Source organism: Vidua chalybeata, chromosome Z, assembly GCF_026979565.1.
Source record: "Vidua chalybeata isolate OUT-0048 chromosome Z, bVidCha1 merged haplotype, whole genome shotgun sequence".
Taxonomy (NCBI): Eukaryota; Metazoa; Chordata; class Aves; order Passeriformes; family Viduidae; genus Vidua; species Vidua chalybeata.
The window spans coordinates 41,549,320-41,793,959 of NC_071570.1; the positions used below are offsets into that span (position 1 = coordinate 41,549,320).

A 244,640-nucleotide genomic window follows, 5' to 3' on the forward strand; every position below is an offset into this window, starting at 1 on the left:
GTGTCCTCGACAAGGACTGCCAGGGGAAAGGCAAAGTTCCCGAGGCTGTGGGTGGAACGTGGCACCGTGTAGTACTGAGTAAATAAAAACCAAGTGATCCTTGGACTCGGGTGTGACACCAGGTATTACAAAGGTTTATATACCATAGGCAGGACTCTGGATTTCATCTGAGAGAAATACAGCCTGAAAACCCAGTGGTGCACCCTGCTTGCAGCTAAGGCAACGGTGAGACCTTGAGCTCAACTTTTGGCAGTTGGCAGATTTGTCTTCTTGGACAGCACTCGGAGAATTTCAGCCACAAAATATATTCTTTCATACAGGTCAGACATTTCACTGCCTCCCATAAGGACCTATAAAATGTATGCAACTTCTGTGGGATAGTTGCTTGTTTGAGGAGTGTATGCTGCCAAGTACTACAGGATCCTGATTCATGTTTCTGGATTCCATGGTTATGAGAAAAAAACATGTAGGTTCAGCTTTTGACATAGTTTTTTGTTTCAGTGCCCTCTTCAGAATAAATAAAACGTTTACAAAGATAAATCTGAGATAGAGACAGAACTAATCTAAAAAAGCCACCTAAGTACAAGGGTGATAGGGTGTAATATGAAAACTTGCAATAAAATTAAATTGTCTAAGTAATGACGTTTATCTGCAACACCAGTATTGCATGCCTTCCTGCATTTTGATAATGCAGATTTCCAGTGCTAATTCACAAGCTTTGATTTGCTCCTTTAAGGTCTTTTTGCCATCTACTTTTAGGTTTAATGACACCTTCTGCCTGAAAAATTCCAAAATAGTGTCAGGTTTAAATAGATAAAGATTTTTTTCAAATAAACTTATTTTTCTTTTTTAAACATTCTTTGCAATATGCTAAATCATTGAATCAGAAGCCTTTCTAAAAGGTAATTCACACCTCCTTAACCACCTTATCTGTTCGAGACATTCTTGTTCTGTCTATTCTTGGTTAATGAAAAGAGATTCATCAGTACCACTATTTCCTGCAGCCTTTTTCAAACTAAGTCTATTCTTTAGTTTCAGAGCAGCAGACAGGATTGCAAACAAAGCAGTGAAAGCTTACAATTTTATTTAAAGATCGCCCAGTAGATAATGGGTCATGGTTATGACTAAAGTGTCATGTGGACACGACCTAAAGAAGGAAGGATAACAGCCCAGGCAACCCTGAAATGAGACTCAAATCCCCTCTCACATCTATGAGAGATCCAAGATGTGTCAATAAATGCTGCTGCTGTTCTTATCTTTCCTTATTCATAAAAGGGAATAACAATTCTTCACTTCATCAAGAGGCCAAACAGGAGACATTGCCAACTACAAGGTATTTAGAGAGACACACAAGTGATGCCTCAGAACATGAGAATTCCTAAGTCTCTTTCATGTAACAAAGGCAGAGGCTGTCCCAAAGTCCTGTTAAGCACACTTTTTTTTTTCTCCCCAAAATGGCAATAATCACATTTCTTTTAGGAACAAAGGAATAAGCTCCTTTTCTGTTGAGTTTCCACTTATTGTATTGTATCATGATACTATTATTGAAACAGAATGTCTTCTTAAGGGAAAAAGGTGCCACAGAATGAACTGGAAATCTGACAGCCTCACCTGTTAGCATTTTGCCTCCAAGCACTGCAGTTGTGAGTCAGCGAGCTGATAGGAAGACTTTTATGTAGCACTCAGAATTAGTCTTGGAGGATACACGAAATTACAATTCTTTCCTGTCTGTGCTGTGTTGGTCACTAAAGTAAAAATAATTTCAAATTAACAATGGTTAACAATTTGGAGCTGAGAGTTCAGCTTTAGATTAATGCTTTTGTTGCATGAGAACTCCCTTCATTTGGAGTTTAAAAGCTACTGTTTAAGAATGATGCAATTTTTAAGGCAAAAAGAAAGACATGCTGCTGCTTGATAAAAAGCCATGTTGCAAGAGCTGCTTACAAGATCTACTCTTCTCTTAATGACCCTCAGCACTCTTCCAGAAGATTTCTTCCAGAGCAGTTCTTTCAAAAGTTGTTGTCCCCTTTGCAAAATACAACGGTTTTTGGGAGCATTTCTGCTTTCTCCCATCTTGTGGTCTGTGGGTCGCACCAATAACCCCTTTTTCTCATGCTCTGTGAATTTCTGTTTGTTCAGAGCTACTGAGGGAGTTTCTTCACCCTCGGTTTCTACCTTAGAAATATCCTGCTGTGCTGTGGCTTCCTGCTGCAGCTGTCATGTGCTAGGAAAGAGGCACAGACCTGTCACAGACCTCTCTGTGCATTTCTTATGGATGCTCGTCCTGCCAGCAATAAACACACCAGACATCCGGGGATAAGAAAGTTTAGAATGACACTGTGACAGGGAGTTGTATCTTAGTTAGCCAGGAGTTTTGTGACTCTTTAAAAATTTTGTGATGTGCAATGTTTAATTAGTTAAGGAATGTTTGACCGTAATTTTAGCTGGTTTTGATTTAAATCTGTGTTGGCTGAGTGTCAGTAAAAAACCCTGGGAAATTACTTCACTGCACCTGCAGAAAGGAACTCCATGGATCTATACCCCATAGAGAACTTAATCAATAGCTGAAGAACAAAATTCAATAAAGAATTGTTTAATGGTTATCATATAACTACACATTAATTAGATGTCATAGAACAAGAAAGATATCTTGAGAGAGTTAAGGAGTTAAAGGTCTATACACCCCAGAAAACTTGATTAATACATTGCAGGTGCAGTAAGGGACACACTTCATAGACTTAGACACCTCAGAAACCAAATAAATGGTAATGGTCTAACCAGGACAGAGAATTTAATAAAGCACTGTTTGGCTGGATAAAGCTAGGGTTATTCATTCAACAAAGACAGATGAAATATTCTGGTAGTTAAAAGAAACTAAACACCTGTATCATGATGCAATAAATTGGGCAGACTTTTGGGAGTGTTTATAAAAAAATCTTGGGTGTTATAGTGTATATAAATGTGTGAATATTGTTGTTTCTTTAAACACGTCTATGGTGAATAAATTACCAATATGTTCCCAATTTTATCTCAAAATTCTTATCAGGAATGTTTGTCTAATAGCATTTTGCTGTTAGATTTAAAACTTTTTGTTTCAACTGACAGATGAAACAGCATGTATTTGGGTTTAGCCCTTCTACATTTCCAAAAGGAAGGATAAAATCTAATGAAAGAACACGTCCTGAAAAACAGATGCATTCATCAACCACACAATTTCATTCAACATTTTGGGCAAGGACTATCCCTATTTCCTTCACTAGTTCTTGTCATGCAGGCCGGCCACAAAGACCATACAGGTCATCAAATATACATAACTGAGTCTCAAGAATGTGTATTTGTTGGATGAGAGGAGAAATGGATACTTTGATTTAGGGACACCAAACCTCAGACTAGTTTGGCACAGGTCTTCCTGCAAACAGAGAGAGGTTCCTAGAAACCATCAGGGCAGTTTCCTGGGACATCCACTTTAACACAAAACCCACTGCCGGAAGCTCCTCTTTGCCCCCATCTACAGACTGGAAGCTGATTTGGAAAAAAAAGAAAATATTGCATTTTTATTGGATCATTTCCCTTACTATATTCCACTTAAACACCAGGAAATTATCTCACAGGAATTAAAGGGTATTGCCCTGGGAAGGTGACACAGCTGGCAGCCCAGCTGAGGTGCTTTTACACCACACAGCTTGGCAACCAACACGAGGTGGTGGAAGCCAGTGTGGTGTTAGAAAACTATGAGCTTGTTGTCATTACTGAAACTTGGTGGAACAAATCCCATGTGCAACTATGGATGGCTACGGGCTGTTCAGAAGGATGGGGCAGGAAAGACAGGCAGGTGTGTTGCCCTCTGCATCCAGAGGTGGATTGAGTGTGAAGAGCTGTCTTTGAAGAACAGTCATGAGCAAGTTGAAAGCCTGTGGGTAAGAATCAGGGACCGAGGAAACAAAGGGAACTTTGTGACTGGTGTTTACTACAGGTCCTGATCAAGGGGAGCCTGTTGCTGAAGCCTTCTTGCTCCAGCTACAGGAGGCATCACTTGTAGGCTTTAGTCATGCTGGGGATCTTCAACCTGCCCAACATCTGCTGGGAAAGGAGCACAGGAAGCTGTAGGTAATCCAGGAAACTCCTGGAATGGAGGATAACTTCTTGACCCAGGTAATAGCCCTACCAGAGGGGATGTGATACTGGGTATGTTGGTCTCTAACACAAAAAAGATAACTGGGGACATCAAGATTGGAGGCAGCCTGGGCCACAGTGACCATGCATTGATGGAGTTTTAGTCCTGGGGAATGTGGTCAGGTAAGGAGGTAAAGGTCAGGTAAAGTTAGGCTCCTGAACTTTAGGAAAGTAGAGTTACAGCTTTTCAGGGAGACCCCCTAGGACACTGCCCACAGGGACAAGGGATTGGAACAGACCTTTCAGAGGCTTAAGAACATCTCCCATAAAGCACAAGAGCTTGACCTAGATAAGGTTGAGGGTTGGGTCCATGGGAACATCATAAGGTTTAATAAAACCAAGTTCAAGGTCCTTCACCAGGGTCAGGGTAACCCCTGGTACCAGCACAGGCTGGGCATGAACAGATCCAGAGCAGCCCTGCCCAGGAGGGCTTGGGGGTTCTGTGGGTGAGAGGCTGCACATGGCCCGGCCATGGCACTCACAGCCCAGAGAGCCAAACGTGTCCTGGGCTGCATCCAGAGCCCCGTGGGCAGCAGGGCAGGGAGGGCATTCTGCCCCTCTGCTCTGCTCTGCTGAGACCCACCTGGAGCACTGCATCCAGCTCTGGGCTTCCAGCATGGGAGGGACAGGGACCTGCTGGAGCCAGTGCAGAGGGGAGGCTGCTAAGATGATCAGAGGGCTGGAGCATCTCTGCTATATAGACAGGCTGAGATAGTGGGGGTTGTTCAGCCTGGAAAAGAGGAGGAGGCTTCAGGGTGATCTAGTTGTGGCCTTCCAGTACCTGAAGGGAGCCAGCAAGAAAGATTGAGAGACTTTTTGCAAGGGCATATAGTAACAAGGGGGAATGGCTTCAAAGTGAAAGAGAGTAGACTTGTATTAGATATTAGGAAGAAATTGTTTACCCTGAGAGTGGTGAGGCCCTGACACAGAGATGCCCAGAGAAGCTGTGGGTGCCCAATCTCTGGAAGGGTTTAGGGCCAGGCTGGATGGGGTTCTGAGCAACCTGATCTAATGGAATGTGGCAGCAGCTCTCTGGCCACAGAGAACAAGAGACAACCTTCCCAGGCCTTTCTGGGGAAAGGCTGTGAGAAGATCAGAGAAAAGAATGAGCAACAATTCTTATCTTGGCCTGCTGCACCTGTTGTTGTGAACATGTGGAATGTGTTATGGAGATTTGTTTACCAAAGGGTGGTTTCTTAATTAGCCAGTGGTGATGGTGTTTGGATTGGAGGACCGATTATGTCCAGGTGTATCGTAACTGTCTATAAAAGTGATGGTTTTCTTAATAATGATATAATATAATATAATATAATATAATATAATATAATATAATATAATATAATATAATATAATATAATATAATATAATATAATAAAGGATTGATCAGCCTTCTGTGAATCATGCAGTCAGTGCTAATTATTACCCGGCTGGGAGCCCATTGCAGTGACAGGGGAAGGTGTTTCTGCCCATGGCAGATGAATTGGAACAGGATGATCTTTAAGATCCCTTCCAACCCAAACCATTCTATGAATCCATGACCTGACTCACTGGCATTAAAGCAATATCTGAATAACATAGTGACAACTGGTGAGCTCTGGTTATGTCTTTATGTCTGCTTGAAGTTATTGTCAGAGAAATCAGGCACAAGGGCTTCTAATTTTTTTTAATACATCTTTTCAGCCACTGAGTTGAAAACAGTGTCTCACAAAGACTTGCACTGTCACAATCCACATCAGATGGTGCTTGCACTGTCACAAGCCCTGTCAGAAGGTGCTGGGGTTAGGCAGAGGTTAACTCCTTAAACTCTTTAAACCATTATGAAACCAGTATGTCATGGGAAGATGCCTTCACACATGTCAGAAATAACAGCAATAGAAATCTCCCAGTGGTGCCTACAACATGGGCCAGAGAGTGGATGCTACTGAACTGAGGGAAGAATAAAATGTCTGCTGTTGAATATTCAGCCTGACCATTTACTGAGAACCCTATTCTATGAAGAATATTTGCAATAAGGCAGCATTAACTTGCCTTCAAAGACATCACTTAAATCTCTGGAGGGAACTCCCGTGTATATTCAGTTCAGCTACCCAAACTCACTTGCAGAATTTAGAAGTCTCCTACTGAGAAATATTCCAGCAGATGTTTCCTGACATTTAATGCTAAACATGTTATAATGGGGCTTTAAACAACCTTTCACTCTGAAACATATGAAGGAATAGCATAAGACCCCAGGGAGAGACAGCTCTGTATAAAATGGGTTTGTTGTTCCTGATTAGGATTCAGACAGTCCTCCCTGGTGTTGTTAATACTGGTTTGATTTGTTCTAAGGCATGTTGGATGTTTGTTGCACAAACAGACTCCCTGATGCTTTCATCATGATGGAAAATTAAAAATAAGAGGTGTTAAGTAAAGAACGGGTGCCACAATCTGAGTCTAAAAAGCAGCTCATGGTCATGTAGTCACTACAACCCACTGCTGTCATGAGAACTCCTGACCAAAGTTTCCATTTTAACTTTTGCTATAGTGTGGTTCTCACCTTCCTGTGAATTTCAAGAAGATTCATGTTCCTACTTCCCTTTGGCTGCTGTGAAAAGTCTCAGTTTCCGAGCAGTTTGTGAGAATATCAGTGACATAACCTTCAATGCAACAATTTCTAAGGCTTCTGGAAAAACTGACATTTTTCATTCGTGGCTGAATAGAAAAGAGAAAACTTTTGGCTCTCTGTCCAGCAGTTAAATGTAAAGAATATTACAAGAAAAGGACATTAAAAGTCATGAGAGGCATCTGGATAAAATCTCAGCTAGAGAACAGTAAAAAAATAAAATCTGGCCCAAAAAAAGGTGAAACTCAACCTCATATAGGGGTCAACAGGCTGTTCAGAGCTGATTTTGTTAGAGGTAAGTCAAGTCTTGTGCAAGGTTCATCTCACTTTTTCTGTGATTGAAATTAACATCATTAACGTGAGCCACAATTAACATCATCAGTGTGGTTCATAGGTAACATCATTAATGTGACAGGACTTTGAATTTATAACAGGATCATAAATTAGAATTTGACCCTAAGGACCTAACAGTGCAAGCAAACAAAAGATCACAACACATGTTAAGCTTGAAATCGTTGAACATACATGAACTTCTACTATGAAAACATATAAAATATTATTGCAAATGATGGCTGACATATATCTGTCTAGCATCATCCACCCTGAATTGGTCAGGGAACTCTAGAACACCACAAAATACTTTTATTTAACATATCCCATATGTAAGCACAACAGTGTTCATTGAGAACAACATCGTGCATACAGTTTAATCCCCCACAAGAGCAGACTCAGACATACCAATACCCATTATGGCAGAGGAGAAATTTTGGTGAAGGACTTCTAAAAGCTTAATGGCTAACATGTTTATAATAAAACCTTTAAGTTAAAACACTCCCTCAGAATGACAGGCAAAGCAGAGTACATGAGACATAGCTTCCCTTTGTGGAACGAGTTACTAAGGGCCATTTCATTTGGCAACACTTGAAAAAAAGGGGAAATGAAATAATTTCTGCCTAGGTTTCCTACTCTGCAGAACTCTTGTCAAATAAGATGCTCTGAGGAATAGGCTGGGTGTAGATGAGAAGGTGGTAAGAAACCAAACCACTAATTGACAAAAATACCTCAGTTCTCAAGGGATGACCTGATCATTACAGACCGCAGGATTAATTGAGAGGCCTCCCACAGGCCAGGCCTTTTCATGGAGAAAGCTTTACCTGGGACAAGGATGACAAAGGAGCTTGGAAAGTTACTTGAAGACAAGCTGGGTGGAAACCCTCTGCATCTCCGGTCAACATGACCTGAAAGAATAGTGTTTGATCCCAAATCCATTAACCAGTATGACCCTGGGAATTTGAGTGAGATGCCTGGGCCTGGTTCCAGCCAGCATCAGAGGGAGGGAGCATGGCCAAGACATTGTGGAATTCAACACCTCTTCATGTCATTGCCAGGGGTGGGGAAAGGGACACTCACTTCCAGGAAGAAGGATGTTCCTTTCTAGTTGGGAGGAAGCCTTGGGTGGAGGGGAAGACCGGTTGGTATTTTGCCACAGAATTTCCATGTAAATAGTTTCTTTTTCCCACACCATTTGTTATCATTATCATCCCTGTTACTGTTCATTTTCTTATCTTGTTGCTTTTTCCAGTAAATGGTTGTTATCTTTTTGTGTTTTGAGCTGGGAGTGGAAGTGAGTAGTAGTGGTATTTGTGTTGTTTGGGGTTTTTTTTTGGTGTTTTGGGGTTTTTGTTTGTTTGTTTGTTTGTTTTTTTGTGTTGTGGTGTGTTTTTGGTGGTTTTTTTTCACGTTTGTTTTGGTTTAGTTTTTGGTTTTGTTTTTTCTTAAGTGGGACTACTAAATTGTGGAATATCATTCCTAAACCATGACTTGCAGCAACCAAATGTTTCAGAAAAGGGAAGATTTGAAGTGCGTTTAAACCATGGAGGAGTGTGAAAGGTCAACTCTGGTGATTCACAGGAAAGGTAGGAGAAGGAAACCTGCATTTAGTTTTAGCTTATTTCTAACCAGCTGTTCAGTGAGGTGGAGATGGGGGGGATACTGTCTGATCCTTCCAGGGGACTTCTGAAATACCAAAATATATGGCCTGGCAATGGTGTGTTATCACATGGCATTTCTTTCTTTGTTCTGGACCAATTTGGTCCATTTAGGGTCATTTCAGCAACTAATGCTGCCCTGGTAAACTTGCAGATAGACAACTTTTAAGTTAAACTCCCCCATTTATTTACTCTGAGCACTGGTACCTTCTACTACAAGTGTATAATAAAGTTTCTCAAAGTCTCAAACCAAGTAAATGAGTTTTAGAAAATTAAAAACTCCCAAACCATTAACCAACAGGGCAAACAACAGGAGCTGATCTCCATTTCTTAGAGTTTTAGCAGCAAGATGAAGAATATTTTTCTGGTAGAGTTGGCAAATGCATGCAAACCCACTGAGCTGAACACAGACTTCACTGGTGGTGCACTATGACCTGGGCAGTGCAGGAAGTGCAGTAGATAAGGTGAAATGACCTGCTGGTCCTTCCCTTGCTCTAATTTTATAGATGTTAAACAGAGAATCACAGAGTAGTTTGGGTTGGAAGAGACTGTAAGTATCATCTTGTTCCAATTCCCCTGCTGTGGACAAAGATGCCACACACTAGGCCAGGCCCTGAACAGCTCCAGGGATGGGACAGCCTACAGTCATCATTGCTTTGGTGAATATAAGAAAAGTCTGCAGTGAGTTGGGCAGATGGTGGGGTGGTAAATGATGAGAGAAGTGGTGGGCTCTTCTCTCACAGAAGTTGATGACCTTTACTAAAACTCATGCTAGCAGCACTTTCTGCCAAGTCCCACTTCTCTGTCAGTGTTCTCAAACTACATTACATGATTCAGATGAAACCCACAGCATGGGCAAAATTGGCTGCAGCATCATTAGCTCCAATGTCTGCTACTGGTGCTCGTAAAGGTGGTGCTCTGCAGGACAAATGTGAGCTCTTACCAAGGGTGAGCTGTTACTGCTTTGGCACCAGGATGGCACCAGACAGACACTGGAGGCTGAGATATATCAATGCCAAGAAGTAAACTACATTTCTTTATTTCCCATTTCACCATCCCACACCATGCAGGGAAAACAAAAGGTGGATATACTCAAGTCACATTACCCTCTTGTCCCTATTTCCCCTTAGTTCAAACCCCATACATATTAGGTAAAAAATTTGAAATTTCAGCAAAATGACTGATTGCTACAGTTAGTCCAGATGGCATGGAAGAATGCTGCCAACTTTTTTGATGTCAAAATCAAAAGATTGAACACAGGTACAACTCACCTTGGCTATCTGGACAAGAAAAAATGTTGTGACATACAAGATGAAGCCAGTAAATGACTGGTCAAGGGCAGAGAGGAAAAAAACTTCCCAAGCAAAATGTATCAGTCTCCATATTGTTTATTGCTGTTTTTAGTGGAAAAGCATTTGTTGACATCACTGCAACTATGAAATTTAAGGGATGTATATTGCTTAAAGAGACATCTTTTTATTGTTATAGGGACCAAATCTGACTAGGGAAGGGTGATCACCAAGTGCTATCATGCCACTTATCAGATGGCTGCTGGGAAGTATGGCTTGTACCTGCTGGCTTATGGAATCCGTGCTTTCACTAGCACAGAAATTTAGGAATCATTTGAATATATAGGGTTGTGAGCTGACCCAGTGGGAGGGGTTTGGTTTGTTATCCTGGGGTTGACACACTCATGTTTTCCCTTTTTCAGGAGTGCTCCCCCCACAAAATGAAGTCTACATGGGGGCTACAAATCTGTGAAGCAAAACTTCCTCTGACAGGGATTTTGCTATAATATCTTTCATAATTTGTCTCTTTCATATTTGATAGTGTGCAGCACTCACCGGGTGACTTGTCTTGGTTTGGAAAGACAGGTGTTTGTTAAGGAAGGCAGGAGCCTCCCTTGAAATGGAAAATGCAAACCCCCTCCCTCCAAATTATTATAATTTTGAAATTAAGGGGCTCTCAGGCAAAGATATGGGAGTAGGAATAATAGTTCTTTATTAGAATTTTTTTTTTAATGCAGTAATACAAAACAACACTGACAGAGTCAGAATAGGACCTGACACCTTGTGGGTCAGGGTGTTGTAATAGCCCCATTAAATGGTGGCTGCAGTCCTCCTGCAGTGACAGGAGTGTTTCTGTTGAAGCAGTGAGCCTGTAGAAGGGTGTAGTCTTCCTCTGAAGATCCAGTGGTGATGTAGATGGGCCTGGTCTTCCTCTGGGAATCCAGTGGAAAAGGCTGCCTGTGGTCTTCCAAATCTCTGATCATATCCAGGTAGGAATGCTTGGCTCCTCCCTCTGGGTAGAGCTTCTCACAGGATGATGTAATTTTTTCAGTCATGCAATGACACTCAATGGCCCATTAACAGAAGATGTCTCCCCGGAGGGAGGATTGGTTGTGAAAGAGATAAAGAAAACTGCCCCATGTGGTTTTAACAGGTGGCCCAATTAACAGAAAATAACTGCCTCATGTCTAACAGACTACAATAGAATACACACCCCCAGCCACATACTGCATTTCCAACCTAAGACATGACTGAAGTCTTCACATCCTCCTTAATCTGGGGAATAATGGCAGGAGTTTAGCTCATTTGGGCTCCAGTTGAAAGAACAAGATATTGTTTCTGCTGCTTCCAGTGTCAAGGCTGGAGTACAAGTTCCCCTCTGCAGAAAAATGTGCAAGGGTTGCTCTGCAGTGCTATCAGGTGGTGTTGTCAGGAAAGGGAAGCTTGCAGGAATCAGCTGTAATACAGTAACTTCATATGCAGCACTGACCACAGTCTCCCACTTCTGCTCATGGCTTTTTTGCTACTTCCAGTGGGGAGAAGAAAAGCAAGGAGGAAAATGCCCCAAAAGCTTCACATCTGTAGCACATGGGGATTGAGGGTATTTGTAAAAGGCTGCATGGGTTTGTTGGAAAATGTTTCAAAAGTGAGCAAGGAACTTTACTGAAACACAGAGGGTATTTATGTCTTCAAACTATACACACACACACACACACACACACACACACACACAAATACACATAGGGGAATAAGCTATTGCTGCTGCCAAGCTTTGAGAGAAAACCATGGTTTCTATTGTGTTTTTATTGCACCTGTGATGGTCATTTTCAGAAACTTCCTCCTGTGATGAAACTGATGACCTAGACTTGACTCCATGCACATGAAAATAATTCCAAATAAGGACCTACAGCCTGACAAGCTGCTGTGCTCCAGAGAAGGATAAACTGACCATGTTTATCAGCAACTTAAATTAAAGGAGGCTTTTTGACTTCATCATCCCTTCCAGCTGCCAAAGCCATATACCTCTCTGTACCTCTAACTGTGATTAGGAAGAAGGCAAATAACTGTAAATTGTATTTTCTGCTTCTGGATATGCTGACAGACAAGGCTTATGTTCCTTAGTTTGCTGAACACTAGTGGGTCATGATGGAGCCTTGAGAAAGAGCATCTCAAGGGCAGAGGGTGGGGGGAAGAGAAAAAAAGATTCCTGGCAGGCAGTGAGAGCACTTCTTTCTTTGCAGAATTCAGTTAATTCACATGCCCCTCCCTGTAGGTTCATTCACAGGGTTGGTGCTCTCACATTATCAGAATTATAGAAAATAGATAAAAATCTTTCTGGCTGACAGTTGTCATTGCAGGAAAACGGCACCTCAGCAACTGGTGAATAGCTTCTATTAATCATGGCACTACCAGATGTAACAACTCACACGTTTTGTCACTACACAGTCACAGAGATGATAAAAGGAGGTGTTATTCTGGGTTTAATTCCAATAAGAAGCAAAAATACTAGAAAGAATAACTAATAAAAGCACTATTGTCCAGTGAATATTTACCTGTAGTTGATACGTACGGATAAGTAAAGGAGTTTTGATTTCTGAAACAACAACAAAATACTTCACAAAGCAAAATCAAGTAAAGATACATATGAACAGGTTAAAGTTCATCTGAGTTAATCTTGCCAAGGAAACAGAGGAAAAGATAAAGATTCTTTGAGGTGCATAGATTGAGAGTACCGAGCACTATATACTTCATCATGGCAGAACTTGGAGCTAATGCCTTTGTCTCAAAGTGAAACTGGACTGGAAAAAGTCTTCAACACAGTTTGTGATGAATACTGCAGGCCTGTGGATATTCTGAGTGCTTGGAGGTCCAGACTTTATGTGGTATTCATTGAACTTTCAATATACTTATATTATTTGTCACAATATGTTTTATATTGTCCTGAAATAATCAATGTTACACTTCCAGACTTCCCCTTGTCACCTTGCTGGCTGCCAAAAAACATCGCTCTTCTTTCCAGAGCATAACTGCTCTGATTCTCAGCATCTTTTGCAACAAAATGTGCAAAGGAATCAGCTCAAGCCTCTCACAAACTTGCTATTGCTCTGTGTTATGCAGAATTGTGGTAATAGAGGTCCCCAGGTGAGAATGACAGATGTCACCAGGGTCTGGATTAAAGAGGCATAGTTCATCTTCCTGCTCTTCTGCCCCTCTCTGACTTAGACACATTTAGGAGAGAGGAATTTGCAAAGGTGGTCGCAGTGCTATGGTTCTGGTTTGCTCTCTCCTCATAAGTCATCATGGTTTCTTCAGATTTTGAGCTTGCTAGTGTGATGCTGGAGGGTTTCCTTGGTGTTTTGGTGTGAGGCAGTTCCTGGGGACCCTGCTGAGTATAAAGCCTCTTTTTGTGGCCACGGTGACTGAGGGACAGGTTTCAAAGGGAACCTGGTGTCCTTTCTGTCACATGCTCTTGGTCAGGAAGAAGGTGGGCAAGGACAAGCAGATGAAAAAAAGTCCCACAAAAGGACTGGCCTTAGACATCACTCACAGAGAAAGAAACTGCCCAAAACAGAAAACAAGGAAATAGAATATACTGTGCTATGGTCACTAGAAGTTCAGAGGGCTCAAATTCCCCTGATCCACAAGAAAAGATTACTTCCATGTTACACTTCTGGTAACATTGACACATGGAACTGAAGGCAGAGAGGGTCTATTCATCTGTGAAGGTGGAGCTCTTGTCCAAAATCTATGCCATATCCATGTGTCTTCTGACTTTTGCAGCTGACTTGAGCAGCATTCAATAATTTAAAAGTTTTGAAGAACAGTAAAAGGAAGGATGGAAAGAAAATGGAGATGCAACATGGATTTGGCAGAGCTAGAATGTGCAGAAGCAGCTTAATCCTGGCTCTAACCTTAATGCTCTTAATCCTTAACTCTAACCTGTTCAAGGTGTACATTTCTGAAAATTGGCTCCATTATTTCTGAGATGACATGGGAGCAGTGGCTGCTTGCAGGAATAAATACAAGATAGTAAGAGGCATTCAGTGTCATTTGTGAGCCAGCTGAATCTTCCCACACATTATGGGTGAACAAACTTAATTTCTAGGTACGAATCTGAAAGCTCAAATCTAGATGGACTCAAAAAATCCCATTGAATACAATGTGAGTTGGGAATTCCTGATGAAAGGGCTATGGGGTGATATAGTAGAAATGGGCAGAGAAATATTAGAAGTCCACAAAGGCAGGGAGTGATAATCCCCCTAAAAACCAGGGGAAGGTGGTTCTAGAGAGGCTGTACATTAGAGAAACAAAAAGAAGTTATGCACATGGGACTGGAAATGGACAGAACTGCATACGAGCAAAAACCCAGCTCTTATCTGGTGTAGCAGAACAAAGTCTAGTGAAGATGACAATTTTACCCAAGGACACTTTACTGTGATTAAAAACACTGATGCAAGAACAAATATTTCTACATTGGACATAATCTCAGGCAACAACTGAGAAGATAAAATACCAGAAAAATGAGATCCTGAAAAAAAGTCCTCCAGCACCCACACTCCTAGTTTAAAAGAGGAGTCTGAGGGACTGAACCCCAGGAAGGGCTCAGACCCAAGCGAGTGCTCCACCAAGCTCCAGGGAATACTGCCAGCCTCATTAGGCTATTGCCGATGTTCACAGAGCCATGTCCAGAGATTTCTCTAGAAGGGAGGAAATGAGAGCATAAGAGCAGAAAGAAAGGAGGAAGATGACATGTCTGGAGGAAATCCCACAAACAGCCTGACCTATCCATTGCCATTTCACTGCCTACTCCCTCCCTGAAGCCGTCCAGAAACTGAACCCCATATTTCAAGTGCTGTCTGCCTTTTGCAGTGTCTATGCTAGCCACTCCCAGTCTACTTATCTCCATCCATCAATTTGATAATCTCTTTCATGAAGGCTGATAAACCACCCTTCCCACTCCTGCCCTTGGGTCTCTGCTCTCATCCATCACACACCCAGAAACACAACAACCTTTCCTATACGGACCTTTTATCCTCACCATGTGCACATAAGCACACATCATCCCTTTGAGTCCAGTTATCTCACTCCTCCAGCAAAGTTTTCTGATGATGTCACAGACCCAAGTTAGCCACAGCTTTGAAGGTAATTTCCCAAAGATCAAAAAGTCTCTGAAATTCAAAAACCAGGCTTGTTTTCTTTCTCTCTATTCCTACAAAATTATTTAATATTTTAAAATATTAGAAGTCTAGAAATGAAAGGATTGTCAAAAGATCTCAACCATTCTCCAGTTCTCATCAGAGTGACCTCTTTCTTTCTCAGGCTGAATTCCCAAGTTGCATCAAACTCTTGAACTTCCTCTTTTGGGATCCTACAAAAGGTCTCTGTGACACTGGGAAGGTCTGGCACCATCTCTGCTTCTCCCAGCAGCCCGACAGCATCCTCTGCTGAAAAACAAAAATGCTTTTTGAATTTCTGACCAATGCTCTTAAGATAGGAGAAAACTCTTATGCTCAAAAGGCTTCCTCCTGGAAGCTGGTCCACATTTTGCATGGTGGATGCTGTTCTGGTCCTCATATCCCTGGTCCTCACTGCTCAGAAATGATCCTTTAAATAGGAAAGGTTCAAAGAAGGACAAAGACTATCAAAGGTTTGGGAAAAAATAAACCAAGACACTGCCACCCTAAAGAGCAATGACTAGGCCAGGATAAGATAGAGATCTACAATATCTCCATTGCCAGGAGGACAAGCACTTTAGCATCTCTTTGAAAAAAATAACAGAGGATGCCACATTAGTTGGAATCATGTGCAACATAAAAGAAGATAAGTTATGTTCTAGAAGAACTTGTAAATCCATGGAGCTGCACTAAGAGGGATAGGAAACATATAGTTTAGACTTTATTAGAGAGGAATCATAGAGTCAGGAACAGCTCTGTAATTAAAAACCATCAGCAGCACAAAGAGCATCAGAAGGAAACATCATTAAGTTTAACTTGCTCTTTCTCTTCTCTGGACAGCTGCTCTGGACATTACCCACTCTTGGAGACAAGGCTCATGGTCTGAAACCAATCACAGGCCTCACAGAAAGTTCCTGGGCAAGAACTGTGAGAACATTGGCAGAATTCACCCACCAGCATGCAGCTCTCACCTCCTCTTGTGCTGCTGAGAAGTTGGTGTCACTGCATTCTGTAGATGATTCCTGGATGGAACAGCAGGCCATTTACCACTCCCTGTCATCTTTGCCACAGTGTTCCTGGAACAGTCTTTTCCAACTAAAGGCAGCCATTTCCACCCCAGGTACACCAGCATATAGATAATCATAAAATCAGTATTCTAAGTGTTCATTTATTTCTTATTACCTATATGATACTTAGAGTGTATGTCCTTGTCTTGGTTTGAAAAGACAGGAGTCTGTGAAGGAAGAAGGGCCTCCCGTGAAATGGAAAAGGTAAAGCCCCTCCCTCCGAATTACCACAATTTCAAAATAAAACGGTTCTCAGGCAGAGATATGGGAATGGGAATAACAGTTCTTTACTAGGAAAAAATGAAATAATAATAATAAAAAAAATGTAATTAGTACAAACAAAACTACTGATAGAGTCAGAAACCTGACACCCTGAGGAGTCAGGGTGTTGGCGATAGTCCAGTTAAATGGTGGCTGCTCCCCCTGGAGTGGCAGATGAAATGCTGCTGAAGCGATGATCCAGTAGAAGGGTGTAGTTTTCTCTGAAGGTCTGGTGATAGAGTAGATGGGCCTGGTCTTCCTCTGGGAATCCAGTGAAGAGGCTGAGTTGATGTCCCAAGAAATGCTGATTTTATGCAGGTAGGGATGCTTGGCTCCTCCCTCTGGATGGAGCATCTCACAATGGGATGATGTAACTCTCTCAGTCATGCAGTGAGCCATTCAATGTCCCATTAACAGAAGATATCTCCCCGCAGGGAGACATTGTTCTTGGAAAAGATAAGAAAACTGCCCAACAGAAGATACCTGCCCCACCTCCGACAGATGGCAAATAGAATATATGCTTATTTTACAAGCCAGGACAGTCCTATATCCAGCTGTTATTTTGAGAAATGCTCAGAGTAAAGACATTTATGTGCACACCACAGTATTATTGCCATAGGTAGCAGCAGAAGCCTGATTGTTTGAAGACTGCAAGGTTTTTCAGGCAGAAAGGAAAATTTAAAAGCATCACAATTACTGTAAATCCAAGAAATGAAGCAAGATGGGCCAACAGTTTTAGGTAAACATGTTACAAAGCAACGCTTGTGGAAACTGATGCGATGATTAAAAATATCTCAAGCTTGGATGGCAAGAGAAGTAGTAGACTTGTGGATAAGCAGTACCTTCAGCAGAGGTGGGTTCTGGGCTCTGTTGTAAAAGCTAGACCTCTTGCCCTGTCCAGGCCTCTTCTCCATGGTTACAGGCAACAATTTTTCCTGTAAATTGCTCTGTATTGGTCTCTCTCCACTGCAGCACTTGCTGAAGCAATGACAAGCCAGAATTCTGATGAATTAAAAACCTGTGAACCACCTGACCAGGTATTGAATTGGGGCTTTAAAGTCATGCTTTAAACTACACACCTTGCAGGATATGCCATCAACTTCAGCAACTTCCCCATGACAAAGCCAGGACTTTGAGTTGTACTTAAGTTAGCTGAGTTATCTAATAGTTGTAGAACCATAGAATAATTTTAGTAGGAAAAGACCTCTAAGACCATCAAGTCCCACCATTAACTCTGCATTGTCAACTCCACCATTATACGATGTCCTCAAGGGATGTTCACTCCACTAGGTCCCTGGATAGCCTGTTCCAGTGCTTGACAACCCTTTCAGTGACAAAATTTTTTCTTAGTATCCAACCTAAACCTTCCTGGGACAACTTGATTCCATTCCCTTGTTACTGGTTAACTGGGAGAAGAGACCAAGCCCCATCTGTCTACACCCTCCTTTCAGGTAACTATAGAGAGGCATAAGGTCCTCTCTTGAGCCTCCTTTCTCCAGGGTAAACACGCCCAGCTCCCTCAGCTGCTTCTCAGAGGACTTGTGCTCCAGACCTTCCCCAGCTCCATTGCCCTTCTCTGGACTCACTCCAGCACCTCAAAGTCTTTCCTGTAGTAAATTGCCCAAAACTGACCCCAGGATTTGAGGTGTGGCCTCACCAGTGCCCAGCACAGATGAGCAGTCACTGCCCTGCTGATACATTCAGGATGTCCTTGGCCTTCTTGGCCACCTGGGCACACTCCAGTCCATGTCCAGCCACTGTTGACCAGCACCCCCAGGTCCTTTCCCATTGGGCAGCTTTCCAGCCACGCTGTCCCAGCCAGGAGCTGCAAGGGGTTGCTGTGGCCCAAGGGCAGGACCCAGCACTTGGTCTTGCTTAACTTCACACAACTGGCCCTGGCCCATGGATCCAGCCTGTGCAGATCCCTCTGCAGAGCCTCCCTGCCCTCCAGCAGATTAGCACTCACACCCAGCTTTTTCCAGGAGATGCTGTGGGAGACAGTGTCAAAGGCTTAGCTGAAGTCCAAGTAGACACATTCCCAGCCTTTCCCTCACCCTCTACATGGGTCACCTTGTCACAGGAGGAGGTCAGGTGCATCAAGCAGGACCTCCCTTTCACAAACCCATGCTGGCTGGGCCTGATCCCCTGGTTTCCTGTGTGTGTCCATGATGGCACTCAGGATGATCTGCTCCATGACCTTCCATGGCGCTGAGGTCAGGCTGCCAGGTCTGTAGCTCCCTGGATCTTTCTTTTGGCCCTTCTGGTAGATGGTCATTGTTTTTGCCAGCCTCCACTCAGATGGAACTTCCCTGATGAGCCAAGGCTGCTGGTAAATGATGGGAATAGGTCTGGTGAGCACTTCCACCAGCTCCCTCAGTGCCCTTGGGTGGATCCCATCTGGCCCACAGACCTGTGGGCATTCAAGTGCTGCAGCAGGTCACTGACCATTTCCCTTTGGATCATGGAGACTTCATTCTGCTCCCCATCCCTGTCTTGCAGCTCATAGGGCTGTGTACCCTGAGAACAACTGGGGTTACTATTACAGACTGAGGCAAAAGAGGCATAAAGCACCTCAGCCTTTCTTATCCTTTGTTACTGTGTTTCCCACCACACCCAATATAGGATGGAGCTTGTCCTTAGTGCTCCTTTTCTTGCTCATGTATTATATATTTTATATGGCAGTAGCCAGATTAAGTCCTAGTTGGGCTCTGGCCCTTTCAATGTTCTCCCTCCATAATCCCACAATTACATGTCCTTGCTGTCATCCCAAGCTGGCACTTCTCCCAGAGGTCAGAAACTTCCCCTTCTTCTCCAAGTTCCAGCCCAAGCTCTCTGTTCAGCCAGGCTGGTCTTCTTCCCGGCTGGCTCATCTTTTGGCACATGGATATGCCCTACTCCTGTGCCTTCTGCCTTAAGATTTACTTCTTGAAGAATATCCAATGTTCCCTGATTCCTTTGCTCTTCAGGACTGCCTCCCAAGTGACTCTGTTGCTAAGCATATGCTAACCAAGGAAAAAAAATGACATTGCAAATCACAGAAATTCGGAGACCCATGTTATAATGAAATATCAGTCTCTGAGTTATCTGACCTTGTCTGCTGGAAATTGACAGAATCCCCAAAAAATGAGGATGGGGAGTAGTTTACTTGACATCAAGAAAGCTTACTCTTTCATCTCTTGTGCATGCCATCTAAAGAGTATTAATGTTCATAAGAGGCTGAAAGTTATGAATCAAGTTTGGTATATAATTATTTTTCTTAATCTGTTATTTGCAAAGTATCCAACTGCCGTGTCTGAGTCTTTCCATTCAGCACCTTCAGGAGACTATCCTGAGTACAAAGGGAATGTGACTTAAAGGCCAGACAGGAGAAAAAAACAAGTAAGCTATTTTTTATGCTTTTCCATGATGTCTCAGAGTATTATCAGAAGCCAAGGACTTCAGGGAAAGATGTCCCAGACAGAGGCACCATGGAGGAGGGGGGAACTGTCTGACTCATACTCCTTGCTAGGCATCTAAAGCAATCTATGTACTAAACCTGAGTAATCTCCAAAGATGCAGCAGTGGTTCTGCCCTCCATGGTTTAGGAAACCCAGTCACAGCTACACTCCAACAGACAAGTCCAAATGCTGCTAAAAGAGTTTATTAAAGACCATACTAACAGTTCTCATAACAATGGCACGTACAATGATTCAAAATCATGACAAATAGTGTGGAGTTTTGAAGAGCATTATTATAACACACCATGGACAAGAACAAAGCAGATGTGCTGTCTCTGAACTCTACAAGCAGGCCCATGAAATACAGGAGTCACATCATACAGCTACACAAGTGTCAGAGAAAATAGAAAGGAAAAAAAAAAGTCATTCAATATGCAGTCCTTGAATTTATTGACAGTATTACAGTACTTTATTGGCAAGGACTGGCTTGTTCCAGCTGCACTTTCCAGAGCACAAGGGCAGCTGGAAAAGCAAAAATATCCCCAATATAAAGCCTCCAACAAACATGCCTCAGGTGCAATCACCATTCCAGACCTTCCTGCTCATGAATTTTCAGTCAGAAATTTTGACCTCCCTGCAGTTACTTTGCTCAGGACAGTGTTTTGTTTTTTTAAGAAAACAAAAGCAGGATGCTTCTTTAAGACAGTGCAAAAGTATTTCAATGGCATTGTCAATGGTATTGTAAGATTAATGACAATCAGCATGGATCACCACAGCACGGCCAACAGCATCCCAAGATCCAAAGCAAACGGACGTGCTGCCCCTTGACCAGACTGAAGGCTTGCAGAGGGGAGGTCTGTTCCTCTCTCCCAAGCAAGCCATCATTTCCGGGTTCATAGTGAGGAATGGTCTTAGCTACACCAGGGTAATAAAATGCTACAGAAAGCCTGCAATATTAAATTATCCAATCCTCTGTCAAACACTAACAAAAGAGTATTAAAGTGGAAAAAGCACATAGCAGCCATGTAATTCGTAATGGCTCTAACTCTACAATTCTAACTGATCCCTTCCCGACCGTGTCGGTCATGGCAGCCCGAGCGTGCCTTACGGAGCTGAGCAGCTTACAGCACTCCCACGGCCATCAGGGACTCCCAGCAGCACGTGGGGATTTGTAGTCTCCAAGACACACCAGTTAATTACAGCTGCAGCCTGCTGCCTTTGCAGCTTTTGGCTAGGAGATCTCAGGCCCCACCCCGGGCTTGTGGCCCTGGTCTGGCCCACGCTCACAGCAGCACATCCGTGGACATACATTTATTTTGTGTGCATCTTCAGAGCCATCTGCAACCTCTTCTTCTTTAAGCAGATGTTGAGATGTCTGTGTATCACGCTGGCATAACCTGTGTCAGAAGATCCCCAGGCAGCTCCACAGTACGCGAATTCAATGAGAGATAACTGTGCTTTGTCAAACCTCCCCCCCCACAGATAATCTCCTCCCAATTTCCACACAGTTGTGTTTGCGTCGTAGTGTGATTACGCAGAACCTTTTTAATGCCTGCCAAATTCAGAGGATAAAATCACAGTGCTGCATATCAACAAAACCCAGCAATTCCAGCCTCCAATATAAAATGATTTATATACACAAAGCAGAATTTACATATTAAATAAGAAGAGATTTTATCATTCTCTACGGTGTCTTACCCAGCTACTAAAAAATAAATAATTCACATCAGACTGATGGATTTGTTTCCTACACAGCACACGTGCGCTATTGGAGCTGACAAAGACAACATGAAAAAAACCTTTTGCAATTAGTAAAAGAATTGTTGAACACTTGCACATATTGGCACAAGGCAAAAGAGGAAAGGGAACATTACACAGCTCAGCTCAGGTGCCTTCCTCTGTGGAGCGGGACTCAGATTTCAGCTTCACAAATTCCTTGGCAACTTCATCATTGGTTCTCTGAGAGAGAATCCTCAGGATTGTGAGTCCAGTCTCATCCATGTGAATCCTGCGCCCGAGGGGGCACCAGCAAGCACAGCTTCCTTTGTCTGCTATGTCTCTGAGCTGCATCACTGCTATCCCCAGAACCCGGTCCTCCCGGGCAAAGCAGTAATCCTTCACACAGACTTGGAGCTCGTAGGCATCGGGGCCATCTTCATTCCCCAGGATGCTGAAAAACACACACAAGTTCACTTACAGTTTCTAGACTGCAAAAACAAAGGTACCAGGACCTGACTGGAAGGCTATGTTAAGTCACACAGAAAACTCCTTTCTACAGAAAACGCTGGTCAGAGGGAGAGAAGTAAAACCGCAGTATGTGGGCATTTTTGCTGATTTATAGCAGATAAAGAAAACCTAGTTTCTGAAGAAGAAAAAACAAGCAACCCCTTTCAAGCTGCCTTTTCAACTTGTATGTGTGTGTGTGTGTTAAACTGTGAAATGAGAGGAGCAGGAAGTATTAAAGCCATGCTACTAGATTTTCAACTCAGACGACTTTAAACATTTCTGCTTCTGCTAAGGGTGGCTTCATTTCAGAATTACTATTTTAATTAGATGAAGTCTTTGTTAAAAGATTCAGGACCTTTTATTAATGTGAAAGCAAATAAAAATAAATCCCTAACCCTTCTGATGTTTCTAAAATTAAAAAAATAAAAGGAACAAAATCTCTTCACTTAGAGGAAGCCTGCCTTTCCTCAGAGAATGGATATGAACACTCCTTTCCCTTCTCCCCCCGATGTTTATAGCCTTTTGCTGGTCAGTTCTCCTCATCTCATTTTTGTATGTACAGCTGAGAGAGTTCAAGCCTGCAGCTCCTTCTGTTAAGCCTGCCGAGAAGGAATATGTCCTTGTAATAATGAAAGAAAATGAAATAAGAAGAGATCAATACTCGATGCTGAGAAACACAGCGATTTTAGCAGTGCAACTTGCTACCAATTCCAAGGGCTGTATCCTTGGAAACAAGTTCTGCAAGCATGTCCCACAGGTCAAGTCAGGATAAAAACGCACATTAAGATTAAGAAATAAATAAAAATGAACTTTTAGCCTCAACTCAACCAATAAAAAATACGAAGTTCATTAAAATGACAGAGCACAGTAAAATATGTTCACAGGACACACACAGAGCATTTCAGAAGGTAGCCAAAGGACACTGCTGGTATAGAACAAACCTCTGTGTCCCACACACAGCAAGAACTTCCATATTCCAGCTTTTCTGACAAGACATCAAAGACAGGACCAAGCTACTGGTTCATGTACTCTTCTTGGCCCTCTGCAGACACTGGACAACCCTACCTGTCCCTATGCATCTGCACTTGCCATACCAGATCCTCAGGATATTTTTCAGACTTACAAATGAAACGTTTCATTGTATTTTGGAGCCCAGTTGTTGCTCTTTGACTTGGTTGTGAACTTCCTCTTCTTGTCACTCTGGTGGGGCCCAATCATGGTGATTTCAACAAATGGACGGAACATGCCAGATGTCTGCCACTTTAGGTCATTGGCTGCCACAACTGCAAAAGAGAGTCACAACCTGGTTTACAGCAAATACTCATTTATATTTTTTGCTCTGGACATCCTTCAGCTCTGCCCTGCTTTCAGTTTCTTGTTTCTAACTCAAAACATGATGTCACAACACATATGGGCAGGACTTTTTTGTAATGCAAGGATATGCTTTTTTAATCTAGTTTAAGTTCTGTGAAGGGAATTGAATGTTTGCACTAGTATGTAACTTCTGCCATACAGATTGTCAAGAAATAAGCCCAAGAAAACAGGCTACCCTGACAGTTCCATGCTTAGATCATCATTATGTCTGGGATATGAAAAAAAAGGGGCATTTTGGAGGCCAATATTAAAGTCTCTGTTGAAAAGGAAAATGGGACTGCAGGTAAAAAAAACAAAGCCCATGAGCTTGCGTGTGGTTTCAGGATCCAGAATTATTAGCTTTTAATTCTCATTCTATCTCAGGTCACTGCAGGGAAGAGACTGAAGCAGAGGAAATAGCTTTGAAAATCAGCTTTTGCACTTCAGCGTAGATTTAACCAGAAGAGAGACCTGAAGAACTGTTTATATAAATCTTCAGAGGAAATTGAAGTAGTTAAGTATGCTGTATTCAAGTGAATGAGATGAAGAAGGAAAAGGAACCCTGGAATGAATCACTGCTTAGGCTATTTCCAGAGTGGCTGTTCAGGGACCAGTGTGGCCTTCAGGATTGGGGAGAGGAGCCTCTGAACTCTCAGGGCCTCTGTGATCTCTGGGTGTACACTGAGTAGTTTCGCAAGATCAGCCTGCCCTGTTCTCTGCAGCACAGACTAAACTCTGGCGCCTGGCGAGAGCCATCATCTGATTTTTGTTTACTTGCATACATCGCTGCCAATAAACAACCGGGCTGTGCACTGCCATGTCACTGGCTGGACAAGCTCATTTGCTGTTTCGCTATGTGTCCCTGATGTGAAACAGAGAAAACAATTCTGGCCTGAGATCCCACGAGCTAACACAGAAATATCCTGACTGCCAGCTGGAGATCTGCCCCAGTGAGCCTGAGCAGCAGCATGTGCTTTGCCATACCTTTCACCGTAACCTTGTGCTCCCCAGTTCCCGGGTGGGTGTACAGGTCGATCTGGATGGACACTTCTCCCACAAGATCATCCACACTGGAGCCTGTTGGAAGAAAGTGGACATCCCCCCATGCACACATGGATTAGTGGTCATTGGCAAAAGTCTTTATGGCCTCAGGAAGACAATGTGGTGTTTTCACAGCACATCTCCCAGAGCCAGCTTTTCAGTCAGCGCTGAGAATGTCATGGTAGTGCATCAGGCTCACATGTCCAACACACATAAACACCAATGCTTCTTCCACTTCACTGAAGATTTCATCCTACTGAGAACACCAGTGAAGGTTTTTAAAGAATTTAAAAGACCTCAACAGTGGACCTTCACAGGGAGCAAGGATTTTTCAGAGGTTCCTGCCAAGCTACTGTGTATACATGCAGGCATTCCAGTGGTGGGCATTGGCATTCCTGTCTGCTCAGGGAAGAAGGGAGGACAAAAAAATTCAACAATAAAAGAAAAGGGAGGAGAGGACATCACACAACAGAGGAAATATAGGGAAAAAATATATAGGTATTAGTGATTTGCACAGAGCTATAGTGCAGTCTCACCCTACAAGAACCTTTCTGCATGTTATACATCACCTAAAAGTTGTCATCCTGACTGTTTATCTGTTTCCCTCTGGAGGATGATGAGAACCCTTTCTTTGTTGTGCATCAAAACTGATGAGAGAGAAGCACTCACAATTTGCATACTTATTTCTCTTTATCAATTAGCCAGGGAGAAAAAAAGATGTAGCTTCAGAGGGAAAAGATAACATGTTCGTTAAAGAGGGAGATCTCGTGAACCCTACAATTAATGTATTATGATTTTTTTTCAACTTTTTAACATTTAGTCATAATTATCATCAAGTAATATGTGGAAATGACATTTTTCTGGGTAATAAAATTAAGATGCCATTTAAATTACAGAAAACGACTGCTTTGTAAAATGAAAATCAAGTCTCAATAAGAGAGTGAGATTTTTCCTACTTTGTGTTTGATAACTGCCTGACCTCAGTTTGACAATTAGCAATGCTGTTGTAATTGAGATACCTAGAGGTTAATTGAGTATCTATGAATAGCAGTTATTTTGTCAAATTTGGGGGTTAAGATACATTACTAAGTGAAAAACTGGTCTGTTTGAAATTCTAGATAAGGGGATTGAAGGATATCATTACATAAACATTTTGATTAGACTCATCTAATAAGTCAACTTTCACAAGAATGGTCTGCAGCAGCAAAAACACTCATTTAAAAACCAAGAGGTTCAGTTCCAACCTGTGCAATTCTCTGAGGAAAATTACATGCCACAGAACTGTAGGCAGTGAAAGTCACATTAATATACCAGTAAAAGTGTCTGAGCAACCAAAACAGAACCTCAAATTATTACCTCAGGGCAGGTTCTCATTCTTGACCTGAGTGCATTAAACAATATTTAGGCGGTAACAAATATGGTCTTGAACATACTGTTTCCTCCTCGCTTAGAAGGGCAATATTGCTTTTTGTCTGCATATGAGCATAGAGCTTTAAAACTGGTAGGCTTAATAATTGACCTGATCCATCTGATGGTGTGGGTCTTTCACTTCATTGTTGGCATTCCTGTTCCACAGGAAGAGGCAGAATTACCAAGAACATGTAATGGCCATATCCACAGAAACACCAGGCACCAAACAGTCAGATCTTTATCGATCTTTAGTTAACTAGTAGGTTATAAAGGAGATGCTGATGCCTCAGAATAATAAGAACAGAATCATCCCACTACCTTTGAAGAATACAAAACTCATACTACAGTTTTTTCCTACCTTCATTCTTGTCTTTTCATATAAAAGTCTTGTTCTATGAACTGAAATTTTTAGAGACAAAAAAAATACTCTGAAGATGGCCAACAAAAAAATATTCTGAGCATGTATAACTGTGTGCACACACATACTTGTACATTTAGTGACAAGCACATTTAATTCTTGACATGAAAGCCTCACTGGTATTGCAATGCTGAAAGGTGAAACTGCAGAACTGAGCTCATGCAAGGTTATAGATGTGTTTCACCTGAGATAATAAAAAGACTTTGGACAGCAAAAAATAAATTAAGAGATGAAACACTGCAAGACTTAATATATAGGGGTCTCCTGGGCATCCAGACCTTTATATAACCCCGCTTCAAGCCAGATGGTTCAAGCTTGGCCATAACCTTGAGTGCATATCCAACATTCCCATGTATTACAGCAGCCCTTCTCAGCAGACCACACGCATGCAAGCCCAGGACTTGAAACACACACCCCATGGTAAAGGGAAGGGGAATAAGTCTGCAGCATCTCCCAAAAAACAGTCCATTTTCAAGACAGCTTTCATATCCCATTAATAAATCTCAAGCTTGGGAACAGCCTCTCAGGCAAGGTACAGACTTGTAAACCACACAACCTGTGGCTCAGTCTGTGGGATGCAAGCATTCAGTGGAATTCACTTCTACAAGGGAACTAAAGGGAACAGGACTCTGGAAAAGATTTCTGAGCATGGGCAAGATGATTTCAAAAGCAAGGCAGTTGGGTAATGTTGTTATGGTAACAACATTAATCTTGAACATACCCTTATCAGGAAGAATGTCCTCATTAGTGGTAAACCTTATACCTTTCCCATCATGTACTGTGACATGAATTCAAAAGGCAAGAATGCAAGCAGGATAAAAAGAGAAGAGTATGAATTACAACACAATTAGCAATGTCACTTAAACACAAGGCAAATATTCTAGCTCTTAACAGACAAAATATCCTCCTAGATCTTCTGCACCAGGATTTGGAGAGCAAGGCTGTCTGCAAGTAAGGCATAGTCTGGGGTAAAACAGAACAGAATTTGTGCTGGCATTACTAAATTGCAGCCCTGATCCAATCTGCAGTGCAAACATTTAGCAGCATGGTGTCATAAAAGCCTACTCAGTAATGAAATGAAAGCAGTAGGTACCTCACAAACTGAAAGGTGCAATCACTGAGCAGGGAAGTAAGAGAAGCAAACAGCATTTAAATGATACGGCATGAAGCCATGTCCTCCCAGGAGCTTGTGGCACTTATGCAAAGGGAAACCTCAGTCACAGAGTTCTGGTAAGCAAATGTCAGTTGTAAATAGTGGTGCTGTCCCTTCTGTCCCTCCAACCTGTGTGCAACTCTCCAAGCCCATCTACCAGCCATAGTTAATGAGAAGGTAAGTAAGTAATATCCTTCTTTAGCCCCAGTGCTGGGAGGGAGTCACAGAATCACAGAATATGCAGGGTTGGAAGTGACCCACAAGGGTCACTGAGTCCAGCTCCTGGCCCTGCACAGGACCATCCTAAGAGTGACACCTTCTACCTCAGAGCATTGTTCAAACATTTCTTAAACTCAGACAGGCTTGGTGCTGTGACCACCTCCCTGGGGAGCCTGTTCCAGTGCCCAGTCATCCTTTGGGGAAGAACCTTTTCCTGATATCCAGCCTAAACCTCTCCTGATACAACTTCAGGCCGTTCCCTCAGGTCCTGTCATTGGTCACCACACAGAAGAGATCAGAGTTATGCCTTTCTCAGAGATATCCCAGAACTGATTCTGCAGATATTAGGTGGCGTAGCTCAAATTTTTTATTCCCCAAACAGGGTCCAAAATTCTCAAGACTACTAATGTACAAGATACTGATTTGGACCAGTGGCCTAGCTGCCCAGTACTTGTGGCTTAGAATAAGTCACAAAGAAATGTCATCAGTCAGCTTTGAGTAATGTGTGCATCTGATGCCCTAAAGCCAGAGCTTCATTCTAAGCTTCTTAAAAAATACATAAATACCCATGCACCCACTTCTGTGGCAGCCCTGTATATTCCTGCTTCTGAGAGGTAATGATAATGTTCCATTATCTCTGTGTTTCTGCTAAATACTTGCCCTCAGTGAAGTTTTACAGTCAAACCATGCGTTGCATGAAGCCGCCTTCTCGTATCAGCTTTGAATTTGTCGCTTTTGTGTCTTCGATGAGCACTTTTCTTTCTCTAATTTTAAGTACTCCTGATTGTAGTATGGACTGCAGAACATCAGTGCTGCACATTTTCTAATATCTTAGCTCAGCATTTATTTAACAATTTAACAGCAATTTAACAGTATCCACATAAAAAACTAGCTTAAATTAATTCATAGTTTGGATATATAATGGGAAATATGTGCATGGAACAGCAAAGATTGTAAACACTCACTCAAGTGTGCATTCAAGTTCCCCATTAAAAGCTGGATTATGTAAGTATTGGCAAGAGCCAGGTTCCTGGAGTCCCTAGTGGATGTAACAGTCTTTGACCTGTCTGGCCACTGGATGTCATCGTTGCTCTGCTGGGACACAGCTACAGGACCATTCTCTCTGAGGTACTGATTATTTATTTAATTTCAGTGTTTTAATGCAGTATGTTTCGACATAAGGAAGACTAGATCATGCTGCTACAGGCAGAGATCACAGAATCACAGAGCCATCATGGCTGGAAGAGATCTGTACGGTCATCTAGTCCAATTGTTAATCCAGCACCACCAAAATCATCCCTAAACTATGTCCCCAAATTCCACATTCAGACACCTCTTTTGCACTTCTAGAGATTGTACACTTCTCTACCACCTCCCTGGGCAACTTACTCCAACGTCTAGCCACCTTCTAAATGAAAAAATAAATTCTAATATCTAAGCTGAACCTCCCCTGGCACAACTTCAGGCCATTTCCTCTCTTTCTTTCACTTGAGACATGCCAAAAAAGGCCAACTTGCACCTCACAATCTCCTTCCAGGTAGTTTCCCTCTGAGTCCCCTCTGAGCCTCCTCTTGATGATTCAACCCACCAAAACTAAACTAAACTTTCCTCTTTAGAAACAAACCCTGTTTTGCTCACAAAATGTCTGAATTCTCTACACTGCTAGGGGAATGCCAGTATCAAGCAGCCTCATTTACATAGAGGGGGAAGTGTGTGAGCTAGGGAGTGCTTTCTCCTTGATCCTGGGACTCGGTGTGGTGACCTGCTGGCAGAGTTAGTACAGTCTGTGGGGTTGCCAGCTCTCTTAGGCTTGGAAGGATTGAAAGAAAAAGGATCCCATACAAAAAGATTGCAGAAGGACATGCCACGGAGCTGTATGACTCTGCCGCTGGGATGAAGTAGCTTAATGCAAGGCTTTTAATTAAACAGCCTGAAAACACAAAAATACCAGTTTTTGTTTAGACTCAACCCTTTGTAGCATCTGTCTCCTCGTACTGAGAATAGTGACATTCACAGTCAGCCAGTGACGGTCCTTGACTAGAGACCAAATTATTCTGTTCACTAATATGGACATGTTCACATGAAAGCAACAAAATTAACTGGTTACCGCTCTGATTCAATGAAACAGCACCACTAAGCCATAAGGCTTCTCAGAGAGTCACCAGGCAGTTTGGTGACCCATCCCATCAGCTTATTAACGTAGTGATCTGTAATCATCTAGCTCCCATATACCCTGTACTGGCTGTAGACAAAACAGTGCATTTGTTGCTCTCCTCAGAAACTTCTCCCTTTACAGGCAGCCTACAGCTCCGTGATTCACCACATTGCTGTCACTCAGCCTTAGTCAGGGCCACATGGGCTGTGCCACACACACAGCTGTCCTGTGACACAGGCACTGACAGGTTTCTACAGTGGTGTCTTGCTGAAATGGTGCCTCACACCACCGCACAAGCCTCAGTACAGTAACTTCAAATTTTGCTTAAGCCACCCACCCACATTAATTCATGAAACGTGACTGTTAAGTGAAGACTGCAGAGAAAAAAAGACCACAAATACCCCAGGCCTTATGTTTCACGTATTTCTACTCTCCCCAGTGTAGTCATGGAGTGGCAAACAACCCCCTTTCCCTTTTTTTCCAGTTGCACAAGCTCCAAACTGTCACATTTTCAGAAATGTTACTGCCAAAAGCACTCTACAAACTGGCAGTACAAGGGAGAGAAATTATGAGCAAAGCCAAGAGCTCCATTGAACCCTGCCAACACAAAAGAGTCTTACCCTGAGCTGTCTGAGACTGGACAAACGTTTTGATGAGAGTGTCCGTAGTCTGAGTGTAGAGGGAGAGAGCATATCGAAGTGACTGTAGGTCTGGACTCTTCTCCAAGAAGGTTTTCTTCAGACCATTCCCACCAGCATGGAAATATTGCTAAGAGTAAAAAGAAACGGCAAAGGTACTGAGCAAGAACTGCAACCAGCAACCAACGTGTATGTGCAGTTGTGTGTACGGATAGGAAACAGCTGAAAAAACGCACAAAACAGTTTCTGTACTGGAAACCCAGCTCTCAGACCAGCTGATACCAACTGGTCATAGCATTCCTCTTCCAAAGCACTTAAATATGAATATGCTGACTCCCAGCATGCCAGTCTCATGAACCTCTTCAGGTGTACACATACAGGCAGCATTCACTTAGAGCCTTTATCACTGTGACAGCAGGGACAAACTCCTGCCATCTCCCGAACCCGGACAGTCCCGAAGAGGACTTGGGGATGGAGTTGGGAACAGCAGAAACAGAAATGGAATCACTTACTTTGATTGTATCCAGTGCCAGGTCCAGAACAGCACACTGTTTTGGAGTGAGGCTCCTGGTTTCTTCTCTCACCATATGATCCTGCAAACAACCATTGTATTTGACATGAGTGTGCTGTCAGAGGCTAAAGGAATCCCAGCATCACCACTTTCTCCAGATTCATACTGTATCTATGTGGCGTCAGCATAAATTCAGCTGTTCAAGGAATGTTTAATGGAGACTCTCAGAGTCGTTTATTACAGCTTAACTTGGAAATAAACACATTTTCTCTCTTTCTTGCAGGCACAGAAGACATAAATAAGGAAAGAACTGGACAAACATAAGCGACAGTTTAAAATCAGTTTGTCTCTCAAGAAAACCCAAACAGAAGCCTGCCTGACACCACTGTCATTCTAGAAAAGCCACAACGAAACTCTCCAAATACCACCTAAATCAAGGAATTTTGAGTACTAGGCATTAGTGAAAGTTGTTTTTTGTCTGTTGTTTGTGGATTTTTTAAGCTCTTCCAAAACTACAAAAGTCACTAATTCATTCTATCATTTGTGTAGAAGAAGTAAAACAAAATAAGTTTTCTGTAAGAAGACACTGCTTCCCTTAAGACCCACCAACTCTAACAGCAAAAAGCTTGTGAAATCACTTGGGAAAGAATTCCCTTTTCCGCAGTGGAAGCACATCCCTTTTAGAGTCCTGGGTGACTACAAGGATGTGCCATTCTTTGGCATTTCACTAAACTCTTTCTCTCTGATGCTTAGTCTAGATCTCAGGGAAAACTAGCTTATTTTAGGAAGTCAAAGCTTTGCAGAAACCTATATTCTAATTGAGCAGCTGGTGGGTCAGGCCAGTTGACTTCAGGTTCTAAAGCATTCATAAAAAAGTTGTAGCCCAAAGTCATGGTTTGACGCTGGCGCAATGCCAGAGCCCCCATGAAAATACACCGTCCCAAATAAATGCTGTGAGATGTGATCAGGAACAGAGCAGAGCAGGCCCAAGCTTAATAACAAAGGGGAAAAAAACTTTATTAAACTATTACTACTATAAAAAACACACACACTAAATCCAGGATGAAAACCTTCCAAAACATTCCTCCTCCCCCAATTCCAACAAAACCACAGTGAGACACAACTCGGACCCTCAATCAGGTTCCCAACCTTCAGTTAATCAATACTCAGTCCATCAAGGGAGAGAGGAGCCTCTCCAGTGTCACAGACCCCCCAGGAAACACAGCTGCCCCCCTGTGTTTCCATGTCACACATGGCACCACCCGGAGAAAATCTGCCACTGTGACACTCTCCTGTCCATGTCACAGTGCTCTCACCACCGTGCATGACAGACTGCTCATAGGGCTCCTTTAAAGATGCTTTGCCAAGTACCAAAAGAACAACAGTTCAGTTTCTCGTTTTGGGACAACAGTCCCCCCCATTCTTCCCTCCCCTGGGGCCGAGGGTCTCAAGAACAGAGATCTTCTTCTCCACTCCTGCACTTGCATCTACTGAAGCAGGTCACTGCCACTTCTGCACTTTCTTGGCTCCAACCATTGAATTTTCCTAAAAATGCAGTCTCTGTTGCAAGAGAGAATGGTTCCGTCTATGGCTATACATGAAAAGTCCAGCCAAAAGCCACTCCATCATCTCCTCCCACCCCGAAATCTTTTCCCCATCTTCTTCTGACATCTCAGTTCCAGACTGTCTCCTTTCTCTTCCACATCGAGAAGGAATAGTGTTTTGTAGAGCTTTCCTTTCCCAGGAAAGGGTTAAAAGTCTCAGGCTCCCAGGACCAGGCCGGCTGAGATCTCACAGCAGGCTGCCGAACTCCCACACTCCCACAGCTGGCACTTGTCTCCCCCAGCAGCGATTTCCAGGTGCCTCCAGGCTCTCTGTCTCTTCCTCTCCGGGGGGGCTGCCTGGGACATCTCAGTGTTCCTCCACCCTTCGGTCCTGTTCGGGGGGCGGGGGGGGGGGGAGGATGGGGCAGCCTGGTTCCCTTCCCTCCACCCCCCGCCCCCTTCACCCTCTGGGGCTCCGGCCTACCTCTCCCAGGCCGCATGGCTTCCCCTCCCCCACCCAGCCTGTGGCCGGGCAGGGAAGGTCCGCACTGCCCTCTGACCAGAACCAAAGAGAGACTCACCCTGCGAGTTCTTGCTTTTAACCCCCTGAGTTCCCAGAGGCGTGTCCATGCCTTCAGTGGTCAGTCCAAATGCCAATATCCAAACCTGACCACTGATTGGTTTGACCCAAATTCCTGAAAACATTCACTTTCCTGTCAAAACAGGACACCCTATCAGGCAAAGGCTTTATCCCTGCTTTAAACATGTCACAGCCCCCCTAGACACTTCCCAGGAGACACATCTGCTAAATTGCCTCTGTGTAAAGCATACCATGTGTGGCATCATGTGTGGGTTTCACAGGGCTATCTTGCAGCTGGCTGATATCTACCTGCTGGCTATCTTGCAGCTTGCTGATCCTTCACACTGCCTGATGCTGTCCCCACTCATTATCCACTGCAATCCATCTCCTGCCTAATGGAGACAGGGCTCTCTGCAGTCTAGGGGCAGCCATAAGGCATTAGCCACATTTCTCACAGACATCTAGTTATCAACTTTACACAGTGAAGCCTTGAACTGCACAGAAGATGCCTCTCAAGTTGTCAATTTTTCAGACAAGTTTACACCCTGCTTTCTTGAGTAGCAGAGATGTGTCTCAATGTGCCTCTTCTTTCCTCACACAGGATGTTCCTGGTCTGGGGACTGTGTGCAGGGGCACAGTACTTGGTGAGCTGCAGTGTGTCTTCTCTTGTGATATGCTGTCCTGAGGGGAGCAATAGCTCTCCTCCTTCTTCTTTGTGAGCTGGGGGGTAATTCAATTGAAAATGATGTGGCTTCACACTTCAGTACACAGAGACTTCGGTACACAGAGGGTAAACTGTTCTTTTCTCTGTCTCACAGTCAGATTAAGTGCAAAATCAGCCAGAGCCCACAGCCACATTGATGAAAAAGGCCAGTTTAGTCAGGGTAGCTGTGTTCCCAAGGCAGAGCTACTTTCACATCTGCTAAAATGACTTTCTAGGCCTGCCTGCCAGATTGCCCCAACTGCCACAGAAACCAGGTGGTCAGCACTTTTCTCTCAAACACCTACAGAGCTCATTCAGCCCCACAGAGAGGCCACTCCACCCATGCCCATGCTGTCAATGCACAGCAACATATCACTGCTTTCTCTGAGTTTCCCAGTGTCATTTTCTTCAACACATTATGTAAAAATAATCCAGAGAGTGGACTTGTAATACATGCACCTACTCAGAGAGGAGCCCACGACTGTCATTCCAGTGCATACCTGCCCTCTGCAAATCCCACACTGTTCCTATAAAGAACTGCACACAGTGCTACCTTGCACTTCCCAGATTGCCAGCCAGGAGCAAGAAACAAATATTTACATCAAATAATTATGCAAGTTCAAGCAAAAGAAGTGTAAAAAAAAAAAAACAAAAAAAAAAAAAAACAAAAAAAACAAAAAAAAAAAAAACAAACCACCAAACACCAACAACCAAAACCCACAAAAAACAAACAAACAAACAAAAAACCAAACAAAACAAAAAACCCAACAAACTTTTCCTGATCTCTCAGACTCATCCTTGTATTCTCCACAGGTATTTTCAAAAGAAACTCTGCAGTCAGAGCCTGGCTGTTTACCCTGGGGGTAGCACAAGGAAGAGGAGGCAGTTGCTCCCTGCTCCACTTGTTGGCTATTAAGTAAACTGAGCAGAAAGAGTTTGATAATAAGTGGGAGGCAGGTATGTGGCACCAAGGAGCCAGGTTTATGGTTGGCTTTCTGAGCATTTTAAAATACACTGTGAAATTGATTTGTCATCAGGACGAGAGCCTGTGCTTGCCAGGTCTGTCAGTCTCAGTTTTCAGCTGAGTTATCTGATTCACTAGAGCTCCATTCTCCCTGTCCTATTTAAGACCAATAAAGCTTAAAATCCATCCCATAATTTTCCCAGGCTTTTAGTGGAACTGAAAAATGCAGAGGAGGGGGGTCTGAAGAACTGTGCCTTCCCTATTAATTTGTATGAGCCTGCAAAAACAAAAGAACAAAAAATATAATATCCACAATTCTTATGCAGACTCCAACAATTTTTTACTCTTATAACACTCCTATTCTACTGGAAATTTTTGGACACAATGTAATTTCCCTTATGGTGTCCAAAATTCAGGCGCTTTCACACTTGAGCACAACTGTCTTGCCATATATAAAATCCCGTGTACCTGTACTGCTGCAGTTCTATATGCGGATATGCAAATAAAGGCTTGAACACACATCAGGGCTTGCCTGATTTGCATGATTACATGCATTTCTAAAAATGCAGTCCAGAGTCACCAAAGTTAAGCTTTACAGTAACTGAACTGAAGAAGGGCTGCTGCTGCGGGACAGCCTTCACCGACCAGTGCAAATGGAAACCAGCAAAGCTTCCAACTCATTCCTGGCAGAAGGCATCCTGTACGTGCTTCAAAATTCCAGTAATGAGAAAATATGGAGCAAGTAGAAGATAACAGTGAATTTCAGTGGCCATGCCCAAGAATGCAAGCAAACCACAGGAACTCACAGACTGTCCTTGTGACCTGGGGGAAGAAACAGCAAATTCAGAGCTCTGCCCTCAGACACCAGGAGTACATGTAAAAGGCAGGGATGGTTTCTTTTTCATCATGTGGAGACATGATGAGTCCTTGTTGATGCTTTTGCAAGAGAAAGGGGAAACTCAGGAAACAGAAATCACATTTGGATGCTGCGGTTCAGCTGCCATTCTCCCAGGCTGGCTACAAAGCTCCTTTCTCCCCATTTTTCCCCTGGAAGCAACACACAGCACTGGAAGCGCAGGAAGCAGGGAAGGAAATACAATCCTCATGAGACGCCATGTCACCAGGGATGACAGCCTGACTGTAGGAGTGCATAAGGCCATCACTCAGCACAAATGACAACTATTCCCCTGGGGAGACACACTTGGAGGCTTATGCTAGGTGACTATTAACTGCTGTGTACCAGCCTCAGAATGTAGCTGGAGAACAGGTGCACATCTAATGACACCTGCATGCCCTGATCACTTGCTCAGACTGCTAGTAAGCACTGCATTAAATGAGCTGTGTACTGGCCACATAAACGTGTATGGAAAATGTACCTGCTGGGCAAGGGACATAGGTGTATGGAGACAGCTGTATTAGTGTGCCAGACAAAACCAGAAAGGACAGGACAGGAAGGGGCAGGAAGGGACAAATGCCTTTGAAATGGCAATAATCACATAGGAGAATGTCCTTTGCACTGGGAAGATTTCCCTGGTCATGCTCTGACACAGAATTCAGGTCCACCTCCATCTCCCTCGCAGCAAACTGTGCACTGTGACACTTAAGATTCAGACCTCCTCCTCTTGCCCAATACCAGTCTCGTAGCACAAGTGCAACCACAGCAGAGCACAATCTGAGTGCTGTAAGGCATCACTATTTTCATACCATTCCTGTCGTGATCAGTGAATTAGTGCTTGATTCGCTTATGATGAGGTGGCGTGAACTTCATAATGCTCATGTCATGCACTGTCACGTCATGCACTGTCAAAACACATCAACAGAGCCTTCATGCTAAATGCCAGCTTGCCTGTGAAGGGAGCCCACGCAGAAGGAATTTACAGACACAGGCTCTCTTCCATAAGCAACAGTTATTTTTTTAACAGTCCAAGTAATTCACCCACAGCTAATGCAAGTGTCTTTCCAAGCATTAGGGACTCCCTTTTATAAATGGAGATACGGAGGAGCTTGCCAGATATTGAGAAATTTCCTTTTTTTCATTTGAAATCAATGTACCAGACTTACTGCTGTGTATACAGAAGAGAAAAACTACTTTGATGATTAAACACATGGTAAGATTTAATGTTAAGCACTATGCTAATGTTAGTGCACTTAAAAGCACATTTAATGCATTTAAAGGCATTTCTCTACAATTGCATTCAGCAACAAACCACTGGAAGCACAAGACATGCTATGCACTACCACACTTCCATGCTTACACATAGGGACATTAACACAAGCCATACAGGACAATACCTTCAGCTTTGACAAGTGTCCCAGTTCCTTAGCAGCACTGAAAATCAACTGTGTGCCCTATGGTTGCAGAAGTAAGAAAAGAAAGGAGTGGGAAAAAAAAGGTTATAAACAAGCTTCACATATTTTTCCTTTGAGCAAATCAAGTTAGTTCACAGCAACTTCACATAACCATCCCAAGGCCAGGCACAAAAACTGGACTCCTTGCTGGTTTATTACCTAGTACGAACCCTGGCATTTCTGTAGATACCACATCAAGAGCCTATTTCAGAGCACAATATCTTGCTAACCAGCTCACTCTTGCTTACAGCAACCACTCACTTATACAGGATGGACCTTCAGATGGATTGCACGGGGATGGAGTAAAGGCCATCTCCAAACACTCCTCTAGATTTCACATCTAAATACAAATAACACACAAAGACTGAAAAGACTGGCCACAGCAAAAGATCACACAACCCCAAGATGATGAGAATAGGTCCACAGTGGTGGAGCCCAGTCATCACAGTGGGGGTAAGCACAGATCAGATCATAAACAACTGGACTTCAGCTGTTCAGGGGTGAGAGATTGCCAAAGTATACTGAATACTACAGCATCACCTTCAAATGTCCTAGAACTTGGCCAATGGCTCTTCTTCCCCCACTGTGCCTTACTGAATAACCTGTATTAACCAATGAAGAAACCTAAAGGAAAGATGAACCCCAGTGACAGGAAATCTTGCTTCAAGGCACTTCAACACTCTCACTGTAAAAAATCTCTTTCTTTTATCTAGCCTAAATTTACCCTCTTCTGGTTTAAAAGCTACATGATACCTATGTACCAACTGGTTATTTAGGCATTATTAGGTATTTGGAAAATAAATGTTAACACATGAAATGTGTTTCAACTAGGTCAGGTTGCTCAGAGCCCCATCTAACCCGGGATGGGGCATGTTGTATGAGGATTGTTGGTTTCACAAACAAAAGGTCTCCAGTAAATCCAATTCTCCTTCCCTCTCCATTACTATATTTTCTTATCTTAACAGTCCATAAGCCTCCCACATAACCACAACAGCCTTGACCACACCCCACCCCAAAATAGCTCAAACTGTAATGAAGCAAGATGTAAACCCAGAATTATGATACTGCCATTTGCCCCTGCCAATGTCACTCAGCTTTCCTTTGCTGCCTTCCCTGGTATTTGTTCATTGCTCTTTAGGTCAGTACTCTGTGGAACAGGAACCATCCCACCCCTTTGCAGAAAAGGCCCTGGGAACTGCAAAAATCACTGCTGAAATAAAAATTTTGTAAAGGATTAAAATGAACATCAGCCCCTCTAAAAGTCTCCCCTCATCAAAAAGTCTCTATACCTGTTGCCTGGGGTAGCAGAAGAAAAACAGGCAGCTTATAGATGTAACACTGGAAAACCTGAGACCTGCTCTAGGGCAACTGGACACCCTCTGCCCATTACAGCAGCAGCCCAGATCTGAATTTTTTAAGGGGAGGAAAGGCCTTTTCTTTAGTTTTTCCAGCTTTGGAAATTTCTTCAAGCTGAAAGACTCTGTGACCTGAAACCACAGATCACCTCTTGATCTGGTCTACTTGTAACCACAGCTAACCCTCACTGTTCCTCGGGCTTTTATGTTTGTTGAATACAAACCAACACAGAATGAACTTTATTGATTTTCTAGCTAAACAGAAGCTCTTGATAAATGATTAAATTCATAACTTTTGGCAGGGGTGAAGGGGAAAGTGCAGGCAAACACAATGAATCTACAAAGGAAAGCTCCTGGAATGAGAAGGAGAGCTTGTCTTGCTGTCAGTATCCAATGGGTAGTGTTGAAGAGTACAGTTCTCTAATCTGAAGGAGCAGGAATTTCAATGTATTTCCAGCAAAGAGGATTGAACATGACTGCACACCAGCAACAACAGAGAGATTTCACTGTGGGCCATGCTGAATAACTGACCAGAATACAGGGTTTCACCAGCCTCTGCCACCCAACAGAATGTGCCTGCTGTTCTGTATGATTTGCCATGAAATTCTGCTGACTCATGGGGTCTTAAAATTTAAGGTTTTTGGGTTCATTGACCAAGCAGGAAACAAAAACCAGAACATTTTTGTATCTGGAATTTTGAAAAAGGAATTTTGAAAAAGTCTCCAAACACAGTAACATCAACCTTTCTTAATTCAGTATTTTCAGCATTCTCTGGACACTTTTTTATATACATTTGAACAACAACATTAACCAGCTCAGGCACGTAGTCTTCCTGCCTCAGGCTTCTAAGGAGGAGGGCAGGTCAGTAACACTGAGCAATAACTAGTGACTGGATATGCTTCATGGAACAAAGCTGCTCAGATAACTCCCAGTTCTTGCACGCTAAGAAAATCCTTGTCAATCAGTGACAATCTCTGTCAATGTGTCTGCAAGGAGAAATTATTTTGCTGTTACACAGAGTTTGTCATCAGTGCTGGTAACATCTAATGAAAATTTGGACAGCTCCTTCTTCTGCCAAATGGCATTCTTGTAAACAAGATGCCATACTCCTCAGAGAAGTTATTTATGCATGGAAAACATACCACAAAGCTCTACAGACGGCACTTATTTCGGTTGTGCCAGAGAGTGAGAACAACTGAACTTAAATTATCAGGTAGCTTTGAGAAAAGCTGCCCACAATGGAATTGATTAAAATGTCAAGGATAGACTATGAGGACAAATTAAATCCTCATCATGAATGCCTACCTCTGCAGCAAACACCACTGGAAAGGGAATGGGCCTTCATGCTGGCTTTCCTTGCTCTTCCGTGATGTTAGTTGTACTTTCCTAAACTCTTCAGAAACAAGAAACATACCTATACTCCACAACACAGAGACTTTAAATTCCTTGTTAATGGTCTGATGCTTTTTTGTCCATTCACTGAAAGCACGCAGAGAAGGATCATCAGCTGACTCAACTCTAATTGTTGGAAGCCACCAGAACAGCACTGATTTATCAAGTGACTCAAACCCTTAAAGCTTAACTGTCCTACTGCTCAGCTGACAAAGTTAGGAAACAAAAGCCTACTGCAAGTTTTTGGGATTCCAATCCTTTTATGGAAACCATATTATATGTGATGCTTGTTTTTTTGAAACGTAACACTGAAAGGAAGTTTTATCTCATATTATACATTTATTTCCTATATTTTTGTAATTCCTATGTTAAATAACAATGAGATCTGATAATTTGACAGCATTTAAGTTCGTTTTAAAAACTCTATTGTATCTGGCAATGTCTGTTAGCACACATTAAGATAAAACTATTTTTTAGTTGTTGTGGTGTATTAAAACACAACAGTTGACAAAATAAGCTTAAAAGTGGGAATGAAAAGAGGAAAATAATTACCTGCCAGTACAGAGAACTAGGCACATATGCAGTTCAAAGACCATAATTTTATTCAGGCTAAGAAAGCTCTCTCTCCTCATCACAGAGGCATCCTTCAACTTTTCTGCTCCAAGCTAGCACAAGGGAGAGGATTCATTTGAACTAACAGAAGTTCAGAAAGGTTTCAGAAAACCTCTTAAAGCCACACTCTCCTCCACCACAGAGTACCTCTGGAGTGGCTCAGGAAGAAGAGCCTGAAAACAGGCAGTCTGGAAGTCAAATGCAAATTCTGTCCTCAGCTCAAAGAAAAATTAGTTCTTATCCTGGAAGATGTTCTCATTTAGTGAAGAGAAGTCTGACAAGTAGAGAAAAGCACATCAGGAGCAAGCACAAACAGAGCCTCACATGAATGGCTGCAGGGTACTGTGTGAAATAAATAAAGGAGAGGCTCCAGAGAAATCACCTGGGTGTAAACTAAGCACTTCTTCTCTCACCAGACTAGTCAGTGATGGCATAGTACAGTTTCATCGTAGGCAGCTGAGAAAGAAATGTAACTATTCTGTTAATATCACCAAACATTGTGCACTGAACCCCAAAATACAGATTCCCAGAGTGTATATCCACTCAACCAAGACAGAATGTGTTTAATTACATGGTGGATCTTAAAATTAGTAAAGTGTGAATTACTTGGTGAGTTACTGGGATCATATTGGTGCTAATCTCAGAAGCCACAGGCAGAGAATGCTCAGAGAAGTCGCCCATCTGAAAGTCAGGAAGGAGCCACAGATCAGGTCGTCAGAGTGGGAGGTTGTACAACTGCCCTGTCCCCATTGGATCCCTCACAGTGCTAACACTTTCTCACCTGAGCCCCACACTGCAGAATCTTCCAGAAGCTAATTTAAGTGGAATTGTTAAGTCTGGAGAGAGGTATTTAAGCACTGTGCATGCAAGTGACAGGTGAGGCAAACTGCAGGGTGACAGGAACCTTCTATCTGAGTATGCTTTCCATGACCTTCATCAAAAAGACTTCTGCACCTCCAGCAGTTTTGCAGAAAGAAGAGAAAATATTCCATAAAAAGAGATTATTTTCTACCATTAATATTCCTACTTTTAAGGGCTGCACATGAGTTTTAGGACGGAAATCCCCATCAGTGGTCTTTCAAACACAGAGAGGCACCACTAGGCTTTCTGTTGCTGAGGGTTGGGAGGAAAGTGTGTTATAGTGCCCGAGGCTATTTGTGTCTGATGTGCTTTCAAAAGAAAAAAGAAAGAAAAAAAAAAAGAAAAGAAAAAAGAAAAATAATAAAAAAAAGGCAAGTCAAATTTGGTAAGAGAGGCTTGTCACAGAAGTCAAATAGCAAAGAGAAAGTATTGCTTCTGCCCATGCTGGTAGCACCAAATTTTGCCTTGCCCTGCTAGCATTCACTGAATGATGAAAATCTGGTGCTAACAGAATAAATGGCTATGCCCCAGAGAACAGTGGAAGCAGCTCTTCATCCTTGCAGCTCATCCAGCCTCACCACCAGCTCCCTGCTCAAGGACTGCAGACAAGCCTATTTTATTTTAATCATTGCATTGTTCATAACTGTCCTTCTGGAAGAGCAACTCATTTCCAGTTTAGACTAGTTCAGCCTCCTTGCTACCATACAACTATTAGACACCAAGAAATCCAGCTATGAGCATTTTGAGTTATCTCAGACAAGAGAGTATATGTTTCAATTTGGTTCTCCATTTGAAACGGAAATGATGGTAACAAGAAACTACGAAAAAAACTTTAAGTGGCTTATAGCAATATCCCGCAGGTTGGAATAACTGGCTGATCACAGTTATTGCCTCCTTCATGATATAAGTACTGAATCACTCTCCTACTCTGCCTTTGAAATCCAAAACTAGCAAGTATAAAGCTCAAACAGCTCCTCCCTAGTTCTCTCTGAGGCCCTTGATCTCACTGATTCCATTCCAAATGGGTCATGTTAATGCTGCTCCTACATGATGATTTTAGCACCTGCCCCCATAGACTCCTTTTTAAAAGAAATTCAACCAAGACAAAGAAATTTCACCTTCCTAAATTTATTTTCTTTTTCTTCTTTACAAATCATAAAGGCAAGCAGAAATGATTACTCCAAATCTGAGCTCAGAGAAAGCAGTCTTTAGCAAATTACACCTCATGCTAATTTCATGGTTGTAGGTATGACAGTGCACTTCATCCCAACAGTTTTATTTAAAATCATCATCATCAAGGCCAGAGACAAGGGGCTTCCATCTCAGAGCAAGAAACACCTAGAGCAAAGAGGCAGTTTTGCATGACTTCCCTGGACACTGTCACCCAAGAATCCCAGTCCAGATATGTGAGGGAACTGCTGAACAGTGAAAACAACTATTGTTCTACCCACCACTGTGAAAAAAGTAAGGCTGCATAACTGAGCTACAGGCTGCAAGTTCTCCCTAACAGCAAGATGCAAAGAAGTTCTGGATCATCTGTAAATAATGAAGTTACAGCCCAAAATTTACACTGTTTCCAACTGAGTGCCATTCCCCACAGCAGCTAGGCATGCATGACTGACATTTAATCAGTTCCTCTGGTTTCTCAGAACTGGGGAAGAGTTAATGTTCCATTGTTAAAACCATCACTACATTCACAACACACATTCATCCAGCATGTCCACACAGCTGAACAATTATACAAAAGACTGCCTTTGAAGAAAAACTATCTGGACTTGCTTCCAGCTCTGCAGCATCACAGAAAAATCCTGCCAGCTGATGCTGGTGTTAAAGCCTTCTGCAGGGGGCAAAACAGGGGATAGCTGATTAAAAATCAAGCTCAAATCAACCACATCTATATAGAGAGACATTCTGGCTAATAGATGATAGGGCAAAAGTGGCTACAGGTAATGACCTAAGGACATGAAGCCTAATGGCTCCATAATTCCCACATACACAGACAGCTCTCCTTGGAGGACTGCAAAAGACTAATCAGTGCAAACAGATACACTGGACAGAAACTCCTTTTGGATCATGGATTTTGAATTGTGGTTGTTTTCTAGAGTCTGCTCTGTATCTTGCAACCCTACCATAAATAGAGATGTTCTCTTTACAGGCATGTTTTTCCATCCTCAGGCAGGCTACATGCAGACAATTTTACCTGGATGGATGACTCATTAGGTCAGGGCGATGAGTTACACAGGCAATGGCAACACCTTCTGGTATGAGTCAGGAAGGATAAAATACTTTACCGTATGGTCTGTAAGAGGAGGCAGCACAATCAGCTTCTCCATGGTGTTCATTACCACCCTCCAGAGCTCTTTCAGCACCCGTTTCAACACTGTCTTTTCACACACATTTGCAAACAGTGTCAGGCTGGAGGGAGAGAGCAAGAACTGATTAAGTTCAAAGAGCACAATATGCAATGAAAAAGGAGCTGCATATGGAAGATTCAGTGCCCTATGCAAAGCAGTTTCTCATAACAATTACTTTAAGGATAAAAATCTTCCCTTTTCTAAAGCATAGAATGTGTGCTCACTCTTGGAGTTCTAGCAGTAAAAACACTAAAACCACAAATGGATGACTGACATTTCTGATCTCAATAATTTCTGTTTATTGACCTGGGGATTACAGAAGGTGTCACTTGGTGACAGGCGGTTTGGAATAATACATATGAACCAAATAAGAGCAGGTACCATTGAGATCAGGATACAGAATCCCTTTAAGAAGATGTATTTGGTTTATAGAGTATACAGAAAAAATTATAAATATAGAATAATAGTTTTTAAGCTTCAAGGAGTTACTGTAATCATTTTTTATGAATACTTAAATTAACACTTCTGTGCTGAAATTCCTGCACAGCTTCTGAAAGCTGCTGAAGTTAGCTAAATCTTTCACCTCTAAAACCACCCCAAAATATTTCTTGGGCAACTCTGTATTTTGTCATGACTGCATACACCAATCACCTGCCACGTGTTTATCTGCTCTAACACAAGGAGCTTTATTTCCTTAGGTTTTCTTACTTTAGTATTGTACAGGCTATAAAAAGGCCAAGAAGAGCTAGAATCTTCTTTGAAACATTTGTTGAACTTCAGCATTTACCAATCACACTGTGAACAGGAACTCTGTGGCCAGTACCACTAAGACAGCTGACTCTTCTCCATTGTGTAACATCTTCTCCCAACTTCCCTTCTTCCCACAGCTGGTTAGACAGTAAATGAACAAAACCAAACAGGGACAGGACTGATATAGGTGAATGCAGGAGGCATTAAATAAATACTCTCCTTCTGTAAAGGAGGGAAGAAAATAATCCAAGCATGGATTATCATCATCAAAGTTACTTGCTCCACAGCTGGATGGCAAGCCTGTAGCATACCATGTTCCCAATGGTACAAAGGAATATGGCTTTTCAGGACTCATGAAGGCATACATGGAAAATTATCAAATGAGAAGGCTCCTAGATGGAATGGCTGCTGCAGAGAGTGACTTAGAACACAGTGACACAAAAGAAAGATGAGATAATCAACACTAAGAGCAACCAAGCCCCTTATATTTTAAACTTGTAAAGCTTCACATCTTTTGCAGCATTTATTATGAAAATTGCTGGCCCTCCCTTACTAAATGAAGAACTGATGTGCATCAGCATTAAAGTTCAACTTGTACAAAGATTAAAAACTGTTTCTCTTTGCAGTACAAGACTTGGCTTGAACATTTAACTGTCCTTGTCCAGCTGAATCATGCTGCATGGTATTAATGCAACAGTTAATTAAAGCACTGGATCAACCATGTTTACGTCCCATCATTCAGAAGCTTATTTGCTAGTCAGAACAGCAGCAGGTACAACTAGAACAGACATTTGACAGGAATGTGATACTGAGTAGAATATGTGTCAAGTACATAGGCACTGTTTGCAATATGCTTGCTAATTGGCTACAGTAAATCTCTATAGGAAAAAACACACAGCTAGAAAACTTGGAATTTCACTCTTTTTCACTACTTCATCAGCAGTGTGTTTTGCTGATTGCTATAATTGCCAGAGCAGAAAGAAGAATTGGAGTGTGCTTTGGGTCATAACTGGATTGAATGAAGGCTGAAGAGCCCATCCATGGCTTTTGGGAAGCAGATATGGGAAGAAAAGCTATTAATTCTTCTTGAAAATTTGGAGACTGGAAATCTCAGTAACAATCCAAGAACATGGAGCTATTTTCCCCTCTGCCTCATTCTTGTTCCAATCCAATGAACTGTATGTGTAGCATCTATTTGAACACTCCCTTACTTTCCATCCAGGAAGTCCATCAGTGGCCTCAGGACATTATCTGCATCTTGTGCAACTGTGTTTCTGGCATTAGCAGCAGAATTTGCTGTTCCTTTCACTTGACAGAGGATTTCAGACATTTGCTTGACACACTCATCAATCCGAGTCTGAAAGCTGCGCAGATAGGAGAGAGGCAAAACCAATACAATTAGTGGCAGAAATACAAGGTAAAAAATTTCAAGTTCACTCAGTTTCACACTTCTCTTTCACAAGACTTGCTGCTCTTTTCCTGACTGTATTTGTTACCAAGGGGCATGCTCTCCAGTTCCTTATGCCCACCACCCACACACAGCTGACCACCTCTGAACACAAGACACAAGCGTATTTGTTCATTCATCTTGCAGCAAGAAATTATCCTTTCCTGACTTCAAGAAACGAAGTTTCTTGAAGTTCCTGACCTTATCCTTAGCTTGAAGCACCCTGCTGTACCCTTTGCTTTCTCCACCACAGAGACTGGAATGTCAACGGAACAAAGATACAATGCATGGCCCACTCTGAGCACCAAGAGTCTATCAGCAGAAATCCAGTTATGGCCTATCATAGCTTAAGTCTTCAAAATAACAGAGAGAGCGTGAAGGCAGGCACCAGCTTAAACCAGTCCACTGCCATACAGTCCATGCCAAGTGTCAAATTGGTATGTGGGGCTCAGCTGTGCAAAGTGCAGTTTCCCTGTAATGAAGTGACACGCAAGGCATTAAAGCACAATTACTTTTCCACCTCTTCCTGCTAAGAGGAGATTCAAAATTGAATAATGCAGTGATTAAAAATTATGAACAGATTAGCAGAGCTGACAAAATCAATTCAGCAAATAAAGGAAAATGCTTTGACATTTAAAAGAACAGTTACTAACAATAGGCACTACCAGTGACATTTAACTATCAATTAAAGGCACAGAGGTTTGAAATCAGGAAGAGAAGCCAGTTTTAGGAGCTAGGGTAAAGATTTAAGAGGTGGTACAAAAGTTTGGAAGCCAGCTTTACATGTGCATAAACGACCTGAACTTCTGTGTGCGAGCCACCAGGACACCTGTGGGTTGGGTGTGAGTGTCCCATGGCTCTCACCTTCCTTCTCCACCTGGTCACCTTTCCTGCTCTGCAACCTCTAGCCTCATGGTCCTTCTTGCTCAATTGTAGCCTGCCTCTCACTGGAAAAAATCCATAACTGTCTCCCACCTGCCCTATTTCTAGCAGAAAGAGTCCTGCAGCACTCAGTTGTGGTTGCAATGTCAGCTTAACCAGAGACCTAAGCCACATCAAATGAAAGAGCATAAAAAATTTCCTGTGCCATTAACAGTTCCTGTTCTGTCACAGGCCAATCCCACCCCACAGTTCTTCCATCGCTTCATCAATTGCAGGACCTTGCTTCAAGATGCTTTAAAGCCCCTAGGTCAAGGATGGAAAATAACAATGCCTTTGTGGATAAAATGTAATATGAGTCAAAGTGGTTGCCAGTCTTATGAAAAATAATAGATCAGTTACTGTGGCAACATGTTCACCTGAAAATGAAGATTGTGTACATGTACAACTTAACAGGAGCCCTTGGCAGCAGCAAGCTAGAACACAACTTCACCTATGCTGTCAGAAGGGGCCTGCTGTTCCCCAATTCCTCCAGGGATTCCTTCCTTCATTCCTACAGCCACCAAGAACAAAACAGCAGCTAGCCTTGCATGAAGGGTAAACCCTTCCAAGACAAAATCCTCTCTCAGCACAAGGGTAGTGAGGCCCTCTGGACATGTGCTGCCTTCTCATCAAATACAATTAATCTCACACAGATGAAGAAGAGTTAAGATCTGCAATGTCAGGTGTTCACAGAAGTGAAAGAGCAACTGTTTACAGACTCTGCACAGAATATTGTGGATATCTGCCTTATCTCTTAAGTTTATATCTTTTAGGAGATGATGCTTATATAGTGAACTGCAGCTCTGCTTTTCACTTCCTTAAGTCTGTTAAAGAATAAATTAAGCACCTGAGACATCTGACTGGCTAGATCTCTGGCTGACTCATCTCTCTAAAACACTCTCCAGTATGTATGCTGATACTGGATAATCTCTTTAAATCACATTATCATATGTCAAGATTGTCCCCTAATTGTTTTGTAGCAATAGCACCATGGAGACAATATTCAGATTAAAAAAAAATCACTTCCCTAATCATTATTTCTTGGTCACTCTCGGCCTAATAATGAACTTTACTGATTCCATTCAGTTATAATTTGAATATTTCCATTTCTTGCTGTAGCATCCATTACTGGCCATGGGAACTGCTCACTTATCTCCCTGCTTAGCTTTGTGTGGTGAAATTCAGTCTTTGACAAATCCCACTAAGATTTTTTAGCCATAAGAATTGCAAACCTGTCGACCCTGAGAGGCCGAGTTGGTACAATTTTCTCTGCCTTGCCCATGTTCAAGCTACACTACAGTTCATGCCTGCATTAATCCTATTATACAGCACAACATGAAATGAATGGGGTTTGTAATGGAAAGTGGTTGTTTTCAAAGATCAGTCAGGAATTCTGTATTTTTAGATTTCACTTAATTGACATGCTCTATAGTTCACTACAAAAGTCTTATAAAGTTGAGCACATTTTTATACTCAGGTAAATGGTAACATATTTGCAATAAAACCTAATTGCCATTGATTACTCTGGCATTACTTTAAAGAGCTCCCTGAAACACTAGATAACATTTGCAGAAGCTTTAGAACAGGTCAGTCTCAGATTCTAAACCTGTTTCCTTCTTATTCCAGTATTCATTTAACAATCAGAAATCAGTCAGTTGTTTCATACATTTAGAGCAGAATGTTTAAGCAAGAATGTTGCTTCACAAACGCTAAGCTGGAAACTGCTTTTTGAGCAGTAAAGGAGTGGGAAATTCTGTTACTGACAAGAACTACTTACTGAAAAAAAAAAATCACTCCGTGTAATTCAAATACATTTCACAGTTTAGAGATCTCCAAGCTACATTTCCAAGCAGAGAAATACAGAAGAGAAAGACTTCAAGAATGTTTCTCACTTCTATAGATGGTATCTGTATATTAAAGGCCATAAATTTAGGACAAAAAGAAAAATATAATGCAGTTCACAGGAGTTTCTTTTCTTTTGTAACCTGACTAAATGAGATTAGACAAAAGAAAGGAATGCTTCATGGACAAGGACCTTGTAGTACTGACCTGTTACCGAACACTGCACTGAGCTCATCCAAAACATTGTTCAGCTTCACCTGGAGCTCTTTGAGATGGTCACTTGCTTCTGCATCCAACTGTGGATTAAAAAAAAAAAGCATTTAAGTTTGAACCCAGAGGACAGTCTGCTGTTCTTTGCAGTGCTTCTCTTCACTGTTGAGGCTACACTTAATAAGCAGGTGAACTATCCCCACTGGACTCTGTCAGGTAGGATGCTCCCCTCCACTGCCTGCTGCTGCTGCTACAGAAGCTGTGAAACAGTCAGCAGATATTTGCCTAAAAAGCAGCAAGTAATTTCTCCAGGCTCCTATAATCCTTCAATATCCTTCCTGATGTTTGTGAAGTTGAGGAAGAAAGGGAATGTGAACTCCCTTTGGCCAAGAGTGTATCTAGGTTGAGAATCCATCAAGTACTGTGCTTTACCCTGGGCTCACAGGTCATGCCATCCCTCTGAGTCTAGAAGGACACAGGGCTCTTCAGACTGATTGTTACTACTCATGCATTTCTCCATGTATGATCTTGAAAGAAGCTATTTCATCTTCTTTCCTGCTGTCAAGTATTTTAACTGAAGACTGACTCAGTCCCTGCTCTCAGAAGGTTGGACCCCAGCAGTTTTTGAAAATCTGGGTATAATATCATGGCAAGAGCTGTTGTGCTTTTGTTGATCATTTTTGTTGATCATTTTTTGAAAGTAAAATCTCAGCTACTGGTATTGAGCAAACATAGCTTTACTCTCATGGGGAACCAGACAGCTTTTTTGTATACAAGTGTTCAGAGGAAAACAAAAATCAAGTTCCCCAATCACTACATGAATGCTGTTGACACCTTGGCAGGTTCTGTATGGAAGTGCGTCTTCCATTCTTATCAGTGCAAAGGCACCTGTTTTTAAATTAAACACGATTTACAGAGTCTTGTATTCCATCTACCATCACCCCTCCAGCCTCAAACGAGCCACTTCGGAGCAACACACCTATGTGTATACATAGCAACACAGGATGAATGCTTTGGGATCATTTGCTCATAAAAAGTAACTAGTAAAACAGATTTACCTGTGTAGGCAGGCAGGCAAGATGTTTGTAAAACAAAAAGCTTCCTCTAAGGCAGAGCATCTCTTTAGGAATGTAATGAGACAGGTACTAGTGCTGTGGTTAAAATCAGTTTAGACTTTTATGGTATATCCATCTATACAACTTTTGAAGGAGTTCCCATCCCTAAAATCAGTGCTGAAGCCCTCTTCATATTGCTTCAGCATCTGTCAGACAAAGCCAAGCCTTAGGGGATTTGGAATCTGATCTGCTCATTTTCTTGTTGTAAGCTGGCATGGAAAATTGACTCTATTATGCATTTGAACCTGTGCTAATGAAACTTCTGGATCAGAATTTTAAAAGTAATTAAAGTAAGAACCAACAATCAAGCAAATGATGATTACTTAGGCCTTGTAACTTTAGGCATTGCTGCCTCTGATTATTTTTCCCTTATTAAAGTTAAATTTCTTTTCCTATCATCTTTGTAATACTCTTGCTCTGTGATGGCAGAAGGAAGCTAATGTCATGACAACCAGCATTCGTTCTAGCCAAGCTTATAGGTAACAAAATAAAAACAGCATTTGGTGGCAGTGGTATCTCTTCCCCCTACATTAATCCTTCCCTCCTACTGTGTAAAGGCACAATGAGTCACAAGCTGCCTGATTTGCTCTACTATTAATGGCACTGAATTGTCCTCTGATTTCAGCCATTTCTGACAGATTTGAGGTAGGACCAGTTCATGATTCATCAAAACATTGCAACTAACTGCTTTTCCAGTTGGGGAAAAAAAAAAAAGCCAGAAGAATTTGGCACAAGACAAATTATTCTTCACTATTTACCTCTACTTCTTTATAAGCTATCAGATGCACAGCCTAGAAGATGTTGGAGGTTAGGATGAACAACTTGTTGCCCTGGTTCATGAACTGTGCAATCGACCATTTATTTTACTGTGAGGTGGCCTGGAGAGCTCCCTGGCTACCTCTAAGCTTTCCCTCACTGTTGTATTTCACTGCAAACTGATCTTCCTCATAGCAGATGCATTGTTGTCCCAATGCTGCAAGAAGAGACAGCTGACACAATGCCTTGCCAAGGGGATGAGCTCCATTTTCTGTGGTAACGAACTTGCACTCCTCCAGAACATCAGCTCACACACAGCTCTCTGGGTACAACTGACAAGACAGCTGCCCAGATCTAACTGTGGTGCCCAGCCTCATCCTCAGGAAGCCAAACCCTGGTAGTAAACATTCTGGTTCAGCATCCACAAAGTCCCCTGTCATGCTAGAAAAGCTGTCATGCTAGAAAAGTTGTTTTCTGAGCAACTGCTACTAGAGAGCAAGGACTCCACATAACACATTACTGATGGTTAATGCTTAGGCACTGGCCTGCTTTGGCTCAAAAGCAAAGTCTGGGGAATTATCTGAGTGTGATATAAGCTCATTAGGAAGGTGCTGGTAGGTGTGTACTACTGTTTCCCACACATAAATCACACGTCAGTTACAGAGTACTGCAGCATGTTGTATTAACTGCAAACTTGGCCAATGTGGTGAAGCACTGATAAGAGCGCTCAAATGAACCCACAACGGTGTTCCTGTTGCTGCTCAGTCAATGAATTTTAAGCATATCAGCTATCACTGATAGAAGGAAATGCTACTTGGACTGCATGATAAATCTAGCTAGTATAGCAGAAAACAGGATTAGGCAGCTGGGTCACTGCCACATGTCACATCCACACCATTTCTCTCAGAAGGCTTATGATCTCCATTCTGTGGGTATATGAGAGATAATTCAGAGGAAGAATAAAAAGTTCTCTGTGCAAAACATGGGACAGTAGCCACATCAGTTCTGATCTCTGAGCAAATGTTTTAATTCCAGTGGAAATAATGGCTGGCATAGCTACAGTTCTAGGTGTGAGGCTAAATGTGTGATGCTGAGGTGCAAAGAGGGAAAAGCTAATCCCATATTTAAATTTCAGGGGAGAAACCAAGTCACGTTTAATTTTCTGAAGATAGTTGGGACTTGGCTTTTGAGAGAATCTGGGCTCAAAGTCTCATCTGAACCCCTTTAGGACTGGAACCTCAAGTCCTCTCCTAATCTGAATGGTGGCATTTATACCAAAGTGCTATCAACTTGAATTTGGGATGATCTTCTCCTCCTTTCCTCATGCACGAAACAGAACCCCTGTCCCTAAGAATTTGCAGTGATGGGCTTCCAAGTTTTCCAGGAGATCTAATTAGTTCTTCTTTGGTTTCCACACACTGGTGAAGTGGCCAGAACTGAAAGGCTTCTCTGTAGGTGGTGTAGGTGGAGAGACATTGACTCTTGCCTTCTAGAAAGCTAAAGATGTTAATAAATTCCCATCTATAAAAGGCAGAGACTCTGTGAAATCATCAGGTCAGATCTGGCATATCAGCAGCTGAAGAATTATGCCCTGCTAACATATTTTAGCTTTAGCAAGTTATGGAGTTCATCTGACTCCAGTTTGAAGCTGCTGATTTTTGGTCTGCCTCCCTCCACCAGCCCCTGGGAGCTCAGCAGATCCAACTCCCCTTTAAGGACATGCACTGAATTTTCAGGCATCACCCCACTTTCCTACAGGATTCAAGAGCAAGAAACATGGAGCACTGAATCCAAACAATCGCTGCCAACTTCTCAAACACTAGAGCAGCCTTAGCTATGACATGTGGGATGCTAAAGAGGAGCAAATACTAGATATCACAAATCCTTTGAGCATATTTCTAAGTAAGTCTTGGCTGTTTCTAAGATGTCCAGCAATTTGTTATTCAGATGGCTAACTTAGGATTTAAAATGTGGGCTAACCCTGGCAAAGCATTAAGAAGAGCGTTTCCTGAAGCTTTAATTGTGAAGATTAGCTTGAAACCAAAGGCATGAAAATTGCACAATGACAATATGCTACTGTTCAGCAGCTAATTCCTTAGGCAGTGCTTGTCTCTGATACTCACCTCACATGCTTCCCTTGGGGAAATAAGGTGTAGAAATGTTTTTAACTAGTCTTTCACACTACATCTAGACTCCAGCAGTGTGCAATGCAGTATAGCATATATATATATATATAAATAAAATTTATATATATATATAAAAATATATAAAAATATATTTTAATTTCACTGCCATTAGTTCATTACTCACAAAAAGCTAAGCAAAATTATGGACTGCAGGCTGAAGTCTGCTGGAAAACCACAGAGCTGGGTATAAAATGCAAGTCACATTAGGTTTTATTAGGTAAAGTATGAATCATTAAATAAATGGGGCCAAGTTCAGGCAAACACTATTACTGAATGTGTGTAGCCCATCCCAGCAGAGACCTAAATTATAATGTCTGCTCTGCTGCTGTACTGGAGATGGTTCAGAGAAATAAAAGGTTTCAAAAGATATCCAGGACTCCCTCCCCAGCTTCACATTATTCATTAAGCTTTTAATGCTACCTGCCACTTCATAAACACTGCCTTTCCAAAACATACTTTTGGGATGTCTGAGAATGCTCCTGAGTCATGATGAAGCTGTTTTGATCCCATGAGATCAATACAGATCAGAAGGGAAATAAAAGCATTCATTCTAATTCCTAAAATTTACTTAAGGTACTTTTCTCTGCGTATGCAAGTGTGCTTACGTATTTGTGTGTGGGGTTGCCTTGACCCAAGGGAATTCCTCCAAACAGAGCTCTCTCAGCTCTGCTGCTGTCCTTACTGTTTCTGACTAGTAATGTTCACAGACCACATGATGTTGACACATTAAATCCAGAGATGCTGGGCAATTTTTGCCCTGTTTTGAATACTACAGTTTAGAAAAGAATAAGAAAAGTGAGGGGAAAAGTACCATAACTTACTGGGGGCAGTGGGTAGAGGAGAGAGTAAAGAAAGGCACTATATCCAGGGGCCTAATCTCAATAAATAGTATTGGGTAAGCACTTCTGTTCCATATTATGCCACTACACTGTAGGGTGACCACAGGTGAACCCTGTCCCTTCATTTCCCTCACTGCAAAAGGGAATAAGTGACCTGAATTTCTCTAGGGGGTCTAGCTGCACACATGGCACAAGTAACATACCTGCCCCAGGAACAATGGAATATTTGGTACCTGGCTCTCAAGAACACCTTTGAGAACGCAAGAAGTTGAACAGTTCGAGACCAGGACATACCACTATGCTACTTGCTTACTCTCCCAAGGAAGTTTTTTTGGATAGTGTAGTCAGAATAATGCTTACTTTTGTGCAAGCTACTGTGTCATGGATAGATGACCACAGAACAAATCTGCCACAGAAATTAAGAACTGTCTTTCCTGAAGGAGGATAGAACCCACAGATGCATTTCCAGTATGTTCTATCGTCAAAACTGTTGTCTCACCTATTGTCACCCAATTGTCAGGTTCAATCTGCAGCCAAAAGACTATTCAAACTAGGACAAGACCTTGTTTACTCTAGCAAAACAGAGAACCTGGCAGTTTTTGAGTCAAGAAGCAGTGTACCACACAGTCACCAAGGAGGAAACCCCCAAGGACAGCAGATAATGCAAGCACCTAACACAACACAATTTATTTCTGGTGATCAGTGGCAGCCCTATGAAATGCAATAAGCACCATTTGAAAAGAAAATGAAAAAAGAAAAAAAAATCGCTTCCAAAACCCAGCTTCCTAGGGTGCTTGCCACATTTCTTCCTGTTTTAACTCTTCACTGTCTGGGTTTCTCTCCCCTCCCAGTCTTTTGATTACACAGTACAGGGGAACAAGTGGGTTCATTACCCCCTTTTAAGCTTACTTACACCTCCTGTGGAAGGTTTTAAAGGGCAGAATACAGAGAAGAGATTTGGTCTAGAGAAAGTAGCCAATAACTTCAAGAAACACCATTTTACTCAATTTATTTAATACAGTAGCAAGGGATATTTTCAATTTTAAATATAGGGAAACCCTATTTAATGGTTACCACTAAGGAAAATAGCAGCAAACAGATTCCTTAAGGGAAATTAAATGCACAGGCATTAAACTTTTATAGGCCACTTCACAAACATTTCATCACAAGTTTATTTTTTCCCAAAAATGACTATTTAGCTACTGCTGCTATTACAGCAGGAAGCATATAATGCTAGTTCTTGATGCAGGACTCAGAACTTAGGATTATTGAGGTGACATGTGAAAGAATGACAGCAGTTTTCCTTGCCTCATGGGGTAAATCTATATGTGGAGATTTTTGCCACTTCATAGAATTCTGCCACTGAGCACAAGCCAGATTTAGAAAAGCAAGATAGGCAAAAACTGAGCTGTTCATCTGCAAAGCTGACTCTTCTCTTGGTGTACAGGTCATAGCACAGATTCTATCACAACACAACCAAAGAAAATGCACTTTAAAATAATTTTTCCTAACATCAGCATCAGCAGGCTTTTCTTCATCTTCCTGAATCTTGAAAAGCAATGAAAAAATAAGAGAAAAAAAAATACACATATTACATCAGAACAAAAATAGTGACCTGGAGGAATAAAATATTATTTCTGTAAAAATTACCATCTCGTAACAAATGGACACAGCTGAATATCCCTCAAAACACAAGCAGAGAACTCATTTGCATGTCTGTAATGTATTAGATACTGGATATTTCATGCTAAAGGCACTGTCCCACATTTATATGCCATATAAAATGATTCAATGCCCACAGTACTGAGACCTCCACCAGCCATGCCCACATGAGCACAACAGCCAATCTTTTATTTCCTTTTCTATGCTATTCTGTGCTCCAAAATGTTTGCTCCTGCATTTGATGACAGATTTTGTTGGGAAGCCTTCAGTCATGGCTGTCTCCCCACACTTAACAGTGCCAGGTGTTACAAGGTTCTCCTCATGACTGCAGTCTTTCAAGAACCAATAGGATGCAAACAACCCAGCAACAACAGCACAGGAGGAATGAGGTATAACACTCAGTCTCTGAGCTCTCTTACCTCTTTACCACCCATGGCTTCAAACATCTTCTCCAGCTGCACCCGCAGTTGTTGGATGTTGTTCATCAGGATGCAGGGCTGAAGGGACAAAAGCAGGTGACTGCTCAGGATGCCAACACACTGTCACCAGTGGGAGACGCTGTGCCTCAACACCCTTCCCCAAGAACCACCAGATCCAAGAGTTACATAGGAGGTATGGCATGCACGGATTTCAGCACTCAAATGTATTTTAAAAAAATTAAAAAAACAAAATCCATTTTTCTCCAGCTTGAAACGGTATGGTCAGTTCCCAGCTGCAGAATACCCAGATGAACAGACCTCTCTAAGTACCAGATCTTCAGAGTAATCGTGCCCACTTTTGTTTTTTTAAATCACACAACACAGGCAGTGTGGAAGTTAATTTCAAGGGGACCTGACAGCCTCCAAACCCTGCATATCATCTTCAGGACCTGTTTTTGTTTCAGGTCCAAGCCAGAATTCAAACTTCAAAAGCATCCAAATAATGATAAAAACAACACTGAAAATATTTACATCATCACCATGGTCAGGTACAATGTGAGACTGGTTTCATCAAGACAATTAGATGATTCTTTGGGGGAAAAGAGAAACTCAGCATAACTCACCAGTTTCTCCTTGGAACAGTAGGACTCAAAGCTCTTGGAGAGTATGTCAGCATACTGCATCAGCACTTTCCCAATAGTCTGTGAAGACAAAATGTGAGCACTGTTACATGTCCTCTACCACTGCAGAACTCCAGCAAGCAGAAAAAAAAAAAAATCATACTGTCTTACACCCCATTAAGAAAAGATAAGCATCTGGATGCTGAGGGTATTACCTTTGCAAACCTCCTATTGTAGTGGGCAACAATGACAGGGTCTGGGCACTCAAGCTTCTTTATGATCTCAAAGCTCTGATTGAGCTGGGTGAACACATCCACCACTGAGCAAGAGAACAGAGCATGCTCTGATGTTTGCTGGAACTAAAACAGAAGTACAAAGAGTCATTGTCGAATGGAAAGATCTGAAATATACCCACCCATGGGTGTTTCCATCATCTGTCACACTGAAGGCAGGGTAACTTTACCAAAACCTACATCTTCCTCAGAATTAGTCAAAAACTCTTCACAAGGCCTAGAGGAGATAAATAGCCTTTTTTGGTTGGATTATAAATTTACTATCCTTCATTAACTATCATCATGACAAGCACCAGGGAGATCTATGATGATGCTGAGATCCTTAATGCAATGCATGGTTCGCCTGTCAGTTAATGAGGAAAGAAGGAGAGAGTAAAGAGCTATTTTAATTTTTTTTTAGATTTAGCTATTAAACAGAATGGTGTATGAGTGTCACAGACTACAGTGACAACAGTCACTAAATAACAGGAAAGCTCTCCTCTGCATTGGCAATACTCAGCAAATTAAGAGTAAGACTGGTCTGTTAGTGGATTAAGGTCACATTCTCACTGCATGACTAAGTACATGCTAAGTGCCTCAATTTTCAATTTCAATTACTTCTCCCAAATGGAGAGAGCACCAAACCACTGGCTGACAGATTAACAGCAGCAGAACAGACAAAAATGAATGATATGCACCTTCCTATTAAAAAGTTCCCTGTGACCTGTAAATTACTAAAATAAATGAGTTTCCCAGTTGTTTAGCAAACAAAAAGGACTACATCCAGCTGAATTTATAGCGTTTTATTTGGTTCTGTGCGCTGTATGATGTAGCACCAAGTAGTGACCTACATACCCCATCTTTTTTATCTCTCTCCAGAGCACCGTGCAGGAAATCTAAGGAAACATCTTCATTTTCATCCAGCCACTGCATCACAAACTGCTCAAACCACCTGCAGGGGAGCAAAGACAGCAAGTTATAACAGGAAGAAGAGCACCCCAACCCCAGCAAGCCTTGTGAAAGCTGTCAGATGTCTGAATGTTGCTGTCTGTGCATGTAGTCCAAGTTCCCAAAAACACTTGCACCTCTACACAAGCTAACAGGGCATGTACCATCACTTGGGCTGGTTCTGAGCTAGTTTTGTCCTTCTTCCTGTCTTTTCTCTTCTTGGTATCTTCCCTTTTACCCCCTTGAGAACCACCTTTAACTTTGCTTCACCTCAAAGCACTTTGTCATTTTTTCCTGTCCAACCATGTGCCAGAGAGCACAAAGAAGACCTCCACACCCACAGGCACCTGTCCTGCTGCTCACTTGGGTGTACCAAACACGCAGTGTGAAAATAGGCAAGCTGAGAAGCAGCTTCAGTGATGGGATCTGACAGCTGGTCCCTCTGTCCTCTGCTCCGAGAGACACACATAGTACAAAAGGGTGTGTGTGTGTTTTTGTTGCCTGTGTTTAAGCAGTAACATAGCACTTACAGCCTTATTTAAATGTCTAGAGTTTGTTGCATGCAAGTGCCAACATAGCACAGCTGAAGCAAATCTTAATTTCAAATATTACTAAACAGCATTCACAAACAAGAGAAAAAAGTGTCCACGTGTAATTCAGTCCAAACAAAAGATTATTATATGAGCATTACAGAGTACAGCCTTCTCTACACAGGCAGCTGTGTTCATAGAGATTGTGTTAATTGTGGGCTGAGTTTGCAAAGAACATGAAAGCATGTGCCAGACATGAGAGGGAGATCAAGAGCAAATTCACAGGCAGAGCATACTAGATAGCCTTAAATAATCTCTACACTTTGAAATATAAAGCACATCAATGCTAATACTGGAAATTGTAACTGACACAGTGCTAAAATGCCAACAGCAACCTGCCTATGTAACCCTATATATTATAGACAGCAACAGTGGAACACTGTCACAGACATATGCACTTCCTGTATTCTGAAAGAATTCCTTTTGAGTGGCACTTCAGGCTCTTAAAATTCAGCATATGTTGAAGTCTGTTGCAAGTTTCTCAAGTTTTCAACATTTTCTTTTAAACTGCAATAGTGTATTTTAAACAGCTTAAGCCTTAGAAAGGAACTCAGGCACTTCACAAGGAAGCAACTATACATCTTCCACCTGTTTCACAGTTCCCAGGCTGTGAGCTGCTGACTGCTTCACATGTCACAGGTCAACATGCAGGGAAGATTACTTGTTTGTGCCAGAAGCCACAGTTTTCATTCTGAGAAGGAGAGCAACTTCCCGATTATCATTCATCCTTAATTATTACACCACATTCACAAGAAAGGGCCATTTGCTGTTGAGAACACTGCCCATTTTTATGGATACCATATATTGCGACACAAAATCAAATGCCTAGGTATACCTGTCCTGCCAAATTGTCTAAACAAAGGTGGCAAAGAAAATGGTACTGTTGGGTGGGTGGGAGTGGTATATTTGCTCCCCCTCTCATAAAAGAAAGCATTACTTTTGGGAAGAGGTTTATTATGAATGTTGAATGAACCACTTAGATCATCTGCAAAGCCAGCCTCAATTTTGTCCTTTGGCTGACACAAAAACCTGAGAGATACAAATAATTTCCAAATACTTCCAGTACAAGTGTATATTCAGGGCCAAACTATGCTTTGAGCTGTAACACAAACCTAGAACTATCTTAGGCCAAATACCTCTTATAACATTTTACTATCAGGTCTTGGGATGCTGAACAAGTCAGGGGGACCCCGAGGACTACGAAGGCAACATATCCAGAACAATATGCAAAATTGTCTAGCACAGAAATGGATAAAAATGATTTCATGCAGAAATAGCTCCAAAATGTTATTATATGGCAAATATCTTCTCCCTCATCTGCTTCAATTACTGGTCAGGAAGCAAACGCTGTAATGACTCACACACCAGCACACACAGCAGCGGCTCACGGTGCTGCTTCAGAGACATTCTGTGCTCACAGGGGTCAGCACAGCCTGGCTCCAGATGGCACAGCCAAACTCTCCAAACAAGGTCTGCACAGAATACACTTCAGTCCTGCCTGGGGAAAGCCAGCAGCACTTCAAGACTAAATGTAAGTTCACCTCTCTCTGCTGCACAACAGTAAGGTAACACAAAAGGCTACCACTTCAGCTTGGTCTTGAGCCTGGCTCCCTCAGGGTCACTCTGCAGGCAAATTATCTTGCTCATTTGCTGCGGGTATCTAAGGAACAATCTCTGTGCCTTGGCAAAAGCTGAGGCAAGAAGGCAGGTAGTAAAATAATAAATACTGTGTTTGATGAAGAGAGCCAGAATAAGTCAACGGGATCTCAAAGGAAGGAATATCTTCCCCCACCAGAGAGGAGGCAGTCTCCAGTAGGGCTACAATGCTACCTGCAACTAAGATCAGTATTTAAACAAACAGGTATGTACACACCTAAAAAGCCGGGGTTTTTGAGGAACCCTAAAAACCTGACCATTCACATCTTTTAGCTAGCAGAGAGGAAGTTTTGAAAATACACTCCTAGTTACATAGCTGCTTCCATTTAAGAAAACGCTTCTGAGATTTGGAAAATAAAGGGAGCATAAAAACTTCAATACTGTGGACCCTGCACTTTGTTCAATCATATCTCAAGGCTACCAGGAACATGGTTTCTCAGAGTTTATAAAAGTGAACTTGTGGATAGCCTTTTGTCTGACAAGTAGACAGACAGTGATGCCTTGTAAAGGCTGGCCCAGAACAGAGGCTAGACGGAGCAAAAGAATAAAGTAGGTATTTATTAAAAGGCCTCAATGGATACACCTTGGGCAGCACAAGAGCTCAGCCAGGGCTACATCCAAGATAAACTCAAAACGGTCACAAAATGGATGACCAGTCATGAGCTCTCTCACTTTTTAAGTTCTGGTCCATTAGCATATTGGAGTTAATTGTCCAATTACAGCTTTAGGTTATGAAGTCCCATTCTTCTTGTTTTTTTCTCTTCATTCTACCATTGTTTGTGCTCTTAGGCCTGAGATTTGGATCATTTGTCCTTGGTCCCCAGCTAGAGAAGGAATTGTTTTGTTTCCCTACTCTGTGAAGAGAGCTTACTAACCCCTAATATGAAGCTCAGAACTACACACTAAAGCAGTACAGTATCTGAAAAATATAAAAGCTAAAACCTGAGGCATCAACAGCCCAACCATTGTTTGGAGAGCAGCAATTTAGTTTCATCTAAGCAGTTTACCAATGTGCAAACCTGATGCGTGGACTCCTTTGTTGAAGTTCTGAGGCTAAAAATACTTGTGATGGAACAAATCAAAGAACAATTCATATCAAGGGGATACTTTGTGACAGGTGAAAGTTACAATTGTAATAAAGATCACCTGTGTCTGACAATGTGGCTATTGTACTGAAATACAAGGGTGAAGTAACAAAGCCAGTGGCTGCAAATGCACATGAGCACTGAAGCTCTACCACAAAGACAGCAGAACAGAACAGACTGCAGAACAAAACCGAGCATCATTATCCTGATTACACAGGAGAAAAAGAGAGATTAAGAATATCTGATGGCTTGCATGAGACTGCCCTGACTCAGAGGCAAAGCAAAGAGAAAGGGGCTTCTGCGACTGTCACTATAGCACCTTGCTCACTGAGCAGCTTATGTCTCTTGCTGACCTGATTGCTTAATCAGGCCCACAGCCTACACCAAGCAATTATGCCCAACTGCCTCAAGTCTGATTAGTATGCAGGTAGCACCAGGCTTGAGGGACTGCATGCACAACAGCATGGCAAAAGAATTCTAAGTGCCAAACTGGAAACACAGTCCAGGAAAAAGTGTTTGTCAAGAGGGGCAAAGTGCTGCATTTATACAGCATGGAACAGTCACGTACAGGGTGGGAACAGCAGTGTGGTGGAACACACACACAGCACCACAGGGGAAAAACATGCACACAAACACAGAAAACTGAGAGTTAAGAAATTATGTATCTTGAAGGCAGCCACAGGAGATCCAAATGGCCACCCTACCACCAAGGTAACAAAAGGAAGTCGATAGTGGGGATTTACTACAGGAGACACTCACGCTGGATATTCAGGCACTTTTCCCTTGAAGGCAGGCAGATCACGAACATATTCATTGTACAGCCACTTCACTTTGAAGTGTAAATTCATATAGTCCGCACTTTTACACAGTCTGTGTTTCTCATGCTCTGTAAGGAAGGGAATAAAAGCAGTTAGGTCTGAATTCACCACAGCATGTAACCACACCAGGCATGGGAAGGACTTATGAAGCATGTCTGCAGACTGCAAGGGTGTTGAGGATGAAGCATCTATAGAGCCACAAAATCTTCACAACACAGAATTTTGGCAGCAGGCAGGAGTTCTTGGAGGTTGGGACTATTGGGGCTCTGGAGTATTTAATGTAGGTCTAATTAATACTTCCATTTGTTGAACATTTTTTTTATTGTCAAAGCAATAAAAACAGATCAATGTCTCATGGCCTTTTCATTTAACATATCACAGTTGAGACTCCATCTTTGCAGGGGAAAAATCAAGGCGAGCAAATCTGTTTCATTCTTGGTTATAAACAAAGGCAGTAGCAACACGTTACATTACATCCCCAATGAGACAACAGTAGAAAGCACCAGGAGTTTGACAGTGTGACTCAAACAAGATCAGATGAGCTACACAGGAACTGGACCCTTCCCTGCTCCCTCTCGGAAAAAATAATATTTCTCTTCCACAAAGCAGGGTCTGCTGCTGAGCTTCTTCCTCCTGCCAGGCTTCCTTAGTTTTGTACCCAGGCAATGCTGGGAAAATGCAGTTTCTCCCTGTATAATGGCCATACTTCCACAACACAACCCTTCCCACACACCTACACCACTAAAGCACTGGCCATAATCAGACCTACGTTTTTGCAGAGATCATCTCCGCAGACCACTGCTCCCCTTCCTTATCAGGAGAAATGTATGGTCCAAGTCTTCACTCTCAAGGCTCCTACGTCCACAATACCATCTTTCAGTAATTGACTCCCACCTCTGATCAGCCCACAATTATGCATTTAAAACACTTGCTAAATTCTCCCAAAAGCAGCTCAACGCTTTCTCCCAAGCCACCCCTCATGTGCTTACATAGGCAGATCCTTCTACTGCACTGCTTTTCTTTAAAATCTTAACTGAATAGATGAAAATTAATTTCTTTTTCATTATATGAGGACTCAGCAGCAGGCTTTTGCCTGCACTGCGACCCTGCATTATCAGGTGATCAATTCTGCACTGCTGCTCCCCTTTGCCTTCTGTCTGTATCCATCTCTTTCTTCTGCCAAGTTTCACAGCAGGAATATGCTTTGTGCCAAGCTTTTTTGTTCATTCTAGTACCACAGCAAGCTGCTAGTCCATTACTACAATGTGAGATATTATACTAAAACATACAAGATTTTGGCTTAGACTCAGGTTTTTACCCCAGTATTTCACTTTAGACTCTTCTTTTGACCTTTAATGTGGAAACCTCATCAATGACGTAACTTTCCAAGGGCATCACTGCTCATGTGCAGACAGGTTTCAGCTATGTTAAAAAGAATGAGTATTTTTCTCAGCTCTGAATGGCTTATTAACTGACAGGCATGCTTATCTTACAACATTATCTATTTTCAGGTAAATGTGAATTCTTGCAAGTAATTCAAAACATTGAGAAACTTCCACATCTCTCCTGAAACTTCATCAACATGCACAAGAATAAAGTCCAAATCAAGTGTGAATTATCCAACCAAAAATACAAAATCCAGAGAAAAGTTCATGCCAAATTTTTCCATAAACCAAAGAAAGAGAAACCCAATTTTTGTTTTAAAGAGATTAAAATGCCCAATATCTGAGAGACATAATCCTCAGGAGTGATGGTTCAATGGACAAATTACATGTACTGTGGTCCATTTCACTCCACAGGGAACTGTGTAAAGTCCATTCCTGTTTTACGTTAATAACCTCGTATCTTTCTTGAGCACTAAGAAAGCAAGAGTATACTCAGCGTCTGAACTGCTGACCCTCTGCTATACTTCAAGCAATGGTAGAAGAAAATGAGAACTCCCTTTGCAGATCCAAAACTGGAAACAAACAGAGCAATAACTGTGCCTGCTCTGCTCCCTGTGAGCAAGGAAACCGATGGACAATTATAACTTCATTAACTTGGATGTGTGCTGCTGCCAGGTGCTGCTCCGGCACATGGAAAGTGCTGTTCCTGTTGAGGAAAGGTCTGACTTGGATGTAAAAAGGACTTAAATCAGATTTAGTTCCTCAAAATTAAACAATGCACTAAAAGCAAGCAATTCAAGCTTTTTCCTGTTTTCTAGGACATCTAAAATACTTCTAAGTTGCAGAAGAAGAAGATGCAAAGCAGCCACAGAAGCATAAACCCAAGAACAGCTACTAGGACTACCTGGCCATTTAGGCACTAAAGGAGACACTTGACACTAAGGGATAAATCACAGGAAACTAAAATAAAAGAGAGGTCTTACCACCATAAAAGAGAACTTTACGTATTCGAAAGAAAGGAGGGGCTTGTGACAGAGAGAAGACAAGAATGAACAGCTCAAACTCTCTGGAGAACAAAAAAAGCCAACAAAGACCCAACCCTCCTCCATCCCCAGCCTGCATCATCTCCCCCTCCCCCTTCAATGGACCCCACATTGATTTTGAACAGTTGCTTCCTTTGTAAGTGGAAATGTGTAAGACCACCTGAAGATGACATCTAAACACATCAGTCAGAGTCATACACTGAAAACCCATTTTAGAAAAAGTCACGTGAAGATCCTGGCAGCAATCTGTCTTAGAACATTTCTGTTCTGCTTTATAACCTGCTAGCTTTTAAAGACCTTAGCAGCAGCAGAACGGGACACGGATATTGTGCACCAACTGCTGTGTTTCATCCTGAAAACACCACAGAATTCTGTAAGTCTCCCACACTTCCTTAGCAGATTTCAGCTGCAAACAGATTTCTTTGGAGAAAAGCTTTTGGAGTAACCAAGGCCGTATTATTAAGGCATTAATAGGGAACTGCTGCTTAGCAGCACACTTTCTAGTATTATGTGCAGTCCTCCTTTTCAGGCAGAGAACAGGACTGCTACCACATTCCTCAATCACAGATTTTTTTTTCTTGATTGTTACCCTATTTTTCATGGGTTAACTCCCAGCAAAAATGCCAAATTTCTGTAAAGAAATTCTAATAGGTACCAGGGCTGTTGAAGTGTCAACACTTTAGATAGCTGGCATCTGAGTGTGCCTCTGATCTCCTTCTCCTTATTAAAAGTGAGAAAGTGCCAGAATGATTTATTTCAATCCTGCCAAGTCTACTCAGTCTCTTTTCCTATCAGAGATGTTTCCAATTTGCAGCTCTCCTAATACTGATGTATCCAAACTAAGATGAAATGCTGCTGTCAAGGATGACGTTGATTTTCTATTACTGTCTTTTAAGGTGTTCCTAGCAAAGAAAGAGCAGAAGCCTCTTTGCTCGGGGTGTAGGTGATTTCTGGGTGACAGAGGTTTCAGAGAGGCAAACGAAAAAACTACTAACTACAGTTAGTGTGCTAACAGAGAGGCTATACAGCTGCTTGAGCACCGGACAGTGTCCCAGGGTTGGAGCCAACTGTATAGCTTGGAAAATCATCCTCTACCTTACAGTCATTCCAGGGTAACATATAAGTCTGCCAACCAAGTCTGGGACATATGTATCTAACCTGTTTTACTCTTGGGCTGATGGGGAACAAGGGACACTTCTCAAAGACCCAGCAAACAGGGAAATGCTGGGTCTGCTGTGCATGATGCCTTGAGTAGTCACAGCTTTGGGGGAGAGAGAAAACAAGTGGGGTAGATCCTGGAGATTCTGCTGTGTCTCCTTTGGACAGCTAAAGGTATAATATCCAGCAGTCAAGCATACTGCTGTCATGACTACTGCTACCAGCTGCTGATTTATATAGAGAATAGGTGTTTCATTTTTGTCATTCAACATTTTACATAATAGCAATCTAACTTCAGAAGGTGCCCAAAGGACACACTGCTGCAGCATCCACAGGCTGGCATGAATTCTGGGTCTGAATCCCTCAACATTCTAGGTATAAAATAAGATTTATGCATTGTCCTGCGTAGGCTACATGGTACATATGGGGGTAAGCTCCAGCTGGGAGAGGCATGATGGGGAGAAATAAAACTCAGGCAGCCAGGCACTGATTTCCAGCTCAGAGAAGCCATCTCCTGCTTGAACCTCCCAAGTCTCTTCCACACTACCTACTGGAGAGCAGTGTGGAAGCATCAGGCTGGAAGGAGGGAGGCGGCAATTTCATGCAGCCAGCTCTGAACTCCTTCTCTTCCAAAGTCTCCTTACAGCACATGCCCTCCATTTCTACAGCAGCAGTATGGTCTTTCAAGTCTTCTTTGCAGGTCTGTTTATTGCTGGCATAAAAACTACGGAACACTAGATCTAGTGTTACATACTACATCCAAAGTGCTACAATTATGGGTAACAAATGAAAGTCTTCCTCTACTCACAGCTACAAGCTCCATCAAGGAACATGAACTTACCACTTGGTGAGGTGAATGAGCTCATGCTATCCGGAACTTAGGAACAGAACATAAGGGAAAACACCATGAAGACAATTAGGGGCAAGTAATATAGTCTGTGCTCATGTGCACGTATTTCCAAAAAGTAGATTAGCTTTTGTTGCAGAGCTCCTGATCTCAGAGCAGGCAAGAAACGTACCCAGGGATTATGCCACAAACTGGGAAAAGAAATATGAAACTCCTGGTGCAGGTTAACTGCTAGAAAAACCAGCAGCTGAACCAGAGAAATGACAGAGCCAAGACTTGAGGCTGGCAAATCAAACTATCATCCTACACATCATTTAATCAGTTTCCTTTAATCCCTTTTTCCCCGAGTTAAAAAAAAATGCAGGGAGTTAATGCAATCATCTGTATTTAAAATGTATGTAGTAAGGCCCATAACTGAATTATTGTAGAGCTTGTTCTAAAGGTTATCTTCACAAGTTTCTGAAGAGCAAAGCAGTGTGAGGAATCACACTTGCCTCAAATAGAATTCTGCACCCTAAGCATTTCTTGAAGATATATTTAGAAGAGACACATCCTAACACAGACTCTATCACTGTTCAACTCTCCTGCAGAACTTGAACAGCTTGACTACAAATAAATTACCATGCAGTTTTTAGATTTTTGTTCAAAATGCAAAATCCCTGTCCACCAGCTGCATTTGTATCAGCTTTTGTCACCAATAAATATTCTGAAGAGGGATGCTCTTTTCAGCAAGTATTTACTATGCACTGAGGAACTCATGGGTGATAGCAATACTTGTCTTAAGAAGCTCAAAAGTGACCAGAAGGATATCAGGAAAAGGTAATCAGTGTGGGACATGGTATGACACATGAACAGAGAAAACCTGGGAGACCAAGCTAATCTGGGCACTGGAAACCAAATAAAGAAAAAAAAAAAAATTCACGTCCTCTTTGACAGTCATACAGTTGCACTTTGGACGCAACAGGGAAAGGGAGTCTTACGAAGGTGAGCAACAAGATCTGGAGACGTGCAATTGTAATTCTGACTGTTGTACATAAAGAAGGAAGATAGGGCACTTTTAACATGTAGGAGAGCAAACTGCATTATAAGTTCCTGAAGGAGAGCACACAGGAGTAGAAAGAACCATAAAGTGGCTTTGGTTCTGTAAAGATCATGTCATTCTAACCCCTTGCCACAGGCAGGGACACTTTCCACTAGACCAGGTTGCTCCAAGCCCCATGCAACCTGGCCTTGAACACAGCCAGAGAAGGGGCAAAACCAGCTACTCTGTGCTCTACAACCTGTGCCAGTGCCTCACCATCCTCACAGGGAAGAACTTTTCCCTAATACCTAATTTTAATCTGTTCTCTTTCTTTTACTCTATTCCCCCTTGTCCTGTCACTGTACACTCTTGTAAAAAGCCCTTCTCCATTGTTCTTGTAGGCTCCCTTCAGGTACCCCAGATAGGTCACCCCAAAGGCTGACAAATGCAATTCTCTCAGTCTTTCTTTATAGGAGAGGTGCTCCATCCCTCCTAGATAAATAAGGACAAAATTGAAAGGGGAGCTAAAATGGTTTGCAGCAGTAAACAGTTTCTAGGGAAAGAAACTGTTCCTAAAAAGTTCCTAACACAGGAGTGAGAACATTTCATCCAGCCCTGCAGCATGTCAGATTCAAGCCTTCACCTGGCAAAGAGTATCCCCAAACAGCACAGTCTCTACATCTGTTGCATTGACAGAGATGAATAAAATAAATGGAGTCAATCTTTTTTGCCTACAGAGCAACCCCACAGACTGTTTCCAAAGAACAAAATGCAGGTATAGCTGTCTTACTGGCAGCATTTTTTTCCTAGCAATCTGAAGAGTCTAATTGGCTGTCACTCTGGTAAGTGAGTTCAGATCAAAGTGGGGACAAGTGGATTGAGCAAAATCTTGTGAGAGGCCAAAAGCAGTAGTTTAATTTTGATTTGGAATATAAATACAGCTAGCACGCCACAGACAGCACTGGCAATTCTGTTTTATCACAATCTCACCTTATGAATGAGCATAAAGCCCAACCCTGAAGAGACAGTGGGAGCTGCTCTCTCTGAAACTTGTGAAAAGTTTGTGAGATTGTGAAAATAAATGTATAGAACTAAAATCAAGTTCAGAAACCAACCATCAGAAGAGTACTGCAAGCAGAAGAATTCCTTTCTGGATGTTTTCTGGGTTTTGCATGACTAACTCATTTTCAGAAACAGTAAAATTTCCTCCTTACTAGGAGGTGGAATTATGCAAAGACTAATTGGAAATGAAGATGTCTGCAGTAGGAACTGTTCTAACAGCATCTTTATGCCAATGGCTTAGACAACCTGTGCAGTATTATCCGGGGAATTAGAGCCACGGCACAATCCAGACTCCACCAGCCTCTCCAACCCTTTCTACCACAGCACAATGGAAGATGAAGCTGCTGCTGGCTGCTGATCCAACCCATCATAACTTCTAGGCCAAAGGGAACTTCTGATTTCAAACCAGCTGGAATGTCAGTGAACAACTTGCAACACATAAACCAGCCGTGCACAAACAAACGGCTAGAAATCCCCACTCCAATCAGTGGTGCTACTCACGAGCTTAAGCCTCATTTTCCCCAAACAGATGGAGAACAAGAGACCAGCAACAAGTCAGCTAACAGCAGCGAGACATTCTCTTACCTTCCATGGCGTATTTCATATCCTGGGCAAAAAGACTCCACATCACCTCTGCGCTGATCTTCCCAACTGCCAGCTCCTGAGGAAACCTGAGGGGACATTTGGAAAAGGCTTTGGCATGTGTCAAAGCAAAGGGCTCTTCTTTATTTAGCTCTGAGCTATGCTACAAGCTGAAAAGCTCAAGCTCACAGATGCTTCCTTCACCCTAAAGGAACAGGTGAAAATTAGAGATCATGGACTAGAATCTGTGGCACAGATTAAGTAAACAAAAAAATTTATTTAACTCAAAAAGACAGGTCCTGTATGTCTTTCCTAGAATAGGTGCACACAGTCATTCTGGGAATGTGATCTCTATGCCCTTGCACCTTTTTCTCCTTCCTTGTCCATTTTTTTCTTTCTCCTTTTTGAGGGTTACTAGGCTGACAGGTGACTGCTAATCATGTTAGATCTATGATGATTAGGGCACAATCCAGGTATTTGTGTGTAATACCTTGTAGGATCTCTGTCTCTCTCTGCCCTGTGGGAGTGTAGGAGAGGTATCCACTAGCTAGACAGATCCATTTCAGGGTCCTTTCCAATGCTATGCAAACTCCACCCAGTGCAATCTCCCAGTGCTGCACTGAACACCACGTTCCTAAACCACAGTGTAAGGCACCACAGCACTACTGTGTGCATTAATGTGCACCCCAGAACTGCTCAACATCAGAAAAAACCAAAAGAACTCTCACCCCAGTTTCAGGTGCCTCCCTGAGTTCAGGATTGTAATAATCAGGGTGTTTGTGCTCGAACGCCATCGTAACTGAACCTTTTGAAACTCTTCCATCCCAATCAAAAAGTTATTTATATAGACAGAGACAGATAAGACAGAAAGACAGACAGACAAGATAAGTACTTCTATAAATGCAAAAGTGACAGAAGAGATAGAAAGCAGTTTAACAAATAAAGCAGAGCACACACAGAGTAGCATTAGCCAAACATGACACGGAGGATTCTTACTGATTCAGGACTGGGGTATAAGAATTCTTGTCCTCTTCTATGATGGAGACTATCAAAGTGATGAGCTTGGGCCAGAAATCAAGGTTTCTGATGCTGGGGCCCTGTTCCTCAGCAGGAAGGTCCTGAGTTTTGTTCTGAGAAGGAAGCCATGGGAAAACCAGCATAAAATGTAAGGGCAAAGAAAAAGCTGGCAAATGCAGATCACCATGCAAACTCCAAGCACACCTGTGGACCCTTGTTTCCAAAGAACTTAAAATTATTAATGACTGCTGGCAACTTGTTTAACGCAACACACAGTAACACACCAAACCATGTTGCTAACTGGTGGCCTCAAATCCAACTAATCCCTTTTTTGTCATCTACCACACCAGAAGCAGGCCAGGCGCCAAGAGACCTGCTGAGACATCATTTGCCCTAAGCCTATTCCAATTACTTGCTCTTTAGGCACCTGGTTGGTGACTATATCCCATGTTGTGTGTGCATTACTACATAGAGGCCAGTGGAGGTGCCACACATTTGAGCAGAGTTTGTGTCTAGAGGCACCTCCTAAACCCAGTTCAGGATACTGGGTGCCTGAAAACAAGACAAAATCTCACTGCTTGAGGTTCACATACGCTAATGACAGTTTCCTTGATCAGCCTACATTTGCTGTAATTGCCTTTTGCTCGCTCAAAGCTACATCAAACCTTCCCTTCACAAATAACTGCTGAGGCTGGCAAAACACATCATAATTAGTTAGTGTAAAACAATTATCATCCTCCCCTTACTAATTAGTGCTCATTAATTGATTACAATTTTTGTGCATTCAGAAGATAACAAGTCATGCAACTGTGTTTGTGCTGGCTTTTTGTATCAATTAGTATTCTTGTTACTATCTTAAGAAAATCAGAAAAATTCAATTTCTGCTTGCTTATCAGCTACTCACAGGATCTGTCTGGTACTCCCGACTGTATAGCTCATGACAGTTGTTGAAAATGTACTCATAGGTGGAGTTGAGGCAAGCTTTTACACAGTCCTTCACCACCTGGCTAGCTCGAGGTGGACTCTGCAGCTCTTGAACCTAGCAGGGAGACAACAAAGAGAGGCAAACAAAGCACTGTTCATAAATCAAACAGGGAAAGGACACATCACCATTTTGGAAACCACTCAAGGCTTGGTGGGTCTGCTTTCAGCAAACTTGTGACCTGAAACCACAAATGGGTCACTCTCCACAGGCATAAAAAAGCAGTGACAACACTTATCTCCCCACAGGACCAATCTGAAGCGTAGAAGAGATTTTGATGTGCCAAGGAAGATTCCCCAGAACAGATAGATCATGTGGCTTGATATGCGTATAATCTGAGCCAAAGACACAATTTCTGCTGAATTTATAGGACTTTGTTACAAAGCAGGCAATCTTCCCCAGCACTGGAAGAATGTGCAACAGACCAGCAGAGCAGTTTACATCTGATCTGCAAAGTCTTGCCAAAGACCACTTGTCTGCCTTTAAATACAAAAATCTTTCATTAAGGAGTTATTTCATCACAAGCTTTATTGAATTTTAAAGCAACCAGAATCATTAGGGAGATGCCAACTGACACGCCTTCTCCTCTTGCAATAACAGCTGTTTTCATTATTACATTGTTACACCATTTTAGGAAAATGCTACAGAGGTACTTTACACTAAACAGACAGGCAATCATCACCCTGCAAATACAACTATAACCTGACAATTTTCATATTTTCACTACCTCTAAACTTTTAAGAGCATCTCTGTAAATCAAGCTTCCAACACAGACAAACTGAATGAAACTCTTAAAGTTCTAAATCATCATTTACACTAGGGCTTAGGAGTAAAATTTTAAGCACTTTTTGAAGTAGCTCAAATTAAACACTTGTTTTGTTTTTGGTAAGATTTTTTAAGTGGCATGTACTAACCAACAATATTAGGCTGTACTCTTTAAAAAAAAGTTTAGAAGCCAAAAATCAGGAATATAAAATAATCTCATTACACATTGCTAGGACAATAAACTTAACTACGAAACCAGCACATTAGCATTCGTAACAACTCTCCTGGATGCCTACTGAGAGATATTATCCCATTTTAGTATCTCATCCTCCACAAGAGAAACTCTAAAATATTTACTAGATAGTGAAAAACCTTCCTAATGTTATAAAAAAAGCAAATTAACTTCCTAAAACTAGACAATTCCCTTTATTCTTCCTCCTCCTCATTTTTTTTCTGTTTTTTTGTGAGGGATGGTGGGAGAGTGTTGTGCCATCTTTGTGACTGAAGAATAATACGGGAAAAACAATTTACATCTTCATAATGCAAAATACAGAGAAGTAAAGACGAAATGTGGATGTTTATGCATGGTCATCAGATTATTTCTATTTTCCTTAAGTGTCTAAAGCAAAACAACATGAAACAATGGTTTGTAAATGGGAAATCAACTCCTGAGGGGAACAAACTGCAGAGATGCCATTCCCATCCCTATCCCTACCTTCATCCTGAAAAAAGTGATGCTGGTCAGCAAATCCACTGTAGACTTCAGGTCCTGCAGCCGCTCACGGCTGCTGGCTGGGAAGTTGTTCTGTTGACAGAAAAGGGAAATCCTGTTTGAAAGCACAGTCAGATCTATGCAAGGCTTCAAGCATGTGCTAAATAAGGAAACTGTCTTGGAAACATTTCCTGCTCAAGAAGCTTGTACCAGTCAAAACAATACTCAATAAATAAGGCCTTTTTGCTGCAGAAGCTTATCTGTTTGCTTAATTAAATAGCTTCTCACAAAATGTAAAATCTGTGGATGCCAGGAGACTGACAGCCCTTGGTGGCAGGAACGGTCTCCTTGGCTGTAGAAGGAGCAGGCTGGGAGCAGCCTTACCACTGGCAGCCCTGGCCTTTTGCCTGAGGTTATGTGTTTCCTTTCTGCACTCAATGCTCCATTTTTTGGCTTCTCTTCTGAGATGTCAAGGGGTGTGGTGTATTAAACACCTCTCCAGAGAAGTAAACAAGACCAAGAAGGAAAAATTAACACTGTTCCCATAAGATGGTACTGGAATTAGCTAGAACCCTGTGAGATGCCATATGTAAGTACATATGCTGAATGCAGCTAGCTTTGCTTCTTGCACAAAACTCTTCCCTTTCCAATCTCAGGCACTGTGCCCTTTCCAACATTCCCACTGTCTCCTGTGAACCTGTGTCCTTTAATAGCATTCATGTTCCTCAGCATATTCTTACATTCAAGCTGATGGCATTGGTTTTACTACAAGTAAAACAGCATAGTCTCTTCACATCTGCGTGTTCAAAAATTATTAGATATGAAGGTAAAAAGTGCAGAGGAGAACAGTTTTCACTATTTACTGAGGACTTGCAGAAAAATATGCTATCTCTTGGCAGTAATAACTGAGTATTACTGAAGTTTAGCTAACCACTGCATGCAATTTGATGCTTTTTGCAGTCATTTGTAAATGGTCCTTCTCAGACAACTCTCCTTTTAAAAGTTAAGCTGTCCACACATGGGTTCTCTGGAACTCAGGCTATTTACCAAAATCAAAGATTTGTATGGGTCAAGACTTAAATACAAACCATTTGAAGAATACAAATTGCCATCTCCTGTTTGGAAAGCTGCAAACTAACATGTTTCTCTCAGAACTTAACCTGCCCTTTAGGGGTCTTAAAATAATTACTAAATGCTCCCATAATGCTTCAGCCATTTCTCCAAATATAATATCGATTAGATTACACCTAAATTATTTAAACTACACAAATCTTTTCTGTTCTTTTATATAAGATCTTATTTGTTTGCACACATTTCAGTTGCATTAGCCACCAAAAAGCAGCTTTTACTGAACACCAAGCAAACAAAAAAGGCAACACTGCTACAGATGCCTATTGTCATGGGTTGATAATTTTCCCTCTGTTACTCCGTGGATCAGTTGCCTCTATTTTGACCTTCTGTTTCTAGTAATGTAGCTTTAGAATAGCTCTTCACACAATATTCCTTTTATCTTCTTTTGCACCTTTCCCCTTTTCTTTTTTCTTCCTAATGCACTTCTCTTTATCTTCTTGTGTTTTTCTCCTCTATACATTTTTCTGTATTTCAGGTAAATGCTAAAATCAGAAGTGAATAACTAAATAAAATTGAAGCTCACATTTTGCCACCATTTTCAATATTTTCAATTAATTAGTCACTGATTGAAATAATGTAGCAAGGAATTTAAGAGAAAAAAACAGCCAAGTTGCATGACAAGACAGTATTAACTCAGGAGTAGCAAAGAAAGTGGAGGGTTTATGAAGCTTGTTGGACTAATGCCGGCATCTGAAACTCATCTCATCACAATCTGCTGAAGGGGGGGGGAGGGGTGGGAATCTCAAACCTGACCATGCATCATGATTTCAGTTTGCCAAACCTTAAATAAATGCCAACAAGGTGCTCTAAAATATTTCTGTCATAGTAGGGGAGAACAAGTCTGTTTTCCCTTTTTAGGGAAGTAGCTGAAAAGAGTAATTAAAATTATTTAATCCAATCCATCTCAGATTGGAAACTTCTGGGGAAGTACCAGAGATAAGCACAGTTCACAATGCTCAAATTATTTCAAATGTCTTGAGCAAATTACAATGGAAGAAAAAAACAAGGTCTAAGTTTGATCCATGAGCAAAACAAAACAGTACATTTGAGCAACAAGCTTGTCATGACAATTCCTTAAGACACAAACGACGCAAGAAGTTAGAAATGTAAGAGAAATCCAAATGGTGTGTTTCCACACTGCCTGCCAGAATACCTGAAAGGATTCTGTTTATTCCCACTCACCCTGTACATTGAGAGATCAATCCGAAGTGAATTATGAAGCTGATCCAGAAGCTTTACAAATCGTTCTTTCTGTTGAGCAGAAAGCACCAGTAAACATTCACATACCACCACTGTCCAATCCATGTTCAAAGCAGCAAGGTATCAGGTAATGAGTGTCAGATCTCATGAGAGCAGGAGAAAGCAGTATGGATACATGGCATTGTGCAAATGGTATTTTCTTTCAATTCTTGGATTTACTTTAAAACTGTAATTATTTCTGAAGTCTGTGAAATATCAAAATTGTCAGAAAAAACCCCTCCATTATCACTCTGAAGTAGAGGCAGAACAGAAACCATTTTGACTTTCCATCTACAATTTACACCAAGCTTGTATTTGAGAGAAAATACTTATTCAGAGATGAAAAAATTACAGGCAGAAATGGGTCTAATTCAGAGCAATAATACAACTCTATGATCTTATCTAGATATGTGACAAGTACTACAGGCTTCTTGTGACATAACTTCTTGAGGTCAGGTCTCTCCACTGAATTCTGATTTGGCATTGTGAACATGTCCTCAATCTATTAATACTCAGCCTGATAGGAGGCATGAGCTTTTCCAAATACTTTTCCAGTATGCTCAACTCCACCACAAATAATATACAAAACATTTTAACCATTGAGGGGATAGACTTCTTTTGTGGTGGTGCTTTTTTTCTCCTAAAGCAGTTGCCGTTTTTAAAAACAAAGTTCTGAAATTACCAGATCACATGGTATATTTTACCAACAGCACTAACATGCAGAGTTAGTATTGTTTGCTCAATCCATTCCATCTGTGCTCCACTGTAATGTGAACATAAAGAATCAATATCACAATGCATTACACTGATTGATATCTGAAATGTGTGATGATGAGGACAATAAACCCATGCTCTTTGTCTGGTGTAAAAGAGTTCCACTGCTTTGAACGCCTCACAAATTTAATGTTCTTTAAGCAGAATAAGTTATTTACTGAAGGGTGGAAGCATTGTAGCAAATTAAAGAAGTCCAACTGCAACATCACCAAGTACACAAACCTACCCCAAAATTGGAGGCTGCAAAGCGGTCCGAAGCAGACACATTTGTGGAGGCAGTGGTGTGTGCATAATAAGCATTGATATTGGCAAGTAAGGTGCTCATCACAGCTGGCACGCCTGGGCACATGTATTTTGAGGAGAGACATGCAAAATGCCTGCAAAAGGACAGTGATGTAAGTCATTCTGGTCTCTTTTGTGCAGCAGGACTTGACTTCATCCCTTTAGTAGACCCCTTCTGCTGGTGGGCACCATGAACAGATGGAAGTTATGTTTCATCACTTTATAGAACTCCAGCATCTCAGAGTTTTTATTCAGAAAGGTGACATATAGACAACAGCTCAAAACAAACAGAAATCCCTTCACTGCAGCCATTTCCAGATCATAAAACAGCTTCTCAACCATCTGTTGCTGACAGTATGTGCCTTAGTGATGCCCTAGGTCCTGATGCCAATTCCTAGAACCAAGCCTGACACAAGGAAATTGACACGATTTGCTCCTGCCTGAGGCAGACACAGATTCTGAGGTGTCATGAGGTGGTAGCAGCTGGAAAGCATTAATGGCCAGTGAGAGTACAGACTAGTATTTCGTGTGCTGCACTGACGTGTGATTCCTTATGGCTAACCCATTCAGCCTGCAAGAAGCGTGCACATTCATTTGCATTTTCCCATTCTCTCATTAAATGCAGGGAACCCTCCTCTAGGAAATCTCAGAATTATGCTAGGAGCATCCAGGCTCATGAAATGATTTAAAAATTTTTAAAAAATCTGTTAGTCCTAAAAAAATATAAATCAGAGCTTAAGAGGTCTTATATTAAGGGAAATGGCAAGTTCATTTCAGGAGGCAGAAGAGATGGTCCATTTTTATGCAGAAATACTCACTGAGAAATCTAATCTAGTCTGGGAACCACTTTACAAATATAATTTTCTCCCTGAGGGACTCACAGAATTACAGAACAGTTTGGGTTGGAGGGGATCTTTAAAGGTCATCTAGTCCTCTGCAGTGATCAGGGACTGCTCCAACCTCACCTGGCTGCTCCAACCTCACCTGGCTGCTCAAAATCCCATCCAATATGACCTTGAACACCTCTAGGTTAGGTAGGACATCCACCACCTCTCTGGGCAGCTTAGCCTATCCATCCACTCTTTCACCACCCTCACTGTAAAAGATTTTGTCCTTTTATCTATCCCAAATCTAACCTCTTTAAGTTTAAAACCATGCTTGTAACATAACATTTACATACCAACTGGTCATTTAGGCACTGGGTAAATATAAGCACATGAAATGGCTTCCTTTAGCTTTAAGAAGAGAAGCTGTGAGGAATGGGGATCTAATCAGAGAGGCTTCCACCTTCATCCTTGGAAATTTTTCACATTCCTGAGCAGTCCAGTCCAACTTTCAAGTTAGCCCTGCTATAAGAAGTAACTAGACCTCCAGAGAAACCTACGAATTCTTTTCCATTTTGGCTTAAACCAATAGGCAGAAAAGTTTGTTGCAAGGTGACATAAGTACAGCTCATGACTCATCTAAGGACCCATAACCAAAAACTTTTAGCTTCTAACATGAAAAACTTCACTTTTGTCTGCTACATTTTATACCACTTTTGACGTAAGAAATGAGCTAAGCATAACAATACTAGTCTTTAAGAGGAAGAATGACTAATCCCAAATCCAAGTAAAAGTATAATGACAAGGAAAATGTTCTTTGAAGATACAGAACTGCATTAACCTAGCTCCAAAGAGGACAAATCAGTGGCACCATTACTCAAACTTTCTGGAAGTGCTTTCAGCAGCACCTGGGAAATCAGTCACTTCAAAGAACTGTAACATTTGTGACAACATATAGTACAAATGCTTCCACAAAACCTCATCCCTTCTCATATCAGAAATCTTCAGTGGGAACCTCGAGCAACACTTTTTTAACAGAAGAGCTCTCAAAGAGAGATTTGAGAGTCTCAAAACAGAAACGGCAGACAATAATTTTTAGACTTTGAGGACATCAGTGATTCAAAGACAGGAAGTCTTGTCCCATTCACAGTAAGCCCCATAAGGAGCAGCTGCTGCTGCTGCCAAGCTTTCCATTACTGATACACTTCATCTGCTAAACAGTGAGAGTTACATCCATCAGTTACACCAATTATCTGCACTAAGGAATACAGGAAATGCATCTTACGTCATGGCCTGGTATATAGACTCAATGCCGTAACGCATTGCAAATTCATCCACAATCTCTTGGGCTGTCTCATCAAAATACACCTTCCATGCATCATCTCCTTTGGCATCAGGGATCTTCACCACCCCATTCCCTTGCACATCTGTGAGATGGTGAAAGAGATTCTGAAAAACAAAACAAGTTTGTATGTGAGACTGCTGAAGCTGCTAAGTAAGGTTCATGAAGAGCATGGAACTGCTGATGGGGTGGCACTAGCAGAATTTTCTTTTTTCTCCTCCTCTTTTTTCCCCCTGCCCACTCTGTATTTTCTGCTTTTACCTTCTTTTCTTCTTGAATGAATCTCACAGCTGAATTTTTCACATGCAAAACTACAACTTTACCCAGTAGACAATATGAATGATGCAGAAGAATGCTTCAGTGCACTGAAACCACACACTAGTTTTCCTGAAACCTACGCCTTTCTGTCCTCATCATGAAAATGCCTTAATATGGACAAGCTATTTAAACTAGCTGACGTTACAGCTCTGTATTAGCACTGTAATTATTACTATACAGAACTGTCCAAACAGATTTCTTTTCCTGAAAAGCATACCCTTAAGATCAACCCTGACAACTAAATGTTTCTATTACTATTCAACATAACCTTGCATTTTATCTAACACTGCAAAAGTTTTCAGCTATCATTGCTGTGCAGAAATTGCACATTCAGCTCAGTGCAATTCTTCTCAGTTATCCTCAAATTCATGTCATTTACAGATTCATCAGCCTTTCAGAGAGTGGCTCCCTACAGTAAGCGATGCAAAAGTCTAATGATCTCATTCGTAGCTAGAGGACTCTTCTTTACAGTACTATTCTTCCTGATTATATTATTCTTGCTGTAAATCATCTCCATTTTAGAATATACAAAAGAAAAAAGTGATAGTTAAAAAGATACCTATTTGCAAAAAAAAAAAAAGAGCAGCAAATGATCATGCACGTTCAAAGCACAACACCAAAACAGCTTACCAAATAGTAGCCATCACCGAAATGAAAAACAATAAATATGATTGAAGGATACAACACAGCCTACTAAAAGAAGCCTACTTTCTAAGCTTCATATTTATCTTACAGAGAGTTCCCTGGTAAGGCCAGAAGACAGAGCTCCTCCAGCTCAGTGACTGGATAAATATGCTGTTCCTGTAGATGAACATTCCTCTCTGTGATACAACTGTCCTTCTCTGTGTAAGAAGAATTTGCTTAACCCTCACTGACCTCAGGATATTCTTGTATACAGGGCTCTGACAACTCTTCCTTATTCAGGCACTTTTGAGACTGACCCTGCTGCCTGCCTTTTCTTTGACACAGACAGACTGGGCATCTTTCCAGGAGAGGGTTTTCCCTTTAGTCTTTCTCGCAAGTCATCTTTGGATTTCTCCCAACTTCTGCAGCACTGTCTGTCTAGCTCAGTCCATCCTGAGACAGGTCAGTACCCAGAAACCTCAGCTTAATCTTCTGTTCCCCAACAGTTCTTCATAACTACACACCACTGCAGCAGCATGTAAGAATTTATACCACCAATATCTCCATCACTCAACAGCTCAAGACAGAGACTCTCTCCTCCATCAGAATTTACTCATAATGCATTTTAGTATGTTTCCTCTAAAGAAAGACAGAGCTACAGTACATGTTGAAAACATCACCCAAGGAAATTCACAGGTCTCTCCACCTTAAACTCATCATGGGCTCTGAGTGGAACCAAAGCCTGATCTCTAACAGTAGCACAGCTGTGACAGTGAGACACAATGAGCCAGCCAGTCTCCAGTGTCAGGGAGACAGCTTAAAGTTGCCTTTTCCTCCCTGACAAATGTGTGTTTGATGATTCAGAATGTTACCAGACATGCATGGCAGGAAAAAGAAGCCTCACCTAGGGCAAGGAGGAAGATTTCGAGGAAAAAAAGGTCAGAAAATTGCTTCTTCAAAAGTCAGAATGAACAGATATTCACACGCCTTACCTCATGAAGGCAAGTGTACTGAACATGATATGGAGCTACTTTCTCCTCGCCTTTGATCTCCACACTGATTTGCAGGCGAATAGCCCCCGACACTGCAGACTTATCTGTTCGCTTCTCTAGAAGGCAAAAACCATCAGCAATTATATGCATTCTTCATGTTCAGAGCACAGCCATCTCAGGGTGACAACACTGGCAAAAGAAACTGCTGAAACCTTGGGCTGAGACACCACAGAGAAAACTTTCTCCTTTTTTTCAAAACATTGAATAATACTAAGTAGACATCAGCAAAACAACTGCCCTGATATACCCTCAATATGATACATCTAATTAGAACACGTACATTTTTAGACATAAGACAGCCTTTCTGCCAGCAAATATGCTACAGGGTCTTGGATTCAGTCAGCTGAACTAGAACCACCAAGGATAGACTCCTTTTCTGAGAACAGGGCTGACTGATATGGAATTTGCCCCTAACTTCACCATAGCCCTGAACTCCTGGGAACTGCTGGAAGAAGATTTTGGATCTCCTAGGAAATGACAGGTCCACAGTGCCTGTCAGCTCAGCACCATCTGGTTGCTTGCTGGTACTTTCTACAGCAGTCACTGGAAAAGGTCTCAACAACTTGCCAGCCCAGTGCAGTGCACCTGAAGTTCTTATAGACTGGTAAAATGCTTGTGTTGGCACCAAAAAAAAGAACACAGGACAGCACGTCTCCAGCAGAGGCGGAATAGAGTTTTCCTCCAAGCATTTCTTCCATTGTATTTTTAAATAGCTGACAGAGAAAAAACATCGACCTTCTGGCACATTGTACGCCATTTTAACTGGGATCAGCTTTGCAGCTGCTCTGCAGCAGCATCATATGTCCTTGAAACCACACAGACTTTTTTCCCCCTTTCTTGTAAATTGTCTACATGCATCCAAGTGCTCTCAAACATTCCCAAATCAACACATAACATGTTTTCAGTCCCAAGGCCCTGCTCACCAAGGTTGTACCAAACATCCATTTCTCCACTCAGAGTGCGAACTTCAATGATTGTTTGCCCCAGGAAATCATCTGACTCGCGTTTCAGCCTCTGCTTGACACGAGACTTGATGTCATCATCTTCATCCCACACTCGCACCTTGATCCGGTCAGAGGAATTATGGCACTCACTGCAAACAAGAGAAAATGTAATTTTAAGAGTGTGCAATGCAGCCAACATTTATTTGCTACATTCTCTGTACTCCTCTTGACCCACTCCTCCAACATCAGAGAGATGTATTAGCAAAGTGTAAACAATGCATATTTATTCAAAAGTGGAGTGTCTGATATGAACCCCACAACAACTTGTTGGTGCACTCTAAATGGCCCTGTGACATGGCAGATACTCTAAATGCACACTGAACGACCACCCTGCCCCAACCTCAGCCACCAACTTCTGACTTCCCAAGCAGCTGTGACTCTGCTGCTTGTCCTCACTCTCAGCAGTAGCTCACAGAACTTGGGAATTCTCTCCACAGCTGTCAGTTTTGCTTTGAAACCCACAGAAGCCTAGGGAAAGCTAGGCTGGTTAATGCCAACATACACCCCCACCAAAAATGACAATCATCATCTGGTTTCAACAGCTCTCTCCATCAATGACCTCCTGCTCAGCTGTAGGCTGTAAGGGCTACCTGTCTTTATGCAGCTTCTAGGTTAGCCCAGTGAAGACCTGTGAGAACACCCTTTGTGCTGGCTTCTAACCAAGGATAAATATCTCAGGTGGAGGTAGATCTCTTTCTTCAAGACAGTCACAAAGCAGTAGTGTATCAATGCATAATACGTTACAATCAGATGATACACTACACTGCCTGAAGGGAACGGGTGTGAAACAGTAGTTAAAGCATTGCTATGTAATTGCTAGAATTGATTTTGCCTATTAGTCACAGCTTAGACTGATACTTTGTGCTCTGGGCAGATCGATAAAGACATTTCCATTAAAAGAAGCAGTTTACTGTTTGATGAATCAGCACCCTCCACTTTAATGCACAGACAGGATTTACAGACTCTCCCCCTTTTTCAGGTGTTTCAGATACCTTTTGTATATCCAAACAGGCTCTTGCATGTCAGAAGTGGGTAGAACTGTATTGTAACAGCTCTGCTCATTTACAGGGCGTGCAATAAAGCAATTTGAATGCTCATATGAGACCATGACAAGGGTGATTACTCACCATATAACCACTACAAATGTCTAGCCTCAAGCAAATAAAACCTATGAAAACAGGCAACTGCTGCTGAAGGCCTGTTTTCCAGCCTTTTTAACATTAACATGCTGCATCTGTTGCTAAGCAACAGGGAGAAAGAAGAAATGGGTCAGAAGAGCTCTGCTAAGCCTGGTCAATAGGATGTGGCAGTGGCTGGTTATCAGCATGCTCTCTGCCAAGAAACCATCTGGACTCTTACTGCCACCATTGTGATTCAGGACAACTTTTAACAGACATCCATGCAGCTCCTACAGATTTTTCCAGTAGAGGGGAATAGCTGGGAATTATATGGACAAGGTTAGAGGCAATTCCATGAAGCTCAGATCACAGGCAGAGCACATCACTGCTCTCTGCCTTTACTGTGCAATCAAATCTGTATTTAGAGTTCAGAATAAAAGAGGCCCAATGTCTGCCTCCCATCTTCACTCTCCTCTCCCTCCTCCTTTCCTTCAAGAATGTCTTCCCAACAAAACTGTGTAAACAAGTGTTCACAAACAGGGAATGGTTGGAATTCCTGCTCTTTGTAGCTCTCAAATTTATCTGACTGCTTTGCCATGTCTACCAGCAATACAGCCTAAGCATGAAAAAGAAATCCTCTATTCCTGACACAGTGTACCACTATACAGTCTGGCAGTATTGTAGAGGCTCAGTGTTCAGAAACGCACGGGTGCCTCAAAACACAACTGGGACACAGTCCCATTTACTAAGCATCCATAAGTTAACTCCTGACTTCTTCAGACATCACTTTCTGGCTGACAGCTCTTTGCTAGGACCACTATGGTCTTTTTTCTTTGCTTCCAATGTTCTTTCCTTAAGGAAAACATTCACCGTTCAAACCTAAATCTAACTTAAGCTGTCCCACACACATCATCCCCTGCTTCTGAGGTGGCTGGCTATCATCCTCCACTCAAATACAGCACCATAACTCACTGCAACATCCTACAGGAAGCCTTGCAATAGCATTTACTGAGCTACTAAAGCTTCTATTTTACCACACCTTTCCTTGTTGTTTTTAAGAGACTGCTCACCTTGCTTTCTTTGTGTTGGTCCCATGCCAGAGAGTGAGCTTTATCACTTGCTTACTGCAGCTGAAAGCCTTGAGCTGGGAGCTTACCATCAGACATGTATGTCTGTAGAACCATAGGCCTTGATTTGGTGAAACAACACAGTTGTGTCAAAACCAGTTCACTTTTCAGTGAGCACCCCAAAACAGAATCAGGAGCATTGGAAGACTTGGGCTTGCTGCTGGGTGAGAATTTTCTAATTAATGATAAATAGCTTCCAATTTGTGACAGTGACACAACTCCGTAAGACTGTGGCTAACAAGCCCTGCTGCTAGAAGCTCTCCCCATCATTAATACAGGAGCTGGCACATTTCTCAAGATGCCTACCCCACTTCTTGCTATGTTTTTATGAAGCTTGATTTCACTGTGTGCACACGTATGTCTGTCCACTCTCCTACAGCTGAGCTCTTACAGCTTTTCCCAAGAGGATGCAGAGAAAAGAAACACTCTGTGACCCCACCAAAAGGAAGAAATTACCAAATACTTTCAGGTCCATTTCAGAGATCAAGAGACTGGAAACCAGGTTTGCTATATACATGGCTCAAACCTTTTATTTTTTATCCATATTGTTTCAGTGTTTGGAGTGGTGTCATTTTTATAAAAGCACTTACTTTTACACTTCAAGCTACCAAATGAAATAACATTTTCCAGAAACAGCATATAAAATCTAAAAGAAAAATTAAAATCAGGTTTTTTTTTCATTAAGATTTTCTGCTTCAAGCCAGTCATTGTTGCACTGGAAGCAGCTGAGCCTGACTTGCTCACTTTCCCACTCTCTACCTCCATCTATTTTGCCACATTCCCCTTTAGTCTTACACAGCACTGAAGCCCCAGCACCCACACACGTCCCCTGCACTGTCAATATTTGGTCTCTTCCCATGCCCAGCTGAGGGGAAGCATGAGAGCACATGAAGCTGTGGTTAATTCTGGTCTGCTCACACTGTGACATGCCCACACACAGAGTAATTAGTATATTGGTGGCTAAACAGAACAAGCAACTGTTGAATTTACACTATAGTTCCTCCCACAATGAAGTTAGTAATTTGTATAACTCTAATGTAGCTCCAACTTCTGAAAAAAAAAATGTAGGAAAAGATTCTTAGTTCTGAGATCTCTGCCAGTCTGTAAAGGCTGGGCCAGATGGGCTTGGATGATGTCAGGGGTCTGGGACAGGTCATTGACCGTGCCTCATCTCCTTCAAAATGCGGAGAGAAAGTAAAAGGAGAAGTGTCAAAAAATGACCAGAATACTACTTCTGAACTAATGATTCATTCTTCAAAACAAAAACTCCAACAACATTTGTGCTGAATTTGCTAATTTTACCCTGTAGAGCTAACAAGCTAATAAAGACAAAACACAACACGTAGATTTACACAAGAACAGACAGGGAAAGTAAAAGACCAGAGGAAGCAACAGCATTTTGCAGATTGTAATGTAGGTCAGTCAAGCCCAGAATGAAGTAGGTTTTTTTTTTTTGTTTGTTTGTTTTTTGTTGGTTTTTTTTTGGGTGTTTTTTTGGTTTTTTTTAATTGAACAGAAAATATTTATGGTTCAAGGAGTCTAGTGAATGTCTGTGTGTTTGTATTCTGTGAGCAGTTTCCTTCCTGCTGACACAGTTCTAAAGAAGGGCCTGTCAAGTTCCACAGTCCAGTGCAGGGGACATTTCATACAATGGTATAGAAAGAGAAAGAAAGAAAGTGCAGAGCACTTTCACAAGAACAGACAGGGAAAGTAAAAGACCAGAGGAAGCAACAGCATTTTGCAGATTGTAATGTAGGTCAGTCAAGCCCAGAATGAAGTAGGTTTTTTTTTTTTGTTTGTTTGTTTTTTGTTGGTTTTTTTTGGGGTGTTTTTTGGTTTTTTTTAATTGAACAGAAAATATTTATGGTTCAAGGAGTCTAGTGAATGTCTGTGTGTTTGTATTCTGTGAGCAGTTTCCTTCCTGCTGACACAGTTCTAAAGAAGGGCCTGTCAAGTTCCACAGTCCAGTGCAGGGGACATTTCATACAATGGTATAGAAAGAGAAAGAAAGAAAGTGCAGAGCTGCTTACAGAAATAATGCGTGAGAGTACCGGAGGTGGGAAAATGCAAAGGAGAGAACAGATCAGCAAGATTTTAGGACCTGTGATCATTTGAAGAGTACAGTTCTGCTTCTGAGGAGCAAAGCCTAAAAAAAGGTAGTGATTTTTTGGAAAATGAGAAAGGAAGGAGTAGCTGTAGCAACCAGTATGTGAAAGCCCAGTAAAAAGTTGCAACAACAAACAGAGGAGGAGAAGAAAACAAGTTGTTTTGGGAAATGCTAAAGCTGAAAAAGCAGGAGGATTCGAATGTAGTTCAAAGGGAAGTGTCAAAACATTGCAGGGTCCAATTGGCAGCTCAGCTCTGGCCAACTGCAGCGAGAATGGAAGGCAAAAAACTTCTAACAAGAGGCTCATTTTAAAATTATGACAAGACTCCTCTTTTAGGGAGAAAAAAGGACAGTGGAGAAAACACCTAAGGCAAAATCAAAGTGGAAAGAGAATGAAGGAAAATCCTCAGTACTTTTTAAGTTAAGCATGACAGCACAATAATATGCCCTGAAAGCCCGTTGTTGCTAAGAACAAAGAAATTAATTTTCACTTCTTACTAGCATGAACCTCTTTTCTTAGGAGAACAAGTACAATCATTTGCTGTTACCCAATGTTACAACACCAACTGACTAATTAATGATGCAGCTCTTCTAAGTACAAAGAGCAGATAAAGTGATTCTGCATTTTACATCACTAGGTACATTAACTCAGCTTTCCAACTGGTGCTTGCCACGAGGCATCAGGTCTGCATTCAGATTTAAGTCTAATCTTGGTAACTGAGCAGGGAAACAAGTGAGATTTTACTAGAGTGTCAGTTTCAGGATCTGCAGTACCTGGACATTAATGAAAGCGAGACAAACTGGATAGCCTCTGCCACACAGTGAAGGGAGTCTGAGGGGGGAAAATAAACATGCCTCTTGCAACCTGTTCAGAGACAATGTAATCTGTTCCAGGCAATGGCTTCACACCCACCATTCAAAGCTTCACACACAGCTGTACTCAGATCATACAACCTCAAGGGGATATTACTGTAAAATGAACAAGTAATTTTGCATCTACACCAGAAAGAACAGTAACATTTAGTGCTCACAGTCTTTAAAAACTATGGCATTCCCTGAACAAAAGGTATGGACAAGCAGCCTCCAAACAACCCCAAAGCTCTCCCTTTAAAACTGAAACTGCCCTTTGGCCAGCTTTATCCTTCTGAGCGCTGTCTCCTATTGTAACCCATGCAAAATGATGCTCAGCTTCAGCCTTTACAGAAAAAAAAAAAAGATTCCAGGAACCCTGTAATTTCCAGACAGTCTAAAACATGTCTAAATGGGGAATTACTGTCTTGTTTAATTGCACTGAATATGGCAAAAAATAGCTTCCTTCTAATATTACTGGACTGCTTCCTAAGGAAACAAGAGTTATGCAGACTTGTTATGAAAGCTTCTATGTTCCAACAGGTTTTGTGAAAAACTCCAGCTAGATGGAGAAGAAAAACCCATACCAGCTGCTGTCCCTGGAAAGCCTGCAGCCAGCTGGCTCTCATGGACCAACCACGACAGACAACTCAGAATCCCTGCTGCCTTCTGTCCAGCCAGAGCTAAGGCCAAGGGAAGGGAGCTGAGGGCATGGGGAGAAAAGTACACAGCGAATGGAGGAGGACATCTATAAGCCTGCTTATCACAACTAGAGGAAAGAAATTAGGATTTACTGCAGGAGGGAAGGGGATGTAAATCCAAGGGAAGCAGGGTTTCCTGAGTGCATGTTCATAGAACATTATGCTACAGCAGTGGCTGGAGTCCCCTACCAAGCTTTCTGCTGCCAAGCACCACATATGCAGAGTTTGCATCAAGCCTGCAACACTTTGAACAGAGCAGAAAAATCAACACCTTATGTTTTCAAAGACCTTCAAATGCTGATGAAATACACAAAAACCTCTCCATAACAACCTATTTCCTAAAGCTATAGATGTAAATATACAAAGAGCTAATTTTCAGACAGAAACAGCCTACAAATCGCTTGCTCAGGCAACATGAATACACTGCGAGAACTGGTGATTAATCAAAGCAGATGCCTACAGTTACACGGGCTAGTAATGACCTACAAAGCACTTATAATGGAAACCCAAAGCTTTTTCAACTTTGCCTTTTCTAAAATATGATTCTAAATCTGGACTTTAGAATTGGGTCAAACCTACCACATTATTTTTTTTTCTTAAAATACAAAGAAAACAAACAAAGCCATTTTTAGGGAGAAATATTTAAGTGTATATACTTTTCTATCAATCACTGTAAATAAGTACAAACCCCTCCTATTTAAAATACCAGAGACAAAAAATTTCAAACCTATTTAAGCTGCTTTTAATAAACTTTATAGAGCTTGTAGAAAGAATTGCATCACTCATTTGTACAATGTGTGCCTTCATTCATGCCATGGTTATAATAACAGTGTGATAATTCTAATGACTCATGCCCACAGATTTCTGGCTCTACATTCAGCCTTTGAAAACACACTGGAATTGTGATCACATGGAAGGCACTAGGCACCTAATGAACATCAGCTACAAACAAGCCCACCAAGCCAGCACTGCTGACACACACATTAGTAACTGACCTCTCTACTTATACATCTTGCTCCTTTTTAATTGTTTAACCATTTTGAACATCAAAGCTTTCATATGTCTACTGCAAGGCTTTCAGTAACTACCAGCACACCTTGCTCTCACTACAAGAAATTAACCTCATTTCAAAAATCAAAGACATCTCCCCATCCAACCCTTTAAAATTTGACAATCTATTGACTGACCTGACAATCTCGCCTAAAAAAGCCTTGTATGTAATGGGTATTTTGGGCCTGAATGTGTTGATTTAAATTTCCATTTGATTATGGGTTAGGAAATTTTAGAACCTAAAGAGCTGTAAGCTGCAAAAAGATCCATAAGTGCAAAATAGAAACAGGGATGTGTAGAAAACCAGTGCTGCACACGCTTCTAAAAGACTCTCTCTTCATCCGGCAGAAGGTGAGCTTTGACATCTACTAATGTCAAAATGAAACAACACACTGATTGCAGTACTGAATGCTCTCCAGCCATCAGTGTGGAAACTGTACTCATTCCCTTCATCTCCTCCAGCTTTTCCAAGGTAAGGAAGGCAACCACCAGAGGCAAGACAGAAAGCAGCATCAACTTTAATGCCCAAGAGCATGTTATCTGCTGAATCACAGACATGGCGACTAAATCTAAAGAGTGTCACCGTTAAAACAGTGACATTTATCACACTCTGCTATCTATCTTTAAACTGAGTATTTGCTGAAGCTCCTAAAATTAGAAGGGAGCACACTGCAAATACCATGGTAACTACTTGGCATGGTAAATCAAGGTCCTTAAGGCTCCTACACAGACTTGCTGCTATTGAGACTAGAGTTATCCAAATAGCACCTAAGCATTCTTACTACTTACCAAGCAGAAATGTTACCTTGGATTAAAATAAGAATAAAGTCAGGGGCTTACTCACTCAAAATAGCAGTAGATTTTTCTGACATTAATGAGCAGCTCAAAATTGCTTAAAAATAATTTTGTTTCTACTGTACATTGTAAAGACAAAGCTGTACTCATATGAAACTGAATTTAAAATGCCAACAAATTGCCTTTACAGAGAGAGCTCCCCCACAAGCAGTTAAGGAAAGAACAGGGAGGAAAAGAAAGGAAGGAGAGAGATGGTACAATGGAAGACCTTACACATTAAAAGAAATAAAGATTGTCAATGTTGAATGAGATCACCCAGAATCTTCAGAAAACAGTTGTTGGATTTCATGTCTCCATTTTGGTTTTTAGCATCTTCAATGACAAATTGAGGGTACAGATTACTTATTCAATAAAAGAAGGATGGAACAATGTTATCTAAGGAATTGTGCCTCCAGACTTTGCTTTCAATTCAGACCTCAATACACTGGTCGTCTTGGAAGCTCTCTCTCACAACAATAACTCCTTTGAGTTATTGTTAAATTGATTTTCCAAAACTGAAAGAAGAGGCTGCTGGTGTCACAGGCAACTGAAAACTAATTACCTTTAAATTTGGTTGCCAAACACCAGTAGCAGATCCCAGAAATAGGTCACAGAAGTTTCCTTAGTCTTTTACATGAATTTTACTCTCATATTACAAGGATTTTTTTTTTTTTTTTAGCCAGGAACAATAGCTGCTGATTTACATATTTTCTTTTCCCTTTAGCATTCTCTCGGAACATCGGTATAGAACTGTTCATAAAGCAGACACCTTGTATACACAAGGAAGACAGATGGGATAAATAGGTGTGCACTACATACATTGTTAAAGATGTCAACCCTCCACACACACAATGCTGAGCAAAAATAGAACCATCCTAGATTACAGGTGATGTGGGAATGCATCCAGAGAGAGAAGACACAGCTGTCAAAGCACAGATCATACAAACAGGTGACAAGGGGCTGAGAGTCCCTGTCAGAGCACTTACAAGTAAAACTTTTCTTCCCATACAGGGTTCAGATTGCCAAAGATTGTTTTTGTCCTCTTCTTCGTTTTACCCACTTGAACAGTTACATATGGATCACTGGACCCCGTCTTGTCTTTGGCCTGCAGACCCTGAGCACACACCACTGAAAGAAAAACAGAAGGCTTACCAACACCCTGCAACAAGACAATATATTCAACCACCAGGTGAAGCAGCAGCTCAAAATGGCCAGAGAAACAGGAATATCCTTCATAAGAGCATTTCTTAAGAGCCTCAGAGAGCAATTCTGATGAGCCTCAGCTCATGGTGCACTACAGCAATAGGGGTATCTGCACCTGATACCTGTATGTGCATTCAGCAGAAAGACACAGAGGTCAGAGAAGCCCTTCCTCTATGGTTTAATTTTACACCAACTCTCTTACTTGAGGCTCACCAAGAGACCCATGACTATCCCACTCACCAGTGATTGTGATCTTTGCTGACCATTTTGAGGTACCATCAAGTACACTCTGTTTCACTGTCTTCATCTGCTGAGCATGTGTCATTTTGCTCTCACAAAACACATCTCTGATCAAGTCGAAGATCTCAGGCTTGTTCCGCTCCCGGATTTTCATGCGATCCTTCATGGCCATGATGAAATTCTGGGTCCGGTCTTCAGCTCCATGCTTTGAGCTCTTCTCCGCTGCTCCTGTGTGCCAGAAAATACACAATGCTCATCAGGAACAAACACACACAAAATCATGTCACACTGAATCTGGACAGGGGGATCAAAGCTGAAAATTAGCCTTCAGATGATGGCTCCTGATACTGATCTTCACACTCTGTTCCCCCTGTTCCAATATGCACAGAGAACTTGGACCATTTGGAGGCAGAGGGGGTAGTTCCTCTATAATCTGGGTTATTTGCCTTCCTAACAACAGGTTAATTTAATATCCTTACAGCTGAGGAACACCCAGGAATGATGTTCTTAAATTAACAGCATGCCCTCTGCTCTCATCACCTTGCTATGAACAAATAAATCCATGCTTAGGCAAGTGCTAAGAGGAGGATATAGGACCTCCATTACAAATAGTCCCTATGAGCTTGTCTCAGTGCTGCACTTCAGCACCACAGAAGAGAAGCTCAGATGGATCCAAACTGTCAGCATTTTCTACCCATGTATGTCACAAAGCTCCTTGCTGAGCTCAGAGTCACTGCAAATCCATGTCTCCTGCTGCCTGGAACCCTGTTTGGATCAGGCACCAAGCTAGAAAAACACAAAGTGCCTCTCTGGATGCCATTCTATTTTATCAGCTCACACAGAGACAACTGAAATAATCCACTTCTAGAACTGCATAGGTATATTAACTACAACGAATACCTGTATTTGTATTTGTTGATAGCAAACTCAACAGTTCAAAACCTGGGCCATTATAAGCATCTAGTGCTACCACAGTGTCCAGCAGCTGGAAATACAAGAGCCAGGCACAGAGTCTATAACTGCACAGGTAGTCAACTCCATCTGACAAAAGAGAAGCCTCTGGTTGCTTGCATACCTCTTAAAAAATTAAAAGTTCACATAATTATGAAATAAGACTACTCCCACCACCAAATACTTCCTACTCAATTCTGACAGTTATTTCTACTGTCAAAATTTAGAAATTGACTACTGTGTCAGATGTGAGACATGCATCAATAAAAGCACCAATGTGAGCTAACAGGGCAGGTAACTCAGGTGTGAAATGGAAAGCAGGAACTCAGGATTGCACACAGTCTCTCTATACACTGTCTGCAGCAATTTCAAATTATGATCTTAAGTCAGATTAAGTTAAACCAGTACAAAAGTCCTGTGAACACATTCAATCATAACCTTTCTGTTTAATGTAATATACTTTTGTTTGTTTTTCTTCTCCAGGATAGTTTAATTAATGTAAGCTTAGTCCTAGGAAAAATGTCCTCATTCAGGTATTCACCAAATATTAAATTACCTTAAAAATATGTATTAAAGCAGGTGCAAGGTGTGTGCAAAGGGAGTCATCAATCCACAAAGATACATAAAACTGTTTTATTCCAGAAGTGAGCAAATATGTTATCTGAAGTACCCTTGCTATAAGGAACTACAGTTTTGCATATGAAACTGTTTCAGCAGGTAGCGACTAAATATGAAGAAAGTCCTATGAACACATACACACACATACACAGAGGAGCCCAGCAGTACATAACCAAACAGAATAAAACCAGTTTCAGTTTGCAACAGACTGTAACCCTGAAGTGTCAGAAATTCATTAAGAACACTGCAAACCAAAGCATGTTATTAAGGACCTGGGTGTGAAACAAGCCGTAATTTTACATTACCTGAGTACTTTTTCATTTTCCTTGCTAGAGGGCTTGATGTTCAGTATTTAATTTAGTACAATAAAAAGTATATGCCCCAGAGTTTCCTGTTGTTGGCTTAAGATGAAATGAAATCAAAAATACTGAAATTAATTACCCAGCCCCTGCTGTTTCTACTCACTGGTGATGCACCTAACATTTATTAAAGGAATATGAAACTGAAATGATACCAGGGGCTATGCTTTGAACTTCAGATAAAAAGTGCTATTCAGCTGTAACAGAACTAGGTCTCCTGAGGATGGAGATGGACTCTACGCTTTAGATGCAGAACTACAGAAAATTACTGGGAAATTGGGAAAGGCCAAACTGAACAATTTGCCTTTCTTAGCTGGAATTTTGAGATCTGTCATGATCCAAACAAATCAACTCTGCCCTGACCTTTCTGACTTCAAGGAAATTAAGAACCAACTAAAACTAGCCTTATAGCATTGCAGGAGCATCAAATGAGGCCTTATAATGCAAGTTTGGACAAATGGAGGAATTCTAATTAAAAACATGTTTAACATCCCCACAACCTCCAGAGACATTGCACAGTGGATTTATCCCTCTGCAATCCTAGCAGCAGTCCAGGGCACCCAGGATTGCGGGATGTTCAAGCCATAACACACAGACTCCTACACCCCTCTAGTCACGGTCCAAGACTTGGCTCTGCTTTGTGACTCCAGAGAAAACCCCCCACCTCCACCCACACTGCTTCCCCACTATACCTAGATAATTTGCCCAGGCAGCTTCATTATTCCTTCAGGTCTCTCTCTGCCTGTAGAGACTGTACCTGAATTGCAGGGCAAAAGCCTGAATCAGACAGACACCTAATTTAACAAAGAGACAAACAAAGAACAGAATGTATATTCTGCTGTCTCAACAACACACTCTTTCTTAATTTTCACACCTGCTTCTTGGTACAAAACCAAGAGGGCTTCTAAACCAGCCATTGGGGGACTAATTAACTATGATGTATGTGTTTTAAATACAAAACATGTCACTGTACTGAATGGCAGAGTGTGCTTTTCCTGCTCTTGGACTGAGATTGTTTCTTCAAGCTGCAAAGACATTTTTGGTCCATGGATCAGCTTTTTAAATTCTGTGAATGGCAACAGAAAGGCATTGGAATATACAAGTAATGTGTACAGGTTCTGGGCTTTCCTTCTTCTTCTCTAGGACAGAATGATCAGTCAATTTATGACTGGAAACAGAAAGCAAATGTATCTATATTGGGAATTGTATTGCTACAGCTATTAGTAAACCACCAGTGCTGATATTTTATGCTTTAAGAAGAATTAAAGAAAGCAACACTGTCAGGACAGAAGGCAGCTGTTCAGTAGGCAGATAATGCTTAGAAATTATATATTCTTGAAACTTAAAATAGATATTCAAGTTTCAAATAAAGGCATCCTTCTTCCTTCTGTACAAATATTTTCCTACATAGGACTCTGGGAGCAAACAACTGTTCATCACCATGGTGTCTAACCACCACTCAACTCAGAAGCCAAGATGATTAGCACATGACTTAATTTGTCTGACTAACCCCCCCCTCTCACTGACTTGGTCTTGGAACTGCAGCCTCTGAATTCAGAGTACAACACACACAAGTTTCTCATCCAAAAAGCAACAATCACACCTGCCTCACAGTCCTGAGTCAAAATGCATCAAGCGAAAAAGCTAACCCTGAACTGTACAGGCCTCTTGCCAGGCTCTTGCTCACATAAAGTCCTTCCCTTCCACGCTCTTGGTAATTACTTCTCTTCATTTGTTCCTTGGTCTCCTATTCGTCCAGTCCAGGATTTACTCCTTCTTTGATACCAGAATTGCCCAACCCATTGTAATTCAGTTAGTAGTACACCGATGCTCAAGGCAAGAGATAAAAGCTCAGTTTCCAAAAGCTGTGCATGCCCTGAGCATGTTAAAGAACATTCCTCTATCCACTCTTAGTCAAGTAAGAAAGAAAAAGTACCCATTCAGAAGAGACTTCTATTACTTCCAAGAAAAGCAGATGGCTAAAAAAAAAAGCACTGTCCCTTGAGCAGGTATTTATGAGGTTATGATAAAAAAGGTAAGTGCCCTATCATCAGAATAAGAACTCCTAAGCACCTACAACACTATGAATGAGGAGGCTGCAGTACACATACTACAACTGATTCCAGGTTATTGCACTTTAGACACCACCAGTTCATGGAATAGCCCTGCTGAAGCAGTCTGAAAATGGGGTTTGATTCAAATTGTAACAAAGCATTGCTGAATTTTTCACCAGTGCAGTCCCATACTGATGATAAATTTGTGGAGTGTATCAGATAATAAGTTTCTTAAAAACATAGAGACAAAGAAAAATACCCTCAGAAGAGAGAATCAAACTTAATTCTACAAGACTTGGAAAATTACTTTCCCCAGAAAGGTATGAAGGATGGAAAATGGATAAACAGCACATTCTAAATCTAAGGAATAAAACCCCAGGTGTCTACCCAAAATTTTAAGGCATAAAGAATGGAAAAGTATTTGTGACCATCCTGAACATTCATTTTACTCCAATGCAACATTTTCTGGAAGACTTACACAGATTGAAGTGAATATATATCCTAAGGCACTAAGGTATAATCAATAGAATTGCATTTGTTACCAGTGTGAAAATTCATTTTACTCCACTGTAACATTTTCTGGAAGCCCTAAATAGACATAAGTGAAGATATGTCCTGAGAATGTTTTGGGTTTTTTGCCAACAGCAACAATAAAGCTTTTGTTAGGAAAAAATTCCTCCTGAGTTCAGTATACAAGAAAGTTCATTCTTGAATTTATGGGATCTCTAAACTGTTGTTTGTCCCCCAGACACTCTGTTTCTCATTCCTCAAGCACAGACTATGTTCTTCAAACATACGTATAAAAAGAAATTAAACTTCCCCATTTTCCTCTGGCTTCTTGGGTTCCAGTTAGAAGAATTTTAGCATGAACACACCAGAGCAAAGAACACAGCTGCCTGAAATTGCCTTTTAATATATTTCTAGTATTGATAACAATTGTTTTCCTATTCCAGAGGCACATTCACCCCCTTCTCCAACTCCCAACACTATTCTCTGTCTTTTCTATCTTTTCATTACACAATTACCATCTCCAGCTTCCTCTACATCTCTACCCCAGCTAATGATACCTTCCACATTCACAGTGGGTAACCCTGTAGACTCCACTCACAGTTTGTCTTCCTTGATTCTGGACAGCTTACAAGTAACTCAGTAAGAAAAATTTTTGTTTGGTTGGATTTTACCTTTCTACACGCTTCAAACATTTTCAGCCTGGTGTAGTCTCAGTTGTTTCCTCTCTGTTTCTGTAACTCTGCATGATGAAGTATCCTGAGTTTACATTTTGAAAGAAAATGTGAAAACATCTGCAACCCCCTAATAAAATAACAAGTTCTTACTTAATGTTTGTCATATATGAAAAGTAATTTCCAGTTGTTTCTTCTAATCTATGAAAAAACATAGTATTGCCAACATCACATCCCACAGCCCATTGCATAAGATTATGTAATTACAACTAGAGGTAAGAAAACCTTCCCCATGGTTATTCTTCAGAGTCTCAGCTCCAGAGATTCCCAGTTCTCAGAGAGTCTGAATCACTGAAGATGTCTTCTACTTCTACCTTTCATTTTTTCACAGTAAATTTAGCCCTTTTACTCTTTGTAAACAATAAGCTTAAAAAGATCGTCTTACCCCCTGTAGCTTATTTCCCTTTTCCCCAGCATAGTGAAAGCATAAACAGGTTCAAACAAGGACTAAACCAATTCACAGAGCCACCACTGCCAGCTATGAAACAGTTATCTTCCGCCCAGAAAGGCTTTAAGATATGGGTATCTCTAAACTTAAGAGTAAGCCAGAGTCATATCAGGTGCGCTACATGTGGATCTCCTACACCTCTGCCCTGGGCTCCAAAACATCCATTTAGGAACATTCTGTTAGGGAAGACCTAGTACAGCTATTTTTTTCTTTTTTTTTTTTTTTTTGAAACAGCATGATTCCTTCCCTCCTGTCCCAGACTGCCAAGCGTCTTTTTTGAAAGATTAAGAATCTTGTATCATCCTCTCTCAAGACATTCTCATATTTCTCCCATTACTACTGAACTCTCTCCAGTATCCATTCCCATCTGCAGTCTCTCTTCTTGAACGTGGATAGCCACAACCCTCATCTGCAGGAACATACCTCCTCTTAGTCATTAGCTATTTCTTTAATACAGAGGTTTTTTCCCTGCTGTTTTCAACTTCAGGACCGCTGTTCTGTACAACAGCTTTGTGCCTGCTTCCTCTCCGCTGCTGGTGCAAACCTAATCCTCCTCTGTTCTCCGCAGATTTCTCCCTGAGAGATCACAATTCCCTTGCAACATTACAGCATCATGGGTATGCATCTGAATCAAGCCTGGATGCCTTGAGCTTTTCACCTCAAATACTGAAAACTACCAGTTAGCAGGTGAACTCCAGAAATAAAAACGTTATTCTCAGGAATTGATCCTGTGCATCAGACTGTGACAGAAAACTGAGCTACAACCAAACTACATTCTCCTGGACCAAATGCAATACCACAGCTCTTTGCTTAGTCACAGGAAGGTCTCAACAAAGCCTAAGTACCAACGATGGAACCATTCAAATGCTAAACTCACTTCCCAGCCCCCAAAGACCACTAAGCAACTGGGGGACAGAGGTGTTGGGCCAGGATCAGATGTATCTTACAAATAAACCATTGCAAATAGCCCTAGACTTAACTATGACAAATTTAAGACTTTGCACACATCAAAAATACAAATATAAACAACATCCCTTCAGGTGTTTTAAGAAGAGTTATAAGAAAAAACAAATTACCTATGATTCTCTGGTATCCCTTGTTGAATCACTCAAGTCTGGCTTTCCCAAACAGCCTAAGGCAGACACAAGGTCTGACTTTTTATATTCATAGAACTGCTGACAAGAATTTGCAGTAAGTCCCTTCATACTTGACAAACTTTCCTGATTCCTTAGACTTAGTCCATCAAGCTACAGTGACAAGAAGGGTGAATAAAAAGAGCCACACCTTCCTAATCAACATTTAACACACATGGAAGAAATTTCTATTCTATTTAGACTGAGATATTTTGCTCTCAAGCAGGAACATAAATTTCAGACTGAGTTAAGAAATGGTATTTCAAGCAAATAAGAACAACTGGACCAAGGCAGATGCCTAAATGAATACCTTTTCTCTTCCCCCTCCACTTCATCAAATTCCTTTTAAACTTCTCCACTGTTTGTGTAAGGTGTCATTTATTCTGCAAGGTTACAGAGCTCCTTGAAGAGATGACTTAGGTTTTTACTTAGTTTTTTACACCAACAAAATAATCAGAAATTCTAGCAGGAAGATTAAATACTGCCCATATACTCAAACAACACCTTTGTATCTGACTCATCATTTCTGTTAACTCAGCCCTAGGTCTCTAAAGTGGTTCAGCCAAACAGGCCTACTGTTGAAAAGACAAAATGCCTTCCCAGGCTGCTGTTGGTACAGATAACCCAAGCCAAGTCCAGGAACTCTATACCCTAAGCAGGAGTCCAGTGCTGCTCTAAAAAGCTTAAAACAGTGGCACAGACTGATGGTTGGAACAAGCAACCTGACTGCAATACCAGGGCAGGGGGGATAGAACAAATGTGAGAATATTCAGCCTCATAACCTATTCATCCAATCCATACTTCAATGCAGGATATGCTAGCAAATACACAACCTGAGCTGACACAAACAGAGCAAACAAAACAAAAAACCAAACCAGCAAACAAAAAATAGCCAAAACCAACAAACAGACATGAAAGAGTAAAAAATTAAGCCTTCTTTTAAAGGACATCAAGCGCAATGCTGCGAAGTTTTTCTGCATCAGTGGAGCTGTCTGTGCCACTAGGAAGTAGGTTTAGCCCAATGGCACCTTTTCAGAAAACACTTTAATCACTGCAGCTTCACTGATCCCTGAGATATCAGCAGTACATTTAGGACAGCTCTGGCAACCATTTCTGGAACAGCCACACTCCAGTGGCCACTACTCACTCTGCAGGCAGTCAGCATTGAGCAGGTCTTGGCACTTCTCATGGCACTTGACCCCGCATTCCCCACAGCGCATTCCCTGCCGCGCGATGCCCCACAGCAGGCCCTCACACTCGTAGCAGTAGGTAGGAGTTGTGGCTGTCCACACCTCGAAGTTGTGTGGGGTTGTACAAGAGATGGGGTAAATTAAGGCTTGCAAGGTCTTCTTATAGACATGAGATTTCTGAAAGGCAAAAGCACATGTAAACCAATATCCAGGGAGGTGACTAAGCCTATTTTTGCTGGTTAATGCAAGAGTTTTACAGGAAAAGGTATGGCCAGTGCTATAAAGCTACATATTTGACGTAGACAAATGCATCAAATTTTTACATGCAGTGTCAGAGGACAACTCTCGCCTTCCAAAAATGTCTCCCCAGGCATTAAAAAAACTGGAAGACAACAATTAATGTTTGTGGATGAGAAATATCTTGAATTAAGCAAGTTTCACACACTGTCCATTATGGCAGATAGCACACAAGAAAATGGTAAGATTACTGAGATCAAGACAACACCATGATGATAAGATTACTGAGATCAAGATAACACCATCAAGGCAGATGATGTCTCTTGTGGTGTCCTATGCAGGACCAGGAGCTGAACTCAATGATCCTGATGGGTGCCTGTCCAACTCAGCATATTTTGTGATTCTATGTTTCTACATTTTTCAGGATTATATTGATACATTAAATATTACTTTTACATGTTTAGTTTCTTTGACCAAATTATACAGGAAGCTTTGCATCTATATTTCTAGACATCTGTGAAGCTGGCTCTGAATCTCAGACAGACAAATCCCTTTAATTTGCTTAGTAAAAATTAAGAGAAGTCAAACAGCCCTCCCACTTACCAGCTCTTCATCTTTGAGAGATGTTCTAGTAGCCATTGCTGAGGTAATTCCGGCTTTTCGGGACTGAACCAGTGACTAGGAAAGAAGAAACTTTGTTATTCACCACCAACATTTACAAGTGCAATGGCATTACAGGCCCAGAGATGTTAGCGAGGGGACTCTGTCATGCCAGACACCAAACCAGCAATCTACTGCATTTAAGTTGGTTCCTCTCATCTCAGAGGAGTCAAATGTATACTCTGAAAGTTCCTGAACTTGTTTCCATCTGTCCATAATCAGTCTCACACTAGTAATTTCTATTTGTTTCTCTGCAAGAATTGTCAATGAAACCTGGGTTCCCATCTCCACTTTTACATTCTGGTAATAACAGTAGCCCTTCTACTGTCTGTAGTCACTACAACAGACTCACTTTTGTGTATCTAACTTCACTCATATCCAAAGGGAGATTATTTCACCAGCTTTACAAAACATACAACACCCCAAAATGTGACAGTAAGGAGGTTGCAAGTAATAAGGATAAAAGAAAGGGGAGCGAATTGGGAGCAGAGGTTTGAATGTGACGGTGTATCACATTCATCAGCCATCACTGAACACAATGAACTGCATTTTCCCCTCGTAGAACAGCCTTTCACATCACACTAACACTGCTTTGCAGCTGTGGACAGCAGAGGGCACTGTCTTTGCAGCACCTCACAGTGGCATACAAGGGATTTCTACAGCCACTCCAGTAACATGAAGGCAGAGAAGGATACTTAAAGACAGCAGCATTTGCTTTGAAATCATCCAACTCAGTATCCAATCATCCAAAATCAGTTTTGCACCACTTATATTCTGCTTTATGCTGTTTCAAGAGAAACTGAAAAAGTTCATTCCAACAGTGATGGAGCACGACAGAGTGCTGGATATGTGTTCACTGTAATAAGGCAGGTTCAAAACAAAAAGTAAAGAAGTAGAAGGGGAAATAATATAAAGTAAGGGTTTTTTTTCTGGTAAAGACTTGATGGATAGTCTTCACCTCCACTTACCATGGCCTGTGAAGAGAGAGAATGAATGCATTCAAGGGAAGTAACACAAGTTAATGCCATTATTGCAACAATTTAAGACACAAGCAGTTAGCTAGACACATACCAAGCTGCCCATGTATAAGCTGGCAGACAAAATTGTATGCATCTTTTCACATCAATTACAGGATATAGAAACTTTGGTCTTTCAGCTGTTACAGCATTTCTCTCAAGTATGAAATTGCTACGTGTACTGAATACAACCAACAGAAAACCATTTGTCCTGCAGAAGCCTTATTTCACCATATCATACAAGCATATGAAAGTTGTCCTTATTACTCACTTGGTTCTCATGCTTCCTCAGTGCAGAAATCTACTGTCAATATTGCAAGTAGCTTTTAAAATCCAACCACATATGCTCGTTTATCTATCCTTTAAAATTCCAGCCTTCTGGTAAGCTGCCACACCTCACACGGACATTGTAACTTTCCCTAAGGTATGTGATTTTTAGCAAAACCTTTTAAAATTATGCAGGCCTGAAAATAATCAAATATTTTGTGTAAAACAGAAAGGATAAAAACATGAAAAATACACTAATTCTGTGAAATGAATGAAATTGTCTACAAAACCATAGCTCATTCCCAATGAGATTTTTCAAGCAGTACTCCTAGTCCTTTAGCATAAGAATTAATTTAACAAAATGCTTGAGCTTCTTGAAGTGACAATGAATGTGCCCATATATCAAGAAAGTAAAGCCAGCTGTGTAAATGCTGTGTGGCAGAAGAGAAGCAAACAAATCTCTTACCAGATCACTGACAAGTGGGATTGGCTTTTTTTTGCGCAGATCAGGCATGCTATCGATGCCATAGAGACCACCTGCAGGCCTGGAAATTCAGGAGGGGAAAAAAAAAAACCCTAATTAATTCAGAGTTGAGAGGGGTGAAGAGGGGGGATGCTTTACTGGAGCAAGAAAAAACAGAAGATTATACTTAAGAAAGTGTAAAGTTAATGCTAAAAACGATTAAGTGTTTATCTTCTTCACATGCAAAAATCCACATATTCCTGCCTGGTGTTGGTGGTTAGGAGGGAGCACGTCAAAGAGGACCAGCCCTGGGGCAGGATGCTGCCATCTTCTGATTCTAGTCTAGAACACACTTAATACTGGTCCCTGAGGACCGTATAATTATTAGGAAAAAACTGACATCGGAGGAGAAAATTTATTATTTTTATTTCTATAAAAGAGACCATTTGTGGTGCTCAGCATTTCAGGCCATGCAGACCTGTACAGACAAGAGATCTGCATTTGCTGGTAGAAGTGACAATGGAGCAAAAGGGCAATTACCCCAACAACAGTCAGAGCCTGATGAAATATAACACTCTAACCTACTTCCCCCTCCCAATGACACCAGCCTGGATAATTATACCTGGATCCTTCCACTTACTGTTAACACCAAATGGATGTAACCCTGTCCTTGAAGACGGTGTATTAATCCAGCTTAAAGGCCTCCAGTAAATGCATCCATCTCTAAGGACTTTAGATAATGCTTTTTTCCTAAAGCTGGAAACTGAGCATGCACCTCTCTGCTGTAGCTTCCTTCCTACAATGAACACCCAAGCCCAGCAGGCAAAATCTGCAGCACCTCTCAGTGTCTCTCTCACCCTCCCCATCTCCAGTTTGGTCTCAGGCCTTGCTAACTTTAAGAATATGGTTTCTGAGGTCGTCTTTTTGATTACAGAGAACAAAGGATTACAAAGGAACCCTTTGCCTCTCCATCCTTAGCCATTTGTCTTCACTCCCTGCCACTCTGGCTTACACGTTTTGGTATTTGTGTGATAAACTGGCTAGCAATTTCAGCCTAGTTATTTTGTTGATTTGGTACCACATAACCAGTCAAAATGCTCTGCAGGAAAATTACAGGAAAAGGGAGTATGAGACAAACTGTTCATACAGCCATAAAAACTATCTTTCAAAACAATCTAGGAAATCAAACTACCACTACAAACTCACACATGCCGTGAAAATTGTGAGGTTGATAAATGACAAGAGGCAACCTGCAGCCACTAGAGAGCAAAGCCTACTCAAGCCCCCTTAAATACAGCCAAATGCAAACAAAACCTGAGCAGCAAAACAACCTATGCTATAGCTGAGGAATGGACAAGGATGTCACAACACAACCTAGCATGAGGCTGTGACAAAGAGGAAAACAGTCCATTACAGAAACATGTGACAGAATTGTAATAGTATAATTGACTTTTTTGATGGGGTGTAGGAGGGTGATGTGTCCAAGCCATGGCTGAGCTGAGACCTGCTGCTGGCTGAACAAGCCTGGTGGGAAGGTGAGCAGTCATATGTAACTGCAAGAGTTGTGTCAGCTCCACAGTTTACCAACAGTGCAGTTTTCCAACACTGGAAATCCTCAGAGTGAGGCCACGCTGTGTTTTTTACCAGAGGCTATCATAATTTCTGATAGATAATTCCAGAAAAACTTTTTGACCAAGTCATACTGCAAAAATCCCTTCTGACTTATTATAGAAAAATCTCACCCACATAAAGAAGTGAGAAATATGTTTATATTGCCACATTTGTCTGCTGTCCTTATGCTATAAAACCTTCCTGATACTGGTGATACTGTTTTGGAATAAAATAGGTGTCACAGAAGACTACTCAAATGATGCAAAGAATCCCAGGAGTACTTAAACCACAACACAGCATATTGATAAGCTTTGTGTCAAGGATTTGTGTAAATCCCTTGAATTATGAAAACATATATAAAATTGAAAAGGAGAGTGTATAACCTGAAAAGATGCAACAAAATGATCACAAGTAAAACTCCAGGGTTAATGCTCCTGCTAACAGTTTTTTTCCTACATGATTTCAATTTTCTTTTCTAATTTAATTGAAAGGAAACAGTGATACTTGGACATTTCCCAGGAAAGAAGAACATTAAAATTGCATACTTTATAAATTCAAGATGAGCCTATATAAATTATTGTGCTTGAGAAACATGTCTAGTTACAACTTGGTTTGTTGCAAAATACTTTTGATAGATTGAGGTTTATGAGAGAAACAGTGATAAACTGGGATGACAAACGTATTTGAAAGGTCTTGTATTTGTCACTGAAGAGAGTGTCCTAGTACCTACATAGTTACACACCCAGATGACCTGCTTTTAGCTTGTTAATATTAATAAAAACAATTCAGCAACAGTTCCTAATTTTCAAAAGTGTTGTGTTTTTAGCTACCTCAGTCCCTTTATTCAAGCACAACTGCTACCTTGCTTAATAACAGAAGAATTGACAGTACCTCAAATATGCACAGTGCAGTTTTATTTATATGTAATAGGGTTACTCTCCTCTGCAGTGGATGTAATATTTATAGCGTTATTATGGAAAGCTGTATTGAGGAGTGAAGAGCATTTCTGTATGAGAAGATAATTTGCACTAATAAATAAAAAATATAGATATGAGATACTGCACTCAGAGACGGATCCATAATATCAATTGCACCTTTTTTTTTTTTTTAAGTGATATCTCCAAAGCCAGTGATTACAGACAGGAAGCTCCTGTTGCATTATACTATAAATAAAAACTGCTTAAAGCATGTATTCATCTTTTAATACAAGTTGTATCATGCAGAAGCTTCCATTAAATCTTGACAATCTAAGCAAGCTAAGATGGTTTGCAATGACAGAGGATGACTACTTCCTTCAAAGGACACCACAGCTCTAATCTTCCCATTCAAAGAACAACTCCAAACATAATTTAATATACTTTGAGGCTAATAAGCCAAAATGTGGCTAAGGGTAGAATTAAAGGTTTACCACCTACAACCATCTTCTCTGGGAATCCCTTGCACAGGATGACTGAGTATGACAAACTTTTGTCAAAACTACATTAGCCAGACTGTTTAGCTGTATCTTGCATAGAAAAGAAAAAAATTACAGACTACAGCAAACAGTGCCTCGAATTGACAAGACATGTTTAAGTAATTCAGGACTTGTAGGTGTATCCACCTTCCAGGCTAGGAAATAATTTGATGTGCATGAGCCAATAAAACAAGTACACTGTCTCATTGTTCAAGCAGGAGAAGGTGCTGTTTTGTTTATAGTTAAAATAAATCACTGCCTCCTGCTCCTGCAAATTGCCAATTCTCCAGCAGCCCACTCACTAAGTCCCAGGTTTCCTGGGAAAAGAAGAGGGTTGCTAGGCAGCTCCAGGCATCCACAGGTGAAGATTTGTGGGAATACCAACACCACAGAACAATTACTCCAAAAGCAGAAAGCCATATAATGAAGCCTCCAATTTAACTTCATGTTTTATTAGGGAAGCTTCCTTCAGTAGAATGAGAATTAACTTAGGCATGTACTAAGCCAATGTCTGGCTGAGATTTCAGGGTGAATCTTGCTGCTGCTGACTGACAGCTCCTAATGGGTGCCCCACCATCAAACCAGATCACCCTGACCATGTACCAGGCACATAATCTGTAAAATGTGTCATTGTCTTTTTCCTGCCAGAGGACCTCAGGGAAGCTGCCATGCTGGCACCTATTACCACAGAGTGTCATGCTGCAATTACAAACAGAATTTGCCTGCTTCATTTGCTGCAAGCAGTGTGTTGTGGAGAGAATGTACAACCTGCTCACTCTCATCTGTGCAGAACAGGCATGATGATCAATGCTTTAAAAACACAAACTGCAGTCATTTCTAGAGTTAGTGCAGTTTTAACTACACAAGGAATCATTGCAAATACAGAAGACTCCCCCAAACCTATCCTCTTCTTTTAAGAGCTATTCTTTCCCCTCTGCTGCCACCAATGACCGATCCAGGAGAAAGGATTTCATGGGGACCACTCTGAGGTGCTCAGTAGCAATTATTTAATACTCCTGCCATAAGCACTTGCCATCAACACATTATAGATTATACATTGCAACTATAGCCTTGCTCTTAATGACAGGTCTCTGTGGAAGAGCTGCATATCCCACCTCCACTGCTAAACAGACTGAAATACAGCAGCAGCCTGGCCTTCAGTGAGGTTTGGCCACTTGATTATTTTATTAAAAACATCATAAATGCTATTTTTATTTTACTTGAACTGCAGAGTTCTAAAGTACACTCTAATTATAAATACAGGGATAAAAGGTCTCAAAATACCACTTACCCTCCTTTGAGCCAGGGTGGTTTTGATGGATCAGCCTCATCTTGGCCCTGAAGTGGGAGAAGGGAAAAAAAAAAAAAAACACAACATTAAATTAGTTTCCAGAAACACCAGAGAAGTGCTTTTATTGCATTCTGCAGAAAGGGTAACAGACCACACTGCATGCAGGCAAATGCATACAGAAACTCGTTCAAAAGCATCTCCAGTGACCAAGATGCCAGGGTAAGTCATACAGACAGACAGACTATGCCATTTCATTGAACAGCCAGGACTGGAATCTGAAGAGCCTATTCAGTGCAACTACTCATTCAAAATGTAGTCTTGAAGACAAACTTTTTATTTTTTTCCAACTCCAACAAGTTATTGGAGAGCTCCTGTTACTACACGTCACCACTTAACATGAATGTGGTTACAATGAAGATGTTATAAATTAAAAGCCCTTGTATGAAATGCACAAATGACAGACTAACACAAACCTCTGTGTGAACACTTGTGAGCTTTGCTTTGTGCCCAGATGGAAAGACTCTTTAGTCTCCTAAGCAGAGCGGTCCCATTACAGCTTCGCTCATTTATTTGAAAGTATTTAATTTCTAACACGCATGAAACAAGGTCCACCACCTGCAGGTCAACAGGGATCCCACAGTGTGATGGAAAACACTATAGACTGCAAATGTGGGGATTCATATTTATGAATTTAAACTATGTTTTTATGTTCATATTAAGACTACATTTATAGAGTGTTTCTCTGTGGATCTTGAGTGGACTAATTAGAAGTGGCAAGTATTTCAACATTTGCAATGTACCTGGAAGAAACAATAGGTTCTGGATAAGGGGAAAATAGCTACCCGTAACTGGAAACACCTTAGTTTCAGCTCACAGGTCGTATGTTCTCCTGCACTCCCTGAAAGAAATGCTGCTTTCACACACGGCTAAGCAGGTCACGATGCTAATAGCTAAAACTCCAACCTCAGATAATCATATCTGCCAAAAGAAAAAGGAGGCTGCAACTTGCACATAGTGAAAAAGAAAGTATTTCCAGCCATGGAACTCACAGCCTGAGAGTCAACAAAGTAAAGGAGCTTGAGTCAGGAAATAAGATCCAACTTTATGCAAGATAAAGGAACACAGCCTCAGAAGAAAGTGCTTTTTTCTTTTCCTTTTTTTTTTTTCCTAACCTGTGCTCTGTGTGAGTTGTACAACCCCATACTGTTCACAGGTGACGGGCCAAGACTCCCAAGAAGAGCTGAAATAACCAAGCAAAGGAGTTCTCTTTGAGGTAACAACTTGAACAGAAGCAGATGTCCAAACTTTGTATTTTTGAGTCCTACAAATTAGGGAATTGGCAGATTTAAAGACTACACATTAATAATGCTTGTATTTAAACAGATTTAACAGTATGATGTTATCCATAGAATGGACACGATCAGGCCTGCCGAGCAGGAAGGGGCCCAGACCCACAGTCTAGTACCATGCATATCTCCCCACAGCTGCAGCAGCACACCAGGGTCCACAAGCTTTGCTACCAAAACCCCTTAGCCTGAAATCTGCATTTTCTCCAGAGGGATCTGAACCAACTACTGGTCAAGAGAGATTTCATGAAGTAAATGCAACCAGATCCTTCTAAGCACACAGGGGAAGACATCTCTACCTTTGCATCTGAACACTTGGAAGAGCTGTGCTTAGAAAGTAACACTAAAATGGACAAAGGTTTCATACTGGACTGAGCTTGAGACTGATGGCTCAGCTGTGCTGAATGACAAAGGGTGACAAACGCAAACGTGGCAACATTGATAGCAGGAGTCATTAATAACAAAGTTTTTAATCATTTTACGTGAGAATGAAATGTGACTAATATCTGAGACATTAACAGATCACAAAACAGTGTGTTCACTGCAGACTGGAAACCAGAAGAGCATCAAGAATCTGGGAAAAAGGGGGAAGGAAAGATATAGGGAAAGCTGTTACCTAGTTAAGAAATGTCCTACAGGCAACCACCAGTCAACAGAGAACAGCCAGGAATGTGAACGTGGGGTGGGCAGAAAGTATGATCAGGAAGCAAACCTACATCATGTGCCAGATTTGTGATGTGTAAAGTAAAACTTGCCAGGAGTTCCAGATCATTTAAAAAAAATGAGCAAAAATATAATGTATTTTTCCCAAGCCTTTCAGACATGCAAATAAAAACAAAAGGCAGAGCTTCTCTAGTGTCAAGATTGAAAATGATCTGGGCATAATAGCACAAAACAAAAGAAAGAGCTTTCAGTAAGTGGCAATATTGATGCAGGGCCAAAGCAGGTGATGACTGTGTGAAAGCAGGAGTTATCACCTACTGAAATAAAGAGCTAATTTGTGGCAGGCAGCCTTCTCCCTGAGAAAATGCCAAGAGAACCAGCACCTGACAGCCATCCAAAGAGGGCTGATGCCTTGAGACTATAGAAGAGCCAATGCAGTACTCACAGTTAAAGTGTGTATGTGTGGAGTAGGGAAATGTGATCCAGATTAGTGTAGGACCATTACTGGCTTCAAAAGCTTGAAAGGGTTCTGAGCAAACATGAAGGAAAGAATTAAGATGGAGGCTATTGAAAAACAGGAAAAAATATAACATAGGCGCAACCAAATTTGCCCCTGGTTTTGTTTCACAAAACAAGTATCTTTCTCTAACCATAAAATGAATGATGAACTGAATTTTCATTTCAAAAAAAACCCTTTTGATGCAGTGCCATGTGACATTAATATTAAGACCGGGTAAGCTGAGGAGGAGGAAGGAGCTTTCAGGTGGATAAACAAGCAACTGTAACTGAGTCAGCCATAGACAACACAAAAAGGAAGCCAGTGGGAGCAAGTAGGATCTGCTGATAAAATCTGGAAATGACAAACCCAGAATTATTGACACTGAACTCATAGGTCCAGTAGAAAGAACTGACAGCGGTAAATACTGCAACAATGAGGATCAAACATGGGAAAAATGGCAAGGTCAAAGCCCCAAAGGCTGCCATGAATTTGACTGCATACAAGGTGTTCCAAGTGGAGAAAAGCATGAAACAATGGATTTGAATTCTAGTCATCACACTGACTATAAGCCTCTATGATACAGCCAGGCAGGAAGAGAACATAATCCATAGAGTAAGTCCAATGAAATGTCTCCACAAAGGTAAAAGCATAAATACTTTTGTACTATGTTGGCATGATTCCTTCAGAAAAGCATATGAATTTTTTTTATTTTGCATCAAAGTAAAAAATAATCACAAAGGAAAATGGCAAAAGCAGCCGAGTATGTAAATCCTGTAAGATGAACAAAACATCTTGCTTACTCTAGCAGAAAGAACCTTTTCCTGTGTTTGTTCAACAGGCAGGTGAATGGGAGAAGAACTACAGCTAAACAGAGGATGAAAATTCAAAGCTGTGTCACAATGACAGCTCTGTGGAAGCCTTTCAAAAGGAGAAGCAGACACCAAACCATAACAGTTTTACAAAATAACACTGGGAGGTGTATATAACAAAGAAATGGCATAATATCACACAGTGGCAGTCACCAAGAAGTCCTCTGCAGTCCCTTCTTGCGCTGACAAAGTCAGTCAAAGAACCAGAGTAGTCAAAGAAGCAGAGGCTGCATTAGCTACACGTGCTGGCATGAGGGTTTAAGACATCTCCAGCAATGCCAGCTAAACAAAGTAATCCATAGTTTGCACCCCTCTTGGGGGTAAGAACTCTTCATATATTCCTCCTCATTTAAAGCAAGCAAATACTAGTACTGTCCATCCAGATGGATTTGCTGCAGGTGGAGAGTTCCCATCTCTCCAAAGGTAGCAACCACGCCAGGACACAGCAGGGTTCCAGCAGCTGCCCTGGGATTTGTCACCAGGCATGAGCATCCTCAAGTTCAGCCCACACCAACAGCCTGAACTGGTCAGAGTCTGGTCAAGCAGCAGAAACAACAGGCAGGTGAGAAGAACACTGCAACACCTGTGAGAGCTTTTTGCCCTGTCTTTCCCAAGGACAAATGGGAAGGCAAAGGGAAAGAAGACACATTTAACACCCTGTCATCCATCCACATGCTGCAAGTCACAGAAAGTGTTTTGCTGGCTTATGGCCTTCCCTGCACAGCTCTGTCACTCAATCTTTCCTTGAAAGCAGCCACATCAGACTGAGTCTGATTTTTTTTTTTTAACTTCCAGTAAGCACATATAAGAGCACTGAAACAATGGAGAAACAAAAATGTAAATAAAACAGACCATCATATCCTTATTTGATTTTTTTTTTTTCATTTCTGAGGCAGGTGAATGACTTTTTTATACCTACTGTCCAACAAATACTTTAAAATGGGGAAGTGCTTGTCACCCCTAATACTGCAGTATATTCACCCACAGTAAAACATACTGTAACCAGCTGCTGAAAGGTCTTCTCCAAGTAATTAAAAGTCTCTTATGAACCAAGAATCAGTTAGAAAAACAATGTCAGTGACAGAGCAGCTTAAATTTAAGGCCCTGGATTAAACAAGGCAACAGACATGGCTACTTAAGGAAAAAGTATTCAGTCATAGGGAAGGCAGTGTTTGGTGAAGCCTATAAAGCCAACAACAGGAGTTTTGCTAACTCAGGAAAAGCACAGCTGGCCTTAGAAATAATTGAGAAGTTATTTAACAAAGCTGCAATTTAAAAATTTTGCAAATTCTCTCATCGACAAGAAGATACTTTAATGGACAGAACAATTACGCACTTCTGTACAAGCAAAAGAGCGTACAATGGACAGAGGGGCAAAAAAAGAAATAAAATAAGAAATCACAAAGTCTGTAGCACCACAAGGAAGAACATCCACAGATCTATTAGCCTTTTATATAAATCTAGCTCTCCACATAAAAGGCTTCCTAACAATGTCATTTTCCATCACATCTAAGTACTGTGTCTAGCACATTATCCTCTTAAAATACAAAACAGATGTAAAACATGTAAAGCTGCTTTATGCTGCTTTATTTAAACAGATAGAAAAATCAATTATGACATCTCATTTGTTTTGAAAATCATCCTAACTTGTTTTCAAATACCATGTTTTATTATTAAACCTCAAAAGTCTCAGTTAGATATAGATTAATCTGAATCAGGCTAAAACAAGGAGCAACTGACTAAATTAAACTTCTGGTCATGCCTAATTAGAGCATTTCTTCAGTAGCATTAACAGAGTCAGACTGAACTAAATCTTCCCAATTAAGTCAGTCTTGTGGTTCAATGTCTTCATTCACTCAAGTATGCTGCAATTTACATGGAATCCAAAGCTTCAACAAGTCAAGGGATTATTTTAAATTCATTCTGTATTCTGCAATAGCATCCATTTATTAAGGGCTGAAAAGCCCCAAAGGAAGCTCCTTCCAACTGATATATCATCCAGTACCACCTTTCCAGCTGCCAGATGAACAGTTTAAAGGAGGTTACAGTGGTTTTGCACTGAAGTCAAAAGGGGACTGAATTTAACACTGATATTTGACACCAGGTATCTCTGCATTCCTGAAAAAGCATTAATTGTCAGATATTTACCCGGAAGAAGGAAACAGAACTGCTGACATCTGAGCCAATAAAGCTTAGAAACACAAATTCATCAGACTCAAAGGATGACATCTGCATGGAGGCCCAAAAATCCATGCAAGGTTCAGCTTCTCCTGGAAGCTAGTTTTGTCTTATTTATACAACTACAGGAGGGGGGGAAACACAGCAGGCACTGAATGCACACAGCACAGAGTAATGAAAATAAAAGAGCTGAGATTCCAAAAGCCAGTAATTTCTCTACACGAGATACAGTTGCTAACACAATTGTTGACAAAGCCCACAGCAGTAAACAAAACAATTCTGCAGATCCTCCTAGGAGGAAAGTGTTACCTGTTGCCCACAGGATAATGGACAGAGAGGTAACCAGTCCATGTCTAGAAAGACAACAACTCTGTGTATTAAGGAGAAGGTTCTGCCCTTCCCATGGGGCACAGGGCCCTGTTCAAAGCAAAGTGACTACCTAAAAAGGCATGGGATCTGCAGCAGACATCTTTCAGCATCCAGGTTTGATTAATCTCACTGCTACAGCCTAGATGCACTTTTTACTTTAATTAATGAAAGTGGACAAGCCAAACAGAGATGAAATGAAATAATATAACTGAAGAAAAATGAGGAAATACTTGGTTTAAACAAGATTCATAAAGAGGAAGACTGGAAAAGACAGGATGAACAACTTGTCCTCTGCTAATGCGGTGCCTGTGCACATCACACACATCCCACAGAGCACCAAAGGGAGGAGATCACTCCAAGCATTCATGTTTTCCTCTTTGTACAAGGTCATAGGCACTGAACAGACTCTTAACTCATACACAGTGTTAACAATGCCTCAGACAATCACGACATGCTAAACTGAATTTCAGCGCCTCAGCAGGAGCAATTGGCTACAGGAAGATGAGACAAGCACACACAGGGGTTTCAGAAAGAGATGCTGGTTACAAGGGACAACATGTACAACCTGGAGCTCTCCTCTACCTCCTTCTGCAAAGAAAGAAAGAAAAAAAAAGACAAGAAGGAAAGGAACAAAAGTTAGTAGACCAGATTTCTGCTATGAGTTCTGTAAAATTATTTTTATAGAAACTGGGGTAAAGGTTTGCCTCAAGTTGATAACATGTTCATGCAGCAGAGTTTTCCCATGTGCTTCCTGGGACATGCACCAGACAATTAATCTCTATCAGACCTCAAGTTAAATTAATCAAATTTCATCCATAACTGCACATGCATTAAAATATATACTTTTGAGAGCTCTTTTTAGAGTTACTGTTCCTGATTCATTAGCTGAAGAATTTTAAGTAATCTTAACACAGAATTGGAGCCGCCATTTATCATACAGGAAAAAAACCCTGGATTTAATATAAGGAGGAACAAATTTGTTCTCCTCTCCCCCAGACTGCATCCACTGCCTGCATCTGAAACATCCCCCCTGTTCCCTTCCTCACTCCCTGTATATTTTGCCCAGTACAAGGAAACTGGCAGCTCCCACGGAACACATTTTGCTTTTGCAAATACCATAATGCAGAGAGATATTTTCTGAATTTATACATCTAGGCAATTTTCCTCTGATCCAAAAAAAAAAAAAAAAAAAAAAAGAAAAGAAGTCCAGAGCCTCCTACACTAAATCTCATGTTTATGGATAGGCAATTTCAAGGCTAGTAAAGTTACATGAGAGTCATACTCAAAACTTCCGGTACAGACATGATATTTTTTAAGTCTTCCAATCAGATAATTCTCTATCTGCACAGAAGAATCCTATTACTCATTTGTGTATGAAAGATGGAGGGGAAGGAATATCTTCATGGCAACAGGAGACACTCAAATTGGTTTAAAAGCAAAAATAGTTTTTGAAGTTACTGTCTATATGGGTGTAATTACAGACATGCAATCACTAAGACAGGAAAATAGAGAAGCTATTTTAACTCCATCGCTAAGGAGAAGTCAATTACTTTAGCAAACGAGGTGCTGGATTGCAGCTAAAATAAAAATCCTATTTTTCGCCTTAACACATGCCTGTATGGATGCTCATTAGGACAGAAAACCTCTGGACCACCCTGCAGGCTTTACCTTTGGAGCTAATGGAGAAATCACAAGCAGCAGGATGCTGCAACCACTGGTGTGGCACACGTGCTGTGTTTTGGCAGTCTGCTCTGCACAGATAGCTGACCTGGAGAACCTGAGGAAACTTGCAGTCCCTTCCAGACGCAGATGGAAACATGTTTTTTTTTGCATGGACCCTTCTTGACTGTTCTTTGAAGTAATCCTGCCTGTCCTGTTTAATTAAGTAAAACCTTCTCACCTAGACTGACAAAATTCCACATCAAGTCCTTTGGTTTTGTCCTTTTTACAGAGTCACCCCATGCCCTTCCAACCCAAGCCAAACCTCTCCTGACTTGGTCCCTGGGTTGGTCTCAGTGTGTCTCAGGCAGATCCAGGCATCCCTTATTCCTAGGTTTTTAATTCCTTTGCATTTGAACTCTACTCCTTCCTGGCCTCTCCTGTGGAGTCTTGAAGTGCAGAAGATGCAGGAGACCTGGACTCATGTCCCCTCTCAGGTCTGCTGTGGCCCTCAGTCACGTCAAGCAGGGAAACCCGGCTTTTAGCCCCCAGCTGGAAAACACTGAGGACAGATGGAGCCTCTGGCAATGCAACAGCTCAACAGTAGCAAGCTACCAGTGAGCATATGCAAATTACATATTTTTCAAAAGCATATTCACTCCGCTCATTTGGGGTTGATTTTCCACACAAAATTCCTTGACACAGGCTAGCACTGCCAAATTTTAAGACCTCAGGGCAGTAGAGCTTCTCAAATATAGGTCAAATTAATTTTTATACAAACACAAAGCAATAAATCTTGCATTGGACTAATTTTCGGGTAATTTTTTTAAAAAACACAAAAAACCATTTTGGCTTAAAATCCATATTCATCTTTGATTTCTAAGGCCCATCAATTTAAGGCAGTTAGGGACAGTTTCAGGCCAAGTGTAAAATTTGGCAAAGCTCTGAGTAACTGCAGACACAGATTTAAAACCTTGGGCCTCACTACAGCACATGCACTCACAGCTTCATCAGTGGTGACTAACTTGGCTAAACCCTGATCACAGAATTCTTTCACAATTTCACTTTTGAGCAGTCAGTTTAAATATAATGAAATCTCTAGCATTTCAGGGCTTTTCTTTAAACAAATTAAAACTATCATCATCTTCACTTATACTTTTTTTTTTTCAAATTCAAACTTTAAAAGCTTCCTTGGATTTTCAGGAGATATTTTATGTTTTTTTCTTCTGACTTCCAATTAAACACAGCAATTATTTATATGCATCTGCCAAGTTCCCAGTTCTTTCAGTAATTTGCATCTGTGTTCAACTATAAATAATTTAAACCTTTATGCCAGTGCATCATCTCTGATTCACCAAAACATGCATATTTACCAACACCTCCAAACTTATCTTCCATTCCCTTGCTGGAGGAACACATTTAACAAAATACCTTGAACTGAACTTTTGAGCAAATGTGAGGTTTAGGTTCAGAACCAAAAAACAGCTGCAGAACTGGGTTTTCAGTGGACCTTATCCAGGAACTGAAAAGGCTATTAACAAAATATTACATTTTTAAAATAAGACACAAACTCTCATCTACAGCTGGGGAAAAAAGCAAACCAACATTGCACTGCATTCCAGGTATGATGCTTTTTCCAAAGGAAGGAAATAAAAGCTTGGCTCAAACTTGAGTATATTAAAAACAGGACACAGAACTGCAGTTTCTCTTTCTTGAAAAATGCATGCCAAAATAACACTGTTTCAGAGAGTCACAGAATCATTAGGAATCATCACAGAATGTTTTGTGTTGGTAGAGACCTTAAAGATCATCTAGTTCCAACTCTTTCCCTGTCTAGCTGTCAGGGTCTGGGCTGCTTTGCTTCCTGGCATCTCTAGGGTTTTCTCTTTAAGGTCTTGCTTTTCTTATCCTTCATCCACTTTTTTTCTCACTATCTTTGACTCCTTTGACTCCTCCTGTCTCTCAGAGCACATTTCCTACATTGTGACTTCATCACACACTTATTTTTATAGCCTCAACTGCCAAATCTACTATAGATCTATCTTTATGGGAGTGGCACACAAGTGCCACCAATTTTTTGTCACATCACTGGATGATGTTCAAGAGAACTGAACCAGGGAGGACAAAAAATCCCAATTCACCCTGGAGCCAGATCTAAGGTACAAAGTGCAGCTCTGTTCCTCTTTCTCAATTGTTTTGGCTACTTCTTTCCTTGTGAACATGCCTGTGCTGTTCAAACTCTGCTGAGATGAGCAGCCTCCTCTCACATTCAGAAACAGGCTATTTCAGTACTTCTGCTGTACTGTGGCACATGCTAATCCAAACCACTGCCTGTTCTCTCAGGTTCTAAAATTAGGACATATGTCCAGGACTTGAGCACCACACGAACACTACCAAAAAAAAAAAAAAAAAAAAAAAAAAAAAGTATCTGTGCCAAGCCCACTAACAAATCCCATCATTTCCCTCATTAAAAACTTACTGTTTGAGCCAACTCTATACTAAAGACCTTGTATAAAATAAGAAAGCAGAGAACTGATTATGAGCTTTATGATCTGCATAACTGAGAAGATGACTGGTACAGAAATCAAGTATGGCTTGACAGATTGTTGCTTCACAGTGAAAGCAGAGTCACTGGAAAAGCACTTGGCAATAGATCACTCCTTCAGTAGGGAGAGGAGTCCTCTGATCATTCTGACCAGTTTCCATGAAGAGTGAACACAGTATTTGATACAAGAAGTTCACAACAAGTACGTGAAGATTTCAAGATGTAGTTAAAATAACTTCCACTCTTGAAACAAAGCCTCTTTCCTTAACTGAGTAATGACTCATAGGGATGACACTGAGAAAGCCTTCTCACTGCCTGTAAAGGAAGGGGGAAGATGGACCCACACTTCAACTTTAGGATCTGTTTTACCAAATCAAGGCTGTCAAAACATGTCCCATCAAAAGATGCCAGTCAGCTCTATCTCCCACAGAGTCAGGAAATGATTTAGCAACACTACTCCACCACTGTATCAGCTCACATGTGCTTTGGTCATGCATTTGAAAATCTGTGCTGCAGATAAGGGATGTAGTTCCCCAGAAACAAAAACACTTTCCATCTTGTGGACAAGTTATGGAAACAAGTTTCAACTTCCCAATTTTTTAACTATTAGTAGTAGTAGTAGTTATTATTTTAAAGGTCTCCACTAGGATAACATCTAACAGTGATTAAACACTGACAACTTCCACTTTGTGATAGAGTCACTTAAGTCTAGATCTTCTCAACTCACAAAACTGCAAATCTGGCTACTTATAGTGCAAATGCACACTTGGTTATCACATGTCTTAGCTCTTATATTTAAGAAGAAACCAAGTAATGAATTATGACAAAAAACCTTAACACCTGCTATTTGGATGAAGCACTGCAAATCTCCCTCTCTCAAAGGAAAAAAAAAAGGTGAAACTTGCTAACTGGCATTTCAGTGTGTTACACAGTAAATTTTAGGGGGTTTTGTCAGTACTGTTGTACAGCACACGTACTTGTCTTATTTTTTTCATTTTACCTGAATTTGTCTCCTCAGCAGAAATCCAGTTTCCCTCCTGTGCTAATTCTTTTAAGAGTCTCCTATGCATTTGTCTCTTTTCCCTCAGCACATTTTTGAAATTGTTGATGCATTTGTTCAGGTAGATGGTCTCTGCGCACACCTTGTCAAGGCTCATGGGCCTGCACTCCTTCCCTGGCTCAGGTGGACAGTTCCCATCTTCTCCAAGCTCCTCAAGAGCTTGCTGCCTAGCAGGGATTTCACAGACAGATGATGGCAGCACACAGGAAACAGGAGGCTCATGCGAAATAGAGGAAAAACTGGAAGGAGCAAATTGCATCTGAGCAGATGCTTCACTGTTGACATTTGCATTTGCCTGGCTCTCAGAGGACTGACTAGGAGGGGTTTCTGCAAAGTAGTCAGAGCTGCCACCCATACCTGAACTGGTCAGCATAAGCGTGTTGTCATCATCCATCTGTAAGCCACTATCATTTTCTAAAAGGATTTCAGAATCACTTGTCTCCAGTTTATGAAACACCACTTGCAGAGCAGACCTGAAGTGGTGAATAGCTTTCCCAAGCTTATTAGTGTAAAACTTCATGTCTACAAGATCAATGTTGTCCCGGGAATGGTCAAGGAAATACTGGGAATTTTCCAGGACATCCCTAAAGACCTGATCAGTTGGATCTTGATCATTCAGGTCCATTTGGATCATATCTTTCAAGCTGTCACTACTGTCAGCCATTTCATCTGTTGTATGATCATAGCTAATGGTTGTCACCCCACTAGAAACATCTTCTCTTTGAACATCACTTTTCTCTGCATTGGTAAATTTGCAAGAGTTATCACAGTCTGTTTCAATTTCTTCTGTGTTTATCCCCTCATCTTTTTCTAGAAGAGAAGAATTCTCAGTGATGCTTTTAGTGTCAAGCCTCTGGTCACTACCATTACTTGAAGCACACATCTGGCTTGCATGGCCCAAAGAGTCAGATGAGCAGCAGTGATTTCCATCACCTTTAGGTGAATTGGTCACCTGTGGAGGTTCAGCAAGGACTTGGCAAATGTCCCTGTTATCTGAAGGCTGCTCACTGCAGCTTATTGTTTGTGCTTCCTTTCCAGCTTCAAGTATCAAGGCATCTTTCTTGGTCAAGGCTGACTTCTGCACAGAATCAAGTCTCTCACCTGCACACTCTGCTTTCCTACTCGTGCTTTTATACTTAACCTGGTATGAGTCCGTCTGAAGGTGCCCAATTGCATCAGTTCTCTGAGCCCCATCAGGATTCAGCGAGTTATGATTATTTTTCTTGAAGCCAGACTGAGAAGAGACTGAATCCGGTTTTTGGCCCCTCTGGCCATTCTGCCTCTTTTGCTCCTCATTGGTAGCGACCCGGACACCTGAGTTCTGCAGAAGAATAGACTTCTGTAAAATAAAGTCTCTCTGTTCACAACTCACAAGTTTCACAACTGCTGGTCTTGGCATTAATGGCTTGCCTGTACCAATATCTGACCTATAAGCATCTTTTATATACTTACTGCACTGAATACCATTGAAACAGTGATATTCAGACAAAAAGCTGCAGATAAGCTCTACTGTGTTTTCACCATCTTTCTCTGGGATGCCATAAAAATACAACACTGGTTCTTCCTTTTGTACATCCCTTCTTGGCTCTCGAACATGCGTACCCTGGGTTTTGCCACTGGAACCACCTTGCAGGCCTTCTATCTCACTCAAGACAGTGTCCACACAGCTGGAGACTTCATCCACAGAGCCTTTTATCAAGGTGAGGTGCTGACGGAGCTCTGCAATCTCTGTTTGGATTCGACTTATTCCCTGTAGCTCTTTAACAATGTAATCAACCACATCAGCTGAGCGGTCTCTTGACTGCCTTGTTCGACTCTTGCATGCAATGGTCTTTTCCTTGGGAAAGCACCCTTGCCTTTCAGCTGCATCCCTCCAGCTCATGGTAATGCTCAGGGAAGAAAGCTCCTGTCCCTCAGACACTCTGCCCTTTATTTCAGAAGAGGTCTGCATGATACCATCAGAACTTCTCTGCAAGTCCTTCTTGTTCTGCTGAAGTGAACATGGTATTTTTACATAGCCACCCCAGTTCAGTTCCACCTCACCAACACACACTTCACTCATTCCCTTGGAATCATGTCCTCCATCATGATCAAAGTCCCCTCCAGCCATGGAAAATTCAGTGCTTGGAGAGCTCTGGTTAATTCCACAAACAAACATGTCTGATTCAATCTCCACTGGAGAGAGCTGGCAGCGATGTGCATGGTTTGAATTATCATCTACCTGGCCTTGGAGAAGCCTCTTCATTTTCTCCCGCAGAAACAAATGGAGTTTTTGCTTCCGGAATTGCTTCCTGCCCTGCAGTTTTACAACAGGTTTTCTGTGCAGAAGTGAAAATTCATTTTCTTGCTTTTTCAATCTACTTCTAGCAAACATCATCAGCTGCACCTGTGTTTCTCATAGTGCTACAAGCTGCACAAGCACACATCAATCACTTCTCAATGCACAACTCGCATCCAGTTTTTAGTCTGTCATGAGGCAGCTACCGAAAGAGGGGAAAAAAACATTACAGTTTGTTTCAGTAGAAATATCCGAGGTAACTTAAGCAGAAGAATTAAAAAAAAACCCAAAACTAAAACCAGCATACACATAAAATCAGACAGAAAGAGGATGTGCTATTTAAAGTGTACAGACATTATCTTGGTTTTAGCCACCTCCCCACATCAGGCTCTTGTTGGAGTAAGTGCTCCTCGCTCCCACTTCTATTCAAGAGAGTGGAAAAAAAAGGTCAAATTAAAAAAGCAATTCTGTGGTCGTATTTCTACCAGGTTTGCAAATTAATCTCAAGCTTCACGTCCTGGCAATTGCGCACTGTGTGATTTAATTACCCCCCAAATGCGGAGTTCTGACATTATAAATTCTATCCTTGCACATTTCTTCTCCTTTCAAGTTCACAATCTTCATCCTTTCTTCAAACAAAAGCAGAAATCAAATTTAACTTCACGCAGTACCAGCGACCCCACAGGAATTGCTCAAAGTGATGTAAAGTGGCAAGAAGACTGGATGACAGATTTTAGGAGTAAAACCTTTCTGCTATTTTAGTATTTTCATCTTAATATTTTGCTACGAAGCAGTAAAAAGAAAATCCAGAAAATGAACCAAACAAAAAAAAAACCTCGAAGCTTGCAAGCTTCCCAAGCTAACCTGCAGTTAAATATGCTACACTCAGCATATGCATAAACAAGCTGAGCTGACAGCATGAAGCTTCTGCATGTCACTTCTACTCCAGCTCTGGGGATTTTGCAGTTGATTATTTTCCCCAATTTAAATCCCCTCTCTAATGAGCAAAATAAAAACAAAAAACCCCACAATGTTAACTACTTGAAACTTCCATTTGCTTTTACTGGCATACTTACTAAGCAACATACAACCAGGTTTTTCCTCCAGAGAGTAGGGCACACAAGAGACCCACGCAGGATCCTCCTGGAGGCAAGGTTACTGGAGAACACAATTGTATTTGATGACTCAGTTTGGACTTGCTGCCTGAAGCACATATTTTTTCTCATATTCTTGTTTTATTTAAGACCTATGGTAACTTTCTTTCATTTTTATTGTTTCACTTTGTGGGCAGGAAGGGAGAGAGTGTTTTTTGATCTGGAGGAAGCAGCATTGCAAATACCAATCTCTATAATAAGAGCTTAATTAATATGCTATAAAAGCAGTTGCATCTGTGTTTCAGGTTTAAGTCTCCTCATCAAGCATTTCCAAAGGCAATACCTGCCCTTTTGTAGGCTAAACAAATTCTCTGTGAAATTGATTATCAGCTTCTTTAAAGAAAGTAAGTTCAAATTTTCAGGCCATTGGTCCAGAAAAATTATTTGAGATTTTTTGGTGGGTTTTCATTTGTTTGTTTTTGTTTCATTTTTTAAATCTATTTCCTCATAAAACAGGGCTGACATAAGAAATATTTTCTCAGACTCTCTTCTTCCACCACTTACACAGTTTAGCCATTTTCACTTGAGTCGATAACCAATGTTTAACATCAAAAAATAACTTCTGTACCAGTCGTAAGAAGTGAAGAGAGAAGAATTGCTTGGAGAATATCCAAGAATTGCTTGGAGAGCAAGTAATTGGATTCAATGGCAGCCAAGAAAAAGAGCTCTACAGTTGTGACTCCCTACACATGTTGCTTGAGGGTAGCACACAGAAATGCTAATTTCAAATATTATCCAGCATATTGAACTCCAAGTGCTAGGAGAAAAGCCTATATATGCTTGTGCAAGGTTTCCCTCAGAAAGCTCAGTCTTCATCATGTTTCCTTCTGTATGCAGCTTTCAAGGCATCAGAGGGGCCTTGATAACTTTAGTTAAAAAAAAAAATCAATTCAAGACAGAGCTCGCTCTCACTTCCTTTGTCTGCTACACCACTCAAGAGCAGCAGTTTTTAACAGAAATCACTTTTTCCTGCTGAACGCTTACTTGCAAGATTGCAGCTATTCCAAAGCTGGCAGCTCAGTGCAAACAGTACAATTCTGTCATTTTTATTTATATATAGTATTTTTGGTGTATGTATATGTATATATATAGGTGGGTGTGTGTGTGTTTATGTGTGTGTACACACACACACACGCACACACACACAGAGAGAGGAATATCTACTTAATTGGAGATTTTTAAAAGTACATATTTGATTTCATCAAATACTAACTCTACCTTTCCATCTTTCCCCAAGAAGGACAGAAACTGCTTCCTCCAAAGCTGGGAACAAGGCCCTAGCAGAACACATGGACAGCAGCTCCAGCTCAGAGGGAAGCCTTTCTACCTCTCTCTACAGTGGGTGAAAACAAACAGAAATCACTGTTTACCACCAAAGATCAAATCACTGCCCACTGAGTGGAATGCCAAGAAGCAAGTAAGAGAATTGCCCTCTTTATCCCACTCCAAAAGGCTTCCTCCCTCCATTCCCCACCCCAAGCCCACACTCAGACCTGAAGCTCTCTGAGCATTCACTCAGTCTGTGGGCTGGTCCCAAAGTGTCTCTGCACCTCCTGCCACAGCCTCTCCTCCTCCGCTACACCCAGGGTTGTGTGCATGCTCCTATCCCCTTCCACGCTCCAGACTAGGTGCTCTGCAACTTGTCTCCTATAAAGATCCCTTATTTCTCTCGTGTTGTCTGTGTTAGAGCCATGCTTTCTTGTAGCACAGACACATGAAGTGAAAATAAAAGTTAATGCAGGTTTACCCAGGGAAAAAAACCCAAAACCTAATCTAGATGCAAATCCCTGAATTCCTGCTTAAGTGTTTTTCTCTTCCAGGATCACTCCAGGAATCACATTAACACATAAGAAGAAGTTAAGTCTTTTAGGAAATAATATTTGGATCCTGGTGTTCTGCCTGATGTTGCAAGCCTTCACTGACTACACAACGTTTGTTCTGACTGCCTTGTTAGCAGGCATTTCCTTCCAGGAGAATTCCATACTCAGTTTAGTACAGCTGTCTCTGGACATGCTAGAGAGCAGCATGCACAGGCACCACCACTTCTATGTTACCCAACTTCCCAAAAGACAGCCAGCCTCAAGCGCAACATGAGGATTACATTTCTGCTTTACTTGGGAATGTTTGGGTTATTTTGCTATTCCCATGAAGACAAAGCTGACATATTAGGATTTTAGAGAGGGGAAACAGGTGAGCTACCACGAACACTGCACATCTCATTACCTTGTCATTGGACACACTTCTGAAATAGCCTTGCAATACAGGAACAACACTTTTCCTCCTGACATACAGATTTGCCATGACAACAGGAGTAAAAGCATGTCATGCCAGCATCCATGAATGAGAAAAAAAGAACATGAGAAATTTCATGAAGGAATAAAATTCAATTATGTTATCTCTGCTGATCAGCTGGGGATCAGCCATGTTTTATGCTTACAGCATAAAACAGAGAGCCAGGCTCTCACCAGGGAGAGGGGAGGTGACTGCAACCCCCTCGGAGCAGCATCTTCAGTTCTGGGAGACACTGGACCAGCATGGCTCAAAACAAAGGCAGCATTGTGTGCCTTCAGCACTGCTCCACACTGCAGCGGGCTGGCTGCAGTCTGGTGGAAGAAAAGGGGGTGACAGCACAAAAACTCTGCTAAAGTGAGGTATGCTTATCTTACAGAATCACAGATTTGTTTAGGTAAAGATCTTTAAGGTCAAAAAATCCAACTGTTTACTCAGCATTGCTAGGGCCACCACTAAACCACATACATGAGTGCCACATCTGTATGTCTGAAATATCTCCAGGGATAGTGACTCCACCACTCCCATGGGCAGCTCATCCCAGTGTCTGACACCCCTTGTTAATGGCTATCTGGTTTTCATCACACTAAGCTTAATACTGAGCTACATTTAGCCCACAGCATCATGTTAGAAGGTGCTGGTACCTCAGGGTAGATGTGGTGTTCAAGGAACCCAAAAAAGAGACAAAAACAATTAGCTATGATCAGAAAAACATTTCACAGCAGCCTCTCTGGCTATTGACTCATGCTACTGAGTGAAATCTTTTTCATTAGATTATATTTGCAGTATCGCCCACACAAAGTGGTACTGCTTTACCTGTACTAGCAATTACCCTAGGAAAAGCAATAATAAATAAAATACCTGATAAATGGTCTTGCTACTCTATAAAGTGCCATTTAAACATGAAGAATACCAATAAAATGCAGGACGTTGTGGGAAAAAAGATTTTGGCATTTAAAACAGAAAGAAATCATGGCTAAGGCTGCCATAGCAACATCGCTGCACCACTCAGCATGCTGAAACAGTGACTCTTCCTGAGAATATTACAACATTTTTAAACACAATAATTGCTGAAATAATCCTAACAAGGCTTGACAGAGATATGAAGGGTTATAATCAGTTTTGCTGTTTGACTTCTGGAGATGCACTTGCAATTTTCTAATTAATATCACTAGATTTAATTTTGGATTGGATCATACCTGAACATGGCATTATTGCTTTGCTGCTGAAAATGTGTCTTTCTTCAAACCTCTTCTGATAATTAACAAAAATTCTAACTTTTGAGTCCTAGCATGGATGATCAGAACAACAAGGTACTGAGCTGAGCAATCCTGGGCAAAAAGCAGCAGAGCTGGAGAACAAAACATACTGTTGAGAAACACCTTCACCTCAGGACATTTAGGCTGAAAGTAACATGCAGAAGAGACACATGGAACTCCACAGTGGATTGAGGCAGAAATACATTCATATCATTGAAAAGACAGTAGTTACAAAAGGATGACAATAATTTTATGTAAAACAATGTGAGGAGAAGAACTATTACTCAGTCCCTTGGTAACCCTTTCACAGTCCCTCCTGCTGCCAAGCCTCAATGCTTCCCGTTCAGGAATTACCACACTAGCTGCAAAACCACATCCCAGCCCTATCTGTAGAACTTTCTTAAGTTTTTAAACATTTCCAAATATATTTTATAGGTTGTATCTGTACCTGCAACATTTATTTCAATACAGCTAAGCAAAAACTATGACAAAACGCTTCAATGCAATGACAGCCAGCCTTCACACCTGACACATTTCAGAAAAAAAAAAAAAAAAACACACTTAAAACCTTCCCAGAGCAGTTTGATAGAAATTACAAAAGGTCAGGTGAGGTCAATCAGTCATCCTCAGTGTGGAAAACTGATCCAAGGAACACTGCATATAACACAGTTCTGCCCCTCCCACATCACAGTTATTTCTCACATTTCACATGAAGCCTGCTGACCAAGGGAAAAAAAACACACCTGAATAATACTTTGCCACAACAGCAAGTTATCAGGGTAGCTATTAAGCAAAGAACAGTAAAAATCACAAACCCACTGAAGTGTTGTGGGTTCCTGGCATTCACCAATGTAAAAACTTCTGTTGCAAAACAGCATAAAATTAAACCAATGTAATGGAAGAGCATCACTGTGTAGTAGAACAAGGAGATAGCACTTCCTGCTATACCTTAATATATTCCTTAATACCCTCTTACAAATTTAGGGGACACCCCAGAAGTCAAGCGTGTCTCAGCTTTCTGTAAAATGAGGACTAATGTCTGTCATCCAGAGAGCATCCCTTCTGTGAGCACAGATGGAGAGGGACTGAGACGCCCAGACTTTAAGTCCAGCTGCCTTAGAAACCCCCGGAAGGCACCTCAGTACTAGGCAGCCCTTCCATTCCTCAGTGCCTCAATGTGCTCATTCCCTCTGCATCCTTCTATCCCAACTTTTCATACAGGCTGGAGACAGCAGTGCCTGGCACAGCGATGCATTGCCTGCAGTAACAAATGAGGTCTCTCACCACCTGGAAGCCAGGAAAAGGCGGCATCTGCAGACAGAAATAGGGGCCGTCCCCAGTCACAGAGGGAGGCACAGGCTGCAAGCTGCCGACCATGGCAGTGCAAAGGCTCATGCCTGGTGAGCAGCAAGCTAGCTCTGAGGCACCCATCTACTTCTGAGACAACCCTGTGCTGAGGAGAAGGCAAAAGGAATAACTGACTACTGAAAACAGACATCACAGCTGCTTCTGTCTATCTTATGTAAAAGTTACTTCACTTCTTTCCAGCAAATACAAAACGTGAGCAGCAGCTATCAGCAGTTTAAGAGCAAATGGGGAAATAGTTAAGTTCAGCAGTACTCTGAACTGAGTAGTTCCAATGCATGGGGGTTTTGTACACAGCTGAATCAATCAATAGATGGCTTGCCCATGAAAACCTAAAGCATTAACTGTTCCTTGAAACAGATTTATCCCATATCAGGATTCTAAGAACAAAGCATTATATTGAACACATGGGGACGATCAAGGAGCAACTTCTTGTTAAAAGGACAAAGCTCCAAGAACTGAAACAAAATTATCAGGGCATGCTGAGAAGTTGGCTGGCCATGGGACAAAAACTCTAGAAATGTCTGCCAGACTTTGTGGAAAGGTTTCTGATTATTCAGCTACCTCTAAACAGAAAGAAAACAGACAACATTGGCAGTAAAAATGCAGTACCTCTGGCTTAAAGAAGGTTTGCATGCACTGTTATGAAAATGTTGAATGATGCTAAGAGCTCTGCCTAGACTAACAGAAACAGAACATGCTGTGCCTCTCCTCTACTTGCAATCCAACTTACAGCCCAATGCTGAACTACTGCTGGACCAAAAGTGTGAACTCTCCAAAGTCCTGCATTTCTGACAAGAACCATCATGAATCATTTAATCAGTAAGGATTTTCTCAAAACTCTGATGACTCACTGATGATGTTTGGAGCTGGTTTTTCAGGTGACAGTGCCTCAGCTCACAGGGACATTCAGGCAGGGGACGGACAGGCAGCACTCACCAGTACAGGGTAATGAATTAGGAGACCCTACTTCTGTTGTCAGGGCAGCAAGAGCACAGCCCTGGTTCTACACAATCTTACTCACTGATTCTGACCTGTTCTGCACTCCCTTAGGAGAGACACTTGCCAGTGTTCAGACAGGCTGGATGAAGGTACTATATGCAGCAAATGGAATAATTAGGGTTTTACAGCTCATTATATTAAAACGGAGCACATGGCAACTAAAATCCTCCTGGGCTAAAACTGCAGCTTTACTTCCCTAAGCTCTCTCCTTTTCATCTCAGGGACTGAGGACCTTAGCATTCTGTACTACTTCTGTCTTTAGGTTTACCCCTGAAAGGCTTACTCCATTAGCAAAAGAAACCTGCCCATATAAATGGAATGAAAACTGAAAAGATATCTGAAAACAGTCACACCATCTGCTCTGATTCACAAGCCTGTACAGCATCCTCATCGCTCCTGCATGCCAGTCATTCCATCTCATCAACTCACAAGCTTCTCAGCACAAAAAATCAGGCCAATGACAAATACTCTGTGTTAAAAAAAAAACCTTTCCTTAAATGACATTTAAGTAAGAATCAAAGTAGCAATTTATTACTTCAAGTTATTTGCTTCTCAAATGATCAAATTTAAATTATTCCCAAGCTCCTTTCCCTTTAACTCTTCTTCCCATAGTGATTTCAATGTCAAATTCCAGCTGATACAAATCCTCCTTACAGAGAAGTATGAGAAGTAAACAGAGACAACCTCAATTATACCAGTCATAAGAAATCTACAATTAGTGTCTAATGGGTGAAAACAAAAACTAAGAAATAGAGCATACAAAATAACATGCTAAGTGTAAATTGTTTTACAAAGCACATTTTTAAATCCAGTCAGCTTCCAGTGGAGCTATTGTATTGCTAAAGTAAACACACACACATGCACACAGAGAGCTCACTCTAAAAAAAAAGAGTGATTCTCCTTGGTTGCTGCTTACTTGCAGTTTATACCCAGGCACTTCATTTGTTCCAATTGTTCACTTACCTTGCTACTTCAAAATAAAACAAAAGATTAAAAAGTAAAGGAAATTTATAGAATCAATAGAAAACTACAGAATACAACAGCTTGCTCTCATAGAAAACACAAGTCCTGAAGGATTCCTAATGTTGTTAAAGGTTCACCGGATAATGAACTTTCACTGTGGAGATTATCAACATATTGTTGGTGTCCCATCTGAGGTATCAGGGAAAGCAACGTTAAAGGCACCGAGAGTTTCCCATTCCACAGCAGCACTAGGATGAGAAATCACGTAAAGTTGAAGGCATGTTGAAGGGAATAAAAAAATGCAAACAGCTACTAAAAAATCCAAAAAGCAAAAACCAGCAGAAGCTAATAATTGCAAAAGCTAAAAATGCAGAAATCCTTTTGGTTTCCAGGAGCATCCCTCAACAGAAATTCTTTAGTTCCCCACCACAGTGCATCTTTTCCCTTTCTCAGGCTGTACCAAGTACAGTTTAAACTTCATCCTTCTCTTCAGATGTGACTCAACAGAAAATATTTTACTTCAGAGGCAGAGAGAAAGCTGTGCTTTACTCCTCCTCGTCAGCTGCCTACTGCCTAGCTCCTCACACACGCAGCCTCCCCGCTTCACTCCTCGCCTCAAAATGATTCTCCACTTTATTATCCATTCAGAAGGAAATACGAACTGATGGAGCCAATCTGACTAAAGACAAAACACACTCCTTCGGCATTACGAGAGCAGGCAGCGCAGCGCAGCAAGTGGATCTCTGCTGGAAAAGCGCTCTGGCATCCAGCGGGACTGTGGAGAAGGGGGGCTGGGGAAAAAAGCCCAGGACTCAACATAATTAACCAGCTCCAAGAAGATTTTTTGCTCATCTCTGAGACGGAGGTTTATTTTTATCTCTCCTATTCACCCCCTGACTAACCCACAAGATTCAGCTATGCCCTTGCTGAAATGAATCCAGTTTCCAAGGAAGACTAGTACCAGATCTGCTACAAGTGTGGGGGATTGAACACCCGTTGATCTCTCATTTCCCAAAAATAAAAGTCACATTGTTACATAAAAGAATGACTGCAGAAATGTTGTGCACAGAATCAGTTCCACTCACGTTGTACTGACACTTCTCTCCTGGGAGTGAGCAGCAGCAGGCACTTATCCTGCAAGAAGTGCCTGAATTAAAGGTACCATTTATCTGCCCCACAACCTGCTCCAGAGGCATCCAACTGCTACTAAGAAAGCCTCGCTGGCCAGCTGGTCCATGTTCACATCCCCCTTCCCACAAATGCTCCCTTATCCTCTCCCCCTTCTTCGTGCACCCAGCACAAACACCCACCTCCTTCCCAAATACTGTTTCTCTGCCTCTAGCGTCAAAGGCACTGTGTGAGTGCTGGTGTTGCTCAAGAACAACTCACTGCATCTTTGGGAACAGTGTCTTTTCACAGTGTGGGGATTTTGAAGAGGCCTATATGACTTAGCTGTGGAAATGCCACTATGCTCCCATCTGTTCAAATACCTCCTAACTCCTCATGAGCCAGCCTTGCTGTGAACAATACTTCCCCTTCAATATCTTACCTACACCAATATCAACTTTTATTTACCTCTTCTTCCACAAACATCACTGCCCCCTGTCCTGCCCTCACCAGGGGCAGTGCACTATCCAATGCAGGAGAATATCCAATGCAGTGGGTATTCTCCTGGCACCTTCAACCCTCTGCTCCCACAGCTCCATCCCAGCACCCTGCAGTAGTGCCAGTTGGTAACAGCCAGGCTGGTGTCCCAGCTCATTTGTTTGTTTAGGGTAACAAGTTTCACATATGGACTAATGTCATAGTTCACAATACTTTGTTTCAGCAGCACCACAAGTGAACTGTATCCCTGTTTTTTCCATGTGCAGCCACAGCACTGCCCCTTTCAGCCAGGCACAGAAATCATGCCACTAACCTCTTTTCAGATCCTCTGAAAGGCTGATGTTCCTCGTGGTCACTCACATCCTCCATCTTCCAGAATACCCTCTCATTTTTGCTCTTTCCCTTGCTGCAGGGCAGGGAGTATAGGTCAGATTTTGAAAAGTGATTTAGCTTTAAAGGATTTTAAGTGTCTGACCCTAAGTATCTCATTATATGTTTGCATTCTGCCAGGAAAACAGGGTTCCTGCCCAACTGAGTCCGACTGCAATAGGAATGATTCTACTAAACACAGCAATTATAGCCATTGAGCTCAGAGTCAAAGCTCTGCATCAAATTCATGCACATAAGGATGAAGACTGCCCAGCTGAGAAAATAAAATGCAACCCAGGATCTGAACGGCACTTAGAATCTTCAAAGCTCTGCCTATGCGTAAGATGGGAAAGATCTTCAGAGAGGTCTCTTACATAGCCGTAGTTTAAAGATAAAATAATAGGTATCCATCAGACACTTTTTTATTTACATTAACACTCTACAGCACCTGAAGTATCCACTAGACAGCCTCAAGGCTTTTAAATGCCTTACTCTTTCCAAGGGTCCTACTACAAGTCACCTTGCCAAGTCATCTTGCCATCACTGCCTTGGGTCTCTCCCCTCTTCTACTTCCTTGGCCTACACCTATCCCTGCAGCCATCAGTACCAGACAGTAACACATCAAAGTCAAAAATATACTGGAGTCAAACACAATGTTCCAGTCACAGTTCCTGAGACGCAAAGAGCCCATGAAAATTTCCAAACGCTGCCACATAAAATCTCAATATTCTCATGGCTGTCTTAGAGGAACAGGAGAGAAAAACACATGGAAAAGTGAGCAAGTCTCAACAGACCAGGGGACATTACTAAAGGAGGGCATGAGCAATGAAGTGCTGGGAAATGTCACTGCCCTTACCACATCTCACAATGTGGCTAAAAAAGATAAAAAGCCAGGTGCCCTCAGAAGAAAGGAAGATGACACCTTTCAAATATTTAGAACCCCTTACCTAATGTACAGGATATTGAGACAGACTCTGTTTGTCAGAGACTTTTTCTGAAATAATTAAGATAATTTCATGAGTAAAATAGGCATGACTTGCACATTAGAAAGTCTATGAGGAAGTGTATGCTTTACCTTAAGGCTGAGAGACTGAGATATTTGCTTTCTACTAGAGAAATAAACTTCTACTTAAAAATTTAAATACTTCTTTCTGCAATTTTTAAACTCACCAACAGATTTTAATTTTAGGTTGAGCCAGCAGGGAATTATTAAAACTGATAAAGCCTGGCTTAGCTATATAGGCCAAATGCTTTGATGTCTGCGAGGTATATGTTACCCTTTCTTCTTTTTTAATCCTCATTATCTATTTCATTCCAACTTCCTGTAAAGTACTGAATTACTGATAAAATTATAAAAAGTAAGCAATTCCTTCATAAGCACAAATGGATTAACCAAAGGAAAATGAGCACTCTTCAAGCACAGGTCCTGTTCCTCCCTTTCACACACTTACACCTCTTCTCCCTGCAGGAAGACAAGCAATAAAATTATTTCTACTTGGTCTGGGGCAAGTAGAAAAATAAGTGACTATGGAAATTAGAAGATAAAAATGTTACAAAGAGAGATGAAACAAAGAAACAAGGTGGGAGAAGTCAAGACAGAAAAGTCAGTGGAGAAAGGCTTGTCTAGAACTGCAGGGGAAAATGCCCAACTCACTCTCAGGTTTAATTCATCTCATAAATGGCCTTGGACATCTCTGAGCCAAGAGCTCTCTAAAACAAACTTTTTATTTCACTGGGAAAATACAAGAACCATCTGTCCTAGGTCACACTGCTTGCTGCATCTACCTAAAGACAGAATTCTCGGTAAGGCAGCCTGAGTTCAGTGCTCATTAGACCTCACAAGCTCAAATACTCAGAATAAAGTTTATCAATTTATTCAGCAGTGAAAACACACTATTTATGATCTTCTTCAAAGGCACAAGAAGATTAAATCAATCAGCAGTCTAAAGACGAAGTGTTAATGAAAAAGCAGTGACCTCCTACTGACTGGCAGCTGTCCTCAATGAATACCAGCTCTGAGGAGCTGCGCATCACACAACCTAAGCAGTGCTGCTGAGACAGAGTCTGGAAGAGATGAGATTGTATATTCTCAGGCTTTTTAAACTGCCCTGTCAATGATGCTGCTGTTGTTACAGTAGCTCCAGAATACATTCATGAAATATATACTTAAGATGTTGCTGTCGGATGAAAGAACACATTTAATAAATTGCCATTCAAAGCACTAATGGCTTTCTTTTCCCTCTTGGAAAGGCTAAGGCAAGGGCAACATACAAACTTGGAAGGGAAGAAAGGCACAGGTACCTTCCACAGCACCTTGAGGACCACGGACACTGATAATGACCTGAAATTACATTGAAAGACTTAAAGAAAATGAAGGAGATAATATTCCCCAAAGTTTACAGAGTTCTCACCCTTTCAAACGTTTATTTTTTCCTCTCACAGAAGCTGAATTATTTTCTTTATAGAAAGACAACGAGAATGGTACTAGCTCATTGAAAAAAAGGCTACAGATTAGAGGTATTAGGACTTTTTATATTCCAAAGGCAGGCAACTTCTGTTCATTTGCTATGAATGGCTGAGACCAAACCACTGGCTGACTCATCTCTACAGCAAAGACATTTACACTTCATATGTTAACATCATCTGACTGTAAGGACATCTGCTGAACCCTGAGATATCAACATATCTGAACAAATAGAACCAAAGACTTTCACATACCTGAGAATGTAGAGTATTTCCAAGGCCAAGAATGTAATAAGATTCAGAGCTGGATTTTTGTGAGGTTAATAAAAAAAAAAGGAATTAGCATTAATATTTTTTAAGAGTCACAAACTTTACACCTTCACAGTTTAGGCCAATCTTTATCAGTCAGGAAGTAATCAGAGACCTCTGAGTTGCCTGCAATGCATTCTCTCATCTCTGTCCCTCTGAGGCTACTGCACCACACCAGTCAAAAAACTCCTCCAGAGGCTGAACAGATCTAGTCTCACATGAGAAGTCTTAAGGTACAAAGTCCTTAAGAGTATTGGTCATAAAGTCAGAAACCCTCATATTACCATCCTCTATCTAATTTGTTTACAGCCATCATTGTTACTCACAATGACAATACCTTTCATCAGAGATGTGAGACAGCCTTTAAATGCAGGTGCTAAACCTGCTCGTCCCTTTCTGGTCTTGATGAGGATGTTTGCACTTTTGATTTTGGGATATAAAAAAACCCCAAACACTATCAGCTCTGCACACTTCAAAGAAAAGGCTATTTTATTTCTCATTCAGTAGGCTCCAACCACTCTGGGGCACAAACAAGCCTTGGCTCCCAGACACCACGCTTCCTTCAGAGCTGTCGCTGACACAATGCCAACCCCACTCGTCACAGCCCACATCAGCCTTCAAAATCAGAGTGATGAGACTTTAAAATCAGAGCTGTCTCAGGTGACAGGCTGTGGGAAGCATGTTGTCTCCTTGCCCCAGCAACGACAGACACAAAACCTTCTTTATGTACTCCTGAGAACATCAAGATAATGCCAGAGCTCTTGTCCTGGGTTTTGGCTGTCCATCTGAAAGCACAGAAGCTGTTCTCCAGCTGAATTCTCTACTTTTATTTATGAAGTACAATAAGAAGATGGACTCTTGAAAAAATGGTGGTGCCTTCTGCAACTCGGGTGACTTGAAACTTTTAACCAGCTGGATGACCCCATTCTGAAAACAGCTATTACCAGCTATTATGCTGGCTTTTAGACTGGAGTCAGCTTAAGTACCTTAAGTCAACAGGGAGCATGGAAGGATTTACAGCAGAGAAAACTCTCCCTCTGCTGCCTCCTCCTTCAAATTACATGTCTCTCCCTCCTAACAGCATCCAAAATGTAAGGACTTGATATCCTATGAAACTGGAAAATTACAATCAATGTGTTAATTGCAAATCTAATTAAATAATCAGCATCCCTAAAATGCAAAGGCATCTGGGCACAGACATGTGCTGTGTGTAGAAAAACCTGTACTTAGACTCTCAGTTGGAGCTGTAACTGCTTTTTTGATCAAGAAAGCTGGGAATGAAAGGTTGCAGATTATATGAAATGTAGACATAACAGCTTTCCAACATGAACTTCAGGGAAGCACAAGGGAAGTAAACTATTCAGCATTTATATTGTAAATACATAAAAAGAAATAACAGACTTAACTTGCAGCAGTGGAAAGCTAGGTTAGACACCTGGAAAAGCTTTTAATCAGCAGTGAGCATAGATTATCAAGGGAAGCTAAAAAATCTCTTTTCCAGAAGGTTTTAACAAGTGGAAGTGCACACATTTTTAAGGCATGATTTTGAAGAAGATAGATGGTCTAGTTTATCTCTTCACATCTCAAGTTTTATTGCTCTTTATCCTTCAGAGCCTGTCTCAGGTAGGAACTACACCATAGCACATACAGCTGCCTAAAAGGTGTGAGGGTACATTACTCCCCACAGGTGGTCTGCAGGACAACCCTGCTTCCCACAACACAACAGCTTTGTTCACACACTGCAGAGCCCATTTTTCCTACCTGAACTTGACAGTGAGAACATGGAAATTGCCTCTCACAGAACTGTCTACACATTCTGCAAGGTCAGTCTAACACACAAGGATTTGGCTGAAGGAAGTAAGTGGATTGATCCTACAAGGTAGCATTCAAGGAAGCATGAACTTCCACATTTCTTTCTCTTGTTGAAGGTAAGCTCCTTTCTCAGCTAGAAGATGACGTCCCTCTGCTCACTGAACAAGAAACTATTTAACATTGCTTCCTTGGTGTTACTCAAAGCAGGATGGCATGCTTTATTCATTGTGTCACAAGCAGACCCTCCCATTACACGAAGTCACACACCATTACATGCAGCGAACCAGGAACACTCCTCATCATATTACTAAAGTAATTCAAGCTTAATTGGTGTTTTGACAGCATACCTGTGAAGTCAGAAAGTCCCCACAACTGAAGAACAAGGGCAGTATCAGGTCAAGAACTTCTCTGAACACTCAGGACAACATCTCAGGACTACAAACCCCAGGTTTCTCAAAAGTAATTAAGAAGGGAGCATATCAAGCACTGAAAAGTCCATCTTTTCAGCTACTTCACTTACTGCTCTGATAACTCATTTCCAGAATCTCAAATCAAATAACCAGAAATCAATTCATGAATCTGAGAGAGAGAAAATGGAAAAATAATTTCAAAAGCCACAGTGGCTTGTCCAGCATCATGTAATAACATGGCAGGGGAATAACAACTAAAAATCCTACAAAGCAATGTCCAGCTACCTCTGCTAACAGGTTACGTCCTCTACCAGCATTTTCCTTCTCATTGCTACATATGCCCCAGCTTTCAAAAAGTAGGGAGAAAAAATTGTTCACTATTCTACCATCACCTTCATGTCTCCTGGCTTAAGTAATATGCTTTTTTCTTGGCGGGAATAATTTTGTGTATTTATATTCCCTGCAGAAGGCAGCAGTTGATTAATGATCCCAAACGTCCCACAAATACTTGCTGCAAACCCCATACAAGCCTCTGCCACTCTCTGAGGACACCATTAACACAGACACTGAACAAGAAAAAGAAGAACTGGGGGTCTGACAAAGCCAACTCCAGAAACCACCCCCATATTAGTAAACTCAGACACACTTTTCACACTGCCAGTAAAGGCACTTGACAGACCCACACTGGGCCTGAATTAAGGGGCTCTGGAAATCCAATCAGCCTGCTCAGCTAACTGGGAGGGACAGAGGAAGAAATTTAATTCAAAAAAATAAAAATGCCTGGACTAAGAAAGCCTCTTCAAGAGGATGAAAACTGCACTACAAACCAGGTTTTGATAACACAGCTGACCTGAGTCAAGTCACTGAGAGGCCAATTAGCCCCTTGGGCAAAAGTCTGTGATGGGAGAGACAAGCACAGTTGGACCAAAGCACACACTCAAATACTGAGCAGGGATGATAGGGTTATTTCTATATCTGCTGTCACTGTTCAGTACTCCCAGGTCACAGAAACCATTCCATCCTCCCAAAGAAATGAGTGTAAAGGCCAGATTAAAAAGGGATGATTTTGGCAGCTGTAAACAGTTGTATATTAACAAGCTATTACTACTGCAAGCTAAAAATAGAGTGATATAATTTGGAGGAGTAACATGTATCCATGTCACAAAATATGAAGGAGAGTTGTACTTGCTTTAAATTGAATTACTTAAATTAGGCATAACAAAATTCAGAGTGAATACACCAGCCAATCCATAGGTATTTGTGTAGAGAAAACTGTATCTCTCAACTACCCGTTACATACCATAAAAAAAACTTGCATGATTTCAATCTGTTGCACTAACATAATACACTGAATAAAAATAGAAAATTATAAATAAATTGCATTAAAATTTAGCACTCCCTGTTTCTCAATAACAGTTTCTCAAAAATGTGTTTGCTGTCTTAAAATACAAGGTGAATATTGACTCATTAACAAAAATAAAACCCAGATGGAGACATGGTTAAAATAAACTGATCTTTCACATGAAGCAATTTCTATTTGTATTTCAAATACTCTTGTATGCAACAACCTAAAGTATTAAACCAAGTGAGGCTAAATGAATTGACTCTTGAGCCAATTCATTTATCTAAATTTGCTCCTAGATGGACAGCTCTATTATATCCTTTTTAGTGCATGTTGCTGATTTTGTCTCTATTGCTTTTCAAGGTCTCCTATAAAATAATTTTCAAGTGCTAACTTTTAAAAAACTTTTAATGACTATGAATTCAATTGCAATTTACTGCCTAAATAAGAAATTGAAATCCCATGGGGAATTCCTAAAATCTGATTTAAGAACAAACATGTTTACAAACTATACCATATTTTCTGAACTATTACCGCTTGAACATTCGTCAGAAAACAAAACTGTATCTGTGACAGGTTCATTACTAGGCATGAGTCACTAAGGACACCCATTCTTCAAGAAACCCCTCACGCATTCTAGCATCCTTAGTATCTGCTGTGCAGCTGTATGGAAAAGCCACCACTCAAGAAGGGCTGCAACGTGATTTTCACAATTTCACTTCAGCGAGAGCTTCTAAGTAGCAAATACCTTTCCTACACACTTCTAGTTGTGTTTGGAAACCCACAGGGTCCTGCAATGTGGCAGCTTGACAGCAAAGGCAGGCAGACGGGTAGAGTGAGCACAGGGAGGCCATGCCATGAGGAACAGTGACAGAGGCTGTGGTTCCATGGACATTTCTGACAGCCTACTTAAGAGGCTGGCTGGATGATGAAGTCCCTATTCTTTGCTCCCACAGGCAACTGTCATATAACAGCATTCATAAAAAGCCCTGGTTTCAGATTAATTAGAAAGGGTGAAGGAACCAATTTGGAAGCTGTTCACTAACAATTAGAAAAATCACTTTCTGATTTCTAGCCTGGGTTTGTTTCTTATGCCCTTCTGTTCTTGTGCTAACATTAACCTTTCACTTAAATAGCTGCAAACTTGCCAATATTTACTCCCATGCTCTATTAGTACATGGCAGCAACATCTGCTCTCAGCTTCCAGTCTACTAAGCTGAGCCATACTTTTTTAGTCTCATCTCACACAACCTCAGCATCTTCCCACCCTGGGCCACCTTAATGTCCCCTCTCCAACTTGTATTCTCTGATGTTTGCAATAGTCCCCATTTTCTCCAAATCATTTGCTGGTTTCCTACATGTCATATTAGAAATATTACAGAAATACAGGCAGAAGAGACCTATTGCCTACCTTGCTTGCCACAGTACAGCATGGAGCATAAAGCAATTAATTTTAGTAATTTCCCATTTGCCAGGCAAAGTTTTCTTTTCATAACTATTTCTACAGCCCTCCTAGTGAGGGCAGACTAAATGAGTTTACAGCTACCCAGAATAGCCCTTCCCTCTCTTACTGATTGAATGCATAAACACAGCTTAAACAGGATATTCCTGTTTTGAGCACATTACCCCATAGTCCAGAGGGCAGCACCACTGCTCACCTGGTAATACATCATCCTGCAAACCTGAAAGCAAAAGCCACCCAGGGAGCAAGACACTCCCTGCCTAGAGCACCCCAATAATTGCACTCAGATTTACCTCAGTCCCTCCAGCATGTGGTAACTGCTCACTTGAGCAACAGATGAGAATCTCAAGCTACATTTGGGATTTCACCCCAGCTTTATGCCTAAATTATCTTTAGTTTTACAGCACACAAAGGATAGAGCTGTCAACAACCTCAGGAAATTCCTCCCGCAGAACAGATATTGATACACTAATGTTCTCCTTCAGCAGAGGAGGTATGTTATAAGCCCAACTCATAGACTGCCAGGAAAGGCTGCAGGCCTTTTCCTACAGATTCAAAAACCGAGGAAAGGAAGAACTGGTCCCACCTTTACCACCTCCAGATTTCAAATTAAACCAGTGGGGAACCACAGAAAAGCCCTTTTGAAAGTGTCAGTCATTAACAATCAAAGCAATAGAAATGAACCCACAGTTTGATCCAAATCCAGCTCATCTGATTGGTCCTCCACAATGTCCCAGAACTATCCAGACTAAATATGAGCAGACAACACATGTGTGTCTATCAGATGGCTTAAAAATCCCATCTGAATGCCAAGAAATGAGTCTGGATGCAAAGAAAGTTCTTATTAACTCAGTAAGAACTACATCCTAACAGGCAGCATTCGTTTCCTGCATCACAAGACCTGCTTGAATTCTATGCAGAAAATAAAAATGTTACTCTGCTTCCAGCTGACACACCTGAAGGACAGGATGCCATCCAGAGGGACCCAGACAAGCTGGAAGAGTGGGCAATGGGAATGTCATTAGGTTTAACAAGGCCAAGTGCTGGTGCTGCACCTGGGCTGGGACAACCCCTGTTACCAGCACAGGCTGTGAAATGAACAGACCCAGAGCAGCCCTGCCCAGAAGGGCTTGGGGGTGCTGTGGGTGAGAGGCTGCACATGGCCTGGCCATGGCACTCACAGCCCAGAGAGCCAAACGTGTCCTGGGCTGCATCCAGAGCCCTGTGGGCAGCAGGGCAGGGAGGGCATTCTGCCCCTCTGCTCTGCTCTGCTGAGACCCACCTGGAGCACTGCATCCAGCTCTGGGCTCCCAGCATGGGAGGGACAGGGACCTGCTGGAGTGAGCCCAGAGGAGGCCACCAAGATGATCAGAGGGATGGATCATGGCTGAGAGAGTTGGGATTGTGCAGCCCAGAAAAGATAAAGTTCCAGGGTGACCCGATTGTGGCCTTCCCAGTACCTGAAGGGAGCCCACAAGGAAGATGGAGAAGGACTATTCGCAAGTGACAGGACAAAGAAAAATTGTTTCAAGCTGAAGACAGTAGGTTTAGATTAGATATTAGGAAGAAATTCCTTACTGTGAGGATGGTGAGGCTCTTGCACAGATTGGCCAAAGAAGCTGTGAATGCCCCGTCCTTGGCAGTGTTCAAGGTCAGGTTGGGGGCTTTGAGCAACCTGGTCTAGTGGAAGGTGTCCCTGGCCAAGGCAGGGGCATTAGAATTAGATCATCTTTAAGGTCCCTTCCAATGCAAGCCATCTTATGATTCTATTATTCAATTTTACATGCTATGTAGGACCATGCAGAACTGGAGTAGTGATGTCTACAGGCATTGTATCATGCAATATTAACAGCTTTATGACCTTTGAATACCACTTTTACAATCTGAGGAGGAACAAAGCAATCACCTTACTTCAATCTGGATGCACAGTACTGGAAGACTTCAGTTACACAACCCATACATGACTCCAAAAATTGGCTCAGAAGCATGCAAGGCAACCCTGCCCTACATCTAAACAAGTTGTGTAACAACACAGCTTGGAAAAGAAGAAACAACTGAGAGAAAAGCAATACTAAAAGCAAAAATTGTAAAGTCCTAGTACCTTTTGTCTGACCTTCTGGCTTTTCCTATGAAGTTATGTTATTATTCAATGCAATTACTAACATTGCATGAATAGTTATTGCTTCATTTATGATGCTCTCAGCCAGTGCTGGTTAGCTCATCTTTTCAACTCTTGTGCTTTGTAAGCTGAAGCCCACTGCTATCTCTCTGGTGCAGCATTTCTTGTACAGATTGCTTCAGTAATACACAGAACTGGGAAATATCCCCTCCTCCCACACAGATCCTTAAAAATAAAGAGTGTTAACTCTGGCTCTCCCAACAGCCAATGCTATTTTTAAGAGCTGCGTATGTGGCAGGTAGGAGTCCCCCAACCCACCTCTCCCATTGCACCCCTATTTTGAGCAGAAGCAACCGGCTTACTCCAGTGTCAGATGAAACTCACAATTTTTCCTGATAAGCACCAGGCATGAGTGTCATGTCGATGTGATCAGGACACACAGGTTTCTGTGCCCCATTCCAAATCAGACACGACCTCTATCACCAGAGCACATTGCTGCAATTCTGTTCGCCATTATATCCCCAAAAAAACGTGCAAAGGGGGGAGTTTTGTGTAAGGTGGGAACGATTGTCTCAGTCCATTTCTAGTGTTCTTCTACGGCCTTTAGAGGACTTGGTCCACTCTTCATACAGATCTGGGTTTCATTTTTACTGAAAGATTCACCACTGCAGCAGGTCCTGAGAAAAGACAATCACTTGGTCTAGAAGGTTTTTGGAAGAGTCTTGGTACAAACATGAATGCTGACACTGGGCAGCATCAGACAAGAGAAAAGAGTTTACTGTAGTTTACCTCAGTTCAGAGGGATGACCTATGTGCACACAGATAGTTCCTTCAGCCTGCCACACTCAGGTCATTTCTGGACATAACCACCACAGAAACTGCTGTGACCTGATAGCCTTTGACAAATGCTGCCAGAGAAAAAAAAGCAGAAATCATGGATACACAGTCTTACCAAGAATCCAGGAGTTGTACAAGACAAAGGTCATCTATCCACATTGCCAGCTCACTGCTGCCACCCACATCTTGCTCTCTGATCAGCAGAGGTACACTTGCATGGAGAGGAAGAAAGGTGACTAAGATACCTTTTCCTTCAGAAAACACCAACTTGCCACAATCAAAACTTGCTTTACACGACCATAACGAATTTGAATATTTCTCTGGTCTAAGATGTTCAAACAGTTGAGGAAGCGCAGAGAAGAAAACAATTCCTGAAGGAGAGTTATATCTTAGCAGTCAATGCACTTTTCTAAATCATGGCAAACCTAGGTTAAAATCTCAGTGTCACTCAGTATTTAGATCAGGAACAAGAGTCTTATTCCTCCCTTATTCTAGACATACCTCCCTCAAGAAAATTAATAGGTATCATGACAGTCTATTTGCAACCAGTGTTGTCATTATGACCTTAGAGAAGCAAAGAGTTCAGCCAAACTGGATTACCTGAAGATAATGTGCAGTACTGCCACAAAGAAAGAGATGCATCTGATTGTGGAACATACCATGTTTGTAAACTATATCCCAGATGTTGCACAATCACCTTGTCTTTCTTTTTAAGCAAATAAATGGAACAAACTTTGGAAGAAAAACAAACTAACATTGGATTCCCATTTAAAGGCTTCAAAACAATTTTGACTTACAGATGTGTACAGTTTACAACACAAGTCTAGAGAAGCAAAACCTCCTAGATTAGTTTGGGTTTTTTCCTAACCAGCAACAAGAAGATATTGAAAAAACTGAATGGGAGTGATGCCCAGTTCACCAGGGGATACAGATCATCAACACCAAAACTGGGTTTCAGTAGAAATGAGTATCAATATATTGATATGTTCGGAGAAGCTTGCAGAAAGTCCTGTTAGCAACTGAGCAGGCTCCGAGCTGCTGCAGTCATCATGGAAAACATTGCACATTGCTTCAAAAGCATTTCTCTTAACTACTCTAAAAGGGCAAATGCTGCTGATCTTTTCCACTGGAGGTAACGTTATCAAACAGCTGCTCAAAAATCACAACAGCAGCTAATGAAGGCACAACACTATTTTCTGGTGTGTACATAGAAATAATTATTGCTTTGCTCTAAAATAATGTTCATTGTAAAGCACATTAAAAAAACATAGTAGATCCTAGGGAATTTCAGAAAGGATAAATAAAAATGGCTTTTATCCCAAACAGATGTGAATATGCAGGTATTTTATTTAAGACATTTGGAAACAAAAGAATCTTTTCCTCATTTGAGCACAGCCTATCAGCTGACAGAGAGGCAAAAACAGACATAAATTGTTCAAACACCAGGGAATCACCCCACACTAAAAGCTGCCTTGGGAAAGGCACAAATGACTTTGGAGAGTCTCAGGAGACTTGCCAGCCTACAAACTCAGATGCAACAAAGAGAGCCAAGATTATAGCATGAGGAGACAGTTACCAGTACTTCTGTATTTGAATGCTTTCTAAATAACTATTGTTCTGCAATCCCTAAGAGATCTAAAAGCTGCATTTTCAGAAAGGATTGACTACTATAGCCACCTAACACCAGTCTGCAGTACTGCTGGCAACAACTCTCGGACCATGCCTGACCAACAGGATCTCCACCTGAGGGGTAGGAATAGCAAATTCATGACCACAAGAATGTTCTACAGATCCCCACCAACACTGATCCCTAGAACACTTGATCAGGAATGCTGGTATTTTGGTGGAGGTTAAAATAACCTCCACAGATCATTAGATAGAAAGGAAGGAAAATATTTAACTGGAGATGTATTTTTTCTGCACGAAGAGAAGTTTCTAGTAACTCTCTGTTAAGAGTTACAGTGCTTCAGTTTGCTTGTTTGCCACTGTGTGGGAGGTTTTGAAAATGCAGAGCTTACTCATCTTCACGGGACTGATAAAGAGACACCTAGGCAACAAAGCTTAAGGGAAATAAAATGCCAAAAGTAAATTATTGCATGGACTGCAAAATCCATGAGAGGTAGAAAGGAACAGCTTCCAGTCTTTTACTAATTGGCTCAAAACAGTTTGTACTCTACAGGTGCACAGTACCTGGTTTTACAGATCAGAGTGCCTGGGTTCACATTAGGTGAGGTTAATTTCACACAGGGACGGGCAGACACTTACAATCAAAGCTGCAACCAAAACTGGTACCAGATCCTGCTGGTCTCTTCACCATGACTTTTAAGTTCAGCAAGGACTCCTTAGGGGCTCCCACTGTTGCGTATGAAGGGAATAGTGGTGCTTCGCACCAACAGCTTGCTTTCTCAAAATCAAAATAGGGTTTCACAATACAAAATCACCAACATATCATCCTCCCAGGACCAGCGCTTTTAAAACTGAGACCCTCACAGTTCTTAAATATTTGCAGGTGCTTGATCAGAGGTGAAGCTATAGAGCATGAGAAAATCAGACTAAGGATATGACTGGGTACTTGCAACACTAAAGGAAAACCCCCTTGAGACCCTGATACTGCAAGTGATCTTCATGTTCCAGAAAATTACTGTCATGAACTACATCTGCCATCTCAGTTTGTGACCTGATTATGTATCAGTCAAGAAGAAAAGACTATTGACATTTAACAGCGAAAGACAAAAGTTAAATCAAAATAATTGGTACAAAATGGCATTATTTAAAAAAGGAGGAAATATTGCTCCTGTTACTTTGGTTTTGAAACAAAAACACATCAATTGATGTATTTAATATGCTGACATGAGAGAGGAAAATTATGCACAAGACTTTTTCCCCCCTCAATAAATTGAATGTAAGTGGAGAAAATGCCAGATCTCATACCCTCTACTAATACTTAAATATACTTAAAGGAGTTGGTAAGAGAGGTAATTTGATGATTTAACAGAATTTTTGCTCTTCTTTGGTCTCCCAATTCTTCTGTTATACAAAAGTCAGATTCAAATTTGTATAATTTTAGAAGTCACATAGCTGTGTCCCTAGCTGGAGGCTATTTCAGTTACTGAGAGCTGCAAGCTGAAGATGCAATAGCTACGTGGTTGTTCTTCTTCTGGAAAAGAAGCTCCCACTGAGGGACTGCAGCAGATGAGCTATCAATTAATCCTTCTTTGTAGTCAAAGTTCTAAGTGTGAAGGTGAGGATTACTGAGTCATTCCTTGCAGGGCTGAAAACCATAGTTGATTATGGCATAATTAAGTTTCCTCTTCCCAGAGAAAGAGAACAAGAAAAACAGCAGAAGTGAAGAACAAAATGTATGTGCATGCTACAACAAAGCTTTTTTAACATGCACAGTTACAAATTCCTGTGCCATTTTGTAACTGTCAAGTCTTAATTAAAATACTATATTTCTCTGACTCATGGTCAGAATGTAGGATGCATGTACATTATTCACATAAATATTAATCTTTTCCCAGGTAGGAGGCTGAATTGCTCAGGGGATTTATAATCACATCACGTATGGAAACTTCTTGGGTGTCTTTTTCTTTTTTGGACTTTTTCTTTATTCTTTCAAATGTCAGTCAGATCATTAACAATTAAGGGTTACAAGAATCATTTCATTAGTCTATGTGATAGGAGTCCAGCCCCTCAGATCTGTGAGGTGGAGCTCTGTGTGTGTTCATGAAATGTTACAGAGAAAGAGGAACACAGAAATGTGCAGGAGACATCCCTTCCAATGCTAAGGACATAACCACCTAAAGTGCTGGAACAAACAAGGATAGTCCTCTTGAAAGCTATTAGGTAATGACAGAAGATGGAAAGATGTTAATACAGTGACCAGAGAAATGAGACATAATCTTTTCTAGCTACCAAGAGAATCACCTGCTTAGACTATCACCATTGGGACCTTTAAAGTCCTGATCCTCATCTGAAAGTCTGTCTTTGTATCACTGACTTTCAAACAAAATCTATGACTCAGCTTGCACAGAAAGCAACTAGCAGAGATGCTCTTCCATATTTGAGCATAAGTGCAGAGAGAAATGAGGATGCAAATACATGTGAGGAAACTGTGAGAGTCGTCCTGATACCTTAGAAGGAAAAGAAGAGAAGACAAGCTAGAAAACGCTATGTGATTCAAGAACACAAACTAATAAAAACTCAGAAAGTCAGTGTCTAGAGCTCAAGAGAAAGAGGCTTAAAGGGCCAGGGAGTTCAGGCAGCTGTTAACAGCTAATGAAACAACATCACTGGACAAAAATCAGAACTTGTGCCAGTTAAGAAACCTCCTGCCTTCTAGGAGGGCTTGAACTCTCTTCCTGAAGAAGTTTCTAAGGAAAAAAATGATTGCACAGGAAAGGAATCAAAAGGCTGAAGCACAAAACTAAACATCTAGCAATGAACACACAATATGACAAATGAAGGATGGATGCCATTCATAGGAAGAGGTATCATCAGGTGGCATTAAGAAGGCTGGAAATTTGATGCCTTAATTGTCTTCAGTGAAAGAGACAAGCACAGTCAGGCAGCTGACAGAATTAATACTGGATTTTTGGGGGGGTTGAAAGGAAAAATGCTTAAAAAGTTATTAAAAAGAGGCTGCAGTAAAGAAAAAAAATAAAGGAAATAACCACCTTATCTGTCTGTAAAGTCAGATGGCTCTGATAAACATTTATCCTCAGGTTCTAGGTTGCAACACTGATAATCACTAAACACTAAGAACTTGAGCAACAGGCAATGCACTTAAAGATTTGAAAAAAGCAAAGCAAGAATTTATGCTTAAAAAATAGTAAGAGAAAGTCTTGAATAATCATAAAAGCACTAACTTTACACACTCCAGTTCCCTGGGGATTGAAGACTGGAACAAATAATCAAATTATTTGCAAATCTTCTAGAACATGAAAAGGAAAGAAATAACTGTGAGCATGGTTTCATCAAGAGTAGAGCTGTGTCAAATGCATTTAACTTCCTTCTATGACAAGCTAAATGATTCTAAGGGGTAGAGAGAGAATAATAGAACCTTTATACCCTGTGATCTGGATGAAGCTGTTCAAATAGATGCAAACATACCGGTAAAAAATTTATAATCATGGTCGCCAAATTCAAAGAATATATCAAGCAAGACCCTTCAGGCAACTCTGGTAGCACACAGACCATCAGCTTTGGTTTTGTCACAGACAACTTGAATGATTTGTTCACGTAAACAGTAAGGAAGAGACAGATAACAAAGTGCTTACAAAATGAAAAAAAAAAACCCAACAAATTCTGTAAGAACACGTGCAAAGCCATATTCAGCTGTAATCCAACACAAAAGTAGGCTATGCAAAAACAGACAAAACCATTTTTCAGAAGGAACCTCAGCTCTGGAAAGTGTAAAAGGCTAACTATGCATCAGTGATAGCCTGTGATAAAAAAAGCACCATCACAGCAGGAGAGCCAGTATATCTTGGAATATCAGGATCACAGGCAGGATAACAAAGTCTTGTTATATATATGTGCTCTACAGTGCACATGAGCAGGCTCTCAGCTGGATTTCTATATTCAGCTTTGGACACTGCACTTCAGGGAAAACAAAGAAATGAGTAGGAGAGAGAATAAAAAAAAACAGCCAGGCTGATGGAAAAGTGCCTAAAAATCATGGCAAGAAAAGACTAAAAGAAAAAGGGTCATCTAGTTAATGCAAGAAGAGCAAGTGGGGCTTTGTCCTGTTTTTGCAGTAGCACTTTACTATTCCAGTATTCCTTGTCCTAATCATGAGGTATGTATTTACATGGAACAAGAGACACCTAGAGCAGAGGTAAGGAAAAGTCTTTGGACAGAGAAGGTAGCTAAGCCCCAGAGCAGGCTCCTGGAAAGCTCCAATTCCTGTATTTTTTGGTTTAGAGGAAAACTTTAATCAGTAGTTGTCAGCAATGGTCAAGGCAAACCAAATAATGACATTTTGCTATCAAAACGAAACTACTGTTTCAGTAACAATCATCTCAAAGCTTGTTAACCTTCCAATTCAGCAGAATCACAAAACAGTGCTGAACCACATTATGGCCCTTCTACCCTCTCAAAAAAAGAGAAAGATCCATGGATAGGTGGTGTTGAACCTCTTGTCCCTTGTTTGTGCACTTGTTTTCCATAAGGCACAGAATTAAACTGTTTTGCATTTGCATACTCTACAAAATCATAGCAGAAGCTTGTTTCTTCTTAAATACTAGTGACGGTCTTCGTTTTCCATGTCATACTGAGAGTTTTGATCCAAATCCTCTCTATTCAGAAATGAAGCCATTGTTACATGAAAAAGCATTCACAATCCAGATAAGACAAGAGAAAATCTATTTTGCCTCCCCAGATGCAAAGCAACAACAATCAGTTCTTGAAAATTTGCAAAAATCCATAAGAGAAAGTCCTGATTGTGACAAATACTGTAAAATCTCTTATAAAAACAAAACAAGTCATGTCTAGAAGAAAGTATTTCTAAATGAAATATATTAACTCTGCATTTGGGCTAGCAGGCAAAATCTAGGCAACATGAACACCATATGTTTTTTTTCTGTGGGCATATAGATGGATAAAACCATAAGAATTTATTTTTAAATCCAACTTTTTTGGTTCTTAAACACTGTTTTCTAAAACAAGAGTGTTTATACTGTTATAGAAAATGTCACAACCTTTTTCTTTTGACTTCCCAAATCAAGACTATTTATTTTTAAATCTTACTTTCCTGAGATGGAAATACCAAGACTTACTATACACCCACTTTCAATAAGTATATATAAAAATATTTGATGTAAAGTTTCCCAAGGAACATTTTCACACGACAAATAATACAGATAACTCCTACTAAACTAACAAGCTATCCTCAAGTTGCCTGGAAAAAAAGTCTTCATTTCAAACAATTTAGAATAAACCATTTAAGTCCTAAACACCATTATAATTATTTACAAATTCAGAGCTAACTTCTCAGCTTCTACATATTTTCTGATATTCACCTCTAGTTCCACACAATGATGTTAAAAATGTCTGGTAGAATCAGAGAGCTCTAAAACCATCACAGCATGCTGCAGAGTCCTACACAATACATTCGATAAAATTTTTGTCTGCAAAACATCAAAACTGTAAGAGGTGCCTTACAACGAAGAAAAAGTGACACCTTGAGCCACAGCAGCTCAGAAAAGGAGCAAAGCAATACTCCATCCTACCTGTTGAAGCTGCAGTCGCACTTTGCTAATGGCTCTAATCCAACGGGCTCTTGCTGGAGGAAACAGTAGTGGCTCGATGTCACCCTGGTAGCTTGAAAGCAAGAAACAGGACATCACTACATGAGAGATACTTACCTGTAGCATTAAAGATTCAACCACATAGTGGTTGGTGGTTTGGTTACAGCTTCAGCTCTGAAGGAACCAACAGGCTCCAGTCAGCACAGCTGTGCATGTGCTCTGGGAAGTGAGCAGCTAAAGGAGAAGTTTCCTTAAACTCAGGAGCCACCTTGGAAACCTTGATGAGCTGAAATATATGATCTGTACACAATCCAAACCCAAGAGGAAGATGATGTTTGTGCAAATATGAGGAAAGCAGTCAATGACACCAGATCAAACCAGTGCAACACAATGGCATCATAATTACAGACATAAAGAGGCAGATGGAAGATTTTATATTCCCATGTCTGCTGCAGCTCTCTTCTAGCCACTGACCCTTCCTACTCCTCCTGCTACAAATTTATACCCCCTCTTAACTGGAAACACTGGCAAAAGGGCTCAGCCCCGAGTTTCCCCTGTGCATTGAACCTCTGTCACTCCACTCTTTTCTACAGGCACTCTTTCCTACAGTCCTTTTCAAAAGGACAGGCAGATCTGTCACCAACGTTCCACCTCAGTGCCCAACAGCACATCTTGTAGTCCCTGAGCTTGTCATACCTTGGGCCTTTGGTTGCATTCCTGCTTTTGTATGTTACTGAGGTGTAAATCACAAAAACAAACACCTACTCCTACCTGCAAAGCACCCACCCCACAAGTGCTGACTGTGAAAAACAACCCCATAGATGAGACAAAAACACATCCATGCTACAGGTCTAGCTCAGGTGCAGCTCTAGGGATTAACACTCAGAGCTCAGTTTCAGGCCTGTTCCATGAAGACAGGAGAGCACTGCCAGAGGGTGGAGAGAAAGGGAGACAGTGAAGCAGGAGCATCCAAGTTAGATGTCTAAATTAGCCTGAAATAGACTATGTGAATAACCTTTCCTGTGAACAAATATAGGCCAGTCATTCTGGGACAAGACTCCTGCTGTTCTGTAAGGAAAAGAGGAAAGTGAATCAGAGTTTCAAAACAGTTTAACATTTCTCTCGTCTTGTTTTCCTCTTTTCATCTTCAGTGTAAGGCTTGCCTACACATGAACTCCTGTAGTTAATTCTATCATCCAAACACAGTGACACCAGCTGTACTCTCCAAAGGGTATAGACAGGCAGACATCGTCCCATGGATCTAACTGAACCAGATTAAAAAAAATCCCTTCATACTTATGAAAGTAAAACCACATGCAGGGGCTGCAATGACTTGATTACCTCAAGGAAAAATGTCACTTCCCGGATTTAAGTAGTGAAATTTGAAATTTCTGTAAAACCTGTGCAAAACCCAGTACTCTACTCAGTCAAACTTAGATGAAATACTTTTGAATACTGTTGACAGCTTGGAAAGCCAAAGCATAAGGACAAGAAAAGCTCCCACAGTGAGTCAGAGCAACATGTCTATTCATGCTGTAATTCTCTACAACCTACAACTACAATAAACACTAACTCTAATGGTGGTAGTCTACAAGAATGGAACTAGAGAAGCTCTAACCATGAAAACAAGTAATTCTTGGTTGTTCAAGCATAAACTTGATCCCACATGAGCAATGGAAGCAGCTATTTTGGGGCCGGAGTACGTTCATCAAACCACAAACAGAAAATCTAGCAAATGAGCTCCAAGGTGGTGTTCCTCTTTACACACATACAAAAATCACAGTTTTAACAAGTGATCCTCTTTGCACGCAAGGCAAACATAGCTTCAGCTTAGCCAATGTCCCATAAGTAACTGGTCCTCTACAACATATGTTTCACAGACCAGCAACATCAACTCAGTTGTCAGAAAAGGCTGGAAGAACAATGTACATAATTTGCCCTGGGAAACAGCAAATGGAAGAATCCTCTTTGATCTAGCTGAAAATAAATTGGTAATAGCTTCACCTACCTCATTTGGACTCCTGCATCAACATCCTTGGGCTTCTCAAGTTCCAGAGGTAACTTAGCTGCAGAATGGTCTGCAGGTTTTTCCTCAGTTTTGCAGACCTTCTCCTCCTCTCCTTTGCCATGGGGCTCCTCTTGCTCTTTGAGCCACGCCTGACCATCCTTCTGGTAGCTGCTCAAATTGTGGTAAGAGTGATTTGACTGCCTTTCCTGGTGATCATCCTCCTGCTCAGAGCCGTGGGCACTTTCATGGCAATGTTCCAGCTCACTGAGGTGAGAGCTTTCCTGGCTGACATTGCAAGAGGAGCCGTATCTACTACTGCCAGCAGGACTATGAGAGAGTAAGAAAGTCCATCAGAAAAAAACAGTGGTTTGGAAAAACACAAAACAACCTACACATGTAAAAAACTGAGCAGGAAACTAAATATTACTAAAAAGGCATGCTATGAAGTCACAGTTAACTATTATATTTTATGATTATTATGTAAATATAGATTTGTGAATCTCAAAAGTTTGGTAGGCAGTAGAAAAACTTTGTACACAATCTACCAGCATATATATATATATATATATATAAATATATATATATATATATACACACATATATATATATATACACACACACACACTAACATATGCTGTATACATTGGGCTTTGTTGCACCAACTACTGCTTCACCTTACACCAGCTAGAAACTGCAGTGAAGATATTCTAATAACCAGACATGAATAAGAATGGAAACACAGCAATTCAGAGTGAAAGTGTTTCTGCCTTCTGCAATTTTGCTGCAGAACGGTCTTTATCACATCTGTTTAAGATGACTGTTGTTTAAAAATAAAGTTAACTCCACTTTTATGTATTAAAAGCTTATGATAAAATGTTGCAGTCAAGATTAAGACTGTCAATTTTTCAAAAAAAAGTCACATGTCTCACTCCAATAGAGCTTTCTCAATAATTTATTTTATATAAAAACCCCAGCATCACAGGGGTGTGACCTCTGTGATTCAAGACACCACTTTCAGGACTGAATTCCTAGAATCCTCAAACAAAATATAGCAGATGGACATTTCTCATGCAGTCAGGAAAACTATGGCCAAGAATTAAGCAACACTCATACTTTTCTCTTGCAGTCTTGGAAGAATTTGGAGCCAGGAAGTTCTGTGAGTGCAGAGTTGCAACTGTATGATCAGAGGAACAAGTCTCACTTATATTACACAGAATTATATATATACTTAAATTTAAGTTTAGTGGGTCTCTGTTTTGATTTTTAAGGGTAATTGTAACTTAGCATATGCACAGGACTGAATACACTTATGAAATACTGACACCTTCCTCTAGGGACTTTCATAACTGCATGAAATAAATTCTGCACAGATTTTAGGAAGACCAAGCATTAGAATACCTTCACTGATATTTCTGAAAGTGTTTTAATATATTCAGTAATACAAAGTGAACCTAAATAGTTCTATACTGTATCACCAGTAAGTTAAATTTCTCTCTAAAATTTAAAACCTTTACCTCACATTTTGAGAACAAAATATTCCTCCCTACCAATACATTCTACCCGTTACTTTTTTCTTAGCAAATACAATATTATTATTGCTAAATAAGAAAGCAAAGTGAATTTTATGCAGCAGAATTAACACACAAAGACTATAACTTCTGAAAGGCTAATGAAATTAGCACTAAAAGCATCTCATTCAGTGGGACACATTAAAAGAACATGGGAAATTCAATTACACTTACAGAAAAGGAGTGGAAAAAGGTGAGAAATGGTCTAAAGGCTTGTACATAACTAGTGACTGCAGTTTGCCATATTGTCTGTGACAGCCACCATGATATCACAAACACTGACAACAGGTAGGGGACCGGGACTGAGCTACAAACATCAGACACCAAGGCCACTCTCTACTGCTGCAGCATTGCATTATAAATGGTCATATCCCATTTATTATGCCTCATTTGTAACTAGCCTTTTCTCATTCAGTTGTTCCACGCTATGCAGATCTGCAGCCAGTGTGTCAGGATGCAGTACTGCTCCACCAGGAGCAGAATCAAGCCCAGTTTCTCTCTCCTCAGGCTTGTCTGGCACACGCTCCTCTGCCTGATCTTCTTTCTGCAGTTCACCTGAAATCACATTCTGTTCATCTTCTGACTCTTTGTCAAGCTTCTCTCCCAGCTCTTTGTTGGATGTATCCTCAACAGTGCTTGCACCAGATGGCTCTTCAGAACATTCATTGTCTGCAGTGTCAGGCTGCTTTGAAGACAACTTCACTTCTATATTTGCGTCAGTCACTTGATCCGAGACTGCAGATTTTGAGTTTTCTTCTGAACTGACTGTTCCTAACACCTTGTCATCTGGTTTTGACAAAGCCGGTGGTGGTGCATGTGGTTCCTTTTTGGCAGAGGCCTCCTTGATGTCTTTTTGCCAGGGAAAGGAGAAATCTAGCTTTTTCCCAAATACTGCTCCTTGGGCACTCTCTGACTTACTCACCTTTTCTTCACCACCTCCTTCAAACAGAGACATAGAGAGTTTCTTAAAACTGGACATGAGGCCCTCATCTGTTCCTGCTTTATTAGCAGAAGATGGCTGTTGAGAGAATGACCCAAAAGGTTTTCCACTATCAGAAGATGACATAAAGCCAAATTTTGGCAAACTGGGTATATTCGGTATTTCAAAGACAGGTTTACTACTGCTTGTATCTCGAGCAACATTATTAGCTTTCCCCTGTTTCTTCAAGTCAGATTTGGAAGCAATCCCTTCTGCCGGCACCTCATCAACTGTTAAAAGTTTTTCCTGTTCAGCAGTTTGCTTTTCTACCTCGATTGTCTTTTCTTCATTCAGCTCAGGCAGATGAACACTGGGCTCATCAGCTGGAGCTGTGGGTTTGCTATCATTACTACTGATCAAGTCCTGCTGATCAATACCAGCATTGGCCTGATCCCCTGCAACAACAGGCTCTGATTCAGGCGTAACACTCTCATCTAACTGGGAAAGGTTTGTGTCTGCCCTGTTAGTTTGGGCTTTTATTTCCAGAGCAAGCTCATCAGTAAAGCCAGTGTGAAGCATGTCAGTTGCTGCCTTGTCTGCAGGAGCAGCTTCTTCCTCTGCTACACCTGAAGGCCCCACATCTGGTTGGAAAGTACCTACATCAGCCAGGTCAGTAGCCTCAGTCTGCACTGTATCAGCTGCACTACTGAGATTAGAGTGGCATGGCAGAGTATCTACCACCTCAGAAGGCTGTGTTTCGCTATCCTGCTGCAGCACCTCAAGGGCTTCATTCTCACTAGAGACTCCTGTTTCTGGAGTGGCACTCAAAGGTTCCTCTTTGGAGGTTTCCAAGCTCTTTTTCGCCTCAGTTTCCATTTTCATAGAAGACTCTTCTGTGGAGTTTTCTTCTCTTGAAGCAGGTACTACATCCTTCTTCACAGAGGCAGAGACATCTCTTTTAGACCCTCTGGCTGCAGCTGTATTTTCTGGTTCCCTAGAGTCTTTTGCTGGAACAGACCCAGTGACATCTTTCATACCAGTGCTTTGAGGTTTAGGGGTGGATTTTGGAGGCATCTCTTTTGGAGATTCTTTTGGACCTTTGAAGATGCCGAATATATCATTTGTGAAAGCTGGTGCTGGGTCACTTGGAAGGGATGAGAAACTAAAGAAAGAGGAGCTCCTCTTCTGTGCAGGTGGAGGTGCAGTAGCTTGAGGTTGAGAAAAGAAACCAGAAAATGTTTTAGGTGGTTTCATTTTTGTCATGAAACTTGAAAACATTTCAACCGAAGAATTCAGAACCGATTTATCATTCCCAGGTTCCTTTGGTTTGCTTTGCAAATTAGGTGCCTCTGGCATTTTAGGAGGAACACATGGCTGTGCCCTTTGTAATCTGTCGGTTTGCTGAGGTACTTTTTGTTCTGGCAAATCATTCTGTACATGTACTCCTTCAGAGACCACTTCATTTTTCATGTCACTCACACTATTTAAGTCATTTAGACCCTGGGAATCCATCTTATCATTTGAGGCCATGCTAAGATCAACTTTTTCTGAGGTTTGCTCTTTGGAAGAATAAGGCTCTTCATCAGTAAGAAATGCAACACTGTCCATTTTCTCCATAGTACCCAAAGCATCTTCTTCTGGCCTTGAGGAAATACTCTGTTGGTCCTGAGAACTGTCCTGCACAGTGGGAGTCTGAAGACAAATACTAGGAGCAGACAAGCTGGTTACTGCAGTGTCTTTGGTCTGTGGAAGCTTTCCTAAGCCACTTTCTTCACTGGCCTGTGGAAGCTTTTCTAAGCCACTCTCTTCACTGGCCTGTGGAATCTTTTCTAAGCCACTCTCTTCATTGGCCTGTGGAAGCTTTCCTAAGTCACTCTCTTCAGCTACTGCAGCAATACTTTCTACATTTCCCACTGTCAACTTTTCTGATTTATTTTCTGGGATCATGAGGTCATTAGACATTTGTTTGCCAGTCACTGCTGCAATAATACCATCAACTTCTTTTTTATTGTCTGCATCTTGTTGCCTGGTAGAACTGCTGGTTTTGACACCAGAGTCAGTGGGAACACTATGTAATTTAGCATTCACTGTTTTAGCTGGTTTTGTATTACTCTCCTGTTTAGGAGCAGTTGATGGCTTAGAATTCACTGGTTTAGCTGTTTTTTCCTGTCCTGGACTAGTTTGTGGCTTTTCATCCAAAAAGGATGTCAAATTGAAGAAGCTAAAACTAGTACTTCTTTGAGGTACACTCTTTTCAGGAGCAGGACCACTGGAGAAGAAGGAAGGCAGATTAAACAGCCCCTCTGTTTCTTGTTGCTTCCCACTAGCAGGAGCAGCAGCAGGTGCTGAAGGCTTTGGTTCGTCTGACCCAGTGAAGAAGGAGAATATGCTCTTACTGGCTGGCTGGGATTTTAGAGCAGTGATATCAGAGAAGCCAAATGGCAAACTGAAACCCGACTCTTTGGGTGTCTGGTCTGGCTTTGGTTTTGCCTGATTAGCTGTGTCTACTACACGACCTCCCTGCTGCTTTGGGGTGACCATTGGTGTGCTGCTTTGGTGCCCAGCTGGCTGGCCCAGGTGGCTTCCTCTGGGACCTACATTCACTGGCTTCTGTGAAACATTTCCAGGAGGCACTTCTTTACTCTCAGGAGACTCCTCCACAGCTTTTTTGCTTTTTTGTTCCTCTTGCACCCTGGGGCTAAGAGAGACCTGCTTGTCCACACCTTCTGTTTTCACTTCTTCCTTGGGGGTGGAGGATAGACATGGCATACTGGCACTCTGAAGACCCCCAGACTTCTCAGGTTTCTGCCTTGGCTCAGTCACAGTTCTGCTGTTGGGTTTTGGCAGAGATGTAGTATTTGAGTTTGGTTGAGAAGACACAAGCTCCACTTTGAAGAGATCTCCAAAAGATCCAAATAAAGATGAGATGCCAGAGGTTTCCTTCTGTTCTGGCTGTTTCACCTCTTCCGGTTTATTACTTTGCCTCTTCTCCAGTTCTGGTGATGGCTGTGGCACTTTGCTTACTTGTGTTTTAAAGAAATCAAAAAATCCAGAAGACTGTGGTTTATTGGCAGTTGAGGTTGCAGGAGAATCTTCTCCAAGACTGAATAATTTCAGAGCACTTTTAAAAAATGTCTCCTCAGGCTCAGTGGCTAGTTGGCTTGGAGTTGGCTGTGGCTGACTTGGTTCATTAATGGCTGCATGCCTTTCAAGACGCCTGGAAGCTGGAGTTGCTTTAACAGGTCTCTCTTCTTGTATTGGCCTGCCATCCATAGCAGTTCGGCTCAGTATAGAAGGAGATCTTGTTAACCCTGTTTTTTTAACACTGATGTTTTCAGTCTGGTGTAATTCTGGCTTTTCATTTCTAGCAGCCTCCAAATTAAGTTCTGACAAAGTATTTCTTCTTGGTTCTGATGTAACAGGAAATTTCTGCCCAGCTTGTTCTTCACCTAATTTTTTATTTGGTGTAAGTGATAAAACATCAGTCTTATTTTCAGATGATATTGACTGTGTGTCTGCTCTCTCTGAGGCAGAATCTTCTGATGTCTCAGAGCCAGGGCTTGTAGACTTTCCAATTAGTCCACCCAAAGCAGAAAATAAGGAGCTAACTTTGTTCACTGGTGTTTTCTTATCTTCCTCAGTCTTTTTTGCTTCTGTTACTCTTTCAGTAGATGCTGCAGTTTCTTCAGCTTTAGGGGTAGACTGAAACAGCTGGAATCCAAAGAATCCTGATGACCCATTCCCAGAAGCTGTCACTGGGACAGCCTTACCAACTTCCTTGGTGTGGACTTCCTTACTCAAAGATTTATTGAAAGCTGCCCTGGAATGTGTTCTGAGATCAAGGGTTAATGGAGGCTCCTCTGAACGATGCAGGGTTTCCTTCTCAGGTCTGAAATCTACTTTGAGTTTTTGAAGCTTATAACCTGAAAAGTCTAATGGCTGCTCTCTCTGATAATAAATAGACTCCTCAAACATTTGTGAAAAAGTTTCCAAATTCATGTTCATTAGCTGGTTGCTCCTCTGCAAAGCTACTGACAAATCCAGGGGTTTATTTGTTGTATAATCATCTAGACACTCTTCTTCAGCAAACCAAAACAGTTCATCTTCACTGCCAAGAGGGACTTTGAAACCACAAACAGCAATTGTGTTGTCTTCCAGCACAGCTCTTGGAATGGAATCCATATGGAAATTATAATCCCAGCAGTCCATGTAGGAGTAAGTTTCAGGAGCACACACATAGACATACTGTCCAGTGGGATCAGTGAGCAGAGAATACACATACTGGTTGTCACTGTACATGTAGTATCCACAATCACCATCTTTTGATGGCCACCATATGCCCTGCTCAAGCATCATTATCCACTCCTGATACTCCCGGCTATAGGATGAGTACATTATGCCTTCATCCATACTTAAAGCATCTTGGTCAATTAGTGTCCACATTGTTCCATCACAGCCAGAGGAGTAGCTCAAATCCACGGGCAACTCTTCAAATAAGTAACTGCCATCTCTTTCAAAGAGTGGAAAGTTACTGTAACTTTCATTGAGAGAATTGGCAGTCCATGCATCATTTTCTTCCAAACAAATGTCTTGAAACATTAACTGGTCGAACGAGTCATATGACATCGCACTTAAATCTAGACTCTGTCCATCAAAATTGGCATTAGTCTGCCAATCCATCACATTTGCATTCCCGTCCTTTTTACAAAGATTCATTACCACATCATTTTCAGGCCAGTCCAAGAACTGAGGGGGCAGAACAGAGTTCTGGTTTAACACGTAGTAAACTGGTACTGCTATTCCACGAGTGTCAGCCAGTCCACCCACTTCATATTCCCATTCAAAGCTAGAATGGCTCCTTGTTTCCTGATAAGCTAAGTACTGCTCCATAGGGTTACAGTTTTTATTAGTCAAATTGAGAGATTCATTTGATCCTTTGTTTAAACAAGTTGGAAGAATTCTAGATTCTGCATCCTGGTGAGGAATATGCCTACTATTTACAGACTTTCCAGACAAGTCCTGTACATTGGCTTGCAGATTTAGGGTCTCAGGGAGCACAGGATGCCCACTGTGGGGAACATGAGACTCAGTTGTTTCATTTATTCTTGCACTGGATGGGTGGTCAGTAATGGAAGATTCCACTTTTTTCACATTATCCTGCTTCTCCTTTGGTTTTGGCAGCAGATTTTTTAAGAAGCTGGAAGCTTCCTGCTTTTCTCCAGTGCTGCTTTGACTGTCAGGAGCCGTTCCTGAATTACTGGGTTTTGTCTCCAAGCTAGAATCCTCACCTCTATCAAAAAGCTTCATGAAGCCCAAAGAATTTGGTTTTGTCTTCTCTTGCTTACATTCAGACAAGTTTTCACTTGAGGCAAACCTAAATAAACCAGAAAATAATCCAGGAGAAGTGCTTTTCTGGCTATCACTCTCACTTTTAGCAGTTGAGTCTTGATTATTGGCCGTGTTTTCATTTGAAGAAATATGAAGAAAGCCAGAAAGAAAACCTGGTGTGTGCTTCTTCTGAGTATCATCTGCACATGGAGCTTCTGGCCCTTTGGCTGAAGAGGTGGATTCAACTGAGCCTTTGCTTAAGTCTGCTGCATTCACTCCCTCTTTCATCAGTCCTTTTACATTTCTAGGTTCTTCTTGAGTACTCTTAGATTTCTGCTGCTCTTCTTTGGCCTTAAGGGTAGCAGAGGCACTATCGTGGTGTTTTTCTCTGTTTACATGGACAGTAGATAGGTTTTCTTTAGTCATGTTTCTTCTTTGCAAAAGTTCCTCCTTATTGTCTGATAAATTTGGAACTGAGCTAGATTTTATTGAAACAGCATTTCCTGAATTACTGTTTCTTCTTTCATGCAGGGAACTACCACTAGAACCCTGATGACTTTTTTGGTACTGTGTAGGTGCTAGATTTTCTGCAGAAGAAAATTTAAATAATGATGACATAAAGCCTCCTTTCTCATTCCTCTGTTCCTGCTTTGCTGATGAACCCAGCCCACTGATAAAAGGAAGTTTTCCAGTGAAAGGAAATGAGCGCTCTTCCTTTGATGAACTATTTTGTCTTATATCCTCCTCAGACTTATGATCTTTAAAGTGTTCAGATGTACATTCTTTCTTCTGTTGTTCTGCAGAAGGAAGCAACAATTGACTGAAAGACTTTTTGAGTGGGCTAAAAAAGCTTTCAGATGCTGTACCCTGATCTTGAGGCTGAGACTTAGGTTCCACATGACCTCTGTTTTCCTTGTTTGCCAGTCCATGGTCTGCAGGATGCTGATCCTCTGAGTGATTTGCAGGAGGCTGGTCCCTGGCCATGGGCGCACCCTCTACCAAAGCGGCACTTGGCTGACTTGTAATAGGAGGCAGATCTGGTTGCTTCTGTGGCACATCTGGCTGCTTGGGAGCCAAGAGACCATCAAGATTGGCTTTCAGGCTGAAGGAACTGACTGAGTTTGTGAGCCTGCCAAAGATGGAAGACACAGACGTGCTACTTGCATTTACCTCTGCCTCACTTCTGGTCTCACTTTTCTGTGCCACTGGAACAGTGCTGCTGGTCTTGGCTGACATCTGTCCAGATGATGTTTCACTCCTTTTTGTCTCTTCAGCTTTCACAACATGGCTGTCCTTGGTGTGCTCCTCTTTTGTGACTTCTTGTTTTGGCACTTCCTTCTCAGAGAAGATCTTTAAAGGATTAAACATGCCTAGAACTGAATTCACAACTGAATGCTGGTTCTGCTGGCTGTCAGCAGAATTTCCTTGTGTTTGCTGGGGAGGATGTGGTGCAGAAGCCTTACTGTCTGCCTCAGTGGTTTCTGGCCTGTTGGAGTTTGTGTTCTGGGCTCTTTTATTACTGCTCACCTGAGATGGTAGCAAAGACTGAATGGAGAACTTAGTGTCAGATTTACTATCTGCTGTACTTCCAGAAGAAGAACTCTCACTTTTAGCCTTAATGGTAAATACATTCAAGATTCCACCTTCTGATGAGTTTTTGTTTTCTGTATTCTCTGGAGTGGAAGACACAAGTTTTTCAACAGAGGCTGTGAGTTGCTTTGTGCTTGACCCCACCTTCTCTGTGAAAGAGTTGAAGAGGGAATTCACTGTATTTTTCATACCTGACAAGTCCGAAAGAGATTCAGATTTGCCTTTGGTACTCTCCTCTTCAGCAAGATGTTTGGTCTGCTCAGAATTTTTAGCTTCTGCTGAATTATCAGCATTATCCTGCTTCTGTGGCACATTCTCAACATTTTTTTTTGTTTCTGACAATGTACCAAATTTGCTGATTTCTTCCTCCTTTTCAGCCAAGTATTCAGAGACTGATTCTACCAGACACTGAAGTTCATCCATTGTGTCTATGTACTCCTCATTGGGTTCTTCAACAGGAGAGAGTGTTAAGTCTTGCACAGGATAATCATGCTTCCTCTCTTTAGTTTTACATTTTTTATCAGAGCTATCTTTTAACTGGGAGCCCATATTTGCAGGGAAATTAGCAGTTATGTTTCTCAAATGGTTGATGTCAGAATCATACCATCTTCTTGAAAGTTCCCCCATTTCATCATCTGAAACAGGCGAGTACTGGAACTCATCAGAAGCACTGCTGTCAAATTCCTCCAGGACATCGACAGGCACAAAAGTGTTTTCTAGCATCCTCATGTGTTTCATGTCCTCAGTGTTACTCAGGTGAAGTGAGTCCTCATGGTTCATCCCCTGCTTGTTGGGCAACTTGCCACTTTTAACCATTAACCCATTTTTGTATGGACGCAGGACTGGATAAGCAGGCAACCCCTTACCTTTGGAGTTCCTGGTATATTTTCTAACTCTATCATATATAGGGAAATTATCAATGGGTTCAGAACCAGCTGCCACACCATTGAAATAAACTGATTTCTCCCCAGGAAACTGCAGACTTCCATTACTTTGCAGGCTTATTCGTTCTCTCTCTTCAAAATTGTATCGCAGTTTCTTTTTCCTTCTTCTATCAATTGTCTCATATTCCTGAGGATATCTAGGGACATCTACAGACCCTGACTCCAGACACACATTTTGGCAGTACCTTGATCTTTCACAGTGATTTAAATTTTCTCTTTTTGAGAGAGTTTGCATCTTTTTCATGTTTTTCTCATGCCAACTTCTAGTTTTATGAGTTTTTTCTAAGAAATCCTCTATTAACAGTTTTCCTAGCTTTTCATAGTTACTCTCCTGTTCTTCTTCTCCATCTTCAGTGTCAAATGGAATGATCCTGACACTTTCATTTCTAGCGAGAGATCCTTGTCTAAGATGAGAAATAAAGGGAGTGGGAGGGAAAGGAAGAGAGGCAGCAAAAAAAAAAAAATAGGAAGGGAAAAACAACGGTTTTAAAAAAAGCTATAGGAAGGACAGAAAAAAATAGTAATGGAAAAACATGCATTAAATAAATGAAAATTAAAATCAGAAACACTCAAAATAACAGAATTGAACACCTGCCAATCTACCATCATTACACTTCAATCAAATAGTCAAAAAAAGCAGCATGGGTTGTGAGATTCCATCGGTTATGTCTGCACAAAATTTAGAAATGCCTTTTTGAGGGAGAACAGCTTTCTGTAATCAAGTGAGGGCACACAGCCTTGGCTGTACCAGTACTCTGCTGTTGCTTTTTTAGGCATGCTGAAAAGAAGTCTCTTACTGCAGTAACAGGACTACTTTGAGATGCAGTGCCCACACGCACCATTCCACTATGCTGTGCCTGCATTTTGGTCGCACTGGGCTGCAGACTTTGTTTTAGCAGTATTCATAAAGCCTTCAGGGACCCTGTATCTCCTAGGGCTGGCAACAGAGCAGAGATTTCATCTGGAGACTTAGGAGTCGCTGGACTCCAGGCAAGTGAGGACAGGGGACAAAATGCATGAGCAACGAGTGGAATTTCAGCTGTTTCACCGTTCGTCTTTGCTGGGAGAGCTCTTGCTGCAGCTCTTGTCAAGGTACCCCTACCGACACAAAACTAAGATTCTCAGAGCTGTTACTGGACCAGAAGGAAACATAAAACACTTATGCTGGATATTAGCCCATTATAAGCCTAGGATGATTTTCAGGATCTGTACTTCCCATTTATAATGCATCTGAACAGATACAGCAATTTATAATTGTCCATTGTGGGAGAATGGATTAAGCTGTGAAACAATCTGATGCTTCCTAGAAACACAAGTAAATGACCCTTGGGATTTTGGGATTAATTCTTATCCCTTGGTCAGCAAGACAATCTCAATCATTCAACAGCCCCAAGGGTAGTAGCAAAGAAACAACTTCTTCATCTAAACCTCACAAGGACAGCTTCTGACAATCTACATACAAACAATCAGGTAGAAAGTGGATGTAAAAACATCAACACAATCATCTGAAAGACGCAGCTTTCCCTCACATCATCCATTGCTGAGAAATGAGGAGCATAAGGGTATGTGTGTCCCTGACCCCCTAGTGCCAGAGAAGGGAAAAGACAGAGGGCACACAGGCATTTTACAGATACTGCTAATCCAAGTCTTCACCACGAGAGCTGGACGGAGCACAGCAACATAGGATACAGATGGGATAGTCCTGAAAGAGAGATGGGTCATTTCATTTTCTACTGTTGTTTTAGTGCTGCATTTCCAACAATATTAGCTAACTTATTGTAACTGGAAAGATGCTCATTACTTTAAATGAATCCTGTTATACACAGTTTAGAACACTTTTTATACTTCTTGCTCACCAGGGCCACCATAGTTACTGGATCAAGCCCTTCCAAAACTCAGCTGAAGGCAATGGGCACTACATGAATGTCTGAGGAGCCATCATCTGTAAATGCTGAACCAAAAAAATTGACTAATTTAGGCATAAAGAAAATTACTTTTCTTCCTAATTGAGCTTCTTTCCCTGTATGTGCTTTCTCTGCTCTTTTACAAAGCATCTCTTTTATTAGAAATAATGATGAGAAACCCAACACGTGAGAAGAGAAAAAGTCCAGCATTTAACTACTACAGATCTAAAAAACAGCTGAGGCAAACAGCAGGTATCAGCTGAAATGTACCAGAGGAACACTTCAAAGCAGCAACAGTGGGGAGACAGGGAGAGAGGTGCAGAGAGGGTAACCCACTCATCTGACAGGTCTAAAGACTCCGATGTGGACTCTTAGATCAGTGTGGCCTCTCAGAGTGGAATCTATGCTATCATACTGAGCAAGACTAGTGAGGTATGGAGAACAGTTAAAGAAAATGAGCATTGCAAAGAAAAGTTAGTGCTTAAACAAAAACCAAAAAAACCCAAAAAACCCAAAACAGAGGGAAAGATGTCTGCTCTTCTGAAGCCAAACTAGTTGCTGACAGCAAAACAAACTCCAAGGACACGTAACAATATTGCTACCATCCTTCGCAGAGGTTGGAAGAAAATACATTACTTCTATCAAAGGAATATGATCACGTGTAACAGCTAATAAAGAGAAGCAGAACTTTTTCATCTAAACCCAAATATTGTAAGAAAAAAAACCCAGGTGCTAGAACAGACAGTTTAAACTGAGGCATTTTGGCACTGACAACCTTCTGCCCAGTTCAAGACAGGTTTCAGCAGGTTCTTGTCTGGTTCTTCTGGGTCTGCCCAGGAGAGCCTCCTACAAGCCCTCATTTTCACAGTAATGATCAGCTGCAGTCTGCCAGGAACACTGACTTCATCAGGTGACTGCCTGGTACACAGCACTGAGAGCTGCTAGGAACAAAAGTCAAATAAAATTTGTTCCTGCAATACTCAGCTACAACTTTGTTTTGAAAATATTTCAGATCTACCCACATGCTTCTTTTCAGCCAGCTTGTTAGAAATACCTTTTTGGTTAGTAAGAGAATCCCACGTAGCTTCTTTGGAAAGCTTATTTGCATATTTTATGTTTTAAGATTAAATATGTAGCAAAGAATCTTGTTGGCCAAGTAGAAAATGCACATGGGAACAGGAACACTCAGATCACCATTGAGGATTTGCATTTCTGGACTGAAAGTAATTTTCAACCATAGCAAACTACAAAGCTCATGGTTTTCAAGTAAACTTTATCAGTCCAGATCCTTTCACATCAATACCTTAATGAAATCAGGGGGAAAAAAAAGGAATATATTCCAGCTTGGTATTCCCTAAGAATTCAAACCAGCAGTGGTTCTTTGGGAGGTCTAGATACAGACAGAAATTCACATACACACTGACTCCAAGCAAAGTAAGCCATGAAAAACTACATGTATTGTCAACACCACTCCAAGAAATCACACAACTCCAAAAATATGCTGCCACCATTGGCTTCCCGTAACTGGGGTTCCAACATCACTGTTCAGCTCAGCTCTTTCAAAAAGAAAAAGCCTCAGCTCATCTTTTCAGTTACTTCTTCAGCAACTGTACCACTGCAAGCCAGCAGCACAGACTCACATGGGAAAGGGAATAACTTGCTTATATGTAAGACATTTAATGAACTCGGAATAGAGCACTAGGAATGACACATCACACTGCAGTAAATGCATTTTGTTGGCACATTTGCTGCTACTCTTGAAATCTCAGTAACAGTAACAACATTAGATGTTACCATTAAACTTCACCCTTTACCACTAATGCTCATACATCAAGAAGGGCAAAACTTAGCCTCAGCCACCAAAGACAATAAACGAATTTAGGTTCAGACTTCAGAAAACAAGAACATTCAGAAAACAAGAACACCAAGGGACATAAGGTAGAAAAAAATCAGTTATAATACAAATAAAACTCTGCACCTCTAACTGTGATAGTGCCTAAATAGCTGCCTCTTCCTTCCTCACCAAAGGCAGAAGCAGCAGCTTAGCCTGTTCTACAGAACTTCTCTTAGCAAGCTGACCAAAGTTAGCAGCACTGTCCAAAATCTTCTGCTTTCGCCTTGCACAGCTAGCTCTAGCTCACAGCCATTGATCCTGGTAAGTTAATGCTGCAATGCTCAATAGCTCAACAAGTTAAAAACACTTGTGAAACTACTAATTTATGGTTAAAAAAAAAAAAATCAGAGCAAACAAATTATCTTTCATACAGCTGAAAGTAAATCTAAAGAGAAAGCACACCATTCAACAGCGTTATATGATAACAGGAACAGAAGGAAAAAAACCCAACCACTAATCTGTTACAGACTTTCTTCTTGAATACATTGTTTTGGCACATCTAATAGAACTGGAGCTAATCCAGAAGAGAAAATAAAACTGCACCAAGAAAGAAGGTCCCAATAGGATAACTGCTAGAATATGTTTTCACTGGCTTGATAGGCACACCTACACCATGGTACCAGAACAAGCAACTACCCACTACTCTAGCCTAGTAAGAGGAAAGAATAACCAAGAGCAAATGACCTGAAGCTGAGCATATCTGTTAAGGGTAACTCCCTGAACTGCCAGATCTGGTGTAACACATACCCTCACGGGTTTTTCCTGGTTCACAGCAGAATCCCAGGGCCAACAACACACGTTAACACTTTCCTACCAGAAGACTTGTAGAGCCCTTGATCTGCCCTCCCCTGCCAGCTCGGTACCTTCCTGGCCTGTAGTGGAAAAACAACGGGGAAAGGCGAGCACTCACCTGGTGACCACATGCTCCTGATAATCCAGATCATAGTTCTGGAGGGAGTCGGCACAGGGATCCCGCAGGACTCCCTGCTGCTGCAGGCGAGCCGGGCCCGTGAACTGGTGCACGGAGGCGTTGGGCTGTACAGTGGTGTGGTATGGAGGGGGAATGCTGCTGCTCGTCTCGCTGCGGTAGTCGCTGTCCCGGTCATCCACGGCACTGTCAGCATCTTCAAAGGCTAAGAGACAAAAGCAGTTTAAGGGCACAGCTCTCTCAAGTTGCATTGCTGGGACAGTGGAGCCCATTTAGTTCTGGAAGAATGACAAAAAAATCACTATTTCTGCTGTGGCTGTACCTCCATCTGGGAGCTGGCTATAACCTCCAATTCTCTCTAGTGTGCATCAAGGAACTGCAGTGATTAGATCCACACCCTCCTTTCCCCCTTCCTATTACAGGCAGAGAGGTGCAAAAAGATTATTTTTTTTTTAATTATTACTAATAGGCAGATTAAGATACCTTTATTTAAAACAAAAGAAAACACCCCCCAACAAAAAAATAACCAAACAACAACAACAAAAAAAAAACCCAGCACTCAAAATTTCAGGTACTTTACAGCTGCCAAAATGAACCTTTAGATATTGGAAAAGAAAAAAAAAAAAAAACAAAACAAAAACAAAAAAAAAAACCCTCAAATACACTTTGTGGAAAGGAGCTCTTTCTGAAAACTTTTCAGCCTTAAAGCTGTAATACTGTCATTTCTTCTCAGCATTCCTAATCAGAACTTTGTGGTTCTGAATTTTTTTAAATCCATTTTTTTAGGGGTTTGTTGTTGTTTTTTTTTTTTTTTTTTTTTTTTTTTAAGTATTAGTTTAAGTTAAGATAAATTAATGGAAAGTACTCAGTAGAAAAATCAGAACAACTGGGAGAGCAGTTCTGCCTATAAACAATTATACTACTTCTTATAGGGGAAAATTGCTACATTTAACACATACAGGTAAATTAACTTAAGCACAGTACTTAACACTGACAATAACCTTCACAAAGGAAAAAAGCTTCTTTCCAATGAGTCCCTCTCCCTGCAGAAACACTTCTGCTTGGTAATTCTTCAGGAAATGAGAATGCCAAGTTATAATGAGGTAAAGTATCAAAAATATATGGCTGTGTATGGCTGTGCAGGATGCAGGGTTATCTTTGCAAGCTTAAAGTGACGCACCATAAGGCAGTGGAGTGCACCATTAACATACTTGAAACAAAAGAAAATAAGGATCAGCCATTATTCATTCTCTCTGCCACCAAGTCTGTCTAAAAAGGATAATCAAATTAATGCCCTCTCTGGTAGGTTATCCAGTGGTGTGTGTCCTACACAGTCATTCATAATGAGGCTGAACAATAAAGTGAAAGTACTTTTTACATGCCAGATCCTTAAAGAACCCTGCATTTAAGTGCTGAAATTCCAAGCAGATGGAATGCAGCCTCAGGGAACCCCCTTTTCTTCCATGGGTGTTTCCCATACCTCTAACTCAACTTCCATTTTTTTTTAATTTAAGGTAAAATTTGTTCTCAGTGATTTTTTCAATTCCTTCACAACATAGTAAGATTAGCACTCTAAAGTGGATGGAAAAGGAGAAAAAATAGCAACAGTAAACATCTGCAAAATGTGGACCACTTGAAAAAGCCCTACTCTACACTCTTTAAGTGGAACCAATTCAATTTGATTGTCCACAGCGAAAATGGAGTTAAGCCTCCTGCCTTTTAGTAGTTTAAATGCTGCAGGGTTCTTGTCAGTCTCTAGTCAATTGAATAGAAATTAGTATCAATCATATGCTGCTGTATCCAGCTTTATTAAAAGCACTGTGACCACGAATTTTATCCCAGTTCAGTGCTTAGGAAAAATATTCAATATTTGCTACACAAAAATTATTTCATATGCCAAACCCCACTGAGGAGCACCAAACTTCCAGCCTGTGGAGCAAAGGCCGATATATTTGTCAATCACGAGGCTCACACTGGCCTCACAAGAATAACAAGCTATTACTCAGCTGAGCAAGTCATTGTTATTGCTCAGTATTTGAGCCATTGCCATCTAATGAATAATAATTAGTTCTACTGGACAGAAAACACACTGCTCCAAAGAGTCTTTTAATGCCTCACTTTGCTGCTCAACAAATTTCTTCATCCCATCAGATGTAACTGTCATTTAAGATAAAACCTGGAAGTTCTTCAGCTCTGGCTCCATAATCACCACAGCACTTGCAGAGGCTGAAGGCAGCCTAACTGAGATAAAGGTTTAAGATCTGGTAGAAGTCACCAGACCAACAGTTTTAGGGAAAAACAACTTAGCTAGTCTCAAATATGTAACAAAAAAATACAAATCAGTAGCAACATTATCTGGGTGAAAAAACCTGAATCCGCTAATACTGGGAGTGCAAAGACTTACAGTTATGTTTATTAGGAAGCATAACACTGCTTCATGAGTCAGCAACTCTGACCAGTTGACAGGTTCAGAGAATTCCAAATGAATCAGACTGTTGCAGAAGCACTATCTGGGTTTGTTAACCAGTCATCACATCTCACTTCAGCACTATCAAATGGAAGATTTCCAACATAAACCACAGTATCTCTAAGCAACATCCAAAAATAGCTGATTAGCATAAATGTTAACCCAATATTTAGAGCATATACGTTTATAAAAGCTAACACCAGAATTTCTCAGAGTTCTTACTGGTTTTTAGCAGGAGGAAGTCTCTTTGAGGTGACAACACAAAATGCCTCACTGAGGCATGTTTAAAGGATGCAAGGCTCCATGAGGCAGGAACGTGTTTTTTTCTCTGATGTATGCCCCATGAACCTAACAGCATCCACAGCTTTTAATATCAGACAGAAATCCTCAACGCATAAGAGTGAATTCAAAAAACTCTTAGTCATGCTGAACTGCAACTACCCTACGAGCAATCTCACTTTATTTAAAAGAAGTGTTCTCAAACAAAGACATTGCTCAGCCTGATCAAAATCATTAAAACCTGGCCCATATGCGGCTTACAGTGCACATTTCCTTTGGAAGAAAGTGTTTTCTGGAATGCCAACATATAGAGATGATCCCATTCATTAACATACTTGACAATTAAATTTTAATTAAGAGACTGACAAGAACTTGCAGAAGTGGCTTTGGGGATGCAGCACCCCTTCAAATGGAGGCATTAGCGCTCGTGTTTCAGCAAAATATGCCTCACAACACACATGATGTAATAAATTCAAGTAGTTTTCTTCAAACAGGTGATAAAACAAGTCTTCTGTAAGCAAAGTTGGAGCTTAGCCTTGGTCTCGGAAGATCAATAAAATTGGTAGTAAGACACATAAAAAGGCGGTAATTTTTTTACCCCAGTTTGAGAAATTTCACATATACCAAAGAGCTGTCAAGGGATGAAAACTGTTTCTTTGTCACTGGAGACAAAGAAGACCACACCCAGAGAGCTGTGGGTAAGGCTGAAGGGCAGGACAGAAGCATGCTGTTCATGTTTCATTATTGAATATTCATGCATATAGGCAGCCTAAGAAGAAAACCCATTGGGGCAGTCACATCACACAGTAGGATTTCACAGAATGGGGAAAATCAAGGAAGGAGATATTTTCCGTGACTGTTATTCCTCCCTCTAACTCCTGCCACCAGAAATTATAACATGACTGCTGCAGGGTAGAACACATACAGTTTTTAATATCTTGACCTCAAAAACACTTTGACAGTCCTGCTATGCCAGCTCAACTAGTCCCCTTTAGCCTCTGGCAGCTTGCTTTAAATCAAACTTCAGGACAGGAAGGAAAGCTAGCAGCAAAATTATTACAGGTGGCTGCATGAATGCACTTGAAGAAGTGGTTTTGCCTGGTTTAAGGTCTCATGGCACAGCAGGAGCTCCTCTCAAAATGTATTCAGTTGAAATTGCCTACCACTTTTCTAGCACAATGTGTCATCAGCCCCTGGGAGCTGATATCCAGTCCCCCAAGCTTAGTTATCCTCTACAAATTTAAGCAAAATCTTGGACAAAAGCAAAACCCTCATTAGTTCTCCAAAACAAGCACTGAACTTTTCACAGCTTTTGTCTATTTTAATAATGGTAGAAGAAAATAAAGTGTACTAACTGAAGGAATAACTTCCAAGTCAGCAAAAGTCTCTGCCAGCTCTACACCATGGGCCTTGCAATAAATTCACCTTCCCCTCCCGTCATCCATTTAAACTTCTTTTCATCATAGCTCCCAAGAGCTTCTTTCCTTAAGCCTCAGACCCCACTGCACCATCATCTACTGAACCATTGGTCCCTTCTGACAAATACACTTTCTAACATCTTATGACCAAAACATATACTACCTGAAAGAGGACTACTGAAGTAAGGAGGAAGGAAAAAAATCTCAAAAGGACACAAGGGTGTTTTCTGAGGCTCTTCTATATTTTTTTATTCTAAAACTGCCTAGATTTTGAGAAATTATTTAAATGGAACTTTGCAGGTCGTTAGTTCATTGTATTGCCCTCACAGCTTTAAGAATACATTAGAAATTTGCATATTTTGAAGACAGCATGTTTGCAATACTAAGTCTTCAGTTTAAGAGTTTTCATAATCCTGTTTTTCTCACTTGAAAAAGCTCTGCTGCTGAAACATTCAACAGCCAAGAACAGAACTGACAGGCTGAAGTACAAAGACTTCCTTGAACATCTACCATGCTTCTTCAAGTCTTTCCCTTTCCTAAAATGAAACTAGGTCAGCAGTACAAGATGCCTCTTTCCTAAAGCACCCTCTGCCCAATTAACAAGGGTCTGGGCTACAGCACTCCTCTTGCATGAAGCTCCCACCAGGAAAAAGTCTTCCTGCTACCAACATGCTGTTTTCTGCTGCTGCCTTCTCAGCTGCTTTTTAGAAGTTACAATTAGAAATGGAGTTCACTTAGAAACACCAGTAATACTGCCTCAAGGCTGACTCTAAGGATGCTAACATGATTTCAAAGAGGACAGCACAGCAAGGAAGAAGTGGAAGGAGGGACAGAGGGAGGGAGGGACCCTCATGAATACAAGTACCTTTTAAAGCAAAACCACCATACAGTGACTTTCCAGATAAAGAGGAGAAATACATGCACACAGCCCTCCTAGACTTCTCATTGACCAATGCCTAAACACCTCCTTTCCCTTCCAAATAACCAAAAATGGAAAATAAAGCTATTTAGGACACTAGTCCTCCTTACATTAGTGTGAAAAAGTTCATTAGTTACCTCTCGGTTATCCTACCACACCTCCAAGAATAAACAATTGAGACATCCAGCACTGACAGCACAGGTGAGTTGGTCAACACTGTCAATGCACAAAGAACTTACATTTGATCAAAGACAGCAGAACTTTGGAGGAAAGGAGGACAAAAAAATGTTGTGCGAGAAGAAATGGGGAAGTCTCTAGTGGAAGACTTCTAGAATGCAGAACAAGTCCACATACGAAATGCACTGTAATGTTAGCTGGACATTAGGTTCAGAAGCAGTAAGAGCATCTTCTCCAAATTCCACTATGTCAAAAATGGAACAGCACGTGGCAGAATCTCTGCCCTGCTGGATGCAAGTCACAGTGATCTTTCTTTGAACGCTCCCCTAAGCAACACTCTCATTCTTGTCTCATACACAGGGAACAAACACCTTTGTTTTAAGACTGATGGATCAATCCTTGCATGTTCTATAGACTATGGAAGCCACACACTGGATCTTGCGCTTCTGCTCAACCTTGCCTGTTGGCATCTGTAGCACTTTCAGAAAGTGAAAGCACATTTTCTAAAACAAAGAACGAAAATTTTGCAGCCTAACCAGAAGTTAACATACCAGTCTTCAGGTGCAGCATCAACTTTAGAGATCACAGACAGCTGTAGTGTCTGAGTTTTTCCTGTCCAAGGCTGGTCAGCACTAGTGAAAGCAAAGCCCTGCCACTTCTGCCATGATACTGTCCCACTAAGGCTGAACACAACACAATACCTACAACCTCACTGGTGTGCAACAGACATTTCTTCTTTCAGATATACTCCTATTTGTAGTATTTGGAATACATTTCTACCATACCTTCTTATCTTAGTAAGACAATGACTACATATTTCCTTGTGCTTTTCCATTACTTCAAACACTGACTTGGGCTTACATAGGTATGAAGACCAACATAGAAGACACACACAAGCAAAAAACTAGAATCACCTTTATAGGACAAGAATAATAGCCCAATTCCACCATCATGTCCTCAAATTTCAGTAGAAGACACAAGCAACTCATATAAAACATGACCAAAACAAAGCTAAAAAGTGAAAAAATGAACAGCCATCCATCCACACAAATATGAAGACTAAGTGAAAGAAAATACAATGGAACAGACTTTCTATATGCATGAATATTTCCACTGTTCCTTGTACTGGAGCATGCTGCATCACTATACGATCAGAAAGCTTGCAAGAAATCAAACTGTTACGTACTCAGCTGCTCTCCCCATCCGAAATAACTCCAGTTGCCTGCATGTAACACAAATGGCAGAAAAGAATAGGAATGGAAAAAGAAAGCTTAGAAAAAACAAACCACAAGCATACTTTTCATGTATTTAAAATGCCTCATAGATTGTGAGCTTGAAAATTTAAGGAGTCTTTTTCTTTATAAATACAACATTAAGTTTATGCTGGGGCTTGCTCCTCATGTCCAGTTTGTTTATAAGACATTCTGAAATCTCAGATCATTATAAACTCTTGGAATTGATAAGCAATCATGCATTTATTAACATAAGCAGACAAAACACTTATCAATCAACCTAGCAAAAGCAGTTAAATACTGTTATTTCCTAGGATACTCAAATATCTCAGAAACCACAGCCCAGTTTAGAGCAGTATCTGATTCTGGCACAACTCTGCTAATCAAGTGGCAAAAGTCACTTCACATTTCCATTTCTGTCCCCTTTGCACAATAAAGTTAACCCAGTGATGAGCATCACTTCAATAATAACTGTAAAGAGTACTTTGTTAGGCAGATAAACACACTGGTAAAAAGCTTAAGGGCTCTCATGACATTCTAAGGCAAACACGCATGAAGTTAATCCTGCATCAGTAAGCAAACCTTTCCATGTTAAAATTGAAGGTGAAAACAAATTCATGCTAAAGCTGCACAGTGAGTTTGTAAGACATTAAAGTTTTTACTTCTCAATACCCATGTTGTCACCCCAAGGTCATACTCGGTACCATAGAGGCAACAAACCAGTACATACAGCCCCTCAAAGCTTTTCGGAACCATGCACACAACTTGCAACTCCAAGAAATGCTTCAGAACCAGCATTTCTAGAATACAATGTAAAAAACGCTTTAAGAAGTTACATTTACAGGAGTGTTGATGCGTAAAGTGCGACAGACAATAAACAAATTCATCTCATGTAGACAGAACAAAAGCAAGAGCTTTCTGTCCTGGCTACCATCTCTAGCTACCAGCCAGGCATACAAATGCATCAGAGCTACAACTAGATTGCACCTTTCTTTTCAGAAACAAAAGGTCTACAAAGCAACACAGTCCCTCAGATGCACATCAGTACTTCAAGGCCCCTGGATTAGGCTCTGACAATCACACATGTGGTGCTTTGCACAAGCATAGGCATTACTCAGGTTCAAGTGGCACTTTTATATCTAGTAGAATTTCAAAAGTAGGCCATTACTTTCTGGTTCCTATAGTAGTATTTAGAGAAGAAAAACAAAAGTAACACATGTATGTTTGCTTTGGTCATTAAAGGAAGCAACCCTGACTAAGTGGAATGACAACTGAATGACAATTTTTATGGTGCCGATTTAGAAAGAACCACTGGTATAATGCTGAACACATGCAGTTACCATAGAGTATAGAAGGTTTATTCCTCTGCTGTGTACAGTTCTTTTTTACTGAATTTAACAACAGAAGAAAACTGAAGTCCATCAAGTCAAGCACCAACAATCTACAGCCTGAGACAAGACAAATGCCACTCAGCAGCAAGAGTAACAATGCAGCTGTGCCAGGTGTGCTGGTGAGATAAAGATGTATCCAAATGCATCAAAAACCTGCCAGGATCCACCTAACACTGTTTGCATGACCCTGACCACAGGGCTATCACCTCAGGCTTGTTTTTCACAACAAAAAACCTAAATACAAGGTTTAACAGAGGTCTGAGTGCTATTTTGGGGGGAAGGAGGAGAAGAAAAAGAGGAACATACAACCAAGCTGGCAAAGAAAACAGATGTAAAAGACATGGCAAAGAAATGAAAAGGGAAGACAACCAGGAGAAAGGGTATGAAAAGCAGAGACAGGGAGAGAAGACATAGTAGAGAGGAACACAGGAAAGCGGACTGAGGAAGGAGGGAGATGTTTACAGAGCTCTGCACTGAGCTTTCATTTGCTGTATCCAAAAGTTTCCATTAAAGACAATTTCCTATTAATGCAGAAGTTGAACAACAGCTTATATGCATCTTATTCCTGAAAGTCTCAAGACACTAACAGTTGTAATAGCAACCCCAGCACATCCTTCCATCAAAATGTCTGTATCTCAGGTGAACAGTAAGACGCAAAGGAAGGAACATTAAAATATGAGCAGTTTGTATTGCTATCAAAGATTCAGAAAAACTCTGTAGTGACATAGCATTATTGCAGTCAGGCTACATGCTAGTGAAATGCATGTCATTACTAACTAATGAATGCACATGTAAAACCCCAGAGCAACTGGGTAAGAAACACTAGAAGCTAACTATAAATTTCTGAAGCTGGAATGGAGATCAGAAAAACCACTGAGGAAATGGAGCTTATCTGTCCTCCAGGTTTCACAAAGATAAAAATCCCAGACTGCTAGCCTCTGCACAAACCACTGTACTCAATCTGCATGGAAGGAATGAGTGACCTCTGAAACCAGCTGAGAATGTTCCTAACTACTATTTCCTTGACAGAAAAAGGCTTTGGCCTGTTGTTGGCACAACTCATCACTTGAAACTGCAAAAAGGAGAAAACCACCAAGTGCTAAGACAACCCTCACGGATACAAGGTCTGTCCTTGGAGGAGAAGCTTTACCACTGCCCACAGATAAAAAAGTCCTCAAACTGACAGTGATGACCTTGAACCAGCTACTTACCTGTCCACCTCATTGCTACTAAGTTCCTTATGAACAGCATGAAAATCCCACAGACTTTCCACGCCCAAGGCAAATAGCAGCCAATGCCAAGCAGGGCAGGGTGAGGAGAGGAGCAGCTGCCCTTAGACAGCAGCTCCCTACCCTGCACATTTTCTCACACTGAGAAGCTGAGTTTGGCTGGCCAGGGTATTCTTCAGCTATAGACTAGGGAAAGCAATGCTGCAGGAGCTAAGAGAAAAAGATGCAATGACAGAGAGTAAGGGATTTTCAGTCAGAAATTCAAAACTCTGCTCATTTGTTTTTACTAACACCCACTTCACTTTAGTGTCTACCATTTTGGGGAAAAATGAATTTATTAAAGATTCAACACATATGCTGCTTCATTTTAGATTCAGGAGCTAACAGTATATATCTCAGTCCTTTAGCATAATCGCAGAAGACCTGGGTTGAGTCTTGATATTTTGAAGGTTAATGAAAACATAATTTCTTTTTAGCCTTTTCAAGTTGTTTTTCTGCTTCATAAAAGAAGTACTCATAATCATGATTTGTTAAAACATCCCTTCCAGATCACCTTTGGAACAAATTTAAACCTGCACAAACAAACTAAAAACACCAAGAAGCCCAGACAGATAGAAATTGGGAAGTTTTAATTCCAAAATCATACAACAACATACAGCAGCAATGGAATACATGATACAGACAAGTCAGACTAGTCACTCCATGTGTTCACAAATACCAACAGCATGTGGCTTGGTTATCACATTATTTTGTATCTGTAAGTTTCAGTACTCAAAAATGAGGTTTCCTATAAACCTCCATTTAAGGACTAAGCAATGCAAGCAGCCTGGTGCCTTGGAAGCTAAAACATTTTTGCCATTAACACATTTTATAAAGCACATCTAAGTTCCCACTGTTAGCTGAATATACCATATGCTTGTTCTGTGCCTCAGTTATGCAACCATTCAAGGAGGAACTCCTCCTCCCCACTTTACACTGTCAAGCCTGGATCAGCAGGGACACTGTAAAAAGCAGAATATTCCAAGTTTTTAATGCCATCTGATTTGACTGCCTGTGTGCCATTCTGTTTACAAGCCTCTGAGATTGGGTGGGACCTACTATCCCTGTCAGAACATTATCATTTGCTGCTGACCACTATTTATAGTCATGCTGGTGAATTATTCAATCCTCCTGTTATATCCCATGTTTAGCACATACAGAAATCATCTAAGTAAGTTTATAAAAGCAAATTAAACTCCAGATAGTATATTTGATTCTGATAAAGTACCATTTGCAGAATATTCTGGTCAGTTCTTTTATCTGTGTTTAAGCAATCTCCTTTTCCCATGGCTAATACCCTCAACACAGTGTGAACAGATCTTAGATTCCATAAAAATCTACATTCCTCCAGCATTCAACGTACTTCTCAAAACTAAACAGGTGGTATTTTAGTGGAATAAACTTCTAAAATAGAAAATATACACTGAATAGCTTTTTAGAAGTTTTCAGTAAGCACAATGCCAAAGGTTTTATTACAAGTACCACCATTTCCAGCTCAGTTTTGGAACACTCCAGACGAGAACTAAGGCCTCTGCATAAAAGGAGATAAGAAAGCACAAGAGGCAGATGAGCTGAAAGGGTCTGACAGAGACGAGGACAGGTACTGGAGTGTGAGACTGGAGCGCTCTCCTTGCTCCCCAGTTCACTGCATTCAGCTTATGCTGAAATTTTTGAGTATTTTATTTCACTAAACAAGATGGCCCTTCTGGCCACCTTTATGCTGGCTAAACAAAATCAGACTGATATTTGAGAATTTAAGCAGAGCTTGGATCACCATCAAATCATCCAGTGTACCCACTAACTTATTACAACCCTGTGCAAATCATCAGTAACCACAGTAAAAAGACTCAGGCAGAGTGCCACCTAATTTGATCTTCAATGGAAAATGGTAACATTTCTACCACTGCACTGATGCCTAACATGGCTGTCTTGTCTTACAAATTTCCAGGCTACCAAGTCACACACACTATTTGGCTAAGAGATTTAAACACAGTTACAGACAAAAGATTTAAATACCCCTTCCTGAGATACAATTTTGGACTATAGTTGATCACCTGATATGACATACATGCACAGACAAATTTAATTTGCAGCAGCAGAGATAAAAGATTTGGTGCCTTTTTTTCTTCAGGCTTTTAATTTTGGACTTTAGGTACACTAAAGCCTCACTGGTAGAGGACACATATTTATGGCTTGTGCATAAAGTTAGGGAATTGTTTTTTATCAGTTTAAAATCTTTAATTTTTAAAAAGTTTGTATTTCACTGTCATAACAAATTTTAAATTGATTTGCTCCTATTACCATGATATTAAATGATGACTAATAAAGTTTAAAGTCCTTAAAAAAACTGCACTAGAAACAAAAAGAAGCTTTCATGAAGAGCTCTAGATAAATTATGAAAGCTAGAGTGTTTAAATGAGTATTTGCTTTGTCTGATCACTGCTTATAGAGACACTTGTCAGTATTGGCAGTGTTCAGCATTTCAGTAAGAACTTTACAGTTGGGGTTTATTTAAAAGTAAAAACTTTATTTCCGTGTCACCACCTTTCAGAATACAGCCCATACTCTAGGAAAACAACAACTAAAAATCTGTATTTAGAGGATTGGCAGCAAAATCAAGGCCCTAGACTTCTCTAGAGTTCAGTAGTACATCAAACTTTGTTACTGTATAATCTCCTAATATAACCAGTATTTTTATTTTTAAATTCCATATGCTGATTACTCTTCCTTAGGCATATCCAGTCCTGAAGTAGCAGATTCATCCTAAAACTGCAGGCAATCATTTTAAAGTAAAAGCTTGAATCTATTTTCCTTTCAGCAGATCTATCATGCCTTCAGTCAGCCCAGACAGTGAGTGCCACAAAGCCACAGGAAAACAAGTATCCCAGAGGGGATTTATCTTAAACAAAGAGAAACAGGAGATGCCAGTCACCCAGAAGCAGAGAAGCCAAGGATCTAGCTTTCCCAGCCCATCAGTAAACTACCACAAAAAAGCTCATACAATGGTTCCCCTTGTACGGACTAAAGAAGTTTTTCCCTGGCCTAGCTTAAATAAATAAATAAATAAATAAAGCCCATTCATGTGTGCTCTTTTGAATTACACTTACACTGAACAGTCTTTTGAGTTGTAACTGCACTGCAGCCAGTGCTACTCCTACTAGAGCTCAGCTATACAATTATTGCAACACAATCTTCAGTGTCACCTACCCTTGAGAAGGGTAAAATAATCATTATTATGATTACTTTACCCTTCCCAAACTGGTGTGGAGTAGAGATGTTGTAGGTAGCTGCTGACCTCTGTTGTTTAAGTGCAGAATCAGGCTGATAACCAGAAAAAAAACAGCAAGAATCTTGATGTATAGCACACACCTTTACAACAAAGAGGGCAGTGTCACCTCAGCATTCTCAGTGCTGTCTGACCCTCCACTATCACAGATCATGCACCTCTATGAACCATTAGGAGAGGCATTTTCTGGCCTGTTTAAGTGTTTTGATGCTGCCTGGCCTTGAAAGACTGGTAGAGAAGATCACTTTTTTAATATACTATTACCACAGAAGAAAAGAAGCAAGTTCTCTGCCATTTGCTGCCTCAGGGTCAGTTCATCCCACAGCAGGGCTGGATCCTCCAACCCAGTGGGGATATCTCATGTGCCAGTGGCACATAAATGGCTACAGAAAATGCTACATCCACGCTACAGCACAAATACAAAATCACTATTTGGGAGCTTGCTGGGGAGTAAGGGGCTGGGAAGGCAATAATCTGGCTGTCAAGCAGACAAAACTCCTCATCAGTGCCATGGGGAAGCGTCATCATAGCAGCATTACAGTCAGTCTGTTCAGGGGAATGAAAAAGCCTTCCCAATGTACCAGTGGAATTTGAGCTCCCAAAAAGAAAACCAGTGAGCATCAGGAATGAAACCTCTCAAAGTCAGCCTTTGTGGTACCTCTGAAATAGCAGTGCATGCGCAGGAATTAGAAGAATTTTGCAAAACCAAATTTCTTCAAATATCAGCAGTAAAGAAGGGTCACCACAACAAACTGATCTGGCATCAAATGGCACCCATTCCTAAAATGTGTATAAAACATTTTGCCAGATTTTAAGTAGATAAAAAGCCACTTATGTATCTAAAAAAACTGCAGCATTTTTGTCCTGCATGCATGTGCACAAACGCATGCTCCAAAGAGCATTAAGAGATGTAATCTTGTTTTTTTTTCTCTCTCATCTTATGGCAGGACAAGCACAGGCTGGCTTTGGTTCTTTCTACTGGTAAAACAGCATATGAGAAGCTATTGCTTCTTTTGTAGCCAGTATCAGCTAGTATCTATCCAGAGCCAAGCAAAATTTTTACCTTCTTCTGATAAAAAAGAAGCACAACAAAACCTACAATAAAACACACACACATATATATGAAAAGAAAAAAAAAAAAAAACACCACCACACACAACCCCCAAAAACTTACAAAATAAAAAAAAAAAACCAAAGAAACAAATGTACAAATTAAAAAACCCAAACCAAGCAACCAAAAAAAAAAACAAAAAAAAACAAAAAACAAAAAAACAAACAAAAAAAAAAATAAAACAAAAAAAAAAAAAACCAAAAAACACCACCACAGCCCTGGTAACCAGGAATTTCACAGAGCAAAGGACTAAAGGAAATGGAACAAAAACACTGAAGCTGACAATAAGAGACACTTAGGTTATCCTTCCTGAGAACCATTTTGAACAAACTTTCTCTCTTCCAGATTTGTAAACTCCCTGACAAATGGTGTAGGGCAGTATTTACAGCAGCTGATATTAACCAAGTCTGCCAAACTGATTCTGCAAAGATGCAGAATATCTTTCTCATCCCAGTTTGCACTGAAACTGATCCAAGTCAGATCTGCATTTAAAACACTCACAGTGTTACTCATGTGTGCATTATAATGGACTTCTATGTGTCCAGAAATTATCTTAAGCATGCAAGGAAAACATTTCTGTAACTCTTCACAATAAATAACTCAGAGCTTATTGACACAATGCCAAAGTAATCAAATAATATGTTTTCAATCTGTATAATTTAAAGTGAATTTCCAGACAACAAAACCTGCTTTCTTTTCAATTTACATTTAATTTCAGGCTGTTGGTAAAATCCAATATGGAGATGCTGCAGTTTTCTAACAATGACATATCAAAACATTAATAATTATGACTATATTTAATAGAAAGGCAAACAAAACTGGATGCATGGACACTCTAGTACTTTGATTATTGCTTGGGACCACTGGAATCAACTGGAAGCACGTTATCTTTCTGGGGCAGGAGGAATACATAGGGACGCACAGCAGTTGGGAGTTAAAAATGAAATGGTTAACTATAATGAAGGAAAGAGGCTGAAGTGCCAAAATCAGTAGGGCTTAGAAAAGACTGTATATGCAACAGAACCACCTGCCTCATTTAAGAATAGGTAGGAAGCCCAGATCCCACATTACCTCAGAAATTATGGGTCAGTGTCTTCTAAGAATTGTGACTGTGAAAGGGAGCCTGAAAGCTCAACAATCTCTGGAAAAATTAGAGCTCCCAGTGTGGGCTGAGATTTCCCATGGCACCATGCCAAGGCAGCAGCCCATATATGCCCAGGGACAAAAACCCACCCTCAGATCAGAAGCGGGCTTTCAGATGGGGCCACCTCTCTTCTCTCACATCCTGCTCCGTCCTTCTCCCCCCTCCACGCTCTACTCAGGGGAGATAACAGAATAGCTGCATCCCTGCAGGAAGTGGGAAACCACCAGAAGAAAAGCTGGTTTGGAAAAGGAAAAAGATGTGTGGAAAGTACAGATGCAGAAGAGAGCAGAAGTGTAATCTAATTTTAACATGCAAGGACGTGTATTCTCCTAATGAAAATGAAAAAATGAACCTGATCCTGCCTGCTGGAGTAGGATTTTCTCTAGCTGGAACAAGGACATCAAAATGGTCTTCTGAGAGCTGCCAGAGTGGCCAAGCAGGACACCAGTGGCACGTGCAGTTATGTACAATTATTTTTTTAAGTGCAAGCTATATGGAATGTTTTGCAGAACTTTTGTTCTATAGTGCCTCAGGTTTTAAGATTGTTTTCCTAATCCTTCAAAAACCACAAAACTTTCTCGCCGAGTAAAACCTACTCACACTGAGCATGTTTTTTTCCTTCTTCTAAATAAATGCTTAGTTTGGTGTCCAGCAGACTGTGTCTTGTTCCAAACAGTAACCATACTTTATCTTATCATCTATTGAGATGATGAAAATGAAAAATGATGTGGTGGAAAACTGGATGAATCTTAAAAGCGTTCTTGTTTTTATTATTATATCTAAAAATATACCTACCAATTACTTACCTACATGGTAAGTAAGAACATTCTATATTGAACACATTTTAGTGTGGTAAAGGACCCACCCTGCTCCTGTGTAAAAAGGGCTGAGCTCCTATGTCACATGTCAGGTCAGCTTTCAATAGAAATACAATCTGTGTGTGTTTTGTGTTAAACTCTTGAGTCTCAAAGGACTGTGATGTATTGAGGCAAACTGACTGAAACTTAAGCACAAGTTGATGCAGACAGAGTTCATTTTTCAAAAGTACTTCTATATTAAATGTCTATTTTGTATTTTTTCCATGTAGATATTCATAGGCATCAGATACCTGCAGGCAGTAAACAAGCCAAAGTACATGCAGCGCCATCAGCTTTATTGAAAATTCTTAAATACATTAACAACAGACTGCTGTGAATGTTTAACATCCATTCTAATGAGTGTGTTAATCCCATGAATGATTATATTAATTCCTATGTGACATCAATTGTTCAAACCACAGGGCCTTCAAGTGAATATTGCAAAAGGTCACTTTCCAGAAAGATGCAGGCTGTTAACAGGAAGCAAAACAAGGATGGCCACTGTGCTGCATCTCATTGTGTCTGTCTGCAAGAGCCCAGTTGGTTCTCCAGGGGAGATACCAGCTACAGGGGGATGTAAAAGCACCCTGATGTGGGAACAGGTGCAGGTATTTTCCCCGCACAGAAGCATTCCCTCTAATTTACCCATACATCTCAATACTTGGGAGATTGAATCAAATCAGCCTCCCTCAAACAAAAGGAAAACCCAGGGCACAGAGCCAGGCAAATAATTTCCACAAATAACACATTCATTTCTTGGACACTTCATACAGCAGACAGTTTTTCTTTGACTTTTTAACATTATGGGTTCTGCATACTATGTTAGTATGATTTAATCAAATATTAGTTTCTCCCAAAATGTTTTTTATTTACAGGCCTAACAAATCAACTGTAACCTTTTGACCATTTAAAAAACAAAACACACCAGAAAATCCCCAAAACAGAACAACAGCAGCACAACAACAACAAACCCCCCCCCAAAAAAAAAAAAAAAAAAAAAAACAACAACAACAAAAAAAAAAACCACCAACAAACAAAAAACCACCCCACCAGACAAAAAACCTCAGCTTTATTCTTCACATACTTTTTTTTCCTAAAAGGGAAGACACATAAAGTGTTACTTAAAATGAACTAGAATGAAAGTATTACTAGAATACTTTTATATAGTTCTACATGTTCCAGCTACACAGCACAATCAGGTTTCCTAGGCAATTGGTTAATGTCTAGAGTTGTTGAAGATACTTTAAAGATAAAATAACAATAGTACACAGAGAAATTAATTCTACTCAAAAAAGGTAAACAGTAATTAGCATTTCCTAATGTTATCAGTTTTGAGATCCTATAATCAGCCTAATGGATAAACAGTCTGCAATGTGTAATATGCACATCCTAAAAGATTTGAAATAGAGTATAAAAGATTTGTTTAAATTATGAGACTTGAATTTTATTAATGTTGTTGTCAAAAGTAGGTAAGACATTCACAAGAGACATCACTGAGCTTTCATCTATTGTATGTTAAAAGCAGTGTTTCAGAAATCTAATTTTTCAGATCATCAGACACAGTAAGTGCTATATTATTTTCCCATCCACGTTTTCAGAAGCATAAAAAATGCAAGATAAGCACATTAGTAAAAAATATTTTTCCATCCATCAACGCAGCATTGAAAAGTAATATTGAAGAAATTAGACATCAAGTACACAAACTTCTGGTGCATTTTAAAACGCTACCAGTAGTACTTGTCTCCATCTATTTTCTCCCTCTTAAAATTTCATTAAACAGTAATAAAAATTATATTTAACACAGGAAGTTTTAGCAGAACATAGCATAATACAGTCACGTGAAAACACACAGCATTTTCTTACTGGTATAAATATTACAAGGGTCTGACAATCTCAGTGACTTTGAACACATTTTCTGTTCCTATTGCACACAAGGACAAGAGCAACTGCAAGACTCAATGCCCGACTTCACTTCCTGGCATCAGAAGCTGCAGAGCAATATTTTGAGGAGCACAGCTTTTCATAACTGCACAGAAATTTAAGTATTTCTAATAAGAAAATGTTGGTCAGATGTACCATCACTTGACATCTAACCACAAAAGGAAATCAAGTACACTGAAAGAGGAAAAAATATTGAGAAGAATTAAGTCTAACTTACAACACTGGGAGGCAGCACTGGGCAATGGTTTCTTCTGGACTTCCTCCTGAAAGGGATACTAAAGGAAGGAAAGAAAAAATAGGAAGGAATATAGAGAGATAAGAAAGCAAGTGGTAACTTTATGACAGCATGCCACACATAAGAGAAAATATCCCTGGTATTATCAAAGCATAGTATCTATAAGCATAATAACCATAATATATTCTCCATTATATCTGTATTTAAACACACTCCCCGAAGTGTCCTCTTTTTTAATGCCAAAATCACATTACAAAGTACACTTCTGTTTAAGGTGAAGTCTGCTTTAGAAGAAACACAGGCCCTATTACCAATTCTGAGACCTTCAATTAGACATTGAAAAGAACTGACTCTCCACACCACAATGCCAGTGTGATAGAGAACTCCAAACTGGGAATAAGTCTGTTTATGTTTAGACACTCCAGCACAGCCTCAGCAGTTGAAATCTCATGTGCGCTCACAGTAAATCTGGAGTAGGAGATGGCAGCAGTTAGGTAATTAATGTGCCTGGCAAGGCAAGAACACAATGTTTGCCCAGCCAGTGCTTGTAAACTCTCATGTGATCCACTTCACATTCAAAGTGAAGAATTTTTCATCTCATTTAATACTAAATTAGAGAACACAGATGTATTTCAATTAGCCAGCTTTGACTTTTTACAAAGCTGTTTGGTACAGCATCAAAGCGTTCCCTAAGGGAAGGCCAGTGGTTTTATTTTGTTATTCTCTTCTATCTTGTATTACATAAAGATATGAGAAAATTAGGACAATTGACCAAAATAACGAGCACAGTATTTGCTAAGAAAAATAGATTTGACAACAAAGGAAGTGGCAAACTTAGCAAGCTGGTGCTGCAGCCTGTGCAAAACACAGCCACCAGACAGTCTCTCCTTGGATTTCGTAGGGATTAATGACCAGCTCTGTGCAGGGAAGGTGATAACCTGAAGACTTCCGCTAAGGTATCTTCCAATCTGTGCTATTTAAAATGCACAAGGGATCCTGAAAAGTGGTTAGTCTTATCATCAGCAAACTGCCAACCCACTGAGTTAATCAGGACTGTGAAAACAAGAACTGCCAGATCTCACAGCACTGACTGCTTGACAAAGCTGTGAAAGGAAGTCTGCTGATGAGCAATTTCAGTAGCACAGGACAGCAGTGGTTTTTGAATTATTATCCTCAGAGATGCCAGAATGGCAGCAGTTTGCTCTTTTTAAGGCATCAGCCCAACGGGTATCAAGAGTCCCAAAATGAAAACAGAAAATATTTATTAAGTGTTTGTAGGAAGAGAGGGTGGAAAGCCTTTCTGTGACACCATCTGAACTCCAAACGAATCTGCTTCTTCAATACTCCTCTGCAGCTTTCACCTGTTCATTCATCATCTCAAACAGAGAAAGGTGCACTTAAAACAAAGAAGACAAAGGCACAAAGCTGTCTTGTGCTAAAAACCACTGAGCAGACCAGGATGCTGCAGCCTAAAAGGTAAGGTCTGTAAAGCTGAGCGGCAGGGACTGAATGCATCAGGATCAGTAATTTAATTTCTCCAAACAAACCTGCCTACAGCTGGTTTCTCAAACACTGGATTTGTTTGCTCAGAGCAATTAAGATATTTCTTCAGGCAATGCACAATTAAGGTGCTGAATTCCTTTGTGAAAGCATAACTGACCTGGGTGCATTTAAAGGGCAACTGGCATCCACAAAAGAGAAATCCACTGAGTGCTGTTCAACACAAGGATATTGCCTCTGGCTCTGGAAGCTTCTGAGCTACAAGTCACTGCTAGTTAGGGGAATACCAAGGAAGATCTTATCCCTATTCTGGGTGCCTGGCGAATATGGAGAACTTTAGAAGAACCACCTGAGGTCAGGCCCTGCACAGTTTTTTTTCTCCCCGGTCACAGGGAATATCCATAATAAATCTGAAATCATTAGGTCACAAATATGCAGGTATTACTTCATTACTGGTATTTGGTAAAAGCGTGCAGTTAGCAAGCAGATGTGTGGCACTGCAGGGGAAGAGGAGACACAGAAAGCTCAGGATATCTTTCAGTGAGCACCAGCTCAGTGAAACATTAGAGGGCACCTGTGCCTCGCTGAAGTACCTGAACTGCTGCTCCAGCCTTCGGGAGTGGGGAGGCACCACAGCAGCATCACTGACAGGACAAGGTACAGACTGGGCTTTTCATTGATTCTTAGAGGTTTTCAAACTTCTAGGAAGGCAAGAGAGGCTGCCCTAAATTCTTTAAGTTTTTATCCACCCGAATACTGGTCTGTCCTCAGACAAAAATAAAATCCACCTCATTTTCCTTCAGCTGCACAGTAAAACAAATAACTTATATAATGAACAGAAAATAATAGATGAAGGATCCCACAACAAAAATCTCCTAAAGTCATTGCATTGGCAGAGTATTTTGCAAGTTATCTTGCTATGGAAACACTTGCTATGGAAAGAGACCTGTCAAAAAGGCTTCACCAGCACCATATTCTTATTCGATGTTCACATCAACACATGAGTATTGGGGTTTTCTATATACTTCATTTCTGGTACAGGCATTAACATGTTAGATCTTACTCTGCTAACAGTCTGAACTGTAAACAAAATTTTAGTCGTCCAACAGACTCTCTTAGAAATAAAAAAGTAACCTCTATTTTATAGCTACTTACACAAGTACACACTAGAGCCAGGGAACCAAAGCCATACCTACCACTTACTCTAATACAAGATGCACATAAATTGAGCCATTAACAACTACATTAGGACAAAAGCCAACACTTCAAACAGTCCTCAGTTCAAATAAAGATTCAGTATCTTGCTTTTTCTTCTTCAAGGAAAGAGTCAACTGCAAAGAAGTCCTTTTTCACTTGATTTCACAAAAAGAACCTACCACAGCCTGTCAAAAATGGTTTCACTGTCTGCTCAGGTAAAGCCCGGTGTTGCCTTTCCTTTGAACATATTCACATCAACAAAACATTATTCAGGCACTTCCAGCATGCAGAAAAATATTCCCCTCTTTAACACTAAACAGTATACTTGAGAAAAGAGTTCGGTAAGCAGTTCATGGAAGACTTGTAAATTATCAACGTTTAGTATTTACCCTAGTCACAGGGATCTAATACAAAGAATAAAAGCTAGTTATAAGACATTCAGGGCTACAATATTCTTTCAATTTTGATATTTACCTCATCATCTCCCAGTGAATTTATTTGTTCTAATTTTCTGGTCCAGTATCTGGCCTCTTCTTCAGGGATATCTAAGTCAAAAGAGTAAGTCACACCACCTTATTAACCAGGCAACTTTGCATTCATCACCATTACTATTAAAGATCACATACAAAAAACCCATATGTCATTTTTAAGAAATAGGATGTCTTATGTTAGCACTCAGATAGAAAATAAACATTGTACATAGTAGCACAGTTCAAGGGCTTACCTGCTTTCTTGTTTAAAGCTGATTAACCAAATGCATACTTACACAAAGGAGGAAAGAGAAGGATGGACTAGTTCACGTTTAATTCAACTATTAGTTTGATGGAGAGCCATTTCACAACAGTATTTTAATACACTTGCTTATGTTTGATAACACATAAGAAGAGCATCTTCTGGAGGCTTTTTATAATCCTTGCAGAACAAGGGCTGCCTTTGAATAGCACACCTTAGGCACACCAATAGCACACCTCCTGGTATAACACAGATTAGGTACCAAAAAATAAATGACCTCTTATTTCTTTGCCAGCAATAAGCCAAATATTTTGAGGGAATAAACAGTATTATAGGCAGTCATATTCATATGAAAGCACATTCTTACTTTTACACCACACTGCAGTTTCATTGTGAAATGAATCACAACATTTTCACCATCAAGAAGAGTTACCAAGCTGACAGCAAGTAGCAAGCATTATCACTTTTATTGTGGTAACTATTTTCTGTTTCACACCTTGAAGTAATATAGTGTCCTAATGGAACACTGACTTCTGCCACTCAATATTTCACCTTTCAAAGCATATGCTCAGAGACGCAGATAACCTGCTGTGAAAAGCTTAACACAAAATTATTTAGGGATGGAGTGGTGTGAAAACATTGCAAAATAAAAAAAAAAGTATTTGGATTTGTTTTGTTTGGGTTTTTTTTTCTAGTCACTCAACATCCCTGAATGCAGCAACTTCTGAAATCTGGCTATTTATGGCCTGAAACCGCACCACTGCAGAAACTTCAAAGTTCACAGAGGACAGAAATGGAGGGAGTGTTCCAGCTAAACACCACCAGCCTTGCAAGCTGACAGGAAGGTACTGCTATACCAGTTCAGCTGGTTTTCCCATCTCCTGTAACTCTTTACACTTTCAGGTGGCCTCAAAAAGAGCCAGTAAGTTTGCTTCCCTGCAATGAACTGTACTCCATGGACACCACCACAATGATATGCTAAGTTATACATTGGCAAGAATGGGAGAAGCAGGACAGGGTGGCCTCCTGATGAAAAGGTGATTTTAAAAGTTACATCCACTCCTCACAGAAGAAAAGAACAAGATTTATTCCACTGGAACCCACGAGGCTTTCAGAAAGGACCAAGAACTGCTTTCTTCTTGTACTTTGAGAGAATGTTCTACATGTGTCCTCTCTCAGCCACACAAACCATCATCTTAGGAAGAAAACAAGCCCAAAACCACTGCAGATAACAGAACACAAACCACTGTTAAAAGGTACACGCCAGATTTAGTGGAATTTCAAGTTTCAGCAGTAGATACTTCCTTGGACTACAAACTCATGTCCACATCTTTGTAACAGGAACACCACTGAATTTCTATGGAACTAGCGTCACTCACACAAGGTGTTAAAATACTCCCCAGTCAAGAAAGTTTTACGGATGTTTACGGTCTGACTCCAAAAAACCTGCACTAAGTAGAAAAAAAACACAACCCATTTCTCCTTGCATGGAGAAAGACCAAAGTAATTTATTTTAACCAAAATACACAAAGCCAGCTGCTCTTTCTGATGTACAGTACATTACTTTGTTGTTAAAACCCACCGGAAAACAAGGTAAGAGAAACATGAGAGACTCTTCCACAACTACAAGAGTTGTAGAAACACATATCTGTTTTTGATCACCGGAGCCGTGGATCGCAGCTGCACAGATTTATTAGATAGCCTCTGCACAAATTAAGGCTGGCATTCAAAGCAAATCTGGACAGAACTGATCTAGAAAGAAGGCATCAATTAACTGAATGGCTATCAGCATGCAACCTGATGAGATTTAGCAGGACAAACTGCAACAATGGCAAGAAGCAATCGAAAAATTACAGCAAAGCCCATGGAATTGTCTTAGAAAGACATCATTTCTCTAAAAGGTGAAGAATTAAATGAGGACTTTTTAGTCAGAGCCCAAAGAATTCACATCTGGATCCTGAAATCAAGACTAAAGAGACTGAGGAGGGGTGAAGCAATGACTACCATCAACACTGCAGAAATTGAGAATGTCTCAGTGTAGGCCTCAATGCCTTCCCAAAAACCATGGTGTACTGGCATGCCAAGGCATCAAGGAGCAGCGCTTGTCTCTTGGATTTACTTCTATCTTGGTCAGACGACTATTTCATAAACAGACTGTCAGATTTTTACTGCAGGACTGCTGCTTCTATTGAAGCAGCTTCTTATGCAAGTCAGAGATAAAAATCAGCTACTGTCTAGATAACAGCTGCTGTAAGGGCATCTTCCTGATCTCAGAGAAACTCTTGTCATCAATATCAGTATTAGTAAAATTATTGTACTGTTCGTATTGTTTGCTTTGCAAAGCTAACTTTAAACATGAAGCAACTGGCCTATAATCTTGAATCAAGTTACCTGCCCAAAAGAAATCTCAATGAGATAGAATTTTTTTTTTTTGAAGAAGCTTCTGTTGTGTTTTGCCTCAATCAGCAGCTTTGTGGAGGCTGCTTCTCTGATTCTCTGAAATGCACAGAGATCACAGACAGTTTGCAAGGCCACATCCACTGGCCAGCTCCTGCATCACTGCTCAGCTTTTGACTACAATGGAAATTACTCTGCTACATTAACTTTGCTTAAAAGATAAAAAGATGAACTAGTCCAGAGAGAGGCCACCTGAGGCCTCAGCCATCTCAGGACTCCACTGACATCAAGCTTGGTGAATACAAGGAGTAGGGCCATATGTCAGTGAAACAAAATTGCCGAAAAACAGAGAGGAGACGGACAGGTAGATTCAATAGCTTTTGGTTCTTATTAATTTGAAACCAACACAGAAACAGCAAGCTTTACTGTCCCTGCTCTTAGTGTCATTCTCAGCTGGAAGCTGAATCCCATTTTCTCTAAGCTCCTGGTTTTCTGGGCCTGAATCTGCAGGGTCCATAAGCAGGCACAGACATGGCAATGGCTGGGGTGGGGGATGAGCAACTCCCACAGCATCAGGATTGAAGGCTCCAAGTTGATCTGATGTGGGATTCCTGGGCACATGAGCAGGGGTGTGGGTGGAGGTCCCAGGTGAAGCTGCTCAGAGCAAGTAAGTGCCCTAACATCTGGAATGGGCACACAGCAGTACAGTGACTTGTCCAAGTGAGAAAGGAAATAAGAGAGGAATTTGGTGCATCCATACAAACCACTTCACTAAGTTAAACCCCTCAGGAAGCTAAATATGACAGCATTCCTGTTTAAAGATCTTTAGCTTGGCAACAACCAGGCACTTCAGCTCAAAAGCTTTTATTTTCAGATTTTCTGGTCCTTGCTCTGAACCTTGCACTTTACCTTGCTCCTTCTGAATTTTCCCACAGAAGCAAGTTCTGGGGTGGGGCAAAACCTAGCTTGGCAGGAGTGAGAACAACTGCTGAAAGCAGAAGTGATACCCTCTCTCCCCCTACTTTCCTACAAGTGTTCGTTCACCTGGCTTCCCCTCTTCCCAGCCCAAATTTCTTCCATTTTCCAATGTATGGGAATCTTTGTAAGTTCTCACTGAAATGACTCTGCTGAGCTGAGTTTTTCTTTCTGTTCAGTTCCCAAGACACTAAAATAACAAGGCACATTGACCCTACTTCATGGTTAGATGCAGATCAGCATGCGCCCACCCTGGGAGTGTTGAGAACACTAAAATCATCTTCACTCCAATTATGAACTAGAAATTTCTTGGCACAGAACCAAACTGCTACAGTTTGGGAGGCAAAAGCATTTTTGAGTATTGCATCTTGTGAGGGATTTGCACAGTCACTGCACTTCTAAAAAAGGGGGACAAAGTAAATTGCTATTAAACAGAACAATTTTACACTTGGAAAGCAGCATCCTGAAAAATCTGTGCTAACACACACTCACTGCATCAAAACAATAATAGCAAAATTTTCTTCTCCCTACCAGAAAATTTTCTAAACCAACCAAGAAAAGTTGTATCCCTCCCTTGTCTCTCTTGTTCCAAAGAGGAAATAGATATGATCAGAGGAGAAAGTGGCTGCAGCCTGTCTTGGCTAACAACCACTTCTAGCCATGAAGAAGGCAATTTATTGCCATTTTTAATAGACTACCAAGCACAAAAATGCTTCAAATTATAATGCCTGACATTTCCCATCCTCACTATTTGTTACGTTTTTGTAGCAGAGGATTTGCAGACATTCTGTTTCTGAGAGACTGCACATTCAAGAACATGGGGCTGGCAAAGACCATCATATGACAGCCTGATCCCCCAGGACTGCAGTCCATCACACAGAGATATGCAGCACAGAAGGGCCCACAGCTGCCCTCCCCTGCACAGCATGTGCTGATGTCACACTAACTGACCACAAGGCAACAGCTGCATCTGGAACATGCAATGGCACACACAGGGGACATATGAGGGCCTCCATCAGTGCTCTTTGTCCCATTACAAATATGGCCACTGACAAAGTTTAACTCTTGCATGACCTCAAAAAAGTTTATTTTCTATCACCAGAAGCAGAAGCTAAAATCCCACCAGCCTTTGCTAGGAGATGACTGCTTCCCAACTCCAAGCCTGGTAAACAGCCGAAAACAACATTATATGAATATAAAAATTTTAAAAATCTCTAAGTTGTCTTCATCATGTACTACCACTATCAGCATCAGTATGTTTTGCACTTATTTCAGCTTTAGGAACTGCTGGTCTCCAGAGTACCAGCAGAAGAGATACCAGTAAGGAAGAATCTTGAATGTACGAGGCGAAAGCAGAAACAGCAAACTAATCCAGGATAAATATAGTGCAAACGACAAACCAGTTTCTAAACCTCTTTGCATACACAATCATGTTTTACATCAAGGACTTCAGCTTTTTAGGTTTTCAAATTCATTTAGTCTCTTTTACAAACCCTTAAAAACCTCTCAAGCTCCACCTAAATACAATGAAATATTTTAAATACATTGATAACCTGGGGTACTGCATCTGTGTGCATCTAAATAAGAGAGCAGCCAGAAATTCTACAAAAAACACAGCAGCACAGCCAAACAGGAGAACACACAGGTTTTTTTAAAGCTGGTATCCCAGGCAGCAGTGTTTTCAACACTGCTGAAGTTGAAAAGCAGCACAAGGTGTACATAAGCCCACACATCATTCTGGTTCTCATGCATCTACAATAGCCAGGAGATCTTCACCTGGGAAACAAAACATGACACACAATGTTCCTAAGTGTCACTCCAAACCTGCTGTTATTAAAATCTTGCAATCTTGCCTGCCTACGGCCCAGCTGATGACTTAAGAACTTCCACAGCACATCGGTGATCCATTGACTTCCCTGTGTAGGGACAAAGCAGCAGCTCCAACTCACATGACAAAAAAATCTTAACGTGTAGGGCACTAAGAATCCATGTTGCTGCCATCCAGCTAAAGGGAAACTGATCTGCAAATTCATTGGGAGAGATGCAGAAGCAGTGCTGTGAGCTCCATGCACCCCTGGAGCTCAGTCTCACAGTACCTGGGAAAGGATGCAACAGTCAGGGGGAGAAGGATGAGCCTTGCAATGACACAACCCTTTGAAACACTTCAATGATCAGTGCATGAAAAAAAAAAGCACTAACCCCAAAAACATCATCTCAGTTCTTGATTCCAAGCATCAGCCAAGAGCTGGAAAGAGAAGTTATGCAAGCCTAAGATGTATTCTGGCTAAGGCCTCAATTTTTGGGGTTTGTTTTTGTTTGCTTAAGTAAAATAAAATTTTAAAATTACACACAACTTTACTTGAGATCAGTTTGCTCCAATTAGCTGCTTTTCCATATTTTGTATTTTTCAACCATAAGTAATTGCCATAAAGGCAGTACTTACAACATTAAGTTATTTATATACTCTGCTAATGATAATGTTCAGGAGCACTAAACATTAATGTTTCACTAACTGAACTCATGTCTAAGAGGGCTATGTGCACTCGTCACAGAACAGCTCTAACAACACACCTGACCTCCTCTAGAGCCAAATTTGTCTAGATTCAAAGAAGCAAATGCTCCTGCTCGGGAATAAAATGTGTGACTACACAATCCTGAAACGCTACTAGAAGAAAAAACTGCTGCTAGTCTAAATATTCCAGCACCCAGGGACTTTCAAATAGTTCATACTTATTCAGATCTTGTTAGAAAGAAGTCAAACAAAAATTGAATACCAGCCACATGGCCTCCACTGAACTGTACTGACTGAACTGAGAATAAACACAACTTGATCATAAAACTTCAGTTGTTCCCACTTTCTCTCCACTGTCAGCACCCTGGGTAAGTTATGGAAATGCACTCACCAAAAGGTAATTCAAATCTTGTGTCCAGCAAAATTTTATGAGGAGTTGGGTTTTTGGTTCCGCAGATTTCATCATGTTTCATTATAACTTCTGCCTCCAGTGTAGACCACTCCCCAGGACCTTCCTGTGAATCAAAGGCCTTAAGTGAATGAACATTCAAGTCTGAAGAACTTTATGCACCAACTCTCACGCATTTGTTAAAACAGTCCAAAAAGAGCTTAACAGCATTATCAACCCTATCTTAACATCAAATTACATTCGTTCAGCATGCACTACCTTTTTCTTCCCAACCGGATTTCCTCCAAACCTCAAAGGCATCTACCAGAGCAGCAGCAAAAAGAAGTGCTGCCTTCTCAGTGGAACTGCAAAGGTATACCCTCAAAGGCAGGACTGAGGAGCATCTGGACAGCAAGAGGAATTGAGCACCAGCAAGACCTCATAGCTACACTGCAGGGCATCCCCACTCTTTTCCTTTTATGGAAAATATGATCTATCTCTCCCTGCTCAAATCCAATAATCTTCTATGTAAATACCATAAAATTTGAGTTAAAAATGCTTAGCTACAACAACTGCCAAACTCAGTAGTTAGGGCAGTTACAGACATTGGCACATCCAACTTCCTACTTTTGTCCATATATATTAGCACAAGGTTCACCTAACACTACAACCAGAAGCCCTAAGTAGATACTGCAGATGTGCTCTGGGCCTACCTTGTCAGCTGGACAAGACAGAGGTCTTTAGCAGTAAGTCATAGGAATCTGACCATCAGACTAAGCAGTCAGTTCTTAAGACTTCAGACACGTCTCTGTTCCTTAATAGATCAGGCCCTAGTTCTTGAGTCCACACGAGTGAAATGAGACCAAAGAGCCCTGTGTGTGCTCAGTTGTGATCTCACTACAAAATCAAAACTAATGTGATGAGACAGCCCTCTCTGCTGTCACTCAGTCTTCCTGACTTTGCAAGTGGAAGCTTTGCTGAGGAGCTCAATCTGGGCTGCACCAGGCCAGATTTGTAATGCATTAATTATCAACACTGGAGCAAATGAAGGTTCTCTGTCAGCTTAACCTCATCAGATTGGTGAATGGCCTTCAGAGCAATCCACACGGTCCCAACCAGGGTGTCCCATATCAGTCCTTTGTTCCATACTTCCACAATTAGGCCCAGGTCCAGCCGACTGATCTCACTGCAAGAAAATTAAAGGCAGCACAAATGAGAAAAAAGCAGAATACAATCTAATTTTGTTTCATGTTCAGCATTATCACCATGATTATACCAGTGAACTATTTCCACAAAGCTGTGTCAAGCTACAGAGAGCTCCTGGAAGTGTGTGGCTGAGGCAGCTCATACTCACAGGGAACACCAGTTTCTAGTAACTCACTAGAGTATTAATTAGTTTAATACTAATTACATAAAGAGTGCAAACTAAAATTCTGCACTATGTCATGCATGAACTGCCAGTAGGGAACTCATCTCTGCAGCTATGTACACAGGAGAAGGAAGTGTACCTTGGACCAACACCTAGAGGTGAGCTGCTCTTTGTCATCAGGCACCACATTTTTAACAAAGTGAGTGTCTCCCTTGGCAGCATAGCAACACAAGTGTACACTGGCAGCTGCAAATGTGTCAATACTTACCTGTGAGCGGAGGTACTCCTAACCAAAAGTAACAATCCCACATCCAGCATAGCTGCATCAGCAGCACTACCTATTTCTCAGGGCTGTGTGGCACCACTTCTGCTCCAGCACCAGCTACTTCCACACGGCCACTGAGTGACAGGTTCTTGGAAATACTTATCTGAAAGTTTTCACAAACATCTTTCCTCTCATTAACAGAAGGATGCATCTCAAATTTGCTTCTTCTCAATATTTTATAGCATTTATGCCTCACTTCTGCATACTAGTTTGTAACATGCCTACTTCAGAACAGCCTAACACATACACAGCAGACACTGGTAAAAGCAATAAAGTAGAGAAGAATCCTGAGCTGTCTGTTGGTATCACAGTTGTCTCATACTTATGATGAAGAAAGGCTATAACCCATAATTTTTCAAGTTCAGGGCTTCCCTTTATTGCAACTGTTAATCCCCAAAAGTAGGCATCATGGACAGTCAGTGCTGCTGCCCTCTGCCCAAATATATACATGTTACAGCTATCAAGGAAATTTAAAAGTATGTTACTGTCTTATTTCTATAGACTGCCGTTATGGCCAAAATAAGAAAGAACTGCTGCAAATCCAAGCATCCACTTGAACTCTGTCTCCTTCTTGAAATTGAAAGAGAACATCCTATCTACAAGGTTCAAGACAAGCCCTATAGTTACAGTAAAGCATATAAATGTCTATTTTAAATCCAAGTGCTTCTGTTCTTGGGACACAGGAATTGAGGTTAGGAGTGTCCATTGCTTGAGTGGCTCAGTCTGCAACAGTTCAAAATCAAGCTGCTACACAGCCTTTTATGAGTTTACTGCTAGCATCTTGTAATCGAGTCTCCAGCATCCTCTGCTCTGATAGGGTTACTCAGTATGGCCAACAGCTGTACCAGCACTGCTCTGCCCTCACCCTGCTTGATATTCATCCGATTGAAGGCTGATGATGACTGGCTGACTGCTGAATGGAACAGTGAGTCCGGAAAGGGAAGGAAGAAATACTCTATTTTCAGTCACAGTGTAAAACCACATACTTTGCTTCAACATACACTGTCAGAGCAGGACACTGGTCATGATACACCCAATGGTGTCCTCTACAGGACACCAAAGGTCCTGTACCTTTGGACAGGACCAGGTAACCAGGTAAGAATAATAAATAAAGAGAATTTCTGTACAGTGGCTTTGATTGCCTTTGTGTGTCCCTTTCTCCACCTTCTGGTTAGATGCAGAACAGCTTCTAAGAACAAAAAGAGCTGAGACTGAAATTTAGTGTCCGTCACTTTCCCACACACACATTGAATTTAAATAAAGGCATTTCTCACAACTTCAACACCAATTTAATCACCATGTTCTAAACACCAGTGGGCACTTTCACTCAAGGTGTTTCCTGCAAATATGCAGCAAATACATAGTTCTTTTAAAGCTCCTTCAAAATTGAAAGACGTCCCCAAGGAATACATTGAAGTGCTTAACTGGTCTGCTAAATAGCCAAATCTCAAACAATCCCAGAGCCCCCAGTTCTGCAGTGTTTTGTCTCACAAGGAGTTTGGCAGCAAAACCAACAACACAGACAGGAAGCATTTTTTTTTTTTTGCTTGTGGTCTGTTCTTCTACTATGCCTCATGAAAAAGATAAATGCAGCACAAACAGTAAAAGCAGCCTTCCCTTAGGGAAAACCGCTGTGCTCAAAATCCTTTTCCAACTCCAGAAAGAAAAAGAGCAAACTAGAGAACAGGAGTATTGGAATACCAGCACTGTTTCCCCCAGGACAACTTAATGTACACAGGATCATGCAAAACACATTCGTTCCCACATGTAGTATTTCTGTTATAAGGAGACACCAGAACTACTGTAGAGTTGCCTGGCTAAAGCAGGGACAATAATGGCAAGGTAGTTCAGCTAATATTCTGCTTCCATATTCCCTAGCAACTAATTATGGAGCATCTCCGTGACTTTACAGCATGCTAGCTAAGCTCTCAGCTGATACCAGAGTGCAGCTCCAGGAGCTGCTTGAGGGGAGGAAGGAGGAGCAACCACGGGAGCCTTCATCCAACACATTCAAGTGCTTTCTTAAATCACTACTGAGAAGTCTCCTTTGTAGTTGGCTGTGTTTAAAGCTAGCTCCTGCCCACAGGACGAGCACAGATCATAGGCAAAAAGACTTAGTAGTTTGAGTATGGGCATGTGACTTGGAGGGAAGGTTCAATTCCCTGTCCTGGAATTGACAAGGAATATCTCCAGTCCTGAGATATTTTACATCAGTGATAGTCATGGCCTCTGTCTGACTAGGAGCTGCAGAGCTGAGCAGATGCTGGTGTTCAGGAGAGTCTGCATTTCACAAGATGCCAAAGGACAGGCTCCAGACTCTCCGTGCAGGAGCACACATCTCTTGTGCTGCTCCAAAAGCAGTACCACCAAACAAGGGAGGTGGGAGAACAGCTATGATGAGAATACTGTACTGACCTAGGTGACCTCCTTAACTTGAGGCAACAACCTCCTACTTTCAGCTGAGAAGAAACAAACTGATGCTGGATTAGGAAACATATTCACAAAATTCCATGAGGGGTCCCTTACCACAGATACTATGTAAACACCTCAAACCCATTCAAAAAACAGCAGCACTAGCTCTGACCCCACAAATATGATTTCTGCCCCCATTTAGTAAATTTAGTTCAATTTGCCTTACAAATATTCAAAAATTCAAGCTATAGAAACAGCAGCAGATGCAGTATAAGCAATAAATCATTCATCTATCAGAAGAAAAACCCCACCATTCTACAAGATACTGGGAAATCCTTGGCTGTATGTCACGTCTATGAGAACCAAAGCAAATCAGAACTGCCAACTGCACCAGAAGCCCTGGGAAAGCTGGAATGAACTGGTTCTGTTGTCCATGGAGCAGCTCCCAACTGAGGTAACCAGGATCACCTTGTAGAGGCCCTGAGTGCACTAACAACAGCCTTTAATTGCCCTGACCAAGCCTCTCCAGCCGTGGACACCCACACCCTCTTCCCACACCCAGGATCTCCATTTAAGCTCAGCTATGGGGCCTTTAGTCCTTGACTAAGCTATGCTGTAGGTGTGTGTGTGTGTGTCTCAGCTTACAGACACAGCTGTGCACATACTGGCCAAGGACAACATCAATCCAGACCCAACCCACACAGTAACTTCCCAGTTCAACCTCAGACTTGGCCTCTCACTGCAGACCTGACCGGCAATTGCCAATCCACAGCACCTGCCGAGACAATCTCCCAACACACATCCTCCACCACAGGCCAATGCGTACAACAGGAAAGAAAATTATTTAGGTTGTCACCAGGCTTATGCATTTTACCTACCCAAACATTCTGATTCCTACACACACTAGCAGCTCTGTACAAACACAAGGGCTGCAGAAGGACTCAATCACAAGCACCTCATGCTGTGCACCACCATACTTACAACATAAAATCCTGTTCCCAGCAGGGCTGGTCACCTCTCACGGCCACCGTTGTGCTCTTCACATTTTGCACTTTCAAGGTCACGTATGTATTGAATTTATCTGGGGAATGAGACACAAAATGTTATCTCCATCATCATACTCTTTCATCACATCACCTGCAACACTGCAACGTTTTCAGTTCATACAGTGTATCCAGAGAGGCCTCAGATGAAAAGCCCATATGGGAAGATATCACTGGGTTTAAAGAAGCCAAATGTTCAAAATGTTTTCCACCTGCATCAAATTTTCAATCACAGCTTTTTAGAAATCCATGCCCAAATTAACACAAACACACAACTGTTCACTTGCAGTAAGACAGGGACGAAGAGTGTAAAATCCTAAAGAACATAGACACTTAGTATGATGCTGCTCCTGAAATGCAGACAAGAGGAAGAAGAGACAGTCTGAAGGCATTGGACCCATCATAAACACCAAACAGTGTGAAAAACAAACTTGCAAAACATACATGCAAGAGATTGGGCTGGTCATATCATCTCTTCCCTTCTGACCCAACTACTCTCCAAGTCCCAATTCAGTTTTTCACACATGAGTCTACAAAGAACTTTACAGGCCAGTCAGGGGCAGAAGAAAAACATAAATGTATTGGTAAATGTGCTGAAATGGACCTGAACTAGGAAAACCACATCACACTCACATCTAGACAAGACAGCCTCTATTTAGATGTTTTGCTTTTTATTTTAAATCTGATGAAAAATCCTGGAAGAACTTTTTTCCTAATTTCTGCTATCACTTTGCTAATAAAACCAAAAGCAGCAAAGCACAGACACATTCAAAGTTTGAATATCAGCATGCAAGAAGGAACAAACTCTCTTTTAAGGGGAGTTATTACCCCAGGTCTATCTGTCAGTTTCAAACAGCCTAGAACAAGACATGCTAAATAACCAGAAAGCAGTGTACATATTTTAATATTTCAATGTTCTGCTGCATCTATTCACAGTGTTCAATCTCAAGTCAATTTTAATACTGTCAAAATTTCACATGGAAAACAAAGATGTAACAGCCAAGGTGGCTTCACAAAGGGGAAATCATAGCTGACAAATTTGATGACCTTCTAGGGCTACAGAACTGGTGGATGGGGCAGAGTAACTGATATTGTCTGCTTGGACTTTGCAAAGCATTTGACATTGTCCTGCCCAACATCTTTAAATCAGAGAGCCATGGATTTGATGGATGGAGCACTCTGTGGATAAAGAACTGGCTGGCTGGCCACACCCAAAGACTTGTGGTCAGCGATTCATTGTCCACCTGGTGGCCATTGACAAGTGGTGTCCCTCAGGTGTCAGAACAGGGGCTGATACTGTTCATTATCTTTGTCAGTGACCCAAACAGTGGGATCAGGAGCACCCTCAGCAAGTTCACTGATGACAGCAAGCTGTGTGGTGCAGTCATGCTCTGGAGGGAAGGGATGCCATTCAGAGGGACCTGGACAGGCTGGAGAGGTGGGACTGTGTAAACCTCATGAAGGTGGTTTTTGAGTAACTCAACATAAGCCAGTTGAGAGTGCTCACAGCCCAGAAAGCCAAATGTATCCTGGGATGCAACCAAAGGAGTGTGAGCAGCAGGTCAAAGAAGACAATTCATCCCCTCTACTCTTGTGACATTTCACCTGGATTACTGCATACAGTTCTGGCATCTCCAACATAGGAAGGCCATGCAAGTGCAGATGAGGAAACAAAGTCAGTACGAGAGTGGAGCACCTCCCCTATGAAGACAGGCTCAGGAAGCTGGGGATGTACAGCCTGGTAAAGAGAAGGCTGTGTAGAGATCTCACAGCAATCTTCCAATATCTGAAGGGACCTACAGAGAATCCAGAAAGGGACTCTTCATCAGGGACCATAGTGATAGGACAAGGAGTAATAGGTACAATTTGAAAGAGGGGAAATTTAGTTAGATATTAGGAAGAAATTCTTTACTGTGAGTGATGGTGTTTAGACACTGGCTCAGGTTATCCAAGGAAGTTCTGGATGCCCAATCCTAGTAGTGTTTGAGGCCAGGTAGGATAAGACACTGGGCAACCTGGTCTAGTGGGAGGTGTCCCTTCCCATGGCATGGAACTAGATGATTATTCTTTAAGTCCCTTCCAAATCCTTAACATTCCATGACTGTATGATTGATAATTCTAATGCATCATAGCTGTGGGTTACTATAGCACACCTCAGCATCTAGCTTCCAGTATTCTAACATGAAGGGAAGAAACAGAAATTACATGATCCAGAAGCTCAGGAAGGAGTCAGAGTCACTGAATTGTGATTCCTACATGTCCAATTGTTCATTACTACATTACCCTCCCTGCCTATTTTACTCCTGCATCATCCTGGGACACTGAGCTTGTCAGTGAAACCACACAACTTGGCTGAGTTAAACCTAGTCTAGAGGACAAATCTTTTGCATTTGTGAGCAGGTCTCTAGGGAAAAGATAAAGTACACATTGTCTCCCTTCCAGTCTGGGCACTCAGCTTTCCTTCCCTGGAAATTAGAGGTTGGTGCACAGACAGATCTTGATCTGCCATGGAATATGGATGAGTCCTGGAAAGTCTTCTGCCATAATCTGAGGATGGCTATATCCAAAGAATTAAGCTGAACAATTAAGTTATGAATACAGGTGGGCAACTGTTTCAGATCTAAACACCTGAAGATGTGTTATGCCAGAAGTTTTTATTTACAGGAATTTTATGAAAGTGCTTATTCTTTTGTAAACTGTACATCAAATTTCAATTGATAAATCTATTTGTTGCTAAGGAATTCCTTGCTAGCTTCTGAACCAGAGTGAAAAGAAGTTGCCCAAACTGTAAATTCTGGGTGTTACCAGCTGTTTGTTTTTGGTTTATTTTCCAGACATAAAACCTAGTGGATGGGATTTTAATTCCAAGCACAGCCATTACAGACTGCCACATAAGAGAATGATTCACTCCTGCAGTTCCATCCAGCAACCCCAGTCAGGATTGAGAAGGCACTAAATCCACAGATGCACACACCAGTTCTGCTTAGTGGACACTTTCAGACCCTGTTTTGAACAGGGAAAGAGGCAGGATGAAATGAAGGCCGGGTGGGTGGAGAAGGATAACAGTTAAGGAACACATTTCCTCATTCATCAGCTGTTCAGGTCAGTTTGAGCAGATAGAAGTTTCTTACCATTGTGGCACCAGGTCACAGCCTCAAGTTTTCTACTAACTCAAACTGCCTGGATTCTCAAGGTAGTTTAGGTCACTCCTAAGGAGAACATGAAGGAGCTGAGATGAGGTGGAGAGAAACTGGAGGGAGCAGCACAAACAGCAGTGAGAGAGTTGGAGTCCCCATTGCTGCAAACAAGCAGAAGAGCATGACTTACCTGGTGGTCCATGTAGTTTAGCTTTTTTTACTGTAAAGAGAAAAAAGGAAAAGAACAAAATAAGAGATTGTCAGTGATTTTGTCCTGCTACAGTTTCCTTTGAGTTAAAGCATCACAGTACATCATATTAACTGACAACATCCCCTGCACAGTCCTGGTAGCTGGAAAGTCACACTCAGTTAAACAAATCTGGAGACAAAAACTCCGTTGTACCCCATGGCAGCTCTCTAAAGTGATGCATTTAAAAAAACAATCACAGGCTTAATGTTTGGAAAGCAATGTGATATGTCTAATGCAAAGCAATCTCAACATCACCCCTTTGCAACCAGAAGTTACTGCTGCTTAGCAAGATGTCATTTCATACCAGCTCACTTACAAAGTTACATACAAACACTCTAGAAGAAATAAATAATTCTTTATAAACAAAGTAATTCTCCAAACACTGTATAGCAGAGCACAAATTGAAAATAATCAAGCCTGAATAGTAGTTCTGTAAGTAGCTCTATACTATGACATTGGCAATTAAATTAAATAAGCCAAACAAACAGCAGTGTAAACTCAAATGTCATTTTTACAAGCTCTACTCTGTTAATTCCAGGACAGTATTTATATATAAAAATATAATTGTTAAAACATAAAACAGTATTGGCTCTTATCTCACCAAATGGAGAAGGTCCATGTCTACCTAGGGGAGAATTTGTTTACATTTCCCTTTTGCAAGCTCATATCCTCACTAGAATTGCTAAGTGTAAGCACTAAGAGAAGACATCTCTAGGCTCCAGTTAGCTGTCCCAGTGGCAAACTAACACTAAGAAGAAAACATACTTAACAAGCTAGGAAGCAAGATATACTAGAGAACAAAAATATTTAAAAGCTAGTGCAGCAAAATTTCCTCCAGACAACAGAGCTGCCAATATCTATTAGAGACTCCCAGCGTCCAATTTTCAATATAAAAGTTCTAGAAAGAAATATTAAAAAATATTTTTTTTTTTAAAAATGCCCTGACACCGTTACAGTCAGAGCTGCAACAGAGTGTGATAACAGTCTATTGAGATTGCTATTTGAGAAATTCTCCTGTGCAAGCATTTACAGTCCAGGTAGATGCCCACATGAAAGAAAATGCTGCACCAGGTACATTAGGAACTGTAACTGTTTAAAGGGCTGCAGCTTTCACCTAGACTGACAAGGCCCACAAGCTTTAGGTCCAAAATAAATTGGTTCATTTTCTCCCAGATTCAGGGCCTGATGCACTCCTGATGCTGAACCTAATGGTGCAAGCAAAACATACAGTAGTGTGGGTCACTGCTCTTGACTGAAGATACAGATGCCTTTAAATCTCCAAATCAGTCTGATTAACCACTGAGAAATATGTGGGACAATTTACCCACTTTCTAGGTTCCTTTGCATACCGCACAAAAGCAGACATTTCATCAAATACTGCCCTGAAGTCGACAGGCACCAGCTAGTCTCTGAACCTCCCTGCTCGCCTCCTTTGCAAGAGGCAGGAGACAAAGAAACAAGTGCACGTGCCTGAGGAAAAAAGGCACAAGCAGGCAGTGGCCACACAGGAAGCTTCATCTGGCCGCTCCCTGCTTGTCACAAGCTCCACTACTGTTAGCAGGGAAGCAGAGGAAACCCCAGTGTAGAAATTTGGTATTATTTGCTAAAAAAGCAGCTGGAGTGGGCCACTGGTTCCTAAACACAAAGAGACACAGCCTCTGCAGCAGCAAGATGCAAACTAAGAGACAGATGCCATTTGTACATTACAGTCACAGCCTCTAAATATTCAGAGGTTCCTTTGAGGAAAGGCAGTAAACCCTGCACTGCCTCGGCAGCTGAGGGGGTGCCTGTTTAGGGCTTCAGCAAGAGCAGTCCCACAGATATCCCGGGGAAGCAACCAGACTAAACAAAGATCACAAGCCTGCTGCAGACCCACATGGCAAAAACTGAACCCTTAGCAACTCCCAGGAATGAACACAATGCCTCTAGACAAAGTGCATGTCATAAATTACACCTTTAGCTGCAGAAATAGAACTTACAGCTAAGAGCTGAATCACAAACCTGGGAGTCTTATCTCACCAGTAATTCTTTTGCTTTATCTGCAAGCCTGCACAGCATGTCCAAAAAGTTCCCATGAAAGACTTGGATGTGTTTTTACTTTGTTAGCCCCATGGGAAAGTACTGCAAAAGTGCAGCTCCCAAAACATCCCCCAGGACTGGCTGGGAGACTGCAGGACTCCCCATATAAGAGCTTAAATTTCTGGGAGTTTGGAGCTGGAACAGGCTGCTAGACACTGCTAAGGCCCACCCTGTTTGTCAGCCCAGGGAATCTGCAGGTCAGATGCACTGCACCAAACACCATGCCACAAAGGTCCTCAGCTTTCCAAAGGAACACTACTAAGAAAACTTTTGTATCCACAGCTGCTCCCTCTCCCTGTTAGATCTCCTCTATGCCAAGCTCTCAGGAAGGACTCAAAGTTGAGTTCTGAAGCTCTGGGGAAACCTGATGCATTAGTTAGTCAGAATTACAGCAAAGGCTGAAAAGTCATTGCTACATGATGCAGCACAAAAGTACTTTGAAATCAAACCATATGTAACAGTATATTCTTATAATATAAAATCTCATTTTTATAATATAAAACTTGTACCACAAAATGAAATTATTCTCTAGAGCACCCAGCAAGACCAGGTTTTACAGGTACAGTTGCTCCTGCATTGTCACAAAGCAAAAACCTAAACATAATATAAATTAATGGTTAGATCAGGTATTTCCTGACTCACTCCTAGTTATCCCACTAGAGAGGGATACTCTACAGAGAGCAGTACTCCTGCAGTCTGGGGAAGAAGCATTTTTAAACCAGCTGGAGATGTCAAATTCTGTTCAGTTTCAAATAGCTTCTCTCAGCAAATTGAGCAGCAGACAAAGTCCATCCATTCAGATGCAAAGATTGAACTGTGCCGATCCTATGCCACTGCACAGGATGAGCAGGACACCAGGGAGGGAATGAAAATGATAGACAATTAGAAAGGAAGGCAAGCCCTAGTGCTTTGCACTGCCATGTGCAAGCACTTAATGAAAGAGATGCACAGTGATGCACCTACTCTTCCTGCACACAAAGATCCATTTAATCTCCAAAAAAGACTTGAGCGTATCAGAGACACAGCTATTCCATGGAGTTATTAGAAAGCAGACAAAATTTGAGTAAATATTAAGTTCATCCAGAGATTTTTTTTCTTCCCCCTTGACATCTCTCACCATTTTGGTGTTACTCTAATAGACACAAAATAGAAATTAACTTGGAAGTCTTGCCTGCAACTTAAAAAAAAAACCCATAAAAATAAAATAAAATAAAATAAAATAAAATAAAATAAAATAAAATAAAATAAAATAAAATAAAATAAAATAAAATAAAATAAAATAAAATAAAATAAAATAAAATATTTTTTTAAAAAGCCATACCAAGATTCTAGATGCTCTATAGCCAACACTTACAAAGGACTGGAGGGTCAGACAAACTCCTAAAGACTAGGAAAGGAAAACACAAGCCAGAAATTTTAAAAAAATGTCCAGAATCACTGTGGGAGGATGAGAAAACAACAGCAGAGCATGCACCAGAGTATTCTTAAACTCAGTTCAAAGGAGAAAGCCTTGTTATCCACATAGTTTTCCAACAGTCTGAATGGGTTGTTTTTTTCTGAGCAGGTGCTACATACACCAGTGAGATAATTAAAATTAAGCATGCCAAATTACTGCAAGGCTCAGAAAACACTCTGCTCAAACCTTCTAAGTAGACACATGGTCATATTCAGTTAAAGGGAACCCAAGTGTTCTGAACACCTGCACATCCCAGATCAACTTTAACGCTTGCTTGCAAAGGAGAGGAATGCAACACAGGGAGTGCCTGAGCAGATGGCCAAAAGATTACATTCTAACTAAATCCAGCACATGACTTACCACCCGGTCACCCCCCACAGTAGAACAAAACCTACATCCCTTTGCAGGGGACAATAAAGTGCCGTGGAGGGGCTGTGGGAGAAATTAGAAGAATGGAAGGGCGCAGTTTTAATTACCACTTTTAAAAAGCAATGCAATGCTGAAAGCAGAGCATTCCAAGTGCATTTTCCTGATCAGCTACTTGATAAACAGCTTCCTCCTCTCTGTGAAACACAAATGCAGCATTAATGTGTTTTTGAGAGCACTCTAACTTCTACAGTAACTTTCCCCAGCTGAACAGCAGAATCGATACATATTTCCATTTCACTTTGCTTTTCTCACCTCTTCCAGGTGCTCAGACTTCAGTGTACAGTGACATGCAGCATTAGGTGCAAAGGTTGCTTAAACAACATAAATAAGAGACCACAGCAAGCTGTCGAGACTAAGTCAACACACCAAATTCACACCCATGTGCCCTCTGCAGGCATGCCGAAGGGAGGGGAACCCTTCTGTGCGGGATGGAATGGTTAGGCAGTGCTCCAGCCTTAAATTTTCTATAACTCAGCCTTTGGAAACAATTTTGCTGCCTAAACCTTGCACCAACAGCTATACCCTATCGCAGGGCCAGTCCTACTCACTTCTTGGAAGTTACTGGTAAAATCCACGACAGGCTGGCAAGTGGCTCAAGACTGGCACTTTTAACAAGCACCGCTCTGTCTCTGGAGATCCCACCCTGACACACAAGCACCTTCCACAGAATGGGTCAGGTTGGAAGGGAACACAGTGGGTCATCTGGTCCAACCTCCCTGCTCAAGCAGGGTCATCCCAGAGCACGCAGTACAGGATTGTGTCCAGAGGGTTCTTGAATACCTCCAAGGAAGGAGACTTCACAACCTCTTTCCCTGCCCTAGAGATCAAAACATGCACAGCCTTTGCGCACTCTCATCTTCCACCTGAGGGTGAGGAAACCTTTTTTTTTCCACTACTCAAACCCAAAAGGTGTTCCAGCCTGGAGGAAGCAGAGGCCATAAAGGGACCTCACCTGTGATTCTAACTTGGTCACTATTTTGTTTCATACTATCCCTATTAAAGCCCAGCAGCATCAGTTATGCCATTAACTGCAATAGCAAGAGCCATAGCAGAACAGCAGTACTGACTGTGCCTGAAATTCTTCTCCTCCCTTCATAATTCCTAAGAAAGGAAAAGCAGGATAAAACAGCAGTTTGGTGATTTTCCAAGTCTACTACAAAGATTCAATGTGACAAAGCCACCCTGATATTCCCAGCCTGAGACAGGTGTAAAAAGAAAGGCTCCTCTGCCTTCTCATACATTTACAGTTAAATTATATTCAGAAGGAAGAGATTCCCTGAACTAGCTCAGAGGAAGGATAATTGCACAGGAGACCCCAGGGAGCCACTAGCACTCAGCAGCACCTCAACAGCTTCTGCTGTAACTGCAGAGCCCAGAGCAGAGTCTCCAACTTCCCCCAGTAGAGCTCTGCAGAGCTGGGCTGGTTACTGCAGAAAGGCACCTGCAGCCTCAGGGGCCACTGGGAGACACAGGACCTAAGTCACATTCATTACTTTATACTTTGTTTTTCTGTCAGGCAAAACAAACAACTGGTTTACATATAAACATTGTTCCACTCAAGCAGGGAAGAGAGTACTTCATGCCCCAGTATTCTCTTTGAGAATTACATGATGGAAACACAGTGGGTACCTTCATGGACCAACAGTCCTAAAAGCTGAGATTGAGTTCACAGTACACTGGGGATAACATTCTGTTATTGCTTAATGTGAAAGGAGGGCTGGGCTGATCAGAGAATTGCTCTGCTGCCAGAAGGAAGAGCCACTGCAAAATGCCACTCTGCTTGGTAACTGGCAGACAGCAGGAAAATAGCACAGATTTACAACAGTGTCCAAAGAACTAAGGTTGCTTCTAAGGATAGAATTCTTCTGACTTAGTACTTGAAAAAGTCCTTCAAAAATCCATTACCTCTTTGATTGAGACAACTGTGGGGGAACCCAGATAGCCAAGTTTACCTCAACTGAACCGAGGGATCAATCTGCTTTAATAAGTAGACCTGAATAAATGGTATAGATGCAATATGAGAGCATTAATTTTCAATAGTCCGTAGAAATAAAAAAAAAAAAAAATAAAAAAAAAGCAAAAAAAAAAGCCCAACATTCCACAAAGCACTTACATATTGCATTTTCTAATCACGTAGCAAAAAGCTTTCTTCAATTTGACCACTATGAATGCCCACAGGATAGAGTGACTTGCCTTTCCCAAGGCCTTGGAAACCACATCAAACAAAGGGAAGGATATAGTCCCTTCAGCAACCAGCCATTATTCACATTACTCAAGGATTCTTCTCAGGAAGGGGGTGGGCAAAAGAGAGTTTTTAATCTGTAGTCTGTGATAGTAAATGGATCTACCCAAGAGATTTCTGTATTGCCAGATATCTTGAAAATGAATTAGAATCCTTCCTAATTCACATGAATTGGCATCTTCCTGCTCAGATAATCTGCAAATTCATTACCCTGTCCAGAGGTACACAAAGCTACTAAGTTTATTTGATTTATCATACAATTTCCAACAAACAGCTTTCTACCAGCCACTCCACCCTTCCTGCCCACTGGACAGAGACTGATAGCAGCTGAGACATGTGACTGCAGAGATTCCAAATCTCTGTGCTAAGGGGACACATACTCAGTATTCCCCTTCATGGTCCAGCACCATTTCATACAGGATTTCCAGGAAAGCACTATGTAATGTACACATCCCAGTGACTCCCCCACACTGCCAAACCTCATTAGATGCTTCCCTGCTCCTCTGTAAATTCTCTGGTCAGTTAAGATCCAGGACTTGCATGCACACAAGAGTCACCATCTGCAGGAAGTGAGCAACCCACTTGCTCTCCTCCGTAGTCCAGACACTCCACAACCTGGGGCTCACAGCTAAGTCCCAAGGGGACACTTTTGCATGTTTCTGGTTACTAAAATTGACCCCACCATTTGTTTCTTCACACTTTTCACTTGTACAGGATGAACTTTGGTGAGCAAAGGATTGAAACCTAAGCAGAAAATGTCTAGCATTTATATGTAAAAGCTCTTTATTACAGTCTTGTCTAGATCTCTATTGCTGCCATAGCCCATGAACATGAGAGCAACATAGCACAGTGATGGGATATCTGGACTATTCCCCAGTATTTCATGCACATGAATTTGGGAGAGCTTGCAGGACGACATGATGGCAAATCTATACAAACCTGAGGAAACCCACGGTTAATACACTGTGCTAATCCAATTAGAAAATGAAAGATACACACAACTATTTTGCTTAACTATCCAGTCTGATCCCCTCAGTGAAGCAGGTAATTTCATACCTCCTGCAAATATTGTCACTTTTCAACTCAGCTTTTGCATAAAACTTTGTAAATGTGTACAGCACAGCTCAGCTTGCATCATACCTTCATAGCATTCAATTTCTTCCATCCCTACCAAAATTACTATATAATGTGAACAGAACAAATTAAAAAACTGCATAGGAAACCCTTTCTGTCATTTGCACATATTCCCCACGTTCTCACAGTATACCTGGAGGAGCAGATAAACTCTGCAAATCCTTTGGCAAGAGCTGTTCAGCTGTGGGGGTTATTTTATAATAAAAGTCAGTCTTCATCAGCAAAATAAACCTTCTTTTAAAAGGTTCTACTTCTCTAAAAGGTATTTCATGCAACAGAAGGGGTGACAATTTACTTTCTATTCTGGTTTAATATACTAGGCAGTTAATGCAAGTAGACTTCTAAACACTTTCAATGACAAAATAGATTTAGACAGTTAAGAGACACATCTGGGTTTTGTTTACAGGTTAATCTGTTACCAGATCTGATTTGACATACTGACTTAACATCACACAGGTTTTCAACTTCCTGAACTGAAGGGTTTCGTACATATTCTTGTTTGTTGCATACCTCAAGAACTCACCTGCCTGAAATACTCCTTGAACTATTTCACCACAAAAATTCACAGGTGAAGAAAACACTACTGAAATAAAAAAAAAAAATTAAAAAAAAATTTTAAAAAGCCCACAAACAACAAATAATGCTGCAGAAGATATGGGGATTGCAGTTGTGAACAGTTTTGGACAGAAAAATGAAACATATCTCAAACACAAACTGAATTTTACTAGGGAACTACAGAACAGGAAAAATGGAACTCAAACTATGAATGCAAAACAAGTTGCACTGTGACAGGGAACTAAATTCAAAAGGAAAACTAAAGAGGTCTGCAACTGATTCCTTCCTTGATGCAGACATGAGACTGCTCTCCCAAATTCTTACACCAGCTTTCTCAGGAAAGTAGTATCAGAATGCAAGGTCAGGCTGTTGTTTGTTGGTTTGAAAACAATATTTGAAGTAGAGCAACTAGGACAGGGTTCACAGAGAGGAAGGGAGAGAAGAGATTCACAAAATAACAGTCCCAAAACCCAGAAGTACCCTCATCTCTGAACTTTTAATTAAATACATTGATTTTACTAAAAAGCTAGCACAGAACAGGATCTACGCTGCCAAAATATATACAATACACCATGACCATTCAGCACTGCAGAAGAAATCCAGCATTTTAGAACATGCAGATAATTTTATCCAAAAAAGCCTCAAGAGATCATAACAATAAAATGCTTAAAACATTAATAAGCTATTTGGTAAACCACGGGTCAAATTTTTATTACATTAAACATTAGCACTTAGTGGAACTTCTGCTTTGCAGTAAAAGCTGCAAGAAGTTTACTTACAGCTGATCCCAGAAAAAGCTTCCTGAAAGGCAGTAGGAAGCATTCAATTCATTTCAGATAATGAGCAGCTGAAACAAGCTGGACATTATTGTTTTTTCTGTCCAGATGCGGGAAAAAAAAAAAAAAAAAGTGTATTCATGAACCATACAGCCAAGAAAGTTAGAACCAGATGCTGGAAGCAGTAAAACTAGGAACATGCAGGTCTTGAACTTTAACCTCCTGAAACAGATCTGCACTGCCAGTGAATCCAGAGTGTCAACAGCCCATTAAATATTTTCCAGTTTTCACATTAAATATACTTGGAACCAGAAAAAGTGCAGGAGCTTCTACGTCCAGGCAACTTATGTAGTGAAATGCTGAGCAGGAGAGAGAACAGGTGGCAGTTGAGGAGTGGAATTCCCAACACCAGAATATTCTTCCAGAAGTTCCCATCACTGCAGATGCTCTTCCAGGCTCTGAGTGTATCTAACTCCTTTTCCCTGCTTGCATGGTCCCCCAGGTCAGCTGGCAGGCAGGTAGTCTCAGGACACTTCCCCGGCCAGCACAAAACAGACTGAGTTCAAGTCATCTTTCAGGTGATTACAACAACAATCAAGAATCATAAGCCATCTTCTCTCTGCTTTGGGACTTGCTGAAATGACAGCCTCCCAGTGCCCAAAAATCTTTCCCCTACACAATGCATCTCATTATTGCCCTTAACGGCTGTGCACAAAATGTTTGCTCCAGCTCTCTGGAGCCCCACAGCCAGTGCTGGAGTACAAGGTGCCTCCAGCCTGCACACTGCTCTGCAGAGAGCCCTTTACCTCACTAGTCACCTTTTCAACTTACCTAGCAACAATCACAACCTCAGTACAAACTGACAAGTTAATTCTGGCAAGGCAAGAGTCAGTGTCCTCAGATGCTTATTCAGAACTGTTCTTTGCTCCTTCATAACCTTCTCACAGACACGTTAATATGTACCTGAAATTTCACTTTGGTCCTTGCTGTCACCTCAACAGCCACTTGACTGAGCCACAGGCCCAAGCTCTGAGACACAGTGGATAATTCAAACTACCTTCAGATGGTTTTCTTCACTGAGAAAAGACTCTGAAGTGTCAGTCCTATTTCTCCACAAAGAACCACAACCAAATAACAAGAATATTTACAAGCAAGGTGCATCAGAGACCCTTTCTGTTGTCTCACAGATGTTCTGGTTACTGCGCCTCCCCCTACCAGCACCATGACAATGCCAGTCAGATTTGTAATTCATTGCCCCCAAAATATCAGTTGCTTCAGTAAGTCTGACAGTCTCACTGCTCAAATTAGATGCTAGAGCTCCCAAAAACCACCTTGACATCAATGACATCTTGCACTTGGATCCCAAACCACATGTCTTCTACACCTTCAGCAGGAGTTTGTACTAAGAGAAACCATACCAGGAAAGTGAGGGCTGCAGAACAAGAGCATTAGCCTGTATCTCATCCATACAAACATCTAGACAATTCCCAGAAAAGAGTATGACATGATGATACACCAGTACATACTTGACAAATTAATATGCCCCTAGACTTAGGACCCAGAGGTGACATTTTTGAAAGTAGTTTCATACAGCCTGTTCTACCACCAAACCTCCTCCATCACCAACATAATCAATGCTTAAGGGTGCCAGCAATTACAGGTGAATTCCACTTTGTTATTTCTTCAAAAGCAAGGAGGAATACATGCTTCAGACACCTTATTTCACAGTTTAGCCTTTTTGCTATACATATTTGTTGGCACTTGACAGCAGTATCGTATGTTTTAAAGTAGACAACACAAGCAAACCTGTATCTTTCTGTGTCAAGAAGAAAGGGACTATTAAAGATGCAAGATACTTTGCTACCTGTTTGACACAGCAAACAGAGTCTGGCTTTTTTAAAACCGAAGAGCTTCTTCCCCAACCACAATACAGAAAAGAAAATCCTTCAAATTTTGTGGGGCTCTAAGCAGAGAGCTAAGTACCTTATTACTACCACCAGCAGTCCTCAAGGGCAAATACATACACCTCAGCTGACTGAGTAATCCCTCCTGGTTTTGGCATGACCTAGCACAGGCAGGTGAGCATCACCTCCAACTGATTGGTCTAGATCAGTTATACTTTTCTTGAGAAGTGGGAAAACAAACACAGACTGAAGTTTTGTTATTATCCAAAGTTTACTCTCCAAGGGGCTGGGGAAGCGGAGCGTGGTGATGGAGAAATGGATTTGATACTATTTATGTAACAGAACACCTTGCAAACAAAAAGGAAACTGAGGACTTAGCCAACTTCCCTGATTCCAGAGCTAAATCCACCTATATACATTTACCCTACAAACATTTAAATCAGTTGCTAAAAAGCACAGCTAGGAGAAATCCTTGCAACATCTATTTCTTCCTTTTTGAGTTGACCAACACAGACACATTTCTGGAGATCCACTGAAGTTTCTGCTCAGCAGCTGCTTTGAACTGAGCAGTGAGGACAGGAACAAAATCTCTTATTCAAATCACAGAGATTAAAAAAGATTAATCCTCCTGACACTGGCAACACAGACAGCTCTGTCAGATGACCTGGTTCCCCAACCAAGAGGTGAACTAAGTAGTAATCCAAGTTGCCACACCTCTCCAATAGTCTCCTGCAACCTTAATATTATTAGTCAAAAAACAGATTGGGTGCAGTGTACCAGAGTGAGTTATTGTGTGTCTGACTCCCCAGAAGATGCATTCTATTAGATTGTCCTTTGGTACTTTGCCTCAAGGGGTTCCCTATATGTTACAGATTTCTCCTGAACTTTTAACTGTTTTATGATCAGGAAAGACAGCATCCTACTCCTCAATCTGTGCTTTATCATGGAGAAAAAATAAACATCAACCAAATCTTACAGAATTTTTAAATGTATAAGATATGTACTACTGGACTGAGTAGTAAAGGAGGCTTACAATTTTCAGTGGCATAATATGCCCTTCTTTCAAATTCTGCAAGGTTCAGAAATACATTATTTTAAGTTAGTGGCAGAAATATATTATTTTAAGTTACTGGAAATGCCTTAATTGATTAAGAGAACAAAACCCACACTACTTGATTTTACACAAAACAGATAGCAACTCACATATGCCTCCAGCTGCCAAAGGCGAAGGAAATATGCATAATGAAAGCCATATCCTTGCAGCAGAAGGCAGGAAAAGAGATAGACTGATAATGTATCAAGTCTGCAAGGAGCCAGTCCTAGCTGGTAAACTGATGACAAAGCAGCAGCTCAACTAGTTTACAATAAAAGTGTCTGTGGTGGGATAAAAATTGAAGAGCAAATATAAAAATTATTTTAAAACTTCAAACAAAACTAAAAACCCTTAATAGTTATTCAGAAACCAGATGAATGGAGAAATTGGTTTCTTCAGGTTTGAGGGGGTGGGTAGGTATATTTATTTTGAAAAAAGATACATCTCTCTGCAGAATCATTTCTTCCAAGACACAGAGCACATGCAGCTTCTGCTCAGACATTGTACACAGAGGTAAAAGCCACTTAAATTACTAGAATCTTGCCAGAGTTATTAGGTCAAATCACAGAGCCTGGTCACAGCCAAGGTAACAGCTGCTAGAAGACACAAGTACTGTGGTAGCAAAGAGGAAAGAGCGTAAATGACAGAACAAAACCACTTGTGTGCTTGTCCTTTGGTGTGTGCTTTTCTCCTGTCAATAAAAGTCACCTGAACAGTCTACCCAGTGACTCAGGTTTCTACACTCCCTGTTCAGATTTAGTGTAAACAAGATGCACCCTGGAAAAAGAGTTGCTGACTAACCACACCAGTAGTGATTGCCACCTAATCACAGCCTTGGTCTATTTTCTGGTAGTTTCGATTTAAGTTACAGGATTACAAGCACTCAGCCAACTGGAACACAGCTACTTGTGAAGCAGGACTGAGCACAAGCTTGTCCTGAAAGGCACTTAAATAAAAAAAAATGGTACTAACAAATATCACTGTTCAATTTCAGTGGTATAGCATATTCATCAAAAGAGAAACTCAAAAATAAAGCAACAGCGCATTTGTGGTGGATTCAGTAAATTCTTTTATATATATATGTATGTATATATATATATATATATTTTTTTTTTTTTAAAGCAAAAACATCCCACCACGCTATAGTAAATTATAAGCTTCCAGGAAAAACAGCACCTGTGTTTTCCACACCAAATAATGAAGGAAGATTGGTCTAGCATGAAAAATATTTTTAAGTAAAGTATTAATAAAATCTTATTATTATATTACTTAATATTTACCTGTTTGGCTACACAAACCAGAGAAAATATTAGTATCTAGGAGACAGAAATAAGTTTGACTATGACAATTAAGGAAGAGTAAAAGAACTTGTTATGAGTTATGGTGTAACTGAATTCCAGGCAGGAACAGGAGACCTAATAAAAAAACCACTGTTGGCAAACTGTACCTCTGGCATTCTGATTTTAATCTTCACATTCACAAACTGCTTAGACAATACTGGTTCCTGGAGGACACTCACAAATTGCAGAAACAGGACGGTCAGATAGACTGCTGTCTAAAAGAGCTGCACCTCACAAACACATTAGCACTCATTTGCCAATACTTTTCAAAATACCGTTTCACAACAGCTTGTATACAAAGAACTGAATCATAACAAGGTCTTACTACTGATAAGGACTGTGCGGAAGACTCTTCTCCTGAAAGCCATGCTGCTTGCTTGCATTTCGACCTCCATAAACAATAAGGTGAAAATACCCCAGGCGTAAGAGTCAAAACTATTAAACAAAATAAACAGTCTTAAGTAAAAATCGAGTAAAATGAGCAAGTTCCTTCACATGTAGGTTCTTCCCCTTACGATTAAGATTTATAAATAAAGAAGATGCTACATCAAAATTTTACCTTAATATACAGTTTGTCTATAGCAATTAGTTGTCAGAACCGTAACTCACATCACAAGTTAGTGCAGTGAGGATCACAAGACTGGAAGGGTCCAACACTAATGCTGCTTCTCCCAACACCTGGACCACTTACACCGTTCAAAATAATTCGTACTTTCCACCCAACACGTTAATTAATGGCATGTGTATACCTTCTGTATCTTATGTCAACACTACTCCCCCCTCCCTGTTTTTCCTCACTCCATGTTTAATTTCCTAATGTTTTTAATGGACACAAGTCACAGATCCCATCAGCTTCTGTTTACGAGCATGGTGCAGAGACACAAGGACTCCCCAACATCTCTCCTTTCAGTAAGTTTCACATTTCTCAGCAATGCTTGTCATTTGCCTCTAAGTGTGTAATTTTTTACAGAACATCAACTCATTTTCATTCTCACTCTCCTCAGGGGTCACTGAATCATTCCTGAATTATATTTATTTGCTTCAAAATTTACTATGTAATTAGGACTTCGCTTAAGAACAGCTTTGACACACATATTTGTATTCTTTCTTGCCATGACACAAGTGGAAGACTTCTCCCACTAGTCTTAGCAATTACTAGCTTATGCTACAGCCAGCTCCTTATACCCTTTGCACATCTTTTGTCAATTCAAATTTTCTTTAAAAAGAAGTCTGCTGTAGGATTTGTGAGATATCGCAGAAGTACAAATAGATGCATACTTTCATCTAGAAACAAGAAGCTAGCTCAGAACAATCTTCCTCTTGCAAACCCGTGTCACATTTCATACAATACCCTTCCATATTGTTTCCACCTTGTCTAAAAAATTGTTATTATTCTCTCCTAACACTTTACTTTAAACTTTCCATGTTGTCACAGTCCCACCTGCTTTTGAAGTCAAGATCCGTATCTACCCACATTTATCACTCATCTCATCTCCTTTATCTTCCTGCCTATCCACAGAAACCACATCTATTCCTCTCCAGTTGGGCAATGCCACAGCTTGTTTGCAGCCACAGTTAAACTTCTGCTGGCAGAGTTCAGATGCAAAGTGTTCCATGTTTCAGCACTCTGGGATACAGACTACTGGACTCAAATGCAGGATATTAAAAGTTTTTCTCCCTCTCTTGTGCATAATTTTCAGTTTCATAAGAAACAATTCCTATACTCCAGGGACCATACCCAGCCCATTTTTACACAATTCCCTGTCCCCATGCAGAGAAGTCTGATTCCTCCCCCTGTGGAGGATGACTGTGTCCCCTTTTCCTGTGACCAAAGCACCTTCTGTTACCTGTTTTATTACCACTTGCAAGATGCCACCTTGTCTGCTGAGGTGGAAGCCCCTGCCCTAGCCTTGGACTTTCTGATCCTCAACACACACCTTCCTCTACAAACTGTTTTTTTGCCCACACCTCTCAGAGGTTGTCTGTTTGCTCAGCATATCCTGATGTAATGAACAGGTGAATCATCAGCTCTGGGGTAATTTCTAGGTGGAGCCTTTTCTGTTATTTGAGATGCTAATATTTACCCCTGTAGCTTCCCTGAATTTCCTACCAACCTCCACAATTCACCAAAAAGCTTCTTCAGCTTCCCTGGAGGCTTGACAATTACTAACCTACATGTTCATCTGTTTACCTTAATTTAGCTTCAGCTGTGATCATTCAAACTGGAGTTCATTTCCATGTCCAACTTCCCTGAAGCATCTTCTGTGCCTCTCAAAGTCACAACTACAGTTCACTCCATCAGTTTTATGGCTTTTGTCACTGTCAGATAACACAGCTCCCTGTACCCCATGAACAACCAACCATGATATATTCTCTGGTGTGGGGAGTCAGTCTTTCACAGTGAGAACACTCAGAAATACTTTGCTCTAGCCATGTTACGAGATTTTTACCCACATTTAAATCCTGGACTCCGTAAAGTATATCTCTTGTGCTATCACAGCAAAATCTCTTAGCTCTTCCCAAAGCAATTTCAGCCCAGCTGGTTCTCTTTTATCCACACTAATGCTGCTTTACAATTTTGCATCACCAAACCACAGTGGAATTTTCCCAGTCACCTCTATTCCTCTCTTTCTAGAGTAGGAAACCCCTTCCAACATCACTGTTTCCCTCATAACCCCCACTCCTCGTGACTCCTGCTAACCTTTTGAGGACTAGTTCTGAGTCCTAAACTAACAGCCTCCTTCCCACCCTTTAGCCACAAGCTTCTCATTTTGCTTTATAACACAAATCTGTTTGCACCCTCTAAGAAAACTAACTCAGCACTATTAATTCAAATGTTTTACATTGTTTACTTCATAAAACTGTAGCACTTGTCATGGATCAGGTAACCCCAATTTCATGTGCAGCACTAGCTCTTCCCTGACATTCTATGAAGAAAAAGAAATACAGAATGCAGGCCCTCGGTCACATGCTACACTCCTCCAATACAGCCTGAACATGTTTCTACATCTTTGACTAAAGTGTCAGGTTTATGTAGAACAGTAACTTCAAACTCAAGTTTACAACAGAAGTGAAAGGTCTGTTGGTCGAGCTCTGGTGAAACACAATCCTCCCAACCTAGGAAAAGTGTCAACAATATACTGATTTAACACGCAGATCTATTAGGTCATGGCATGTCTTGACCTCTTTTTAACTGTGGAAAAATATATAAACACATGTCATTACAGTCAGATTGCTCATAATATCCACTTGCCTCTACTCAAGTAACAGATATTACCAAACTCCATTTTTCCAAATCCTTAAGTACTGGAAGGGCCAGGAGTACAACTTTCATAATAGCTTCTCCAACCTAAGGAAAGGCACACCAGATTCTGCTGTTCGGATGCTGAAGCTAGTAAACCACTTCAGCATAAAGAGCAGAAGTTCATCACATATGGTAATCAACATAAAGAACCATAGAAAATCCTTCATCAATTTTACTTCAAAATCTGATAGTTTTCTGTTTGACTCTAGGTTGTTACAGTTAAAAAATATTACGTATTACAGAGGGTCAGACTAGATCATTACAACAAGCCATTCTGGCCTTATAACTATGGAGTTTCTAAGCAGTTAATCTCCTCAAAAAATCTCCTACTAAAATGGAGCATATACAGACTCCACTTACTTAATTTAATAGGTCAAAATCTAATAAAATTCTGCACATGCAGCAAGTTATACCAGGTGGGAAAGGCTGAGATAAAATTATTGTTTCATGTCCATTTTTCCCTTCCTACCAATCCATATCCATGTTGCATGCCAAATTCAAATCACACGCTACAAGTTTACGTTCAGATCAGGAGCTCAAGATTGGGGGATGTCTGAACCACAAAATATTGAGAATTTCACTTAAAACCATGACTTTATTAATCTGTGAAATGGCATTATGATTTTGGTAAGGTTAGAAATCCCAAATCCAAAAACAAAGGCAATCTCGGCTTCCTAGTAATTTATGACCTATCTGACTCTCAAAGACAAGCCACATGCATGAAGAGGCCAAACAATCTCCTGAAGAACACTACCTGCTTGCTTTTAAAGAAATCTTACAATGAAGAATAACACTTTCCAATATGAAATTTGGAAAGGGAACAAAAGCGGAACAATAATTTTCTACAATGTGTGTAATGGTTTACTCAGCAGTCAAATTCCTTCCTCACACAAAGCTGACAAACTACTTTGGTACCATGTGTCTGGTACTCCTGGCCCCATAGGAAAAAGTAATTACTGAAGATTTCCACAACAGGGGTTTGTAGCTCTCCAGTGTGTAATTGCAGCTATAACACTCCACAAGGACTTTGTTTGCAAAGGACTGAGGTTGTTGGAATAGAAGAGTGTGTAATAGCTACAAGCAAATAACCACAGGTACTGAAAATCTGAAGTCCCTGAACATTTTCTGAAAACCTCTTCTGAAGTTTGTACAAGTCTTTAGGAAAGGAAAATGTCTCTAATAAGCCTCTGTCTAGAAATTCAGTATTGCCATATTCATCAGCTTTATTATGATATGTGACGAACTTCTGCTTTTCATGCTGAAGAAGTTTATTAAGTTTAGCATCAGAACAGCAGAAGTTGGTGTGCCTTTCCTTAGACTGGAGATGCTTCTACTAAAGTTGTACTCCTGGCCCTTCAAGTACTTAAGGATTGAGAAAAATGGAGTTTGGTAATGATGCTGGACAAAAGCCTTACATATCTTTCAGAACAGGTTCCAGGTGATGCAGTTCGTTTACAGTTCCCTTTGCCTTATCCAAGCACACCTGAATCCCTGGCACATGGACTGCAGCATTGTGCTGCCACAACAGCTCAGAAAAGTGAACGTTTTCATGAGCCACCAAATCTAGCTCCAGGTCCAAAATCCTTTCAGCAGATGCCAACAAAGACAATAGCAGGTTGGTTATATTGTGCAGATTTTGCCTGAACAGAGCAGCAAACCAAAAGTGAAGGGACAAAGCATGTTGGTTTTTTTTTTTTAATCATGTTTTTTAAGATGAGTATTACTACATTGGCCTGAGCAAAGAAAATAGAAGTGTGCCAAGACTCAGAAGCATAATTCTGCAGTTATTTTATACCTAATAATTAGGTCTCTGTGGTGGATATGTTGGAGTCTGTTTAGCAGAGCATTTAGGTTGTAAAGATTTAAGAGAGTTAAGTCACAAGAGCTTTAAGTAATAAAGTTAAAACCAGTATTCCTTAAAGGGACATGGTCAAGGCTTGAAGCCAAATTTCTTTTCAAACTCGCCAACAGTTTTAGGCTAGAGATTATCCCGAACAAGACACCTCCTCTTATCCTTCATCAGACAAGACATCCCAGTCCAATTCACTTTCCATTTATACAGTATGTTCAACTGCAAGGAAGAGCATCAAGAAACTGAAATCAACACAAAGCTGTTGAAATACCATTTCTTCTTTATGTCTTTTAATGCTCCGACTCCCCAGACACAGGCAATCCGAAAGGGAACACAATCAGGATTTTTAATTCCTTTCACATAGTTCCTATCCCATGCATCCTGCCCAGCAATTTTAAGATTTTTACAAATTTTTACTTTTTGTGTGGCCAGCAAAAGTAAATCCTGCAAACAAAGCAGGCAACATTTACTCATATCTGACACTGCCAAAATTTAATTTTCTCTCCGCAGAGGGTTTCCATGAACTGAACCTCTCTCAGCATATGCTTCCATGCTGAATGCATGGACCCACCTCCCACACAGTTTTGTCCAAATCCCACCCCAACTCATCTGACAAAAGGATTAACATGCACTCGAGAGCAGTATGCCAGAGGGATCATAAACTAAGCCACAACTATTAGCTGGCAGCATTCCCTTTCATTTTTAGGATGCCCACACGTAGCTATCAGAGAGGCAGCATTCCTGCCAGTACTGTGCTCCGATTCCTTGCCACTTTCCACAACAGCAGGACATGAATCCAAGCCATAATATGGTGCTTAGTAAGTTCAACCAGCATCAGTCAAAAAAATTCCTCAGCTGAGGACTTATCATCTAACTTCATCCTCTAGCCACAGCTGGTCTCTTGCACCCCACACTACACAAGGAGGGAAAGGCTGCTAAGATCTGTAAGTACTCAACATTTTGTTATTTTTAAGTGTAATTATTCAATTATTCAAAGTTCATAAAGGGGAAAATAACTTAAAAGGACAGTAAGAAATCTATTTTGAAAGCCTGGTGAAGGAGTTAGATGTCTCTAATGTGTTAGAGATGCATTAAATGTTTATGATGCACCAGGTAAATCACATTTGCATCTTTTCATGAAATTAACAATCAGAGATTTCTCAGTTTTTTGTTTTTTTTTTTTTAATCTGGATTAGACTTGAAGCTTTCTTCCCAGCTGCAAGAGACACATAGATGCACATAATGCATTTAGCTGAAATCTGCTCATCACAGAAGACAGAAGTATTCATATAAAGACAGTTAAACAGAGAAATGCTGAAAAGCTCATATGCCTGCCAGTATTACTTCAGTTCTTTCAAAACTTGCAAATAGCATTCCAACTCAACAACTGTCAGGCACACCAGAACAACTGTTTTGGATCACCACTACCATTTTCTTCTATAAAACAATTATTTAATAGTTACCTGCAGTAGCTGTGATCAAATCAAATAAAACATGGGCTGTCCAAAAACAATCCCTAGCAATACACAAGGCACATTTCAGAGGGAGTAAATTTCATGAAGTTGAGAGTAATTAGTACCAATTGACTGAGAAGAATAAATACAAACAAAAACTGTCATAATCAGATTCAGGAATCATTTATTAGGTGTTTTCCAGGGGACCAAAAAGCCACTACTGCTCAAGCAAGGAGGAGAGCTGAATTCCACTCCACCTCAAAGAGCTATAAATCCATGGTAAAATACATGAAATAAACTGTATTGACACAGGTTGTGTGGTCCAAGATGTAGAAAGTTAAATGCAGGGAAAAGCAAGAGACTTAACAAAAAAATCTGAATAGAGACAAAACACCAACAAGGGTATTGCCCTCCCAACTCATCAGCTGATTTGACTGCTGATGGTGAAAAAGCATTAAGCATCCCATAAACACTTGCCCCATGCTCAGGAAGAAACAAGCACCTATGAGATAAGGTACTTTCCAGCCCATGGCAAGTGAAGATAATGTTAAATATTTGATGTACAAGTAATAAAAATTAGAAGGTCTAAAAAACTGCAACTTGCATCTAATTGAAGTAGTCTGTAGCCCAGTGGCCTTTGTTTTAAATGCATCCAGAGAGATTAGAAAAGAAACTCCAAGAGAAGCAGAGTATGACACCCAAGGTGACACTCAGAGCACACCTATAGGAGGTCAGGTACCTACAGATCACTGAGCACTCCAGACAAATGTCTGAAATGTCTAAGGAGTTAAAGTTCTGGGGAAAAAAAAAAAAAAAAAAGATGCCTACTGTTCAGCACTGGCTTGGAAAGACTGATCCAAACTGTACTCACATGGAATTTTCTGAGACACACAACACACTTAGGGCAGAACAGTGTCTTAGTAAAGTGTGAGATGACATAATATGGTGGATGTCCAGTGAAACAGTAATAGACAGCCACTTGAGAGGTTGGCCATGATCAGTGGTGTTTCCCGTTCCAAAGCCGGCCATATTTCACTTCTTCTCAACTGGGCATTTGCCACTTACACAAGCAGGACACAGAAGCTAGTCAAAAGGCAAATAATAAAAGCAGAATTATGCACAGCAGCCTAGTCGGGTGTAAGGAGGGCCTAAGAGAAAAGAATCCATCTGAAATTTTTCTAAATGCAAAGAGATCTGATCCAAACATCCAGGATATACCTACACAATACGAATCTATATCACAGAAAGCATCTGCCAAATTTTACAGGTGACCATTTACAAGCACAACAATACTTCAGCAAAGCTCTTGGTAAACATGGCTAAAGCAGGCACAGATAAGCACACACCAACAATACAAGTAAAGCAGATTTTGTTTTGTTGTGTTGATGAGATTAACACAACAATATTAAATGCAATTTCACTACTAAATGAACTTTTGAAGCACCATCAGAAAGTAAAGGCAGCAAAGAAAAGCAAATCCAAGTGCTAAAGAGAAACCTTTTAAACTCCTAACTCCAGAAACAGTTCTTTGCATGAACAGCCAACTGCTTACATACAGTTCCACACCAAGAAAATGCCAGGTGTTAACCAGTAAGCTCTAACATAAGAAAGAGGCAGAGTTAGTGAAGACTCTACAAACTTTCACAGCAACTCCAAATCTGTTTTCAAGACCACATAGGGAACTAACAGAATGAAAAAGCAACAAAGAAAGACTTATTAGACACATCCCTCTAGATCAAGATCTCTTGAAAGAGCAGCAAGAACAGCTTTTATGGAGTGATTTTTCAAGTATTTTTCAAAACACTCAGTAAAATTTGACCACAAGGCACAAAAAAAATATGCAGGAAGAAATTTCAAAGGAAATTTATAGGAAGATGATTTGCCATCAGACATATGCACTTCACATGCATTCAAGTCAAGTACTTGAAATAAGGTCCTGGATTAAAAAAGCAGTTTAATTTGCTTGGACTTTCAATGCTGCTGTGTAAGTGGCAACTAGATCTTGAATTGTTAAGAGTATAAAATCAGGTTCTTTCAGCATTTAGATTAAATGCAGCACTTTATTGCATATTAAAATAGTATGCTAATAACAACTTTAACAAGTTAGGCCTGGCAGATCCCAGACTGAAGGAGTCAGCTCGAAGTACACCATGAGGATAAGAAGGAAGCAGACACTATTCAAATTCAGGAAGCATCTCTGCACCTTTCCTTCATCCCACTGAGAAATATAGGGAGGTTTCAAGTAGTTCATAGTCCCCTGAATACCTAAAAAGTAGGTTCCACACTGTTTGTTGAAACTTGCAGTAACAGTGCCCAAAGCTGAAAGGATGAAGATTTTAAACAGAAAATCTAATTATCACCTGTGCATCAAAAGCCAGAGATGGCTTGCAGGTTTTACTGAACAACAGAAAAAGCTAGAAATCTTAAAAAGTTCTCTCCAATTACAGCTTTATAAACCTAAAACTTAACTCTCAACACAAAAACGCTCTTTTAGTAGAGAACACTTCTATCTTAGCCTTATTACCCAAATTTCTAATGCACTTTATTTTGGTCCAACACTACCTACACTGGTAACTTCCTGACTAAGGACAACTAGAGAAATGGAGTTCATAACAGTCACACAGCAAATTATAAATGAATCATTATGTTATTTTAATATCCTAGTGTTATAACCTTGCATTTCTGCTACTACTTTTAATGTTCAATTCTCTTCTTCATCATTTTGACCTACAAAAAGACAGATTGGGTTTTTTTTTAATTCTACAACTATTTCAGAACAGGCAGAACAGAAAGTTGAAGGCACTGCATTCAGTCTTTCAAAGAACACTGAGGTAAGTTGAGGCCATTACATCAAGGTGGGGAAAAATCCTTTAAAGAGAAGCTCACTTGGCCACTTATAGGTATAGGTATTTCTAAGTACACAACAAGATTGAACATGTTTTCATTTCTTTTATCATTAACATCCATTTCCATTTTCCTTCTTTGCTTCTTTCACTTGCATGTCAACACAGTTCAATTCAGTACTGGAACTCAAATTTTGCTGGCAATATAGGGATGGACAGTTAAGTTCTCAGAGTGGTATTCCAACACTCCAGCTGTTTTGACAAAAAATGTCACAAGCTCTTCTAATTCTTCAGCACAGCCACAAGATAAACATTAGGCGAACAAGAAAATATCATTCCTAACCTCCAGACAATGTCATTTCACACAGCAATCAACTTGAAATTCTAGAGTGCAAGAGTTCACACAAGTCATTCTCCCACATAACTCTGGCAGCCAAATCTCACACAGATACTGTGGATCAGGCCCCAAGATAAAGGCACATTACACAAAAGCACTATGACCTCATGGGACTAAGTCAGGTACTGTGCACAGGGATGAGGGAAGAACCCCACTGCCAACATCCTTGGCAATATAATTATCAGGTGGAAAGTGACAGTGAAGACACAGCTTAAGCTGCTATGAACCAGAGAGGAGAAAAACTAGAAGAAAACCATCAGTCTTGAGATGGCAAGGGCTGGGGACAAAGAAGGATGCAATAGAAGTGAGCAAGTGAAAGGGCATGAACTATGTGTCAGGACAATGACAAACAGAGCCAGTGACCAAGTGATCCAGCCTCAGCAGGGTCCACTTTGCTATGACCCCTGCAAGCTGTGCTGAGACAGCAGTTATTCCCGTCACCAAGTCAGGAGACAGGAAAGATCAGGAAAAGAAATTTTATCTAGTTGAGATGTGGGTTAAAATCAACAGTTACAAGAGAAAGCCAAGAAAGTTAACAATGCAAGACTGATGTGAAAAACTAGACTGCTTCCCTGGGATTAGTTTTATTTAATATGTACTATTTTCACAAATACAACACTAAATGCAAACTAATAAAGCAAACTATGCCAAGAGAAGATTATCAGACATAATCCAGACACAGCTGCTCAGAACAGGAGTGTATGCAACCTCTCTTGCACTTAAGCAATGGAATCAAAATACGAAGAAGTCTCCTAAAAGCCTCAATCACATAATATTCAGGATTTCTTTTCTCCTTCACTTCACTTACACTCACTGCATATTTTCCTGCTTCCAAAGAATCCCTTAATTTGCTCCTACAACAGCCCATTACCACTGGGTTATTTCACACATCCCCTGAACTGCTGCAGAGAAGCCCAGACTCACAATTCCTCTGAGCTTACATTTTCTGTCAGGTGTTTCCTATTTCTATGGCAGACACAGCTCAATGATTCTGGAAAAAACAAAACAAAGCAAACAAAATACACAAAGGAAACAAAAAATGCCACATAACAAAACAACTACAAATAAAAATAAACAACAAATCAAAACAAATAAACAAAGGGAAAAAAGGAAAAAAAACACACACAAAAAATTATTTGTTCTCCAAGACAGTAAAAGAAATGTAGCACTTGCCATCAAGAAGACATATATGCTAGCTGGTCTTTCAGGAACAAAGGCAGCAACCAGACGTGTTTGGTCACAAACACTAAGCACTGTTTTAGATTAGCAATTCATTAAAATACTATTAATGTACATAATTCAAGAGGGGGGTGGAAAGTAAATCAATAAATTAAAGCACTATCCTTCTGACTGGCAGGCTTCTTGTGACACTGACACATGGCTTTTTCCACGTTTTCCTTTATATGTAAAACTGCAATCCAGATGCGATTAACAGAGTCCCAATCATCTACATTTATTCCGTGGGGGTTTGTGTTGTCTTTCTTTGTTAGTCTCAGCTCTACACCATCCAACCCCACACAACTATGTAGTCTTATACGTGTACCATTTTGAATAGGAAAAAAACCAGCTTTTCCAACTTTCTTACTAACAGCTCACTGATGTCTCAACAAGATTAGTTCATTTCACTGGAAAGGCAAAAGAATCAAGAGAAGTGCCATTTTGTTGGGCTTTTTTTAAAAAAAGTAACAATTAATAAAGCCTCCTCCTTGCCCCAATTGTTTTATTTCAGCTCCTGGTATCTGTTTTGTTTTTCACACTGCTCTACCTCAAAATACTTCTGTATCAGGTTCATGGCTGCTTCTTATAAGAACTTATAAGCTCATCCTTTCAGTCATGCCTATTTCAGAAAATATATTTCTTGATGCTTAGTAAATTGACTAATCTAATTGCAATCTTATAATAAAGTTGTTCAGTATCATCTATTTAAATAAATGCTGGTCTTCTGTCTTTGCACAGCAGATGGAAATGGAAGATAAAATTTTTGCGGTAAATCTTCACACAAAGTCACCAGCCACCTCAAATTTCTTCTTTAGCTCTTCATACAAACAAAGAATAAATGAAACACAAGAGCACACCATTCCAGGCTCCTGAAATTCTTTTGTCCTAAAACTCTACAGATCAAGAATAAACACCTTGAAAAGAGAAGACACTTTCAGTAGCTCAATCATTCAGTTCATGTTCTTTCACTATTCCTCGTGAACAGTGTGTAAATATGTTCTTAAGACAATCAGCTTCAAGTGGTATCAAACCCACTTTACTTTAAAGGACACTCTGAAAACATTTTGAGGATGAACCACCAAAAAGAATAAAACCATCTCTAATACACATAAGCATCCTTCGGCTAATAAGACTCAGTTTTAATTAAGAGATTTTGGCAAAACCTTCAAAATGAGCTAGACAAGTCTGCACAGTTTACACAGAAGTGTACAAAAAGCATATTTAAGATGAACTTTCTACTTGTGCACCTCTCCTGAGCCTTTAAACACATGTGTTTAATAAAAGGGCTGAAACTTAATTCAGAAACACTCCTCAAAAACAGCACTCTCCCCAAAAGAACACATCTCAAGATGCTCTGTTGGGCATCATACACCATCACCGACACAGGGCTTTTGACTCAAAAGAGTGACGAACAGCTGGATAAAAGGAGCTGTTATCAATAAACCTGTGTGACAGAAGAGCTGAACTGCCAGCAGTGCCAGTTTTTTTATCATTCCTGGCAAAGGAGCTGAGAACATTAAAACTACACTTTTAAGCCGCAGGGCACGGCTGCGCTCGGGGACGCCCTGTGACCGCAGCGTTCAGCGCAGGGAGACACGTCCCGGTAGCGTGAGCCCTGGCAGATGGTTTCCCCCACGGATTTATCATTATTTTTTAGCACAAGGCAGCAAGAAATGGGAAACCGGAGACAGCACTATAATCCACTGCGCAGAGAAAGTGCCGGCTTCCCTCAACCTGTTCAGCAAAGGGACGAGGCTCGGTAACAGGATGAGGAGATAATTAGGAACGTATGTGAAATAACAATGCACGCTCTAAGGCGAGTATACGGAGCGACAGCAGCCTGCTTCCTGCCCGCGCCGTTCTCTGGGCGATTCAACTCGTGCTCGAGCCAACTCCCAAAGTCAGCTACGGCTCCTCCCGGGGCTCCGGACCTCCCCGGCCGGGACCGCCGCTCCTGTAGCCGCACCTGCTCCCTCGCCATGCGGCACCTCCGGCCCAGGAGTGCAGGTGGCGGCCCGGGCCGCGGCCACCCGCGGCTCAAGAGGGAAGCACCGGCACGCCCGTCCCCGTTCCAGGGAGGCTGAAACCCACTTCGCCCAGGACAAAGCCAAACCCTGCCCAGGAGTGTCCCCCCGCTCCGCCGCCGCCGCCCCGCTCACCTCGCACGCAGAGCAGCGACATGGCGGCCCCGGCAGCCGCCCCCGGCTCTCCTCATGCCGCCCCGCGGACACCGGGCGGCAGCGGCGCCTCAGCCGGGGCGGGGCCGTCCCGCCGGGGCAGGGCCGAGTGACGACGGACGCGTCAGGGGGAACCCGCGGCTGGCCGAGCGGGGTACGCTCGGGTGCGGGGCTTTGCTGCTTAGCCTCTCTTCTTTTCAGGCTTTTGTTTCACTCCCGAAAGGTGAGGGAACTCGATGCAGGAGGAACGCCCTGGATGTGTCTTCGCTGGAGTGCTCGGACTAGTTCTGGTATGCTAGCGTAAGAATTATGAATGTGTTGAGAGGGACCCTTAGGAATCATCGAGTCCAGCTATTGGCCCTGTACAGCTCAACCCAAAAATCCCACCGTGTGTCTGAGAGTATTGTTCAAATGCGTTTTGAACTCTGTCAAACTTGGTGGTGTGACCACTTCCCTGGGGAGTGTGTTCCAGTGCCCAGCCACCCTCTAGGTGAAGAACTTTATCCCAAAATCCAACCAAAACCTCCCCTGACACAACTTCAGGCCATTCTTTCAGGTCCTGTCACTGATCACTGGAGAGCAGACATCAGTGCCTGCTCTTCTGCTTCCCCTCCTGAGGAAGAGGTAAACTGCTGTGAGGTCTCCCTTCAGTCTCCTCCAGGATAAACAAGCCAAGTGACCTCAGCCAGTCCTCATACAGCTTCCCCTCAAGGCCCTTCCCCATCTCCACTGCTGATGAAGGAGCTCAGCTGACGATGAAGAAGGACTGAAGCACAGCAACAGTTGTCTGTATCCCCCCATGTGGAAAAAGCCATAAGCAAACACTTAGGGAAAAGCAGGACAAGCAGATGTGATTATTGTGTCTTAAAGCTCTCTCTCAGTACCCTTCCAGCTACAATGGCCAACCAGCTCTGAGGGTTTCCGGAATCCTCATGTTTGTGTGACTGGTAATATCCAGTCCATCTCTCTGCTTATCTAGTCTATCTCAGACCCCTCCAAAGTCTGCATTCTCATCTTCTGATTGAGCAACTCCCAGGTCAGCTGCCTGTTGCAGAAAGAACCTCCTGAGGTCGTTTCCCTTGAGCCGAGTTCTAGCAGTTTTCTCTGACTGCCTCTAATGCTTTTAGTGTTGCTTCATCCCAAACTATAAATAGCCACAACACTGCAGAATGTGCTTCTAGTTCCAAACAGAAGACCAAGCAAATAATTTCTGAAATTGAAACTCAACAGCAAAATGTCATATAATGGGATTGCTATTCTGTTAATATTTAAAACCCCAAAGTCTGCAGAGAGTGTGAAGCACAAGACTCCTACTTGGGTGTTTCAAAACGCAGCCAACCTTCCCAAGGTTCACACCTAGACAAGGGAGATTTAATTTCTGCACAGCAGATTTTTCTGCCTTTATGTTTGCTGCCCAGAAGTGCACCAGTGAAGGGAATGTGTCAAAAACATACATGTCTCTGAGATACCAAGAGGAACCACTTGTAAGGATAAACCTTGATATTCCTGCAAACAATCAACCAGACTGTGTGCTAAGGGTGTTACCAAAGGCAGACTCAAGGGACTGGGAACACTTCCACTTGGCAGTGTGAATGGGAACGGTCTGTGAAGGGAGCTGCAAGTGCCAGCACTGAGCCAGTCAGGGAAGAAATCTCTTCTTGCCCCTGAAGTGGTTTTAGTGCTGCTGAAATGCTGCTAGACTCCTCAAAAGCTCTGCTTTGCTTCTCTATGTGTTCATCATATAGGAGCAGCTGCAGACTGAGTAAGAGTTCCAGCACAGCGGACTCTGCATTGTGGCAGTACATCATCCAAGCCTGCCCCACCTGTGAGCTGGGCACCTCTCTGACTTTCCAGTTAACTTGAAGGGAAGTTAGTGTTCCACTCTGCAAAGTCCATTATTATTTACTTCCCAATTGTCTGAGGGTATAGTGCCATGTCCCTTTTCAGATCTCCATTTCTCCTTTGCATTTCTTCAGAGCCTCAGAGCTGTTCATCAGCAAAAGGTTTGCACAGGGGTCCCTGAACTACTCTGATGCCTTTCCTGTCTTCTTTGCAGCCTTGTTGCAAACAAAATCCTTTGAACCGTGCATAAGCTAATTTCTGCCACAACCACACAATCTCATCATGACTGCTCTCCTCCCTTTACTGGGCCCCATTGCTCTGCCTGTCCTAATTTAAAAATTAAAACATTCGAGGCCATAACTGGCACAGACTGCATCACACAGCACCTGGTACAGCAAGTGCCTATCTTGCCCACAGCTTGTAAATGCTACCAGAATAGGAAAATTATCTCATCAAGGGCAGATGATGTCATATGCATTTTAAAATCATGATAATGCATTATTAGCAAGTGTGGCAATTAAGTAAGTGTCTTGTAGCTAGGATGAGATCTCTTACCACCAACATTAACAGTGAACACTGGGGTTATCACAAATGTTATGATTTCCCTGCAGTTCTGAGGTCTAATTAGATGCAAATGTTTTACCAGACTTCGTCTAATCAAAATAAATCATTTGTACTTGTGTGTCTGTCCATCCCTCCTCTCCTTTCCATATCAGATAGGCTGGAAGAAAGATAAAGTCATTGCTGCAAAACTTCTGCAAAGCAGAGTTACCTTTTTCTAACTTATGCTTGCTCTTTGAAATCAACTTCTTTATGTTTTCCCAGCTGAAGTGACACTTCCCAGTGGATCTTGCTCTCTTATTGCTTTTAGTTCTTCAACTGGACATTGTTGTCATAAATACAAAAAATAGCTTAGAGATAGAAAAGCTGCAGTAGAAAGAGAGGTAAAAAAACCCCAAATTCTGTGCTGTTCTCGAGCTATTAAATATGACTAATCTTTCCAAGTTTGTTTCTAAAAATCCACAAAAGGGAATGCCAGGTTCACAAATGCCTAACTAGAAGCAAAGCCCTAAAACCTGTTGCAGCAGACCAGATCTAAATTGTGCAGCTGGTGTGTTCTGGTAGCATAGGCAGCACACTCCATCAGCAGTGTACTTTTTTTTTTTTTTTATTGGAGACTTCTGCGGAATTAAGGAGGAAGAACACAGTACACTGAGCATACTACAGTAACTCCCATACACACTGAGAATATTTGCCTTCCTGAACAACAAAAGGTACTCTGCAAACACAAAACAGAGGCATTACTGGCAACTGCAAAGTGACACCTGATTTTTTTACTCCCTGAAGAGCAAGAGTTAATTTTCTCTGGCTACTCAGACCCCCAGCCATGGGTGAACCCTCAGTTCACCTGCTGTTGAATAGGAAAGTAATAAATGGGTGATACTCCAGTCACTGCAGCTTACCAGCTGTTTTGTATCTGCCTATTTGCTCTAATTTCCCTGTTCAGAGAGCAATACTATACTTATATTGATAGTCCACAAAAACTGTGTTTGCTTCTTCTCTTCTTATTCTGCATTTTTTGAGTTTTGTATTTATTGCTAGAGAATGGCTCAAGCTGAAAGTTAGTGTGTAGCAAACCCACATGGGCTTTATTTTAAATGAAAGGGTTTAGATCTGTTAAACCATTTTTACTGTTATGCAACTGACAAAAAATCATCTCAGATCTGGTTTTTGAGGCTAAGCTCGAAAGATAAGGGAAAAAAAAAGCTTTTAATTTACCCTATGACATTTGGCAGGAAGTCAGTGCTGAATATAGACTAAGCAGTTGATTGATATTCTGATATTGGGAGGCAGCCCTCACATTTATTTGGCTGTAAAATAACAGGCTACTGAAATGGCTTTCACTGGTATTTCTGATCAATTTCTTTATTAATAAAATGTAATATTTGCACACCACTAGGGGACAAAATTATCTCTTTTACAACCCTGTATGGTGTTTTACCTGTGTGCAATACACATTTGAATAGCATCTTGAAATGCACTATTCTCTGGAATGGATTACAGCCTATAGTGCACTAGCTAAAAAACACCATGCACTGAAATGTACAGGGAGGCAGCCAGCCATCCTCTCAATTATACATGAACTATAATGTTGCTTTTAACACTCAAAAATGTTCAAAAAAATTTAAAGGTTGGGGAATGGATAGGACTTCTCCACCTGTAGCAAGGTGGACATGGCATCAGCCCCCACCAAACAAGCAGCCAAACTTTGGGCTGCAACTTGGAATATCTTCTTTTCAGTATCCCAGTCTTGTCCTTTCTTAAAGATTGATGACATCTGGAAGTGAGGCATTAATCAGTGGCTTAATTTTAATTGCCTCTTGAAGCAGGGCCCCTCCAACTGTCCTGTCCAACCCACCACTGTGCCACTGAAATCCCTGTACTGAGCCTTTCCTTTTGGCATGCTCAGGAACTCTCTGCAGCCATTAGCTTTCCTCCATGCACAGCATGACCACTTGGGTAGATTTCAGGTTTTGTGCCTAAATTCTCCACCCACAAAATGGAGGTGGGGATAATTCTTTAGGGAAGGGGTATCAAAGGGTGTCCTGATTATAAATACATTAGAGATGATGAGATGCATGGACGCTGTCACTGCATAATCATTTAAAACAGCACAAAGAGACCTGCCAGCTTTTAGATTACAAATGCGTATTCAAAAGGCTGGAGAGGCAAGAGGGGTCCTTTCATCTCAGGGAAAAAAACCCTCTACAAGAGAGCAGCTTCCATGGGAACTGATCTTTCAATTACTGCTGCTCTGCAGAAAAGTCTTTCAACTGCTCATGGCAGAGTTGATAGAACTGAACCCATTTCTCATACAATTATCCTAAGCATCCCAGACATGGCATTTCTTGTTCATGTTGAGGCAGTTTTCCTTGAGCATTACAGTAGGATTATACTGCAGACTACACCCAGAGCTACACACATGAAGTGATGGTCTTCATCTGTCCAAGCAGTGAGCAGCAAAGTGAAGTAGAGACCCCAAAAGGGATAATTCCCTGGGATCTAGCCAAGCATGCTAGGATTGATGCTGTCTTCCAGTGATCCCTCACCTAGCCAGCATGCACAGTGCCACTATTGCTGCTTTCTTAAAAGCAGGTATCACAGAATCATGAAATCAATTAGGTTGGAAAAGACCTCTGAGATCATCAAGTCCAGCCTATGGCCTAACACCACCGTGTCAACCAGACCGTGGCACAAAGGGCTATGTCCAGTCTTTCCTTAAACACCTCCAAGGGCAGTGACTCCACCACGTGCCTGGGGAGCCCATTCCAGTGTTTAACCTCCTCTTCTGTGAAGGAATTCCTCCAAATGTCCAACCTAAACCTCTCCTCAAAGAGTTTGAGACTATGTCCACTCATCCTGTCCCTGGCTGTAGGGAGAAGGTACTGCCCCCACCTGGCTACACCCTCCTTTCAGGTGGAGGTCAGAGAAATACCACTCTTATCAGAGATATGATCCCTGTGAGCCTCATTTTCTCTAGGCTAAACACCCCAGCTCCTTCATTCACTCCTCCTCAGACTCCAGACCCTTTCCCAGCTCCAGCTGGACCCACTCCAGCACCTCGATGTTCCTCCTGAATTGAAGGGCCCAGAACTGGACACAGGACAGAAGGTGTGGTCTCACCAGTGCCAAATACGGAGGCACAATCCCTGATCCTGGTGGACGCACTATTTCTGTCCTAGCATATCCACGAGCTGAAGGATGCTCAGGTGCCCTGAAAGCCTGTGCCTTAGGTTGAAAGGATCATTCTGATCAGCAAAAATACCGTACTTTGAGCAAGATTTATTCTTGACCGCATTTAGCTTAACTATCCCCTCCTCAACACATATCTGCTGTATGGCAGTCTGATAGTGATATGGGACACAGGACTGAGGAGAGCCCTGGGATCAGAGCCCCTATTCCTGCAGTCACACTGCCCCTTTTACCCAGCTCATCTCCTTTACAAACAGTTTGGGTATTTGCTATGGCACTTTACAGGAGCTATTCCAACATCCCAACATACTCATGTTCATCATTCTGCCAGCTTCTCCTTCCAGTTAAAATAGTGTTTCTGTCTTTCTAATATTTAGACATGAGCCAGCAACCCCATCTTCTAATTTTGCTTTTTCAGATTTAGAAAGGGCATTTTTTTTCCAAAAAGTCTAGAGATTCCTGTTTCTGATTGTATTATTTGTGTTCTGCACCTTTTCAGTTTGAGTTAGAACTTCTCAAGTACAAGTGGCATGTATTGTGCATGGCTGGTCACATCAGGATAAAACCAGTATTGCCTGGTCTTGGTGCCACAGATCAACTACACAGATCTATGAAGTCCTGTGAGATAGTCACCTTCTGATTCTACAGGAACAGGTGACACCCATTCTGCTGTTTCATACTCTGCTTTGACTGGATTCATGTCTAAATTGAGTCAGGCCTTCCCTCTTAAAAGGGAGTAAAAAAATATTTTATTTCAAGTAAATCAGATATTTTCCCTTTCCAAGAAGAGCCACTAGTAACTTGGCAAGGTGTGATATCCCCTTACCCCACCTAGGCTTGTTTCCTGCCTTACAGCTGAGACTTCAGTAATTCTGTCCACATTAGAAGATATTTGAGCTGTGCAGAAGGTTATTCTTCAATAGAAGAGCCTAGGGGAGTAGCTTTTCTCTTGCTTTTGTAGTTTTTATTCTTTGAAGATGAACATTTGTCAGACACAAAAGAGGAGGTATTTGTCAAAGTTGAAATTGTCGGCAAACACAGCAGAAGCAATCGGCTCTGAGGAAGAAGCACTGTGAGACCACAAAGGGTTCTTCTGCCTGCTTGACTGGCATCACCATCCCAACAGCACAGTCAAAAGCCACCGAGTCAGTCAACCTGTAGAAAAGAGTATCACAGAGTAGAGTATCACAGGCAGAAAAGTTTTAGGAATATTGGATGTCTTTCACTTTGCTGTGGGGCAGCTGACAGTTTCTTCTCTCTGGTGTGATTTTTTATTGTAGTGTACCTGCTACCTGAGAGCAGCAGGGGTAGAAGAGGGGTTTATACATTAAAACAAAAAATGCCTGGGTAAGACCCATGAAAAATATGGGAGGGTATTTAACTGTATTTATGTATAACATGTTTTTTTGTCAGAGAATTTTTATAGTGCTCTTGTAAAATTCCTTTCTGGAGGAATAAAGTACATAGCAGGGAAAGGCCAACCTCACACAGTTCAGGAGAGCCATCAGCTCTCTAGATGAGGCCAACTGACCAACCGACACTTCTTACGCAAACAGGCTGTTTAACCTTCCAGCTAAACTTTTCCATAGTGCTGGAGTTCAAGCAGTATGCATGTGTACCATGCCTTCCTGATACCAGAAGGAGAAGAGGAAAGCAGGCAGGTAGGCAAGCTGGATCTCCCTCCTCCAAGCTTCTGGAGCTGCAATAATGCAGTAACAGCCCTGTTTGTGATGCTTTTTGCCACCGGCCTCCTCAAAGGGGTGTGCAGAAAGCAAGCATTTTGCAGTTCTGTTGTCCCCAGTTCACCAGGAGTCTCTCTAGTTCACATTTTCAGTCCCCCTTTTTCCCCTATTTCCAAAGGATTTAGAAAAATCCTTTTCAAAATAATTTTAAATGCAAAGATAAGAGAAGCTTATCCATTTCATTAAATACCCATGCAATGTCTAGCACTGTGCTGCTGATTGCTGCAGTGTAAAACAAGCAATAACAAGTAATTAAGAAATATCTCACTGTCCATATTGTATTTTTTCCCATTACTCCCTCAAAGCTCCTTTTCTCAACAACAAAAAAAATAAAAATTAAGGACTCTTCAGATTTTACATACCTGTGTCCACAATACAGTGTGCCTGGCAGCTGTGGGGTACAGTTCCCTTAATAACAGAACCGACTGCAGGTGAAGATAAGTCACAAAACATGAAGCATTAAGCCTGAAAGTTTTTTTAAGGACCATAACTATTACCCTGTTCCTGAACTTCACCTTCTATCTCTGACGGCAAGTCTGAGAGGGTGAGTGTGGAAACCCAGGGCAAGGGGGATATCCCCCTGTCTGCCCTGGGGTGCTCTGACTCCCAGGAAAACACTGACTTTGACCCTCATTCATGGAGAAGGCCTCCTAAGCCTCAAAGTAAACCAGAGACCACAAAAGCATGAAATAGATTTTAGAGATTGTAGAGAGTAGTTTAGTATGTCACATGGGTGAGAAATTTAGATTTTAGGATTTTTAGCATATTGAAGATAGATGCAATATGAAGGATGCAGGGTGTTGTCTCGAGTTCCTTTCTTTTTTTCCTTCCTTCTTCTTCTTGGGTTTGGGTGGTATCTTGTAATTGGGCAGAAAAATCCACATTGTGGACCTGTAGGGGTCAGTTATTGGGTTAGAAAGGGAAATAATCTAGGTGTCATTATTTAATTGGGTAGTTTAGTTTTAGATTAGACTTAAAAAGACCTTATGACTCGAGTTTGTTAGCCATTTTGTGCTGTTTTCACACATGTAAGGTCTGTAGCTAACAATCCCAAATTTCTTGTGTTTCTTGGGCTGGATATTATCATTTTATGTTGCAATAAGAACAGACATCATTCATGAATTCTTTGAACCTCTTTTGAGAGCCAAGGATAAAAACAAATAAAATGTAATTAAAAAAAAAAAAGGCAAGTACTGCTCTTCCAACTTTCTTTTATATCATAAAAAAACAAACAAGGTCAATAAGCCTTTGCTCTGCACTCATGGAAATCCAGTCCAGCTGGTTACATAAAGTTGCTTAGGAAAATCAGCAAAGGTTGGAGGGAAACAGCCTGGGACAGATAGGGTGTTTAAATATCGGCACTATGATAAGGGGTCTGCAAGGATCCTGCACAGTCATGGTTTGCCTTGGCAGGAAGCTGTGAAAGCTGAAGGGTAAGCAATCCCTGGTCACTGGATTATAACTGTGGGATGATGGGGCAGCCCTGAACCTCACTGCAATGCCTCTGCAGTACACCATGACTCCACAGCCATCCCTCAGCAAACCTGGGAGACTTGTCTGAACTCACTCAAAGGGAAGGAGCAGGGGCCACCAACATCCTCAACCCCCATCTCAACTCTGAAAAGCACCTGCTTGATTCCAGGGCTGTCATTTCCCTCCCGGCTTCTCTTCTTCCTCATCTCTTCCCATCTGCCTGAGAAGGGCTCAGCTGAAGCTTCTCTCAGAGCCTACAGTCAGAAAATGGATGCAAGAAATGCCTTTAATTGGCTTGAGTTTGCCGGGTCTTGCCTTGTGCAGTAATGCCATTGAGGTAAGGTCAGATTCCATAGTGGAAAGCAGTGATGAAGGAAGGATTGGTAGCTGCTCAGGTCTAGCCTCCCATCACCTATGGGAAACAAGCTTTCCCAGTCTGCCGAGATGCCCTTCCCTTTCCCCATCTGTGAAGTTTCTCAAATCTGGGCACCGAAGCCACACAGTCTGTAGTGACATCCATCAGTATAATTTGATAGGATCATGACACGGATACCCAGCAGAAGGTTAAGCCTTGGTCCACCATCTGAACCAAAAGCTGCCCCTGCCAGTTAATTGCTGGGGAGTCTAAGAGCTGCTGGAAGTCAGAGGTGGCTGTCTAATTTCTAAAAGTATGAGGCTGTGAAGGAGTAACCTACCTGCAATATAATTTGCTTAGACCAGAGTGGTTTTTGGCAGTACCAGGCATGCTTTCTGCCCCACTACAATTCCTGCTAAGTAGGAGCCAGGATCCCAAGTGTGTGCACTCATCAGAGACCCTAAAACCCTTTCCTTAGGGTACTACTCTTAGTCTCAGCATCCTGGCCAAAATCCAGTTGGGTAATTAGACTGTGATTAGGTAACCATTTGCATGCGCCATTACTCTTCCCTAGGGAGCCTGTCTCTAAATTATTTGATGGTTTTAGGAATTCTAGTCATTATCAATGCTGTTTTCATTGCCAGTGGGAGACTAAATGCTGCCAGAGCTTGGGGAATCAGCACAGGCTGTGGAATGAACAGACCCAGAGCAGCCCTGCCCAGGAGGGCTTGGGGGTGCTGTGGGTGAGAGGCTGCACATGGCCCGGCCATGGCACTCACAGCCCAGAGAGCCAAACGTGTCCTGGGCTGCATCCAGAGCCCCGTGGGCAGCAGGGCAGGGAGGGCATTCTGCCCCTCTGCTCTGCTCTGCTGAGACCCACCTGGAGCACTGCATCCAGCTCTGGCTCCCAGCACGGGAGGGACAGGGACCTGCTGGAGTGAGCCCAGAGGAGGTCACTGAGATGATCAGAGGGCTGGAGCACCTCTGCTCTGAGGAAAGGCTGAGAGAACTGGAATTGTTCAGCCTGGAAAAGAAAATGCTTAGGAGTGACCTTATTGAGGCCTTCAAGTACCTTAAGGGAGTCAACAAGAACAATTGAGAGGTATTTTTCACAAGGGCATGCAGTGACAGGACAAACAGGAATGACTTCAAACTGAAAGAGGGTGGATTTGGATTAGATATCAAAAAGAAATTCTTTGCTGTGAGGGTGGTGAGGCACAGGTTGCCTAGAGAAATTATGGATGTCCCATCCCTGGAAGTGTTCAAGGCCAGGTTGGATGGAGCTCTGAGCAACCTGGTCTGGTGGAAGGTGTTCCTGCCCATAGCAGTGGGGTTGTCTTGGTTCTGTGAACGGCTTCACTTTACATGGCTTTCCTTTAGGATGGTATTGCCTGTGTGGCTGGGGTACTGCCTATGGTAGTGGGAGTCCTCCTGCCATCTCTCAGTTGGGGAGGTGCTGATTCAAGCCTTCTCATAAAGCCGAGGTAAGCAGCAAGACCCCCAACCAGGAAAAGAAACATAGTGTCATTGTCATGCTTAGTGGGTAGGAAAGAAACAGACTGGCAGTCATTTACATGTGCCAGGGATCATTTTGCCATTTCAGATTGAAATTCTTAATGGCACTCATCATAAGTAGTTTACTTCCAGATGTTGTTTGCTTTCATGTTCAGAGCTACATGCATTAACACAGAAAATTCTGCTTGGAAAAATGGTGACTTGTGATTAAGCAAGCCTAAGAAAATCAGCATCCAAAACGCTGGAAATTTTAGTCAGATACCATAATTTTCCCCTGCCTTTTTATCTTTAATTGCCAGCCATTTATCTACCATGGAATATTTGTGTCATACAAAAATGCTGATGCCTCACAAAGATGCCAGATAAAGCATTTTTTACTTCTATCATAGGACTTTTATCCTTTGTTTGCCTCTTCCCGTACCCAGCAGTTCCCCTCTAGTCTGCAGCTCTCATCCAGCCAGCTATCACTTCCTGTTCCCATATGGTGACACTGGTCCTGTATTCTGCATCCAGGAATTCCTTAAAGCCAAGCCTTGGCTGACCCATCCACAGGGGAAAACCCAGTTCCACAGGCTGATGGCAGCAGGCAGGATCCATCACAAGCCTGACTGCAAAAAAGCCACTGGTATTCTGGCACTAGGGTACCCTACAGAGATAACACAGATGTAGAAGAAAAGCATCCCTATCTTAATACACCTTCCCATAAGGTAAGACAAGTTTCTCTAGAGGTCTCCCATCAAACTACTGAGCAGCCCAAGTTCTGCTTTTTTATGCAAAGATCTGCTAAGACAACAGCAAGAAGCAATAAAGGGTATGTTTCCCTGCAGGATCTGGAGGTTTGAATGGCTGGAGGTATCCAGGATCCTCATAGGTTGAACCTAATTTGTTTCTTGAGGGTTGCTTGTAATTTGAGGATTTACCAGAAAGCTGCCCAGTTCTGGTGTCATTGAGTGGAAGTTTCACCAATTCCATGCTGGCAGAGTGAGTTTTCACAGACCAAAACATATAACTGCAGGATGCTCTGAAGCCAACCCCATGGGCACTAAGTTTTAGTACTAATTACATCTGAATGTGGGGATGGGGGAGCCGGCAACTGTACCATGTCTCATCCTTCTGTAAGGAAGGGCAGAGCTTTTCTAGTGCTTCAGGTGTGTGTTGGGCCATCAGCCAAACCAGGAGCTCCTCCCAACAGCAAGGAAAGGGGAGCTGTGGTGCACTCTGGAGTCTTGGCCAAAAGCTAAGCAAGCAGCACAGCTGGGAGCTGGCAGCTCTCTCACAGAATCAAAGGAAGACAAAGGACTTCCCCTCTGCACACAGGAGTTTCTCAAAACTCATCCTTGCACCTTATTCCAAAGCCATCAACTTTGAGTGTTCTCAGCTTCATAATTTCTGCATTTTTGAGTGTTTATACCACCACACAGGCAGCTTTTGCTGTTTGGAGGTGTGGGGTATGCCAGTGCCTTGGCTATGGAGCAAAAGCAGAAGATCTGTCTTTATCCTGATACTGAGTTTGTGCAAACATTTACAGTTTTGGATAGTGCTCTCAGGCATATGGTATGACTCTTGGGGTGTCCTGTGCAGGGCTAAGTGTTGGACTCAATGATCCTTGTGGGTCCCTTCTAACTAAGCATATTCTCTGATTCTGTGATTTTGTGAATTGCTCTGTTCCTTGGCAAAAGTTCTGAGAACATTTTCTAGCCCTGTCTTTGTCCTGCTGCAGTCCTGCTGCAGCGTTACAGGGTGAGCAGATGCTTTGTCCTCTCTCATTTGTCACCTCTGGGTCGTTGACCACTCTTTTCTCCTGGAGACCCTGTTTTCCATCAGATTCAGTGTTTTGTTCCTTATTCCTCATTCCCTCATTGTCCTTTGGAGCAGCAACGCCCCTGGGCTTCTGTGAGATTCTCTCTGGGTCAGGATTTAGCAAATGCAGGTGTTTGCAGTCTGGGTGTCTCGAGCTCCCTCATTGTTGTCCCTCTTTATAATCCGTGCAAGCACTTTTTATAACAGTCCTCTTCACCCTGAAGAGAATATTCAAACTAGGTTAGATGCCCTGAAAATACCTCTTTTTACTGACCATTAGGGAAGTCTGGGAACCTTAGATCAGAGGAAGGCAAATATCAAATTAGATGAATCTAATGCTTTACCTCTGAATATAGGCACCACCTCATAAAGCATCATGCTCACAGATTTCTTTTTGTCCCACACCAAAATTTCTTTGTCCAAAACAAACCTTGATGTCCTACAATTTTCTCCTTACAGGTGTATCCTGTGGCCTCCAGTTCAACCCAGCTAGAGCAGAGCTCTTCATATTCACAAAGTCCTTCCATGCTGGAGTACATAATTATTATCCTGCCAGTTTTTTCAGGCCACAACCAACATGTCAACTTCAAACTATGTCCTCCTGACCAAGGTCTTGCAGAGCCTTCCTACAGAACACCACTACTCTTTCCCCCTTCCCTCACACAAATCAGTCTGTTCAAAATTCCCATATGAGCTATTCTGAATTCTGTGGCAAAGGATCTTTTCCCTGCCAAACGTTGGACCCATCTGGCTGAAGCAGTCCTAAAGAGAAAACACATGAACCTCCTGTGTTTTTCATCCAGCTCTCCCAGTTCTCTACTATCTGCCTGTCATCTTTGAGGTTTTCAGCATCCCTCCACACTCCTCTTGCAACACTCTCAAAATGTAACCTGACTGGTTAGCTCAGCTATTAGGCACAGATCTGTGTGGCACTGGCTGACATTTTTCTCAATGCCCCTTGTCATTGTCTCTACCTGCTGCTGTGTTTCAGATCTCAACCTCTCAAAGCCACGTTTGTCCTTTCATTGTGAGCCGGCAGAACAGCTGCTCTGGAGCAGGCTGTTGCTGCAATAGCTCAGACCAGAGGACTCTGTCTGATTAAATCTGAATGGGGATTAGTAGCAGAGGAGGAAAGGGCTGTAACTTTAATTCATTAACATTATCCTCTTTCCTTCCCTCACCTATTCAGTATTAAAGTGGATGCAAGGCCACTGAGCAACATTTTTATGAGAGCTACATGCACCCCTCTGCTTCCCTGTGTGTTTATTCCAGTTGCATCGAGCAGAGATGAAAAAGAGCCAGCCCTGTTGGGGCAAGAAGCCAGCTCCTGGAAACAGTTTGTCCCTGTGGAGCATGTTTAGAGGGCACAGTCTGGGGATGGCTACCCCAAAAGTAGCCAAGTGCCTCCCACTGCAGTGCAGCCACCTGTACCTGGAAAAAGAGCTGTGATCTCTTTCTCCCCTGGCCCTTGGGCATTCACAGTGGAAATCTTTGCTGATGAGAACTTTGCTCTGTGTGTACCTTTAAGCCTCCACAGCCTGAAGATGGTGTACAAAGGGCTCACTTAGTGGCTGGCATAAGGTGATATGACCTGTCACTTGAGTGATCATCATCCTGTGGTAACCAGTGACAGGACCCAAAGGAATTGCCTTAAGTTGTGTTAGGAGAGGTTTAGGTTGGATATTAGGAAAAGGTTCTTTACACACAGGGTGGTTGGGCACTGGAACAGGCTCCCCAGGGAAGTGGCCACAGCACCAAGCCTGACAGAGCTCAAGAAGCATTTGGACAATGCTCCCAGGCATGTGGTGTGACTCTTAGGGATGTCCTGTTCAGGAACAAGAGCTGGTCTTGATGATCCTTGTGGGTCCTTGTGGGTTGCAATTCAGCTTATTCTGTGAATCTGTGTTTTATCAGCGCTACGTCACATATAGGATGTAATTTTTTTTTTCTCTCTGAACTAAAATCAAACCAGTTCTGCTAGGTAGAGCTTTTTCCTTGGGCTTTTTTACTTTTACATATTTAAGTGTGCAAAATAGGAGGTAGGTCATCCTGGAGGTAAGTCATCCAGATTGGGAATTTCTTCAGAGAACTCAAAAACACTTTCCAAACATTGCTGTCACTGGTAGCGTGGCTGCAGCATCCTCCAGCACTGTCATGCAAACCCCTTGGGTGAGAGGGCTTTAGTCAGCCCCCGGGGCCCACTTGTGCCTCTCCAGCACAGTGCCAGGGATCTGCACCCTGGCAGGTGCTCCTGGGACAGGAGCAGCCATGGTGACCATGGCTCCTGCCTCCCCCATGGCCATGACCTCGTTTCCTGTGCACCCGCCCTCGCTGAGCCAGTGAGACTCATCTGAGAGCTCCACACGGGCAGCTGGCAGGGATTTTTGCATCATTTAGTTCTCAATCCTCCCAAGAGCCTGGTGAGGGATTGAGTGTGTTCACTGAAATGAAGGACAGGCCTGAGGGCAGAGCCAGGCACTGGGAGCTGGAAAGACCCAGTTTGAGACCAGTTTGTTCCCAAATGTCCCTTTGGGTAAGAAAAGCTAAGGCAGTAATAACAGCTGGTGTGGGCATTTCTCTGTCCAGCAAACCAGCTGGAGCCAGCAGTTCCCATCATGCCTAAATGCAGCACACTGAAACCTTGGGAAGGGTCCCAGTCCAGTGCAGCAGAGGCAACAGGCCATGAGCAGCTGTGATTTGGGGCAGGGATGTTTGTCCTCTCTGCTATGTTCTGCCCCCCAAGTGCAGCAATGCCTACGCTGTGGTGCTGGGTGTGTTCGCACATCTGAGCACACTGAGCAGTTGTCTGCACGTAGGTACTCAGGATTTTTCTGGATGCTCACAGGCACTCTGAAGTCCAGCAGCTTGCTGATGCTGCCCAGCCCACCCTGATAATGCTGGCAGCCCTTCCTTCAGACCATAAAATCACAGAATGAATCAGGTCAGAAGGGACCTGAAAGATCATCTCGTTCCAATCCCCCTACCATGGTCAGGAACATCTTCCACTAGACCAAGTTACTCAGATCTGACCCACAGCTCTATGGGCTCCTTCTGACCTGGTTTCCTATATAAATGTAGATGCAGATGAGCTTAAGATGTGCAGAAGGGAAGATAACTGCTCAGAGAGGCATATATTTCTGCCACCATTTTCTACAGAAGCTAGGGGCAAGCTCCTATCAAAAAAAAAAAAAAAAAAGGTTTTTAAGATAAAGGTGCAGCACATGGAAAGTGGGGCCTTCCAAAGACAGGAAGGGTTGTGGGTGCTCAGCTCTTGCCCTTAGGAAGTCCAGGTTCAGATGATGATGAAAACAAGGCATAAACAAGTCGGGCATGAGATTTGACTGTAAACCCAAAGGAAATGTAAATGAGTCCCTAAGAAGGTTTATCACATCAACAGCATTTTCATGTGTCCCCATTACAGATGAGCAAACAAAATGTGAAAGGATGCACATCAAAAGAGAGTCAGTCCAGCAATGCATGCACAAACAACAGCTTTGGCTGCTCTAGAGACACGCATAAAACCCAAAACTGAGCCAGGCATGATCAGGGAGACCCCCTGAATAATCTCATGTCAGGAACTTCACAGCTCTTCTTGTTCTTACAAAAATGCACCTGCAGGGCAAGCAGGGATGGAGGGAAGAAATGTGAATGTGCCATGCCTCCTCACAGCTGTATCATTGAGCATATTCATCGGGAATTTCAGGCACAAACCAGCCTCCAACGTGCCATATTCAGAGGGAAGCAATAGGATATGGAAATATGGACACTAAGTGGACACCAAGAGGTAAGAACTGGTGGCAAAACAATGGAGTCCCCACAGCATCCAGACTTAGTAAGACGTCTCTCCATTCCTTTACTAGAGGTGCATGGGCACATCAGAGTTAGAAGTCCATTAACACTCTAAACGCATTGTAACACCCTCACCTTGGACTTTGGTTATCACAAACTCCATGGTGTCCCCGCTCTCCCATGAGGGCAGAGAAGAACCCAATATTCCCTTTTGCTCTGCTGGCTTATTTCCCCTGTGTTTACATTGCTCCTTCTTGCTCAGAAAACCCCTGAAAGAAGATTCTGGTAGCAACTGTGTTCCTGGTGTGGCCTCACCCCAAACCCTCTCTAGTCCAGGAGCTGAAGGACTGTTGCCCACCAGCCTGTCCCTTGTCCCCACATCCCCTCATAGAGAGAAAGTACAGCAGATCCAGGACAGCCAAAATGCAGCCTCTGTGTGCCCAAGGGCAGAACTGCCCCATGCAGCAGGACTTGTCCCTCCCGTAATTCTGACCCCTGGCAGGGCGAGGGCAGCACCCCGTGGGGGATAGGCACCTAGATTTGGGGGACAGGGGCAGGTCGTGGCAGGGCCCAGATTGCCCCGCAAAGGTGCTGCTGAAAATAAGCTGGGCTGGGCTGCCACCTTGTGCCAACAGGCAGCAGCCACTGACCAAGCCTGGCAATGGGACCTTTCCGTACGGACATCCAAAGATTTTCCATCACACCACATTTTCAGTGACCTAAATGGGGATATACCCTCAGTGTATATCCTGGAATATCCCGGTTTCCAGATGAAGCCCATAGAGCTCAGCAGCTCCCTGCTGACCAGGCAAGGGACTTTGCTGTCCCTCCATGAAGTTATCGTCACCAATACCTCGGGGTTCAAAATTCCCATGTCTGTGCAGATCTTGGCCCGATCAGCCAGCAGCCGAGTCCTTGGGAAATGCCTGGCAGCTGGAAGAGAGGGTGCAGCACCCCAGGGTGCTGGCACTGTGTGGGGCATAGGATTCCTGCAAGTGCTCCGAGTCACAGAATTCAGCAGAAAGGCTCTGCCCCAAATGCCGAGCATGGCCAGGGAGAAATGCCAAAATTCCTAAACGTAGGTGCAGGCCATGAACGAGCAACCTCGGCTGCTGGTGCAGTCTGGAGTGCTGAGAGGCGTTGCTGGGTGGCCCCAAGCTTTGCCACCTCACCAAGGCGACGCCAAGGAGACCTGCTATCGGCCCTGGTTTGCGCACTTGGCACCAGCGAAGGCTGACGGGACACTCGGGGGGCAGCCGAAAGGCTGAGACGTCACTGCCCAGCTCGGGCAGCCCTGGAATGCACCAGACTTGGCACGCACCAGACCTGGCACAGCCCACACCGGCCGGCTCTTTGAAGCCGATGTTATCTGAGTGGGTAGACGGAGTTTATCAGTTCCTTCAGGTTTTCTTTTTTTTATTATTATTTTATTTTCAAAGCAGGCGTGAAAGAAAGGAAACATTTCTGCAGAGAAGCTGTAGGGGGAGAGGCTTAGGCATGAAAAGGGAACGAGGGAGGGGACCATTCACACATCCACTGTGTGGGGCCAGGCACTTCTCCTCCCAGAGCCCGCCCAGATCACCGGCATCCTCTTCAGAGCACGTCCCTTTATGCCACCTTAAATCCACAGCCCCTCCCACAACTTCCCAGCTGCAGGTTAGGGCAGAGGGCCATTAAGTGAAGTCGAACTGTCCAGGACAATGGGTGACCCCGAGGGGTGAAGTGGCAGCAGTTAGAGCTCTACATTTCCAACAGTGAAAAGAAAGCAGGGATTGTTTTCCTGATGCTGAACAGCCACATGCAGTCCCTAGGTGTTGTTCCAGCCCTGGAAACTGTGGCAGGGACAGGCAAGGACATCCTCAGTCTGACCTCCTGCTCAGAGCAGGATGTAACCAACACAACAGCATCTTTTCTATGGCTTTGTACTTCAGATCCCCAGGTCTGGAGATCCTTGCCCTGGGCTGCACAGAAATTCTTACTGCTGAGCATCCTCAGCCTGCCAAGCTGTAGCCAACAGCTCTCATCCCTCATCCCTCAGAAGAGAGTCTGGCAGCAGCTTCAGGACAGATCTCTTGAGTTTTGCACATAGCCAAGACCCCTGTTTAATTCTGGGAAGTCCCATGTGTGTCTCAGACACAAAGCAACAGTGAAGTCTGTAGCACTGGTTTAATGACCTGCATCAGGCTCCAGATCATCCATCCTTTGTTCCTTGGTCCCTAAGGCCCACCATGGTCCCTTGGGGGTCAC

The 244,640-nt window shown here is 41.5% G+C and overlaps 1 protein-coding gene and 2 long non-coding RNA genes across 7 annotated transcripts; 2 read left to right on the forward strand and 1 right to left on the reverse strand.

The window, feature by feature from the left end:
• Positions 1 to 20,178: 20,178 nt before the first annotated feature.
• On the reverse strand, positions 20,179 to 226,193 carry UNC13B (unc-13 homolog B). Of its 5 annotated transcripts, XM_053931583.1 has the most exons (40): positions 226,107 to 226,193; positions 199,812 to 199,841; positions 196,423 to 196,522; positions 192,404 to 192,521; positions 191,339 to 191,462; positions 184,806 to 184,876; positions 181,617 to 181,674; positions 163,892 to 164,114; positions 148,835 to 149,161; positions 146,809 to 146,899; positions 105,351 to 105,397; positions 100,999 to 101,077; positions 99,193 to 99,267; positions 98,310 to 98,529; positions 90,359 to 90,586; positions 89,902 to 90,043; positions 81,049 to 81,218; positions 80,066 to 80,181; positions 78,075 to 78,238; positions 75,910 to 76,060; positions 74,853 to 74,921; positions 72,543 to 72,632; positions 70,985 to 71,119; positions 70,060 to 70,193; positions 69,067 to 69,152; positions 61,907 to 62,033; positions 57,724 to 57,820; positions 56,812 to 56,955; positions 56,600 to 56,677; positions 55,977 to 56,054; positions 48,997 to 49,085; positions 45,791 to 45,943; positions 43,767 to 43,890; positions 37,199 to 37,255; positions 31,117 to 31,197; positions 30,587 to 30,734; positions 27,161 to 27,217; positions 24,555 to 24,647; positions 23,341 to 23,500; positions 20,179 to 22,161 (listed from the first exon to the last, which is right to left on the reverse strand). In XM_053931583.1, exons 1-40 carry the CDS (start codon positions 226,126 to 226,128, stop codon positions 21,876 to 21,878), a joined length of 4,842 nt encoding a protein of 1,613 aa, XP_053787558.1. In that variant the 5' UTR covers positions 226,129 to 226,193; the 3' UTR covers positions 20,179 to 21,875. The 5 variants fall into 5 exon arrangements, with proteins under 5 accessions (XP_053787558.1, XP_053787560.1, XP_053787559.1 ...); XM_053931585.1 differs by lacking the exon at positions 37,199 to 37,255; XM_053931584.1 differs by lacking the exon at positions 27,161 to 27,217.
• On the forward strand, positions 32,251 to 34,968 carry LOC128781734 (uncharacterized). The gene is made up of 3 exons (XR_008428479.1): positions 32,251 to 32,614; positions 33,841 to 33,883; positions 34,756 to 34,968. It is a non-coding gene; the product is annotated as an uncharacterized LOC128781734 (long non-coding RNA).
• On the forward strand, positions 56,931 to 58,001 carry LOC128781733 (uncharacterized). The gene is made up of 2 exons (XR_008428478.1): positions 56,931 to 57,049; positions 57,748 to 58,001. It is a non-coding gene; the product is annotated as an uncharacterized LOC128781733 (long non-coding RNA).
• Positions 226,194 to 244,640: the final 18,447 nt, after the last annotated feature.

What these genes read in the sequence shown, in the direction of transcription:
- UNC13B (XM_053931583.1), bottom strand. Translation starts at nt 226,128, where the DNA reads ATGTCGCTGCTCTGCGTGCGAG. An exon ending in TGGGAACAGGATTTTATGTT is followed by an intron (nt 192,522 to 196,422) that starts GTAAGTATGGTG and finishes ATTTTCTTGCAG; the next exon opens with TGAGATCAGTCGGCTGGACC. An exon ending in TTGCAGCCTCCAATTTTGGG is followed by an intron (nt 74,922 to 75,909) that starts GTAGGTTTGTGT and finishes TCTGCTCAACAG; the next exon opens with AAAGAACGATTTGTAAAGCT.